Below are 288,358 nucleotides of genomic sequence, written 5' to 3' on the forward strand. Positions count from 1 at the left end.
TAATTGGTACATAAACTCTGAATAATCCTGAAAGATACAGCAAGGCCATGAGAGGCCCAAAGAAGCTTAAGCAAGCAAGATAAGAGGCTGGAATTCACTGAGTTAATGAGAATTGTGGACTGTTGGCAAGCCTTCAAGGTTGAGTTCTCACACCTCTGTTTAACCAATTATATGTTAGTCACTAAGGGTCTTCAAGACATGTATCCAATCATAATATGCCAAATCACTGTAAGTGCTTTGGCGGAGGCCTTGGCTCAGTTAAACAAGCTGGGTTGCTGGCTTGCTAAGCAGACATGCTACATCGAAGGCAATTTCTGATTTGTTGTTTGATGTTGACTCTGTGAGACATGCAACACTGCAGAACAGAGCCTCTATAGACTTTTTGTTGTTGGCACAGGGACATGGATGTAAAGAGTTTGATAGAATGTGTTGTATGAATCTTTCTGATCATTCTAATTCGATACTTGCACAGCTGAAAACCCTGGCTCAGCTTACCCAGCAATTGCAAGTGAGCAATGACCTAGGGATAACTAAATGGTTGTCCTCATGGGGCATAACAGGTTGGCTTAAAACACTGCTATTTGAAGGATTGCGCTTATGTATCATTGTTATTTTAATCATTGTAGTTGTTAGACTTGCTTATAGTTGTTTAATGAAACAAGTAAACAGAATGACCCACAATGTTTTGCTCACAAAAAAGAAAAAAGGGGGAATTGTTGCAGAATGGCTCCAAGAGCAAGATCCTTAGAGGCCTTGTGCGAGCAAAGCAAAGTGTAAGCCTCACAGGTAACCGGAAACCAGACGTGGGAGGAGAATGTAAAGGAAGCCGTGTACAACTAACCAACACTGTTGTGACTAGTAGGCGTGGCTAACACCACGCAGATATAAGCGATGTGCGCCACAAATAAAGTGGAAGCTTGCTTATCACCCATATTGGGTTGGCGTGTCTTGCTTCTCCTCGCCGCTAACAGGCACACATACAGAGTGTGTTTTATCCATGACCATTTTGTCTGATCTTGAAAGTTAAGCAGAGTCGGGTTTGGGTCTTGTCTAGGGTTAGATGACGCCATAGGAGGACCAAGAGATTTTCCCCAAGACTGGACAGTCATGAGTGGCAGGGTGTGTGGGATAGTATGGGCAAGTATCTACACCAGTGGGCCCCTCCATTGCTTGGGAACTTCACCTCTGAACAAGTGCAAAATCCAGGAAATTTAGTAAAACACCTAAATGAGGTGTGTTGTCATCGCGGTCATACCAGAGAGAGAAAAATGGCAATGTGCTGGGGCTTGGCCTATGTTTACAGAGCCCTGTTCAACACTTTCCAGCACCTTCAAAGGGAAAAAAATGTCTCTGGATGTGAAGGCAAAGCAACAGACAATGCAGCTACTCCAACTCCAAATGCAACAGCTACACCAACCCTAGTGACAAGTACAGCAGCTACTCAAACTCCGACCTCAACAGACAGCGCAGCTACTCCAGCTCCAAGCACAGCAGCTACAACAACCCCGGCGACAAGTACAGCAGCTACTCAAACTCTTACGAGAGCAGAAAATGCAGCTAATCCGATTCCATGCACAGCAGCTACACCAACCCCATTGACAAGTCCTTCAGCTTGTGGAGGTGGCTTTTGGCAGCTGTGAAAGAAAGGTTTCCAAACAAGGACAATGTCTTGAGTCATTCAGCCAAGTGGACTACTCTAGAGAAAGGCATCCAGTCTCTGAGGGAATCAGCAATTGTAGAGATGATCTATCGCAGGCCCGATGCCAGGAATGGACCCATAGATCCAGATGAAGTCAAATGTACACAACTCATATGGTAGAAATTTACACGGAATGCACCATCGTCATATGCCCACTCATTGGCAGCAATAACATGGAATGACGTAGTATGACCAGCAGTGGATGAAATGATTCATAAACTCCGAGAGTTCAAAGACAATTTCAAGGAAGAAAACAAAAGTCAAGGGAGATCATCCCATGAAACCTGTGGCTTTAGTCTCTGGTGAGCAGGTTCCCAAATGGAGTAGAAGAGCTAATTTTACTCCAGTTCCTGTGATAAAGAAGACTAATCCCCTTCTACAAGACGTAAGTGACCAGTGTTGTGATCACTATTAGAGGGAGCCTGCCTCCAGTCAGGTGGAGGTAGACAATCAGATTTACTGGACTGTGTGGATCAGATGGCCTGGCACATTAGTCCTAGAGGAGTATAAGGCTCTAGTAGATACCAGTGCACAGTGTACCCTTATGCCAGCAAGTTGTCAAGGGGTGGAACCCATTTATAATTCTGGAGTGACAGGAGGATCCCAAGAGTTGACTGTACTGGAGGCTGAAATCAGCCTGACTGAAAGGAAGTGGTAGAATGACCCCATTGTGACTGGTCGGGAGGTTCCATCCTCATCCATCTCAGGGGAGGGTACTTCAAAGACCAAAAAGGGTACCAATGGGCTTTTGGTATTGCTGCTTTGGAGACAGAGGAAATGAAGTAGCTGTCCACCTTGCCTAGTCTCTCAGAGGATCCTTCCGTTGTAGGGTTGCTGAAGGTCGAAGAACAAGTGCCAATTGAGACCACAAAAGCGCACCATCTGAGCCACTTCAATCTTATCAGCTTTATCCACTTCCTGGTTGCCCTGATGTTCCTCAATGACCTGACTCTTGGTACATGAGCTTTTACGTGGCTAACCTTCACCACCAGGTTCTGCACCCGGGCAGTGATATCTTGCCACAGTGCAGCAGCACAGATGGGTTTCCCTCTGCATTGCCAGTTCCTCTGCTTCCATTGCTGCAATCACCCCCACAGGGCAATTGCCACCATCCATGAGTCAGTATAAAGTACTGGCCACTTTTCTTGTTCAGCAATGTCCAGGGCCAACTGAATGGCTTTCACCTCAGCAAACTGACTCCATTCACCCTCTCCTTCAGCAGTTTCTGCAGCCTGTCGTTGGGGACTCCATACAGCTGCCTTCCATCTCTGATACTTTTCCACAATACTGCAGGGCCCATCAATAAAAAAGGCATATTACTTTTCACTTTCTTACAGTTTATTATATGGTGGGGCCTCTTCAGGATGCATCACCTCCTCCTCTGGTGACATTCCAAAATCTTTGCCCCCTGGCCAATCCATGATGACTTCTAGAATTCCTGGACAACCAGGAATTCCTCTTCGAGCTTGTTGTGTAATTAGTGCAGCCCAATTACGCCATGTAGCATCGTTTGCATGATGTGTAGAGGAGCCCCTGCCTTTGAACATCCAGCCCAGCACAGGCAACTGGGTGGTCAGGAGAAGCTGTGCTTCAGTGCCAGTCACTTCTGAAGGAGGTCAAACCCCTTCAGAGGCTGCCAGTACCTCTTTTTCAGCTGGACTGTAGCTGGCCTCAGATTATCTGTATCTCCAACTCCAAAAGCAGATGGGTCGACTTCAACTGTCCCCTGGAGCTTTTTGCCAGAGGCTCCAGGGAGGACCATTCTTCCCAGCTACGGTGTAGAGTACATTTTTTACATCTCGTCCGGTCCAGACTGGTTCAAGGGCTACTGCATCCACTATCTCTCGTTTAATTTCCTCAAAGGCTTCTTGTTGTTCAAGGCCCCGTTTAAAATCATTCTTCTTCCAGGTCACGTGACAGAGAGGGCTTACTAATCAGAGTGTTATTTGGGATGTGCATTCTCCAGAACCCCACAACACCCAAGAAAGCCTCTGTTTCCTTTTTGTTAGTTGGTGGAGACATTGCTGTTATCTTGTTGATCACATCTGTGGGGACCTGGCAATGTCCATCTTGCCATTCCATTCCCAAAATTTAAATCTCATGTGCAAGTCCCTTGACCTTATTCCGTTTTATGGCAAAACTGGCTTTCAGCAGGATTTGGATTATTTTCCTCCCTTTCTCAAAAACTTCTTCCGGTGCATCACCCCACGTGATAATGTCATCAATGTATGGCAGGTGTTCTGCAGCTTGCCCCTGTTCCTGTGCAGTCTGGACCAGTACATGGCAGATGGCAGGCCTGTGTTTCCACCTGGGGCAGTCGGTTCCAAGTGTGCTGGACGCTCCTCCATGTAAAAACAAACTGTGGCCTGCACTCTGCTGCCAAAGGAATAGAGAAAAATGCACTGGCAATATCAATTGTGGCATACCACTTGGCTGCCTTTGACTCCAGTTCATAATGAAGTTCTAGAATGTCCTGTATGGCAGCAGTCAATGGTGGTGTGACTTCATTCAGGCCATGATCGCCTACTGTTAGTTTCCTCTCTCCGTTAGACCTTTGCACTGTACATATGGGGCTATTAAAGAGTGAGTAGATCCTGCTGATCAATCCTTGGCTCTCCAGTCTACGGATCAGCTTATGGATGGGAATCAGGAGTCTCGTTTGGTGTGATATTGCCGCCAGTGCACTGCTGTGTTCATTATCGGCACTTGTGCTTCAAACTTCAGCAACCCTGATTTCAGCCTCCAGTACAGTCAACTCTTAGGATCTGCCTGTCACTCCAGGAATACAAATGGATTCCCCCCCTTGATAGGTCAGGGTACACTGTGCACCAGTATCTACTAGAGCTTTATACTCCTGTGGGACTGATGCGCCAGGTCATCTGATCCACACAGCCCAAGGAAATACCATTGTCACTCTGCTGCACCTGGCTGGAGGCAGGGGGCCTCTAATGGTGATCATAAGATTCTCCACTTATGTCTTGTAGAAAGGGATTAGAATTCCTTATCACAGAAGTGGAGTAAAATCTGCTCTTCCACTCCCTCTAGGAAGCTGCTCTCCGAAGACTGGAGCAGCAACTTTCTTGGAAGGATCATCCTTGACCGTTTTTCTCCTCTTCAATTTATGCACCCGTTCCTCCAGAACTGAGGTAGGTTTTCCATCCCACTTCCTAATGTCTCCTCCATGATCCTGCAGGTAAAACCATAGGGTGGCCCGTGGTGTATACCTCCTATATCTTCTCTCTCAGGCAGTAGGGCGCCTTCTGTTAATAGCTGAGAGGCAGGTTGGTACACATGGGGAGCTGGATTGATTGGATAGATTTTCTCAATTTTTTGAACTCCTGGGTCAGGAGGTTTTCCACAGCTGAAAGGATGGAAGGGGTGAGATTGTCTTCGAAGTCTCAGAGTTGACAAGTCACTTCATCCACTGTTGGTGGTACCGTCTCATTCCAGGTCTTTGATGCGAATGAATGGGCATATGATGATAGCTCACTTCATTTAAATTTCCTCCACATGGGTCATGTACATTAGACTTCATCTGGATCAATGGGTGCATTCTTGGCATCTGGTCTACAATCTCTAGAATGGCTGATTCCCTCACGGACTGGAGGCCTTTCTCCATCGTGTCCCACTTTGGGCACCAAAAAGAACTGTCATGGTTTAAGCCCAGGTAGTAACTCAGAACCATGCATCCACTCTCTCACTCCCCCCCTTCTTCCTCCTTTCGCTCCAATCCCACAGGGATGGGGAGGAGAATCAAAAGAATGTAACTCCCACAGGTTGAGATAAGAACAGTCCAGTAACTAAGGTATAATACAAAACTACTATTGCTACCACCAATAATCGTAATAAGGGAAATAACAAGGGGAGAGAATATAAAACTAAAAGGGGAAAAGGAAAATAAAACAATAAACCCATGTGATGCCCAATGCAATTGCTCACCAACAGCTGACCGATACCCAGCCCAACTGAGACTAAAAAGTCCTTGATCTGAGTAAGCATTACTTAGCAACAACTAAAAACATCCGTGTGTTATCATCAGTGTTCTCAGACTAACATTGAAAACACAGCACTGCACCAGCTACGAGGAAGGAGAAAATAACTGTTACAGCTGCATCCAGGACAGACCCTCAATCTGAGAGGCTATGGTCAGTGAGAGAAAGGTTTTAACAGTAGCCACAGGCCTGAGCTGAGATGGTTTGAGCAGCTGCAGCCGCAGGGACTGATATGTCCCAGGCAGGACATGCCTGCAGCCTGCACCAAGGCTTCTCACCTGGGGAGGAAAAATACCTTGAGAAGGTGATTGAAGAGCTCAGAGCTACTTTTCATGTTTAGGTCAGGATAAGCAGCCAGCTGTAAACAACAGAGACAAGAACCATTGCAGCAATGGGTCCCAGGGATGCTCCCTGCTCTGCAGCAGAGCTCCCAGCAGGCTCACAGGACTGTTTCTATCCTTTGGCATTACAGAGACAAACACAGAGAAGCCCCTTTATCTCCAACTCTTCCAGTTCTGGGCCCCTCAGTTCAAGAAGGACAGGGACCTGCTGGAGAGAGTCCAGCACAGGGCAACGAAGATGATTAAGGGAGTGGAGCATCTCCCTTATGAGGAAAGACTGAGGGAGCTGGGTCTCTATAGTTTAGAGGAGACTGAGGGGTGACCTTATTAGTGTATATAAATATATAAAGGGGGAGTGTCACGAGGATGGAGCCAGGCTCTACTCAGTGGCAAACAATGATAGGACAAGGGGTAATGGGTACAAACTGGAACACAAGAGGTTCCACTTAAACTTGAGAAGAAACTTCTTCTCAGTGAGGGTGACAGAACACTGGAACAGGCTGCCCAGGGAGGTTGTGGAGTCTCCTTCCCTGGAGACATTCAAAACTCTCCTGGACACATTCCTGTGTAACATTATCTAGGTGTTCTAGCTCCGGGAGGGGGATTGGACTAGATGATCTTTTGAGGTCCCTTCCAACCTCTAGCATACTGTGATACTGTGATACTGTGATACACGGGGGATAGCTCCTCCTAACGTGTGTCCCTCTATTGCTACACAAGCCGTCCTTATCTAGTCCCTGGGCATACATACATATTCATGAGACTACGTATGAATTACATCATTTTCCAGAAAGTTCCCCACATGCGTACAGAACTGTGGTGGTGGTCTCTGAGGGTCGTTTACTTCTTCCAACAATCTTCATCAGTTCTGGCAACCTTTGAAGCAAGTGCTTATACCAGCTTAATTGGTTTGTTAACACCACAGACACAACAATCATCCTGTCTTTCTACTTATCAGTTAGTGTAACTGTAGCCCATCCTGGACACCTGCGATTCCCAGATACTCCTTATCCTTATGTCCTGTTCTTCCAGCCTGTTTTTCATACACTCATTTTGTACTAAGGTCATAAAGGCCTAAAACTATGTCAACTATAATGGTTTATCTTATACAAGAATTCTCAGTATGTTCTGTAGCTGTACTTTTTATTTTCTGTGAATCTTGCACCTCAGTAATTTTCCATTGCTACTGTTACAAAGCCATCAAACTTGACATTACCTAAAACTGATTCTAAAGGTTTATATATTTCATTTTGTAATTTTGTGCCCCCCCTTGTCTCACCAGCTATCCCAATTTTGTGTACTGTTCCAGATCCCGAAGTCTGTCCGCTGCGTGTCTGATAAACTTAAGTTCACTGCCTCCTTCAATTCTCCTTCTGTTAATGGCACTCCAATGAGACATATTGAAAATGGATTCTGCTAGAAACCCAAGCCACTGAGTGGACCCGGGACAGATAATGGTGACCACATGAGAATCATCTGCGGCTAGGACCTCAACCGACATCGGGGCCGAACTCCCTGGCTTCTGATACCATACTTTCCCACCCGTGAACCAGTGAGCCAGGCCACTTAATTTTACCAAGCCTGTGACATAATAAATATAACACCAGGTTCCGGCAGGAAGGACCTGTTTCTGGTTAGATGTATTCCTCAGGCCTAACAGAATGGGCTTTTTAGCATCCATTTGTACAGGATTTTCTAGGTGGATGTCTAATTTCTTTAGATCAGGATGCAATGTTATTATCCACATAAGTATTCCTGCACTAGGTTGCACATGGATTACCACATCTGTTTGCTCCCATTGTGTTTGTTGTGCCTCTAAGGCTAAGGGTTGCTTTCGAATCAGTACTAAACTTCCTTTTTCAGAGTATACTACATAATCCTTCCCTCCCTAGACCGTGATTAAACCATGAGCTACCCAAACAATTTTCTGGGTTTCTCCTTTCATTAAATTCAAAGGATTCAAAGTAGAAGATAGCATACGTTTATTCAGAATGCATTGGCCCTCACTTAGATGATCAACCCATTTAAAATATGTACCTCCTCCCAAACGTTTCAACTGTGATTTTAGCAACCTGTTCATTAGTTCTACTAATCCTGCCCCTTGAGGATGGTGGGGTAAATGCCAGGTCCAGGGGATATTACGTTCATGGGCCCATTGGGCTACCTTTGTGTTTTAAAACGCATTCCACTGTCTGGCTGGATTTCAATGGGGGTTCCATAATATATTTCAGTGGCTCCTAAACAATGAACTGTTGCATGGCATTTGCATACCATGTGGGAATTGCCACGATAATACTGGAATGGCTACAGAGGCATAACGTTGCCATCTATACTCAGGTAAGGGTCTGATAAATTCAATCTGCCAAATTTCTCCTCCTTTTAATGCCATTTCAGTTTTCCCACGGGAGTAGAGAACACCTTGGCCTGTTTTAGTGATTCACAGACTGAACAGTTATAATAACTTGTTCTATCCTGAGACAGCAGCACCCCCTGGGGCCATTGCTCACCCTGGGTGCCATTCCTACCTGCATGCCCTGCTTTCTCATGGGCCCATCGGGCCAATCCCATCTGTTCCTCTTGGTCTATCTCTATGCTATGTACATGTGCTTGCTTGTCAACCTCTGCATTCCACCGCGCGATTTCTGTTGTTGAGGTAGTATGTGCGTCCACATGACTCACTTGGATCATCCTAGCTCATAAAGCATCTCATATTTTCTGCCAATACTCCTTCCCCCACACCTCCTTGGTCCCTATTTTGTATTTATACTTGTCGTGGTTTAAGCACAGGCCATAAATCAGAACCACGCAGTCTACTCCCCCCCCTTTCTTCCCCCCACTCCTGAAGGGATGGGAAGGAGAATTGAAAGAATGCAACTCCCACGGGTCAAGATAAGAACAGTTTAGTAACTAAGGTATAACACAAATCGCTTCTGCTACCACCAATAATAATAATGATAAAGGAAATAACAAGGGAAGAGAATACAATACCACCCGCCAACCGATACCGATACCTAGCCCGACCCAGCAGTGCACCAGCCCTTCCAGGTAACTCTCAGTTACCTCCCCAGGCATGACATGCTGTGGTACGGAATACCTCTTTGGCTAGTTTGGGTCAGGTGTCCTGTCTCTGCTTCCCCCGGCTTCCCCTCCTCCCTGGCAGAGCATGAGACTCACAAAGTCCTTGGTCAGACTAAACATTTGAGCAGTAACTAAAAACATCGGTGTTATCAGCGCTGTTCCCAGGCCCAAAGTCAAAACCACAGCACTGCACCAGCTACTAAGAAGGAGAAAAAATGACTGCTACTGCTGAACCCAGGACAATCCTGCTGCCATTTACCTAACCAATTCACCAGCCCTTGCGCCACTGCCCAGGAATCCATAAATAGGCAACATATTCTTCTCTCCGGGGTCATGTCAATGGCTTGCCAGGCTGCCACCAATTCCACTGACTACTGCCTTATGTTCCCTCCATTACCAAGCGGGTTTTGATAGTGGGATTAAATGACACCGTGTGCCACTTCTTAGTACCTTTACTACTTCCACTGGTGAACCAGGCAGCCTCACGCTGCTCATTCCTCATAAGGGGGACCCCATATTCCAGTCTGGTAATTTTCTACTTCATGGTTTAGTGGTCTGGGGGACCCAGTCACTCCGTCACTTACCAATTCATGTAAATACTGCACTCCTTTTGGTCCCGACTTTACCCGCTCTTGTATGTACCACCTCATTTTTTGCATAGTGGCTTCCTAGGCTTGTCCTATCTTATGAGTGGAAGGATTGCTTAGGACCCAAGTAATAATCAGACTCTCTGTCCTAAGCAACACTTCATGACCGGAAGTACGAACTTCGGTATCCGCTAATGCCCAGTACACAACTAACAACTGTTGGTTGAAGGTGGTATATCGTGTGGCAGCCCCACTTAATTGCCATGACCAGAAGACAAGGGGCCAACGCCGACCATCTTGGAGCTGCCATAAGCTCCATAGCACTACCCATTGAATAATTGAGACATGTGACTCCATGGGTCCCGGCAACAGCGGGTGCAAATTCCATTTGTTCAGTCACTAGGGCTTTCACTGCTTCAGAAGACTTTTCCTGCTCAGGTCCCCATTCCCATTCTGCCTTTGTCCTCACCAGTTTGTGTAAAGAAGGTTTAAGTAAGGTAGCCAACCCAGGTAACCGAGTCTGCCAAAATCCCACGGCCCCTAAGAATTGCTGGATTTGTCGTTTTGTTTCTGGGGTGGGCCATTGCTGCAACGTCTTCCAAGTTTGTTCTGGCATCTGCTGCACCCCATCTGCCCAAATGATACCAAGGTATTTTACTGAGGTGCTTGGTCCATGTACCTTTATTTGGTTTATAGCCCACCCGGCCTCCTGTAGGCCAGTTTTTACTTCCTCCAATGACTCTTCTACGTCTTCATAGATTTCCCCCTGTATAATATCATCAATATACTGAGTAATTTGTACCTTAGAACCTACTGCAATCTGTCGCAGTGTGCGACTAAGAACCTGATGGCAGTATGTGGTTCTATATTTATACCCCTGGGGTAGTTGGGTAAACATGTATGGTACACCTCTCCACGTAAAGGCAAACTGATCCCGCATATCAAGGGGGATAGGAATGGTAAAAAATGCATTAGCAACATCAACCACGGCATACCATTGCCCAGCATGTTGCTGTATTTGCTGAATTAATGAGGCTAGTTCGGGTACTGCAGCTGTGATGGGTGGTGTAACCCTGTTCACTCCTCGGTAATCTACCGTCATATGCCAACAACCATCAGACTTTTCTACGGGCCAAACTGTATTATTAAGGGGTGAGTGGGCATGACGTATTACTCCTGCTTCAATTAAGTTGTCTATGGTTCACTGGATCTCCATATCTCCTCCCGGTATCGTGTATTGTTTCAAATTTACCACTTCCTGCAACAGGTGCAGGATCTGGGATGCAGCCCACTACTACTGTTCATACCTGAAACCAGTGAGGAGCACCAAAGGACCATAATTCATTACCCAACACCAGACTGTTGCCCTTTAGCAAATATATCCCTATTATATATTCACCGGCTGCCGCTATCATGACATTATATTCATTAGGTTTCCAATCCCCAATTTGTAATCTGATTCTGTTTTGAATACTCTGAACTGGTGCATCTTCCCAAGCCCCAGACTGTAGTATTCACACCCTGGTGTCTTTTTGTGTTCCCGTGTAAAACTGTGACCTCTGCCCCAGTGCCCACTAATGCCTGCACCCGTTGTATATTGATGGTTGACTGCCGCAGAAAATATATGGACCCAGTCAGAGATCAATATGATCAGACAAAAGCTGATGCTGATGTTGAACATGCTGATGGCAGCGAGGGACTAGTCAAAGAAATTTCTTATCAGTGGAATTCTCCCACCCTCTTAATTTGTTCCATTACCTGCTTTATAACACTACCATTGTATTAGAATCTTTCTAGCTTTTGCCTTAGCATTTTCTAGCAGCTACTGCAAGTTTCCATACTCTAACATCTCTTTTACAAGTGACAAATCTATACAATACAAGGTGCAGTTTCTTATTAGCAACTGGCTACTGAATACAGGTGGTTTTATACACAAAATCACAGCCTCCAATAAGAGCTGCTTTACAAGCACACATATTCAGGCTGTTACTTTTCAGTTGTCCCCAAGTGATGTTTTGCAATCATTCGTTTTTCTCTTCCTCTATCTCATTCTGCTTGGGGTATTCACGGTCAGCTCCTGTAGCTGAGGCATCAGGTTTTTCCATTCGTCTGTCCAGCTCATGGCAAGGCTTGACAAACTTTGCAGGCAGTCGCCATGGACCTGTAGGCAGGAGGACACAAATATACCCCCTCCCCCAGGTTATCAGTTCTTGAGAAGTAGACAGGTTAAACTGCATATTTGCAGCATCATTGCTCTCTCTCCCCCCCTTTTTTCTTTTTTCTTTTTTTTTAAACCCTGCAAAAGCCGGCCTGCTCGGCAGCAGCTACAGCCGCCTGCCTGCTTCAGCAGCAACCATAATTATCTGCCGGCAGCCGCACTTTCACATTAACCCTTTAATGCCCGAAATCTTAGACAGCTACTCGTTAAAAACTTTTACATGAACCCATCAATACACAAAACACCGATTGTCCTCAATACATACACACACACATCTCTTTTACAAGTGACAAATCTATACAATACAAGGCATAGTTTCTTATTAGCAACTAGCTAGTAAATACAGGTGTTGTTATTATTATTTTTTTTTTTCCCCAAAGTCGCTCACCCTGCTTTGCACAGCTACAAACGCCTGCCTGCTCGGCAGCAGCTACAGCTGCCTGCCTACTTCAGCAGCAGCCATAAATGCCTGCTGGCAACAGCACTTTTGCATTAACTCTTTCTTGCCCAAAATGTTAAACTGCTACCTGTGAAAAACTTTTACATGAACCCAACAACAAAAAAATACACAGAACACCATCTGCCCTCAACACACACATACATATGGGATCCCACAAGCACACGCCACACAACTACAATATTTGAAGCACAAAATCCAGACAATCATTACTCCCACTGCACAGTCCCACATACAGAAGGTGGTACAAGGACCCTGTGGAGACTAACAGGAAACCATCTCCGAGAAGCATCATCACAGTGCGAGGTGGCAGGCGCAACCTTAGAGAGCGTCCCCGCAGAGGCTCTGCCTCCCCCACAGCGCATGAGGCTTGGGCTTTTATACTGACACATTCATTCCGACACAGGTGGCCAGCCTATGTTGGAAGAACTGGCCAGCAAAATCTATAAAGTTCTCCAAAGGTCAATAGAAACATGGACATATTTATATTTACCAACTTCTAGTACATGAGTATCACAGAGAGACTGTATCAAATGAGTTGTATAGGGGGTACCAAGTCCATGGTCTGTCACAGTCGGCCCAATACCCCTGATAAGAGCATACAAGTGACCTTTCCACCACCGGGAAAGTACACAATACGTCTGTATCCCGTGCTGCTCTCGCTTCCCTGGAGGTTCGGTGTGGGGGGGTGGTGGTGGTTTTTTTTTGTTTTATTTTGTTTACTTTAACGTAAAAAAGGTCGCTCCCTTCACTTTCAGAAGGACTGAAAAAAAATGGATGTCCTAAACTCAAATTTCAATTCATTCGATCAATGACAATGGGCGTGTCAGGCCATCGCTGAAATACTGCAATAACAGCACTTAGCTCTAGTGTTTGCAGTGAATAGGAAAAATGACCAAGTATCTTCTGCTCTTTCCAACCATTGTCTGTTTGCCAAACATATCTGGCTGTGTAATTGATTTTGCTTGCAACTGTAAAGACAGTTAATCCTACAACAGGTTTACTAGAATAAAAGGTAACATCTTCAAACTGATTATTCTTTAGCATTGTAAACATCTTATGAGGTGGAAAATGTATAATAAGAGGACCAACAGAACCTATCAGAGCAAACTGAAATGCAGAGCTAGATTGTTGTGCCCAGTCTAACCATACCCTGCTAAGTGGCAAACAAATTTGTGATGGATCACAGCCCACCATTTCCTGACATCGTGAACAACCTCGTACAATCAAATGAGCAAATACTTCTAACCAAGTAGTTACAGTTTTCCGTAATCGATAAGGCAGGAAAATCCATTCTAAAATGCATAAAGGATCAGTCTTTTGAAGATCCCACTGTGCTAGTAGACTAAATGGATGATACTCACTGTTGACAAGAAACAGAATAACCTTTAAATCTGGATTCCATTGAGAAGAATAAGAGGTAGTGATTTTTGTCATGATGTGATCTAAGGCCTCATACTGAGCTTTTGATGGAACTCTTTTTTGTTCTGCCTTTGACTCACCCTTTAAAAGGGGCATGAGATCATTCAGATCATCATTTGTGATTCCACACAAAGGGAGGACTCATTGGATATGACCCATCAATTTCTGCAGGTCAGACAAGGTTTTTATCTGTGTGGTAATTTTAACTTTTTGAGGCCTAATTTCAGTTCCAGAAATGATCCACCCCAGATATTTCCAAGGGGCTTCACATTGCACCTTATCTGGTGCAATCACCAGTACCGCTTTCGCTAATTCTGATTGTAGCAGGCAGAGCAGATGGTGCTTGTTTGAATCTTTGCCTGCAATTAGGAAATCATCCATATAGTGATAGATAACACATTTTTTCAGTTTTTGTCGGATCGGTTGCAATGCCCAGGCAACATACAGTTGACAAATAACAAGAGAATTTTTCATACCTTGAGGTAAAACAACCCATTCATATCTCATAGCAGGCTCGCCTTTGTTAATTGCTGGGACAGAGAAAGCAAATTTTTCACAATCGCTTGGGTGTAGAGGAATTGTGAAAAAACAGTCTTTTAAATAAATTATTATTAAATCCCAACCCTGAGGTATCATTGAAGGGCTAGGCAAGCCAGGTTGCAAAGCAATGACATTCAATTGTCTTGTGGCCAAATTTGTCACATTTAATACATTTATCTGCAAAACCAGTAACAACACCCTGGGGGGGGCAGGTTGCTGAACTAATTTTCTTTACAGCACACTGGGGTTTTTTGTTTGCTTGTTTTTTTTTTAAATGTCCCATCTATCCACAATTATAACATCTCATACCTTTAGTACCCCCACGATCACCCTGACCTTGTTGTAGAAGGGGTTTAACAGCAGCGGCAAAGGCAGTAGCCATGTATCCAGCCTTTTCCTTTGCTGTGCCCACTGCCTGCCCCAAAGAAGCTATAAATACCTGCTGGCAACTACACTTTTGCATTAACTGTTTCTTGCCCGGAATGTTAATCAGCTACCTGTTAAAAACTTTTACGCTACCCTGACAGTAAAAAATAGACAGAACACTGTCTCTTGGTGCAGCTACACACTTCACTGACCAAGCCCTGTCCTCAATGCACACACACAAGGGATCCCACAAGCACACTCCACACAACTACAATACTTGACACACAAAATCCAGACAATCATTACCCGCTACACGGCCCCACATACAGAATGCGGCGTAATTGGTACCTGTGTACCCCCAGTTCTTAGGAATATGTGGCATAACCTGGTAGAGGTGCACTCCACTACCTGGCCCCACGAATTCTTGTTATACCAAACTATTTCTCTCTTGCTCTCTCAGACCCAGAATCCCATCCTCATCACCATTTATGTTCCAGAGTACGATTCCAGGTGAGAGAAAACAAGAGACAAACAGAAAACTTTCAACTAGTTTATTAATATAGGAAAATATAGAGATCCTAACAGATACAGTAAAGGATATTTCCAAAGAGTATATACCTTGCCAACCCCAAGGACCCTATGAAGATGATCAGCAAACCAGCTCCAAGGATCCTCAACACAGTGCAGATACAAAGTGTTGACCAATGTACAGGGGGGTTGTACAAGGGGGTTGTACAAGGGGGTTGCACAAGAGGGTTGTACAAGGGGGGGTTAAAGAAATTTTGCTTTCTTAACAGAAAGTATTGTTTGCAAATACCTATCATGCTTGCCATGCAGTACCAGGACAATAAGCTACTGATAAAAGGGGGAGAAAGACTGATAAGGGGGAGAAACAGTTACTTAGTTCCAGTGAAAACCAGCTTTGCGGTTTGGACATTGACCAGACTCCTAAAGAGTGTGCGTGAGGGCTAGAGGTGAAAAGTTCAGGCTCCAGGAAGACTCATTTACTTCATCACGAAGACCCTTATTCGCAAGAGGAAGACTCATTTACTTCATCTTGAGACCCTCGCCCATGACCATGGCATGGCACTGCGCAGGCACAAAGGACCTTCTAGCTCATTATAATACCAAGTGGGGATAGGACATGAATATGTACAGGTGCACTGTGTAAACTTATGAATCTGTATAACTTTAAAGAATAAATGTAAGAGGGAAATGACACTGGGGTGTGCATTCTTTGGAGGAGCTATCCCCATGCGCCTCAGCTCTGAATAAAAGCACACCTACTTTACAACTTCAACGAGTTGTGGAGTCTCTCTGTGTATCAGTGCGAGGAGGCAGGCTCTACAGTGGCAGGCACCCCCGCAGAGGCAACACTGACCTTCAACTAGATCTGGCTGCCCAGAACCACATCCAGCCTGGCCTGGAATGTCTCCAGGGATGTGGCAGCCACCACCTCTCTGGGCAACCTGGGCCTTGGAGTGTGCTCTGCCCAAGGAGCAGTGATGCAGGAAGAGCTCCAAGAACATCCAATGGAGGGGGGTAACAGTAGGCACTTCCCATCTCTACAGTCGGGACCGAGCACAACATAAGATTGGGAGACCTCAGGGCAGAGGTGACAGCCTGGATGGCCCCACAAGGTGAATAGCCCAGGCTGACAGGAGACAGGCCCCCAGCCCCAGCCGGCTTTGTCTCTGCCGCTGCCCAATGAAACCTTCGTGTTCCCCAGGCCCAGGCAGGCCTGGCCCGGAGCTGGCTGCTTTCGGGAGAGCCTCAGCAGCACTGGGCCCGCGTGTCCAGAGAGTTCCTACGGCTCTGCTCCTCACTGCGCTGCAGACCCACCACGAGACAGGGGGAGGATGGAGCCCTGACAGAGTCATGGTACCACCCAAACCCTTCCCGGCTCTCCAGACCCGGAGACCCCAGGCCTGCAGCCCACTGCTGCCCCGGGGTGACCCCCTTCCCCAAACCCCCATCGGGGAGCCGGTGCCGTTTGTGCCCATGGAGCTGCCCGCCAGAGGGACCAGCCAGAGCACCAAGGGCTGCCCCCCACCCCCCCCGAATACTGCAGGCCGGACCTACTCGGTCACTACATGGTGAGGCAATCCCCTCACCGCCCTTCCATCCACAGGCCAGCCTCCACCACCCACTCCTGGCCACAGGGCGTCCCCTGCCCCGTTCCCCTCCCGTTCCTGGCCTTTCCTGCACTCACTTCTCGATCTCGAGAGCCGCCACATTCCTCTTCTCTTACAATTTATCGTTCAACACCCGCACTACTCCAAGCGACAGCATTACCAAGTCTCGCTACACGTTCATAGCCGAACCCAGCGCTCGCACCCATCACAACCAATTCTGTGACCCAATCCCACGTTGGCGGACGCCCCCTGGAGGCATGGAAGACCAGGTCCTGCTGCTCTATAGAATCCCAGACTTGTTTGGGTTTCAAGGCACGTTAAAGTTTATCCAGCTCCCATCCCCTGCCACGGACAGGGACACCTTCCACTGGACAAGATTTCTCCAAGCCCCATTCAACCTGGCCTTGAACACCACCAGGGATGGGGCAGCCACAGCTTCTCAGGGAAACCCATTCCAGTGCCTCCCCACCCTCACAGGGAAGAACCATCTAACCTCAATCTCCCCTGTTTAAGCTTGAACCCATGATCCCTTGTCCTATCACTACAGTCCCTGATGAAGAGTCCCTCTCCAGCATCTTTGTAGGCCCCCTTCAGATACATACAGAGTGTGTTTTATCCATGACCATTCTGTCTGATCTTGAGAGTTAAGCAGAGTTGGCTTTGGGTCTTGTCTAGGGTTAGACGACATAGGAGGACCAGGAGATTTTCCCCAAGGCTGGACAGTCATGAGTGGCAGGGTGTGTGGGATAGTATGGGCAAGTATCTACACCAGTGGGCCCCTCCATTGCTTTGGAGCCTCACCACTCAGCAAGTGCAAAATCCAGAAAATTTAGTAAGGCACCTATATGAGGTGTCTTGTCATCTCGGTCATACCAGAGAGAGACAAATCATGGCAACATGCTGGGGCTTGGCCTATGCTTACAGAGCTCTGTTCGACACTATCCAGCACCTTCAAAGGGAAAAAAGTGTCTCTGGACGTGATGGCAAAGCAGCAGATATCGCAGCTACTCCAACTCCAAATACAGCAGCTGCACCAACCCTAATGACAAGTACAGCAGCTACTCAAACTAACTACAGCAGACAGCGCAGCTACTCTAGCACCAAATATAGCAGCTACACCATCCCCAGAGACAAGTACAGTAGCTACCAAAACCCCGACAACAGGTAGATACTGCAGCCAGTAAAGCCACAGTGATAATCACTGCAGCTAAACCACAGGACCAATACGTGTCAATATGGGTTGCCCTTGCATGCAAGGGGAAAAGCAAAAAAAAGGCAAGAAAGATGAAGAAATATGAAGAAACAATGCACTTACTACAAGGGATAGCAACTGATCAGGAGTTATTATTACATGAATCAGAGGAAGAAGAAGAAGAGGTGACTTCTCGACCCCGGACCTCAACCAAGCTACGGAATATGAGGAAAGTTTTTACCTGTCAACCAGGGGAGAACATCATCACCTGGTTGCTCTGATACTGGGACAATGGGGCCGATGGTCATGTGTTAGAAGGTAGGGAAGCTAAGCATCTGGGATCACTTGCTACGGAAGGGAAATTGACAAAGCAATTGCAAAAGAGAGGTCATGCTTTGGAGGTGGCTCTTGGCAGCTATGAAAGAAAGGTTTCCATACACGGACAATGTTATCAGTCTTTTGGCCAAGTGGACTACTCCAGAGAAAGACATCCAGTCTCTGAGGGAATCAGCCATCGCAGAGATGATCCATCGCAGGCCAGATGCCAGGAATGGACCCACAGACCCAGATGAAGTAGAATGTACATGACCCATATGGTAGAAATTTACATGGAATGAACCATCATCATATGCCCATTCATTGGCAGCAATAACCTGGAATGCCATAGCATCACCCACAGTGGATGAAATGATTCATCAACTCCGAGAGTTCAAAGACAATCTTATACCTTCCTTTTCAGCTGTGGAAAAACTGTCTCAGGACTTCAAACAACTGAGACGTGATCTATCCTACTCATCCAACTCCCCAAGTGTACCAAGCCACATCTCAGCTATTGACAACAGGCGTCCTACTGCTCAAGAGAGAAGATAGAGGAGGTATACGCCATGGGCCACCCTATGGTTTTACCTGCAGGATCATGGAGAAGACATTAGGAAGTGGGTTGGAAAACCTTCCTCAGCTCTGGAGCTCAAGGCTGATCATCCCATGAAAGCTGTGGCTTTAGTCTCTGGTGAGGAAGTTCCCAGAGTGAGTGGAAGAGCTGATTTTACTCCATCTCCTGTGATAAAGAAGACTAATCCCTTTCTACATGACAGAAGTGACCAGTGCTGACACTATTAGAGAGGCCCTTCCTCCAGCCAGGTGGAGGTAGGGGACAATTGGTTTTACTGGACTGTTGTGGATCAGGTGGCCTGGAACATCAGTCCCACAAAACTATAAGGCGCTAGTAGATATTGGTGCACAGTGTACCCTAATGTCATCAAGCTGTCATGGGTTGGAACCCATTTATATTTCTGGAGTAACAGGAGGATCCCAAGAGTTGACTGTACTGGAGGCTGAAATCAGCCTGACTGGGAGGAAGTGTCAAAAGCACCCCACTGTGACTGGTCCAGAGGTTCCGTGCATCCTTGGCATAGACTATCTTAGGAGAGTGCAATTCAAAGGCCCAAAAGGTTATTGATGGGCTTTTGGTATTGCTGCTTTGGAGACAGAAGATATTGAGCAGCTGTCCTCCTTGCCTGGTCTCTCAGAGGATCCTTCTGTTCTGGGCTTGCTGAAGGTCGAAGAACAAGTGCCAATCGTGATCATAACAGTCCACTGGGGGCAATATCGCACCGAGACTCCCTGACTGCCATCCATAAGCTGATCCGTAGACTGGAGAGCCAAGGAGTGATCAGAAGGACCCGGTCAATCTTTAATGACTCTGTACGGCCAGTGCGAAATTGTAATGGAGAGTGGAGACTAACAGTTGTGGTCTGAATGAAGTCACACCACCACTGAGTCCTGCCATACCAGACATGCTAGAACTTCATTATGAACTGCAGTGAAAGGCAGCCAAGAGGTTTGCCACGATTGATAATGCCGATGCATTTTTCTCAGTTCCTTTGGCAGCAGAGTGCAGGCCCACTGCCCCAGGGGTGGAAACACAGCCCCACCATCTGCCATGGATGGATCCAGACTGCACAGGAACAGGTGAAATCTCCAGAATACCTACAATACTTGGATGACATTATCGTGTGGGGTGATACAGCGAAAGAAGTTCTTGAGAAAGGGAGGAAAATTATCCAAATGCTGCTGAAAGCCGGTTTTACCATAAACCAAAGGTCAAGGAACCTGCACAGGAGATTCAATGCACTGAGAATAAAATGGCAAGATGGATGTCGCCTGGTCCCCACAGATGTGATCAACAAGATAACAGCAATGTCTCCACCAACTAACAAGAAGGAAACACAAGCTTTCTTGGGTGGTGTGGGGTTCTGGAAAAGGCGCATCCCAAATTACTGTTTGATTGTAAGCCATCTCTGTCTCGTGACCTGGATGAAGAATGAATTCAAATGGGGCCCTGAGCAACAACAAGCCTTTGAGCAAATGAAACGAGAGATAGGTGATGCAGTAGCCCTTGGACCAGTCTGGACTGAAAGAGATGTAAAAAATGTACTCTACACCACAGGTGGGGAGAATGGTCCTTCCTGGAGCCTCTGGCAGAAAGCTCCAGGGGAGACTTGAGGTTAACCCCTCGGCTTTTGGAGTCAGGGATAAAAGGGATCTGAGGCCAGCTATAATCCAGCTGAAAAAGAGATACTGGCAGCATATGAGGGGGTTCGAGCTGCTTCAGAAATGACTGGCACTGAAGCACAGCTTCTCCTAGCACCCCAGTTGCCGGTGCTGGCTGTATGTTCAAAGGCAGGGTCTCCTCTACACATCACTCAACCGATGGCCCATGAAGTATGTGGGCTGCACTAATTACACAACGAGTGCGAAGAGGAAATTCCTGTTATCCAGGAATTCAAGTCATCATCATGGATTGGCTATAGGGCAAAGATTTTGGAATGTCACCAGTGGAGGAGGTGATGCTTGCTGAAGAGGCCCCATCCTATTATAAACTGTCAGAAAGTGAAAAGCTGTATGCCTTGTTTACTGGTGGGTCCTGTGGTGTTATGGGAAACCATCGGATATGGAAGGCAGCTGCATGGAGAGAATCGAGTCAGTTTGCAAAGGTGAAAGCCATCCAGCTGGCCCTGGACATTGCTGAATGAGAAAAGTGGCCAGTACTTTATCTCTACACTGACTCATGGATGGTGGCAAATGCCCTGTGGGGGTGGTTGCACCAATGGAAGCAGAGCAACTGGCAATGCAGAGGGAAACACATCTGTGCTGCTGCACTGTGGCAAGATATCACTGCCCGGGTGCAGAACCTGGTGGTGAAGGTATTCTATGTAGATGTCCATGTACCCAAGAGTTGCGCCACTGAGGAACACCAGTACAACCAACAAGTGGATAAAGCTGCTAAGATTGAAGTGACTCAGATGGACTTATATTGGCAAGATAAGGCTGAATTATTTTTGGCGTGAGAGGCCCATGACGCTTCAGGCCATCAGGACAGAGATACAACAGACAGACGGGTTCGTGACCGAGGGGTGGACTTAAAAATGGACACTATTGCCCAGGTTATTCATGACTGTGAAACATGCTGCAATTAAGCAAGCCAAGTGGTTAAAGACTCTTTCGTATGGAGGACGGTGGCTGAAGTACAAATATGGGGAGGCCTGGCAGATTGATTATATTACACTCCCAGGAACCTACCAAGGCAAGCGCCATGGTGGAAGCAACAACCGGATGGCTGGAAACATAAGCCGTGCCCCACGCCACTGCCCGGAACACTGTCCTGGGCCTTGAGAAACAGATTTTGTGCAATGCGTCCCCCCAGAGAGAACTGACTCAGGTAACTGGACTCAGTTCCAGAAAAACGTCATAGACACTAGGGCCGAAGAGTACGATATTGAGTGGGGATATCACATCCCCTAACATGACACCTTGCTTAACTTTCAAGATAAGATGAGATTGGGCGTTCTCAGTGTGGTATGGCCGTAGGCAAAACACATGAAACAACATGCTGGTTCCCAGCAGGCGGCTTTCAAGGGTCTTCAAAGGAAATTCAAAATCTTTAAAATTCTCAAATGCTGTTGTAAATAGCCTGTTGGGGGAGCAGAAGGTATGAGGGGAGGCCTCCTTCACAGATTGGCCCTCCAAAGGGGAAAAACCTTAGCCCACCCCCCAAAGCTGATAAACACTAAACCAGCAGAGTTTGGGAGTTGGGAGTTGCACTTTTTCGATCCTCCTCCCCGTTCCTCCGGGAGTGGGGAAGGGGAGAACCCCGGTGGGGGGGGGGGGGGGCACGGACCTTGATTGTTGTCAGCTCGGCACCACTCATTGGGAGTGAGTGAGCAAGTTTCCTGACTGGGTTAAAACTACGACAGTAGTAAATGGTTCTTTGACCATAAATCAGAGTCCGTGCCTTCAATCCCCTCAAATGGTGGCCACGACGTGATTGCGGAACAAAAGACTCAACTCACGCAAGAGGGCTGCGTACTCTGGAGGAGACTATCTTGGCTGAACGATCATCTTGCCAGCCGGACCAAAGAGACCGGAAATCCCCAGGGGTAGATTCACCTGCTTCAGAGAAAAATTTAGCTGAGAAGCCAAGAGACAGAAGGGAAAGAGAGAGAATGGGTTTGAATATCTTGAGCGAAGAAAGGACGATATTAAGGATGATGCAACACATGTTAAAGACACAAGGAGTAAAATTGAAAGAAACAATTTGAAACTATTGCTATCATGGTTAAAAAGAAATGACTTGCCTGCGGAAGCCCCGCGCATATTTGACTGTGAAATTTGGAAAAAAGCTGGTCATCTGATTTTTGACCATTCTACAAGGGATGAGTCAAATGCTGTATGTATACAATCGACGTGGCTCTTGGTATATGAGACGTTAAGAGATGCGTCGTGAAAAAACTGTGACAGAGGAAGTCAGTGGAGTATTAGCGACTGGAAACTTAAATGAGGAATCCACTCACAGTGGAGAGTCAGCAAAACAGGAAATAGCAGTCCAGATGGATGAAAGTGAAGCAGAGCAAGAGGAAAGTGAGTCAGGAAGCTTGGATGAGGAGGGGACTGTGGTCTCATGAAAGATAACATCATTGCCACATATACCACCTGCAGTTTCACGTAAAAAGTGTTCAGGCAGAGTGATGATGGCTGCAAGCTCCTGGGAGCAAAAAGAGGAAGCTGAAGGGAGTAAAATAAGAGAAGGGTGGAGAAAGGTGCATTTTGTTGGAATCAAGGAAGGGGAAATGTTGCAATTAAAGCCTCACTTGGCATTTCCGGTGGTGGTCCAGCCCAATCAGTCCAGGACCCATCAGGCCTTCAATTGGGAACTGGTAAAGGAAGTCCAAAAAGCTGTGGTGCAAAATGGGTTACAATCGCCATTTACCCAAACATTATTGGAAAATGTCTTGGGTGGACAGCTTGTGATCCCATTTGATTGTCATCAATTAGCCTCATTGATTTTAACACCAACCCAAAAGTTGTTGTTGAAGGACAAATGGGCAGAGCTTTGTGAGGTGCAAGCTCTAGAGAATTTAAATCAGCAACAGGGCGATCCATGACTGGGAGTAGGGGTATGTCATATAATGGGAGCAGGTGCATTTGCTGCTCCTGAGGTTCATGCTCTAATGGCGCCAGACATTTTAAGAGACTCAGCACGCTTAGTGTTAAGAGCATTTGCAACTATTACAGAAATGGGAGAAAAGCCTGTCTCTTTTATCATGATAAGACACGGGAAGTATGAGCCCTATATGCAAGCTAGAGAAAGATTACGAGAAGCCCTAGATCGGCAGTTCGATCTTCTAGAAGCAAAAGAGTCTTTGTTACTAAAATTGGCAAATGTGGACTGTAGAAAGGTTTTGCTGCCCCTGCCGAAATCTGCATAATTAATAGAGATTGTAGAGGCTGTGGAACGCATAGGCTTTTTAGAACAGCAACAGAAAATGTTAGTGGGCGCATTTGCTGTGGCCATGCAAACCCTAGGAACAGCAAATAAAAATGTTATGCTTGTGGCAAACTAGGACACCTTAGCTTCCAAAGCCCAAAGGCAATGCAGCCAAATCCAAGGGCCAACCAGACCATCTGAATGCAAACTCTCCGGAGCTTGCTCTAGCTGCCAAGCAGCACAGTGAGTAGAGCAGGACCGTTTGGGCTCTGCACCCACAGCCAAAGAGCCACGATGGAAAGCTCGTGCTGGGAATCTTCAGCACACAGTCAGCTTTGAAACGTTGTAAGCATCAGTGCTGTCGCTCCTCGGTTTCATGCCTAAAAGTCCATTTGATTCGTACCTCTCCGGAGCTTGCTCTAGAGTGCCCAGGACCATAGTGTTTAGAACATTAACATTTGGCCTCTGCTCCCACAGCCGAAGAGCCAGGAGGGAAAGCTGGTGCAAGTGAAATTCAGCACACAGTGAGCTTTGCAACGGTGTCTCCATTATTGCTGTAACTGCTCACTTTCATACCTGAAAGTGTTTTTGACTGCAACCTCTCTGAATCTTCCTCTCAGCTGCCCAGCAGCACAGTGATTAGAGCATGATCGTTCGGCCTCTCCTCCCACAGCTGAACAGCCAGGAGGAAAAGCTGGTGCTGGGCCTCTTCAGGACACAGTCAGCTTTGAAATAGTGCCAACATCATTTCAACAGATCATCGGTTTCATACCTAAAAGTGCATTTGAATCGTAAATATCCGGAGCTTGCTCTAGAGTGCCCAGTAGCACAGAGAGTAGAGCACCAACGTTTGGACTCTGCTTCCACTGCCGAAGAGCCAGGAGGGAAAGCTGGTGCTAGTGAAATTCAATTTTTATACCTAAAAGTCCATTTGAATCGTACCTCTCCAGAACTTGCTCTCGGCTGCCCAGCAGCACAGTGATTAGAGCAGTAAAGTTTGGCCTCTCCTCCCACAGCCTTTCCTTGCATTACCTTGCCTTTCCTTTTCTTGCCCTGCCTTAGCCTGTTCTGGCCATTCTGACCTTGTCCCTCCTATCCTTGCCTTGCCTTGCCTGGACTTGCCTTGCCCTGTCTTGTCCTTCCCTGCCTGTCCTGGCCTTGTCTGTCCTGGCATTGTCCATCCGTGCTTTACCTTCACTTTCCTTGCCTTGACTTGCACTTTCTTGCCATGCCAAGCCTTTCCCTGCAGCCTTGTCTGTTATGGCCATGCCTTGCATTGCCTTGCATTGCCTTGCCTGGAGTTTCTGTGGCTTGCGGTGCCTTGCCTTGCCTGGCCTGACCTTAATTTGCATTGACTTTCTTGGCCTGGCTTGCCTGGCCACGACTGGCATTGCATTGCGTGGTGTGGCATTGCTTGGCCTTGGCTGTCATGGCCTTGCATGTCTTGGCTTTTCTGTGCCTGGCCTGCCTTTGGTTTGCCTTTCTTTGCCCTGCCTGCCTGGGCTGGCCTGGTATGGACTGGCCTGGCCTGGCCTGGCCTTGCCTTGCTTTTACCTGTCCTGACCTGGCCTGGCCTGGCCTTGCCTTGCTTTTACCTGTCCTGACCTGACCTGACTTCCTTATCTATCCTGGCTTTGCCTTGCTTTGCCTTGCTGTCCCTTGCCGTGCCTTGCCTTGGCTTGCCTTGTCCTGACATGATATGCCCTGACCTGAAATGACCTGTCCTGCCTTATACGTCCTGGTCTTGATTTCCCTTGCATTGCCTTGTCCTGACTTGATATGCCCTAACCTGAAATGACCTGACCTGCCTTATATGGCCTGGTCTTGATTTCCCTTGCCTTGCCTTGCCATGCCATCTCTTGCCTTGCCTTGAATGCCTGCTTTGAATTGCCTTGCCTTGCATTGCCTTTCCCTGACCTAAAGTAACCTGTCTTATCTGTCCTTGCCTTGCCTTTCCCTGCCCTGCCCTGCCATGCCCTGCTTGCCCTGCCCTGCCTTGCCTTGCCTTGACCTGACCCGACCTGACTTTCCTTATCCATCCTGGCCTTTCCTTGCTTTGCCTTTCCGTATATTACTGTGCCTTGCCTTGCCTTGCCTCCTTTGCCTTGTCTTGGCTTGCCTTGTCCTGACATGACGTGTCCTGACCTGAAATGAGCTGAGCTGCCTTATGCGTCCTGGTCTTGACTTCCCTTTCCTTGCCTTGTCATGCTTTCTCTTGCCTTCCCCTGCCTTTCCTGCTTTGAATTGCTTATGTTGCCATGCTTTGCCCTGACTTGCATTGCATTGCCTTGCCTCTGCTTGCCTCGCCTTGCCTCTTCCTGCCTTGCCTTGCCTTGCCTTGTTTTGCCGTGCCTTGCCTTGCCTTGCTTGTCCTAGCTTGGTGTTGTCTGGCGCTGCCTGGCAAGGCCTGGTCTGGCCTTGCCTTGCCTTGCTTTTCCTGGCCTGGCCTTTCCTGGCCTGGCCTGGCCTTCCTTGCCTGGCCTTGCCTGTGACTTCTTGCCTGGCCTGGCCTTTCTTGGCCTTGCCTGGCCTTCCCTTGAATTTTCTTGCCTTGCTTTGCCTGGCCTGGCTTTGCCTGGCCTTGCATGACTTGCCTAGACTGAGATGGCCTGGCCTGGCATGGCTTTCCCTTGACCTGCCCTGACCTGACCTGCATTGTTCATTCTGGCCTTTTCATGCGTTGTCTTGTCTTGCCTTCCCTTGCTTCGCTTAGCCTTGCCTTGAGTGCGTTCCCTTGCCTTGCCTTGCCTGCCTTCCCTTGCCTTCCCTTCCCTTGCCTTGCCTTGCCTGTACTGACCTGGCCTGTTTTTGCCCTGACGCGCCTTCCCTTGATTTTCCTTGCTTTGCTTTGCCTCTCCTTCCCTTTTATTGCCATGCCTTGTCATGCCTGGCCTTGCCTTCCCTTGCCTGGCCTAGCTAGGCCTTGGCTGGCCTGGCCTGGCCTGGTTTAGCCTTGCCTTGTCTGGCCTTGCCTTGCGTTGTCTGGCCTGGCCTGTCCTTGCCTTGCATTTCCTAGCCTTGACTTACCATTCCTTGCTTCTCCTTGCCTTGCCTTGCCTTGCCCCGCTCTGCCTGTCCTGGCGTTCTGTCCTGGCTTTGCCTTGCTTTGCCTTGCCTTGCCTTTCCTTGCCTTCCCTTGTCTTCCCTGCCCTGCCCATCCCTGCCTTGTCCGTCCTGGCCTTGCTTTGCCTTGCCTCTCCTACCTTGCCTTGCCTTGCATTGCCTTGCTTTGCCTTGCCTTGACTTAACATGCCTGCCCTGTCTTGCCCTGCCCTCCCCATCCTGGCCTTGTTTGTCCTGGCCTTGCCTTGCCTTTACTTGCCTTGTCTTGCCTTTCTCTGCTGGTCCTGGCCTTGTCTGTCCGGGCCTTGCCTTGCCTTGCCTTGCCTGCCTTGCCCTGTCTTGGCCTGTTCTGCCCTTCCTGACTGTAAGCGCTGAGGAGAAGCAGACAGGCCAACTCAATATGGGGGATAAGCAAACTTCTACTTTATTTGTGACAGTTCACTTATATAGGAGTGGTATTCAGCCACTCCTCCTAGGCACAACAGTAATGGTTAGACCCACACAGCTTCCTCCACATTCTCCTCCCACCTCTGGTATCCGGTTACCTGTGGGGCCTGTCCCTTGCCTTGCTCGCACAGGCCTCTACGGCTCCATGGCCTTGCTCTTAGAGCTATTCTGCAACACCTGACCTTGCCTGTCCTGGCCTTGCCTTTCCTGGCCTTGACTTGCCTTGTCTTGCCTGGCCTTGACTTGCCTTGTCTTGCCTTCCCTGCCTTGCCCATCCTGGCCTTGCCTTCTCGTACCTTGCCTTGCCTTGCCTTGCCTTGCTTGGCCTTGCCTAGCCTTGCCTGCCCTGTCTTGCCCTGCTCTTGCCGCCCTGGCCTTCTCCGTCCTGACCTTCCCTTGTTATCGTTGCTTAGCCTTGCCTTGCATTGCCTACCCCTGCCTTGCCCTGCCATGCCCATCATGGCATTGTCAGTCCAGGCCTTTCCTTCCCTTGCCTTGCACTGTCTGGTCAGTCCTGGCCCGGCCTTGCCTTTCCTGGCCTTTCCTGGCCTTGCCTGGAATTCCCTTTTCTGGCCTTGCCTTGAATTTTTTGGCTATATCTAATCCATTTTGCCTCTTTGTACCCATTTTAAGCATCTTTTCTATTTCTAAACAATTGATGTCCAGTTCTATTGTATTTTTGCTCATTTCTTACCAGTTTTAAGCCATTTCTGTCATTTTCTGAACTATTTATGGCCATTTCTAGCCAGTTTTTCCCCATTTCTCACCAGTTTTAAGTTTTTTTTGGCTATTTTTAACCCCTTCTTGCCTGTGTCTACCCAATTTGAAGCATTTTATATTATTTCTAAACAGTAGAGGACAATTTCTCTCTTATTTTTGCCCATTTCTTACCAGTTTTTAGCAATTTCTGAACTATTTATGGCCATTTCTAGCCAGTTTTAAGCTTTTCTTAGCTATTTCTAAACTGGCTTGTGCTATTTCTAACGTTTTTTGCCCAGGTCCAACTCTTTTTAAGCCATTTTGGAAATTCCAAACCGGTTTTGTTCTGTTCTTACCAATTTCTTCCTATTTCTTATGCGTTTTTGCTTTTTCCTAACTTGGTTTAAACCATTTTTGCCACTTTCTAACCCATTTTAAGTCTTTTTTGGCTATTTCTAAACAATTGCTGGTCATTCTTATTTTTGCCCATTTCTTGCTAGGTTTATGGCTTTTTTGGCTAAATCTAAACAATTTATGGCCATTTCTAGCCTGGTTTAAGCTCTTCTTAGCTATTTCTAAACTGGCTTGTGCTCTTTCTGAGACTTTTTTGCCCAATTCTAACTCTTTATAAGCCGTTGTGTCTATTTCCAAACTGGTTTTGCCCTGTTCTTACCAATTTCTTTCTATTTCTAACCCGTTTTTCCCTTTTCCTAACTCGCTTAAAACTCTTTTAAGTCCTTTTTGGCTATTTCTAAACAATTGCTGGTCTTTCTTACCTTATTTTTGCCCTTTTCTCTCTAGTTTTATGTCATTTGGGGCTAATGCTGAACTATTTATGGCCATTTCTAGCCTGTTTTAAGCTTATCTTAGGTATTTCTTAACAGGTTTAGGCTATTTCTAACCAGTTTTTGCCCAGATCTAACTCTTCGTAAGCCATTTCCAAACCGTTTTTGTCCGGTTCTTACGAATCTCATTCGATTTCTTGCCGGTTTTGCCCTTTCCTAACTTGGTTTATACCATTTTTTGGCCGTTCCTAACCCCGTGTTGCCAATTTCTAACCCATTTTAAGTCTTTTTTAGGCTATATTTCTAAAGAATCGATGGTTATGCTAATCTTATTTTTGCCCATCTCTAACTAGTTTTATGCTATTTTGAGCTAAATCTGAACAATTTATGGCCATTTCTAGCCTGTTTTAAGCTCTTCTTAGCTATTTCTAAACTGGCTTGTTGTATTTCTAAGCCTTTTTTTGCCCAAATCTAACTGTTTTTTAAGCAATTTTGTCCGTATCGAAACCGGTTTTGTCCATTTCTTACTACTTTCCTCCCACTTCTAACCCATTTTGGCCTTTCCTGACTTGGTTTGAGCCATTTTTGGCCATTAATAACCCAGTTTTGCCAATTTCCATCCCATTTTAACTCTTTTTTGGCTAGTTCTAAAAAATTAATGGCCATTTATATCCTATTTTTGCCCATTTCTTACCAGTTTGAAGCCTTTTTTTGGCTATTTCTGAACAATATATGGCCATTTGTAGCCTGGATTAAGCTTTTCTTAGCAATTTCTAATACTGCTTGTGCTATTTCCAACCCATTCTTGCCCAATTCTAACTCTTTTTAAGCCATTTTAAAACTGTTTTGATCCTTCTTTCCAATGCTTTCTAGTGCTAACCAGTTTTTGCCCATTCCTAACACGGTTTAAACCACTTTTAACAATATCTAAACCATTTTAAGTCTTTGTTGGCTATTTCTAAACAAGCGCTGCTTATTCTGATCTTATTTTTGCCAATTTCGAACCAGTTTGATGCCATTTTGGGCTAATGCTGAACTATTTATGCTCTTTTCAAGCCTGGTGTAAGCTTTTCTGAGCTACTTCTAAGCTGGTTTGGGCTATTTCGCACCCTTTTTTTACCCAGTTCTAGCTCTTTTCAAGCCATTTGGGCCATTTCCAAACCATTTTTTTTCCATTTCTTTCTAATTTGCTGCCATTTCTAACCCATTTTTGCCTTTTCCTGACTTGGTTTGAACCATTTTTGGCCCTTTCTAACCCAGTTTTGCCCTTTCTAACCCATTTTAAGTCTTTTTTGGCCCTTCCTAAACAAATGCTGGTCGTTCTTATCTTACTTTTGCGCATTTCTGACCAGTTTTAAGCTTTTTTTGGCTATATCTAATCCATTTTGCCTCTTTGTACCCATTTTAGCCATCTTTTCAATTTCTAAACAATTGATGTCCAGTTCTATCGTATTTTTGCTCATTTCTTACCCGTTTTAAGCCATTTCTGGCATTTTCTGAACTATTTATGGACATTTCTAGCCAGTTTTTCCCCATTTCTCACCAGTTTTAAGGTTTTTTTGGCTATTTCTAACCCCTTCTTGCCTGTGTCTACCCAATTTGAAGCATTTTATATTATTTCTAAACAGTAGAGGACCATTTCTCTCTTATTTTTGCATATTTCTTCCCAGTTTTTAGCAATTTCTGAACTCTTTGTGGCCATTTCTAGCCAGTTTTAAGCTTTTCTTAGCTATTTCTAAACTGGCTTGTGCTATTTCTAACGTTTTTTGCCCAGGTCTAACTCTTTTTAAGCCATTTTGGAAATTCCAAACCGGTTTTGTCCTGTTCTTACCAATTTCTTCCTATTTCTTATGCGTTTTTGCTTTTTCCTAACTTGGTTTAAACCATTTTTGCCACTTTCTAACCCATTTTAAGTCTTTTTTGGCTATTTCTAAACAATTGCTGGTCATTCTTATTTTTGCCCATTTCTTGCTAGGTTTATGGCTTTTTTGGCTAAATCTGAACAATTTATGGCCATTTCTAGCCTGGTTTAAGCTCTTCTTAGCTATTTCTAAACTGGCTTGTGCTCTTTCTAAGCCTTTTTTGCCCAATTCTAACTCTTTATAAGCCGTTGTGTCTATTTCCAAACTGGTTTTGCCCTGTTCTTACCAATTTCTTTCTATTTCTAACCCGTTTTTCCCTTTTCCTAACTCGGTTAAAACTCTTTTAAGTCCTTTTTGGCTATTTCTAAACAATTGCTGGTCTTTCTTACCTTATTTTTGCCCTTTTCTCTCTAGTTTTATGTCATTTGGGGCTAATGCTGAACTATTCATGGCCATTTCTAGCCTGTTTTAAGCTTATCTTAGGTATTTCTTAACAGGTTTAGGCTATTTCTAACCAGTTTTTGCCCAGATCTAACTCTTCGTAAGCCATTTCCAAACCGTTTTTGTCCGGTTCTTACGAATCTCATTCGATTTCTTGCCGGTTTTGCCCTTTCCTAACTTGGTTTATACCATTTTTTGGCCGTTCCTAACCCCGTGTTGCCAATTTCTAACCCTTTTTAAGTCTTTTTTAGGCTATATTTCTAAAGAATCAATGGTTATGCTAATCTTATTTTTGCCCATCTCTTAACTAGTTTTATGCTATTTTGAGCTAAATCTGAACAATTTTTGGCCATTTCTAGCCTGTTTTAAGCTCTTCTTAGCTATTTCTAAACTGGCTTGTTGTATTTCTAAGCCTTTTTTTGCCCAAATCTAACTGTTTTTTAAGCAATTTTGTCCGTATCGAAACCGGTTTTGTCCATTTCTTACTACTTTCCTCCCACTTCTAACCCATTTTGGCCTTTCCTGACTTGGTTTGAACCATTTTTGGCCATTAATAACCCAGTTTTGCCAATTTCCATCCCATTTTAACTCTTTTTTGGCTAGTTCTAAAAAATTAATGGCCATTTATATCCTATTTTTGCCCATTTCTTACCAGTTTGAAGCCTTTTTTTGGCTATTTCTGAACAATATATGGCCATTTGTAGCCTGGATTAAGCTTTTCTTAGCAATTTCTAATACTGCTTGTGCTATTTCCAACCCATTCTTGCCCAATTCTAACTCTTTTTAAGCCATTTTAAAACTGTTTTGATCCTTCTTTCCAATGCTTTCTAGTGCTAACCAGTTTTTGCCCATTCCTAACACGGTTTAAACCACTTTTAACAATATCTAAACCATTTTAAGTCTTTGTTGGCTATTTCTAAACAAGCGCTGCTTATTCTGATCTTATTTTTGCCAATTTCGAGCCAGTTTGATGCCATTTTGGGCTAATGCTGAACTATTTATGCTCTTTTCAAGCCTGGTGTAAGCTTTTCTGAGCTACTTCTAAGCTGGTTTGGGCTATTTCGCACCCTTTTTTTACCCAGTTCTAGCCCTTTTCAAGCCATTTGGACCATTTCCAAACCATTTTTTTTCCATTTCTTTCTAATTTCCTGCCATTTCTAACCCATTTTTGCCCTTTCCGGACTTGGTTTGAACCATTTTTGGCCCTTTCTAACCCAGTTTTGCCCTTTCTAACCCTTTTTAAGTCTTTTTTGGCCCTTCCTAAACAAATGCTGGTCGTTCTTATCTTACTTTTGCGCATTTCTGACCAGTTTTAAGCTTTTTTTTGGCTATATCTAATCAATTCTTGCCTCTTTGTACCCATTTTAAGCATTTTTTCTATTTCTAAACAATTGATGTCCAGTTCTATCGTATTTTTGCTCATTTCTTACCCGTTTTAAGCCATTTCTGGCATTTTCTGAACTATTTATGGCCATTTCTAGCCAGTTTTTCCCCATTTCTCACCAGTTTTAAGTTTTTTTTGGGTATTTCTAACCCCTTCTTGCCTGTGTCTACCCAATTTGAAGCATTTTATATTATTTCTAAACAGTAGATGACCATTTCTCTCTTATTTTTGCCCATTTCTTACCAGTTTATAGCAATTTCTGAAGTATTTATGGCCATATCTAGCCAGTTTTAAGCTTTTCTTAGCTATTTCTAAACTGGCTTGTGCTATTTCTAACGTTTTTTTGCCTAGGTCTAACTCTTTTTAAGCCATTTTGGAAATTCCAGACCGGTTTTGTCCTGTTCTTACCAATTTCTTCCTATTTCTTATACGTTTTTGCTTTTTCCTAACTTGGTTTAAACCATTTTTTCCACTTTCTAACCCATTTTAAGTCTTTTTTGGCTATTTCTAAACAATTGCTGGTCATTCTTATTTTTGCCCATTTCTTGCTAGGTTTATGGCTTTTTTGGCTAAATCTGAACAATTTATGGCCATTTCTAGCCTGGTTTAAGCTCTTCTTAGCTATTTCTAAACTGGCTTGTGCTCTTTCTGAGCCTTTTTTGCCCAATTCTAACTCTTTATAAGCCGTTGTGTCTATTTCCAAACTGGTTTTGCCCTGTTCTTACCAATTTCTTTCTATTTCTAACCCGTTTTTCCCTTTTCCTAACTCGGTTAAAACTCTTTTAAGTCCTTTTTGGCTATTTCTAAACAATTGCTGGTCTTTCTTACCTTATTTTTGCCCTTTTCTCTCTAGTTTTATGTCATTTGGGGCTAATGCTGAACTATTCATGGCCATTTCTAACCTGTTTTAAGCTTATCTTAGGTATTTCTTAACAGGTTTAGGCTATTTCTAACCAGTTTTTGCCCAGATCTAACTCTTCGTAAGCCGTTTCCAAACCGTTTTTGTCCGGTTCTTACGAATCTCATTCGATTTCTTGCCGGTTTTGCCCTTTCCTAACTTGGTTTATACCATTTTTTGGCCGTTCCTAACCCCGTGTTGCCAATTTCTAACCCATTTTAAGTCTTTTTTAGGCTATATTTCTAAAGAATCAATGGTTATGCTAATCTTATTTTTGCCCATCTCTTAACTAGTTTTATGCTATTTTGAGCTAAATCTGAACAATTTATGGCCATTTCTAGCCTGTTTTAAGCTCTTCTTAGCTATTTCTAAACTGGCTTGTTGTATTTCTAAGCCTTTTTTTGCCCAAATCTAACGGTTTTTTAAGCAATTTTGTCCGTATCGAAACCGGTTTTGTCCATTTCTTACTACTTTCCTCCCACTTCTAACCCATTTTGGCCTTTCCTGACTTGGTTTGAACCATTTTTGGCCATTAATAACCCAGTTTTGCCAATTTCCATCCCATTTTAACTCTTTTTTGGCTAGTTCTAAAAAATTAATGGCCATTTATATCCTATTTTTGCCCATTTCTTACCAGTTTGAAGCCTTTGTTGGCTATTTCTGAACAATATATGGCCATTTGTAGCCTGGATTAAGCTTTTCTTAGCAATTTCTAATACTGCTTGTGCTATTTCCAACCCATTCTTGCCCATTTCTAACTCTTTTTAAGCCATTTTAAAACTGTTTTGATCCTTCTTTCCAATTGCTTTCTAGTGCTAACCAGTTTTTGCCCATTCCTAACACGGTTTAAACCACTTTCAACAATATCTAATCCTTTTTAAGTCTTTGTTGGCTATTTCTAAACAAGCGCTGCTTTTTCTGATCTTATTTTTGCCAATTTCGAACCAGTTTGATGCCATTTTGGGCTAATGCTGAACTATTTATGCTCTTTTCAAGCCTGGTGTAAGCTTTTCTGAGCTACTTCTAAGCTGGTTTGGGCTATTTCGCACCCTTTTTTTACCCAGTTCTAGCTCTTTTCAAGCCATTTTGGCCATTTCCAAACCATTTTTTTTTCCATTTCTTTCTAATTTCCTGCCATTTCTAACCCATTTTTGCCCTTTCCTGACTTGGTTTGAACCATTTTTGGCCCTTTCTAACCCAGTTTTGCCCTTTCTAACCCATTTTAAGTCTTTTTTGGCCCTTCCTAAACAAATGCTGGTCGTTCTTATCTTACTTTTGCGCATTTCTGACCAGTTTTAAGCTTTTTTTTGGCTATATCTAATCAATTCTTGCCTCTTTGTACCCATTTTAAGCATTGTTTCTATTTCTAAACAATTGATGTCCAGTTCTATCGTATTTTTGCTCATTTCTTACCCGTTTTAAGCCATTTCTGGCATTTTCTGAACTATTTATGGCCATTTCTAGCCAGTTTTTCCCCATTTCTCACCAGTTTTAAGTTTTTTTTGGCTATTTCTAACCCCTTCTTGCCTGTGTCTACCCAATTTGAAGCATTTTATATTATTTCTAAACAGTAGATGACCATTTCTCTCTTATTTTTGCCCATTTCTTACCAGTTTATAGCAATTTCTGAAGTATTTATGGCCATTTCTAGCCAGTTTTAAGCTTTTCTTAGCTATTTCTAAACTGGCTTGTGCTATTTCTAACGTTTTTTTGCCTAGGTCTAACTCTTTTTAAGCCCTTTTGGAAATTCCAAACCGGTTTTGTCCTGTTCTTACCAATTTCTTCCTATTTCTTATACATTTTTGCTTTTTCCTAACTTGGTTTAAACCATTTTTGCCACTTTCTAACCCATTTTAAGTCTTTTTTGGCTATTTCTAAACAATTGCTGGTCATTCTTATTTTTGCCCATTTCTTGCTAGGTTTATGGCTTTTTTGGCTAAATCTGAACAATTTATGGCCATTTCTAGCCTGGTTTAAGCTCTTCTTAGCTATTTCTAAACTGGCTTGTGCTCTTTCTGAGCCTTTTTTGCCCAATTCTAACTCTTTATAAGCCGTTGTGTCTATTTCCAAACTGGTTTTGCCCTGTTCTTACCAATTTCTTTCTATTTCTAACCCGTTTTTCCCTTTTCCTAACTCGGTTAAAACTCTTTTAAGTCCTTTTTGGCTATTTCTAAACAATTGCTGGTCTTTCTTACCTTATTTTTGCCCTTTTCTCTCTAGTTTTATGTCATTTGGGGCTAATGCTGAACTATTCATGGCCATTTCTAGCCTGTTTTAAGCTTATCTTAGGTATTTCTTAACAGGTTTAGGCTATTTCTAACCAGTTTTTGCCCAGATCTAACTCTTCGTAAGCCATTTCCAAACCGTTTTTGTCCGGTTCTTACGAATCTCATTCGATTTCTTGCCGGTTTTGCCCTTTCCTAACTTGGTTTATACCATTTTTTGGCCGTTCCTAACCCCGTGTTGCCAATTTCTAACCCTTTTTAAGTCTTTTTTAGGCTATATTTCTAAAGAATCGATGGTTATGCTAATCTTATTTTTGCACATCTCTAACTAGTTTTATGCTATTTTGGGCTAAATCTGAACAATTTATGGCCATTTCTAACCTGTTTTAAGCTCTTCTTAGCTATTTCTAAACTGGCTTGTTGTATTTCTAACCCTTTTTTTGCCCAAATCTAACTGTTTTTTAAGCAATTTTGTCCGTATCGAAACCGGTTTTGTCCATTTCTTACTACTTTCCTCCCACTTCTAACCCATTTTGGCCTTTCCTGACTTGGTTTGAACCATTTTTGGCCATTAATAACCCAGTTTTGCCAATTTCCATCCCATTTTAACTCTTTTTTGGCTAGTTCTAAAAAATTAATGGCCATTTATATCCTATTTTTGCCCATTTCTTACCAGTTTGAAGCCTTTTTTTGGCTATTTCTGAACAATATATGGCCATTTGTAGCCTGGATTAAGCTTTTCTTAGCAATTTCTAATATTGCTTGTGCTATTTCCAACCCATTCTTGCCCAATTCTAACTCTTTTTAAGCCATTTTAAAACTGTTTTGATCCTTCTTTCCAATTGCTTTCTAGTGCTAACCAGTTTTTGCCCATTCCTAACACGGTTTAAACCACCTTTACCAATTTCTAATCCATTTTAAGTCTTTGTTGGCTATTTCTAAACAAGCGCTGCTTTTTCTGATCTTATTTTTGCCAATTTCGAGCCAGTTTGATGCCATTTTGGGCTAATGCTGAACTATTTATGCTCTTTTCAAGCCTGGTTTAAGCTTTTCTGAGCTACTTCTAAGCTGGTTTGGGCTATTTCGCACCCTTTTTTTACCCAGTTCTAGCTCTTTTCAAGCCATTTGGGCCATTTCCAAACCATTTTTTTTTCCATTTCTTTCTAATTTGCTGCCATTTCTAACCCATTTTTGCCCTTTCCTGACTTGGTTTGAACCATTTTTGGCCCTTTCTAACCCAGTTTTGCCCTTTCTAACCCATTTTAAGTCTTTTTTGGCCCTTCCTAAACAAATGCTGGTCGTTCTTATCTTACTTTTGCGCATTTCTGACCAGTTTTAAGCTTTTTTTGGCTATAACTGATCCATTTTGCCTCTTTGTACCCATTTTAGCCATCTTTTCAATTTCTAAACAATTGATGTCCAGTTCTATCGTATTTTTGCTCATTTCTTACCCGTTTTAAGCCATTTCTGGCATTTTCTGAACTATTTATGGCCATTTCTAGCCAGTTTTTCCCCATTTCTCACCAGTTTTAAGTCTTTTTTGGCTATTTCTAACCCCTTCTTGCCTGTGTCTACCCAATTTGAAGCATTTTATATTATTTCTAAACAGTAGATGACCATTTCTCTCTTATTTTTGCCCATTTCTTACCAGTTTATAGCAATTTCTGAAGTATTTATGGCCATTTCTAGCCAGTTTTAAGCTTTTCTTAGCTATTTCTAAACTGGCTTGTGCTATTTCTAACGTTTTTTTGCCTAGGTCTAACTCTTTTTAAGCCCTTTTGGAAATTCCAAACCGGTTTTGTCCTGTTCTTACCAATTTCTTCCTATTTCTTATACGTTTTTGCTTTTTCCTAACTTGGTTTAAACCATTTTTGCCACTTTCTAACCCATTTTAAGTCTTTTTTGGCTATTTCTAAACAATTGCTGGTCATTCTTATTTTTGCCCATTTCTTGCTAGGTTTATGGCTTTTTTGGCTAAATCTGAACAATTTATGGCCATTTCTAGCCTGGTTTAAGCTCTTCTTAGCTATTTCTAAACTGGCTTGTGCTCTTTCTGAGCCTTTTTTTGCCCAATTCTAACTCTTTATAAGCCGTTGTGTCTATTTCCAAACTGGTTTTGCCCTGTTCTTACCAATTTCTTTCTATTTCTAACCCGTTTTTCCCTTTTCCTAACTCGGTTAAAACTCTTTTAAGTCCTTTTTGGCTGTTTCTAAACAATTGCTGGTCTTTCTTACCTTATTTTTGCCCTTTTCTCTCTAGTTTTATGTCATTTGGGGCTAATGCTGAACTATTCATGGCCATTTCTAGCCTGTTTTAAGCTTATCTTAGGTATTTCTTAACAGGTTTAGGCTATTTCTAACCAGTTTTTGCCCAGATCTAAGTCTTTGTAAGCCATTTCCAAACCGTTTTTGTCCGGTTCTTACGAATCTCATTCGATTTCTTGCCGGTTTTGCCCTTTCCTAACTTGGTTTATACCATTTTTTTGGCCGTTCCTAACCCCGTGTTGCCAATTTCTAACCCATTTTAAGTCTATATTTCTAAAGAATCGATGGTTATGCTAATCTTATTTTTGCCCATCTCTTAACTAGTTTTATGCTATTTTGAGCTAAATCTGAACAATTTTTGGCCATTTCTAGCCTGTTTTAAGCTCTTCTTAGCTATTTCTAAACTGGCTTGTTGTATTTCTAAGCCTTTTTTTGCCCAAATCTAACTGTTTTTTAAGCAATTTTGTCCGTATCGAAACCGGTTTTGTCCATTTCTTACTACTTTCCTCCCACTTCTAACCCATTTTGGCCTTTCCTGACTTGGTTTGAACCATTTTTGGCCATTAATAACCCAGTTTTGCCAATTTCCATCCCATTTTAACTCTTTTTTGGCTAGTTCTAAAAAATTAATGGCCATTTATATCCTATTTTTGCCCATTTCTTACCAGTTTGAAGCCTTTTTTTGGCTATTTCTGAACAATATATGGCCATTTGTAGCCTGGATTAAGCTTTTCTTAGCAATTTCTAATACTGCTTGTGCTATTTCCAACCCATTCTTGCCCAATTCTAACTCTTTTTAAGCCATTTTAAAACTGTTTTGATCCTTCTTTCCAATGCTTTCTAGTGCTAACCAGTTTTTGCCCATTCCTAACACGGTTTAAACCACTTTTAACAATATCTAAACCATTTTAAGTCTTTGTTGGCTATTTCTAAACAAGCGCTGCTTATTCTGATCTTATTTTTGCCAATTTCGAGCCAGTTTGGTGCCATTTTGGGCTAATGCTGAACTATTTATGCTCTTTTCAAGCCTGGTGTAAGCTTTTCTGAGCTACTTCTAAGCTGGTTTGGGCTATTTCGCACCCTTTTTTTACCCAGTTCTAGCCCTTTTCAAGCCATTTGGACCATTTCCAAACCATTTTTTTTCCATTTCTTTCTAATTTCCTGCTATTTCTAACCCATTTTTGCCCTTTCCGGACTTGGTTTGAACCATTTTTGGCCCTTTCTAACCCAGTTTTGCCCTTTCTAACCCTTTTTAAGTCTTTTTTGGCCCTTCCTAAACAAATGCTGGTCGTTCTTATCTTACTTTTGCGCATTTCTGACCAGTTTTAAGCTTTTTTTTGGCTATATCTAATCAATTCTTGCCTCTTTGTACCCATTTTAAGCATTTTTTCTATTTCTAAACAATTGATGTCCAGTTCTATCGTATTTTTGCTCATTTCTTACCCGTTTTAAGCCATTTCTGGCATTTTCTGAACTATTTATGGCCATTTCTAGCCAGTTTTTCCCCATTTCTCACCAGTTTTAAGTTTTTTTTGGGTATTTCTAACCCCTTCTTGCCTGTGTCTACCCAATTTGAAGCATTTTATATTATTTCTAAACAGTAGATGACCATTTCTCTCTTATTTTTGCCCATTTCTTACCAGTTTATAGCAATTTCTGAAGTATTTATGGCCATATCTAGCCAGTTTTAAGCTTTTCTTAGCTATTTCTAAACTGGCTTGTGCTATTTCTAACGTTTTTTTGCCTAGGTCTAACTCTTTTTAAGCCATTTTGGAAATTCCAGACCGGTTTTGTCCTGTTCTTACCAATTTCTTCCTATTTCTTATACGTTTTTGCTTTTTCCTAACTTGGTTTAAACCATTTTTTCCACTTTCTAACCCATTTTAAGTCTTTTTTGGCTATTTCTAAACAATTGCTGGTCATTCTTATTTTTGCCCATTTCTTGCTAGGTTTATGGCTTTTTTGGCTAAATCTGAACAATTTATGGCCATTTCTAGCCTGGTTTAAGCTCTTCTTAGCTATTTCTAAACTGGCTTGTGCTCTTTCTGAGCCTTTTTTGCCCAATTCTAACTCTTTATAAGCCGTTGTGTCTATTTCCAAACTGGTTTTGCCCTGTTCTTACCAATTTCTTTCTATTTCTAACCCGTTTTTCCCTTTTCCTAACTCGGTTAAAACTCTTTTAAGTCCTTTTTGGCTATTTCTAAACAATTGCTGGTCTTTCTTACCTTATTTTTGCCCTTTTCTCTCTAGTTTTATGTCATTTGGGGCTAATGCTGAACTATTCATGGCCATTTCTAGCCTGTTTTAAGCTTATCTTAGGTATTTCTTAACAGGTTTAGGCTATTTCTAACCAGTTTTTGCCCAGATCTAACTCTTCGTAAGCCGTTTCCAAACCGTTTTTGTCCGGTTCTTACGAATCTCATTCGATTTCTTGCCGGTTTTGCCCTTTCCTAACTTGGTTTATACCATTTTTTGGCCGTTCCTAACCCCGTGTTGCCAATTTCTAACCCATTTTAAGTCTTTTTTAGGCTATATTTCTAAAGAATCAATGGTTATGCTAATCTTATTTTTGCCCATCTCTTAACTAGTTTTATGCTATTTTGAGCTAAATCTGAACAATTTATGGCCATTTCTAGCCTGTTTTAAGCTCTTCTTAGCTATTTCTAAACTGGCTTGTTGTATTTCTAAGCCTTTTTTTGCCCAAATCTAACTGTTTTTTAAGCAATTTTGTCCGTATCGAAACCGGTTTTGTCCATTTCTTACTACTTTCCTCCCACTTCTAACCCATTTTGGCCTTTCCTGACTTGGTTTGAACCATTTTTGGCCATTAATAACCCAGTTTTGCCAATTTCCATCCCATTTTAACTCTTTTTTGGCTAGTTCTAAAAAATTAATGGCCATTTATATCCTATTTTTGCCCATTTCTTACCAGTTTGAAGCCTTTGTTGGCTATTTCTGAACAATATATGGCCATTTGTAGCCTGGATTAAGCTTTTCTTAGCAATTTCTAATACTGCTTGTGCTATTTCCAACCCATTCTTGCCCATTTCTAACTCTTTTTAAGCCATTTTAAAACTGTTTTGATCCTTCTTTCCAATTGCTTTCTAGTGCTAACCAGTTTTTGCCCATTCCTAACACGGTTTAAACCACTTTCAACAATATCTAATCCTTTTTAAGTCTTTGTTGGCTATTTCTAAACAAGCGCTGCTTTTTCTGATCTTATTTTTGCCAATTTCGAACCAGTTTGATGCCATTTTGGGCTAATGCTGAACTATTTATGCTCTTTTCAAGCCTGGTGTAAGCTTTTCTGAGCTACTTCTAAGCTGGTTTGGGCTATTTCGCACCCTTTTTTTACCCAGTTCTAGCTCTTTTCAAGCCATTTGGGCCATTTCCAAACCATTTTTTTTTCCATTTCTTTCTAATTTCCTGCCATTTCTAACCCATTTTTGCCCTTTCCTGACTTGGTTTGAACCATTTTTGGCCCTTTCTAACCCAGTTTTGCCCTTTCTAACCCATTTTAAGTCTTTTTTGGCCCTTCCTAAACAAATGCTGGTCGTTCTTATCTTACTTTTGCGCATTTCTGACCAGTTTTAAGCTTTTTTTTGGCTATATCTAATCAATTCTTGCCTCTTTGTACCCATTTTAAGCATTGTTTCTATTTCTAAACAATTGATGTCCAGTTCTATCGTATTTTTGCTCATTTCTTACCCGTTTTAAGCCATTTCTGGCATTTTCTGAACTATTTATGGCCATTTCTAGCCAGTTTTTCCCCATTTCTCACCAGTTTTAAGTTTTTTTTGGCTATTTCTAACCCCTTCTTGCCTGTGTCTACCCAATTTGAAGCATTTTATATTATTTCTAAACAGTAGATGACCATTTCTCTCTTATTTTTCCCCATTTCTTACCAGTTTTTAGCAATTTCTGAAGTATTTATGGCCATTTCTAGCCAGTTTTAAGCTTTTCTTAGCTATTTCTAAACTGGCTTGTGCTATTTCTAACGTTTTTTTGCCTAGGTCTAACTCTTTTTAAGCCCTTTTGGAAATTCCAAACCGGTTTTGTCCTGTTCTTACCAATTTCTTCCTATTTCTTATACATTTTTGCTTTTTCCTAACTTGGTTTAAACCATTTTTGCCACTTTCTAACCCATTTTAAGTCTTTTTTGGCTATTTCTAAACAATTGCTGGTCATTCTTATTTTTGCCCATTTCTTGCTAGGTTTATGGCTTTTTTGGCTAAATCTGAACAATTTATGGCCATTTCTAGCCTGGTTTAAGCTCTTCTTAGCTATTTCTAAACTGGCTTGTGCTCTTTCTGAGCCTTTTTTGCCCAATTCTAACTCTTTATAAGCCGTTGTGTCTATTTCCAAACTGGTTTTGCCCTGTTCTTACCAATTTCTTTCTATTTCTAACCCGTTTTTCCCTTTTCCTAACTCGGTTAAAACTCTTTTAAGTCCTTTTTGGCTATTTCTAAACAATTGCTGGTCTTTCTTACCTTATTTTTGCCCTTTTCTCTCTAGTTTTATGTCATTTGGGGCTAATGCTGAACTATTCATGGCCATTTCTAGCCTGTTTTAAGCTTATCTTAGGTATTTCTTAACAGGTTTAGGCTATTTCTAACCAGTTTTTGCCCAGATCTAACTCTTCGTAAGCCATTTCCAAACCGTTTTTGTCCGGTTCTTACGAATCTCATTCGATTTCTTGCCGGTTTTGCCCTTTCCTAACTTGGTTTATACCATTTTTTGGCCGTTCCTAACCCCGTGTTGCCAATTTCTAACCCTTTTTAAGTCTTTTTTAGGCTATATTTCTAAAGAATCGATGGTTATGCTAATCTTATTTTTGCACATCTCTAACTAGTTTTATGCTATTTTGGGCTAAATCTGAACAATTTATGGCCATTTCTAACCTGTTTTAAGCTCTTCTTAGCTATTTCTAAACTGGCTTGTTGTATTTCTAACCCTTTTTTTGCCCAAATCTAACTGTTTTTTAAGCAATTTTGTCCGTATCGAAACCGGTTTTGTCCATTTCTTACTACTTTCCTCCCACTTCTAACCCATTTTGGCCTTTCCTGACTTGGTTTGAACCATTTTTGGCCATTAATAACCCAGTTTTGCCAATTTCCATCCCATTTTAACTCTTTTTTGGCTAGTTCTAAAAAATTAATGGCCATTTATATCCTATTTTTGCCCATTTCTTACCAGTTTGAAGCCTTTTTTTGGCTATTTCTGAACAATATATGGCCATTTGTAGCCTGGATTAAGCTTTTCTTAGCAATTTCTAATATTGCTTGTGCTATTTCCAACCCATTCTTGCCCAATTCTAACTCTTTTTAAGCCATTTTAAAACTGTTTTGATCCTTCTTTCCAATTGCTTTCTAGTGCTAACCAGTTTTTGCCCATTCCTAACACGGTTTAAACCACCTTTACCAATTTCTAATCCATTTTAAGTCTTTGTTGGCTATTTCTAAACAAGCGCTGCTTTTTCTGATCTTATTTTTGCCAATTTCGAGCCAGTTTGATGCCATTTTGGGCTAATGCTGAACTATTTATGCTCTTTTCAAGCCTGGTTTAAGCTTTTCTGAGCTACTTCTAAGCTGGTTTGGGCTATTTCGCACCCTTTTTTTACCCAGTTCTAGCTCTTTTCAAGCCATTTGGGCCATTTCCAAACCATTTTTTTTTCCATTTCTTTCTAATTTGCTGCCATTTCTAACCCATTTTTGCCCTTTCCTGACTTGGTTTGAACCATTTTTGGCCCTTTCTAACCCAGTTTTGCCCTTTCTAACCCATTTTAAGTCTTTTTTGGCCCTTCCTAAACAAATGCTGGTCGTTCTTATCTTACTTTTGCGCATTTCTGACCAGTTTTAAGCTTTTTTTGGCTATAACTGATCCATTTTGCCTCTTTGTACCCATTTTAGCCATCTTTTCAATTTCTAAACAATTGATGTCCAGTTCTATCGTATTTTTGCTCATTTCTTACCCGTTTTAAGCCATTTCTGGCATTTTCTGAACTATTTATGGCCATTTCTAGCCAGTTTTTCCCCATTTCTCACCAGTTTTAAGTCTTTTTTGGCTATTTCTAACCCCTTCTTGCCTGTGTCTACCCAATTTGAAGCATTTTATATTATTTCTAAACAGTAGATGACCATTTCTCTCTTATTTTTGCCCATTTCTTACCAGTTTTTAGCAATTCCTGAACTATTTATGGCCATTTCTAGCCAGTTTTAAGCTTTTCTTAGCTATTTCTAAACTGGCTTGTGCTATTTCTAACGTTTTTTTGCCTAGGTCTAACTCTTTTTAAGCCCTTTTGGAAATTCCAAACCGGTTTTGTCCTGTTCTTACCAATTTCTTCCTATTTCTTATACGTTTTTGCTTTTTCCTAACTTGGTTTAAACCATTTTTGCCACTTTCTAACCCATTTTAAGTCTTTTTTGGCTATTTCTAAACAATTGCTGGTCATTCTTATTTTTGCCCATTTCTTGCTAGGTTTATGGCTTTTTTGGCTAAATCTGAACAATTTATGGCCATTTCTAGCCTGGTTTAAGCTCTTCTTAGCTATTTCTAAACTGGCTTGTGCTCTTTCTGAGCCTTTTTTTGCCCAATTCTAACTCTTTATAAGCCGTTGTGTCTATTTCCAAACTGGTTTTGCCCTGTTCTTACCAATTTCTTTCTATTTCTAACCCGTTTTTCCCTTTTCCTAACTCGGTTAAAACTCTTTTAAGTCCTTTTTGGCTGTTTCTAAACAATTGCTGGTCTTTCTTACCTTATTTTTGCCCTTTTCTCTCTAGTTTTATGTCATTTGGGGCTAATGCTGAACTATTCATGGCCATTTCTAGCCTGTTTTAAGCTTATCTTAGGTATTTCTTAACAGGTTTAGGCTATTTCTAACCAGTTTTTGCCCAGATCTAAGTCTTTGTAAGCCATTTCCAAACCGTTTTTGTCCGGTTCTTACGAATCTCATTCGATTTCTTGCCGGTTTTGCCCTTTCCTAACTTGGTTTATACCATTTTTTTGGCCGTTCCTAACCCCGTGTTGCCAATTTCTAACCCATTTTAAGTCTATATTTCTAAAGAATCGATGGTTATGCTAATCTTATTTTTGCCCATCTCTTAACTAGTTTTATGCTATTTTGAGCTAAATCTGAACAATTTTTGGCCATTTCTAGCCTGTTTTAAGCTCTTCTTAGCTATTTCTAAACTGGCTTGTTGTATTTCTAAGCCTTTTTTTGCCCAAATCTAACTGTTTTTTAAGCAATTTTGTCCGTATCGAAACCGGTTTTGTCCATTTCTTACTACTTTCCTCCCACTTCTAACCCATTTTGGCCTTTCCTGACTTGGTTTGAACCATTTTTGGCCATTAATAACCCAGTTTTGCCAATTTCCATCCCATTTTAACTCTTTTTTGGCTAGTTCTAAAAAATTAATGGCCATTTATATCCTATTTTTGCCCATTTCTTACCAGTTTGAAGCCTTTTTTTTGGCTATTTCTGAACAATATATGGCCATTTGTAGCCTGGATTAAGCTTTTCTTAGCAATTTCTAATATTGCTTGTGCTATTTCCAACCCATTCTTGCCCAATTCTAACTCTTTTTAAGCCATTTTAAAACTGTTTTGATCCTTCTTTCCAATTGCTTTCTAGTGCTAACCAGTTTTTGCCCATTCCTAACACGGTTTAAACCACCTTTACCAATTTCTAATCCATTTTAAGTCTTTGTTGGCTATTTCTAAACAAGCGCTGCTTTTTCTGATCTTATTTTTGCCAATTTCGAGCCAGTTTGATGCCATTTTGGGCTAATGCTGAACTATTTATGCTCTTTTCAAGCCTGGTTTAAGCTTTTCTGAGCTACTTCTAAGCTGGTTTGGGCTATTTCGCACCCTTTTTTTACCCAGTTCTAGCTCTTTTCAAGCCATTTGGGCCATTTCCAAACCATTTTTTTTTCCATTTCTTTCTAATTTGCTGCCATTTCTAACCGATTTTTGCCCTTTCCTGACTTGGTTTGAACCATTTTTGGCCCTTTCTAACCCAGTTTTGCCCTTTCTAACCCATTTTAAGTCTTTTTTGGCCCTTCCTAAACAAATGCTGGTCGTTCTTATCTTACTTTTGCGCATTTCTGACCAGTTTTAAGCTTTTTTTTTGGCTATATCTAATCAATTCTTGCCTCTTTGTACCCATTTTAAGCATTTTTTCTATTTCTAAACAATTGATGTCCAGTTCTATCGTATTTTTGCTCATTTCTTACCCGTTTTAAGCCATTTCAGGCATTTTCTGAACTATTTATGGCCATTTCTAGCCAGTTTTTCCCCATTTCTCACCAGTTTTAAGTTTTTTTTGGCTATTTCTAACCCCTTCTTGCCTGTGTCTACCCAATTTGAAGCATTTTATATTATTTCTAAACAGTAGATGACCATTTCTCTCTTATTTTTGCCCATTTCTTACCAGTTTATAGCAATTTCTGAAGTATTTATGGCAATTTCTAGCCAGTTTTAAGCTTTTCTTAGCTATTTCTAAACTGGCTTGTGCTATTTCTAACGTTTTTTTGCCTAGGTCTAACTCTTTTTAAGCCCTTTTGGAAATTCCAAACCGGTTTTGTCCTGTTCTTACCAATTTCTTCCTATTTCTTATACGTTTTTGCTTTTTCCTAACTTGGTTTAAACCATTTTTGCCACTTTCTAACCCATTTTACGTCTTTTTTGGCTATTTCTAAACAATTGCTGGTCATTCTTATTTTTGCCCATTTCTTGCTAGGTTTATGGCTTTTTTGGCTAAATCTGAACAATTTATGGCCATTTCTAGCCTGGTTTAAGCTCTTCTTAGCTATTTCTAAACTGGCTTGTGCTCTTTCTGAGCCTTTTTTGCCCAATTCTAACTCTTTATAAGCCGTTGTGTCTATTTCCAAACTGGTTTTGCCCTGTTCTTACCAATTTCTTTCTATTTCTAACCCGTTTTTCCCTTTTCCTAACTCGGTTAAAACTCTTTTAAGTCCTTTTTGGCTATTTCTAAACAATTGCTGGTCTTTCTTACCTTATTTTTGCCCTTTTCTCTCTAGTTTTATGTCATTTGGGGCTAATGCTGAACTATTCATGGCCATTTCTAGCCTGTTTTAAGCTTATCTTAGGTATTTCTTAACAGGTTTAGGCTATTTCTAACCAGTTTTTGCCCAGATCTAACTCTTCGTAAGCCGTTTCCAAACCGTTTTTGTCCGGTTCTTACGAATCTCATTCGATTTCTTGCCGGTTTTGCCCTTTCCTAACTTGGTTTATACCATTTTTTTGGCCGTTCCTAACCCCGTGTTGCCAATTTCTAACCCATTTTAAGTCTATATTTCTAAAGAATCGATGGTTATGCTAATCTTATTTTTGCCCATCTCTTAACTAGTTTTATGCTATTTTGAGCTAAATCTGAACAATTTTTGGCCATTTCTAGCCTGTTTTAAGCTCTTCTTAGCTATTTCTAAACTGGCTTGTTGTATTTCTAAGCCTTTTTTTGCCCAAATCTAACTGTTTTTTAAGCAATTTTGTCCGTATCGAAACCGGTTTTGTCCATTTCTTACTACTTTCCTCCCACTTCTAACCCATTTTGGCCTTTCCTGACTTGGTTTGAACCATTTTTGGCCATTAATAACCCAGTTTTGCCAATTTCCATCCCATTTTAACTCTTTTTTGGCTAGTTCTAAAAAATTAATGGCCATTTATATCCTATTTTTGCCCATTTCTTACCAGTTTGAAGCCTTTTTTTGGCTATTTCTGAACAATATATGGCCATTTGTAGCCTGGATTAAGCTTTTCTTAGCAATTTCTAATACTGCTTGTGCTATTTCCAACCCATTCTTGCCCAATTCTAACTCTTTTTAAGCCATTTTAAAACTGTTTTGATCCTTCTTTCCAATTGCTTTCTAGTGCTAACCAGTTTTTGCCCATTCCTAACACGGTTTAAACCACCTTTACCAATTTCTAATCCATTTTAAGTCTTTGTTGGCTATTTCTAAACAAGCGCTGCTTTTTCTGATCTTATTTTTGCCAATTTCGAGCCAGTTTGATGCCATTTTGGGCTAATGCTGAACTATTTATGCTCTTTTCAAGCCTGGTGTAAGCTTTTCTGAGCTACTTCTAAGCTGGTTTGGGCTATTTCGCACCCTTTTTTTACCCAGTTCTAGCTCTTTTCAAGCCATTTGGGCCATTTCCAAACCATTTTTTTTCCATTTCTTTCTAATTTCCTGCTATTTCTAACCCATTTTTGCCTTTTCCTGACTTGGTTTGAACCATTTTTGGCCCTTTCTAACCCAGTTTTGCCCTTTCTAACCCATTTTAAGTCTTTTTTGGCCCTTCCTAAACAAATGCTGGTCGTTCTTATCTTACTTTTGCGCATTTCTGACCAGTTTTAAGCTTTTTTTGGCTATATCTAATCCATTTTGCCTCTTTGTACCCATTTTAAGCATCTTTTCTATTTCTAACCAATTGATGTCCAGTTCTATCGTATTTTTGCTCATTTCTTACCCGTTTTAAGCCATTTCTGGCATTTTCTGAACTATTTATGGACATTTCTAGCCAGTTTTTCCCCATTTCTCACCAGTTTTAAGTCTTTTTTGGCTATTTCTAACCCCTTCTTGCCTGTGTCTACCCAATTTGAAGCATTTTATATTATTTCTAAACAGTAGATGACCATTTCTCTCTTATTTTTGCCCATTTCTTACCAGTTTATAGCAATTTCTGAAGTATTTATGGCCATTTCTAGCCAGTTTTAAGCTTTTCTTAGCTATTTCTAAACTGGCTTGTGCTATTTCTAACGTTTTTTTGCCTAGGTCTAACTCTTTTTAAGCCCTTTTGGAAATTCCAAACCGGTTTTGTCCTGTTCTTACCAATTTCTTCCTATTTCTTATACGTTTTTGCTTTTTCCTAACTTGGTTTAAACCATTTTTGCCACTTTCTAACCCATTTTAAGTCTTTTTTGGCTATTTCTAAACAATTGCTGGTCATTCTTATTTTTGCCCATTTCTTGCTAGGTTTATGGCTTTTTTGGCTAAATCTGAACAATTTATGGCCATTTCTAGCCTGGTTTAAGCTCTTCTTAGCTATTTCTAAACTGGCTTGTGCTCTTTCTGAGCCTTTTTTGCCCAATTCTAACTCTTTATAAGCCGTTGTGTCTATTTCCAAACTGGTTTTGCCCTGTTCTTACCAATTTCTTTCTATTTCTAACCCGTTTTTCCCTTTTCCTAACTCGGTTAAAACTCTTTTAAGTCCTTTTTGGCTATTTCTAAACAATTGCTGGTCTTTCTTACCTTATTTTTGCCCTTTTCTCTCTAGTTTTATGTCATTTGGGGCTAATGCTGAACTATTCATGGCCATTTCTAGCCTGTTTTAAGCTTATCTTAGGTATTTCTTAACAGGTTTAGGCTATTTCTAACCAGTTTTTGCCCAGATCTAACTCTTCGTAAGCCATTTCCAAACCGTTTTTGTCCGGTTCTTACGAATCTCATTCGATTTCTTGCCGGTTTTGCCCTTTCCTAACTTGGTTTATACCATTTTTTTGGCCGTTCCTAACCCCGTGTTGCCAATTTCTAACCCATTTTAAGTCTATATTTCTAAAGAATCAATGGTTATGCTAATCTTATTTTTGCCCATCTCTAACTAGTTTTATGCTATTTTGAGCTAAATCTGAACAATTTATGGCCATTTCTAGCCTGTTTTAAGCTCTTCTTAGCTATTTCTAAACTGGCTTGTTGTATTTCTAACCCTTTTTTTGCCCAAATCTAACTGTTTTTTAAGCAATTTTGTCCGTATCGAAACCGGTTTTGTCCATTTCTTACTACTTTCCTCCCACTTCTAACCCATTTTGGCCTTTCCTGACTTGGTTTGAACCATTTTTGGCCATTAATAACCCAGTTTTGCCAATTTCCATCCCATTTTAACTCTTTTTTGGCTAGTTCTAAAAAATTAATGGCCATTTATATCCTATTTTTGCCCATTTCTTACCAGTTTGAAGCCTTTTTTTGGCTATTTCTGAACAATATATGGCCATTTGTAGCCTGGATTAAGCTTTTCTTAGCAATTTCTAATACTGCTTGTGCTATTTCCAACCCATTCTTGCCCAATTCTAACTCTTTTTAAGCCATTTTAAAACTGTTTTGATCCTTCTTTCCAATTGCTTTCTAGTGCTAACCAGTTTTTGCCCATTCCTAACACGGTTTAAACCACCTTTACCAATTTCTAATCCATTTTAAGCCTTGTTGGCTATTTCTAAACAAGCGCTGCTTTTTCTGATCTTATTTTTGCCAATTTCGAGCCAGTTTGATGCCATTTTGGGCTAATGCTGAACTATTTATGCTCTTTTCAAGCCTGGTGTAAGCTTTTCTGAGCTACTTCTAAGCTGGTTTGGGCTATTTCGCACCCTTTTTTTACCCAGTTCTAGCTCTTTTCAAGCCATTTGGGCCATTTCCAAACCATTTTTTTTTCCATTTCTTTCTAATTTGCTGCCATTTCTAACCCATTTTTGCCCTTTCCTGACTTGGTTTGAACCATTTTTGGCCCTTTCTAACCCAGTTTTGCCTTTTCTAACCCATTTTAAGTCTTTTTTGGCACTTCCTAAACAAATGCTGGTCGTTCTTATCTTACTTTTGTGCATTTCTGACCAGTTTTAAGCTTTTTTTTGGCTATATCCAATTCATCCTTGCCTCTTTGTACCCATTTTAAGCATCTTTTCTATTTCTAAACAATTGATGTCCAGTTCTATCGTATTTTTACTCATTTCTTACCAGTTTTAAGCCATTTCTGGCATTTTCTGAACTATTGATGGCCATTTCTAGCCAGTTTTTCCCTATTTCTCACCAGTTTTAAGGTTTTTTTGGCTATTTCTAACCCTTTCTTGCCTGTGTCTACCCAATTTGAAGCATTTTATATTATTTCTAAACAGTAGATGACCATTTCTCTCTTATTTTTGCCCATTTCTTCCCAGTTTTTAGCAATTCCTGAACTATTTATGGCCATTTCTAGCCAGTTTTATGCTTTTCTTAGCTATTTCTAAACTGGCTTGTGCTATTTCTAACGTTTTTTGCCCAGGTCTAACTCTTTTTAAGCCATTTTGGAAATTCCAAACCGGTTTTGTCCTGTTCTTACCAATTTCTTCCTATTTCTTATACGTTTTTGCTTTTTCCTAACTTGGTTTAAACCATTTTTGCCACTTTCTAACCCATTTTAAGTCTTTTTTGGCTATTTCTAAACAATTGCTGGTCATTCTTATTTTTGCCCATTTCTTGCTAGGTTTATGGCTTTTTTGGCTAAATCTGAACAATTTATGGCCATTTCTAGCCTGGTTTAAGCTCTTCTTAGCTATTTCTAAACTGGCTTGTGCTCTTTCTGAGCCTTTTTTGCCCAATTCTAACTCTTTATAAGCCGTTGTGTCTATTTCCAAACTGGTTTTGCCCTGTTCTTACCAATTTCTTTCTATTTCTAACCCGTTTTTCCCTTTTCCTAACTCGGTTAAAACTCTTTTAAGTCCTTTTTGGCTATTTCTAAACAATTGCTGGTCTTTCTTACCTTATTTTTGCCCTTTTCTCTCTAGTTTTATGTCATTTGGGGCTAATGCTGAACTATTCATGGCCATTTCTAGCCTGTTTTAAGCTTATCTTAGGTATTTCTTAACAGGTTTAGGCTATTTCTAACCAGTTTTTGCCCAGATCTAACTCTTCGTAAGCCATTTCCAAACCGTTTTTGTCCGGTTCTTACGAATCTCATTCGATTTCTTGCCGGTTTTGCCCTTTCCTAACTTGGTTTATACCATTTTTTTGGCCGTTCCTAACCCCGTGTTGCCAATTTCTAACCCATTTTAAGTCTATATTTCTAAAGAATCGATGGTTATGCTAATCTTATTTTTGCCCATCTCTAACTAGTTTTATGCTATTTTGAGCTAAATCTGAACAATTTTTGGCCATTTCTAGCCTGTTTTAAGCTCTTCTTAGCTATTTCTAAACTGGCTTGTTGTATTTCTAACCCTTTTTTTGCCCAAATCTAACTGTTTTTTAAGCAATTTTGTCCGTATCGAAACCGGTTTTGTCCATTTCTTACTACTTTCCTCCCACTTCTAACCCATTTTGGCCTTTCCTGACTTGGTTTGAACCATTTTTGGCCATTAATAACCCAGTTTTGCCAATTTCCATCCCATTTTAACTCTTTTTTGGCTAGTTCTAAAAAATTAATGGCCATTTATATCCTATTTTTGCCCATTTCTTACCAGTTTGAAGCCTTTTTTTGGCTATTTCTGAACAATATATGGCCATTTGTAGCCTGGATTAAGCTTTTCTTAGCAATTTCTAATACTGCTTGTGCTATTTCCAACCCATTCTTGCCCAATTCTAACTCTTTTTAAGCCATTTTAAAACTGTTTTGATCCTTCTTTCCAATTGCTTTCTAGTGCTAACCAGTTTTTGCCCATTCCTAACACGGTTTAAACCACCTTTACCAATTTCTAATCCATTATAAGCCTTGTTGGCTATTTCTAAACAAGCGCTGCTTTTTCTGATCTTATTTTTGCCAATTTCGAGCCAGTTTGATGCCATTTTGGGCTAATGCTGAACTATTTATGCTCTTTTCAAGCCTGGTGTAAGCTTTTCTGAGCTACTTCTAAGCTGGTTTGGGCTATTTCGCACCCTTTTTTTACCCAGTTCTAGCTCTTTTCAAGCCATTTGGGCCATTTCCAAACCATTTTTTTTTCCATTTCTTTCTAATTTGCTGCCATTTCTAACCCATTTTTGCCCTTTCCTGACTTGGTTTGAACCATTTTTGGCCCTTTCTAACCCAGTTTTGCCTTTTCTAACCCATTTTAAGTCTTTTTTGGCACTTCCTAAACAAATGCTGGTCGTTCTTATCTTACTTTTGTGCATTTCTGACCAGTTTTAAGCTTTTTTTTGGCTATATCCAATTCATCCTTGCCTCTTTGTACCCATTTTAAGCATCTTTTCTATTTCTAAACAATTGATGTCCAGTTCTATCGTATTTTTACTCATTTCTTACCAGTTTTAAGCCATTTCTGGCATTTTCTGAACTATTGATGGCCATTTCTAGCCAGTTTTTCCCTATTTCTCACCAGTTTTAAGGTTTTTTTGGCTATTTCTAACCCTTTCTTGCCTGTGTCTACCCAATTTGAAGCATTTTATATTATTTCTAAACAGTAGATGACCATTTCTCTCTTATTTTTGCCCATTTCTTCCCAGTTTTTAGCAATTCCTGAACTATTTATGGCCATTTCTAGCCAGTTTTATGCTTTTCTTAGCTATTTCTAAACTGGCTTGTGCTATTTCTAACGTTTTTTGCCCAGGTCTAACTCTTTTTAAGCCATTTTGGAAATTCCAAACCGGTTTTGTCCTGTTCTTACCAATTTCTTCCTATTTCTTATACGTTTTTGCTTTTTCCTAACTTGGTTTAAACCATTTTTGCCACTTTCTAACCCATTTTAAGTCTTTTTTGGCTATTTCTAAACAATTGCTGGTCATTCTTATTTTTGCCCATTTCTTGCTAGGTTTATGGCTTTTTTGGCTAAATCTGAACAATTTATGGCCATTTCTAGCCTGGTTTAAGCTCTTCTTAGCTATTTCTAAACTGGCTTGTGCTCTTTCTGAGCCTTTTTTGCCCAATTCTAACTCTTTATAAGCCGTTGTGTCTATTTCCAAACTGGTTTTGCCCTGTTCTTACCAATTTCTTTCTATTTCTAACCCGTTTTTCCCTTTTCCTAACTCGGTTAAAACTCTTTTAAGTCCTTTTTGGCTATTTCTAAACAATTGCTGGTCTTTCTTACCTTATTTTTGCCCTTTTCTCTCTAGTTTTATGTCATTTGGGGCTAATGCTGAACTATTCATGGCCATTTCTAGCCTGTTTTAAGCTTATCTTAGGTATTTCTTAACAGGTTTAGGCTATTTCTAACCAGTTTTTGCCCAGATCTAACTCTTCGTAAGCCATTTCCAAACCGTTTTTGTCCGGTTCTTACGAATCTCATTCGATTTCTTGCCGGTTTTGCCCTTTCCTAACTTGGTTTATACCATTTTTTTGGCCGTTCCTAACCCCGTGTTGCCAATTTCTAACCCATTTTAAGTCTATATTTCTAAAGAATCGATGGTTATGCTAATCTTATTTTTGCCCATCTCTAACTAGTTTTATGCTATTTTGAGCTAAATCTGAACAATTTTTGGCCATTTCTAGCCTGTTTTAAGCTCTTCTTAGCTATTTCTAAACTGGCTTGTTGTATTTCTAACCCTTTTTTTGCCCAAATCTAACTGTTTTTTAAGCAATTTTGTCCGTATCGAAACCGGTTTTGTCCATTTCTTACTACTTTCCTCCCACTTCTAACCCATTTTGGCCTTTCCTGACTTGGTTTGAACCATTTTTGGCCATTAATAACCCAGTTTTGCCAATTTCCATCCCATTTTAACTCTTTTTTGGCTAGTTCTAAAAAATTAATGGCCATTTATATCCTATTTTTGCCCATTTCTTACCAGTTTGAAGCCTTTTTTTGGCTATTTCTGAACAATATATGGCCATTTGTAGCCTGGATTAAGCTTTTCTTAGCAATTTCTAATACTGCTTGTGCTATTTCCAACCCATTCTTGCCCAATTCTAACTCTTTTTAAGCCATTTTAAAACTGTTTTGATCCTTCTTTCCAATTGCTTTCTAGTGCTAACCAGTTTTTGCCCATTCCTAACACGGTTTAAACCACCTTTACCAATTTCTAATCCATTTTAAGCCTTGTTGGCTATTTCTAAACAAGCGCTGCTTTTTCTGATCTTATTTTTGCCAATTTCGAGCCAGTTTGATGCCATTTTGGGCTAATGCTGAACTATTTATGCTCTTTTCAAGCCTGGTGTAAGCTTTTCTGAGCTACTTCTAAGCTGGTTTGGGCTATTTCGCACCCTTTTTTTACCCAGTTCTAGCTCTTTTCAAGCCATTTGGGCCATTTCCAAACCATTTTTTTTTCCATTTCTTTCTAATTTGCTGCCATTTCTAACCCATTTTTGCCCTTTCCTGACTTGGTTTGAACCATTTTTGGCCCTTTCTAACCCAGTTTTGCCTTTTCTAACCCATTTTAAGTCTTTTTTGGCACTTCCTAAACAAATGCTGGTCGTGCTTATCTTACTTTTGTGCATTTCTGACCAGTTTTAAGCTTTTTTTTGGCTATATCCAATTCATCCTTGCCTCTTTGTACCCATTTTAAGCATCTTTTCTATTTCTAAACAATTGATGTCCAGTTCTATCGTATTTTTACTCATTTCTTACCAGTTTTAAGCCATTTCTGGCATTTTCTGAACTATTGATGGCCATTTCTAGCCAGTTTTTCCCTATTTCTCACCAGTTTTAAGGTTTTTTTGGCTATTTCTAACCCTTTCTTGCCTGTGTCTACCCAATTTGAAGCATTTTATATTATTTCTAAACAGTAGATGACCATTTCTCTCTTATTTTTGCCCATTTCTTCCCAGTTTTTAGCAATTCCTGAACTATTTATGGCCATTTCTAGCCAGTTTTATGCTTTTCTTAGCTATTTCTAAACTGGCTTGTGCTATTTCTAACGTTTTTTGCCCAGGTCTAACTCTTTTTAAGCCATTTTGGAAATTCCAAACCGGTTTTGTCCTGTTCTTACCAATTTCTTCCTATTTCTTATACGTTTTTGCTTTTTCCTAACTTGGTTTAAACCATTTTTGCCACTTTCTAACCCATTTTAAGTCTTTTTTGGCTATTTCTAAACAATTGCTGGTCATTCTTATTTTTGCCCATTTCTTGCTAGGTTTATGGCTTTTTTGGCTAAATCTGAACAATTTATGGCCATTTCTAGCCTGGTTTAAGCTCTTCTTAGCTATTTCTAAACTGGCTTGTGCTCTTTCTGAGCCTTTTTTGCCCAATTCTAACTCTTTATAAGCCGTTGTGTCTATTTCCAAACTGGTTTTGCCCTGTTCTTACCAATTTCTTTCTATTTCTAACCCGTTTTTCCCTTTTCCTAACTCGGTTAAAACTCTTTTAAGTCCTTTTTGGCTATTTCTAAACAATTGCTGGTCTTTCTTACCTTATTTTTGCCCTTTTCTCTCTAGTTTTATGTCATTTGGGGCTAATGCTGAACTATTCATGGCCATTTCTAGCCTGTTTTAAGCTTATCTTAGGTATTTCTTAACAGGTTTAGGCTATTTCTAACCAGTTTTTGCCCAGATCTAACTCTTCGTAAGCCGTTTCCAAACCGTTTTTGTCCGGTTCTTACGAATCTCATTCGATTTCTTGCCGGTTTTGCCCTTTCCTAACTTGGTTTATACCATTTTTTGGCCGTTCCTAACCCCGTGTTGCCAATTTCTAACCCATTTTAAGTCTTTTTTAGGCTATATTTCTAAAGAATCGATGGTTATGCTAATCTTATTTTTGCCCATCTCTAACTAGTTTTATGCTATTTTGAGCTAAATCTGAACAATTTATGGCCATTTCTAGCCTGTTTTAAGCTCTTCTTAGCTATTTCTAAACTGGCTTGTTGTATTTCTAACCCTTTTTTTGCCCAAATCTAACTGTTTTTTAAGCAATTTTGTCCGTATCGAAACCGGTTTTGTCCATTTCTTACTACTTTCCTCCCACTTCTAACCCATTTTGGCCTTTCCTGACTTGGTTTGAACCATTTTTGGCCATTAATAACCCAGTTTTGCCAATTTCCATCCCATTTTAACTCTTTTTTGGCTAGTTCTAAAAAATTAATGGCCATTTATATCCTATTTTTGCCCATTTCTTACCAGTTTGAAGCCTTTTTTTGGCTATTTCTGAACAATATATGGCCATTTGTAGCCTGGATTAAGCTTTTCTTAGCAATTTCTAATACTGCTTGTGCTATTTCCAACCCATTCTTGCCCAATTCTAACTCTTTTTAAGCCATTTTAAAACTGTTTTGATCCTTCTTTCCAATTGCTTTCTAGTGCTAACCAGTTTTTGCCCATTCCTAACACGGTTTAAACCACCTTTACCAATTTCTAATCCATTTTAAGTCTTTGTTGGCTATTTCTAAACAAGCGCTGCTTTTTCTGATCTTATTTTTGCCAATTTCGAGCCAGTTTGATGCCATTTTGGGCTAATGCTGAACTATTTATGCTCTTTTCAAGCCTGGTGTAAGCTTTTCTGAGCTACTTCTAAGCTGGTTTGGGCTATTTCGCACCCTTTTTTTACCCAGTTCTAGCTCTTTTCAAGCCATTTGGGCCATTTCCAAACCATTTTTTTTTCCATTTCTTTCTAATTTGCTGCCATTTCTAACCCATTTTTGCCCTTTCCTGACTTGGTTTGAACCATTTTTGGCCCTTTCTAACCCAGTTTTGCCCTTTCTAACCCATTTTAAGTCTTTTTTGGCCCTTCCTAAACAAATGCTGGTCGTTCTTATCTTACTTTTGCGCATTTCTGACCAGTTTTAAGCTTTTTTTTGGCTATATCTAATCCATTCTTCCCTCTTTGTACCCATTTTAAGCATTTTTTCTATTTCTAAACAATTGATGTCCAGTTCTATCGTATTTTTGCTCATTTCTTACCAGTTTTAAGCCATTTCTGGCATTTTCTGAACTATTTATGGCCATTTCTAGCCAGTTTTTCCCCATTTCTCACCAGTTTTAAGTTTTTTTTTGGCTATTTCTAACCCTTTCTTGCCTGTGTCTACCCAATTTGAAGCATTTTATATTATTTCTAAACAGTAGATGACCATTTCTCTCTTATTTTTGCCCATTTCTTCCCAGTTTTTAGCAATTCCTGAACTATTTATGGCCATTTCTAGCCAGTTTTATGCTTTTCTTAGCTATTTCTAAACTGGCTTGTGCTATTTCTAACGTTTTTTGCCCAGGTCTAACTCTTTTTAAGCCATTTTGGAAATTCCAAACCGGTTTTGTCCTGTTCTTACCAATTTCTTCCTATTTCTTATACGTTTTTGCTTTTTCCTAACTTGGTTTAAACCATTTTTGCCACTTTCTAACCCATTTTAAGTCTTTTTTGGCTATTTCTAAACAATTGCTGGTCATTCTTATTTTTGCCCATTTCTTGCTAGGTTTATGGCTTTTTTGGCTAAATCTGAACAATTTATGGCCATTTCTAGCCTGGTTTAAGCTCTTCTTAGCTATTTCTAAACTGGCTTGTGCTCTTTCTGAGCCTTTTTTGCCCAATTCTAACTCTTTATAAGCCGTTGTGTCTATTTCCAAACTGGTTTTGCCCTGTTCTTACCAATTTCTTTCTATTTCTAACCCGTTTTTCCCTTTTCCTAACTCGGTTAAAACTCTTTTAAGTCCTTTTTGGCTATTTCTAAACAATTGCTGGTCTTTCTTACCTTATTTTTGCCCTTTTCTCTCTAGTTTTATGTCATTTGGGGCTAATGCTGAACTATTCATGGCCATTTCTAGCCTGTTTTAAGCTTATCTTAGGTATTTCTTAACAGGTTTAGGCTATTTCTAACCAGTTTTTGCCCAGATCTAACTCTTCGTAAGCCATTTCCAAACCGTTTTTGTCCGGTTCTTACGAATCTCATTCGATTTCTTGCCGGTTTTGCCCTTTCCTAACTTGGTTTATACCATTTTTTTGGCCGTTCCTAACCCCGTGTTGCCAATTTCTAACCCATTTTAAGTCTATATTTCTAAAGAATCGATGGTTATGCTAATCTTATTTTTGCCCATCTCTAACTAGTTTTATGCTATTTTGAGCTAAATCTGAACAATTTTTGGCCATTTCTAGCCTGTTTTAAGCTCTTCTTAGCTATTTCTAAACTGGCTTGTTGTATTTCTAACCCTTTTTTTGCCCAAATCTAACTGTTTTTTAAGCAATTTTGTCCGTATCGAAACCGGTTTTGTCCATTTCTTACTACTTTCCTCCCACTTCTAACCCATTTTGGCCTTTCCTGACTTGGTTTGAACCATTTTTGGCCATTAATAACCCAGTTTTGCCAATTTCCATCCCATTTTAACTCTTTTTTGGCTAGTTCTAAAAAATTAATGGCCATTTATATCCTATTTTTGCCCATTTCTTACCAGTTTGAAGCCTTTTTTTGGCTATTTCTGAACAATATATGGCCATTTGTAGCCTGGATTAAGCTTTTCTTAGCAATTTCTAATACTGCTTGTGCTATTTCCAACCCATTCTTGCCCAATTCTAACTCTTTTTAAGCCATTTTAAAACTGTTTTGATCCTTCTTTCCAATTGCTTTCTAGTGCTAACCAGTTTTTGCCCATTCCTAACACGGTTTAAACCACCTTTACCAATTTCTAATCCATTTTAAGCCTTGTTGGCTATTTCTAAACAAGCGCTGCTTTTTCTGATCTTATTTTTGCCAATTTCGAGCCAGTTTGATGCCATTTTGGGCTAATGCTGAACTATTTATGCTCTTTTCAAGCCTGGTGTAAGCTTTTCTGAGCTACTTCTAAGCTGGTTTGGGCTATTTCGCACCCTTTTTTTACCCAGTTCTAGCTCTTTTCAAGCCATTTGGGCCATTTCCAAACCATTTTTTTTTCCATTTCTTTCTAATTTGCTGCCATTTCTAACCCATTTTTGCCCTTTCCTGACTTGGTTTGAACCATTTTTGGCCCTTTCTAACCCAGTTTTGCCTTTTCTAACCCATTTTAAGTCTTTTTTGGCACTTCCTAAACAAATGCTGGTCGTGCTTATCTTACTTTTGTGCATTTCTGACCAGTTTTAAGCTTTTTTTTGGCTATATCCAATTCATCCTTGCCTCTTTGTACCCATTTTAAGCATCTTTTCTATTTCTAAACAATTGATGTCCAGTTCTATCGTATTTTTACTCATTTCTTACCAGTTTTAAGCCATTTCTGGCATTTTCTGAACTATTGATGGCCATTTCTAGCCAGTTTTTCCCTATTTCTCACCAGTTTTAAGGTTTTTTTGGCTATTTCTAACCCTTTCGTGCCTGTGTCTACCCAATTTGAAGCATTTTATATTATTTCTAAACAGTAGATGACCATTTCTCTCTTATTTTTGCCCATTTCTTCCCAGTTTTTAGCAATTCCTGAACTATTTATGGCCATTTCTAGCCAGTTTTATGCTTTTCTTAGCTATTTCTAAACTGGCTTGTGCTATTTCTAACGTTTTTTGCCCAGGTCTAACTCTTTTTAAGCCATTTTGGAAATTCCAAACCGGTTTTGTCCTGTTCTTACCAATTTCTTCCTATTTCTTATACGTTTTTGCTTTTTCCTAACTTGGTTTAAACCATTTTTGCCACTTTCTAACCCATTTTAAGTCTTTTTTGGCTATTTCTAAACAATTGCTGGTCATTCTTATTTTTGCCCATTTCTTGCTAGGTTTATGGCTTTTTTGGCTAAATCTGAACAATTTATGGCCATTTCTAGCCTGGTTTAAGCTCTTCTTAGCTATTTCTAAACTGGCTTGTGCTCTTTCTGAGCCTTTTTTGCCCAATTCTAACTCTTTATAAGCCGTTGTGTCTATTTCCAAACTGGTTTTGCCCTGTTCTTACCAATTTCTTTCTATTTCTAACCCGTTTTTCCCTTTTCCTAACTCGGTTAAAACTCTTTTAAGTCCTTTTTGGCTATTTCTAAACAATTGCTGGTCTTTCTTACCTTATTTTTGCCCTTTTCTCTCTAGTTTTATGTCATTTGGGGCTAATGCTGAACTATTCATGGCCATTTCTAGCCTGTTTTAAGCTTATCTTAGGTATTTCTTAACAGGTTTAGGCTATTTCTAACCAGTTTTTGCCCAGATCTAACTCTTCGTAAGCCATTTCCAAACCGTTTTTGTCCGGTTCTTACGAATCTCATTCGATTTCTTGCCGGTTTTGCCCTTTCCTAACTTGGTTTATACCATTTTTTTGGCCGTTCCTAACCCCGTGTTGCCAATTTCTAACCCATTTTAAGTCTATATTTCTAAAGAATCGATGGTTATGCTAATCTTATTTTTGCCCATCTCTAACTAGTTTTATGCTATTTTGAGCTAAATCTGAACAATTTTTGGCCATTTCTAGCCTGTTTTAAGCTCTTCTTAGCTATTTCTAAACTGGCTTGTTGTATTTCTAACCCTTTTTTTGCCCAAATCTAACTGTTTTTTAAGCAATTTTGTCCGTATCGAAACCGGTTTTGTCCATTTCTTACTACTTTCCTCCCACTTCTAACCCATTTTGGCCTTTCCTGACTTGGTTTGAACCATTTTTGGCCATTAATAACCCAGTTTTGCCAATTTCCATCCCATTTTAACTCTTTTTTGGCTAGTTCTAAAAAATTAATGGCCATTTATATCCTATTTTTGCCCATTTCTTACCAGTTTGAAGCCTTTTTTTGGCTATTTCTGAACAATATATGGCCATTTGTAGCCTGGATTAAGCTTTTCTTAGCAATTTCTAATACTGCTTGTGCTATTTCCAACCCATTCTTGGCCAATTCTAACTCTTTTTAAGCCATTTTAAAACTGTTTTGATCCTTCTTTCCAATTGCTTTCTAGTGCTAACCAGTTTTTGCCCATTCCTAACACGGTTTAAACCACCTTTACCAATTTCTAATCCATTTTAAGTCTTTGTTGGCTATTTCTAAACAAGCGCTGCTTTTTCTGATCTTATTTTTGCCAATTTCGAGCCAGTTTGATGCCATTTTGGGCTAATGCTGAACTATTTATGCTCTTTTCAAGCCTGGTGTAAGCTTTTCTGAGCTACTTCTAAGCTGGTTTGGGCTATTTCGCACCCTTTTTTTACCCAGTTCTAGCTCTTTTCAAGCCATTTGGGCCATTTCCAAACCATTTTTTTTTCCATTTCTTTCTAATTTGCTGCCATTTCTAACCCATTTTTGCCCTTTCCTGACTTGGTTTGAACCATTTTTGGCCCTTTCTAACCCAGTTTTGCCCTTTCTAACCCATTTTAAGTCTTTTTTGGCCCTTCCTAAACAAATGCTGGTCATTCTTATCTTACTTTTGCACATTTCTGACCAGTTTTAAGCTTTTTTTTGGCTATATCTAATCCATTCTTGCCTCTTTGTACCCATTTTAAGCATTTTTTCTATTTCTAAACAATGGATGTCCAGTTCTATCGTATTTTTGCTCATTTCTTACCCGTTTTAAGCCATTTCTGGCATTTTCTGAACTATTTATGGCCATTTCTAGCCAGTATTTCCCCATTTCTCACCAGTTTTAAGTTTTTTTTGGCTATTTCTAACCCCTTCTTGCCTGTGTCTACCCAATTTGAAGCATTTTATATTATTTCTAAACAGTAGATGACCATTTCTCTCTTATTTTTGCCCATTTCTTTCCAGTTTTTAGCAATTTCTGAAGTATTTATGGCCATTTCTAGCCAGTTTTAAGCTTTTCTTAGCTATTTCTAAACTGGCTTGTGCTATTTCTAACGTTTTTTTGCCTAGGTCTAACTCTTTTTAAGCCCTTTTGGAAATTCCAAACCGGTTTTGTCCTGTTCTTACCAATTTCTTCCTATTTCTTATACGTTTTTGCTTTTTCCTAACTTGGTTTAAACCATTTTTGCCACTTTCTAACCCATTTTAAGTCTTTTTTGGCTATTTCTAAACAATTGCTGGTCATTCTTATTTTTGCCCATTTCTTGCTAGGTTTATGGCTTTTTTGGCTAAATCTGAACAATTTATGGCCATTTCTAGCCTGGTTTAAGCTCTTCTTAGCTATTTCTAAACTGGCTTGTGCTCTTTCTGAGCCTTTTTTGCCCAATTCTAACTCTTTATAAGCCGTTGTGTCTATTTCCAAACTGGTTTTGCCCTGTTCTTACCAATTTCTTTCTATTTCTAACCCGTTTTTCCCTTTTCCTAACTCGGTTAAAACTCTTTTAAGTCCTTTTTGGCTATTTCTAAACAATTGCTGGTCTTTCTTACCTTATTTTTGCCCTTTTCTCTCTAGTTTTATGTCATTTGGGGCTAATGCTGAACTATTCATGGCCATTTCTAGCCTGTTTTAAGCTTATCTTAGGTATTTCTTAACAGGTTTAGGCTATTTCTAACCAGTTTTTGCCCAGATCTAACTCTTCGTAAGCCGTTTCCAAACCGTTTTTGTCCGGTTCTTACGAATCTCATTCGATTTCTTGCCGGTTTTGCCCTTTCCTAACTTGGTTTATACCATTTTTTGGCCGTTCCTAACCCCGTGTTGCCAATTTCTAACCCATTTTAAGTCTTTTTTAGGCTATATTTCTAAAGAATCGATGGTTATGCTAATCTTATTTTTGCCCATCTCTAACTAGTTTTATGCTATTTTGAGCTAAATCTGAACAATTTATGGCCATTTCTAGCCTGTTTTAAGCTCTTCTTAGCTATTTCTAAACTGGCTTGTTGTATTTCTAACCCTTTTTTTGCCCAAATCTAACTGTTTTTTAAGCAATTTTGTCCGTATCGAAACCGGTTTTGTCCATTTCTTACTACTTTCCTCCCACTTCTAACCCATTTTGGCCTTTCCTGACTTGGTTTGAACCATTTTTGGCCATTAATAACCCAGTTTTGCCAATTTCCATCCCATTTTAACTCTTTTTTGGCTAGTTCTAAAAAATTAATGGCCATTTATATCCTATTTTTGCCCATTTCTTACCAGTTTGAAGCCTTTTTTTGGCTATTTCTGAACAATATATGGCCATTTGTAGCCTGGATTAAGCTTTTCTTAGCAATTTCTAATACTGCTTGTGCTATTTCCAACCCATTCTTGCCCAATTCTAACTCTTTTTAAGCCATTTTAAAACTGTTTTGATCCTTCTTTCCAATTGCTTTCTAGTGCTAACCAGTTTTTGCCCATTCCTAACACGGTTTAAACCACCTTTACCAATTTCTAATCCATTTTAAGTCTTTGTTGGCTATTTCTAAACAAGCGCTGCTTTTTCTGATCTTATTTTTGCCAATTTCGAGCCAGTTTGATGCCATTTTGGGCTAATGCTGAACTATTTATGCTCTTTTCAAGCCTGGTGTAAGCTTTTCTGAGCTACTTCTAAGCTGGTTTGGGCTATTTCGCACCCTTTTTTTACCCAGTTCTAGCTCTTTTCAAGCCATTTGGGCCATTTCCAAACCATTTTTTTTTCCATTTCTTTCTAATTTGCTGCCATTTCTAACCCATTTTTGCCCTTTCCTGACTTGGTTTGAACCATTTTTGGCCCTTTCTAACCCAGTTTTGCCCTTTCTAACCCATTTTAAGTCTTTTTTGGCCCTTCCTAAACAAATGCTGGTCGTTCTCATCTTACTTTTGCGCATTTCTGACCAGTTTTAAGCTTTTTTTTGGCTATATCTAATCCATTCTTCCCTCTTTGTACCCATTTTAAGCATTTTTTCTATTTCTAAACAATTGATGTCCAGTTCTATCGTATTTTTGCTCATTTCTTACCAGTTTTAAGCCATTTCTGGCATTTTCTGAACTATTTATGGCCATTTCTAGCCAGTTTTTCCCCATTTCTCACCAGTTTTAAGTTTTTTTTTGGCTATTTCTAACCCCTTCTTGCCTGTGTCTACCCAATTTGAAGCATTTTATATTATTTCTAAACAGTAGATGACCATTTCTCTCTTATTTTTGCCCATTTCTTCCCAGTTTTTAGCAATTTCTGAACTATTTATGGCCATTTCTAGCCAGTTTTAAGCTTTTCTTAGCTATTTCTAAACTGGCTTGTGCTATTTCTAACGTTTTTTGCCCAGGTCTAACTCTTTTTAAGCCCTTTTGGAAATTCCAAACCGGTTTTGTCCTGTTCTTACCAATTTCTTCCTATTTCTTATACGTTTTTGCTTCTTCCTAACTTGGTTTAAACCATTTTTGCCACTTTCTAACCCATTTTAAGTCTTTTTTGGCTATTTCTAAACAATTGCTGGTCATTCTTATTTTTGCCCATTTCTTGCTAGGTTTATGGCTTTTTTGGCTAAATCTGAACAATTTATGGCCATTTCTAGCCTGGTTTAAGCTCTTCTTAGCTATTTCTAAACTGGCTTGTGCTCTTTCTAAGCCTTTTTTGCCCAATTCTAACTCTTTATAAGCCGTTGTGTCTATTTCCAAACTGGTTTTGCCCTGTTCTTACCAATTTCTTTCTATTTCTAACCCGTTTTTCCCTTTTCCTAACTCGGTTAAAACTCTTTTAAGTCCTTTTTGGCTATTTCTAAACAATTGCTGGTCTTTCTTACCTTATTTTTGCCCTTTTCTCTCTAGTTTTATGTCATTTGGGGCTAATGCTGAACTATTCATGGCCATTTCTAGCCTGTTTTAAGCTTATCTTAGGTATTTCTTAACAGGTTTAGGCTATTTCTAACCAGTTTTTGCCCAGATCTAACTCTTCGTAAGCCGTTTCCAAACCGTTTTTGTCCGGTTCTTACGAATCTCATTCGATTTCTTGCCGGTTTTGCCCTTTCCTAACTTGGTTTATACCATTTTTTGGCCGTTCCTAACCCCGTGTTGCCAATTTCTAACCCATTTTAAGTCTTTTTTAGGCTATATTTCTAAAGAATCGATGGTTATGCTAATCTTATTTTTGCCCATCTCTAACTAGTTTTATGCTATTTTGAGCTAAATCTGAACAATTTATGGCCATTTCTAGCCTGTTTTAAGCTCTTCTTAGCTATTTCTAAACTGGCTTGTTGTATTTCTAACCCTTTTTTTGCCCAAATCTAACTGTTTTTTAAGCAATTTTGTCCGTATCGAAACCGGTTTTGTCCATTTCTTACTACTTTCCTCCCACTTCTAACCCATTTTGGCCTTTCCTGACTTGGTTTGAGCCATTTTTGGCCATTAATAACCCAGTTTTGCCAATTTCCATCCCATTTTAACTCTTTTTTGGCTAGTTCTAAAAAATTAATGGCCATTTATATCCTATTTTTGCCCATTTCTTACCAGTTTGAAGCCTTTTTTTGGCTATTTCTGAACAATATATGGACATTTGTAGCCTGGATTAAGCTTTTCTTAGCAATTTCTAATACTGCTTGTGCTATTTCCAACCCATTCTTGCCCAATTCTAACTCTTTTTAAGCCATTTTAAAACTGTTTTGATCCTTCTTTCCAATAGCTTTCTAGTGGTAACCAGTTTTTGCCCATTCCTAACAAGGTTTAAACCACCTTTACCAATTTCCAATCCATTTTAAGTCTTTGTTGGCTATTTCTAAACAAGCGCTGCTTTTTCTGATCTTATTTTTGCCAATTTCGAGCCAGTTTGATGCCATTTTGGGCTAATGCTGAACTATTTATGCTCTTTTCAAGCCTGGTGTAAGCTTTTCTGAGCTACTTCTAAGCTGGTTTGGGCTATTTCGCACCCTTTTTTTACCCAGTTCTAGCTCTTTTCAAGCCATTTGGGCCATTTCCAAACCATTTTTTTTTCCATTTCTTTCTAATTTGCTGCCATTTCTAACCCATTTTTGCCCTTTCCTGACTTGGTTTGAACCATTTTTGGCCCTTTCTAACCCAGTTTTGCCCTTTCTAACCCATTTTAAGTCTTTTTTGGCCCTTCCTAAACAAATGCTGGTCGTTCTTATCTTACTTTTGCGCATTTCTGACCAGTTTTAAGCTTTTTTTTGGCTATATCTAATCCATTCTTGCCTCTTTGTACCCATTTTAAGCATTTTTTCTATTTCTAAACAATTGATGTCCAGTTCTATCGTATTTTTGCTCATTTCTTACCAGTTTTAAGCCATTTCTGGCATTTTCTGAACTATTTATGGCCATTTCTAGCCAGTTTTTCCCCATTTCTCACCAGTTTTAAGGTTTTTTTGGCTATTTCTAACCCCTTCTTGCCTGTGTCTACCCAATTTGAAGCATTTTATATTATTTCTAAACAGTAGATGACCATTTCTCTCTTATTTTTGCCCATTTCTTTCCAGTTTTTAGCAATTTCTGAAGTATTTATGGCCATTTCTAGCCAGTTTTAAGCTTTTCTTAGCTATTTCTAAACTGGCTTGTGCTATTTCTAACGTTTTTTGCCCAGGTCTAACTCTTTTTAAGCCATTTTGGAAATTCCAAACCGGTTTTGTCCTGTTCTTACCAATTTCTTCCTATTTCTTATACGTTTTTGCTTTTTCCTAACTTGGTTTAAACCATTTTTGCCACTTTCTAACCCATTTTAAGTCTTTTTTGGCTATTTCTAAACAATTGCTGGTCATTCTTATTTTTGCCCATTTCTTGCTAGGTTTATGGCTTTTTTGGCTAAATCTGAACAATTTATGGCCATTTCTAGCCTGGTTTAAGCTCTTCTTAGCTATTTCTAAACTGGCTTGTGCTCTTTCTAAGCCTTTTTTGCCCAATTCTAACTCTTTATAAGCCGTTGTGTCTATTTCCAAACTGGTTTTGCCCTGTTCTTACCAATTTCTTTCTATTTCTAACCCGTTTTTCCCTTTTCCTAACTCGGTTAAAACTCTTTTAAGTCCTTTTTGGCTATTTCTAAACAATTGCTGGTCTTTCTTACCTTATTTTTGCCCTTTTCTCTCTAGTTTTATGTCATTTGGGGCTAATGCTGAACTATTCATGGCCATTTCTAGCCTGTTTTAAGCTTATCTTAGGTATTTCTTAACAGGTTTAGGCTATTTCTAACCAGTTTTTGCCCAGATCTAACTCTTCGTAAGCCGTTTCCAAACCGTTTTTGTCCGGTTCTTACGAATCTCATTCGATTTCTTGCCGGTTTTGCCCTTTCCTAACTTGGTTTATACCATTTTTTGGCCGTTCCTAACCCCGTGTTGCCAATTTCTAACCCATTTTAAGTCTTTTTTAGGCTATATTTCTAAAGAATCGATGGTTATGCTAATCTTATTTTTGCCCATCTCTAACTAGTTTTATGCTATTTTGAGCTAAATCTGAACAATTTATGGCCATTTCTAGCCTGTTTTAAGCTCTTCTTAGCTATTTCTAAACTGGCTTGTTGTATTTCTAACCCTTTTTTTGCCCAAATCTAACTGTTTTTTAAGCAATTTTGTCCGTATCGAAACCGGTTTTGTCCATTTCTTACTACTTTCCTCCCACTTCTAACCCATTTTGGCCTTTCCTGACTTGGTTTGAACCATTTTTGGCCATTAATAACCCAGTTTTGCCAATTTCCATCCCATTTTAACTCTTTTGTGTCTAGTTCTAAAAAATTAATGGCCATTTATATCCTATTTTTGCCCATTTCTTACCAGTTTGAAGCCTTTTTTTGGCTATTTCTGAACAATATATGGCCATTTGTAGCCTGGATTAAGCTTTTCTTAGCAATTTCTAATACTGCTTGTGCTATTTCCAACCCATTCTTGCCCAATTCTAACTCTTTTTAAGCCATTTTAAAACTGTTTTGATCCTTCTTTCCAATTGCTTTCTAGTGCTAACCAGTTTTTGCCCATTCCTAACACGGTTTAAACCACCTTTACCAATTTCTAATCCATTTTAAGTCTTTGTTGGCTATTTCTAAACAAGCGCTGCTTTTTCTGATCTTATTTTTGCCAATTTCGAGCCAGTTTGATGCCATTTTGGGCTAATGCTGAACTATTTATGCTCTTTTCAAGCCTGGTGTAAGCTTTTCTGAGCTACTTCTAAGCTGGTTTGGGCTATTTCGCACCCTTTTTTTACCCAGTTCTAGCTCTTTTCAAGCCATTTGGGCCATTTCCAAACCATTTTTTTTTCCATTTCTTTCTAATTTGCTGCCATTTCTAACCCATTTTTGCCCTTTCCTGACTTGGTTTGAACCATTTTTGGCCCTTTCTAACCCAGTTTTGCCCTTTCTAACCCATTTTAAGTCTTTTTTGGCCCTTCCTAAACAAATGCTGGTCGTTCTTATCTTACTTTTGCGCATTTCTGACCAGTTTTAAGCTTTTTTTTGGCTATATCTAATCCATTCTTCCCTCTTTGTACCCATTTTAAGCATTTTTTCTATTTCTAAACAATTGATGTCCAGTTCTATCGTATTTTTGCTCATTTCTTACCAGTTTTAAGCCATTTCTGGCATTTTCTGAACTATTTATGGCCATTTCTAGCCAGTTTTTCCCCATTTCTCACCAGTTTTAAGGGTTTTTTGGCTATTTCTAACCCCTTCTTGCCTGTGTCTACCCAATTTGAAGCATTTTATATTATTTCTAAACAGTAGATGACCATTTCTCTCTTATTTTTGCCCATTTCTTTCCAGTTTTTAGCAATTTCTGAAGTATTTATGGCCATTTCTAGCCAGTTTTAAGCTTTTCTTAGCTATTTCTAAACTGGCTTGTGCTATTTCTAACGTTTTTTGCCCAGGTCTAACTCTTTTTAAGCCATTTTGGAAATTCCAAACCGGTTTTGTCCTGTTCTTACCAATTTCTTCCTATTTCTTATACGTTTTTGCTTTTTCCTAACTTGGTTTAAACCATTTTTGCCACTTTCTAACCCATTTTAAGTCTTTTTTGGCTATTTCTAAACAATTGCTGGTCATTCTTATTTTTGCCCATTTCTTGCTAGGTTTATGGCTTTTTTGGCTAAATCTGAACAATTTATGGCCATTTCTAGCCTGGTTTAAGCTCTTCTTAGCTATTTCTAAACTGGCTTGTGCTCTTTCTAAGCCTTTTTTGCCCAATTCTAACTCTTTATAAGCCGTTGTGTCTATTTCCAAACTGGTTTTGCCCTGTTCTTACCAATTTCTTTCTATTTCTAACCCGTTTTTCCCTTTTCCTAACTCGGTTAAAACTCTTTTAAGTCCTTTTTGGCTATTTCTAAACAATTGCTGGTCTTTCTTACCTTATTTTTGCCCTTTTCTCTCTAGTTTTATGTCATTTGGGGCTAATGCTGAACTATTCATGGCCATTTCTAGCCTGTTTTAAGCTTATCTTAGGTATTTCTTAACAGGTTTAGGCTATTTCTAACCAGTTTTTGCCCAGATCTAACTCTTCGTAAGCCGTTTCCAAACCGTTTTTGTCCGGTTCTTACGAATCTCATTCGATTTCTTGCCGGTTTTGCCCTTTCCTAACTTGGTTTATACCATTTTTTGGCCGTTCCTAACCCCGTGTTGCCAATTTCTAACCCATTTTAAGTCTTTTTTAGGCTATATTTCTAAAGAATCGATGGTTATGCTAATCTTATTTTTGCCCATCTCTTAACTAGTTTTATGCTATTTTGAGCTAAATCTGAACAATTTTTGGCCATTTCTAGCCTGTTTTAAGCTCTTCTTAGCTATTTCTAAACTGGCTTGTTGTATTTCTAACCCTTTTTTTGCCCAAATCTAACTGTTTTTTAAGCAATTTTGTCCGTATCGAAACCGGTTTTGTCCATTTCTTACTACTTTCCTCCCACTTCTAACCCATTTTGGCCTTTCCTGACTTGGTTTGAACCATTTTTGGCCATTAATAACCCAGTTTTGCCAATTTCCATCCCATTTTAACTCTTTTTTGGCTAGTTCTAAAAAATTAATGGCCATTTATATCCTATTTTTGCCCATTTCTTACCAGTTTGAAGCCTTTTTTTGGCTATTTCTGAACAATATATGGCCATTTGTAGCCTGGATTAAGCTTTTCTTAGCAATTTCTAATACTGCTTGTGCTATTTCCAACCCATTCTTGCCCAATTCTAACTCTTTTTAAGCCATTTTAAAACTGTTTTGATCCTTCTTTCCAATTGCTTTCTAGTGCTAACCAGTTTTTGCCCATTCCTAACACGGTTTAAACCACCTTTACCAATTTCTAATCCATTTTAAGTCTTTGTTGGCTATTTCTAAACAAGCGCTGCTTTTTCTGATCTTATTTTTGCCAATTTCGAGCCAGTTTGATGCCATTTTGGGCTAATGCTGAACTATTTATGCTCTTTTCAAGCCTGGTGTAAGCTTTTCTGAGCTACTTCTAAGCTGGTTTGGGCTATTTCGCACCCTTTTTTTACCCAGTTCTAGCTCTTTTCAAGCCATTTGGGCCATTTCCAAACCATTTTTTTTTCCATTTCTTTCTAATTTGCTGCCATTTCTAACCCATTTTTGCCCTTTCCTGACTTGGTTTGAACCATTTTTGGCCCTTTCTAACCCAGTTTTGCCCTTTCTAACCCATTTTAAGTCTTTTTTGGCCCTTCCTAAACAAATGCTGGTCGTTCTTATCTTACTTTTGCGCATTTCTGACCAGTTTTAAGCTTTTTTTTGGCTATATCTAATCCATTCTTGCCTCTTTGTACCCATTTTAAGCATTTTTTCTATTTCTAAACAATTGATGTCCAGTTCTATCGTATTTTTGCTCATTTCTTACCAGTTTTAAGCCATTTCTGGCATTTTCTGAACTATTTATGGCCATTTCTAGCCAGTTTTTCCCCATTTCTCACCAGTTTTAAGGTTTTTTTGGCTATTTCTAACCCCTTCTTGCCTGTGTCTACCCAATTTGAAGCATTTTATATTATTTCTAAACAGTAGATGACCATTTCTCTCTTATTTTTGCCCATTTCTTTCCAGTTTTTAGCAATTTCTGAAGTATTTATGGCCATTTCTAGCCAGTTTTAAGCTTTTCTTAGCTATTTCTAAACTGGCTTGTGCTATTTCTAACGTTTTTTGCCCAGGTCTAACTCTTTTTAAGCCATTTTGGAAATTCCAAACCGGTTTTGTCCTGTTCTTACCAATTTCTTCCTATTTCTTATACGTTTTTGCTTTTTCCTAACTTGGTTTAAACCATTTTTGCCACTTTCTAACCCATTTTAAGTCTTTTTTGGCTATTTCTAAACAATTGCTGGTCATTCTTATTTTTGCCCATTTCTTGCTAGGTTTATGGCTTTTTTGGCTAAATCTGAACAATTTATGGCCATTTCTAGCCTGGTTTAAGCTCTTCTTAGCTATTTCTAAACTGGCTTGTGCTCTTTCTAAGCCTTTTTTGCCCAATTCTAACTCTTTATAAGCCGTTGTGTCTATTTCCAAACTGGTTTTGCCCTGTTCTTACCAATTTCTTTCTATTTCTAACCCGTTTTTCCCTTTTCCTAACTCGGTTAAAACTCTTTTAAGTCCTTTTTGGCTATTTCTAAACAATTGCTGGTCTTTCTTACCTTATTTTTGCCCTTTTCTCTCTAGTTTTATGTCATTTGGGGCTAATGCTGAACTATTCATGGCCATTTCTAGCCTGTTTTAAGCTTATCTTAGGTATTTCTTAACAGGTTTAGGCTATTTCTAACCAGTTTTTGCCCAGATCTAACTCTTCGTAAGCCGTTTCCAAACCGTTTTTGTCCGGTTCTTACGAATCTCATTCGATTTCTTGCCGGTTTTGCCCTTTCCTAACTTGGTTTATACCATTTTTTGGCCGTTCCTAACCCCGTGTTGCCAATTTCTAACCCATTTTAAGTCTTTTTTAGGCTATATTTCTAAAGAATCGATGGTTATGCTAATCTTATTTTTGCCCATCTCTAACTAGTTTTATGCTATTTTGAGCTAAATCTGAACAATTTATGGCCATTTCTAGCCTGTTTTAAGCTCTTCTTAGCTATTTCTAAACTGGCTTGTTGTATTTCTAACCCTTTTTTTGCCCAAATCTAACTGTTTTTTAAGCAATTTTGTCCGTATCGAAACCGGTTTTGTCCATTTCTTACTACTTTCCTCCCACTTCTAACCCATTTTGGCCTTTCCTGACTTGGTTTGAACCATTTTTGGCCATTAATAACCCAGTTTTGCCAATTTCCATCCCATTTTAACTCTTTTGTGTCTAGTTCTAAAAAATTAATGGCCATTTATATCCTATTTTTGCCCATTTCTTACCAGTTTGAAGCCTTTTTTTGGCTATTTCTGAACAATATATGGCCATTTGTAGCCTGGATTAAGCTTTTCTTAGCAATTTCTAATACTGCTTGTGCTATTTCCAACCCATTCTTGCCCATTTCTAACTCTTTTTAAGCCATTTTAAAACTGTTTTGATCCTTCTTTCCAATTGCTTTCTAGTGCTAACCAGTTTTTGCCCATTCCTAACACGGTTTAAACCACCTTTACCAATTTCTAATCCATTTTAAGTCTTTGTTGGCTATTTCTAAACAAGCGCTGCTTATTCTGATCTTATTTTTGCCAATTTCGAACCAGTTTGATGCCATTTTGGGCTAATGCTGAACTATTTATGCTCTTTTCAAGCCTGGTTTAAGCTTTTCTGAGCTACTTCTAAGCTGGTTTGGGCTATTTCGCACCCTATTTTTACCCAGTTCTAGCTCTTTTCAAGCCATTTGGGCCATTTCCAAACCATTTTTTTTTCCATTTCTTTCTAATTTGCTGCCATTTCTAACCGATTTTTGCCCTTTCCTGACTTGGTTTGAACCATTTTTGGCCCTTTCTAACCCAGTTTTGCCCTTTCTAACCCATTTTAAGTCTTTTTTGGCCCTTCCTAAACAAATGCTGGTCGTTCTTATCTTACTTTTGTGCATTTCTGACCAGTTTTAAGCTTTTTTTTGGCTATATCCAATTCATCCTTGCCTCTTTGTACCCATTTTAAGCATCTTTTCTATTTCTAACCAATTGATGTCCAGTTCTATCGTATTTTTGCTCATTTCTTACCCGTTTTAAGCCATTTCTGGCATTTTCTGAACTATTTATGGACATTTCTAGCCAGTTTTTCCCCATTTCTCACCAGTTTTAAGTCTTTTTTGGCTATTTCTAACCCCTTCTTGCCTGTGTCTACCCAATTTGAAGCATTTTATATTATTTCTAAACAGTAGATGACCATTTCTCTCTTATTTTTGCCCATTTCTTACCAGTTTATAGCAATTTCTGAAGTATTTATGGCCATTTCTAGCCAGTTTTAAGCTTTTCTTAGCTATTTCTAAACTGGCTTGTGCTATTTCTAACGTTTTTTTGCCTAGGTCTAACTCTTTTTAAGCCCTTTTGGAAATTCCAAACCGGTTTTGTCCTGTTCTTACCAATTTCTTCCTATTTCTTATACGTTTTTGCTTTTTCCTAACTTGGTTTAAACCATTTTTGCCACTTTCTAACCCATTTTAAGTCTTTTTTGGCTATTTCTAAACAATTGCTGGTCATTCTTATTTTTGCCCATTTCTTGCTAGGTTTATGGCTTTTTTGGCTAAATCTGAACAATTTATGGCCATTTCTAGCCTGGTTTAAGCTCTTCTTAGCTATTTCTAAACTGGCTTGTGCTCTTTCTGAGCCTTTTTTGCCCAATTCTAACTCTTTATAAGCCGTTGTGTCTATTTCCAAACTGGTTTTGCCCTGTTCTTACCAATTTCTTTCTATTTCTAACCCGTTTTTCCCTTTTCCTAACTCGGTTAAAACTCTTTTAAGTCCTTTTTGGCTATTTCTAAACAATTGCTGGTCTTTCTTACCTTATTTTTGCCCTTTTCTCTCTAGTTTTATGTCATTTGGGGCTAATGCGGAACTATTCATGGCCATTTCTAGCCTGTTTTAAGCTTATCTTAGGTATTTCTTAACAGGTTTAGGCTATTTCTAACCAGTTTTTGCCCAGATCTAACTCTTCGTAAGCCATTTCCAAACCGTTTTTGTCCGGTTCTTACGAATCTCATTCGATTTCTTGCCGGTTTTGCCCTTTCCTACCTTGGTTTATACCATTTTTTGGCCGTTCCTAACCCCGTGTTGCCAATTTCTAACCCTTTTTAAGTCTTTTTTAGGCTATATTTCTAAAGAATCGATGGTTATGCTAATCTTATTTTTGCCCATCTCTAACTAGTTTTATGCTATTTTGGGCTAAATCTGAACAATTTATGGCCATTTCTAGCCTGTTTTAAGCTCTTCTTAGCTATTTCTAAACAGGCTTGTTGTATTTCTAACCCTTTTTTTGCCCAAATCTAACTGTTTTTTAAGCAATTTTGTCCGTATCGAAACCGGTTTTGTCCATTTCTTACTACTTTCCTCCCACTTCTAACCCATTTTGGCCTTTCCTGACTTGGTTTGAACCATTTTTGGCCATTAATAACCCAGTTTTGCCAATTTCCATCCCATTTTAACTCTTTTTTGGCTAGTTCTAAAAAATTAATGGCCATTTATATCCTATTTTTGCCCATTTCTTACCAGTTTGAAGCCTTTTTTTGGCTATTTCTGAACAATATATGGCCATTTGTAGCCTGGATTAAGCTTTTCTTAGCAATTTCTAATACTGCTTGTGCTATTTCCAACCCATTCTTGCCCATTTCTAACTCTTTTTAAGCCATTTTAAAACTGTTTTGATCCTTCTTTCCAATTGCTTTCTAGTGCTAACCAGTTTTTGCCCTTTCCTAACACGGTTTAAACCACTTTTAACAATTTCTAATCCATTTTAAGTCTTTGTTGGCTATTTCTAAGCAAGCGCTGCTTATTCTGATCTTATTTTTGCCAATTTCGAACCAGTTTGTTGCCATTTTGGGCTAATGCTGAACTATTTATGCTCTTTTCAAGCCTGGTGTAAGCTTTTCTGAGCTACTTCTAAGCTGGTTTGGGCTATTTCGCACCCTTTTTTTTACCCAGTTCTAGCTCTTTTCAAGCCATTTGGGCCATTTCCAAACCATTTTTTTTCCACTTCTTTCTAATTTCCTGCCATTTCTAACCCATTTTTGCCCTTTCCGGACTTGGTTTGAACCATTTTTGGCCCTTTCTAACCCAGTTTTGCCCTTTCTAACTCATTTTAATGTTTTTTTGGCCCTTCCTAAACAAATGCTGTTCGTTCTTATCTTACTTTTGCGCATTTCTGACCAGTTTTAAGCTTTTTTTGGCTATATCTAATCCATTTTGCCTCTTTGTACCCATTTTAAGCATCTTTTCTATTTCTAAACAATTGATGTCCAGTTCTATCGTATTTTTGCTCATTTCTTACCAGTTTTAAGCCATTTCTGGCATTTTCTGAACTATTTATGGCCATTTCTAGCCAGTTTTTCCCCATTTCTCACCAGTTTTAAGGGTTTTTTGGCTATTTCTAACCCCTTCTTGCCTGTGTCTACCCAATTTGAAGCATTTTATATTATTTCTAAACAGTAGATGACCATTTCTCTCTTATTTTTGCCCATTTCTTCCCAGTTTTTAGCAATTTCTGAACTATTTATGGCCATTTCTAGCCAGTTTTAAGCTTTTCTTAGCTATTTCTAAACTGGCTTGTGCTATTTCTAACGTTTTTTGCCCAGGTCTAACTCTTTTTAAGCCATTTTGGAAATTCCAAACCGGTTTTGTCCTGTTCTTACCAATTTCTTCCTATTTCTTATACGTTTTTGCTTTTTCCTAACTTGGTTTAAACCATTTTTGCCACTTTCTAACCCATTTTAAGTCTTTTTTGGCTATTTCTAAACAATTGCTGGTCATTCTTATTTTTGCCCATTTCTTGCTAGGTTTATGGCTTTTTTGGCTAAATCTGAACAATTTATGGCCATTTCTAGCCTGGTTTAAGCTCTTCTTAGCTATTTCTAAACTGGCTTGTGCTCTTTCTAAGCCTTTTTTGCCCAATTCTAACTCTTTATAAGCCGTTGTGTCTATTTCCAAACTGGTTTTGCCCTGTTCTTACCAATTTCTTTCTATTTCTAACCCGTTTTTCCCTTTTCCTAACTCGGTTAAAACTCTTTTAAGTCCTTTTTGGCTATTTCTAAACAATTGCTGGTCTTTCTTACCTTATTTTTGCCCTTTTCTCTCTAGTTTTATGTCATTTGGGGCTAATGCTGAACTATTCATGGCCATTTCTAGCCTGTTTTAAGCTTATCTTAGGTATTTCTTAACAGGTTTAGGCTATTTCTAACCAGTTTTTGCCCAGATCTAAGTCTTTGTAAGCCATTTCCAAACCGTTTTTGTCCGGTTCTTACGAATCTCATTCGATTTCTTGCCGGTTTTGCCCTTTCCTACCTTGGTTTATACCATTTTTTGGCCGTTCCTAACCCCGTGTTGCCAATTTCTAACCCATTTTAAGTCTTTTTTAGGCTATATTTCTAAAGAATCGATGGTTATGCTAATCTTATTTTTGCCCATCTCTAACTAGTTTTATGCTATTTTGGGCTAAATCTGAACAATTTATGGCCATTTCTAGCCTGTTTTAAGCTCTTCTTAGCTATTTCTAAACAGGCTTGTTGTATTTCTAACCCTTTTTTTGCCCAAATCTAACTGTTTTTTAAGCAATTTTGTCCGTATCGAAACCGGTTTTGTCCATTTCTTACTACTTTCCTCCCACTTCTAACTCATTTTGGCCTTTCCTGACTTGGTTTGAACCATTTTTGGCCATTAATAACCCAGTTTTGCCAATTTCCATCCCATTTTAACTCTTTTGTGTCTAGTTCTAAAAAATTAATGGCCATTTATATCCTATTTTTGCCCATTTCTTACCAGTTTGAAGCCTTTTTTTGGCTATTTCTGAACAATATATGGCCATTTGTAGCCTGGATTAAGCTTTTCTTAGCAATTTCTAATACTGCTTGTGCTATTTCCAACCCATTCTTGCCCATTTCTAACTCTTTTTAAGCCATTTTAAAACTGTTTTGATCCTTATTTCCAATTGCTTTCTAGTGCTAACCAGTTTTTGCCCTTTCCTAACACGGTTTAAACCACTTTTAACAATTTCTAATCCATTTTAAGTCTTTGTTGGCTATTTCTAAACAAGCGCTGCTTATTCTGATCTTATTTTTGCAAATTTCGAACTAGTTTGATGCCATTTTGGGCTAATGCTGAACTATTTATGCTCTTTTCAAGCCTGGTGTAAGCTTTTCTGAGCTACTTCTAAGCTGGTTTGGGCTATTTCGCACCCTTTTTTTACCCAGTTCTAGCTCTTTTCAAGCCATTTGGGCCATTTCCAAACCATTTTTTTTTCCATTTCTTTCTAATTTGCTGCCATTTCTAACCCATTTTTGCCCTTTCCTGACTTGGTTTGAACCATTTTTGGCCCTTTCTAACCCAGTTTTGCCTTTTCTAACCCATTTTAAGTCTTTTTTGGCACTTCCTAAACAAATGCTGGTCATTCTTATCTTACTTTTGTGCATTTCTGACCAGTTTTAAGCTTTTTTTTGGCTATATCCAATTCATCCTTGCCTCTTTGTACCCATTTTAAGCATCTTTTCTATTTCTAAACAATTGATGTCCAGTTCTATCGTATTTTTACTCATTTCTTACCAGTTTTAAGCCATTTCTGGCATTTTCTGAACTATTTATGGCCATTTCTAGCCAGTTTTTCCCCATTTCTCACCAGTTTTAAGGTTTTTTTGGCTATTTCTAACCCCTTCTTGCCTGTGTCTACCCAATTTGAAGCATTTTATATTATTTCTAAACAGTAGATGACCATTTCTCTCTTATTTTTGCCCATTTCTTACCAGTTTTTAGCAATTCCTGAACTATTTATGGCCATTTCTAGCCAGTTTTATGCTTTTCTTAGCTATTTCTAAACTGGCTTGTGCTATTTCTAACGTTTTTTGCCCAGGTCTAACTCTTTTTAAGCCATTTTGGAAATTCCAAACCGGTTTTGTCCTGTTCTTACCAATTTCTTCCTATTTCTTATACGTTTTTGCTTTTTCCTAACTTGGTTTAAACCATTTTTGCCACTTTCTAACCCATTTTAAGTCTTTTTTGGCTATTTCTAAACAATTGCTGGTCATTCTTATTTTTGCCCATTTCTTGCTAGGTTTATGGCTTTTTTGGCTAAATCTGAACAATTTATGGCCATTTCTAGCCTGGTTTAAGCTCTTCTTAGCTATTTCTAAACTGGCTTGTGCTCTTTCTAAGCCTTTTTTGCCCAATTCTAACTCTTTATAAGCCGTTGTGTCTATTTCCAAACTGGTTTTGCCCTGTTCTTACCAATTTCTTTCTATTTCTAACCCGTTTTTCCCTTTTCCTAACTCGGTTAAAACTCTTTTAAGTCCTTTTTGGCTATTTCTAAACAATTGCTGGTCTTTCTTACCTTATTTTTGCCCTTTTCTCTCTAGTTTTATGTCATTTGGGGCTAATGCTGAACTATTCATGGCCATTTCTAGCCTGTTTTAAGCTTATCTTAGGTATTTCTTAACAGGTTTAGGCTATTTCTAACCAGTTTTTGCCCAGATCTAACTCTTCGTAAGCCGTTTCCAAACCGTTTTTGTCCGGTTCTTAAGAATCTCATTCGATTTCTTGCCGGTTTTGCCCTTTCCTAACTTGGTTTATACCATTTTTTGGCCGTTCCTAACCCCGTGTTGCCAATTTCTAACCCATTTTAAGTCTTTTTTAGGCTATATTTCTAAAGAATCGATGGTTATGCTAATCTTATTTTTGCCCATCTCTAACTAGTTTTATGCTATTTTGAGCTAAATCTGAACAATTTATGGCCATTTCTAGCCTGTTTTAAGCTCTTCTTAGCTATTTCTAAACTGGCTTGTTGTATTTCTAACCCTTTTTTGGCCAAATCTAACTGTTTTTTAAGCAATTTTGTCCGTATCGAAACCGGTTTTGTCCATTTCTTACTACTTTCCTCCCACTTCTAACCCATTTTGGCCTTTCCTGACTTGGTTTGAACCATTTTTGGCCATTAATAACCCAGTTTTGCCAATTTCCATCCCATTTTAACTCTTTTGTGTCTAGTTCTAAAAAATTAATGGCCATTTATATCCTATTTTTGCCCATTTCTTACCAGTTTGAAGCCTTTTTTTGGCTATTTCTGAACAATATATGGCCATTTGTAGCCTGGATTAAGCTTTTCTTAGCAATTTCTAATACTGCTTGTGCTATTTCCAACCCATTCTTGCCCATTTCTAACTCTTTTTAAGCCATTTTAAAACTGTTTTGATCCTTCTTTCCAATTGCTTTCTAGTGCTAACCAGTTTTTGCCCATTCCTAACACGGTTTAAACCACCTTTACCAATTTCTAATCCATTTTAAGTCTTTGTTGGCTATTTCTAAACAAGCGCTGCTTATTCTGATCTTATTTTTGCCAATTTCGAACCAGTTTGATGCCATTTTGGGCTAATGCTGAACTATTTATGCTCTTTTCAAGCCTGGTTTAAGCTTTTCTGAGCTACTTCTAAGCTGGTTTGGGCTATTTCGCACCCTATTTTTACCCAGTTCTAGCTCTTTTCAAGCCATTTGGGCCATTTCCAAACCATTTTTTTTTCCATTTCTTTCTAATTTGCTGCCATTTCTAACCGATTTTTGCCCTTTCCTGACTTGGTTTGAACCATTTTTGGCCCTTTCTAACCCAGTTTTGCCCTTTCTAACCCATTTTAAGTCTTTTTTGGCCCTTCCTAAACAAATGCTGGTCGTTCTTATCTTACTTTTGTGCATTTCTGACCAGTTTTAAGCTTTTTTTTGGCTATATCCAATTCATCCTTGCCTCTTTGTACCCATTTTAAGCATCTTTTCTATTTCTAAACAATTGATGTCCAGTTCTATCGTATTTTTACTCATTTCTTACCCGTTTTAAGCCATTTCTGGCATTTTCTGAACTATTTATGGCCATTTCTAGCCAGTTTTTCCCCATTTCTCACCAGTTTTAAGGTTTTTTTGGCTATTTCTAACCCCTTCTTGCCTGTGTCTACCCAATTTGAAGCATTTTATATTATTTCTAAACAGTAGATGACCATTTCTCTCTTATTTTTGCCCATTTCTTACCAGTTTTTAGCAATTCCTGAACTATTTATGGCCATTTCTAGCCAGTTTTATGCTTTTCTTAGCTATTTCTAAACTGGCTTGTGCTATTTCTAACGTTTTTTGCCCAGGTCTAACTCTTTTTAAGCCATTTTGGAAATTCCAAACCGGTTTTGTCCTGTTCTTACCAATTTCTTCCTATTTCTTATACGTTTTTGCTTTTTCCTAACTTGGTTTAAACCATTTTTGCCACTTTCTAACCCATTTTAAGTCTTTTTTGGCTATTTCTAAACAATTGCTGGTCATTCTTATTTTTGCCCATTTCTTGCTAGGTTTATGGCTTTTTTGGCTAAATCTGAACAATTTATGGCCATTTCTAGCCTGGTTTAAGCTCTTCTTAGCTATTTCTAAACTGGCTTGTGCTCTTTCTGAGCCTTTTTTGCCCAATTCTAACTCTTTATAAGCCGTTGTGTCTATTTCCAAACTGGTTTTGCCCTGTTCTTACCAATTTCTTTCTATTTCTAACCCGTTTTTCCCTTTTCCTAACTCGGTTAAAACTCTTTTAAGTCCTTTTTGGCTATTTCTAAACAATTGCTGGTCTTTCTTACCTTATTTTTGCCCTTTTCTCTCTAGTTTTATGTCATTTGGGGCTAATGCTGAACTATTCATGGCCATTTCTAGCCTGTTTTAAGCTTATCTTAGGTATTTCTTAACAGGTTTAGGCTATTTCTAACCAGTTTTTGCCCAGATCTAACTCTTCGTAAGCCATTTCCAAACCGTTTTTGTCCGGTTCTTACGAATCTCATTAGATTTCTTGCCGGTTTTGCCCTTTCCTACCTTGGTTTATACCATTTTTTGGCCGTTCCTAACCCCGTGTTGCCAATTTCTAACCCTTTTTAAGTCTTTTTTAGGCTATATTTCTAAAGAATCGATGGTTATGCTAATCTTATTTTTGCACATCTCTAACTAGTTTTATGCTATTTTGGGCTAAATCTGAACAATTTATGGCCATTTCTAGCCTGTTTTAAGCTCTTCTAAGCTATTTCTAAACTGGCTTGTTGTATTTCTAACCCTTTTTTTGCCCAAATCTAACTGTTTTTTAAGCAATTTTGTCCGTATCGAAACCCGTTTTGTCCATTTCTTACTACTTTCCTCCCACTTCTAACCCATTTTGGCCTTTCCTGACTTGGTTTGAACCATTTTTGGCCATTAATAACCCAGTTTTGCCAATTTCCATCCCATTTTAACTCTTTTTTGGCTAGTTCTAAAAAATTAATGGCCATTTATATCCTATTTTTGCCCATTTCTTACCAGTTTGAAGCCTTTTTTTGGCTATTTCTGAACAATATATGGCCATTTGTAGCCTGGATTAAGCTTTTCTTAGCAATTTCTAATACTGCTTGTGCTATTTCCAACCCATTCTTGCCCATTTCTAACTCTTTTTAAGCCATTTTAAAACTGTTTTGATCCTTCTTTCCAATTGCTTTCTAGTGCTAACCAGTTTTTGCCCTTTCCTAACACGGTTTAAACCACTTTTAACAATTTCTAATCCATTTTAAGTCTTTGTTGGCTATTTCTAAACAAGCGCTGCTTATTCTGATCTTATTTTTGCCAATTTCGAACCAGTTTGATGCCATTTTGGGCTAATGCTGAACTATTTATGCTCTTTTCAAGCCTGGTGTAAGCTTTTCTGAGCTACTTCTAAGCTGGTTTGGGCTATTTCGCACCCTTTTTTTACCCAGTTCTAGCTCTTTTCAAGCCATTTGGGCCATTTCCAAACCATTTTTTTTCCACTTCTTTCTAATTTCCTGCCATTTCTAACCCATTTTTGCCCTTTCCGGACTTGGTTTGAACCATTTTTGGCCCTTTCTAACCCAGTTTTGCCCTTTCTAACTCATTTTAATGTTTTTTTGGCCCTTCCTAAACAAATGCTGGTCGTTCTTATCTTACTTTTGCGCATTTCTGACCAGTTTTAAGCTTTCTTTGGCTATATCTAATCCATTTTGCCTCTTTGTACCCATTTTAAGCATCTTTTCTATTTCTAAACAATTGATGTCCAGTTCTATCGTATTTTTGCTCATTTCTTACCAGTTTTAAGCCATTTCTGGCATTTTCTGAACTATTTATGGCCATTTCTAGCCAGTTTTTCCCCATTTCTCACCAGTTTTAAGTTTTTTTGGCTATTTCTAACCCCTTCTTGCCTGTGTCTACCCAATTTGAAGCATTTTATATTATTTCTAAACAGTAGATGACCATTTCTCTCTTATTTTTGCCCATTTCTTCCCAGTTTTTAGCAATTTCTGAAGTATTTATGGCCATTTCTAGCCAGTTTTAAGCTTTTCTTAGCTATTTCTAAACTGGCTTGTGCTATTTCTAACGTTTTTTGCCCAGGTCTAACTCTTTTTAAGCCATTTTGGAAATTCCAAACCGGTTTTGTCCTGTTCTTACCAATTTCTTCCTATTTCTTATACGTTTTTGCTTTTTCCTAACTTGGTTTAAACCATTTTTGCCACTTTCTAACCCATTTTAAGTCTTTTTTGGCTATTTCTAAACAATTGCTGGTCATTCTTATTTTTGCCCATTTCTTGCTAGGTTTATGGCTTTTTTGGCTAAATCTGAACAATTTATGGCCATTTCTAGCCTGGTTTATGCTCTTCTTAGCTATTTCTAAACTGGCTTGTGCTCTTTCTAAGCCTTTTTTGCCCAATTCTAACTCTTTATAAGCCGTTGTGTCTATTTCCAAACTGGTTTTGCCCTGTTCTTACCAATTTCTTTCTATTTCTAACCCGTTTTTCCCTTTTCCTAACTCGGTTAAAACTCTTTTAAGTCCTTTTTGGCTATTTCTAAACACTTGCTGGTCTTTCTTACCTTATTTTTGCCCTTTTCTCTCTAGTTTTATGTCATTTGGGGCTAATGCTGAACTATTCATGGCCATTTCTAGCCTGTTTTAAGCTTATCTTAGGTATTTCTTAACAGGTTTAGGCTATTTCTAACCAGTTTTTGCCCAGATCTAACTCTTCGTAAGCCATTTCCAAACCGTTTTTGTCCGGTTCTTACGAATCTCATTCGATTTCTTGCCTGTTTTGCCCTTTCCTAACTTGGTTTATACCATTTTTTGGCCGTTCCTAACCCCGTGTTGCCAATTTCTAACCCATTTTAAGTCTTTTTTAGGCTATATTTCTAAAGAATCGATGGTTATGCTAATCTTATTTTTGCCCATCTCTAACTAGTTTTATGCTATTTTGGGCTAAATCTGAACAATTTATGGCCATTTCTAGCCTGTTTTAAGCTCTTCTTAGCTATTTCTAAACAGGCTTGTTGTATTTCTAAGCCTTTTTTTGCCCAAATCTAACTGTTTTTTAAGCAATTTTGTCCGTATCGAAACCGGTTTTGTCCATTTCTTACTACTTTCCTCCCACTTCTAACCCATTTTGGCCTTTCCTGACTTGGTTTGAACCATTTTTGGCCATTAATAACCCAGTTTTGCCAATTTCCATCCCATTTTAACTCTTTTTTGTCTAGTTCTAAAAAATTAATGGCCATTTATATCCTATTTTTGCCCATTTCTTACCAGTTTGAAGCCTTTTTTTGGCTATTTCTGAACAATATATGGCCATTTGTAGCCTGGATTAAGCTTTTCTTAGCAATTTCTAATACTGCTTGTGCTATTTCCAACCCATTCTTGCCCATTTCTAACTCTTTTTAAGCCATTTTAAAACTGTTTTGATCCTTCTTTCCAATTGCTTTCTAGTGCTAACCAGTTTTTGCCCTTTCCTAACACGGTTTAAACCACTTTTAACAATTTCTAATCCATTTTAAGTCTTTGTTGGCTATTTCTAAACAAGCGCTGCTTATTCTGATCTTATTTTTGCCAATTTCGAACCAGTTTGATGCCATTTTGGGCTAATGCTGAACTATTTATGCTCTTTTCAAGCCTGGTGTAAGCTTTTCTGAGCTACTTCTAAGCTGGTTTGGGCTATTTCGCACCCTTTTTTTACCCAGTTCTAGCTCTTTTCAAGCCATTTGGGCCATTTCCAAACCATTTTTTTTTCCATTTCTTTCTAATTTGCTGCCATTTCTAACCCATTTTTGCCCTTTCCTGACTTGGTTTGAACCATTTTTGGCCCTTTCTAACCCAGTTTTGCCTTTTCTAACCCATTTTAAGTCTTTTTTGGCACTTCCTAAACAAATGCTGGTCATTCTTATCTTACTTTTGTGCATTTCTGACCAGTTTTAAGCTTTTTTTTGGCTATATCCAATTCATCCTTGCCTCTTTGTACCCATTTTAAGCATCTTTTCTATTTCTAAACAATTGATGTCCAGTTCTATCGTATTTTTGCTCATTTCTTACCAGTTTTAAGCCATTTCTGGCATTTTCTGAACTATTTATGGCAATTTCTAGCCAGTTTTTCCCCATTTCTCACCAGTTTTAAGTTTTTTTTGGCTATTTCTAACCCCTTCTTGCCTGTGTTAACCCAATTTGAAGCATTTTATATTATTTCTAAACAGTAGATGACCATTTCTCTCTTATTTTTCCCCATTTCTTCCCAGTTTTTAGCAATTCCTGAACTATTTATGGCCATTTCTAGCCAGTTTTAAGCTTTTCTTAGCTATTTCTAAACTGGCTTGTGCTATTTATAACGTTTTTTGTCCAGGTCTAACTCTTTTTAAGCCATTTTGGAAATTCCAAACCGATTTTGTCCTGTTCTTACCAATTTCTTCCTATTTCTTATACGTTTTTGCTTTTTCCTAACTTGGTTTAAACCATTTTTGCCACTTTCTATCCCATTTTAAGTCTTTTTTGGCTATTTCTAAACAATTGCTGGTCATTCTTATTTTTGCCCATTTCTTGCTAGGTTTATGGCTTTTTTGGCTAAATCTGAACAATTTATGGCCATTTCTAGCCTGGTTTAAGCTCTTCTTAGCTATTTCTAAACTGGCTTGTGCTCTTTCTAAGCCTTTTTTGCCCAGATCTAACACTTCATAAGCCATTTCCAAACCGATTTTGTCCGGTTCTTACGAATCTCATTCGATTTCTTGCTGGTTTTGCCCTTTCCTAACTTGGTTTATACCATTTTTTGGCAGTTCCTAACCCCGTGTTGCCAATTTCTAACCCATTTTAAGTCTTTTTTAGGCTATATTTCTAAAGAATCGATGGTTATGCTAATCTTATTTTTGCCCATTTCTAACAGTTTTATGCTATTTTGGGCTAAATCTGAACAATTTATGGCCATTTCTAGCCTGTTTTAAGCTCTTCTTAGCTATTTCAAAACTGGCTTGTTGTATTTCTAATTTTTTTTTTTGCCCAAATCTAACTGTTTTTTAAGCAATTTTGTCCGTATCGAAACCGGTTTTGTCCATTTCTTACTACTTTCCTCCCACTTCTTACCCATTTTGGCCTTTCCTGACTTGGTTTGAACCATTTTTGGCCATTAATAACCCAGTTTTGCCAATTTCCATCCCATTTTACCTCTTTTTTGGCTAGTTCTAAAAAATTAATGGCCATTTATATCCTATTTTGCCCATTTCTTACCAGTTTGAAGCCTTTTTTTGGCTATTTCTGAACAATATATGGCCATTTGTAGCCTGGATTAAGCTTTTCTTAGCAATTTCTAATATTGCTTGTGCTATTTCCAACCCATTCTTTCCCAATTCTAACTCTTTTTAAGCCATTTTAAAACTGTTTTGATCCTTCTTTCCAATTGCTTTCTAGTGCTAACCAGTTTTTGCCCTTTCCTAACACGGTTTAAACCACTTTTACCAATTTTTAATCCATTTTAAGTCTTTGTTGGCTATTTCTAAACAAGCGCTGCTTATTCTGATCTTATTTTTGCCAATTTCGAACCAGTTTGATGCCATTTTGGGCTAATGCTGAACTATTTATGCTCTTTTTCAAGCCTGGTGTAAGCTTTTCTGAGCTACTTCTAAGCTGGTTTGGGCTATTTCTCCTCCTTAGCATCTTTTGCAGTGCTGTTGTTTTGATTTTCAGCCTGGGAACAACGCTGCTAACACCAATGTTTTTAGTTATTGCTTTGTAATGTCTACTCTGACCACAAACTTTCTCAGTCTCATGTTCAATAAGGGTAGAGGGGAAATCAGGAGGAACCAGAGACAGGACACCTGACCCAAACTAGCCGAAGGGTCGTGCCCACTATATAAAATGGGGGCAGATACCGGAAGGGCTAGATTACCACTTTTTTCAGGCTGGGTATCGGTTGGTGGTTGGTGAGCTGTTGTATACTCTCTCCTTTTTATTTCCCTTACTGTCGTGGTTTAAGCCCAGGACATAAATCAGAACCAAGCAGTCAACACTCCCCCTTTTCTCTGCCCCGCTCCCGGGGGGATGGGAACTCGAATTGAATGAATGTAACTGCCACGGGTTGAGATAAGAATAATTTAATAACTAAGTTATAACACAAATCACTACTGCTACCACCAATAATAATGATAAAGGAAATAACAAGTGAAGAGAATACAACACCTCATCAACAGCCGACCGAAAATACCCAGCCCACAGCAGTGCACTAGCCCTTCTGGGTCTCTCTCAGTTGCATCCTGGGCATGACATGCTGTGAAATGGAATACCTCTTTGGCTAGTTTGGGTCAGGTGTCCTGTCTTTGCTTCCTCCCAGCTTCCCCTCCTCCCTGGTAGAGCATGAGACTCAGTCTTTGGTCAGACTAAACATTTGAGCAGCAACTGACAACATCAGCGTTATCAGCACTGTTCCCAGGCTGAAAGTGAAAACCACAGCACTGCACCAGCTACTAAGAAGGAGAAAAAGTGACTGCTATGGCTGACCCCAGGACACTTCTAATTATTATCACTGGTGGTAGCAGTAGTGGTTTGTGTTACACTTTAGTTACTGGACTTTTCTTATCTCAACCCATGGGAATTAGTAACATTCTCCTTCCCATCCCTCTGGGAGCTGGGAGAGGAAGTACTGGGGATGTGAGCGACTGGCTCTAGTTTGTGGGCTATAAAAGTCTTACATAGCAGGCAACAGCATACAATTGACTTCACTGGCTGTTTTCCCCTAAAATCAAATCCCCTTGAGGTGCACATCGGACTTCCCCATTTTCCCGCATTACCCACCAAGAATATCCAGGTCCCTGAGCAAAAGCAATCCCAGGTGTGGGTTTGCCTTTACCTGAAGCGGGAATAACCCAGACTGTCTTCCCCAGCAAATTCTTTATGTGCACCACAGGAACTTTATCCCCTTCTACAGTACGCAAAAGTTCTGACTGGGTGGGCCAGCCCTGTTAGCAGATCCTCTGGTGTTGACCAACAAGGTGGCTGATAAATGTGCGTCCCAGTGTTTCATAGTCCCAACACCCATTGCTCTCAGGGTAGTTTTTAACAGCCCATTGTCTGTAAGTTTGTTCCGAAAATGAGTCCCATTGTCTGACTCAATTCTCTCTGGGGTGCCGTGCCACCACAAAATTTGATGCTCAAGACACAGGATAGTGTTCTGGGCAGTGGCGTGGGGCACGGCTTATGTTTCCAGCCATCCGGTGGTTGCTTCCACCATGGTAAGCACATGGCGCTTGCCTTGGTGGGCTGGTGGGAATGTGATAAAATCAATCTGCCAGGCCTCCCCATATTTCTACCACAGCCATCGTCCTCTATACCAAAGAGACTTTAACCACTTGGCTTGCTTAATTGCAGCACGTTTCACAGTCATGAATAACCTGTGTAATAGTGTCCATTGCTAAGTCCACCCCTCCATCACAATCCCATCTATACGTTGCATCTCTGCCTTAATGGCCTGAAGTGTCACGGGCCACTCACGCCTAAAATAATTCACCTTTATCTTGCCAATCTCAGTCCATCTGATCCACTTCAATCTTAGCAGTTTTATCCACTTGTTGGTTTTTCTGGTGTTCCTCAGTGGCCCAGCTCTTGGGTACATGGGCATCTAAATGGTGTACCTTCACCACCAGGTTCTGTGCCCAGGCAGCAATATCTTGCCACAGTGCAGCAGCCCAGATGGGTTTCCCTCTGCCTTGCCAGTTGCTCTGCTTCCATTGGTGCAACCACCCCCACAGGGCATTTGCCACCATCCATGAGTCAGTGTAGAGATAAAGTACTGGCCACTTTTCTCAGTCAGCAATGTCCAAGGCCAGCTGGATGGCTTTCACCTCAGCCTTGCTCTTCGACCTTCAGCAACCCTACAACCGAAGGATCCTCTGAGAGACCAGGCAAGGTGGACAGCTGCTTCATTTCCTCTGTCTCCAAAGCAGCAATACCAAAAGCCCATTGGTACCCTTTTTGGTCTTTGAAGTACCCTCTCCTGAGATAGTCTGTGCCAAGGATACATGCAGCCTCTGGACCAGTCACAATGAGGTGCTTTGCCACTTCCTCCCAGTCAGGCTGATTTCAGCCTCCAGTACAGTCAACTCTTGGGATCCTCCTGTCACTCCAGAAATATAAATGGGTTCCACCCCTTGACAACTTGCTGGCATCATGGTATTCTGTGCACTGGTGTCTACTAGAGCCTTATACTCCTGTGGGACTAATGTGCCATGCCATCTTATCCACACAGTCCAGTATATCTGATTGCCCACTACCTGCACCTGACTGGAGGCAGGATCCCTCTAATAGTGATCACAACACTGGTCACTTACGTCTTGTAGAAGGGGACTAGTCTTCTTTATCAGAGGAGCTGGAGTAAAATTAGCTCTTCCATTCCATTTGGGAACCTGCTTACCAGAGACTAAAGCCACAGCTTTCATGGGATGATCACCCTTGACCTTTGTTCTCTTCCTTGAGATTGTCTTTGGACTCTCGGAGTTTATGAATCATTTCATCCACTGCTGGTCATACTACGTCATTCCATGTTATTGCTGCCAATGAGTGGGCATATGACGATGGTGCATTCCGTGTAAATTTCTACCATATGAGTTGTGTACATTTGACTTCATCTGGATCTATGGGTCCATTCCTGGCATCGGGCCTGCGATAGATCATCTCTACAATTGCTGATTCCCTCAGAGACTGGATACCTTTCTCTAGAGTAGTCCACTTGTCTGAATGCCTCATGACATTGTCCTTGTTTGGAAACCTTTCTTTCAAAGCTGCCAAGAGCCACCTCCACAGGCTGAGGGACTTGTCACTGGGGTTGGTGTAGCTGCTGTGTTTGGAATCGGATTAGCTGCATTTTCTACTGTCTTAAGAGTTTGAGTAGCTGCTCTACTTGTCGCCAGGGTTGTTGTAGCTGCTGTGCTTGGAGCTGGAGTAGCTGCGCTGTCTGCTGAGGTCGGAGTTTGAGTAGCTGCTGTACTTGTCACTAGGGTTGGTGTAGCTGTTGCATTTGGAGTTGGAGTAGCTGCATTGTCTGTTGCTTTGCCATCACATCCAGAGACATTTTTTTCCCTTTGAAGGTGCTGGAAAGTGTTGAACAGGGCTCTGTAAACATAGGCCAAGGCCCAGCACATTGCCATTTCTTCCTCTCTGGTATGACCGCGATGACAACACACCTCATTTAGGTGTTTTACTAAATTTCCTGGATTTTGCACTTGTTCAGCGGTGAAGTTCCAAAGCAATGGAGGGCCCCACTGGTGTAGATACTTGCCCATACTATCCCACACACCCTGCCACTCATGACTGTCCAGCCTTGGGGAAAATCTCTTGGTCCTCCTATGTCGTCATCTAACCCTAGGCAAGACCCAAACCCGACTCTGCTTATCTTTCAAGAACAGACGAAATGGTCTTGGATAAAACACACTCTGTATGTGTGCCAACATGCCTATCCCCATCACAATCAGCAGGCAGGTCTTGAGGGTATCCAAAGGCCATTCAAAAACTTCAGAACTCTCAAATGATGCTGTAAATAGTCTGTTGGGAAAGCTGGAAACGTAAGGGAATGTCTCCTTCATAGGTTGACCACCCTAGGAGGAAACAAAGTGTAATTGCTGAACACTTCTATTATATACTTCCCAAAGTATAGAGGTGGTAACCACACTGGGAACACAAGCCAGATCGTTTTCATGATCAGTGAGTCTATTGTATTACAAGCTATTACCATATAAAGTACAGCAAAACAAGAACCTTAGCCCAAGCCCCCCAGCTGATAAACACTAAAACAGAAAATACTGACTGTAAGTAAGGTACAACATGCTGAAACTGCGAGATCAAGAGCAACAACTTTGAGAGCCAGTAAATCAGCATTGTGACAAGTGACTATTAATCTGAAACAATAAATGCTTATCACAAATACGATTAGACACACTGTCCTGGGTTCAGCAGTAGCAGTCATGTTTCTCCTTCTTGGTAGCTGGTGCAGTGCAGTGTTTTGACTTTCGGCCTGGGAACAGAACTGATAGCTATGTTTTGGTTTGGCCAAGGACTTTGTGAGCCTCATGCTCTGCCAGGGAGGAGGGGAAGCCGGGAGGAAGCAGAGACAGGACACCTGACCCAAGCCGACCAAAGAGGTATTCCATACCACAGCACGTCATGCCCAGGAGGTAACTGGGAGTTAGCCGGAGGGGCTGGGAGGCTGCAGGGTTGGAGGAGGTATCGTTCAGAGCTTGGTCAGGGTAAACATCACTTAGCAACAACCGAAAACATCGGCTTCACCAACACTGTTTTCAAACTAGAAGTCAAAACACAGCACTGCACCAGTTAACACAAAGGAAAAAACATGACTGCTACTGCTGAACCCAGGACAACCAGCCACCTTGTTGGTCAACACCAGAGGATCTGCTAACAGGGCTGGCCCACCCAGTCAGAACTTTTGCGTACTGTAGAAGGGGATAAAGTTCCTGTGGTGCACATAAAGAATTTGCTGGGGAAGACAGTCTGGGTTATTCCCGCTTCAGGTAAAGGCAAAACCACTCCTGGGATTGCTTTTGCTCAGGGACCCGGATATTCTTGGTGGGTAATGCGGGAAAATGGGGAAGTCCGATGTGCACCTCAAGGGGATTTGATTTTAGGGGAAAACAGCCAGTGAAGTCAATTGTATGCTGTTGCCTGCTATGTAGGAGTTTTATAGCCCACAAACTAGAGCCAGTCCTCACACCCCCAATATTTCCTCTCCCAGCTCCCAGAGGGATGGGAAGGAGAATGTTACTAATTCCCATGGGTTGAGATAAGAAAAGTCCAGTAACTAAAGTGTAACACAAACCACTACTGCTACCACCAGTGATAATAATTAGAAGTGTCCTGGGGTCAGCCATAGCAGTCACTTTTTCTCCTTCTTAGTAGCTGGTGCAGTGCTGTGGTTTTCACTTTCAGCCTGGGAACAGTGCTGATAACGCTGATGTTGTCAGTTGCTGCTCAAATGTTTAGTCTGACCAAAGACTGAGTCTCATGCTCTACCAGGGAGGAGGGGAAGCTGGGAGGAAGCAAAGACAGGACACCTGACCCTAACTAGCCAAAGAGGTATTCCATTTCACAGCATGTCATGCCCAGGATGCAACTGAGAGAGACCCAGAAGGGCTAGTGCACTGCTGTGGGCTGGGTATTTTCGGTCGGCGGTTGATGAGGTGTTGTATTCTCTTCACTTGTTATTTCCTTTATCATTATTATTGGTGGTAGCAGTAGTGATTTGTGTTATAACTTAGTTATTAAATTGTTCTTATCTCAACCCGTGGCAGTTACATTCATTCAATTCGAGTTCCCATCCCCCCGGGAGCGGGGCAGAGAAAAGGGGGAGTGTTGACTGCTTGGTTCTGATTTATGTCCTGGGCTTAAACCACGACAGTAAGGGAAATAAAAAGGAGAGAGTATACAACAGCTCACCAACCACCAACCGATACCCAGCCTGAAAAAAGCGGTAATCTAGCCCTTCCGGTATCTGCCCCCATTTTATATAGTGGGCACGACCCTTCGGCTAGTTTGGGTCAGGTGTCCTGTCTCTGGTTCCTCCTGACTTCCCCTCTTCCCTTACTGAACATGAGACTGAGAAAGTCAGTGGCCAGAGTAGACATTAATTACCAACAACTAAAAACATTGGTGTTAGCAGCGTTGTTCCCAGGCTGAAAATCAAAACCACAGCACTGCAAAAGATGCTAAGGAGGAGAAATAGCCCAAACCAACTAAGAAGTAGCTCAGAAAAGCTTACACCAGGCTAGAAAAGAGCATAAATAGTTCAGCATTAGCCCAAAATGGAATAAAACTGCTACGAAATTGGCAAAAATAAGATCAGAATAAGCAGCGCTTGTTTAGAAATAGCCAACAAAGACTTAAAATGGATTAAAAATTGGTAAAAGTGGTTTAAACCGTGTTAGGAAAGGGCAAAAACTGGTTAGCACTAGAAAGCAATTGGAAAGAAGGATCAAAACAGTTTTAAAATGGCTTAAAAAGAGTTAGAATTGGGCAAGAATGGGTTGGAAATAGCACAAGCAATATTAGAAATTGCTAAGAAAAGCTTAATCCAGGCTACAAATGGCCATATATTGTTCAGAAATAGCCAACAAAGGCTTCAAACTGGTAAGAAATGGGAAAAATAGGATATAAATGGCCATTAATTTTTTAGAACTAGCCAAAAAAGAGTTAAAATGGGATGGAAATTGACAAAACTGGGTTATCAATGGCCAAAAATGGTTCAAACCAAGTCAGGAAAGGCCAAAATGGGTAAGAAGTGGGAGGAAAGTAGTAAGAAATGGACAAAACCGGTTTCGATATGGACAAAATTGCTTAAAAAACCGTTAGATTTGGGCAAAAAAGGCTTAGAAATACAACAAGCCAGTTTAGAAATAGCTTAGAAGAGCTTAAAACAGGCTAGAAATGGCCATAAATTGTTCAGATTTAGCCCAAAATAGCATAAAACTAGTTAGAAATGGGCAAAAATAAGATTAGAATAACCATCCATTCTTTAGAAATAGCTAAAAAAAGACTTAAAAAGGGTTAGAAATTGGCAACACGGGGTTAGGAACGGCCAAAAATATTATAAACCAAGTCAGGAAAGGCCAAAACCGGGCAAGAAATCGAATGAGATTTGTAAGAACCGGACAAAAACTGTTTGGAAATGGCTTACAAGAGTTAGATCTGGGCAAAAACTGGTTAGAAATAGCCTAAACCAGTTAAGAAATACCTAAGATAAGCTTAAAACAGGCTAGAAATGGCCATGAATAGTTCAGAATTAGCCCAAAATGACATAAAACTAGCGAGAAAAGGGCAAAAATAAGGTAAGAAAGACCAGCAATTGTTTAGAAATAGCCAAAAAGGACTTAAAATGGGATAGAAAGTGGCAAAAATGGTTTAAACCAAGTTAGGGAAAAGAAAAAACATATAAGAAATAGGAAGAAATTGGTAAGAACAGGACAAAACCGGTTTGGAATTTCCAAAAGGGCTTAAAAAGAGTTAGACCTGGGCAATAAACGTTAGAAATAGCACAAGCCAGTTTAGAAATAGCTAAGAAAAGCTTAAAACTGGCTAGAAATGGCCATAAATAGTTCAGAAATTGCTAAAAACTGGTAAGAAATGGGGAAAAATAAGAGAGAAATGGTCATCTACTGTTTAGAAATAATATAAAATGCTTCAAATTGGGTAGACACAGGCAAGAAGGGGTTAGAAATAGCCAAAAAAAACTTAAAACTGGTGAGAAATGGGGAAAAACTGGCTAGAAATGGCCATAAATAGTTCAGAAATAGCCAGAAATGGCTTAAAACTGGTAAGAAATGAGCAAACATACGATAGAACTGGACATCAATTGGTTAGAAAGAGAAAAAATGCTTAAAATGGGTACAAAGAGGCAAGAATGGATTAGATATAGCCAAAGAAAGCTTAAAACTGGTCAGAAATGCGCAAAAGTAAGATAAGAACGACCAGCATTTGTTTAGGAAGGGCCAAAAAAGACTTAAAATGGGTTAGAAAGGGCAAAACTGGGTTAGAAAGGGCCAAAAATGGTTCAAACCAAGTCAGGAAAGGGCAAAAAATGGGTTAGAAATGGCAGCAAATTAGAAAGAAATGGAAAAAAAATGGTTTGGAAATGGCCAAAATGGCTTGAAAAGAGCTAGGACTGGGTAAAAAAGGGTGCGAAATAGCCCAAACCAGCTTAGCAGTAGCTCAGAAAAGCTTACACCAGGCTAGAAAAGAGCATAAATAGTTCAGCATTAGCCCAAAATGGAATAAAACTGGTACGAAATTGGCAAAAATAAGATCAGAATAAGCAGCGTTTGTTTAGAAATAGCCAAAAAAGACTTAAAATGGATTAAAAATTGGTAAAAGTGGTTTAAACCGTGTTAGGAAAGGGCAAAAACTGGTTAGCACTAGAAAGCAATTGGAAAGAAGGATCAAAACAGTTTTAAAATGGCTTAAAAAGAGTTAGAATTGGGCAAGAATGGGTTGGAAATAGCACAAGCAATATTAGAAATTGCTAAGAAAAGCTTAATCCAGGCTACAAATGGCCATATATTGTTCAGAAATAGCCAACAAAGGCTTCAAACTGGTAAGAAATGGGAAAAATAGGATATAAATGGCCATTAATTTTTTAGAACTAGCCAAAAAAGAGTTAAAATGGGATGGAAATTGGCAAAACTGGGTTATCAATGGCCAAAAATGGTTCAAACCAAGTCAGGAAAGGCCAAAATGGGTAAGAAGTGGGAGGAAAGTAGTAAGAAATGGACAAAACCGGTTTCGATATGGACAAAATTGCTTAAAAAACCGTTAGATTTGGGCAAAAATGCTTAGAAATACAACAAGCCAGTTTAGAAATAGCTTAGAAGAGCTTAAAACAGGCTAGAAATGGCCATAAATTGTTCAGATTTAGCCCAAAATAGCATAAAACTAGTTAGAAATGGGCAAAAATAAGATAAGAATAACCATCGATTCTTTAGAAATAGCTAAAAAAAGACTTAAAAAGGGTTAGAAATTGGCAACACGGGGTTAGGAACGGCCAAAAATATTATAAACCAAGTCAGGAAAGGCCAAAACCGGGCAAGAAATCGAATGAGATTTGTAAGAACCGGACAAAAACTGTTTGGAAATGGCTTACGAAGAGTTAGATCTGGGCAAAAACTGGTTAGAAATAGCCTAAACCAGTTAAGAAATACCTAAGATAAGCTTAAAACAGGCTAGAAATGGCCATGAATAGTTCAGAATTAGGCCAAAATGACATAAAACTAGCGAGAACAGGGCAAAAATAAGGTAAGAAAGACCAGCAATTGTTTAGAAATAGCCAAAAAGGACTTAAAATGGGACAGAAAGTGGCAAAAATGGTTTAAACCAAGTTAGGGAAAAGCAAAAACGTATAAGAAATAGGAAGAAATTGGTAAGAACAGGACAAAACCGGTTTGGAATTTCCAAAAGGGCTTAAAAAGAGTTAGACCTGGGCAATAAACGTTAGAAATAGCACAAGCCAGTTTAGAAATAGCTAAGAAAAGCTTAAAACTGGCTAGAAATGGCCATAAATAGTTCAGAAATTGCTAAAAACTGGTAAGAAATGGGGAAAAATAAGAGAGAAATGGTCATCTACTGTTTAGAAATAATATAAAATGCTTCAAATTGGGTAGACACAGGCAAGAAGGGGTTAGAAATAGCCAAAAAAAACTTAAAACTGGTGAGAAATGGAAAAAAACTGGCGAGAAATGGCCATAAATAGTTCAGAAATATCCAGAAATGTCTTAAAACTGGTAAGAAATGAGCAAAAATACGATAGAACTGGACATCAATTGGTTAGAAATAGAAAAAATGCTTAAAATGGGTACAAAGAGGCAAGAATGGATTAGATATAGCCAAAGAAAGCTTAAAACTGCTCAGAAATGCGCAAAAGTAAGATAAGAACGACCAGCATTTGTTTAGGAAGGGCCAAAAAAGACTTAAAATGGGTTAGAAAGGGCAAAACTGGGTTAGAAAGGGCCAAAAATGGTTCAAACCAAGTCAGGAAAGGGCAAAAAATGGGTAAGAAATGGCAGCAAATTAGAAAGAAATGGAAAAAAAATGGTTTGGAAATGGCCAAAATGGCTTGAAAAGAGCTAGGACTGGGTAAAAAAGGGTGCGAAATAGCCCAAACCAGCTTAGAAGTAGCTCAGAAAAGCTTACACCAGGCTAGAAAAGAGCATAAATAGTTCAGCATTAGCCCAAAATGGAATAAAACTGGTACGAAATTGGCAAAAATAAGATCAGAATAAGCAGCGCTTGTTTAGAAATAGCCAAAAAAGACTTAAAATGGATTAAAAATTGGTAAAAGTGGTTTAAACCGTGTTAGGAAAGGGCAAAAACTGGTTAGGACTAGAAAGCAATTGGAAAGAAGGATCAAAACAGTTTTAAAATGGCTTAAAAAGAGTTAGAATTGGGCAAGAATGGGTTGGAAATAGCACAAGCAATATTAGAAATTGCTAAGAAAAGCTTAATCCAGGCTACAAATGGCCATATATTGTTCAGAAATAGCCAACAAAGGCTTCAAACTGGTAAGAAATGGGAAAAATAGGATATAAATGGCCATTAATTTTTTAGAACTAGCCAAAAAAGAGTTAAAATGGGATGGAAATTGACAAAACTGGGTTATCAATGGCCAAAAATGGTTCAAACCAAGTCAGGAAAGGCCAAAATGGGTAAGAAGTGGGAGGAAAGTAGTAAGAAATGGACAAAACCGGTTTCGATATGGACAAAATTGCTTAAAAAACCGTTAGATTTGGGCAAAAATGCTTAGAAATACAACAAGCCAGTTTAGAAATAGCTTAGAAGAGCTTAAAACAGGCTAGAAATGGCCATAAATTGTTCAGATTTAGCCCAAAATAGCATAAAACTAGTTAGAAATGGGCAAAAATAAGATTAGAATAACCATCGATTCTTTAGAAATAGCTAAAAAAAGACTTAAAAAGGGTTAGAAATTGGCAACACGGGGTTAGGAACGGCCAAAAATATTATAAACCAAGTCAGGAAAGGCCAAAACCGGGCAAGAAATCGAATGAGATTTGTAAGAACCGGACAAAAACTGTTTGGAAATGGCTTACAAGAGTTAGATCTGGGCAAAAACTGGTTAGAAATAGCCTAAACCAGTTAAGAAATACCTAAGATAAGCTTAAAACAGGCTAGAAATGGCCATGAATAGTTCAGAATTAGCCCAAAATGACATAAAACTAGCGAGAAAAGGGCAAAAATAAGGTAAGAAAGACCAGCAATTGTTTAGAAATAGCCAAAAAGGACTTAAAATGGGACAGAAGGTGGCAAAAATGGTTTAAACCAAGTTAGGAAAAAGCAAAAACGTATAAGAAATAGGAAGAAATTGGTAAGAACAGGACAAAACCGGTTTGGAATTTCCAAAAGGGCTTAAAAAGAGTTAGACCTGGGCAAAAAACGTTAGAAATAGCACAAGCCAGTTTAGAAATAGCTAAGAAAAGCTTAAAACTGGCTAGAAATGGCCATAAATAGTTCAGAAATTGCTAAAAACTGGTAAGAAATGGGGAAAAATAAGAGAGAAATGGTCATCTACTGTTTAGAAATAATATAAAATGCTTCAAATTGGGTAGACACAGGCAAGAAGGGGTTAGAAATAGCCAAAAAAAACTTAAAACTGGTGAGAAATGGGGAAAAACTGGCTAGAAATGGCCATAAATAGTTCAGAAATAGCCAGAAATGGCTTAAAACTGGTAAGAAATGAGCAAAAATACGATAGAACTGGACATCAATTGGTTAGAAAGAGAAAAAATGCTCAAAATGGGTACAAAGAGGCAAGAATGGATTAGATATAGCCAAAGAAAGCTTAAAACTGGTCAGAAATGCGCAAAAGTAAGATAAGAACGACCAGCATTTGTTTAGGAAGGGCCAAAAAAGACTTAAAATGGGTTAGAAAGGGCAAAACTGGGTTAGAAAGGGCCAAAAATGGTTCAAACCAAGTCAGGAAAGGGCAAAAAATGGGTTAGAAATGGCAGCAAATTAGAAAGAAATGGAAAAAAAATGGTTTGGAAATGGCCAAAATGGCTTGAAAAGAGCTAGGACTGGGTAAAAAAGGGTGCGAAATAGCCCAAACCAGCTTAGCAGTAGCTCAGAAAAGCTTACACCAGGCTAGAAAAGAGCATAAATAGTTCAGCATTAGCCCAAAATGGAATAAAACTGGTACGAAATTGGCAAAAATAAGATCAGAATAAGCAGCGTTTGTTTAGAAATAGCCAAAAAAGACTTAAAATGGATTAAAAATTGGTAAAAGTGGTTTAAACCGTGTTAGGAAAGGGCAAAAACTGGTTAGCACTAGAAAGCAATTGGAAAGAAGGATCAAAACAGTTTTAAAATGGCTTAAAAAGAGTTAGAATTGGGCAAGAATGGGTTGGAAATAGCACAAGCAATATTAGAAATTGCTAAGAAAAGCTTAATCCAGGCTACAAATGGCCATATATTGTTCAGAAATAGCCAACAAAGGCTTCAAACTGGTAAGAAATGGGAAAAATAGGATATAAATGGCCATTAATTTTTTAGAACTAGCCAAAAAAGAGTTAAAATGGGATGGAAATTGACAAAACTGGGTTATCAATGGCCAAAAATGGTTCAAACCAAGTCAGGAAAGGCCAAAATGGGTAAGAAGTGGGAGGAAAGTAGTAAGAAATGGACAAAACCGGTTTCGATATGGACAAAATTGCTTAAAAAACCGTTAGATTTGGGCAAAAATGCTTAGAAATACAACAAGCCAGTTTAGAAATAGCTTAGAAGAGCTTAAAACAGGCTAGAAATGGCCATAAATTGTTCAGATTTAGCCCAAAATAGCATAAAACTAGTTAGAAATGGGCAAAAATAAGATTAGAATAACCATCGATTCTTTAGAAATAGCTAAAAAAAGACTTAAAAAGGGTTAGAAATTGGCAACACGGGGTTAGGAACGGCCAAAAATATTATAAACCAAGTCAGGAAAGGCCAAAACCGGGCAAGAAATCGAATGAGATTTGTAAGAACCGGACAAAAACTGTTTGGAAATGGCTTACGAAGAGTTAGATCTGGGCAAAAACTGGTTAGAGATAGCCTAAACCAGTTAAGAAATACCTAAGATAAGCTTAAAACAGGCTAGAAATGGCCATGAATAGTTCAGAATTAGCCCAAAATGACATAAAACTAGCGAGAAAAGGGCAAAAATAAGGTAAGAAAGACCAGCAATTGTTTAGAAATAGCCAAAAAGGACTTAAAATGGGACAGAAAGTGGCAAAAATGGTTTAAACCAAGTTAGGGAAAAGCAAAAACGTATAAGAAATAGGAAGAAATTGGTAAGAACAGGACAAAACCGGTTTGGAATTTCCAAAAGGGCTTAAAAAGAGTTAGACCTGGGCAAAAAACGTTAGAAATAGCACAAGCCAGTTTAGAAATAGCTAAGAAAAGCTTAAAACTGGCTAGAAATGGCCATAAATAGTTCAGAAATTGCTAAAAACTGGGAAGAAATGGGCAAAAATAAGAGAGAAATGGTCATCTACTGTTTAGAAATAATATAAAATGCTTCAAATTGGGTAGACACAGGCAAGAAGGGGTTAGAAATAGCCAAAAAAAACTTAAAACTGGTGAGAAATGGGGAAAAACTGGCGAGAAATGGCCATAAATAGTTCAGAAATATCCAGAAATGTCTTAAAACTGGTAAGAAATGAGCAAAAATACGATAGAACTGGACATCAATTGGTTAGAAATAGAAAAAATGCTTAAAATGGGTACAAAGAGGCAAGAATGGATTAGATATAGCCAAAGAAAGCTTAAAACTGCTCAGAAATGCGCAAAAGTAAGATAAGAACGACCAGCATTTGTTTAGGAAGGGCCAAAAAAGACTTAAAATGGGTTAGAAAGGGCAAAACTGGGTTAGAAAGGGCCAAAAATGGTTCAAACCAAGTCAGGAAAGGGCAAAAAATGGGTAAGAAATGGCAGCAAATTAGAAAGAAATGGAAAAAAAATGGTTTGGAAATGGCCAAAATGGCTTGAAAAGAGCTAGGACTGGGTAAAAAAGGGTGCGAAATAGCCCAAACCAGCTTAGAAGTAGCTCAGAAAAGCTTACACCAGGCTAGAAAAGAGCATAAATAGTTCAGCATTAGCCCAAAATGGAATAAAACTGGTACGAAATTGGCAAAAATAAGATCAGAATAAGCAGCGTTTGTTTAGAAATAGCCAAAAAAGACTTAAAATGGATTAAAAATTGGTAAAAGTGGTTTAAACCGTGTTAGGAAAGGGCAAAAACTGGTTAGCACTAGAAAGCAATTGGAAAGAAGGATCAAAACAGTTTTAAAATGGCTTAAAAAGAGTTAGAATTGGGCAAGAATGGGTTGGAAATAGCACAAGCAATATTAGAAATTGCTAAGAAAAGCTTAATCCAGGCTACAAATGGCCATATATTGTTCAGAAATAGCCAACAAAGGCTTCAAACTGGTAAGAAATGGGAAAAATAGGATATAAATGGCCATTAATTTTTTAGAACTAGCCAAAAAAGAGTTAAAATGGGATGGAAATTGACAAAACTGGGTTATCAATGGCCAAAAATGGTTCAAACCAAGTCAGGAAAGGCCAAAATGGGTAAGAAGTGGGAGGAAAGTAGTAAGAAATGGACAAAACCGGTTTCGATGTGGACGAAGTTGCTTAAAAAACCGTTAGATTTGGGCAAAAAAGGCTTAGAAATACAAGCCAGTTTAGAAATAGCTTAGAAGAGCTTAAAACAGGCTAGAAATGGCCATAAATTGTTCAGATTTAGCCCAAAATAGCATAAAACTGTTAGAAATGGGCAAAAATAAGATTAGAATAACCATCGATTCTTTAGAAATAGCTAAAAAAAGACTTAAAAAGGGTTAGAAATTGGCAACACGGGGTTAGGAACGGCCAAAAATATTATAAACCAAGTCAGGAAAGGCCAAAACCGGGCAAGAAATCGAATGAGATTTGTAAGAACCGGACAAAAACTGTTTGGAAATGGCTTACGAAGAGTTAGATCTGGGCAAAAACTGGTTAGAAATAGCCTAAACCAGTTAAGAAATACCTAAGATAAGCTTAAAACAGGCTAGAAATGGCCATGAATAGTTCAGAATTAGCCCAAAATGACATAAAACTAGCGAGAAAAGGGCAAAAATAAGGTAAGAAAGACCAGCAATTGTTTAGAAATAGCCAAAAAGGACTTAAAATGGGACAGAAGGTGGCAAAAATGGTTTAAACCAAGTTAGGGAAAAGCAAAAACGTATAAGAAATAGGAAGAAATTGGTAAGAACAGGACAAAACCGGTTTGGAATTTCCAAAAGGGCTTAAAAAGAGTTAGACCTGGGCAAAAAACGTTAGAAATAGCACAAGCCAGTTTAGAAATAGCTAAGAAAAGCTTAAAACTGGCTAGAAATGGCCATAAATAGTTCAGAAATTGCTAAAAACTGGGAAGAAATGGGCAAAAATAAGAGAGAAATGGTCATCTACTGTTTAGAAATAATATAAAATGCTTCAAATTGGGTAGACACAGGCAAGAAGGGGTTAGAAATAGCCAAAAAAAACTTAAAACTGGTGAGAAATGGGGAAAAACTGGCGAGAAATGGCCATAAATAGTTCAGAAATATCCAGAAATGTCTTAAAACTGGTAAGAAATGAGCAAAAATACGATAGAACTGGACATCAATTGGTTAGAAATAGAAAAAATGCTTAAAATGGGTGCAAAGAGGCAAGAATGGATTAGATATAGCCAAAGAAAGCTTAAAACTGCTCAGAAATGCGCAAAAGTAAGATAAGAACGACCAGCATTTGTTTAGGAAGGGCCAAAAAAGACTTAAAATGGGTTAGAAAGGGCAAAACTGGGTTAGAAAGGGCCAAAAATGGTTCAAACCAAGTCAGGAAAGGGCAAAAAATGGGTAAGAAATGGCAGCAAATTAGAAAGAAATGGAAAAAAAATGGTTTGGAAATGGCCAAAATGGCTTGAAAAGAGCTAGGACTGGGTAAAAAAGGGTGCGAAATAGCCCAAACCAGCTTAGAAGTAGCTCAGAAAAGCTTACACCAGGCTAGAAAAGAGCATAAATAGTTCAGCATTAGCCCAAAATGGAATAAAACTGGTACGAAATTGGCAAAAAAAAGATCAGAATAAGCAGCGCTTGTTTAGAAATAGCCAAAAAAGACTTAAAATGGATTAAAAATTGGTAAAAGTGGTTTAAACCGTGTTAGGAAAGGGCAAAAACTGGTTAGCACTAGAAAGCAATTGGAAAGAAGGATCAAAACAGTTTTAAAATGGCTTAAAAAGAGTTAGAATTGGGCAAGAATGGGTTGGAAATAGCACAAGCAATATTAGAAATTGCTAAGAAAAGCTTAATCCAGGCTACAAATGGCCATATATTGTTCAGAAATAGCCAACAAAGGCTTCAAACTGGTAAGAAATGGGAAAAATAGGATATAAATGGCCATTAATTTTTTAGAACTAGCCAAAAAAGAGTTAAAATGGGATGGAAATTGACAAAACTGGGTTATCAATGGCCAAAAATGGTTCAAACCAAGTCAGGAAAGGCCAAAATGGGTTAGAAGTGGGAGGAAAGTAGTAAGAAATGGACAAAACCGGTTTCGATATGGACAAAATTGCTTAAAAAACCGTTAGATTTGGGCAAAAAAGGCTTAGAAATACAACAAGCCAGTTTAGAAATAGCTTAGAAGAGCTTAAAACAGGCTAGAAATGGCCATAAATTGTTCAGATTTAGCCCAAAATAGCATAAAACTAGTTAGAAATGGGCAAAAATAAGATAAGAATAACCATCGATTCTTTAGAAATAGCTAAAAAAAGACTTAAAAAGGGTTAGAAATTGGCAACACGGGGTTAGGAACGGCCAAAAATATTATAAACCAAGTCAGGAAAGGCCAAAACCGGGCAAGAAATCGAATGAGATTTGTAAGAACCGGACAAAAACTGTTTGGAAATGGCTTACGAAGAGTTAGATCTGGGCAAAAACTGGTTAGAAATAGCCTAAATCAGTTAAGAAATACCTAAGATAAGCTTAAAACAGGCTAGAAATGGCCATGAATAGTTCAGAATTAGCCCAAAATGACATAAAACTAGCGAGAAAAGGGCAAAAATAAGGTAAGAAAGACCAGCAATTGTTTAGAAATAGCCAAAAAGGACTTAAAATGGGACAGAAAGTGGCAAAAATGGTTTAAACCAAGTTAGGAAAAAGCAAAAACGTATAAGAAATAGGAAGAAATTGGTAAGAACAGGACAAAACCGGTTTGGAATTTCCAAAAGGGCTTAAAAAGAGTTAGACCTGGGCAAAAAACGTTAGAAATAGCACAAGCCAGTTTAGAAATAGCTAAGAAAAGCTTAAAACTGGCTAGAAATGGCCATAAATAGTTCAGAAATTGCTAAAAACTGGGAAGAAATGGGCAAAAATAAGAGAGAAATGGTCATCTACTGTTTAGAAATAATATAAAATGCTTCAAATTGGGTAGACACAGGCAAGAAGGGGTTAGAAATAGCCAAAAAAAACTTAAAACTGGTGAGAAATGGGGAAAAACTGGCTAGAAATGGCCATAAATAGTTCAGAAATAGCCAGAAATGGCTTAAAACTGGTAAGAAATGAGCAAAAATACGATAGAACTGGACATCAATTGGTTAGAAAGAGAAAAAATGCTCAAAATGGGTACAAAGAGGCAAGAATGGATTAGATATAGCCAAAGAAAGCTTAAAACTGGTCAGAAATGCGCAAAAGTAAGATAAGAACGACCAGCATTTGTTTAGGAAGGGCCAAAAAAGACTTAAAATGGGTTAGAAAGGGCAAAACTGGGTTAGAAAGGGCCAAAAATGGTTCAAACCAAGTCAGGAAAGGGCAAAAAATGGGTTAGAAATGGCAGCAAATTAGAAAGAAATGGAAAAAAAATGGTTTGGAAATGGCCAAAATGGCTTGAAAAGAGCTAGGACTGGGTAAAAAAGGGTGCGAAATAGCCCAAACCAGCTTAGCAGTAGCTCAGAATAGCTTACACCAGCCTAGAAAAGAGCATAAATAGTTCAGCATTAGCCCAAAATGGAATAAAACTGGTACGAAATTGGCAAAAATAAGATCAGAATAAGCAGCGTTTGTTTAGAAATAGCCAAAAAAGACTTAAAATGGATTAAAAATTGGTAAAAGTGGTTTAAACCGTGTTAGGAAAGGGCAAAAACTGGTTAGCACTAGAAAGCAATTGGAAAGAAGGATCAAAACAGTTTTAAAATGGCTTAAAAAGAGTTAGAATTGGGCAAGAATGGGTTGGAAATAGCACAAGCAATATTAGAAATTGCTAAGAAAAGCTTAATCCAGGCTACAAATGGCCATATATTGTTCAGAAATAGCCAACAAAGGCTTCAAACTGGTAAGAAATGGGAAAAATAGGATATAAATGGCCATTAATTTTTTAGAACTAGCCAAAAAAGAGTTAAAATGGGATGGAAATTGACAAAACTGGGTTATCAATGGCCAAAAATGGTTCAAACCAAGTCAGGAAAGGCCAAAATGGGTTAGAAGTGGGAGGAAAGTAGTAAGAAATGGACAAAACCGGTTTCGATATGGACAAAATTGCTTAAAAAACCGTTAGATTTGGGCAAAAAAGGCTTAGAAATACAACAAGCCAGTTTAGAAATAGCTTAGAAGAGCTTAAAACAGGCTAGAAATGGCCATAAATTGTTCAGATTTAGCCCAAAATAGCATAAAACTAGTTAGAAATGGGCAAAAATAAGATAAGAATAACCATCGATTCTTTAGAAATAGCTAAAAAAAGACTTAAAAAGGGTTAGAAATTGGCAACACGGGGTTAGGAACGGCCAAAAATATTATAAACCAAGTCAGGAAAGGCCAAAACCGGGCAAGAAATCGAATGAGATTTGTAAGAACCGGACAAAAACTGTTTGGAAATGGCTTACGAAGAGTTAGATCTGGGCAAAAACTGGTTAGAAATAGCCTAAATCAGTTAAGAAATACCTAAGATAAGCTTAAAACAGGCTAGAAATGGCCATGAATAGTTCAGAATTAGCCCAAAATGACATAAAACTAGCGAGAAAAGGGCAAAAATAAGGTAAGAAAGACCAGCAATTGTTTAGAAATAGCCAAAAAGGACTTAAAATGGGACAGAAAGTGGCAAAAATGGTTTAAACCAAGTTAGGAAAAAGCAAAAACGTATAAGAAATAGGAAGAAATTGGTAAGAACAGGACAAAACCGGTTTGGAATTTCCAAAAGGGCTTAAAAAGAGTTAGACCTGGGCAAAAAACGTTAGAAATAGCACAAGCCAGTTTAGAAATAGCTAAGAAAAGCTTAAAACTGGCTAGAAATGGCCATAAATAGTTCAGAAATTGCTAAAAACTGGGAAGAAATGGGCAAAAATAAGAGAGAAATGGTCATCTACTGTTTAGAAATAATATAAAATGCTTCAAATTGGGTAGACACAGGCAAGAAGGGGTTAGAAATAGCCAAAAAAAACTTAAAACTGGTGAGAAATGGGGAAAAACTGGCTAGAAATGGCCATAAATAGTTCAGAAATAGCCAGAAATGGCTTAAAACTGGTAAGAAATGAGCAAAAATACGATAGAACTGGACATCAATTGGTTAGAAAGAGAAAAAATGCTCAAAATGGGTACAAAGAGGCAAGAATGGATTAGATATAGCCAAAGAAAGCTTAAAACTGGTCAGAAATGCGCAAAAGTAAGATAAGAACGACCAGCATTTGTTTAGGAAGGGCCAAAAAAGACTTAAAATGGGTTAGAAAGGGCAAAACTGGGTTAGAAAGGGCCAAAAATGGTTCAAACCAAGTCAGGAAAGGGCAAAAAATGGGTTAGAAATGGCAGCAAATTAGAAAGAAATGGAAAAAAAATGGTTTGGAAATGGCCAAAATGGCTTGAAAAGAGCTAGGACTGGGTAAAAAAGGGTGCGAAATAGCCCAAACCAGCTTAGCAGTAGCTCAGAATAGCTTACACCAGCCTAGAAAAGAGCATAAATAGTTCAGCATTAGCCCAAAATGGAATAAAACTGGTACGAAATTGGCAAAAATAAGATCAGAATAAGCAGCGTTTGTTTAGAAATAGCCAAAAAAGACTTAAAATGGATTAAAAATTGGTAAAAGTGGTTTAAACCGTGTTAGGAAAGGGCAAAAACTGGTTAGCACTAGAAAGCAATTGGAAAGAAGGATCAAAACAGTTTTAAAATGGCTTAAAAAGAGTTAGAATTGGGCAAGAATGGGTTGGAAATAGCACAAGCAATATTAGAAATTGCTAAGAAAAGCTTAATCCAGGCTACAAATGGCCATATATTGTTCAGAAATAGCCAACAAAGGCTTCAAACTGGTAAGAAATGGGAAAAATAGGATATAAATGGCCATTAATTTTTTAGAACTAGCCAAAAAAGAGTTAAAATGGGATGGAAATTGACAAAACTGGGTTATCAATGGCCAAAAATGGTTCAAACCAAGTCAGGAAAGGCCAAAATGGGTAAGAAGTGGGAGGAAAGTAGTAAGAAATGGACAAAACCGGTTTCGATATGGACAAAATTGCTTAAAAAACCGTTAGATTTGGGCAAAAATGCTTAGAAATACAACAAGCCAGTTTAGAAATAGCTTAGAAGAGCTTAAAACAGGCTAGAAATGGCCATAAATTGTTCAGATTTAGCCCAAAATAGCATAAAACTAGTTAGAAATGGGCAAAAATAAGATTAGAATAACCATCGATTCTTTAGAAATAGCTAAAAAAAGACTTAAAAAGGGTTAGAAATTGGCAACACGGGGTTAGGAACGGCCAAAAATATTATAAACCAAGTCAGGAAAGGCCAAAACCGGGCAAGAAATCGAATGAGATTTGTAAGAACCGGACAAAAACTGTTTGGAAATGGCTTACGAAGAGTTAGATCTGGGCAAAAACTGGTTAGAAATAGCCTAAACCAGTTAAGAAATACCTAAGATAAGCTTAAAACAGGCTAGAAATGGCCATGAATAGTTCAGAATTAGCCCAAAATGACATAAAACTAGCGAGAAAAGGGCAAAAATAAGGTAAGAAAGACCAGCAATTGTTTAGAAATAGCCAAAAAGGACTTAAAATGGGACAGAAAGTGGCAAAAATGGTTTAAACCAAGTTAGGGAAAAGCAAAAACGTATAAGAAATAGGAAGAAATTGGTAAGAACAGGACAAAACCGGTTTGGAATTTCCAAAAGGGCTTAAAAAGAGTTAGACCTGGGCAAAAAACGTTAGAAATAGCACAAGCCAGTTTAGAAATAGCTAAGAAAAGCTTAAAACTGGCTAGAAATGGCCATAAATAGTTCAGAAATTGCTAAAAACTGGTAAGAAATGGGGAAAAATAAGAGAGAAATGGTCATCTACTGTTTAGAAATAATATAAAATGCTTCAAATTGGGTAGACACAGGCAAGAAGGGGTTAGAAATAGCCAAAAAAAACTTAAAACTGGTGAGAAATGGGGAAAAACTGGCTAGAAATGGCCATAAATAGTTCAGAAATAGCCAGAAATGGCTTAAAACTGGTAAGAAATGAGCAAAAATACGATAGAACTGGACATCAATTGGTTAGAAAGAGAAAAAATGCTTAAAATGGGTACAAAGAGGCAAGAATGGATTAGATATAGCCAAAGAAAGCTTAAAACTGGTCAGAAATGCGCAAAAGTAAGATAAGAACGACCAGCATTTGTTTAGGAAGGGCCAAAAAAGACTTAAAATGGGTTAGAAAGGGCAAAACTGGGTTAGAAAGGGCCAAAAATGGTTCAAACCAAGTCAGGAAAGGGCAAAAATGGGTTAGAAATGGCAGCAAATTAGAAAGAAATGGAAAAAAAAATGGTTTGGAAATGGCCAAAATGGCTTGAAAAGAGCTAGGACTGGGTAAAAAAGGGTGCGAAATAGCCCAAACCAGCTTAGAAGTAGCTCAGAAAAGCTTACACCAGCCTAGAAAAGAGCATAAATAGTTCAGCATTAGCCCAAAATGGAATAAAGCTGGTACGAAATTGGCAAAAATGAGATCAGAATAAGCAGCGTTTGTTTAGAAATAGCCAAAAAAGACTTAAAATGGATTAAAAATTGGTAAAAGTGGTTTAAACCGTGTTAGGAAAGGGCAAAAACTGGTTAGCACTAGAAAGCAATTGGAAAGAAGGATCAAAACAGTTTTAAAATGGCTTAAAAAGAGTTAGAATTGGGCAAGAATGGGTTGGAAATAGCACAAGCAATATTAGAAATTGCTAAGAAAAGCTTAATCCAGGCTACAAATGGCCATATATTGTTCAGAAATAGCCAACAAAGGCTTCAAACTGGTAAGAAATGGGAAAAATAGGATATAAATGGCCATTAATTTTTTAGAACTAGCCAAAAAAGAGTTAAAATGGGATGGAAATTGACAAAACTGGGTTATCAATGGCCAAAAATGGTTCAAACCAAGTCAGGAAAGGCCAAAATGGGTAAGAAGTGGGAGGAAAGTAGTAAGAAATGGACAAAACCGGTTTCGATATGGACAAAATTGCTTAAAAAACCGTTAGATTTGGGCAAAAAAGGCTTAGAAATACAACAAGCCAGTTTAGAAATAGCTTAGAAGAGCTTAAAACAGGCTAGAAATGGCCATAAATTGTTCAGATTTAGCCCAAAATAGCATAAAACTAGTTAGAAATGGGCAAAAATAAGATTAGAATAACCATCGATTCTTTAGAAATAGCTAAAAAAAGACTTAAAAAGGGTTAGAAATTGGCAACACGGGGTTAGGAACGGCCAAAAATATTATAAACCAAGTCAGGAAAGGCCAAAACCGGGCAAGAAATCGAATGAGATTTGTAAGAACCGGACAAAAACTGTTTGGAAATGGCTTACGAAGAGTTAGATCTGGGCAAAAACTGGTTAGAAATAGCCTAAACCAGTTAAGAAATACCTAAGATAAGCTTAAAACAGGCTAGAAATGGCCATGAATAGTTCAGAATTAGCCCAAAATGACATAAAACTAGCGAGAAAAGGGCAAAAATAAGGTAAGAAAGACCAGCAATTGTTTAGAAATAGCCAAAAAGGACTTAAAATGGGACAGAAAGTGGCAAAAATGGTTTAAACCAAGTTAGGAAAAAGCAAAAACATATAAGAAATAGGAAGAAATTGGTAAGAACAGGACAAAACCGGTTTGGAATTTCCAAAAGGGCTTAAAAAGAGTTAGACCTGGGCAAAAAACGTTAGAAATAGCACAAGCCAGTTTAGAAATAGCTAAGAAAAGCTTAAAACTGGCTAGAAATGGCCATAAATAGTTCAGAAATTGCTAAAAACTGGTAAGAAATGGGGAAAAATAAGAGAGAAATGGTCATCTACTGTTTAGAAATAATATAAAATGCTTCAAATTGGGTAGACACAGGCAAGAAGGGGTTAGAAATAGCCAAAAAAAACTTAAAACTGGTGAGAAATGGGGAAAAACTGGCTAGAAATGGCCATAAATAGTTCAGAAATAGCCAGAAATGGCTTAAAACTGGTAAGAAATGAGCAAAAATACGATAGAACTGGACATCAATTGGTTAGAAAGAGAAAAAATGCTTAAAATGGGTACAAAGAGGCAAGAATGGATTAGATATAGCCAAAGAAAGCTTAAAACTGGTCAGAAATGCGCAAAAGTAAGATAAGAACGACAAGCATTTGTTTAGGAAGGGCCAAAAAAGACTTAAAATGGGTTAGAAAGGGCAAAACTGGGCTAGAAAGGGCCAAAAATGGTTCAAACCAAGTCAGGAAAGGGCAAAAATGGGTTAGAAATGGCAGCAAATTAGAAAGAAATGGAAAAAAAAATGGTTTGGAAATGGCCAAAATGGCTTGAAAAGAGCTAGGACTGGGTAAAAAAGGGTGCGAAATAGCCCAAACCAGCTTAGAAGTAGCTCAGAAAAGCTTACACCAGGATAGAAAAGAGCATAAATAGTTCAGCATTAGCCCAAAATGGAATAAAGCTGGTACGAAATTGGCAAAAATGAGATCAGAATAAGCAGCGTTTGTTTAGAAATAGCCAAAAAAGACTTAAAATGGATTAAAAATTGGTAAAAGTGGTTTAAACCGTGTTAGGAAAGGGCAAAAACTGGTTAGCACTAGAAAGCAATTGGAAAGAAGGATCAAAACAGTTTTAAAATGGCTTAAAAAGAGTTAGAATTGGGAAAGAATGGGTTGGAAATAGCACAAGCAATATTAGAAATTGCTAAGAAAAGCTTAATCCAGGCTACAAATGGCCATATATTGTTCAGAAATAGCCAACAAAGGCTTCAAACTGGTAAGAAATGGGAAAAATAGGATATAAATGGCCATTAATTTTTTAGAACTAGCCAAAAAAGAGTTAAAATGGGATGGAAATTGACAAAACTGGGTTATCAATGGCCAAAAATGGTTCAAACCAAGTCAGGAAAGGCCAAAATGGGTAAGAAGTGGGAGGAAAGTAGTAAGAAATGGACAAAACCGGTTTCGATATGGACAAAATTGCTTAAAAAACCGTTAGATTTGGGCAAAAAAGGCTTAGAAATACAACAAGCCAGTTTAGAAATAGCTTAGAAGAGCTTAAAACAGGCTAGAAATGGCCATAAATTGTTCAGATTTAGCCCAAAATAGCATAAAACTAGTTAGAAATGGGCAAAAATAAGATTAGAATAACCATCGATTCTTTAGAAATAGCTAAAAAAAGACTTAAAAAGGGTTAGAAATTGGCAACACGGGGTTAGGAACGGCCAAAAATATTATAAACCAAGTCAGGAAAGGCCAAAACCGGGCAAGAAATCGAATGAGATTTGTAAGAACCGGACAAAAACTGTTTGGAAATGGCTTACGAAGAGTTAGATCTGGGCAAAAACTGGTTAGAAATAGCCTAAACCAGTTAAGAAATACCTAAGATAAGCTTAAAACAGGCTAGAAATGGCCATGAATAGTTCAGAATTAGCCCAAAATGACATAAAACTAGCGAGAAAAGGGCAAAAATAAGGTAAGAAAGACCAGCAATTGTTTAGAAATAGCCAAAAAGGACTTAAAATGGGATAGAAAGTGGCAAAAATGGTTTAAACCAAGTTAGGAAAAAGCAAAAACGTATAAGAAATAGGAAGAAATTGGTAAGAACAGGACAAAACCAGTTTGGAATTTCCAAAAGGGCTTAAAAAGAGTTAGACCTGGGCAAAAAACGTTAGAAATAGCACAAGCCAGTTTAGAAATAGCTAAGAAAAGCTTAAAACGGGCTAGAAATGGCCATAAATAGTTCAGAAATTGCTAAAAACTGGTAAGAAATGGGGAAAAATAAGAGAGAAATGGTCATCTACTGTTTAGAAATAATATAAAATGCTTCAAATTGGGTAGACACAGGCAAGAAGGGGTTAGAAATAGCCAAAAAAAACTTAAAACTGGTGAGAAATGGGGAAAAACTGGCTAGAAATGGCCATAAATAGTTCAGAAATAGCCAGAAATGGCTTAAAACTGGTAAGAAATGAGCAAAAATACGATAGAACTGGACATCAATTGGTTAGAAAGAGAAAAAATGCTTAAAATGGGTACAAAGAGGCAAGAATGGATTAGATATAGCCAAAGAAAGCTTAAAACTGGTCAGAAATGCGCAAAAGTAAGATAAGAACGACCAGCATTTGTTTAGGAAGGGCCAAAAAAGACTTAAAATGGGTTAGAAAGGGCAAAACTGGGCTAGAAAGGGCCAAAAATGGTTCAAACCAAGTCAGGAAAGGGCAAAAATGGGTTAGAAATGGCAGCAAATTAGAAAGAAATGGAAAAAAAAATGGTTTGGAAATGGCCAAAATGGCTTGAAAAGAGCTAGGACTGGGTAAAAAAGGGTGCGAAATAGCCCAAACCAGCTTAGAAGTAGCTCAGAAAAGCTTACACCAGGATAGAAAAGAGCATAAATAGTTCAGCATTAGCCCAAAATGGAATAAAGCTGGTACGAAATTGGCAAAAATGAGATCAGAATAAGCAGCGTTTGTTTAGAAATAGCCAAAAAAGACTTAAAATGGATTAAAAATTGGTTAAAGTGGTTTAAACCGTGTTAGGAAAGGGCAAAAACTGGTTAGCACTAGAAAGCAATTGGAAAGAAGGATCAAAACAGTTTTAAAATGGCTTAAAAAGAGTTAGAATTGGGCAAGAATGGGTTGGAAATAGCACAAGCAATATTAGAAATTGCTAAGAAAAGCTTAATCCAGGCTACAAATGGCCATATATTGTTCAGAAATAGCCAACAAAGGCTTCAAACTGGTAAGAAATGGGAAAAATAGGATATAAATGGCCATTAATTTTTTAGAACTAGCCAAAAAAGAGTTAAAATGGGATGGAAATTGACAAAACTGGGTTATCAATGGCCAAAAATGGTTCAAACCAAGTCAGGAAAGGCCAAAATGGGTAAGAAGTGGGAGGAAAGTAGTAAGAAATGGACAAAACCGGTTTCGATATGGACAAAATTGCTTAAAAAACCGTTAGATTTGGGCAAAAATGCTTAGAAATACAACAAGCCAGTTTAGAAATAGCTTAGAAGAGCTTAAAACAGGCTAGAAATGGCCATAAATTGTTCAGATTTAGCCCAAAATAGCATAAAACTAGTTAGAAATGGGCAAAAATAAGATTAGAATAACCATCGATTCTTTAGAAATAGCTAAAAAAAGACTTAAAAAGGGTTAGAAATTGGCAACACGGGGTTAGGAACGGCCAAAAATATTATAAACCAAGTCAGGAAAGGCCAAAACCGGGCAAGAAATCGAATGAGATTTGTAAGAACCGGACAAAAACTGTTTGGAAATGGCTTACGAAGAGTTAGATCTGGGCAAAAACTGGTTAGAAATAGCCTAAACCAGTTAAGAAATACCTAAGATAAGCTTAAAACAGGCTAGAAATGGCCATGAATAGTTCAGAATTAGCCCAAAATGACATAAAACTAGCGAGAAAAGGGCAAAAATAAGGTAAGAAAGACCAGCAATTGTTTAGAAATAGCCAAAAAGGACTTAAAATGGGATAGAAAGTGGCAAAAATGGTTTAAACCAAGTTAGGAAAAAGCAAAAACGTATAAGAAATAGGAAGAAATTGGTAAGAACAGGACAAAACCAGTTTGGAATTTCCAAAAGGGCTTAAAAAGAGTTAGACCTGGGCAAAAAACGTTAGAAATAGCACAAGCCAGTTTAGAAATAGCTAAGAAAAGCTTAAAACGGGCTAGAAATGGCCATAAATAGTTCAGAAATTGCTAAAAACTGGTAAGAAATGGGGAAAAATAAGAGAGAAATGGTCATCTACTGTTTAGAAATAATATAAAATGCTTCAAATTGGGTAGACACAGGCAAGAAGGGGTTAGAAATAGCCAAAAAAAACTTAAAACTGGTGAGAAATGGGGAAAAACTGGCGAGAAATGGCCATAAATAGTTCAGAAATATCCAGAAATGTCTTAAAACTGGTAAGAAATGAGCAAAAATACGATAGAACTGGACATCAATTGGTTAGAAATAGAAAAAATGCTTAAAATGGGTACAAAGAGGCAAGAATGGATTAGATATAGCCAAAGAAAGCTTAAAACCGGTCAGAAATGCGCAAAAGTAAGATAAGAACGACCAGCATTTGTTTAGGAAGGGCCAAAAAAGACTTAAAATGGGTTAGAAAGGGCAAAACTGGGTTAGAAAGGGCCAAAAATGGTTCAAACCAAGTCAGGAAAGGGCAAAAAATGGGTTAGAAATGGCAGCAAATTAGAAAGAAATGGAAAAAAAAATGGTTTGGAAATGGCCAAAATGGCTTGAAAAGAGCTAGGACTGGGTAAAAAAGGGTGCGAAATAGCCCAAACCAGCTTAGAAGTAGCTCAGAAAAGCTTACACCAGGCTAGAAAAGAGCATAAATAGTTCAGCATTAGCCCAAAATGGAATAAAACTGGTACGAAATTGGCAAAAATAAGATCAGAATAAGCAGCGTTTGTTTAGAAATAGCCAACAAAGACTTAAAATGGATTAAAAATTGGTAAAAGTGGTTTAAACCGTGTTAGGAAAGGGCAAAAACTGGTTAGCACTAGAAAGCAATTGGAAAGAAGGATCAAAACAGTTTTAAAATGGCTTAAAAAGAGTTAGAATTGGGCAAGAATGGGTTGGAAATAGCACAAGCAATATTAGAAATTGCTAAGAAAAGCTTAATCCAGGCTACAAATGGCCATATATTGTTCAGAAATAGCCAACAAAGGCTTCAAACTGGTAAGAAATGGGAAAAATAGGATATAAATGGCCATTAATTTTTTAGAACTAGCCAAAAAAGAGTTAAAATGGGATGGAAATTGACAAAACTGGGTTATCAATGGCCAAAAATGGTTCAAACCAAGTCAGGAAAGGCCAAAATGGGTAAGAAGTGGGAGGAAAGTAGTAAGAAATGGACAAAACCGGTTTCGATATGGACAAAATTGCTTAAAAAACCGTTAGATTTGGGCAAAAAAGGCTTAGAAATACAACAAGCCAGTTTAGAAATAGCTTAGAAGAGCTTAAAACAGGCTAGAAATGGCCATAAATTGTTCAGATTTAGCCCAAAATAGCATAAAACTAGTTAGAAATGGGCAAAAATAAGATTAGAATAACCATCGATTCTTTAGAAATAGCTAAAAAAAAGACTTAAAAAGGGTTAGAAATTGGCAACACGGGGTTAGGAACGGCCAAAAATATTATAAACCAAGTCAGGAAAGGCCAAAACCGGGCAAGAAATCGAATGAGATTTGTAAGAACCGGACAAAAACTGTTTGGAAATGGCTTACGAAGAGTTAGATCTGGGCAAAAACTGGTTAGAAATAGCCTAAACCAGTTAAGAAATACCTAAGATAAGCTTAAAACAGGCTAGAAATGGCCATGAATAGTTCAGAATTAGGCCAAAATGACATAAAACTAGCGAGAAAAGGGCAAAAATAAGGTAAGAAAGACCAGCAATTGTTTAGAAATAGCCAAAAAGGACTTAAAATGGGACAGAAAGTGGCAAAAATGGTTTAAACCAAGTTAGGAAAAAGCAAAAACATATAAGAAATAGGAAGAAATTGGTAAGAACAGGACAAAACCAGTTTGGAATTTCCAAAAGGGCTTAAAAAGAGTTAGACCTGGGCAAAAAACGTTAGAAATAGCACAAGCCAGTTTAGAAATAGCTAAGAAAAGCTTAAAACTGGCTAGAAATGGCCATAAATAGTTCAGAAATTGCTAAAAACTGGGAAGAAATGGGCAAAAATAAGAGAGAAATGGTCATCTACTGTTTAGAAATAATATAAAATGCTTCAAATTGGGTAGACGCAGGCAAGAAGGGGTTAGAAATAGCCAAAAAAAACTTAAAACTGGTGAGAAATGGGGAAAAACTGGCTAGAAATGGCCATAAATAGTTCAGAAATAGCCAGAAATGGCTTAAAACTGGTAAGAAATGAGCAAAAATACGATAGAACTGGACATCAATTGGTTAGAAAGAGAAAAAATGCTTAAAATGGGTACAAAGAGGCAAGAATGGATTAGATATAGCCAAAGAAAGCTTAAAACTGGTCAGAAATGCGCAAAAGTAAGATAAGAACGACCAGCATTTGTTTAGGAAGGGCCAAAAAAGACTTAAAATGGGTTAGAAAGGGCAAAACTGGGCTAGAAAGGGCCAAAAATGGTTCAAACCAAGTCAGGAAAGGGCAAAAATGGGTTAGAAATGGCAGCAAATTAGAAAGAAATGGAAAAAAAAATGGTTTGGAAATGGCCAAAATGGCTTGAAAAGAGCTAGGACTGGGTAAAAAAGGGTGCGAAATAGCCCAAACCAGCTTAGAAGTAGCTCAGAAAAGCTTACACCAGGATAGAAAAGAGCATAAATAGTTCAGCATTAGCCCAAAATGGAATAAAGCTGGTACGAAATTGGCAAAAATGAGATCAGAATAAGCAGCGTTTGTTTAGAAATAGCCAAAAAAGACTTAAAATGGATTAAAAATTGGTTAAAGTGGTTTAAACCGTGTTAGGAAAGGGCAAAAACTGGTTAGCACTAGAAAGCAATTGGAAAGAAGGATCAAAACAGTTTTAAAATGGCTTAAAAAGAGTTAGAATTGGGCAAGAATGGGTTGGAAATAGCACAAGCAATATTAGAAATTGCTAAGAAAAGCTTAATCCAGGCTACAAATGGCCATATATTGTTCAGAAATAGCCAACAAAGGCTTCAAACTGGTAAGAAATGGGAAAAATAGGATATAAATGGCCATTAATTTTTTAGAACTAGCCAAAAAAGAGTTAAAATGGGATGGAAATTGACAAAACTGGGTTATCAATGGCCAAAAATGGTTCAAACCAAGTCAGGAAAGGCCAAAATGGGTAAGAAGTGGGAGGAAAGTAGTAAGAAATGGACAAAACCGGTTTCGATATGGACAAAATTGCTTAAAAAACCGTTAGATTTGGGCAAAAATGCTTAGAAATACAACAAGCCAGTTTAGAAATAGCTTAGAAGAGCTTAAAACAGGCTAGAAATGGCCATAAATTGTTCAGATTTAGCCCAAAATAGCATAAAACTAGTTAGAAATGGGCAAAAATAAGATTAGAATAACCATCGATTCTTTAGAAATAGCTAAAAAAAGACTTAAAAAGGGTTAGAAATTGGCAACACGGGGTTAGGAACGGCCAAAAATATTATAAACCAAGTCAGGAAAGGCCAAAACCGGGCAAGAAATCGAATGAGACTTGTAAGAACCGGACAAAAACTGTTTGGAAATGGCTTACGAAGAGTTAGATCTGGGCAAAAACTGGTTAGAAATAGCCTAAACCAGTTAAGAAATACCTAAGATAAGCTTAAAACAGGCTAGAAATGGCCATGAATAGTTCAGAATTAGCCCAAAATGACATAAAACTAGCGAGAAAAGGGCAAAAATAAGGTAAGAAAGACCAGCAATTGTTTAGAAATAGCCAAAAAGGACTTAAAATGGGATAGAAAGTGGCAAAAATGGTTTAAACCAAGTTAGGAAAAAGCAAAAACGTATAAGAAATAGGAAGAAATTGGTAAGAACAGGACAAAACCGGTTTGGAATTTCCAAAAGGGCTTAAAAAGAGTTAGACCTGGGCAAAAAACGTTAGAAATAGCACAAGCCAGTTTAGAAATAGCTAAGAAAAGCTTAAAACTGGCTAGAAATGGCCATAAATAGTTCAGAAATTGCAAAAAACTGGTAAGAAATGGGGAAAAATAAGAGAGAAATGGTCATCTACTGTTTAGAAATAATATAAAATGCTTCAAATTGGGTAGACACAGGCAAGAAGGGGTTAGAAATAGCCAAAAAAACTTAAAACTGGTGAGAAATGGGGAAAAACTGGCGAGAAATGGCCATAAATAGTCCAGAAATATCCAGAAATGTCTTAAAACTGGTAAGAAATGAGCAAAAATACGATAGAACTGGACATCAATTGGTTAGAAATAGAAAAAATGCTTAAAATGGGTACAAAGAGGCAAGAATGGATTAGATATAGCCAAAGAAAGCTTAAAACCGGTCAGAAATGCGCAAAAGTAAGATAAGAACGACCAGCATTTGTTTAGGAAGGGCCAAAAAAGACTTAAAATGGGTTAGAAAGGGCAAAACTGGGTTAGAAAGGGCCAAAAATGGTTCAAACCAAGTCAGGAAAGGGCAAAAAATGGGTTAGAAATGGCAGCAAATTAGAAAGAAATGGAAAAAAAATGGTTTGGAAATGGCCAAAATGGCTTGAAAAGAGCTAGGACTGGGTAAAAAAGGGTGCGAAATAGCCCAAACCAGCTTAGAAGTAGCTCAGAAAAGCTTACACCAGGCTAGAAAAGAGCATAAATAGTTCAGCATTAGCCCAAAATGGAATAAAACTGGTACGAAATTGGCAAAAATAAGATCAGAATAAGCAGCGTTTGTTTAGAAATAGCCAAAAAAGACTTAAAATGGATTAAAAATTGGTTAAAGTGGTTTAAACCGTGTTAGGAAAGGGCAAAAACTGGTTAGCACTAGAAAGCAATTGGAAAGAAGGATCAAAACAGTTTTAAAATGGCTTAAAAAGAGTTAGAATTGGGCAAGAATGGGTTGGAAATAGCACAAGCAATATTAGAAATTGCTAAGAAAAGCTTAATCCAGGCTACAAATGGCCATATATTGTTCAGAAATAGCCAACAAAGGCTTCAAACTGGTAAGAAATGGGAAAAATAGGATATAAATGGCCATTAATTTTTTAGAACTAGCCAAAAAAGAGTTAAAATGGGATGGAAATTGACAAAACTGGGTTATCAATGGCCAAAAATGGTTCAAACCAAGTCAGGAAAGGCCAAAATGGGTAAGAAGTGGGAGGAAAGTAGTAAGAAATGGACAAAACCGGTTTCGATATGGACAAAATTGCTTAAAAAACCGTTAGATTTGGGCAAAAAAGGCTTAGAAATACAACAAGCCAGTTTAGAAATAGCTTAGAAGAGCTTAAAACAGGCTAGAAATGGCCATAAATTGTTCAGATTTAGCCCAAAATAGCATAAAACTAGTTAGAAATGGGCAAAAATAAGATTAGAATAACCATCGATTCTTTAGAAATAGCTAAAAAAAAGACTTAAAAAGGGTTAGAAATTGGCAACACGGGGTTAGGAACGGCCAAAAATATTATAAACCAAGTCAGGAAAGGCCAAAACCGGGCAAGAAATCGAATGAGATTTGTAAGAACCGGACAAAAACTGTTTGGAAATGGCTTACGAAGAGTTAGATCTGGGCAAAAACTGGTTAGAAATAGCCTAAACCAGTTAAGAAATACCTAAGATAAGCTTAAAACAGGCTAGAAATGGCCATGAATAGTTCAGAATTAGGCCAAAATGACATAAAACTAGCGAGAAAAGGGCAAAAATAAGGTAAGAAAGACCAGCAATTGTTTAGAAATAGCCAAAAAGGACTTAAAATGGGACAGAAAGTGGCAAAAATGGTTTAAACCAAGTTAGGAAAAAGCAAAAACATATAAGAAATAGGAAGAAATTGGTAAGAACAGGACAAAACCGGTTTGGAATTTCCAAAAGGGCTTAAAAAGAGTTAGACCTGGGCAAAAAACGTTAGAAATAGCACAAGCCAGTTTAGAAATAGCTAAGAAAAGCTTAAAACTGGCTAGAAATGGCCATAAATAGTTCAGAAATTGCTAAAAACTGGTAAGAAATGGGGAAAAATAAGAGAGAAATGGTCATCTACTGTTTAGAAATAATATAAAATGCTTCAAATTGGGTAGACACAGGCAAGAAGGGGTTAGAAATAGCCAAAAAAAACTTAAAACTGGTGAGAAATGGGGAAAAACTGGCTAGAAATGGCCATAAATAGTTCAGAAATAGCCAGAAATGGCTTAAAACTGGTAAGAAATGAGCAAAAATACGATAGAACTGGACATCAATTGGTTAGAAAGAGAAAAAATGCTTAAAATGGGTACAAAGAGGCAAGAATGGATTAGATATAGCCAAAGAAAGCTTAAAACCGGTCAGAAATGCGCAAAAGTAAGATAAGAACGACCAGCATTTGTTTAGGAAGGGCCAAAAAAGACTTAAAATGGGTTAGAAAGGGCAAAACTGGGCTAGAAAGGGCCAAAAATGGTTCAAACCAAGTCAGGAAAGGGCAAAAATGGGTTAGAAATGGCAGCAAATTAGAAAGAAATGGAAAAAAAAATGGTTTGGAAATGGCCAAAATGGCTTGAAAAGAGCTAGGACTGGGTAAAAAAGGGTGCGAAATAGCCCAAACCAGCTTAGAAGTAGCTCAGAAAAGCTTACACCAGGCTAGAAAAGAGCATAAATAGTTCAGCATTAGCCCAAAATGGAATAAAACTGGTACGAAATTGGCAAAAATAAGATCAGAATAAGCAGCGTTTGTTTAGAAATAGCCAAAAAAGACTTAAAATGGATTAAAAATTGGTAAAAGTGGTTTAAACCGTGTTAGGAAAGGGCAAAAACTGGTTAGGACTAGAAAGCAATTGGAAAGAAGGATCAAAACAGTTTTAAAATGGCTTAAAAAGAGTTAGAATTGGGCAAGAATGGGTTGGAAATAGCACAAGCAATATTAGAAATTGCTAAGAAAAGCTTAATCCAGGCTACAAATGGCCATATATTGTTCAGAAATAGCCAACAAAGGCTTCAAACTGGTAAGAAATGGGAAAAATAGGATATAAATGGCCATTAATTTTTTAGAACTAGCCAAAAAAGAGTTAAAATGGGATGGAAATTGACAAAACTGGGTTATCAATGGCCAAAAATGGTTCAAACCAAGTCAGGAAAGGCCAAAATGGGTAAGAAGTGGGAGGAAAGTAGTAAGAAATGGACAAAACCGGTTTCGATATGGACAAAATTGCTTAAAAAACCGTTAGATTTGGGCAAAAATGCTTAGAAATACAACAAGCCAGTTTAGAAATAGCTTAGAAGAGCTTAAAACAGGCTAGAAATGGCCATAAATTGTTCAGATTTAGCCCAAAATAGCATAAAACTAGTTAGAAATGGGCAAAAATAAGATTAGAATAACCATCGATTCTTTAGAAATAGCTAAAAAAAGACTTAAAAAGGGTTAGAAATTGGCAACACGGGGTTAGGAACGGCCAAAAATATTATAAACCAAGTCAGGAAAGGCCAAAACCGGGCAAGAAATCGAATGAGATTTGTAAGAACCGGACAAAAACTGTTTGGAAATGGCTTACGAAGAGTTAGATCTGGGCAAAAACTGGTTAGAAATAGCCTAAACCAGTTAAGAAATACCTAAGATAAGCTTAAAACAGGCTAGAAATGGCCATGAATAGTTCAGAATTAGCCCAAAATGACATAAAACTAGCGAGAAAAGGGCAAAAATAAGGTAAGAAAGACCAGCAATTGTTTAGAAATAGCCAAAAAGGACTTAAAATGGGACAGAAAGTGGCAAAAATGGTTTAAACCAAGTTAGGGAAAAGCAAAAACGTATAAGAAATAGGAAGAAATTGGTAAGAAATGGACAAAACCGGTTTGGAATTTCCAAAAGGGCTTAAAAAGAGTTAGACCTGGGCAATAAACGTTAGAAATAGCACAAGCCAGTTTAGAAATAGCTAAGAAAAGATTAAAACTGGCTAGAAATGGCCATAAATAGTTGAGAAATTGCAAAAAACTGGTAAGAAATGGGGAAAAATAAGAGAGAAATGGTCATCTACTGTTTAGAAATAATATAAAATGCTTCAAATTGGGTAGACACAGGCAAGAAGGGGTTAGAAATAGCCAAAAAAACCTTAAAACTTGTGAGAAATGGGGAAAAACTGGCTAGAAATGGCCATAAATAGTTCAGAAATAGCCAGAAATGGCTTAAAACTGGTAAGAAATGAGCAAAAATACGATAGAACTGGACATCAATTGGTTAGAAAGAGAAAAAATGCTCAAAATGGGTACAAAGAGGCAAGAATGGATTAGATATAGCCAAAGAAAGCTTAAAACTGGTCAGAAATGCGCAAAAGTAAGATAAGAACGACCAGCATTTGTTTAGGAAGGGCCAAAAAAGACTTAAAATGGGTTAGAAAGGGCAAAACTGGGCTAGAAAGGGCCAAAAATGGTTCAAACCAAGTCAGGAAAGGGCAAAAATGGGTTAGAAATGGCAGCAAATTAGAAAGAAATGGAAAAAAAAATGGTTTGGAAATGGCCAAAATGGCTTGAAAAGAGCTAGGACTGGGTAAAAAAGGGTGCGAAATAGCCCAAACCAGCTTAGAAGTAGCTCAGAAAAGCTTACACCAGGCTAGAAAAGAGCATAAATAGTTCAGCATTAGCCCAAAATGGAATAAAACTGGTACGAAATTGGCAAAAATAAGATCAGAATAAGCAGCGTTTGTTTAGAAATAGCCAAAAAAGACTTAAAATGGATTAAAAATTGGTAAAAGTGGTTTAAACCGTGTTAGGAAAGGGCAAAAACTGGTTAGGACTAGAAAGCAATTGGAAAGAAGGATCAAAACAGTTTTAAAATGGCTTAAAAAGAGTTAGAATTGGGCAAGAATGGGTTGGAAATAGCACAAGCAATATTAGAAATTGCTAAGAAAAGCTTAATCCAGGCTACAAATGGCCATATATTGTTCAGAAATAGCCAACAAAGGCTTCAAACTGGTAAGAAATGGGAAAAATAGGATATAAATGGCCATTAATTTTTTAGAACTAGCCAAAAAAGAGTTAAAATGGGATGGAAATTGACAAAACTGGGTTATCAATGGCCAAAAATGGTTCAAACCAAGTCAGGAAAGGCCAAAATGGGTAAGAAGTGGGAGGAAAGTAGTAAGAAATGGACAAAACCGGTTTCGATATGGACAAAATTGCTTAAAAAACCGTTAGATTTGGGCAAAAATGCTTAGAAATACAACAAGCCAGTTTAGAAATAGCTTAGAAGAGCTTAAAACAGGCTAGAAATGGCCATAAATTGTTCAGATTTAGCCCAAAATAGCATAAAACTAGTTAGAAATGGGCAAAAATAAGATTAGAATAACCATCGATTCTTTAGAAATAGCTAAAAAAAGACTTAAAAAGGGTTAGAAATTGGCAACACGGGGTTAGGAACGGCCAAAAATATTATAAACCAAGTCAGGAAAGGCCAAAACCGGGCAAGAAATCGAATGAGATTTGTAAGAACCGGACAAAAACTGTTTGGAAATGGCTTACGAAGAGTTAGATCTGGGCAAAAACTGGTTAGAAATAGCCTAAACCAGTTAAGAAATACCTAAGATAAGCTTAAAACAGGCTAGAAATGGCCATGAATAGTTCAGAATTAGCCCAAAATGACATAAAACTAGCGAGAAAAGGGCAAAAATAAGGTAAGAAAGACCAGCAATTGTTTAGAAATAGCCAAAAAGGACTTAAAATGGGACAGAAAGTGGCAAAAATGGTTTAAACCAAGTTAGGGAAAAGCAAAAACGTATAAGAAATAGGAAGAAATTGGTAAGAAATGGACAAAACCGGTTTGGAATTTCCAAAAGGGCTTAAAAAGAGTTAGACCTGGGCAATAAACGTTAGAAATAGCACAAGCCAGTTTAGAAATAGCTAAGAAAAGATTAAAACTGGCTAGAAATGGCCATAAATAGTTGAGAAATTGCAAAAAACTGGTAAGAAATGGGGAAAAATAAGAGAGAAATGGTCATCTACTGTTTAGAAATAATATAAAATGCTTCAAATTGGGTAGACACAGGCAAGAAGGGGTTAGAAATAGCCAAAAAAACCTTAAAACTTGTGAGAAATGGGGAAAAACTGGCTAGAAATGGCCATAAATAGTTCAGAAATAGCCAGAAATGGCTTAAAACTGGTAAGAAATGAGCAAAAATACGATAGAACTGGACATCAATTGGTTAGAAAGAGAAAAAATGCTCAAAATGGGTACAAAGAGGCAAGAATGGATTAGATATAGCCAAAGAAAGCTTAAAACTGGTCAGAAATGCGCAAAAGTAAGATAAGAACGACCAGCATTTGTTTAGGAAGGGCCAAAAAAGACTTAAAATGGGTTAGAAAGGGCAAAACTGGGTTAGAAAGGGCCAAAAATGGTTCAAACCAAGTCAGGAAAGGGCAAAAATGGGTTAGAAATGGCAGCAAATTAGAAAGAAATGGAAAAAAAAATGGTTTGGAAATGGCCAAAATGGCTTGAAAAGAGCTAGGACTGGGTAAAAAAGGGTGCGAAATAGCCCAAACCAGCTTAGAAGTAGCTCAGAAAAGCTTACACCAGGCTAGAAAAGAGCATAAATAGTTCAGCATTAGCCCAAAATGGAATAAAACTGGTACGAAATTGGCAAAAATAAGATCAGAATAAGCAGCGTTTGTTTAGAAATAGCCAAAAAAGACTTAAAATGGATTAAAAATTGGTTAAAGTGGTTTAAACCGTGTTAGGAAAGGGCAAAAACTGGTTAGCACTAGAAAGCAATTGGAAAGAAGGATCAAAACAGTTTTAAAATGGCTTAAAAAGAGTTAGAATTGGGCAAGAATGGGTTGGAAATAGCACAAGCAATATTAGAAATTGCTAAGAAAAGCTTAATCCAGGCTACAAATGGCCATATATTGTTCAGAAATAGCCAACAAAGGCTTCAAACTGGTAAGAAATGGGAAAAATTGGATATAAATGGCCATTAATTTTTTAGAACTAGCCAAAAAAGAGTTAAAATGGGATGGAAATTGACAAAACTGGGTTATCAATGGCCAAAAATGGTTCAAACCAAGTCAGGAAAGGCCAAAATGGGTAAGAAGTGGGAGGAAAGTAGTAAGAAATGGACAAAACCGGTTTCGATATGGACAAAATTGCTTAAAAAAACGTTAGATTTGGGCAAAAAAGGCTTAGAAATACAACAAGCCAGTTTAGAAATAGCTTAGAAGAGCTTAAAACAGGCTAGAAATGGCCATAAATTGTTCAGATTTAGCCCAAAATAGCATAAAACTAGTTAGAAATGGGCAAAAATAAGATTAGAATAACCATCGATTCTTTAGAAATAGCTAAAAAAAGACTTAAAAAGGGTTAGAAATTGGCAACACGGGGTTAGGAACGGCCAAAAATATTATAAACCAAGTCAGGAAAGGCCAAAACCGGGCAAGAAATCGAATGAGATTTGTAAGAACCGGACAAAAACTGTTTGGAAATGGCTTACGAAGAGTTAGATCTGGGCAAAAACTGGTTAGAAATAGCCTAAACCAGTTAAGAAATACCTAAGATAAGCTTAAAACAGGCTAGAAATGGCCATGAATAGTTCAGAATTAGCCCAAAATGACATAAAACTAGCGAGAAAAGGGCAAAAATAAGGTAAGAAAGACCAGCAATTGTTTAGAAATAGCCAAAAAGGACTTAAAATGGGACAGAAGGTGGCAAAAATGGTTTAAACCAAGTTCGGAAAAAGCAAAAACGTATAAGAAATAGGAAGAAATTGGTAAGAACAGGACAAAACCGGTTTGGAATTTCCAAAAGGGCTTAAAAAGAGTTAGACCTGGGCAAAAAACGTTAGAAATAGCACAAGCCAGTTTAGAAATAGCTAAGAAAAGCTTAAAACTGGCTAGAAATGGCCATAAATAGTTCAGAAATTGCAAAAAACTGGTAAGAAATGGGGAAAAATAAGAGAGAAATGGTCATCTACTGTTTAGAAATAATATAAAATGCTTCAAATTGGGTAGACACAGGCAAGAAGGGGTTAGAAATAGCCAAAAAAAACTTAAAACTGGTGAGAAATGGGGAAAAACTGGCTAGAAATGGCCATAAATAGTTCAGAAATAGCCAGAAATGGCTTAAAACTGGTAAGAAATGAGCAAAAATACGATAGAACTGGACATCAATTGGTTAGAAAGAGAAAAAATGCTCAAAATGGGTACAAAGAGGCAAGAATGGATTAGATATAGCCAAAGAAAGCTTAAAACTGGTCAGAAATGCGCAAAAGTAAGATAAGAACGACCAGCATTTGTTTAGGAAGGGCCAAAAAAGACTTAAAATGGGTTAGAAAGGGCAAAACTGGGTTAGAAAGGGCCAAAAATGGTTCAAACCAAGTCAGGAAAGGGCAAAAATGGGTTAGAAATGGCAGCAAATTAGAAAGAAATGGAAAAAGAAATGGTTTGGAAATGGCCAAAATGGCTTGAAAAGAGCTAGGACTGGGTAAAAAATGGTGCGAAATAGCCCAAACCAGCTTAGAAGTAGCTCAGAAAAGCTTACACCAGGCTAGAAAAGAGCATAAATAGTTCAGCATTAGCCCAAAATGGAATAAAACTGGTACGAAATTGGCAAAAATAAGATCAGAATAAGCAGCGTTTGTTTAGAAATAGCCAAAAAAGACTTAAAATGGATTAAAAATTGGTTAAAGTGGTTTAAACCGTGTTAGGAAAGGGCAAAAACTGGTTAGCACTAGAAAGCAATTGGAAAGAAGGATCAAAACAGTTTTAAAATGGCTTAAAAAGAGTTAGAATTGGGCAAGAATGGGTTGGAAATAGCACAAGCAATATTAGAAATTGCTAAGAAAAGCTTAATCCAGGCTACAAATGGCCATATATTGTTCAGAAATAGCCAACAAAGGCTTCAAACTGGTAAGAAATGGGAAAAATAGGATATAAATGGCCATTAATTTTTTAGAACTAGCCAAAAAAGAGTTAAAATGGGATGGAAATTGACAAAACTGGGTTATCAATGGCCAAAAATGGTTCAAACCAAGTCAGGAAAGGCCAAAATGGGTAAGAAGTGGGAGGAAAGTAGTAAGAAATGGACAAAACCGGTTTCGATGTGGACAAAATTGCTTAAAAAACCGTTAGATTTGGGCAAAAAAGGCTTAGAAATACAACAAGCCAGTTTAGAAATAGCTTAGAAGAGCTTAAAACAGGCTAGAAATGGCCATAAATTGTTCAGATTTAGCCCAAAATAGCATAAAACTGTTAGAAATGGGCAAAAATAAGATTAGAATAACCATCGATTCTTTAGAAATAGCTAAAAAAAGACTTAAAAAGGGTTAGAAATTGGCAACACGGGGTTAGGAACGGCCAAAAATATTATAAACCAAGTCAGGAAAGGCCAAAACCGGGCAAGAAATCGAATGAGATTTGTAAGAACCGGACAAAAACTGTTTGGAAATGGCTTACGAAGAGTTAGATCTGGGCAAAAACTGGTTAGAAATAGCCTAAACCAGTTAAGAAATACCTAAGATAAGCTTAAAACAGGCTAGAAATGGCCATGAATAGTTCAGAATTAGCCCAAAATGACATAAAACTAGCGAGAAAAGGGCAAAAATAAGGTAAGAAAGACCAGCAATTGTTTAGAAATAGCCAAAAAGGACTTAAAATGGGACAGAAGGTGGCAAAAATGGTTTAAACCAAGTTAGGGAAAAGAAAAAACGTATAAGAAATAGGAAGAAATTGGTAAGAACAGGACAAAACCGGTTTGGAATTTCCAAAAGGGCTTAAAAAGAGTTAGACCTGGGCAATAAACGTTAGAAATAGCACAAGCCAGTTTAGAAATAGCTAAGAAAAGATTAAAACTGGCTAGAAATGGCCATAAATAGTTCAGAAATTGCAAAAAACTGGTAAGAAATGGGGAAAAATAAGAGAGAAATGGTCATCTACTGTTTAGAAATAATATAAAATGCTTCAAATTGGGTAGACACAGGCAAGAAGGGGTTAGAAATAGCCAAAAAAACCTTAAAACTGGTGAGAAATGGGGAAAAACTGGCTAGAAATGGCCATAAATAGTTCAGAAATAGCCAGAAATGGCTTAAAACTGGTAAGAAATGAGCAAAAATACGATAGAACTGGACATCAATTGGTTAGAAAGAGAAAAAATGCTCAAAATGGGTACAAAGAGGCAAGAATGGATTAGATATAGCCAAAGAAAGCTTAAAACTGGTCAGAAATGCGCAAAAGTAAGATAAGAACGACCAGCATTTGTTTAGGAAGGGCCAAAAAAGACTTAAAATGGGTTAGAAAGGGCAAAACTGGGTTAGAAAGGGCCAAAAATGGTTCAAACCAAGTCAGGAAAGGGCAAAAATGGGTTAGAAATGGCAGCAAATTAGAAAGAAGTGGAAAAAAAAATGGTTTGGAAATGGCCAAAATGGCTTGAAAAGAGCTAGGACTGGGTAAAAAAGGGTGCGAAATAGCCCAAACCAGCTTAGAAGTAGCTCAGAAAAGCTTACACCAGGCTAGAAAAGAGCATAAATAGTTCAGCATTAGCCCAAAATGGAATAAAGCTGGTACGAAATTGGCAAAAATAAGATCAGAATAAGCAGCGTTTGTTTAGAAATAGCCAAAAAAGACTTAAAATGGATTAAAAATTGGTAAAAGTGGTTTAAACCGTGTTAGGAAAGGGCAAAAACTGGTTAGCACTAGAAAGCAATTGGAAAGAAGGATCAAAACAGTTTTAAAATGGCTTAAAAAGAGTTAGAATTGGGCAAGAATGGGTTGGAAATAGCACAAGCAATATTAGAAATTGCTAAGAAAAGCTTAATCCAGGCTACAAATGGCCATATATTGTTCAGAAATAGCCAACAAAGGCTTCAAACTGGTAAGAAATGGGAAAAATAGGATATAAATGGCCATTAATTTTTTAGAACTAGCCAAAAAAGAGTTAAAATGGGATGGAAATTGACAAAACTGGGTTATCAATGGCCAAAAATGGTTCAAACCAAATCAGGAAAGGCCAAAATGGGTAAGAAGTGGGAGGAAAGTAGTAAGAAATGGACAAAACCGGTTTCGATATGGACAAAATTGCTTAAAAAAACGTTAGATTTGGGCAAAAAAGGCTTAGAAATACAACAAGCCAGTTTAGAAATAGCTTAGAAGAGCTTAAAACAGGCTAGAAATGGCCATAAATTGTTCAGATTTAGCCCAAAATAGCATAAAACTGTTAGAAATGGGCAAAAATAAGATTAGAATAACCATCGATTCTTTAGAAATAGCTAAAAAAAGACTTAAAAAGGGTTAGAAATTGGCAACACGGGGTTAGGAACGGCCAAAAATATTATAAACCAAGTCAGGAAAGGCCAAAACCGGGCAAGAAATCGAATGAGATTTGTAAGAACCGGACAAAAACTGTTTGGAAATGGCTTACGAAGAGTTAGATCTGGGCAAAAACTGGTTAGAAATAGCCTAAACCAGTTAAGAAATACCTAAGATAAGCTTAAAACAGGCTAGAAATGGCCATGAATAGTTCAGAATTAGGCCAAAATGACATAAAACTAGCGAGAAAAGGGCAAAAATAAGGTAAGAAAGACCAGCAATTGTTTAGAAATAGCCAAAAAGGACTTAAAATGGGACAGAAGGTGGCAAAAATGGTTTAAACCAAGTTCGGAAAAAGCAAAAACGTATAAGAAATAGGAAGAAATTGGTAAGAACAGGACAAAACCGGTTTGGAATTTCCAAAAGGGCTTAAAAAGAGTTAGACCTGGGCAAAAAACGTTAGAAATAGCACAAGCCAGTTTAGAAATAGCTAAGAAAAGCTTAAAACTGGCTAGAAATGGCCATAAATAGTTCAGAAATTGCAAAAAACTGGTAAGAAATGGGGAAAAATAAGAGAGAAATGGTCATCTACTGTTTAGAAATAATATAAAATGCTTCAAATTGGGTAGACACAGGCAAGAAGGGGTTAGAAATAGCCAAAAAAAACTTAAAACTGGTGAGAAATGGGGAAAAACTGGCTAGAAATGGCCATAAATAGTTCAGAAATAGCCAGAAATGGCTTAAAACTGGTAAGAAATGAGCAAAAATACGATAGAACTGGACATCAATTGGTTAGAAAGAGAAAAAATGCTTAAAATGGGTACAAAGAGGCAAGAATGGATTAGATATAGCCAAAGAAAGCTTAAAACCGGTCAGAAATGCGCAAAAGTAAGATAAGAACGACCAGCATTTGTTTAGGAAGGGCCAAAAAAGACTTAAAATGGGTTAGAAAGGGCAAAACTGGGTTAGAAAGGGCCAAAAATGGTTCAAACCAAGTCAGGAAAGGGCAAAAATGGGTTAGAAATGGCAGCAAATTAGAAAGAAATGGAAAAAAAAATGGTTTGGAAATGGCCAAAATGGCTTGAAAAGAGCTAGGACTGGGTAAAAAAGGGTGCGAAATAGCCCAAACCAGCTTAGAAGTAGCTCAGAAAAGCTTACACCAGGCTAGAAAAGAGCATAACTAGTTCAGCATTAGCCCAAAATGGAATAAAACTGGTACGAAATTGGCAAAAATAAGATCAGAATAAGCAGCGTTTGTTTAGAAATAGCCAAAAAAGACTTAAAATGGATTAAAAATTGGTAAAAGTGGTTTAAACCGTGTTAGGAAAGGGCAAAAACTGGTTAGCACTAGAAAGCAATTGGAAAGAAGGATCAAAACAGTTTTAAAATGGCTTAAAAAGAGTTAGAATTGGGCAAGAATGGGTTGGAAATAGCACAAGCAATATTAGAAATTGCTAAGAAAAGCTTAATCCAGGCTACAAATGGCCATATATTGTTCAGAAATAGCCAACAAAGGCTTCAAACTGGTAAGAAATGGGAAAAATAGGATATAAATGGCCATTAATTTTTTAGAACTAGCCAAAAAAGAGTTAAAATGGGATGGAAATTGACAAAACTGGGTTATCAATGGCCAAAAATGGTTCAAACCAAGTCAGGAAAGGCCAAAATGGGTAAGAAGTGGGAGGAAAGTAGTAAGAAATGGACAAAACCGGTTTCGATGTGGACAAAATTGCTTAAAAAACCGTTAGATTTGGGCAAAAAAGGCTTAGAAATACAACAAGCCAGTTTAGAAATAGCTTAGAAGAGCTTAAAACAGGCTAGAAATGGCCATAAATTGTTCAGATTTAGCCCAAAATAGCATAAAACTGTTAGAAATGGGCAAAAATAAGATTAGAATAACCATCGATTCTTTAGAAATAGCTAAAAAAAGACTTAAAAAGGGTTAGAAATTGGCAACACGGGGTTAGGAACGGCCAAAAATATTATAAACCAAGTCAGGAAAGGCCAAAACCGGGCAAGAAATCGAATGAGATTTGTAAGAACCGGACAAAAACTGTTTGGAAATGGCTTACGAAGAGTTAGATCTGGGCAAAAACTGGTTAGAAATAGCCTAAACCAGTTAAGAAATACCTAAGATAAGCTTAAAACAGGCTAGAAATGGCCATGAATAGTTCAGAATTAGCCCAAAATGACATAAAACTAGCGAGAAAAGGGCAAAAATAAGGTAAGAAAGACCAGCAATTGTTTAGAAATAGCCAAAAAGGACTTAAAATGGGACAGAAGGTGGCAAAAATGGTTTAAACCAAGTTAGGAAAAAGCAAAAACATATAAGAAATAGGAAGAAATTGGTAAGAACAGGACAAAACCGGTTTGGAATTTCCAAAAGGGCTTAAAAAGAGTTAGACCTGGGCAAAAAACGTTAGAAATAGCACAAGCCAGTTTAGAAATAGCTAAGAAAAGCTTAAAACTGGCTAGAAATGGCCATAAATAGTTCAGAAATTGCTAAAAACTGGTAAGAAATGGGGAAAAATAAGAGAGAAATGGTCATCTACTGTTTAGAAATAATATAAAATGCTTCAAATTGGGTAGACACAGGCAAGAAGGGGTTAGAAATAGCCAAAAAAAACTTAAAACTGGTGAGAAATGGGGAAAAACTGGCTAGAAATGGCCATAAATAGTTCAGAAATAGCCAGAAATGGCTTAAAACTGGTAAGAAATGAGCAAAAATACGATAGAACTGGACATCAATTGGTTAGAAAGAGAAAAAATGCTTAAAATGGGTACAAAGAGGCAAGAATGGATTAGATATAGCCAAAGAAAGCTTAAAACCGGTCAGAAATGCGCAAAAGTAAGATAAGAACGACCAGCATTTGTTTAGGAAGGGCCAAAAAAGACTTAAAATGGGTTAGAAAGGGCAAAACTGGGTTAGAAAGGGCCAAAAATGGTTCAAACCAAGTCAGGAAAGGGCAAAAATGGGTTAGAAATGGCAGCAAATTAGAAAGAAATGGAAAAAAAAATGGTTTGGAAATGGCCAAAATGGCTTGAAAAGAGCTAGGACTGGGTAAAAAAGGGTGCGAAATAGCCCAAACCAGCTTAGAAGTAGCTCAGAAAAGCTTACACCAGGCTAGAAAAGAGCATAAATAGTTCAGCATTAGCCCAAAATGGCATAAAACTGGTACGAAATTGGCAAAAATAAGATCAGAATAAGCAGCGTTTGTTTAGAAATAGCCAAAAAAGACTTAAAATGGATTAAAAATTGGTTAAAGTGGTTTAAACCGTGTTAGGAAAGGGCAAAAACTGGTTAGCACTAGAAAGCAATTGGAAAGAAGGATCAAAACAGTTTTAAAATGGCTTAAAAAGAGTTAGAATTGGGCAAGAATGGGTTGGAAATAGCACAAGCAATATTAGAAATTGCTAAGAAAAGCTTAATCCAGGCTACAAATGGCCATATATTGTTCAGAAATAGCCAACAAAGGCTTCAAACTGGTAAGAAATGGGAAAAATAGGATATAAATGGCCATTAATTTTTTAGAACTAGCCAAAAAAGAGTTAAAATGGGATGGAAATTGACAAAACTGGGTTATCAATGGCCAAAAATGGTTCAAACCAAGTCAGGAAAGGCCAAAATGGGTAAGAAGTGGGAGGAAAGTAGTAAGAAATGGACAAAACCGGTTTCGATGTGGACAAAATTGCTTAAAAAACCGTTAGATTTGGGCAAAAAAGGCTTAGAAATACAACAAGCCAGTTTAGAAATAGCTTAGAAGAGCTTAAAACAGGCTAGAAATGGCCATAAATTGTTCAGATTTAGCCCAAAATAGCATAAAACTAGTTAGAAATGGGCAAAAATAAGATTAGAATAACCATCGATTCTTTAGAAATAGCTAAAAAAAGACTTAAAAAGGGTTAGAAATTGGCAACACGGGGTTAGGAACGGCCAAAAATATTATAAACCAAGTCAGGAAAGGCCAAAACCGGGCAAGAAATCGAATGAGATTTGTAAGAACCGGACAAAAACTGTTTGGAAATGGCTTACGAAGAGTTAGATCTGGGCAAAAAGTGGTTAGAAATAGCCTAAACCAGTTAAGAAATACCTAAGATAAGCTTAAAACAGGCTAGAAATGGCCATGAATAGTTCAGAATTAGCCCAAAATGACATAAAACTAGCGAGAAAAGGGCAAAAATAAGGTAAGAAAGACCAGCAATTGTTTAGAAATAGCCAAAAAGGACTTAAAATGGGACAGAAGGTGGCAAAAATGGTTTAAACCAAGTTAGGAAAAAGCAAAAACATATAAGAAATAGGAAGAAATTGGTAAGAACAGGACAAAACCGGTTTGGAATTTCCAAAAGGGCTTAAAAAGAGTTAGACCTGGGCAAAAAACGTTAGAAATAGCACAAGCCAGTTTAGAAATAGCTAAGAAAAGCTTAAAACTGGCTAGAAATGGCCATAAATAGTTCAGAAATTGCTAAAAACTGGTAAGAAATGGGGAAAAATAAGAGAGAAATGGTCATCTACTGTTTAGAAATAATATAAAATGCTTCAAATTGGGTAGACACAGGCAAGAAGGGGTTAGAAATAGCCAAAAAAAACTTAAAACTGGTGAGAAATGGGGAAAAACTGGCTAGAAATGGCCATAAATAGTTCAGAAATAGCCAGAAATGGCTTAAAACTGGTAAGAAATGAGCAAAAATACGATAGAACTGGACATCAATTGGTTAGAAAGAGAAAAAATGCTTAAAATGGGTACAAAGAGGCAAGAATGGATTAGATATAGCCAAAGAAAGCTTAAAACCGGTCAGAAATGCGCAAAAGTAAGATAAGAACGACCAGCATTTGCTTAGGAAGGGCCAAAAAAGACTTAAAATGGGTTAGAAAGGGCAAAACTGGGTTAGAAAGGGCCAAAAATGGTTCAAACCAAGTCAGGAAAGGGCAAAAATGGGTTAGAAATGGCAGCAAATTAGAAAGAAATGGAAAAAAAAATGGTTTGGAAATGGCCAAAATGGCTTGAAAAGAGCTAGGACTGGGTAAAAAAGGGTGCGAAATAGCCCAAACCAGCTTAGAAGTAGCTCAGAAAAGCTTACACCAGGCTAGAAAAGAGCATAAATAGTTCAGCATTAGCCCAAAATGGAATAAAACTGGTACGAAATTGGCAAAAATAAGATCAGAATAAGCAGCGTTTGTTTAGAAATAGCCAAAAAAGACTTAAAATGGATTAAAAATTGGTTAAAGTGGTTTAAACCGTGTTAGGAAAGGGCAAAAACTGGTTAGCACTAGAAAGCAATTGGAAAGAAGGATCAAAACAGTTTTAAAATGGCTTAAAAAGAGTTAGAATTGGGCAAGAATGGGTTGGAAATAGCACAAGCAATATTAGAAATTGCTAAGAAAAGCTTAATCCAGGCTACAAATGGCCATATATTGTTCAGAAATAGCCAACAAAGGCTTCAAACTGGTAAGAAATGGGAAAAATAGGATATAAATGGCCATTAATTTTTTAGAACTAGCCAAAAAAGAGTTAAAATGGGATGGAAATTGACAAAACTGGGTTATCAATGGCCAAAAATGGTTCAAACCAAGTCAGGAAAGGCCAAAATGGGTAAGAAGTGGGAGGAAAGTAGTAAGAAATGGACAAAACCGGTTTCGATGTGGACAAAATTGCTTAAAAAACCGTTAGATTTGGGCAAAAAAGGCTTAGAAATACAACAAGCCAGTTTAGAAATAGCTTAGAAGAGCTTAAAACAGGCTAGAAATGGCCATAAATTGTTCAGATTTAGCCCAAAATAGCATAAAACTGTTAGAAATGGGCAAAAATAAGATTAGAATAACCATCGATTCTTTAGAAATAGCTAAAAAAAGACTTAAAAAGGGTTAGAAATTGGCAACACGGGGTTAGGAACGGCCAAAAATATTATAAACCAAGTCAGGAAAGGCCAAAACCGGGCAAGAAATCGAATGAGATTTGTAAGAACCGGACAAAAACTGTTTGGAAATGGCTTACGAAGAGTTAGATCTGGGCAAAAAGTGGTTAGAAATAGCCTAAACCAGTTAAGAAATACCTAAGATAAGCTTAAAACAGGCTAGAAATGGCCATGAATAGTTCAGAATTAGCCCAAAATGACATAAAACTAGCGAGAAAAGGGCAAAAATAAGGTAAGAAAGACCAGCAATTGTTTAGAAATAGCCAAAAAGGACTTAAAATGGGACAGAAGGTGGCAAAAATGGTTTAAACCAAGTTAGGAAAAAGCAAAAACGTATAAGAAATAGGAAGAAATTGGTAAGAACAGGACAAAACCGGTTTGGAATTTCCAAAAGGGCTTAAAAAGAGTTAGACCTGGGCAAAAAACGTTAGAAATAGCACAAGCCAGTTTAGAAATAGCTAAGAAAAGATTAAAACTGGCTAGAAATGGCCATAAATAGTTCAGAAATTGCTAAAAACTGGTAAGAAATGGGGAAAAATAAGAGAGAAATGGTCATCTACTGTTTAGAAATAATATAAAATGCTTCAAATTGGGTAGACACAGGCAAGAAGGGGTTAGAAATAGCCAAAAAAAACTTAAAACTGGTGAGAAATGGGGAAAAACTGGCTAGAAATGGCCATAAATAGTTCAGAAATAGCCAGAAATGGCTTAAAACTGGTAAGAAATGAGCAAAAATACGATAGAACTGGACATCAATTGGTTAGAAAGAGAAAAAATGCTCAAAATGGGTACAAAGAGGCAAGAATGGATTAGATATAGCCAAAGAAAGCTTAAAACCGGTCAGAAATGCGCAAAAGTAAGATAAGAACGACCAGCATTTGTTTAGGAAGGGCCAAAAAAGACTTAAAATGGGTTAGAAAGGGCAAAACTGGGTTAGAAAGGGCCAAAAATGGTTCAAACCAAGTCAGGAAAGGGCAAAAATGGGTTAGAAATGGCAGCAAATTAGAAAGAAATGGAAAAAAAAATGGTTTGGAAATGGCCAAAATGGCTTGAAAAGAGCTAGGACTGGGTAAAAAAGGGTGCGAAATAGCCCAAACCAGCTTAGAAGTAGCTCAGAAAAGCTTACACCAGGCTAGAAAAGAGCATAAATAGTTCAGCATTAGCCCAAAATGGAATAAAACTGGTACGAAATTGGCAAAAATAAGATCAGAATAAGCAGCGTTTGTTTAGAAATAGCCAAAAAAGACTTAAAATGGATTAAAAATTGGTAAAAGTGGTTTAAACCGTGTTAGGAAAGGGCAAAAACTGGTTAGCACTAGAAAGCAATTGGAAAGAAGGATCAAAACAGTTTTAAAATGGCTTAAAAAGAGTTAGAATTGGGCAAGAATGGGTTGGAAATAGCACAAGCAATATTAGAAATTGCTAAGAAAAGCTTAATCCAGGCTACAAATGGCCATATATTGTTCAGAAATAGCCAACAAAGGCTTCAAACTGGTAAGAAATGGGAAAAATAGGATATAAATGGCCATTAATTTTTTAGAACTAGCCAAAAAAGAGTTAAAATGGGATGGAAATTGACAAAACTGGGTTATCAATGGCCAAAAATGGTTCAAACCAAGTCAGGAAAGGCCAAAATGGGTAAGAAGTGGGAGGAAAGTAGTAAGAAATGGACAAAACCGGTTTCGATGTGGACAAAATTGCTTAAAAAACCGTTAGATTTGGGCAAAAAAGGCTTAGAAATACAACAAGCCAGTTTAGAAATAGCTTAGAAGAGCTTAAAACAGGCTAGAAATGGCCATAAATTGTTCAGATTTAGCCCAAAATAGCATAAAACTGTTAGAAATGGGCAAAAATAAGATTAGAATAACCATCGATTCTTTAGAAATAGCTAAAAAAAGACTTAAAAAGGGTTAGAAATTGGCAACACGGGGTTAGGAACGGCCAAAAATATTATAAACCAAGTCAGGAAAGGCCAAAACCGGGCAAGAAATCGAATGAGATTTGTAAGAACCGGACAAAAACTGTTTGGAAATGGCTTACGAAGAGTTAGATCTGGGCAAAAAGTGGTTAGAAATAGCCTAAACCAGTTAAGAAATACCTAAGATAAGCTTAAAACAGGCTAGAAATGGCCATGAATAGTTCAGAATTAGCCCAAAATGACATAAAACTAGCGAGAAAAGGGCAAAAATAAGGTAAGAAAGACCAGCAATTGTTTAGAAATAGCCAAAAAGGACTTAAAATGGGACAGAAGGTGGCAAAAATGGTTTAAACCAAGTTAGGAAAAAGCAAAAACGTATAAGAAATAGGAAGAAATTGGTAAGAACAGGACAAAACCGGTTTGGAATTTCCAAAAGGGCTTAAAAAGAGTTAGACCTGGGCAAAAAACGTTAGAAATAGCACAAGCCAGTTTAGAAATAGCTAAGAAAAGCTTAAAACTGGCTAGAAATGGCCATAAATAGTTCAGAAATTGCTAAAAACTGGGAAGAAATGGGCAAAAATAAGAGAGAAATGGTCATCTACTGTTTAGAAATAATATAAAATGCTTCAAATTGGGTAGACACAGGCAAGAAGGGGTTAGAAATAGCCAAAAAAAACTTAAAACTGGTGAGAAATGGGGAAAAACTGGCTAGAAATGGCCATAAATAGTTCAGAAATAGCCAGAAATGGCTTAAAACTGGTAAGAAATGAGCAAAAATACGATAGAACTGGACATCAATTGGTTAGAAAGAGAAAAAATGCTCAAAATGGGTACAAAGAGGCAAGAATGGATTAGATATAGCCAAAGAAAGCTTAAAACTGGTCAGAAATGCGCAAAAGTAAGATAAGAACGACCAGCATTTGTTTAGGAAGGGCCAAAAAAGACTTAAAATGGGTTAGAAAGGGCAAAACTGGGTTAGAAAGGGCCAAAAATGGTTCAAACCAAGTCAGGAAAGGGCAAAAATGGGTTAGAAATGGCAGCAAATTAGAAAGAAATGGAAAAAAAAATGGTTTGGAAATGGCCAAAATGGCTTGAAAAGAGCTAGGACTGGGTAAAAAAGGGTGCGAAATAGCCCAAACCAGCTTAGCAGTAGCTCAGAAAAGCTTACACCAGGCTAGAAAAGAGCATAACTAGTTCAGCATTAGCCCAAAATGGAATAAAACTGGTACGAAATTGGCAAAAATAAGATCAGAATAAGCAGCGTTTGTTTAGAAATAGCCAAAAAAGACTTAAAATGGATTAAAAATTGGTTAAAGTGGTTTAAACCGTGTTAGGAAAGGGCAAAAACTGGTTAGCACTAGAAAGCAATTGGAAAGAAGGATCAAAACAGTTTTAAAATGGCTTAAAAAGAGTTAGAATTGGGCAAGAATGGGTTGGAAATAGCACAAGCAATATTAGAAATTGCTAAGAAAAGCTTAATCCAGGCTACAAATGGCCATATATTGTTCAGAAATAGCCAACAAAGGCTTCAAACTGGTAAGAAATGGGAAAAATAGGATATAAATGGCCATTAATTTTTTAGAACTAGCCAAAAAAGAGTTAAAATGGGATGGAAATTGACAAAACTGGGTTATCAATGGCCAAAAATGGTTCAAACCAAGTCAGGAAAGGCCAAAATGGGTAAGAAGTGGGAGGAAAGTAGTAAGAAATGGACAAAACCGGTTTCGATGTGGACAAAATTGCTTAAAAAACCGTTAGATTTGGGCAAAAAAGGCTTAGAAATACAACAAGCCAGTTTAGAAATAGCTTAGAAGAGCTTAAAACAGGCTAGAAATGGCCATAAATTGTTCAGATTTAGCCCAAAATAGCATAAAACTGTTAGAAATGGGCAAAAATAAGATTAGAATAACCATCGATTCTTTAGAAATAGCTAAAAAAAGACTTAAAAAGGGTTAGAAATTGGCAACACGGGGTTAGGAACGGCCAAAAATATTATAAACCAAGTCAGGAAAGGCCAAAACCGGGCAAGAAATCGAATGAGATTTGTAAGAACCGGACAAAAACTGTTTGGAAATGGCTTACGAAGAGTTAGATCTGGGCAAAAACTGGTTAGAAATAGCCTAAACCAGTTAAGAAATACCTAAGATAAGCTTAAAACAGGCTAGAAATGGCCATGAATAGTTCAGAATTAGCCCAAAATGACATAAAACTAGCGAGAAAAGGGCAAAAATAAGGTAAGAAAGACCAGCAATTGTTTAGAAATAGCCAAAAAGGACTTAAAATGGGACAGAAGGTGGCAAAAATGGTTTAAACCAAGTTCGGAAAAAGCAAAAATGTATAAGAAATAGGAAGAAATTGGTAAGAACAGGACAAAACCGGTTTGGAATTTCCAAAAGGGCTTAAAAAGAATTAGACCTGGGCAAAAAAACGTTAGAAATAGCACAAGCCAGTTTAGAAATAGCTAAGAAAAGCTTAAAACTGGCTAGAAATGGCCATAAATAGTTCAGAAATTGCTAAAAACTGGTAAGAAATGGGGAAAAATAAGAGAGAAATGGTCATCTACTGTTTAGAAATAATATAAAATGCTTCAAATTGGGTAGACACAGGCAAGAAGGGGTTAGAAATAGCCAAAAAAAACTTAAAACTGGTGAGAAATGGGGAAAAACTGGCTAGAAATGGCCATAAATAGTTCAGAAATAGCCAGAAATGGCTTAAAACTGGTAAGAAATGAGCAAAAATACGATAGAACTGGACATCAATTGGTTAGAAAGAGAAAAAATGCTCAAAATGGGTACAAAGAGGCAAGAATGGATTAGATATAGCCAAAGAAAGCTTAAAACTGGTCAGAAATGCGCAAAAGTAAGATAAGAACGACCAGCATTTGTTTAGGAAGGGCCAAAAAAGACTTAAAATGGGTTAGAAAGGGCAAAACTGGGTTAGAAAGGGCCAAAAATGGTTCAAACCAAGTCAGGAAAGGGCAAAAATGGGTTAGAAATGGCAGCAAATTAGAAAGAAATGGAAAAAAAAATGGTTTGGAAATGGCCAAAATGGCTTGAAAAGAGCTAGGACTGGGTAAAAAAGGGTGCGAAATAGCCCAAACCAGCTTAGAAGTAGCTCAGAAAAGCTTACACCAGGCTAGAAAAGAGCATAAATAGTTCAGCATTAGCCCAAAATGGAATAAAACTGGTACGAAATTGGCAAAAATAAGATCAGAATAAGCAGCGTTTGTTTAGAAATAGCCAAAAAAGACTTAAAATGGATTAAAAATTGGTAAAAGTGGCTTAAACCGTGTTAGGAAAGGGCAAAAACTGGTTAGCACTAGAAAGCAATTGGAAAGAAGGATCAAAACAGTTTTAAAATGGCTTAAAAAGAGTTAGAATTGGGCAAGAATGGGTTGGAAATAGCACAAGCAATATTAGAAATTGCTAAGAAAAGCTTAATCCAGGCTACAAATGGCCATATATTGTTCAGAAATAGCCAACAAAGGCTTCAAACTGGTAAGAAATGGGAAAAATAGGATATAAATGGCCATTAATTTTTTAGAACTAGCCAAAAAAGAGTTAAAATGGGATGGAAATTGACAAAACTGGGTTATCAATGGCCAAAAATGTTTCAAACCAAATCAGGAAAGGCCAAAATGGGTAAGAAGTGGGAGGAAAGTAGTAAGAAATGGACAAAACCGGTTTCGATATGGACAAAATTGCTTAAAAAAACGTTAGATTTGGGCAAAAAAGGCTTAGAAATACAACAAGCCAGTTTAGAAATAGCTTAGAAGAGCTTAAAACAGGCTAGAAATGGCCATAAATTGTTCAGATTTAGCCCAAAATAGCATAAAACTGTTAGAAATGGGCAAAAATAAGATTAGAATAACCATCGATTCTTTAGAAATAGCTAAAAAAAGACTTAAAAAGGGTTAGAAATTGGCAACACGGGGTTAGGAACGGCCAAAAATATTATAAACCAAGTCAGGAAAGGCCAAAACCGGGCAAGAAATCGAATGAGATTTGTAAGAACCGGACAAAACCTGTTTGGAAATGGCTTACGAAGAGTTAGATCTGGGCAAAAACTGGTTAGAAATAGCCTAAACCAGTTAAGAAATACCTAAGATAAGCTTAAAACAGGCTAGAAATGGCCATGAATAGTTCAGAATTAGCCCAAAATGACATAAAACTAGCGAGAAAAGGGCAAAAATAAGGTAAGAAAGACCAGCAATTGTTTAGAAATAGCCAAAAAGGACTTAAAATGGGACAGAAGGTGGCAAAAATGGTTTAAACCAAGTTCGGAAAAAGCAAAAACGTATAAGAAATAGGAAGAAATTGGTAAGAACAGGACAAAACCGGTTTGGAATTTCCAAAAGGGCTTAAAAAGAGTTAGACCTGGGCAAAAAACGTTAGAAATAGCACAAGCCAGTTTAGAAATAGCTAAGAAAAGCTTAAAACTGGCTAGAAATGGCCATAAATAGTTCAGAAATTGCTAAAAACTGGGAAGAAATGGGCAAAAATAAGAGAGAAATGGTCATCTACTGTTTAGAAATAATATAAAATGCTTCAAATTGGGTAGACACAGGCAAGAAGGGGTTAGAAATAGCCAAAAAAAACTTAAAACTGGTGAGAAATGGGGAAAAACTGGCTAGAAATGGCCATAAATAGTTCAGAAATAGCCAGAAATGGCTTAAAACTGGTAAGAAATGAGCAAAAATACGATAGAACTGGACATCAATTGGTTAGAAAGAGAAAAAATGCTCAAAATGGGTACAAAGAGGCAAGAATGGATTAGATATAGCCAAAGAAAGCTTAAAACTGCTCAGAAATGCGCAAAAGTAAGATAAGAACGACCAGCATTTGTTTAGGAAGGGCCAAAAAAGACTTAAAATGGGTTAGAAAGGGCAAAACTGGGTTAGAAAGGGCCAAAAATGGTTCAAACCAAGCCAGGAAAGGGCAAAAAATGGGTTAGAAATGGCAGCAAATTAGAAAGAAATGGAAAAAAAATGGTTTGGAAATGGCCAAAATGGCTTGAAAAGAGCTAGGACTGGGTAAAAAAGGGTGCGAAATAGCCCAAACCAGCTTAGAAGTAGCTCAGAAAAGCTTACACCAGGCTAGAAAAGAGCATAAATAGTTCAGCATTAGCCCAAAATGGAATAAAGCTGGTACGAAATTGGCAAAAATAAGATCAGAATAAGCAGCGTTTGTTTAGAAATAGCCAAAAAAGACTTAAAATGGATTAAAAATTGGTAAAAGTGGTTTAAACCGTGTTAGGAAAGGGCAAAAACTGGTTAGCACTAGAAAGCAATTGGAAAGAAGGATCAAAACAGTTTTAAAATGGCTTAAAAAGAGTTAGAATTGGGCAAGAATGGGTTGGAAATAGCACAAGCAATATTAGAAATTGCTAAGAAAAGCTTAATCCAGGCTACAAATGGCCATATATTGTTCAGAAATAGCCAACAAAGGCTTCAAACTGGTAAGAAATGGGAAAAATAGGATATAAATGGCCATTAATTTTTTAGAACTAGCCAAAAAAGAGTTAAAATGGGATGGAAATTGACAAAACTGGGTTATCAATGGCCAAAAATGGTTCAAACCAAATCAGGAAAGGCCAAAATGGGTAAGAAGTGGGAGGAAAGTAGTAAGAAATGGACAAAACCGGTTTCGATATGGACAAAATTGCTTAAAAAACCGTTAGATTTGGGCAAAAAAGGCTTAGAAATACAACAAGCCAGTTTAGAAATAGCTTAGAAGAGCTTAAAACAGGCTAGAAATGGCCATAAATTGTTCAGATTTAGCCCAAAATAGCATAAAACTAGTTAGAAATGGGCAAAAATAAGATTAGAATAACCATCGATTCTTTAGAAATAGCTAAAAAAAGACTTAAAAAGGGTTAGAAATTGGCAACACGGGGTTAGGAACGGCCAAAAATATTATAAACCAAGTCAGGAAAGGCCAAAACCGGGCAAGAAATCGAATGAGATTTGTAAGAACCGGACAAAAACTGTTTGGAAATGGCTTACGAAGAGTTAGATCTGGGCAAAAACTGGTTAGAAATAGCCTAAACCAGTTAAGAAATACCTAAGATAAGCTTAAAACAGGCTAGAAATGGCCATGAATAGTTCAGAATTAGCCCAAAATGACATAAAACTAGCGAGAAAAGGGCAAAAATAAGGTAAGAAAGACCAGCAATTGTTTAGAAATAGCCAAAAAGGACTTAAAATGGGATAGAAAGTGGCAAAAATGGTTTAAACCAAGTTAGGAAAAAGCAAAAACGTATAAGAAATAGGAAGAAATTGGTAAGAACAGGACAAAACCAGTTTGGAATTTCCAAAAGGGCTTAAAAAGAGTTAGACCTGGGCAAAAAACGTTAGAAATAGCACAAGCCAGTTTAGAAATAGCTAAGAAAAGCTTAAAACGGGCTAGAAATGGCCATAAATAGTTCAGAAATTGCTAAAAACTGGTAAGAAATGGGGAAAAATAAGAGAGAAATGGTCATCTACTGTTTAGAAATAATATAAAATGCTTCAAATTGGGTAGACACAGGCAAGAAGGGGTTAGAAATAGCCAAAAAAAAACTTAAAACTGGTGAGAAATGGGGAAAAACTGGCGAGAAATGGCCATAAATAGTTCAGAAATATCCAGAAATGGCTTAAAACTGGTAAGAAATGAGCAAAAATACGATAGAACTGGACATCAATTGGTTAGAAATAGAAAAAATGCTTAAAATGGGTACAAAGAGGCAAGAATGGATTAGATATAGCCAAAGAAAGCTTAAAACCGGTCAGAAATGCGCAAAAGTAAGATAAGAACGACCAGCATTTGTTTAGGAAGGGCCAAAAAAGACTTAAAATGGGTTAGAAAGGGCAAAACTGGGTTAGAAAGGGCCAAAAATGGTTCAAACCAAGTCAGGAAAGGGCAAAAAATGGGTTAGAAATGGCAGCAAATTAGAAAGAAATGGAAAAAAAAAGGTTTGGAAATGGCCAAAATGGCTTGAAAAGAGCTAGGACTGGGTAAAAAAGGGTGCGAAATAGCCCAAACCAGCTTAGAAGTAGCTCAGAAAAGCTTACACCAGGCTAGAAAAGAGCATAAATAGTTCAGCATTAGCCCAAAATGGAATAAAACTGGTACGAAATTGGCAAAAATAAGATCAGAATAAGCAGCGTTTGTTTAGAAATAGCCAACAAAGACTTAAAATGGATTAAAAATTGGTAAAAGTGGTTTAAACCGTGTTAGGAAAGGGCAAAAACTGGTTAGCACTAGAAAGCAATTGGAAAGAAGGATCAAAACAGTTTTAAAATGGCTTAAAAAGAGTTAGAATTGGGCAAGAATGGGTTGGAAATAGCACAAGCAATATTAGAAATTGCTAAGAAAAGCTTAATCCAGGCTACAAATGGCCATATATTGTTCAGAAATAGCCAACAAAGGCTTCAAACTGGTAAGAAATGGGAAAAATAGGATATAAATGGCCATTAATTTTTTAGAACTAGCCAAAAAAGAGTTAAAATGGGATGGAAATTGACAAAACTGGGTTATCAATGGCCAAAAATGGTTCAAACCAAGTCAGGAAAGGCCAAAATGGGTAAGAAGTGGGAGGAAAGTAGTAAGAAATGGACAAAACCGGTTTCGATGTGGACAAAATTGCTTAAAAAACCGTTAGATTTGGGCAAAAAAGGCTTAGAAATACAACAAGCCAGTTTAGAAATAGCTTAGAAGAGCTTAAAACAGGCTAGAAATGGCCATAAATTGTTCAGATTTAGCCCAAAATAGCATAAAACTGTTAGAAATGGGCAAAAATAAGATTAGAATAACCATCGATTCTTTAGAAATAGCTAAAAAAAGACTTAAAAAGGGTTAGAAATTGGCAACACGGGGTTAGGAACGGCCAAAAATATTATAAACCAAGTCAGGAAAGGCCAAAACCGGGCAAGAAATCGAATGAGATTTGTAAGAACCGGACAAAAACTGTTTGGAAATGGCTTACGAAGAGTTAGATCTGGGCAAAAACTGGTTAGAAATAGCCTAAACCAGTTAAGAAATACCTAAGATAAGCTTAAAACAGGCTAGAAATGGCCATGAATAGTTCAGAATTAGCCCAAAATGACATAAAACTAGCGAGAAAAGGGCAAAAATAAGGTAAGAAAGACCAGCAATTGTTTAGAAATAGCCAAAAAGGACTTAAAATGGGACAGAAGGTGGCAAAAATGGTTTAAACCAAGTTCGGAAAAAGCAAAAATGTATAAGAAATAGGAAGAAATTGGTAAGAACAGGACAAAACCGGTTTGGAATTTCCAAAAGGGCTTAAAAAGAATTAGACCTGGGCAAAAAAACGTTAGAAATAGCACAAGCCAGTTTAGAAATAGCTAAGAAAAGCTTAAAACTGGCTAGAAATGGCCATAAATAGTTCAGAAATTGCTAAAAACTGGTAAGAAATGGGGAAAAATAAGAGAGAAATGGTCATCTACTGTTTAGAAATAATATAAAATGCTTCAAATTGGGTAGACACAGGCAAGAAGGGGTTAGAAATAGCCAAAAAAAACTTAAAACTGGTGAGAAATGGGGAAAAACTGGCTAGAAATGGCCATAAATAGTTCAGAAATAGCCAGAAATGGCTTAAAACTGGTAAGAAATGAGCAAAAATACGATAGAACTGGACATCAATTGGTTAGAAAGAGAAAAAATGCTCAAAATGGGTACAAAGAGGCAAGAATGGATTAGATATAGCCAAAGAAAGCTTAAAACTGGTCAGAAATGCGCAAAAGTAAGATAAGAACGACCAGCATTTGTTTAGGAAGGGCCAAAAAAGACTTAAAATGGGTTAGAAAGGGCAAAACTGGGTTAGAAAGGGCCAAAAATGGTTCAAACCAAGTCAGGAAAGGGCAAAAATGGGTTAGAAATGGCAGCAAATTAGAAAGAAATGGAAAAAAAAATGGTTTGGAAATGGCCAAAATGGCTTGAAAAGAGCTAGGACTGGGTAAAAAAGGGTGCGAAATAGCCCAAACCAGCTTAGAAGTAGCTCAGAAAAGCTTACACCAGGCTAGAAAAGAGCATAACTAGTTCAGCATTAGCCCAAAATGGAATAAAACTGGTACGAAATTGGCAAAAATAAGATCAGAATAAGCAGCGTTTGTTTAGAAATAGCCAAAAAAGACTTAAAATGGATTAAAAATTGGTTAAAGTGGTTTAAACCGTGTTAGGAAAGGGCAAAAACTGGTTAGCACTAGAAAGCAATTGGAAAGAAGGATCAAAACAGTTTTAAAATGGCTTAAAAAGAGTTAGAATTGGGCAAGAATGGGTTGGAAATAGCACAAGCAATATTAGAAATTGCTAAGAAAAGCTTAATCCAGGCTACAAATGGCCATATATTGTTCAGAAATAGCCAACAAAGGCTTCAAACTGGTAAGAAATGGGAAAAATAGGATATAAATGGCCATTAATTTTTTAGAACTAGCCAAAAAAGAGTTAAAATGGGAAGGAAATTGACAAAACTGGGTTATCAATGGCCAAAAATGGTTCAAACCAAGTCAGGAAAGGCCAAAATGGGTAAGAAGTGGGAGGAAAGTAGTAAGAAATGGACAAAACCGGTTTCGATGTGGACAAAATTGCTTAAAAAACCGTTAGATTTGGGCAAAAAAGGCTTAGAAATACAACAAGCCAGTTTAGAAATAGCTTAGAAGAGCTTAAAACAGGCTAGAAATGGCCATAAATTGTTCAGATTTAGCCCAAAATAGCATAAAACTGTTAGAAATGGGCAAAAATAAGATTAGAATAACCATCGATTCTTTAGAAATAGCTAAAAAAAGACTTAAAAAGGGTTAGAAATTGGCAACACGGGGTTAGGAACGGCCAAAAATATTATAAACCAAGTCAGGAAAGGCCAAAACCGGGCAAGAAATCGAATGAGATTTGTAAGAACCGGACAAAAACTGTTTGGAAATGGCTTACGAAGAGTTAGATCTGGGCAAAAACTGGTTAGAAATAGCCTAAACCAGTTAAGAAATACCTAAGATAAGCTTAAAACAGGCTAGAAATGGCCATGAATAGTTCAGAATTAGCCCAAAATGACATAAAACTAGCGAGAAAAGGGCAAAAATAAGGTAAGAAAGACCAGCAATTGTTTAGAAATAGCCAAAAAGGACTTAAAATGGGACAGAAGGTGGCAAAAATGGTTTAAACCAAGTTCGGAAAAAGCAAAAATGTATAAGAAATAGGAAGAAATTGGTAAGAACAGGACAAAACCGGTTTGGAATTTCCAAAAGGGCTTAAAAAGAATTAGACCTGGGCAAAAAAACGTTAGAAATAGCACAAGCCAGTTTAGAAATAGCTAAGAAAAGCTTAAAACTGGCTAGAAATGGCCATAAATAGTTCAGAAATTGCTAAAAACTGGTAAGAAATGGGGAAAAATAAGAGAGAAATGGTCATCTACTGTTTAGAAATAATATAAAATGCTTCAAATTGGGTAGACACAGGCAAGAAGGGGTTAGAAATAGCCAAAAAAAACTTAAAACTGGTGAGAAATGGGGAAAAACTGGCTAGAAATGGCCATAAATAGTTCAGAAATAGCCAGAAATGGCTTAAAACTGGTAAGAAATGAGCAAAAATACGATAGAACTGGACATCAATTGGTTAGAAAGAGAAAAAATGCTCAAAATGGGTACAAAGAGGCAAGAATGGATTAGATATAGCCAAAGAAAGCTTAAAACTGGTCAGAAATGCGCAAAAGTAAGATAAGAACGACCAGCATTTGTTTAGGAAGGGCCAAAAAAGACTTAAAATGGGTTAGAAAGGGCAAAACTGGGCTAGAAAGGGCCAAAAATGGTTCAAACCAAGTCAGGAAAGGGCAAAAATGGGTTAGAAATGGCAGCAAATTAGAAAGAAATGGAAAAAAAAATGGTTTGGAAATGGCCAAAATGGCTTGAAAAGAGCTAGGACTGGGTAAAAAAGGGTGCGAAATAGCCCAAACCAGCTTAGAAGTAGCTCAGAAAAGCTTACACCAGGCTAGAAAAGAGCATAAATAGTTCAGCATTAGCCCAAAATGGAATAAAACTGGTACGAAATTGGCAAAAATAAGATCAGAATAAGCAGCGTTTGTTTAGAAATAGCCAACAAAGACTTAAAATGGATTAAAAATTGGTAAAAGTGGTTTAAACCGTGTTAGGAAAGGGCAAAAACTGGTTAGCACTAGAAAGCAATTGGAAAGAAGGATCAAAACAGTTTTAAAATGGCTTAAAAAGAGTTAGAATTGGGCAAGAATGGGTTGGAAATAGCACAAGCAATATTAGAAATTGCTAAGAAAAGCTTAATCCAGGCTACAAATGGCCATATATTGTTCAGAAATAGCCAACAAAGGCTTCAAACTGGTAAGAAATGGGAAAAATAGGATATAAATGGCCATTAATTTTTTAGAACTAGCCAAAAAAGAGTTAAAATGGGATGGAAATTGACAAAACTGGGTTATCAATGGCCAAAAATGGTTCAAACCAAGTCAGGAAAGGCCAAAATGGGTAAGAAGTGGGAGGAAAGTAGTAAGAAATGGACAAAACCGGTTTCGATGTGGACAAAATTGCTTAAAAAACCGTTAGATTTGGGCAAAAAAGGCTTAGAAATACAACAAGCCAGTTTAGAAATAGCTTAGAAGAGCTTAAAACAGGCTAGAAATGGCCATAAATTGTTCAGATTTAGCCCAAAATAGCATAAAACTGTTAGAAATGGGCAAAAATAAGATTAGAATAACCATCGATTCTTTAGAAATAGCTAAAAAAAGACTTAAAAAGGGTTAGAAATTGGCAACACGGGGTTAGGAACGGCCAAAAATATTATAAACCAAGTCAGGAAAGGCCAAAACCGGGCAAGAAATCGAATGAGATTTGTAAGAACCGGACAAAAACTGTTTGGAAATGGCTTACGAAGAGTTAGATCTGGGCAAAAACTGGTTAGAAATAGCCTAAACCAGTTAAGAAATACCTAAGATAAGCTTAAAACAGGCTAGAAATGGCCATGAATAGTTCAGAATTAGCCCAAAATGACATAAAACTAGCGAGAAAAGGGCAAAAATAAGGTAAGAAAGACCAGCAATTGTTTAGAAATAGCCAAAAAGGACTTAAAATGGGACAGAAGGTGGCAAAAATGGTTTAAACCAAGTTCGGAAAAAGCAAAAATGTATAAGAAATAGGAAGAAATTGGTAAGAACAGGACAAAACCGGTTTGGAATTTCCAAAAGGGCTTAAAAAGAATTAGACCTGGGCAAAAAAACGTTAGAAATAGCACAAGCCAGTTTAGAAATAGCTAAGAAAAGCTTAAAACTGGCTAGAAATGGCCATAAATAGTTCAGAAATTGCTAAAAACTGGTAAGAAATGGGGAAAAATAAGAGAGAAATGGTCATCTACTGTTTAGAAATAATATAAAATGCTTCAAATTGGGTAGACACAGGCAAGAAGGGGTTAGAAATAGCCAAAAAAAACTTAAAACTGGTGAGAAATGGGGAAAAACTGGCTAGAAATGGCCATAAATAGTTCAGAAATAGCCAGAAATGGCTTAAAACTGGTAAGAAATGAGCAAAAATACGATAGAACTGGACATCAATTGGTTAGAAAGAGAAAAAATGCTCAAAATGGGTACAAAGAGGCAAGAATGGATTAGATATAGCCAAAGAAAGCTTAAAACTGGTCAGAAATGCGCAAAAGTAAGATAAGAACGACCAGCATTTGTTTAGGAAGGGCCAAAAAAGACTTAAAATGGGTTAGAAAGGGCAAAACTGGGTTAGAAAGGGCCAAAAATGGTTCAAACCAAGTCAGGAAAGGGCAAAAATGGGTTAGAAATGGCAGCAAATTAGAAAGAAATGGAAAAAAAAATGGTTTGGAAATGGCCAAAATGGCTTGAAAAGAGCTAGGACTGGGTAAAAAAGGGTGCGAAATAGCCCAAACCAGCTTAGAAGTAGCTCAGAAAAGCTTACACCAGGCTAGAAAAGAGCATAACTAGTTCAGCATTAGCCCAAAATGGAATAAAACTGGTACGAAATTGGCAAAAATAAGATCAGAATAAGCAGCGTTTGTTTAGAAATAGCCAACAAAGACTTAAAATGGATTAAAAATTGGTTAAAGTGGTTTAAACCGTGTTAGGAAAGGGCAAAAACTGGTTAGCACTAGAAAGCAATTGGAAAGAAGGATCAAAACAGTTTTAAAATGGCTTAAAAAGAGTTAGAATTGGGCAAGAATGGGTTGGAAATAGCACAAGCAATATTAGAAATTGCTAAGAAAAGCTTAATCCAGGCTACAAATGGCCATATATTGTTCAGAAATAGCCAACAAAGGCTTCAAACTGGTAAGAAATGGGAAAAATAGGATATAAATGGCCATTAATTTTTTAGAACTAGCCAAAAAAGAGTTAAAATGGGATGGAAATTGACAAAACTGGGTTATCAATGGCCAAAAATGGTTCAAACCAAGTCAGGAAAGGCCAAAATGGGTAAGAAGTGGGAGGAAAGTAGTAAGAAATGGACAAAACCGGTTTCGATGTGGACAAAATTGCTTAAAAAACCGTTAGATTTGGGCAAAAAAGGCTTAGAAATACAACAAGCCAGTTTAGAAATAGCTTAGAAGAGCTTAAAACAGGCTAGAAATGGCCATAAATTGTTCAGATTTAGCCCAAAATAGCATAAAACTGTTAGAAATGGGCAAAAATAAGATTAGAATAACCATCGATTCTTTAGAAATAGCTAAAAAAAGACTTAAAAAGGGTTAGAAATTGGCAACACGGGGTTAGGAACGGCCAAAAATATTATAAACCAAGTCAGGAAAGGCCAAAACCGGGCAAGAAATCGAATGAGATTTGTAAGAACCGGACAAAAACTGTTTGGAAATGGCTTACGAAGAGTTAGATCTGGGCAAAAACTGGTTAGAAATAGCCTAAACCAGTTAAGAAATACCTAAGATAAGCTTAAAACAGGCTAGAAATGGCCATGAATAGTTCAGAATTAGCCCAAAATGACATAAAACTAGCGAGAAAAGGGCAAAAATAAGGTAAGAAAGACCAGCAATTGTTTAGAAATAGCCAAAAAGGACTTAAAATGGGACAGAAGGTGGCAAAAATGGTTTAAACCAAGTTCGGAAAAAGCAAAAATGTATAAGAAATAGGAAGAAATTGGTAAGAACAGGACAAAACCGGTTTGGAATTTCCAAAAGGGCTTAAAAAGAATTAGACCTGGGCAAAAAAACGTTAGAAATAGCACAAGCCAGTTTAGAAATAGCTAAGAAAAGCTTAAAACTGGCTAGAAATGGCCATAAATAGTTCAGAAATTGCTAAAAACTGGTAAGAAATGGGGAAAAATAAGAGAGAAATGGTCATCTACTGTTTAGAAATAATATAAAATGCTTCAAATTGGGTAGACACAGGCAAGAAGGGGTTAGAAATAGCCAAAAAAAACTTAAAACTGGTGAGAAATGGGGAAAAACTGGCTAGAAATGGCCATAAATAGTTCAGAAATAGCCAGAAATGGCTTAAAACTGGTAAGAAATGAGCAAAAATACGATAGAACTGGACATCAATTGGTTAGAAAGAGAAAAAATGCTCAAAATGGGTACAAAGAGGCAAGAATGGATTAGATATAGCCAAAGAAAGCTTAAAACTGGTCAGAAATGCGCAAAAGTAAGATAAGAACGACCAGCATTTGTTTAGGAAGGGCCAAAAAAGACTTAAAATGGGTTAGAAAGGGCAAAACTGGGCTAGAAAGGGCCAAAAATGGTTCAAACCAAGTCAGGAAAGGGCAAAAATGGGTTAGAAATGGCAGCAAATTAGAAAGAAATGGAAAAAAAAATGGTTTGGAAATGGCCAAAATGGCTTGAAAAGAGCTAGGACTGGGTAAAAAAGGGTGCGAAATAGCCCAAACCAGCTTAGAAGTAGCTCAGAAAAGCTTACACCAGGCTAGAAAAGAGCATAAATAGTTCAGCATTAGCCCAAAATGGAATAAAACTGGTACGAAATTGGCAAAAATAAGATCAGAATAAGCAGCGTTTGTTTAGAAATAGCCAACAAAGACTTAAAATGGATTAAAAATTGGTAAAAGTGGTTTAAACCGTGTTAGGAAAGGGCAAAAACTGGTTAGCACTAGAAAGCAATTGGAAAGAAGGATCAAAACAGTTTTAAAATGGCTTAAAAAGAGTTAGAATTGGGCAAGAATGGGTTGGAAATAGCACAAGCAATAACCGAAATTGCTAAGAAAAGCTTAATCCAGGCTACAAATGGCCATATATTGTTCAGAAATAGCCAACAAAGGCTTCAAACTGGTAAGAAATGGGAAAAATAGGATATAAATGGCCATTAATTTTTTAGAACTAGCCAAAAAAGAGTTAAAATGGGATGGAAATTGACAAAACTGGGTTATCAATGGCCAAAAATGGTTCAAACCAAATCAGGAAAGGCCAAAATGGGTAAGAAGTGGGAGGAAAGTAGTAAGAAATGGACAAAACCGGTTTCGATATGGACAAAATTGCTTAAAAAAACGTTAGATTTGGGCAAAAAAGGCTTAGAAATACAACAAGCCAGTTTAGAAATAGCTTAGAAGAGCTTAAAACAGGCTAGAAATGGCCATAAATTGTTCAGATTTAGCCCAAAATAGCATAAAACTAGTTAGAAATGGGCAAAAATAAGATTAGAATAACCATCGATTCTTTAGAAATAGCTAAAAAAAGACTTAAAAAGGGTTAGAAATTGGCAACACGGGGTTAGGAACGGCCAAAAATATTATAAACCAAGTCAGGAAAGGCCAAAACCGGGCAAGAAATCGAATGAGATTTGTAAGAACCGGACAAAAACTGTTTGGAAATGGCTTACGAAGAGTTAGATCTGGGCAAAAACTGGTTAGAAATAGCCTAAACCAGTTAAGAAATACCTAAGATAAGCTTAAAACAGGCTAGAAATGGCCATGAATAGTTCAGAATTAGCCCAAAATGACATAAAACTAGCGAGAAAAGGGCAAAAATAAGGTAAGAAAGACCAGCAATTGTTTAGAAATAGCCAAAAAGGACTTAAAATGGGATAGAAAGTGGCAAAAATGGTTTAAACCAAGTTAGGAAAAAGCAAAAACGTATAAGAAATAGGAAGAAATTGGTAAGAACAGGACAAAACCAGTTTGGAATTTCCAAAAGGGCTTAAAAAGAGTTAGACCTGGGCAAAAAACGTTAGAAATAGCACAAGCCAGTTTAGAAATAGCTAAGAAAAGCTTAAAACGGGCTAGAAATGGCCATAAATAGTTCAGAAATTGCTAAAAACTGGTAAGAAATGGGGAAAAATAAGAGAGAAATGGTCATCTACTGTTTAGAAATAATATAAAATGCTTCAAATTGGGTAGACACAGGCAAGAAGGGGTTAGAAATAGCCAAAAAAAAACTTAAAACTGGAGAGAAATGGGGAAAAACTGGCGAGAAATGGCCATAAATAGTTCAGAATTATCCAGAAATGTCTTAAAACTGGTAAGAAATGAGCAAAAATACGATAGAACTGGACATCAATTGGTTAGAAATAGAAAAAATGCTTAAAATGGGTACAAAGAGGCAAGAATGGATTAGATATAGCCAAAGAAAGCTTAAAACCGGTCAGAAATGCGCAAAAGTAAGATAAGAACGACCAGCATTTGTTTAGGAAGGGCCAAAAAAGACTTAAAATGGGTTAGAAAGGGCAAAACTGGGTTAGAAAGGGCCAAAAATGGTTCAAACCAAGTCAGGAAAGGGCAAAAAATGGGTTAGAAATGGCAGCAAATTAGAAAGAAATGGAAAAAAAATGGTTTGGAAATGGCCAAAATGGCTTGAAAAGAGCTAGGACTGGGTAAAAAAGGGTGCGAAATAGCCCAAACCAGCTTAGAAGTAGCTCAGAAAAGCTTACACCAGGCTAGAAAAGAGCATAAATAGTTCAGCATTAGCCCAAAATGGAATAAAACTGGTACGAAATTGGCAAAAATAAGATCAGAATAAGCAGCGTTTGTTTAGAAATAGCCAACAAAGACTTAAAATGGATTAAAAATTGGTAAAAGTGGTTTAAACCGTGTTAGGAAAGGGCAAAAACTGGTTAGCACTAGAAAGCAATTGGAAAGAAGGATCAAAACAGTTTTAAAATGGCTTAAAAAGAGTTAGAATTGGGCAAGAATGGGTTGGAAATAGCACAAGCAATAATCGAAATTGCTAAGAAAAGCTTAATCCAGGCTACAAATGGCCATATATTGTTCAGAAATAGCCCACAAAGGCTTCAAACTGGTAAGAAATGGGAAAAATAGGATATAAATGGCCATTAATTTTTTAGAACTAGCCAAAAAAGAGTTAAAATGGGATGGAAATTGACAAAACTGGGTTATCAATGGCCAAAAATGGTTCAAACCAAGTCAGGAAAGGCCAAAATGGGTAAGAAGTGGGAGGAAAGTAGTAAGGAATGGACAAAACCGGTTTCGATATGGACAAAATTGCTTAAAAAAACGATAGATTTGGGCAAAAATGCTTAGAAATACAACAAGCCAGTTTAGAAATAGCTTAGAAGAGCTTAAAACAGGCTAGAAATGGCCATAAATTGTTCAGATTTAGCCCAAAATAGCATAAAACTAGTTAGAAATGGGCAAAAATAAGATTAGAATAACCATCGATTCTTTAGAAATAGCTAAAAAAAGACTTAAAAAGGGTTAGAAATTGGCAACACGGGGTTAGGAACGGCCAAAAATATTATAAACCAAGTCAGGAAAGGCCAAAACCGGGCAAGAAATCGAATGAGATTTGTAAGAACCGGACAAAAACTGTTTGGAAATGGCTTACGAAGAGTTAGATCTGGGTAAAAAGTGGTTAGAAATAGCCTAAACCAGTTAAGAAATACCTAAGATAAGCTTAAAACAGGCTAGAAATGGCCATGAATAGTTCAGAATTAGCCCAAAATGACATAAAACTAGCGAGAAAAGGGCAAAAATAAGGTAAGAAAGACCAGCAATTGTTTAGAAATAGCCAAAAAGGACTTAAAATGGGACAGAAAGTGGCAAAAATGGTTTAAACCAAGTTAGGGAAAAGCAAAAACCAGTTAAGAAATAGGAAGAAATTGGTAAGAAATGGACAAAACCGGTTTGGAATTTCCAAAAGGGCTTAAAAAGAGTTAGACCTGGGCAATAAACGTTAGAAATAGCACAAGCCAGTTTAGAAATAGCTAAGAAAAGATTAAAACTGGCTAGAAATGGCCATAAATAGTTCAGAAATTGCAAAAAACTGGTAAGAAATGGGGAAAAATAAGAGAGAAATGGTCATCTACTGTTTAGAAATAATATAAAATGCTTCAAATTGGGTAGACACAGGCAAGAAGGGGTTAGAAATAGCCAAAAAAACCTTAAAACTGGTGAGAAATGGGGAAAAACTGGCTAGAAATGGCCATAAATAGTTCAGAAATAGCCAGAAATGGCTTAAAACTGGTAAGAAATGAGCAAAAATACGATAGAACTGGACATCAATTGGTTAGAAAGAGAAAAAATGCTCAAAATGGGTACAAAGAGGCAAGAATGGATTAGATATAGCCAAAGAAAGCTTAAAACTGGTCAGAAATGCGCAAAAGTAAGATAAGAACGACCAGCATTTGTTTAGGAAGGGCCAAAAAAGACTTAAAATGGGTTAGAAAGGGCAAAACTGGGTTAGAAAGGGCCAAAAATGGTTCAAACCAAGTCAGGAAAGGGCAAAAATGGGTTAGAAATGGCAGCAAATTAGAAAGAAATGGAAAAAAAAATGGTTTGGAAATGGCCAAAATGGCTTGAAAAGAGCTAGGACTGGGTAAAAAAGGGTGCGAAATAGCCCAAACCAGCTTAGAAGTAGCTCAGAAAAGCTTACACCAGGCTAGAAAAGAGCATAAATAGTTCAGCATTAGCCCAAAATGGAATAAAACTGGTACGAAATTGGCAAAAATAAGATCAGAATAAGCAGCGTTTGTTTAGAAATAGCCAAAAAAGACTTAAAATGGATTAAAAATTGGTTAAAGTGGTTTAAACCGTGTTAGGAAAGGGCAAAAACTGGTTAGCACTAGAAAGCAATTGGAAAGAAGGATCAAAACAGTTTTAAAATGGCTTAAAAAGAGTTAGAATTGGGCAAGAATGGGTTGGAAATAGCACAAGCAATATTAGAAATTGCTAAGAAAAGCTTAATCCAGGCTACAAATGGCCATATATTGCTCAGAAATAGCCAACAAAGGCTTCAAACTGGTAAGAAATGGGAAAAATAGGATATAAATGGCCATTAATTTTTTAGAACTAGCCAAAAAAGTGTTAAAATGGGATGGAAATTGACAAAACTGGGTTATCAATGGCCAAAAATGGTTCAAACCAAGTCAGGAAAGGCCAAAATGGGTAAGAAGTGGGAGGAAAGTAGTAAGAAATGGACAAAACCGGTTTCGATGTGGACAAAATTGCTTAAAAAACCGTTAGATTTGGGCAAAAAAGGCTTAGAAATACAACAAGCCAGTTTAGAAATAGCTTAGAAGAGCTTAAAACAGGCTAGAAATGGCCATAAATTGTTCAGATTTAGCCCAAAATAGCATAAAACTGTTAGAAATGGGCAAAAATAAGATTAGAATAACCATCGATTCTTTAGAAATAGCTAAAAAAAGACTTAAAAAGGGTTAGAAATTGGCAACACGGGGTTAGGAACGGCCAAAAATATTATAAACCAAGCCAAGAAAGGCCAAAACCGGGCAAGAAATCGAATGAGATTTGTAAGAACCGGACAAAAACTGTTTGGAAATGGCTTACGAAGAGTTAGATCTGGGCAAAAACTGGTTAGAAATAGCCTAAACCAGTTAAGAAATACCTAAGATAAGCTTAAAACAGGCTAGAAATGGCCATGAATAGTTCAGAATTAGCCCAAAATGACATAAAACTAGCGAGAAAAGGGCAAAAATAAGGTAAGAAAGACCAGCAATTGTTTAGAAATAGCCAAAAAGGACTTAAAATGGGACAGAAGGTGGCAAAAATGGTTTAAACCAAGTTCGGAAAAAGCAAAAACGTATAAGAAATAGGAAGAAATTGGTAAGAACAGGACAAAACCGGTTTGGAATTTCCAAAAGGGCTTAAAAAGAGTTAGACCTGGGCAAAAAACGTTAGAAATAGCACAAGCCAGTTTAGAAATAGCTAAGAAAAGCTTAAAACTGGCTAGAAATGGCCATAAATAGTTCAGAAATTGCTAAAAACTGGTAAGAAATGGGGAAAAATAAGAGAGAAATGGTCATCTACTGTTTAGAAATAATATAAAATGCTTCAAATTGGGTAGACACAGGCAAGAAGGGGTTAGAAATAGCCAAAAAAAACTTAAAACTGGTGAGAAATGGGGAAAAACTGGCTAGAAATGGCCATAAATAGTTCAGAAATAGCCAGAAATGGCTTAAAACTGGTAAGAAATGAGCAAAAATACGATAGAACTGGACATCAATTGGTTAGAAAGAGAAAAAATGCTCAAAATGGGTACAAAGAGGCAAGAATGGATTAGATATAGCCAAAGAAAGCTTAAAACCGGTCAGAAATGCGCAAAAGTAAGATAAGAACGACCAGCATTTGTTTAGGAAGGGCCAAAAAAGACTTAAAATGGGTTAGAAAGGGCAAAACTGGGTTAGAAAGGGCCAAAAATGGTTCAAACCAAGTCAGGAAAGGGCAAAAATGGGTTAGAAATGGCAGCAAATTAGAAAGAAATGGAAAAAAAAATGGTTTGGAAATGGCCAAAATGGCTTGAAAAGAGCTAGGACTGGGAAAAAAAGGGTGCGAAATAGCCCAAACCAGCTTAGAAGTAGCTCAGAAAAGCTTACACCAGGCTAGAAAAGAGCATAAATAGTTCAGCATTAGCCCAAAATGGAATAAAACTGGTACGAAATTGGCAAAAATAAGATCAGAATAAGCAGCGTTTGTTTAGAAATAGCCAAAAAAGACTTAAAATGGATTAAAAATTGGTAAAAGTGGTTTAAACCGTGTTAGGAAAGGGCAAAAACTGGTTAGGACTAGAAAGCAATTGGAAAGAAGGATCAAAACAGTTTTAAAATGGCTTAAAAAGAGTTAGAATTGGGCAAGAATGGGTTGGAAATAGCACAAGCAATATTAGAAATTGCTAAGAAAAGCTTAATCCAGGCTACAAATGGCCATATATTGTTCAGAAATAGCCAACAAAGGCTTCAAACTGGTAAGAAATGGGAAAAATAGGATATAAATGGCCATTAATTTTTTAGAACTAGCCAAAAAAGAGTTAAAATGGGATGGAAATTGACAAAACTGGGTTATCAATGGCCAAAAATGGTTCAAACCAAGTCAGGAAAGGCCAAAATGGGTAAGAAGTGGGAGGAAAGTAGTAAGAAATGGACAAAACCGGTTTCGATATGGACAAAATTGCTTAAAAAACCGTTAGATTTGGGCAAAAATGCTTAGAAATACAACAAGCCAGTTTAGAAATAGCTTAGAAGAGCTTAAAACAGGCTAGAAATGGCCATAAATTGTTCAGATTTAGCCCAAAATAGCATAAAACTAGTTAGAAATGGGCAAAAATAAGATTAGAATAACCATCGATTCTTTAGAAATAGCTAAAAAAAGACTTAAAAAGGGTTAGAAATTGGCAACACGGGGTTAGGAACGGCCAAAAATATTATAAACCAAGTCAGGAAAGGCCAAAACCGGGCAAGAAATCGAATGAGATTTGTAAGAACCGGACAAAAACTGTTTGGAAATGGCTTACGAAGAGTTAGATCTGGGCAAAAAGTGGTTAGAAATAGCCTAAACCAGTTAAGAAATACCTAAGATAAGCTTAAAACAGGCTAGAAATGGCCATGAATAGTTCAGAATTAGCCCAAAATGACATAAAACTAGCGAGAAAAGGGCAAAAATAAGGTAAGAAAGACCAGCAATTGTTTAGAAATAGCCAAAAAGGACTTAAAATGGGACAGAAAGTGGCAAAAATGGTTTAAACCAAGTTAGGGAAAAGCAAAAACCAGTTAAGAAATAGGAAGAAATTGGTAAGAAATGGACAAAACCGGTTTGGAATTTCCAAAAGGGCTTAAAAAGAGTTAGACCTGGGCAATAAACGTTAGAAATAGCACAAGCCAGTTTAGAAATAGCTAAGAAAAGATTAAAACTGGCTAGAAATGGCCATAAATAGTTGAGAAATTGCAAAAAACTGGTAAGAAATGGGGAAAAATAAGAGAGAAATGGTCATCTACTGTTTAGAAATAATATAAAATGCTTCAAATTGGGTAGACACAGGCAAGAAGGGGTTAGAAATAGCCAAAAAAACCTTAAAACTGGTGAGAAATGGGGAAAAACTGGCTAGAAATGGCCATAAATAGTTCAGAAATAGCCAGAAATGGCTTAAAACTGGTAAGAAATGAGCAAAAATACGATAGAACTGGACATCAATTGGTTAGAAAGAGAAAAAATGCTCAAAATGGGTACAAAGAGGCAAGAATGGATTAGATATAGCCAAAGAAAGCTTAAAACTGGTCAGAAATGCGCAAAAGTAAGATAAGAACGACCAGCATTTGTTTAGGAAGGGCCAAAAAAGACTTAAAATGGGTTAGAAAGGGCAAAACTGGGTTAGAAAGGGCCAAAAATGGTTCAAACCAAGTCAGGAAAGGGCAAAAATGGGTTAGAAATGGCAGCAAATTAGAAAGAAATGGAAAAAAAAATGGTTTGGAAATGGCCAAAATGGCTTGAAAAGAGCTAGGACTGGGTAAAAAAGGGTGCGAAATAGCCCAAACCAGCTTAGAAGTAGCTCAGAAAAGCTTACACCAGGCTAGAAAAGAGCATAAATAGTTCAGCATTAGCCCAAAATGGAATAAAACTGGTACGAAATTGGCAAAAATAAGATCAGAATAAGCAGCGTTTGTTTAGAAATAGCCAAAAAAGACTTAAAATGGATTAAAAATTGGTTAAAGTGGTTTAAACCGTGTTAGGAAAGGGCAAAAACTGGTTAGCACTAGAAAGCAATTGGAAAGAAGGATCAAAACAGTTTTAAAATGGCTTAAAAAGAGTTAGAATTGGGCAAGAATGGGTTGGAAATAGCACAAGCAATATTAGAAATTGCTAAGAAAAGCTTAATCCAGGCTACAAATGGCCATATATTGTTCAGAAATAGCCAACAAAGGCTTCAAACTGGTAAGAAATGGGAAAAATTGGATATAAATGGCCATTAATTTTTTAGAACTAGCCAAAAAAGAGTTAAAATGGGATGGAAATTGACAAAACTGGGTTATCAATGGCCAAAAATGGTTCAAACCAAGTCAGGAAAGGCCAAAATGGGTAAGAAGTGGGAGGAAAGTAGTAAGAAATGGACAAAACCGGTTTCGATATGGACAAAATTGCTTAAAAAACCGTTAGATTTGGGCAAAAAAGGCTTAGAAATACAACAAGCCAGTTTAGAAATAGCTTAGAAGAGCTTAAAACAGGCTAGAAATGGCCATAAATTGTTCAGATTTAGCCCAAAATAGCATAAAACTAGTTAGAAATGGGCAAAAATAAGATTAGAATAACCATCGATTCTTTAGAAATAGCTAAAAAAAGACTTAAAAAGGGTTAGAAATTGGCAACACGGGGTTAGGAACGGCCAAAAATATTATAAACCAAGTCAGGAAAGGCCAAAACCGGGCAAGAAATCGAATGAGATTTGTAAGAACCGGACAAAAACTGTTTGGAAATGGCTTACGAAGAGTTAGATCTGGGCAAAAAGTGGTTAGAAATAGCCTAAACCAGTTAAGAAATACCTAAGATAAGCTTAAAACAGGCTAGAAATGGCCATGAATAGTTCAGAATTAGCCCAAAATGACATAAAACTAGCGAGAAAAGGGCAAAAATAAGGTAAGAAAGACCAGCAATTGTTTAGAAATAGCCAAAAAGGACTTAAAATGGGATAGAAAGTGGCAAAAATGGTTTAAACCAAGTTAGGAAAAAGCAAAAAAGTATAAGAAATAGGAAGAAATTGGTAAGAACAGGACAAAACCGGTTTGGATTTTCCAAAAGGGCTTAAAAAGAGTTAGACCTGGGCAAAAAACGTTAGAAATAGCACAAGCCAGTTTAGAAATAGCTAAGAAAAGCTTAAAACTGGCTAGAAATGGCCATAAATAGTTCAGAAATTGCTAAAAACTGGTAAGAAATGGGGAAAAATAAGAGAGAAATGGTCATCTACTGTTTAGAAATAATATAAAATGCTTCAAATTGGGTAGACACAGGCAAGAAGGGGTTAGAAATAGCCAAAAAAAACTTAAAACTGGTGAGAAATGGGGAAAAACTGGCTAGAAATGGCCATAAATAGTTCAGAAATAGCCAGAAATGTCTTAAAACTGGTAAGAAATGAGCAAAAATACGATAGAACTGGACATCAATTGGTTAGAAAGAGAAAAAATGCTTAAAATGGGTACAAAGAGGCAAGAATGGATTAGATATAGCCAAAGAAAGCTTAAAACCGGTCAGAAATGCGCAAAAGTAAGATAAGAACGACCAGCATTTGTTTAGGAAGGGCCAAAAAAGACTTAAAATGGGTTAGAAAGGGCAAAACTGGGTTAGAAAGGGCCAAAAATGGTTCAAACCAAGTCAGGAAAGGGCAAAAATGGGTTAGAAATGGCAGCAAATTAGAAAGAAATGGAAAAAAAAATGGTTTGGAAATGGCCAAAATGGCTTGAAAAGAGCTAGGACTGGGTAAAAAAGGGTGCGAAATAGCCCAAACCAGCTTAGAAGTAGCTCAGAAAAGCTTACACCAGGCTAGAAAAGAGCATAACTAGTTCAGCATTAGCCCAAAATGGAATAAAACTGGTACGAAATTGGCAAAAATAAGATCAGAATAAGCAGCGTTTGTTTAGAAATAGCCAAAAAAGACTTAAAATGGATTAAAAATTGGTAAAAGTGGTTTAAACCGTGTTAGGAAAGGGCAAAAACTGGTTAGCACTAGAAAGCAATTGGAAAGAAGGATCAAAACAGTTTTAAAATGGCTTAAAAAGAGTTAGAATTGGGCAAGAATGGGTTGGAAATAGCACAAGCAATATTAGAAATTGCTAAGAAAAGCTTAATCCAGGCTACAAATGGCCATATATTGTTCAGAAATAGCCAACAAAGGCTTCAAACTGGTAAGAAATGGGAAAAATAGGATATAAATGGCCATTAATTTTTTAGAACTAGCCAAAAAAGAGTTAAAATGGGATGGAAATTGACAAAACTGGGTTATCAATGGCCAAAAATGGTTCAAACCAAGTCAGGAAAGGCCAAAATGGGTAAGAAGTGGGAGGAAAGTAGTAAGAAATGGACAAAACCGGTTTCGATATGGACAAAATTGCTTAAAAAACCGTTAGATTTGGGCAAAAATGCTTAGAAATACAACAAGCCAGTTTAGAAATAGCTTAGAAGAGCTTAAAACAGGCTAGAAATGGCCATAAATTGTTCAGATTTAGCCCAAAATAGCATAAAACTAGTTAGAAATGGGCAAAAATAAGATTAGAATAACCATCGATTCTTTAGAAATAGCTAAAAAAAGACTTAAAAAGGGTTAGAAATTGGCAACACGGGGTTAGGAACGGCCAAAAATATTATAAACCAAGTCAGGAAAGGCCAAAACCGGGCAAGAAATCGAATGAGATTTGTAAGAACCGGACAAAAACTGTTTGGAAATGGCTTACGAAGAGTTAGATCTGGGCAAAAAGTGGTTAGAAATAGCCTAAACCAGTTAAGAAATACCTAAGATAAGATTAAAACAGGCTAGAAATGGCCATGAATAGTTCAGAATTAGCCCAAAATGACATAAAACTAGCGAGAAAAGGGCAAAAATAAGGTAAGAAAGACCAGCAATTGTTTAGAAATAGCCAAAAAGGACTTAAAATGGGACAGAAGGTGGCAAAAATGGTTTAAACCAAGTTAGGAAAAAGCAAAAACATATAAGAAATAGGAAGAAATTGGTAAGAACAGGACAAAACCGGTTTGGAATTTCCAAAAGGGCTTAAAAAGAGTTAGACCTGGGCAAAAAACGTTAGAAATAGCACAAGCCAGTTTAGAAATAGCTAAGAAAAGCTTAAAACTGGCTAGAAATGGCCATAAATAGTTCAGAAATTGCTAAAAACTGGTAAGAAATGGGGAAAAATAAGAGAGAAATGGTCATCTACTGTTTAGAAATAATATAAAATGCTTCAAATTGGGTAGACACAGGCAAGAAGGGGTTAGAAATAGCCAAAAAAAACTTAAAACTGGTGAGAAATGGGGAAAAACTGGCTAGAAATGGCCATAAATAGTTCAGAAATAGCCAGAAATGGCTTAAAACTGGTAAGAAATGAGCAAAAATACGATAGAACTGGACATCAATTGGTTAGAAAGAGAAAAAATGCTTAAAATGGGTACAAAGAGGCAAGAATGGATTAGATATAGCCAAAGAAAGCTTAAAACCGGTCAGAAATGCGCAAAAGTAAGATAAGAACGACCAGCATTTGCTTAGGAAGGGCCAAAAAAGACTTAAAATGGGTTAGAAAGGGCAAAACTGGGTTAGAAAGGGCCAAAAATGGTTCAAACCAAGTCAGGAAAGGGCAAAAATGGGTTAGAAATGGCAGCAAATTAGAAAGAAATGGAAAAAAAAATGGTTTGGAAATGGCCAAAATGGCTTGAAAAGAGCTAGGACTGGGTAAAAAAGGGTGCGAAATAGCCCAAACCAGCTTAGAAGTAGCTCAGAAAAGCTTACACCAGGCTAGAAAAGAGCATAAATAGTTCAGCATTAGCCCAAAATGGAATAAAACTGGTACGAAATTGGCAAAAATAAGATCAGAATAAGCAGCGTTTGTTTAGAAATAGCCAAAAAAGACTTAAAATGGATTAAAAATTGGTAAAAGTGGTTTAAACCGTGTTAGGAAAGGGCAAAAACTGGTTAGCACTAGAAAGCAATTGGAAAGAAGGATCAAAACAGTTTTAAAATGGCTTAAAAAGAGTTAGAATTGGGCAAGAATGGGTTGGAAATAGCACAAGCAATATTAGAAATTGCTAAGAAAAGCTTAATCCAGGCTACAAATGGCCATATATTGTTCAGAAATAGCCAACAAAGGCTTCAAACTGGTAAGAAATGGGAAAAATAGGATATAAATGGCCATTAATTTTTTAGAACTAGCCAAAAAAGAGTTAAAATGGGATGGAAATTGACAAAACTGGGTTATCAATGGCCAAAAATGGTTCAAACCAAGTCAGGAAAGGCCAAAATGGGTAAGAAGTGGGAGGAAAGTAGTAAGAAATGGACAAAACCGGTTTCGATGTGGACAAAATTGCTTAAAAAACCGTTAGATTTGGGCAAAAAAGGCTTAGAAATACAACAAGCCAGTTTAGAAATAGCTTAGAAGAGCTTAAAACAGGCTAGAAATGGCCATAAATTGTTCAGATTTAGCCCAAAATAGCATAAAACTGTTAGAAATGGGCAAAAATAAGATTAGAATAACCATCGATTCTTTAGAAATAGCTAAAAAAAGACTTAAAAAGGGTTAGAAATTGGCAACACGGGGTTAGGAACGGCCAAAAATATTATAAACCAAGTCAGGAAAGGCCAAAACCGGGCAAGAAATCGAATGAGATTTGTAAGAACCGGACAAAAACTGTTTGGAAATGGCTTACGAAGAGTTAGATCTGGGCAAAAAGTGGTTAGAAATAGCCTAAACCAGTTAAGAAATACCTAAGATAAGCTTAAAACAGGCTAGAAATGGCCATGAATAGTTCAGAATTAGCCCAAAATGACATAAAACTAGCGAGAAAAGGGCAAAAATAAGGTAAGAAAGACCAGCAATTGTTTAGAAATAGCCAAAAAGGACTTAAAATGGGACAGAAGGTGGCAAAAATGGTTTAAACCAAGTTAGGAAAAAGCAAAAACGTATAAGAAATAGGAAGAAATTGGTAAGAACAGGACAAAACCGGTTTGGAATTTCCAAAAGGGCTTAAAAAGAGTTAGACCTGGGCAAAAAACGTTAGAAATAGCACAAGCCAGTTTAGAAATAGCTAAGAAAAGCTTAAAACTGGCTAGAAATGGCCATAAATAGTTCAGAAATTGCTAAAAACTGGTAAGAAATGGGGAAAAATAAGAGAGAAATGGTCATCTACTGTTTAGAAATAATATAAAATGCTTCAAATTGGGTAGACACAGGCAAGAAGGGGTTAGAAATAGCCAAAAAAAACTTAAAACTGGTGAGAAATGGGGAAAAACTGGCTAGAAATGGCCATAAATAGTTCAGAAATAGCCAGAAATGGCTTAAAACTGGTAAGAAATGAGCAAAAATACGATAGAACTGGACATCAATTGGTTAGAAAGAGAAAAAATGCTCAAAATGGGTACAAAGAGGCAAGAATGGATTAGATATAGCCAAAGAAAGCTTAAAACCGGTCAGAAATGCGCAAAAGTAAGATAAGAACGACCAGCATTTGTTTAGGAAGGGCCAAAAAAGACTTAAAATGGGTTAGAAAGGGCAAAACTGGGTTAGAAAGGGCCAAAAATGGTTCAAACCAAGTCAGGAAAGGGCAAAAATGGGTTAGAAATGGCAGCAAATTAGAAAGAAATGGAAAAAAAAATGGTTTGGAAATGGCCAAAATGGCTTGAAAAGAGCTAGGACTGGGTAAAAAAGGGTGCGAAATAGCCCAAACCAGCTTAGAAGTAGCTCAGAAAAGCTTACACCAGGCTAGAAAAGAGCATAAATAGTTCAGCATTAGCCCAAAATGGCATAAAACTGGTACGAAATTGGCAAAAATAAGATCAGAATAAGCAGCGTTTGTTTAGAAATAGCCAAAAAAGACTTAAAATGGATTAAAAATTGGTTAAAGTGGTTTAAACCGTGTTAGGAAAGGGCAAAAACTGGTTAGCACTAGAAAGCAATTGGAAAGAAGGATCAAAACAGTTTTAAAATGGCTTAAAAAGAGTTAGAATTGGGCAAGAATGGGTTGGAAATAGCACAAGCAATATTAGAAATTGCTAAGAAAAGCTTAATCCAGGCTACAAATGGCCATATATTGTTCAGAAATAGCCAACAAAGGCTTCAAACTGGTAAGAAATGGGAAAAATAGGATATAAATGGCCATTAATTTTTTAGAACTAGCCAAAAAAGAGTTAAAATGGGATGGAAATTGACAAAACTGGGTTATCAATGGCCAAAAATGGTTCAAACCAAGTCAGGAAAGGCCAAAATGGGTAAGAAGTGGGAGGAAAGTAGTAAGAAATGGACAAAACCGGTTTCGATGTGGACAAAATTGCTTAAAAAACCGTTAGATTTGGGCAAAAAAGGCTTAGAAATACAACAAGCCAGTTTAGAAATAGCTTAGAAGAGCTTAAAACAGGCTAGAAATGGCCATAAATTGTTCAGATTTAGCCCAAAATAGCATAAAACTAGTTAGAAATGGGCAAAAATAAGATTAGAATAACCATCGATTCTTTAGAAATAGCTAAAAAAAGACTTAAAAAGGGTTAGAAATTGGCAACACGGGGTTAGGAACGGCCAAAAATATTATAAACCAAGTCAGGAAAGGCCAAAACCGGGCAAGAAATCGAATGAGATTTGTAAGAACCGGACAAAAACTGTTTGGAAATGGCTTACGAAGAGTTAGATCTGGGCAAAAAGTGGTTAGAAATAGCCTAAACCAGTTAAGAAATACCTAAGATAAGCTTAAAACAGGCTAGAAATGGCCATGAATAGTTCAGAATTAGCCCAAAATGACATAAAACTAGCGAGAAAAGGGCAAAAATAAGGTAAGAAAGACCAGCAATTGTTTAGAAATAGCCAAAAAGGACTTAAAATGGGACAGAAGGTGGCAAAAATGGTTTAAACCAAGTTAGGAAAAAGCAAAAACATATAAGAAATAGGAAGAAATTGGTAAGAACAGGACAAAACCGGTTTGGAATTTCCAAAAGGGCTTAAAAAGAGTTAGACCTGGGCAAAAAACGTTAGAAATAGCACAAGCCAGTTTAGAAATAGCTAAGAAAAGCTTAAAACTGGCTAGAAATGGCCATAAATAGTTCAGAAATTGCTAAAAACTGGTAAGAAATGGGCAAAAATAAGAGAGAAATGGTCATCTACTGTTTAGAAATAATATAAAATGCTTCAAATTGGGTAGACACAGGCAAGAAGGGGTTAGAAATAGCCAAAAAAAACTTAAAACTGGTGAGAAATGGGGAAAAACTGGCTAGAAATGGCCATAAATAGTTCAGAAATAGCCAGAAATGGCTTAAAACTGGTAAGAAATGAGCAAAAATACGATAGAACTGGACATCAATTGGTTAGAAAGAGAAAAAATGCTTAAAATGGGTACAAAGAGGCAAGAATGGATTAGATATAGCCAAAGAAAGCTTAAAACCGGTCAGAAATGCGCAAAAGTAAGATAAGAACGACCAGCATTTGCTTAGGAAGGGCCAAAAAAGACTTAAAATGGGTTAGAAAGGGCAAAACTGGGTTAGAAAGGGCCAAAAATGGTTCAAACCAAGTCAGGAAAGGGCAAAAATGGGTTAGAAATGGCAGCAAATTAGAAAGAAATGGAAAAAAAAATGGTTTGGAAATGGCCAAAATGGCTTGAAAAGAGCTAGGACTGGGTAAAAAAGGGTGCGAAATAGCCCAAACCAGCTTAGAAGTAGCTCAGAAAAGCTTACACCAGGCTAGAAAAGAGCATAAATAGTTCAGCATTAGCCCAAAATGGAATAAAACTGGTACGAAATTGGCAAAAATAAGATCAGAATAAGCAGCGTTTGTTTAGAAATAGCCAAAAAAGACTTAAAATGGATTAAAAATTGGTTAAAGTGGTTTAAACCGTGTTAGGAAAGGGCAAAAACTGGTTAGCACTAGAAAGCAATTGGAAAGAAGGATCAAAACAGTTTTAAAATGGCTTAAAAAGAGTTAGAATTGGGCAAGAATGGGTTGGAAATAGCACAAGCAATATTAGAAATTGCTAAGAAAAGCTTAATCCAGGCTACAAATGGCCATATATTGTTCAGAAATAGCCAACAAAGGCTTCAAACTGGTAAGAAATGGGAAAAATAGGATATAAATGGCCATTAATTTTTTAGAACTAGCCAAAAAAGAGTTAAAATGGGATGGAAATTGACAAAACTGGGTTATCAATGGCCAAAAATGGTTCAAACCAAGTCAGGAAAGGCCAAAATGGGTAAGAAGTGGGAGGAAAGTAGTAAGAAATGGACAAAACCGGTTTCGATGTGGACAAAATTGCTTAAAAAACCGTTAGATTTGGGCAAAAAAGGCTTAGAAATACAACAAGCCAGTTTAGAAATAGCTTAGAAGAGCTTAAAACAGGCTAGAAATGGCCATAAATTGTTCAGATTTAGCCCAAAATAGCATAAAACTGTTAGAAATGGGCAAAAATAAGATTAGAATAACCATCGATTCTTTAGAAATAGCTAAAAAAAGACTTAAAAAGGGTTAGAAATTGGCAACACGGGGTTAGGAACGGCCAAAAATATTATAAACCAAGTCAGGAAAGGCCAAAACCGGGCAAGAAATCGAATGAGATTTGTAAGAACCGGACAAAAACTGTTTGGAAATGGCTTACGAAGAGTTAGATCTGGGCAAAAAGTGGTTAGAAATAGCCTAAACCAGTTAAGAAATACCTAAGATAAGCTTAAAACAGGCTAGAAATGGCCATGAATAGTTCAGAATTAGCCCAAAATGACATAAAACTAGCGAGAAAAGGGCAAAAATAAGGTAAGAAAGACCAGCAATTGTTTAGAAATAGCCAAAAAGGACTTAAAATGGGACAGAAGGTGGCAAAAATGGTTTAAACCAAGTTAGGAAAAAGCAAAAACGTATAAGAAATAGGAAGAAATTGGTAAGAACAGGACAAAACCGGTTTGGAATTTCCAAAAGGGCTTAAAAAGAGTTAGACCTGGGCAAAAAACGTTAGAAATAGCACAAGCCAGTTTAGAAATAGCTAAGAAAAGATTAAAACTGGCTAGAAATGGCCATAAATAGTTCAGAAATTGCTAAAAACTGGTAAGAAATGGGGAAAAATAAGAGAGAAATGGTCATCTACTGTTTAGAAATAATATAAAATGCTTCAAATTGGGTAGACACAGGCAAGAAGGGGTTAGAAATAGCCAAAAAAAACTTAAAACTGGTGAGAAATGGGGAAAAACTGGCTAGAAATGGCCATAAATAGTTCAGAAATAGCCAGAAATGGCTTAAAACTGGTAAGAAATGAGCAAAAATACGATAGAACTGGACATCAATTGGTTAGAAAGAGAAAAAATGCTCAAAATGGGTACAAAGAGGCAAGAATGGATTAGATATAGCCAAAGAAAGCTTAAAACCGGTCAGAAATGCGCAAAAGTAAGATAAGAACGACCAGCATTTGTTTAGGAAGGGCCAAAAAAGACTTAAAATGGGTTAGAAAGGGCAAAACTGGGTTAGAAAGGGCCAAAAATGGTTCAAACCAAGTCAGGAAAGGGCAAAAATGGGTTAGAAATGGCAGCAAATTAGAAAGAAATGGAAAAAAAAATGGTTTGGAAATGGCCAAAATGGCTTGAAAAGAGCTAGGACTGGGTAAAAAAGGGTGCGAAATAGCCCAAACCAGCTTAGAAGTAGCTCAGAAAAGCTTACACCAGGCTAGAAAAGAGCATAAATAGTTCAGCATTAGCCCAAAATGGAATAAAACTGGTACGAAATTGGCAAAAATAAGATCAGAATAAGCAGCGTTTGTTTAGAAATAGCCAAAAAAGACTTAAAATGGATTAAAAATTGGTAAAAGTGGTTTAAACCGTGTTAGGAAAGGGCAAAAACTGGTTAGCACTAGAAAGCAATTGGAAAGAAGGATCAAAACAGTTTTAAAATGGCTTAAAAAGAGTTAGAATTGGGCAAGAATGGGTTGGAAATAGCACAAGCAATATTAGAAATTGCTAAGAAAAGCTTAATCCAGGCTACAAATGGCCATATATTGTTCAGAAATAGCCAACAAAGGCTTCAAACTGGTAAGAAATGGGAAAAATAGGATATAAATGGCCATTAATTTTTTAGAACTAGCCAAAAAAGAGTTAAAATGGGATGGAAATTGACAAAACTGGGTTATCAATGGCCAAAAATGGTTCAAACCAAATCAGGAAAGGCCAAAATGGGTAAGAAGTGGGAGGAAAGTAGTAAGAAATGGACAAAACCGGTTTCGATATGGACAAAATTGCTTAAAAAAACGTTAGATTTGGGCAAAAAAGGCTTAGAAATACAACAAGCCAGTTTAGAAATAGCTTAGAAGAGCTTAAAACAGGCTAGAAATGGCCATAAATTGTTCAGATTTAGCCCAAAATAGCATAAAACTAGTTAGAAATGGGCAAAAATAAGATTAGAATAACCATCGATTCTTTAGAAATAGCTAAAAAAAGACTTAAAAAGGGTTAGAAATTGGCAACACGGGGTTAGGAACGGCCAAAAATATTATAAACCAAGTCAGGAAAGGCCAAAACCGGGCAAGAAATCGAATGAGATTTGTAAGAACCGGACAAAAACTGTTTGGAAATGGCTTACGAAGAGTTAGATCTGGGCAAAAAGTGGTTAGAAATAGCCTAAACCAGTTAAGAAATACCTAAGATAAGCTTAAAACAGGCTAGAAATGGCCATGAATAGTTCAGAATTAGCCCAAAATGACATAAAACTAGCGAGAAAAGGGCAAAAATAAGGTAAGAAAGACCAGCAATTGTTTAGAAATAGCCAAAAAGGACTTAAAATGGGACAGAAGGTGGCAAAAATGGTTTAAACCAAGTTAGGAAAAAGCAAAAACGTATAAGAAATAGGAAGAAATTGGTAAGAACAGGACAAAACCGGTTTGGAATTTCCAAAAGGGCTTAAAAAGAGTTAGACCTGGGCAAAAAACGTTAGAAATAGCACAAGCCAGTTTAGAAATAGCTAAGAAAAGCTTAAAACTGGCTAGAAATGGCCATAAATAGTTCAGAAATTGCTAAAAACTGGGAAGAAATGGGCAAAAATAAGAGAGAAATGGTCATCTACTGTTTAGAAATAATATAAAATGCTTCAAATTGGGTAGACACAGGCAAGAAGGGGTTAGAAATAGCCAAAAAAAACTTAAAACTGGTGAGAAATGGGGAAAAACTGGCTAGAAATGGCCATAAATAGTTCAGAAATAGCCAGAAATGGCTTAAAACTGGTAAGAAATGAGCAAAAATACGATAGAACTGGACATCAATTGGTTAGAAAGAGAAAAAATGCTCAAAATGGGTACAAAGAGGCAAGAATGGATTAGATATAGCCAAAGAAAGCTTAAAACTGCTCAGAAATGCGCAAAAGTAAGATAAGAACGACCAGCATTTGTTTAGGAAGGGCCAAAAAAGACTTAAAATGGGTTAGAAAGGGCAAAACTGGGTTAGAAAGGGCCAAAAATGGTTCAAACCAAGCCAGGAAAGGGCAAAAAATGGGTTAGAAATGGCAGCAAATTAGAAAGAAATGGAAAAAAAATGGTTTGGAAATGGCCAAAATGGCTTGAAAAGAGCTAGGACTGGGTAAAAAAGGGTGCGAAATAGCCCAAACCAGCTTAGAAGTAGCTCAGAAAAGCTTACACCAGGCTAGAAAAGAGCATAAATAGTTCAGCATTAGCCCAAAATGGAATAAAGCTGGTACGAAATTGGCAAAAATAAGATCAGAATAAGCAGCGTTTGTTTAGAAATAGCCAAAAAAGACTTAAAATGGATTAAAAATTGGTAAAAGTGGTTTAAACCGTGTTAGGAAAGGGCAAAAACTGGTTAGCACTAGAAAGCAATTGGAAAGAAGGATCAAAACAGTTTTAAAATGGCTTAAAAAGAGTTAGAATTGGGCAAGAATGGGTTGGAAATAGCACAAGCAATATTAGAAATTGCTAAGAAAAGCTTAATCCAGGCTACAAATGGCCATATATTGTTCAGAAATAGCCAACAAAGGCTTCAAACTGGTAAGAAATGGGAAAAATAGGATATAAATGGCCATTAATTTTTTAGAACTAGCCAAAAAAGAGTTAAAATGGGATGGAAATTGACAAAACTGGGTTATCAATGGCCAAAAATGGTTCAAACCAAATCAGGAAAGGCCAAAATGGGTAAGAAGTGGGAGGAAAGTAGTAAGAAATGGACAAAACCGGTTTCGATATGGACAAAATTGCTTAAAAAACCGTTAGATTTGGGCAAAAAAGGCTTAGAAATACAACAAGCCAGTTTAGAAATAGCTTAGAAGAGCTTAAAACAGGCTAGAAATGGCCATAAATTGTTCAGATTTAGCCCAAAATAGCATAAAACTAGTTAGAAATGGGCAAAAATAAGATTAGAATAACCATCGATTCTTTAGAAATAGCTAAAAAAAGACTTAAAAAGGGTTAGAAATTGGCAACACGGGGTTAGGAACGGCCAAAAATATTATAAACCAAGTCAGGAAAGGCCAAAACCGGGCAAGAAATCGAATGAGATTTGTAAGAACCGGACAAAAACTGTTTGGAAATGGCTTACGAAGAGTTAGATCTGGGCAAAAACTGGTTAGAAATAGCCTAAACCAGTTAAGAAATACCTAAGATAAGCTTAAAACAGGCTAGAAATGGCCATGAATAGTTCAGAATTAGCCCAAAATGACATAAAACTAGCGAGAAAAGGGCAAAAATAAGGTAAGAAAGACCAGCAATTGTTTAGAAATAGCCAAAAAGGACTTAAAATGGGACAGAAGGTGGCAAAAATGGTTTAAACCAAGTTAGGAAAAAGCAAAAACGTATAAGAAATAGGAAGAAATTGGTAAGAACAGGACAAAACCAGTTTGGAATTTCCAAAAGGGCTTAAAAAGAGTTAGACCTGGGCAAAAAAACGTTAGAAATAGCACAAGCCAGTTTAGAAATAGCTAAGAAAAGCTTAAAACTGGCTAGAAATGGCCATAAATAGTTCAGAAATTGCTAAAAACTGGTAAGAAATGGGGAAAAATAAGAGAGAAATGGTCATCTACTGTTTAGAAATAATATAAAATGCTTCAAATTGGGTAGACACAGGCAAGAAGGGGTTAGAAATAGCCAAAAAAAACTTAAAACTGGTGAGAAATGGGGAAAAACTGGCTAGAAATGGCCATAAATAGTTCAGAAATAGCCAGAAATGGCTTAAAACTGGTAAGAAATGAGCAAAAATACGATAGAACTGGACATCAATTGGTTAGAAAGAGAAAAAATGCTCAAAATGGGTACAAAGAGGCAAGAATGGATTAGATATAGCCAAAGAAAGCTTAAAACTGCTCAGAAATGCGCAAAAGTAAGATAAGAACGACCAGCATTTGTTTAGGAAGGGCCAAAAAAGACTTAAAATGGGTTAGAAAGGGCAAAACTGGGTTAGAAAGGGCCAAAAATGGTTCAAACCAAGCCAGGAAAGGGCAAAAAATGGGTTAGAAATGGCAGCAAATTAGAAAGAAATGGAAAAAAAATGGTTTGGAAATGGCCAAAATGGCTTGAAAAGAGCTAGGACTGGGTAAAAAAGGGTGCGAAATAGCCCAAACCAGCTTAGAAGTAGCTCAGAAAAGCTTACACCAGGCTAGAAAAGAGCATAAATAGTTCAGCATTAGCCCAAAATGGAATAAAGCTGGTACGAAATTGGCAAAAATAAGATCAGAATAAGCAGCGTTTGTTTAGAAATAGCCAAAAAAGACTTAAAATGGATTAAAAATTGGTAAAAGTGGTTTAAACCGTGTTAGGAAAGGGCAAAAACTGGTTAGCACTAGAAAGCAATTGGAAAGAAGGATCAAAACAGTTTTAAAATGGCTTAAAAAGAGTTAGAATTGGGCAAGAATGGGTTGGAAATAGCACAAGCAATATTAGAAATTGCTAAGAAAAGCTTAATCCAGGCTACAAATGGCCATATATTGTTCAGAAATAGCCAACAAAGGCTTCAAACTGGTAAGAAATGGGAAAAATAGGATATAAATGGCCATTAATTTTTTAGAACTAGCCAAAAAAGAGTTAAAATGGGATGGAAATTGACAAAACTGGGTTATCAATGGCCAAAAATGGTTCAAACCAAATCAGGAAAGGCCAAAATGGGTAAGAAGTGGGAGGAAAGTAGTAAGAAATGGACAAAACCGGTTTCGATATGGACAAAATTGCTTAAAAAACCGTTAGATTTGGGCAAAAAAGGCTTAGAAATACAACAAGCCAGTTTAGAAATAGCTTAGAAGAGCTTAAAACAGGCTAGAAATGGCCATAAATTGTTCAGATTTAGCCCAAAATAGCATAAAACTAGTTAGAAATGGGCAAAAATAAGATTAGAATAACCATCGATTCTTTAGAAATAGCTAAAAAAAGACTTAAAAAGGGTTAGAAATTGGCAACACGGGGTTAGGAACGGCCAAAAATATTATAAACCAAGTCAGGAAAGGCCAAAACCGGGCAAGAAATCGAATGAGATTTGTAAGAACCGGACAAAAACTGTTTGGAAATGGCTTACGAAGAGTTAGATCTGGGCAAAAACTGGTTAGAAATAGCCTAAACCAGTTAAGAAATACCTAAGATAAGCTTAAAACAGGCTAGAAATGGCCATGAATAGTTCAGAATTAGCCCAAAATGACATAAAACTAGCGAGAAAAGGGCAAAAATAAGGTAAGAAAGACCAGCAATTGTTTAGAAATAGCCAAAAAGGACTTAAAATGGGACAGAAGGTGGCAAAAATGGTTTAAACCAAGTTCGGAAAAAGCAAAAATGTATAAGAAATAGGAAGAAATTGGTAAGAACAGGACAAAACCGGTTTGGAATTTCCAAAAGGGCTTAAAAAGAATTAGACCTGGGCAAAAAAACGTTAGAAATAGCACAAGCCAGTTTAGAAATAGCTAAGAAAAGCTTAAAACTGGCTAGAAATGGCCATAAATAGTTCAGAAATTGCTAAAAACTGGTAAGAAATGGGGAAAAATAAGAGAGAAATGGTCATCTACTGTTTAGAAATAATATAAAATGCTTCAAATTGGGTAGACACAGGCAAGAAGGGGTTAGAAATAGCCAAAAAAAACTTAAAACTGGTGAGAAATGGGGAAAAACTGGCTAGAAATGGCCATAAATAGTTCAGAAATAGCCAGAAATGGCTTAAAACTGGTAAGAAATGAGCAAAAATACGATAGAACTGGACATCAATTGGTTAGAAAGAGAAAAAATGCTCAAAATGGGTACAAAGAGGCAAGAATGGATTAGATATAGCCAAAGAAAGCTTAAAACTGGTCAGAAATGCGCAAAAGTAAGATAAGAACGACCAGCATTTGTTTAGGAAGGGCCAAAAAAGACTTAAAATGGGTTAGAAAGGGCAAAACTGGGTTAGAAAGGGCCAAAAATGGTTCAAACCAAGTCAGGAAAGGGCAAAAATGGGTTAGAAATGGCAGCAAATTAGAAAGAAATGGAAAAAAAAATGGTTTGGAAATGGCCAAAATGGCTTGAAAAGAGCTAGGACTGGGTAAAAAAGGGTGCGAAATAGCCCAAACCAGCTTAGAAGTAGCTCAGAAAAGCTTACACCAGGCTAGAAAAGAGCATAAATAGTTCAGCATTAGCCCAAAATGGAATAAAACTGGTACGAAATTGGCAAAAATAAGATCAGAATAAGCAGCGTTTGTTTAGAAATAGCCAAAAAAGACTTAAAATGGATTAAAAATTGGTAAAAGTGGCTTAAACCGTGTTAGGAAAGGGCAAAAACTGGTTAGCACTAGAAAGCAATTGGAAAGAAGGATCAAAACAGTTTTAAAATGGCTTAAAAAGAGTTAGAATTGGGCAAGAATGGGTTGGAAATAGCACAAGCAATATTAGAAATTGCTAAGAAAAGCTTAATCCAGGCTACAAATGGCCATATATTGTTCAGAAATAGCCAACAAAGGCTTCAAACTGGTAAGAAATGGGAAAAATAGGATATAAATGGCCATTAATTTTTTAGAACTAGCCAAAAAAGAGTTAAAATGGGATGGAAATTGACAAAACTGGGTTATCAATGGCCAAAAATGTTTCAAACCAAATCAGGAAAGGCCAAAATGGGTAAGAAGTGGGAGGAAAGTAGTAAGAAATGGACAAAACCGGTTTCGATATGGACAAAATTGCTTAAAAAAACGTTAGATTTGGGCAAAAAAGGCTTAGAAATACAACAAGCCAGTTTAGAAATAGCTTAGAAGAGCTTAAAACAGGCTAGAAATGGCCATAAATTGTTCAGATTTAGCCCAAAATAGCATAAAACTGTTAGAAATGGGCAAAAATAAGATTAGAATAACCATCGATTCTTTAGAAATAGCTAAAAAAAGACTTAAAAAGGGTTAGAAATTGGCAACACGGGGTTAGGAACGGCCAAAAATATTATAAACCAAGTCAGGAAAGGCCAAAACCGGGCAAGAAATCGAATGAGATTTGTAAGAACCGGACAAAAACTGTTTGGAAATGGCTTACGAAGAGTTAGATCTGGGCAAAAACTGGTTAGAAATAGCCTAAACCAGTTAAGAAATACCTAAGATAAGCTTAAAACAGGCTAGAAATGGCCATGAATAGTTCAGAATTAGCCCAAAATGACATAAAACTAGCGAGAAAAGGGCAAAAATAAGGTAAGAAAGACCAGCAATTGTTTAGAAATAGCCAAAAAGGACTTAAAATGGGACAGAAGGTGGCAAAAATGGTTTAAACCAAGTTAGGAAAAAGCAAAAACGTATAAGAAATAGGAAGAAATTGGTAAGAACAGGACAAAACCGGTTTGGAATTTCCAAAAGGGCTTAAAAAGAGTTAGACCTGGGCAAAAAACGTTAGAAATAGCACAAGCCAGTTTAGAAATAGCTAAGAAAAGCTTAAAACTGGCTAGAAATGGCCATAAATAGTTCAGAAATTGCTAAAAACTGGTAAGAAATGGGGAAAAATAAGAGAGAAATGGTCATCTACTGTTTAGAAATAATATAAAATGCTTCAAATTGGGTAGACACAGGCAAGAAGGGGTTAGAAATAGCCAAAAAAAACTTAAAACTGGTGAGAAATGGGGAAAAACTGGCTAGAAATGGCCATAAATAGTTCAGAAATAGCCAGAAATGGCTTAAAACTGGTAAGAAATGAGCAAAAATACGATAGAACTGGACATCAATTGGTTAGAAAGAGAAAAAATGCCCAAAATGGGTACAAAGAGGCAAGAATGGATTAGATATAGCCAAAGAAAGCTTAAAACTGCTCAGAAATGCGCAAAAGTAAGATAAGAACGACCAGCATTTGTTTAGGAAGGGCCAAAAAAGACTTAAAATGGGTTAGAAAGGGCAAAACTGGGTTAGAAAGGGCCAAAAATGGTTCAAACCAAGCCAGGAAAGGGCAAAAAATGGGTTAGAAATGGCAGCAAATTAGAAAGAAATGGAAAAAAAATGGTTTGGAAATGGCCAAAATGGCTTGAAAAGAGCTAGGACTGGGTAAAAAAGGGTGCGAAATAGCCCAAACCAGCTTAGAAGTAGCTCAGAAAAGCTTACACCAGGCTAGAAAAGAGCATAACTAGTTCAGCATTAGCCCAAAATGGAATAAAGCTGGTACGAAATTGGCAAAAATAAGATCAGAATAAGCAGCGTTTGTTTAGAAATAGCCAAAAAAGACTTAAAATGGATTAAAAATTGGTAAAAGTGGTTTAAACCGTGTTAGGAAAGGGCAAAAACTGGTTAGCACTAGAAAGCAATTGGAAAGAAGGATCAAAACAGTTTTAAAATGGCTTAAAAAGAGTTAGAATTGGGCAAGAATGGGTTGGAAATAGCACAAGCAATATTAGAAATTGCTAAGAAAAGCTTAATCCAGGCTACAAATGGCCATATATTGTTCAGAAATAGCCAACAAAGGCTTCAAACTGGTAAGAAATGGGAAAAATAGGATATAAATGGCCATTAATTTTTTAGAACTAGCCAAAAAAGAGTTAAAATGGGATGGAAATTGACAAAACTGGGTTATCAATGGCCAAAAATGTTTCAAACCAAATCAGGAAAGGCCAAAATGGGTAAGAAGTGGGAGGAAAGTAGTAAGAAATGGACAAAACCGGTTTCGATATGGACAAAATTGCTTAAAAAACCGTTAGATTTGGGCAAAAAAGGCTTAGAAATACAACAAGCCAGTTTAGAAATAGCTTAGAAGAGCTTAAAACAGGCTAGAAATGGCCATAAATTGTTCAGATTTAGCCCAAAATAGCATAAAACTAGTTAGAAATGGGCAAAAATAAGATTAGAATAACCATCGATTCTTTAGAAATAGCTAAAAAAAGACTTAAAAAGGGTTAGAAATTGGCAACACGGGGTTAGGAACGGCCAAAAATATTATAAACCAAGTCAGGAAAGGCCAAAACCGGGCAAGAAATCGAATGAGATTTGTAAGAACCGGACAAAAACTGTTTGGAAATGGCTTACGAAGAGTTAGATCTGGGCAAAAACTGGTTAGAAATAGCCTAAACCACTTAAGAAATACCTAAGATAAGCTTAAAACAGGCTAGAAATGGCCATGAATAGTTCAGAATTAGGCCAAAATGACATAAAACTAGCGAGAAAAGGGCAAAAATAAGGTAAGAAAGACCAGCAATTGTTTAGAAATAGCCAAAAAGGACTTAAAATGGGACAGAAAGTGGCAAAAATGGTTTAAACCAAGTTAGGAAAAAGCAAAAACGTATAAGAAATAGGAAGAAATATGTAAGAACAGGACAAAACCGGTTTGGAATTTCCAAAAGGGCTTAAAAAGAGTTAGACCTGGGCAAAAAACGTTAGAAATAGCACAAGCCAGTTTAGAAATAGCTAAGAAAAGCTTAAAACTGGCTAGAAATGGCCATAAATAGTTCAGAAATTGCTAAAAACTGGTAAGAAATGGGGAAAAATAAGAGAGAAATGGTCATCTACTGTTTAGAAATAATATAAAATGCTTCAAATTGGGTAGACACAGGCAAGAAGGGGTTAGAAATAGCCAAAAAAAACTTAAAACTGGTGAGAAATGGGGAAAAACTGGCTAGAAATGGCCATAAATAGTTCAGAAATAGCCAGAAATGGCTTAAAACTGGTAAGAAATGAGCAAAAATACGATAGAACTGGACATCAATTGGTTAGAAAGAGAAAAAATGCTTAAAATGGGTACAAAGAGGCAAGAATGGATTAGATATAGCCAAAGAAAGCTTAAAACTGGTCAGAAATGCGCAAAAGTAAGATAAGAACGACCAGCATTTGTTTAGGAAGGGCCAAAAAAGACTTAAAATGGGTTAGAAAGGGCAAAACTGGGCTAGAAAGGGCCAAAAATGGTTCAAACCAAGTCAGGAAAGGGCAAAAATGGGTTAGAAATGGCAGCAAATTAGAAAGAAATGGAAAAAAAAATGGTTTGGAAATGGCCAAAATGGCTTGAAAAGAGCTAGGACTGGGTAAAAAAGGGTGCGAAATAGCCCAAACCAGCTTAGAAGTAGCTCAGAAAAGCTTACACCAGGCTAGAAAAGAGCATAAATAGTTCAGCATTAGCCCAAAATGGAATAAAACTGGTACGAAATTGGCAAAAATAAGATCAGAATAAGCAGCGTTTGTTTAGAAATAGCCAACAAAGACTTAAAATGGATTAAAAATTGGTAAAAGTGGTTTAAACCGTGTTAGGAAAGGGCAAAAACTGGTTAGCACTAGAAAGCAATTGGAAAGAAGGATCAAAACAGTTTTAAAATGGCTTAAAAAGAGTTAGAATTGGGCAAGAATGGGTTGGAAATAGCACAAGCAATATTAGAAATTGCTAAGAAAAGCTTAATCCAGGCTACAAATGGCCATATATTGTTCAGAAATAGCCAACAAAGGCTTCAAACTGGTAAGAAATGGGAAAAATAGGATATAAATGGCCATTAATTTTTTAGAACTAGCCAAAAAAGAGTTAAAATGGGATGGAAATTGACAAAACTGGGTTATCAATGGCCAAAAATGGTTCAAACCAAGTCAGGAAAGGCCAAAATGGGTAAGAAGTGGGAGGAAAGTAGTAAGAAATGGACAAAACCGGTTTCGATACGGACAAAATTGCTTAAAAAAACGTTAGATTTGGGCAAAAATGCTTAGAAATACAACAAGCCAGTTTAGAAATAGCTTAGAAGAGCTTAAAACAGGCTAGAAATGGCCATAAATTGTTCAGATTTAGCCCAAAATAGCATAAAACTAGTTAGAAATGGGCAAAAATAAGATTAGAATAACCATCGATTCTTTAGAAATAGCTAAAAAAAGACTTAAAAAGGGTTAGAAATTGGCAACACGGGGTTAGGAACGGCCAAAAATATTATAAACCAAGTCAGGAAAGGCCAAAACCGGGCAAGAAATCGAATGAGATTTGTAAGAACCGGACAAAAACTGTTTGGAAATGGCTTACGAAGAGTTAGATCTGGGCAAAAACTGGTTAGAAATAGCCTAAACCACTTAAGAAATACCTAAGATAAGCTTAAAACAGGCTAGAAATGGCCATGAATAGTTCAGAATTAGGCCAAAATGACATAAAACTAGCGAGAAAAGGGCAAAAATAAGGTAAGAAAGACCAGCAATTGTTTAGAAATAGCCAAAAAGGACTTAAAATGGGACAGAAAGTGGCAAAAATGGTTTAAACCAAGTTAGGAAAAAGCAAAAACATATAAGAAATAGGAAGAAATTGGTAAGAACAGGACAAAACCGGTTTGGAATTTCCAAAAGGGCTTAAAAAGAGTTAGACCTGGGCAAAAAACGTTAGAAATAGCACAAGCCAGTTTAGAAATAGCTAAAAAAAGCTTAAAACTGGCTAGAAATGGCCATAAACAGTTCAGAAATTGCTAAAAACTGGGAAGAAATGGGCAAAAATAAGAGAGAAATGGTCATCTACTGTTTAGAAATAATATAAAATGCTTCAAATTGGGTAGACACAGGCAAGAAGGGGTTAGAAATAGCCAAAAAAAACTTAAAACTGGTGAGAAATGGGGAAAAACTGGCTAGAAATGGCCATAAATAGTTCAGAAATAGCCAGAAATGGCTTAAAACTGGTAAGAAATGAGCAAAAATACGATAGAACTGGACATCAATTGGTTAGAAAGAGAAAAAATGCTTAAAATGGGTACAAAGAGGCAAGAATGGATTAGATATAGCCAAAGAAAGCTTAAAACCGGTCAGAAATGCGCAAAAGTAAGATAAGAACGACCAGCATTTGTTTAGGAAGGGCCAAAAAAGACTTAAAATGGGTTAGAAAGGGCAAAACTGGGCTAGAAAGGGCCAAAAATGGTTCAAACCAAGTCAGGAAAGGGCAAAAATGGGTTAGAAATGGCAGCAAATTAGAAAGAAATGGAAAAAAAAATGGTTTGGAAATGGCCAAAATGGCTTGAAAAGAGCTAGGACTGGGTAAAAAAGGGTGCGAAATAGCCCAAACCAGCTTAGAAGTAGCTCAGAAAAGCTTACACCAGGCTAGAAAAGAGCATAAATAGTTCAGCATTAGCCCAAAATGGAATAAAACTGGTACGAAATTGGCAAAAATAAGATCAGAATAAGCAGCGTTTGTTTAGAAATAGCCAACAAAGACTTAAAATGGATTAAAAATTGGTAAAAGTGGTTTAAACCGTGTTAGGAAAGGGCAAAAACTGGTTAGCACTAGAAAGCAATTGGAAAGAAGGATCAAAACAGTTTTAAAATGGCTTAAAAAGAGTTAGAATTGGGCAAGAATGGGTTGGAAATAGCACAAGCAATATTAGAAATTGCTAAGAAAAGCTTAATCCAGGCTACAAATGGCCATATATTGTTCAGAAATAGCCAACAAAGGCTTCAAACTGGTAAGAAATGGGAAAAATAGGATATAAATGGCCATTAATTTTTTAGAACTAGCCAAAAAAGAGTTAAAATGGGATGGAAATTGACAAAACTGGGTTATCAATGGCCAAAAATGGTTCAAACCAAATCAGGAAAGGCCAAAATGGGTAAGAAGTGGGAGGAAAGTAGTAAGAAATGGACAAAACCGGTTTCGATATGGACAAAATTGCTTAAAAAAACGTTAGATTTGGGCAAAAAAGGCTTAGAAATACAACAAGCCAGTTTAGAAATAGCTTAGAAGAGCTTAAAACAGGCTAGAAATGGCCATAAATTGTTCAGATTTAGCCCAAAATAGCATAAAACTAGTTAGAAATGGGCAAAAATAAGATTAGAATAACCATCGATTCTTTAGAAATAGCTAAAAAAAGACTTAAAAAGGGTTAGAAATTGGCAACACGGGGTTAGGAACGGCCAAAAATATTATAAACCAAGTCAGGAAAGGCCAAAACCGGGCAAGAAATCGAATGAGATTTGTAAGAACCGGACAAAAACTGTTTGGAAATGGCTTACGAAGAGTTAGATCTGGGCAAAAACTGGTTAGAAATAGCCTAAACCAGTTAAGAAATACCTAAGATAAGCTTAAAACAGGCTAGAAATGGCCATGAATAGTTCAGAATTAGCCCAAAATGACATAAAACTAGCGAGAAAAGGGCAAAAATAAGGTAAGAAAGACCAGCAATTGTTCAGAAATAGCCAAAAAGGACTTAAAATGGGATAGAAAGTGGCAAAAATGGTTTAAACCAAGTTAGGAAAAAGCAAAAACGTATAAGAAATAGGAAGAAATTGGTAAGAACAGGACAAAACCAGTTTGGAATTTCCAAAAGGGCTTAAAAAGAGTTAGACCTGGGCAAAAAACATTAGAAATAGCACAAGCCAGTTTAGAAATAGCTAAGAAAAGCTTAAAACGGGCTAGAAATGGCCATAAATAGTTCAGAAATTGCTAAAAACTGGTAAGAAATGGGGAAAAATAAGAGAGAAATGGTCATCTACTGTTTAGAAATAATATAAAATGCTTCAAATTGGGTAGACACAGGCAAGAAGGGGTTAGAAATAGCCAAAAAAAAACTTAAAACTGGTGAGAAATGGGGAAAAACTGGCGAGAAATGGCCATAAATAGTTCAGAAATATCCAGAAATGTCTTAAAACTGGTAAGAAATGAGCAAAAATACGATAGAACTGGACATCAATTGGTTAGAAATAGAAAAAATGCTTAAAATGGGTACAAAGAGGCAAGAATGGATTAGATATAGCCAAAGAAAGCTTAAAACCGGTCAGAAATGCGCAAAAGTAAGATAAGAACGACCAGCATTTGTTTAGGAAGGGCCAAAAAAGACTTAAAATGGGTTAGAAAGGGCAAAACTGGGTTAGAAAGGGCCAAAAATGGTTCAAACCAAGTCAGGAAAGGGCAAAAAATGGGTTAGAAATGGCAGCAAATTAGAAAGAAATGGAAAAAAAATGGTTTGGAAATGGCCAAAATGGCTTGAAAAGAGCTAGGACTGGGTAAAAAAGGGTGCGAAATAGCCCAAACCAGCTTAGAAGTAGCTCAGAAAAGCTTACACCAGGCTAGAAAAGAGCATAAATAGTTCAGCATTAGCCCAAAATGGAATAAAACTGGTACGAAATTGGCAAAAATAAGATCAGAATAAGCAGCGTTTGTTTAGAAATAGCCAACAAAGACTTAAAATGGATTAAAAATTGGTAAAAGTGGTTTAAACCGTGTTAGGAAAGGGCAAAAACTGGTTAGCACTAGAAAGCAATTGGAAAGAAGGATCAAAACAGTTTTAAAATGGCTTAAAAAGAGTTAGAATTGGGCAAGAATGGGTTGGAAATAGCACAAGCAATAATCGAAATTGCTAAGAAAAGCTTAATCCAGGCTACAAATGGCCATATATTGTTCAGAAATAGCCAACAAAGGCTTCAAACTGGTAAGAAATGGGAAAAATAGGATATAAATGGCCATTAATTTTTTAGAACTAGCCAAAAAAGAGTTAAAATGGGATGGAAATTGACAAAACTGGGTTATCAATGGCCAAAAATGGTTCAAACCAAGTCAGGAAAGGCCAAAATGGGTAAGAAGTGGGAGGAAAGTAGTAAGAAATGGACAAAACCGGTTTCGATATGGACAAAATTGCTTAAAAAAAGTTAGATTTGGGCAAAAAAGGCTTAGAAATACAACAAGCCAGTTTAGAAATAGCTTAGAAGAGCTTAAAACAGGCTAGAAATGGCCATAAATTGTTCAGATTTAGCCCAAAATAGCATAAAACTAGTTAGAAATGGGCAAAAATAAGATTAGAATAACCATCGATTCTTTAGAAATAGCTAAAAAAAGACTTAAAAAGGGTTAGAAATTGGCAACACGGGGTTAGGAACGGCCAAAAATATTATAAACCAAGTCAGGAAAGGCCAAAACCGGGCAAGAAATCGAATGAGATTTGTAAGAACCGGACAAAAACTGTTTGGAAATGGCTTACGAAGAGTTAGATCTGGGCAAAAACTGGTTAGAAATAGCCTAAACCAGTTAAGAAATACCTAAGATAAGCTTAAAACAGGCTAGAAATGGCCATGAATAGTTCAGAATTAGCCCAAAATGACATAAAACTAGCGAGAAAAGGGCAAAAATAAGGTAAGAAAGACCAGCAATTGTTTAGAAATAGCCAAAAAGGACTTAAAATGGGACAGAAAGTGGCAAAAATGGTTTAAACCAAGTTAGGGAAAAGCAAAAACGTATAAGAAATAGGAAGAAATTGGTAAGAAATGGACAAAACCGGTTTGGAATTTCCAAAAGGGCTTAAAAAGAGTTAGACCTGGGCAATAAACGTTAGAAATAGCACAAGCCAGTTTAGAAATAGCTAAGAAAAGATTAAAACTGGCTAGAAATGGCCATAAATAGTTCAGAAATTGCAAAAAACTGGTAAGAAATGGGGAAAAATAAGAGAGAAATGGTCATCTACTGTTTAGAAATAATATAAAATGCTTCAAATTGGGTAGACACAGGCAAGAAGGGGTTAGAAATAGCCAAAAAAACCTTAAAACTGGTGAGAAATGGGGAAAAACTGGCTAGAAATGGCCATAAATAGTTCAGAAATAGCCAGAAATGGCTTAAAACTGGTAAGAAATGAGCAAAAATACGATAGAACTGGACATCAATTGGTTAGAAAGAGAAAAAATGCTCAAAATGGGTACAAAGAGGCAAGAATGGATTAGATATAGCCAAAGAAAGCTTAAAACCGGTCAGAAATGCGCAAAAGTAAGATAAGAACGACCAGCATTTGTTTAGGAAGGGCCAAAAAAGACTTAAAATGGGTTAGAAAGGGCAAAACTGGGTTAGAAAGGGCCAAAAATGGTTCAAACCAAGTCAGGAAAGGGCAAAAAATGGGTAAGAAATGGCAGCAAATTAGAAAGAAATGGAAAAAAAATGGTTTGGAAATGGCCAAAATGGCTTGAAAAGAGCTAGGACTGGGTAAAAAAGGGTGCGAAATAGCCCAAACCAGCTTAGAAGTAGCTCAGAAAAGCTTACACCAGGCTAGAAAAGAGCATAAATAGTTCAGCATTAGCCCAAAATGGAATAAAACTGGTACGAAATTGGCAAAAATAAGATCAGAATAAGCAGCGTTTGTTTAGAAATAGCCAAAAAAGACTTAAAATGGATTAAAAATTGGTAAAAGTGGTTTAAACCGTGTTAGGAAAGGGCAAAAACTGGTTAGCACTAGAAAGCAATTGGAAAGAAGGATCAAAACAGTTTTAAAATGGCTTAAAAAGAGTTAGAATTGGGCAAGAATGGGTTGGAAATAGCACAAGCAATATTAGAAATTGCTAAGAAAAGCTTAATCCAGGCTACAAATGGCCATATATTGTTCAGAAATAGCCAACAAAGGCTTCAAACTGGTAAGAAATGGGAAAAATAGGATATAAATGGCCATTAATTTTTTAGAACTAGCCAAAAAAGTGTTAAAATGGGATGGAAATTGACAAAACTGGGTTATCAATGGCCAAAAATGGTTCAAACCAAGTCAGGAAAGGCCAAAATGGGTAAGAAGTGGGAGGAAAGTAGTAAGAAATGGACAAAACCGGTTTCGATGTGGACAAAATTGCTTAAAAAACCGTTAGATTTGGGCAAAAAAGGCTTAGAAATACAACAAGCCAGTTTAGAAATAGCTTAGAAGAGCTTAAAACAGGCTAGAAATGGCCATAAATTGTTCAGATTTAGCCCAAAATAGCATAAAACTGTTAGAAATGGGCAAAAATAAGATTAGAATAACCATCGATTCTTTAGAAATAGCTAAAAAAAGACTTAAAAAGGGTTAGAAATTGGCAACACGGGGTTAGGAACGGCCAAAAATATTATAAACCAAGTCAGGAAAGGCCAAAACCGGGCAAGAAATCGAATGAGATTTGTAAGAACCGGACAAAAACTGTTTGGAAATGGCTTACGAAGAGTTAGATCTGGGCAAAAACTGGTTAGAAATAGCCTAAACCAGTTAAGAAATACCTAAGATAAGCTTAAAACAGGCTAGAAATGGCCATGAATAGTTCAGAATTAGCCCAAAATGACATAAAACTAGCGAGAAAAGGGCAAAAATAAGGTAAGAAAGACCAGCAATTGTTTAGAAATAGCCAAAAAGGACTTAAAATGGGACAGAAGGTGGCAAAAATGGTTTAAACCAAGTTAGGAAAAAGCAAAAACGTATAAGAAATAGGAAGAAATTGGTAAGAACAGGACAAAACCGGTTTGGAATTTCCAAAAGGGCTTAAAAAGAGTTAGACCTGGGCAAAAAACGTTAGAAATAGCACAAGCCAGTTTAGAAATAGCTAAGAAAAGCTTAAAACTGGCTAGAAATGGCCATAAATAGTTCAGAAATTGCTAAAAACTGGTAAGAAATGGGGAAAAATAAGAGAGAAATGGTCATCTACTGTTTAGAAATAATATAAAATGCTTCAAATTGGGTAGACACAGGCAAGAAGGGGTTAGAAATAGCCAAAAAAAACTTAAAACTGGTGAGAAATGGGGAAAAACTGGCTAGAAATGGCCATAAATAGTTCAGAAATAGCCAGAAATGGCTTAAAACTGGTAAGAAATGAGCAAAAATACGATAGAACTGGACATCAATTGGTTAGAAAGAGAAAAAATGCTTAAAATGGGTACAAAGAGGCAAGAATGGATTAGATATAGCCAAAGAAAGCTTAAAACCGGTCAGAAATGCGCAAAAGTAAGATAAGAACGACCAGCATTTGTTTAGGAAGGGCCAAAAAAGACTTAAAATGGGTTAGAAAGGGCAAAACTGGGTTAGAAAGGGCCAAAAATGGTTCAAACCAAGTCAGGAAAGGGCAAAAATGGGTTAGAAATGGCAGCAAATTAGAAAGAAATGGAAAAAAAAATGGTTTGGAAATGGCCAAAATGGCTTGAAAAGAGCTAGGACTGGGTAAAAAAGGGTGCGAAATAGCCCAAACCAGCTTAGAAGTAGCTCAGAAAAGCTTACACCAGGCTAGAAAAGAGCATAAATAGTTCAGCATTAGCCCAAAATGGAATAAAACTGGTACGAAATTGGCAAAAATAAGATCAGAATAAGCAGCGTTTGTTTAGAAATAGCCAAAAAAGACTTAAAATGGATTAAAAATTGGTAAAAGTGGTTTAAACCGTGTTAGGAAAGGGCAAAAACTGGTTAGCACTAGAAAGCAATTGGAAAGAAGGATCAAAACAGTTTTAAAATGGCTTAAAAAGAGTTAGAATTGGGCAAGAATGGGTTGGAAATAGCACAAGCAATATTAGAAATTGCTAAGAAAAGCTTAATCCAGGCTACAAATGGCCATATATTGTTCAGAAATAGCCAACAAAGGCTTCAAACTGGTAAGAAATGGGAAAAATAGGATATAAATGGCCATTAATTTTTTAGAACTAGCCAAAAAAGAGTTAAAATGGGATGGAAATTGACAAAACTGGGTTATCAATGGCCAAAAATGGTTCAAACCAAGTCAGGAAAGGCCAAAATGGGTAAGAAGTGGGAGGAAAGTAGTAAGAAATGGACAAAACCGGTTTCGATATGGACAAAATTGCTTAAAAAACCGTTAGATTTGGGCAAAAATGCTTAGAAATACAACAAGCCAGTTTAGAAATAGCTTAGAAGAGCTTAAAACAGGCTAGAAATGGCCATAAATTGTTCAGATTTAGCCCAAAATAGCATAAAACTAGTTAGAAATGGGCAAAAATAAGATTAGAATAACCATCGATTCTTTAGAAATAGCTAAAAAAAGACTTAAAAAGGGTTAGAAATTGGCAACACGGGGTTAGGAACGGCCAAAAATATTATAAACCAAGTCAGGAAAGGCCAAAACCGGGCAAGAAATCGAATGAGATTTGTAAGAACCGGACAAAAACTGTTTGGAAATGGCTTACGAAGAGTTAGATCTGGGCAAAAACTGGTTAGAAATAGCCTAAACCAGTTAAGAAATACCTAAGATAAGCTTAAAACAGGCTAGAAATGGCCATGAATAGTTCAGAATTAGCCCAAAATGACATAAAACTAGCGAGAAAAGGGCAAAAATAAGGTAAGAAAGACCAGCAATTGTTTAGAAATAGCCAAAAAGGACTTAAAATGGGACAGAAAGTGGCAAAAATGGTTTAAACCAAGTTAGGGAAAAGCAAAAACGTATAAGAAATAGGAAGAAATTGGTAAGAAATGGACAAAACCGGTTTGGAATTTCCAAAAGAGCTTAAAAAGAGTTAGACCTGGGCAATAAACGTTAGAAATAGCACAAGCCAGTTTAGAAATAGCTAAGAAAAGATTAAAACTGGCTAGAAATGGCCATAAATAGTTCAGAAATTGCAAAAAACTGGTAAGAAATGGGGAAAAATAAGAGAGAAATGGTCATCTACTGTTTAGAAATAATATAAAATGCTTCAAATTGGGTAGACACAGGCAAGAAGGGGTTAGAAATAGCCAAAAAAACCTTAAAACTGGTGAGAAATGGGGAAAAACTGGCTAGAAATGGCCATAAATAGTTCAGAAATAGCCAGAAATGGCTTAAAACTGGTAAGAAATGAGCAAAAATACGATAGAACTGGACATCAATTGGTTAGAAAGAGAAAAAATGCTCAAAATGGGTACAAAGAGGCAAGAATGGATTAGATATAGCCAAAGAAAGCTTAAAACCGGTCAGAAATGCGCAAAAGTAAGATAAGAACGACCAGCATTTGTTTAGGAAGGGCCAAAAAAGACTTAAAATGGGTTAGAAAGGGCAAAACTGGGTTAGAAAGGGCCAAAAATGGTTCAAACCAAGTCAGGAAAGGGCAAAAATGGGTTAGAAATGGCAGCAAATTAGAAAGAAATGGAAAAAAAAATGGTTTGGAAATGGCCAAAATGGCTTGAAAAGAGCTAGGACTGGGTAAAAAAGGGTGCGAAATAGCCCAAACCAGCTTAGAAGTAGCTCAGAAAAGCTTACACCAGGCTAGAAAAGAGCATAAATAGTTCAGCATTAGCCCAAAATGGCATAAAACTGGTACGAAATTGGCAAAAATAAGATCAGAATAAGCAGCGTTTGTTTAGAAATAGCCAAAAAAGACTTAAAATGGATTAAAAATTGGTTAAAGTGGTTTAAACCGTGTTAGGAAAGGGCAAAAACTGGTTAGCACTAGAAAGCAATTGGAAAGAAGGATCAAAACAGTTTTAAAATGGCTTAAAAAGAGTTAGAATTGGGCAAGAATGGGTTGGAAATAGCACAAGCAATATTAGAAATTGCTAAGAAAAGCTTAATCCAGGCTACAAATGGCCATATATTGTTCAGAAATAGCCAACAAAGGCTTCAAACTGGTAAGAAATGGGAAAAATTGGATATAAATGGCCATTAATTTTTTAGAACTAGCCAAAAAAGAGTTAAAATGGGATGGAAATTGACAAAACTGGGTTATCAATGGCCAAAAATGGTTCAAACCAAGTCAGGAAAGGCCAAAATGGGTAAGAAGTGGGAGGAAAGTAGTAAGAAATGGACAAAACCGGTTTCGATATGGACAAAATTGCTTAAAAAAACGTTAGATTTGGGCAAAAAAGGCTTAGAAATACAACAAGCCAGTTTAGAAATAGCTTAGAAGAGCTTAAAACAGGCTAGAAATGGCCATAAATTGTTCAGATTTAGCCCAAAATAGCATAAAACTAGTTAGAAATGGGCAAAAATAAGATTAGAATAACCATCGATTCTTTAGAAATAGCTAAAAAAAGACTTAAAAAGGGTTAGAAATTGGCAACACGGGGTTAGGAACGGCCAAAAATATTATAAACCAAGTCAGGAAAGGCCAAAACCGGGCAAGAAATCGAATGAGATTTGTAAGAACCGGACAAAAACTGTTTGGAAATGGCTTACGAAGAGTTAGATCTGGGCAAAAACTGGTTAGAAATAGCCTAAACCAGTTAAGAAATACCTAAGATAAGCTTAAAACAGGCTAGAAATGGCCATGAATAGTTCAGAATTAGCCCAAAATGACATAAAACTAGCGAGAAAAGGGCAAAAATAAGGTAAGAAAGACCAGCAATTGTTTAGAAATAGCCAAAAAGGACTTAAAATGGGACAGAAGGTGGCAAAAATGGTTTAAACCAAGTTCGGAAAAAGCAAAAACGTATAAGAAATAGGAAGAAATTGGTAAGAACAGGACAAAACCGGTTTGGAATTTCCAAAAGGGCTTAAAAAGAGTTAGACCTGGGCAAAAAACGTTAGAAATAGCACAAGCCAGTTTAGAAATAGCTAAGAAAAGCTTAAAACTGGCTAGAAATGGCCATAAATAGTTCAGAAATTGCTAAAAACTGGTAAGAAATGGGGAAAAATAAGAGAGAAATGGTCATCTACTGTTTAGAAATAATATAAAATGCTTCAAATTGGGTAGACACAGGCAAGAAGGGGTTAGAAATAGCCAAAAAAAACTTAAAACTGGTGAGAAATGGGGAAAAACTGGCTAGAAATGGCCATAAATAGTTCAGAAATAGCCAGAAATGGCTTAAAACTGGTAAGAAATGAGCAAAAATACGATAGAACTGGACATCAATTGGTTAGAAAGAGAAAAAATGCTCAAAATGGGTACAAAGAGGCAAGAATGGATTAGATATAGCCAAAGAAAGCTTAAAACCGGTCAGAAATGCGCAAAAGTAAGATAAGAACGACCAGCATTTGTTTAGGAAGGGCCAAAAAAGACTTAAAATGGGTTAGAAAGGGCAAAACTGGGTTAGAAAGGGCCAAAAATGGTTCAAACCAAGTCAGGAAAGGGCAAAAATGGGTTAGAAATGGCAGCAAATTAGAAAGAAATGGAAAAAGAAATGGTTTGGAAATGGCCAAAATGGCTTGAAAAGAGCTAGGACTGGGTAAAAAAGGGTGCGAAATAGCCCAAACCAGCTTAGAAGTAGCTCAGAAAAGCTTACACCAGGCTAGAAAAGAGCATAAATAGTTCAGCATTAGCCCAAAATGGAATAAAACTGGTAGGAAATTGGCAAAAATAAGATCAGAATAAGCAGCGTTTGTTTAGAAATAGCCAAAAAAGACTTAAAATGGATTAAAAATTGGTTAAAGTGGTTTAAACCGTGTTAGGAAAGGGCAAAAACTGGTTAGCACTAGAAAGCAATTGGAAAGAAGGATCAAAACAGTTTTAAAATGGCTTAAAAAGAGTTAGAATTGGGCAAGAATGGGTTGGAAATAGCACAAGCAATATTAGAAATTGCTAAGAAAAGCTTAATCCAGGCTACAAATGGCCATATATTGTTCAGAAATAGCCAACAAAGGCTTCAAACTGGTAAGAAATGGGAAAAATAGGATATAAATGGCCATTAATTTCTTAGAACTAGCCAAAAAAGAGTTAAAATGGGATGGAAATTGACAAAACTGGGTTATCAATGGCCAAAAATGGTTCAAACCAAGTCAGGAAAGGCCAAAATGGGTAAGAAGTGGGAGGAAAGTAGTAAGAAATGGACAAAACCGGTTTCGATGTGGACAAAATTGCTTAAAAAACCGTTAGATTTGGGCAAAAAAGGCTTAGAAATACAACAAGCCAGTTTAGAAATAGCTTAGAAGAGCTTAAAACAGGCTAGAAATGGCCATAAATTGTTCAGATTTAGCCCAAAATAGCATAAAACTGTTAGAAATGGGCAAAAATAAGATTAGAATAACCATCGATTCTTTAGAAATAGCTAAAAAAAGACTTAAAAAGGGTTAGAAATTGGCAACACGGGGTTAGGAACGGCCAAAAATATTAATAAACCAAGTCAGGAAAGGCCAAAACCGGGCAAGAAATCGAATGAGATTTGTAAGAACCGGACAAAAACTGTTTGGAAATGGCTTACGAAGAGTTAGATCTGGGCAAAAAGTGGTTAGAAATAGCCTAAACCATTTAAGAAATACCTAAGATAAGCTTAAAACAGGCTAGAAATGGCCATGAATAGTTCAGAATTAGGCCAAAATGACATAAAACTAGCGAGAAAAGGGCAAAAATAAGGTAAGAAAGACCAGCAATTGTTTAGAAATAGCCAAAAAGGACTTAAAATGGGACAGAAGGTGGCAAAAATGGTTTAAACCAAGTTCGGAAAAAGCAAAAACGTATAAGAAATAGGAAGAAATTGGTAAGAACAGGACAAAACCGGTTTGGAATTTCCAAAAGGGCTTAAAAAGAGTTAGACCTGGGCAAAAAACGTTAGAAATAGCACAAGCCAGTTTAGAAATAGCTAAGAAAAGCTTAAAACTGGCTAGAAATGGCCATAAATAGTTCAGAAATTGCAAAAAACTGGTAAGAAATGGGGAAAAATAAGAGAGAAATGGTCATCTACTGTTTAGAAATAATATAAAATGCTTCAAATTGGGTAGACACAGGCAAGAAGGGGTTAGAAATAGCCAAAAAAAACTTAAAACTGGTGAGAAATGGGGAAAAACTGGCTAGAAATGGCCATAAATAGTTCAGAAATAGCCAGAAATGTCTTAAAACTGGTAAGAAATGAGCAAAAATACGATAGAACTGGACATCAATTGGTTAGAAAGAGAAAAAATGCTTAAAATGGGTACAAAGAGGCAAGAATGGATTAGATATAGCCAAAGAAAGCTTAAAACCGGTCAGAAATGCGCAAAAGTAAGATAAGAACGACCAGCATTTGTTTAGGAAGGGCCAAAAAAGACTTAAAATGGGTTAGAAAGGGCAAAACTGGGTTAGAAAGGGCCAAAAATGGTTCAAACCAAGTCAGGAAAGGGCAAAAATGGGTTAGAAATGGCAGCAAATTAGAAAGAAATGGAAAAAAAAATGGTTTGGAAATGGCCAAAATGGCTTGAAAAGAGCTAGGACTGGGTAAAAAAGGGTGCGAAATAGCCCAAACCAGCTTAGAAGTAGCTCAGAAAAGCTTACACCAGGCTAGAAAAGAGCATAACTAGTTCAGCATTAGCCCAAAATGGAATAAAACTGGTACGAAATTGGCAAAAATAAGATCAGAATAAGCAGCGTTTGTTTAGAAATAGCCAAAAAAGACTTAAAATGGATTAAAAATTGGTAAAAGTGGTTTAAACCGTGTTAGGAAAGGGCAAAAACTGGTTAGCACTAGAAAGCAATTGGAAAGAAGGATCAAAACAGTTTTAAAATGGCTTAAAAAGAGTTAGAATTGGGCAAGAATGGGTTGGAAATAGCACAAGCAATATTAGAAATTGCTAAGAAAAGCTTAATCCAGGCTACAAATGGCCATATATTGTTCAGAAATAGCCAACAAAGGCTTCAAACTGGTAAGAAATGGGAAAAATAGGATATAAATAGCCATTAATTTTTTAGAACTAGCCAAAAAAGAGTTAAAATGGGATGGAAATTGACAAAACTGGGTTATCAATGGCCAAAAATGGTTCAAACCAAGTCAGGAAAGGCCAAAATGGGTAAGAAGTGGGAGGAAAGTAGTAAGAAATGGACAAAACCGGTTTCGATGTGGACAAAATTGCTTAAAAAACCGTTAGATTTGGGCAAAAAAGGCTTAGAAATACAACAAGCCAGTTTAGAAATAGCTTAGAAGAGCTTAAAACAGGCTAGAAATGGCCATAAATTGTTCAGATTTAGCCCAAAATAGCATAAAACTGTTAGAAATGGGCAAAAATAAGATTAGAATAACCATCGATTCTTTAGAAATAGCTAAAAAAAGACTTAAAAAGGGTTAGAAATTGGCAACACGGGGTTAGGAACGGCCAAAAATATTATAAACCAAGTCAGGAAAGGCCAAAACCGGGCAAGAAATCGAATGAGATTTGTAAGAACCGGACAAAAACTGTTTGGAAATGGCTTACGAAGAGTTAGATCTGGGCAAAAACTGGTTAGAAATAGCCTAAACCAGTTAAGAAATACCTAAGATAAGCTTAAAACAGGCTAGAAATGGCCATGAATAGTTCAGAATTAGCCCAAAATGACATAAAACTAGCGAGAAAAGGGCAAAAATAAGGTAAGAAAGACCAGCAATTGTTTAGAAATAGCCAAAAAGGACTTAAAATGGGACAGAAGGTGGCAAAAATGGTTTAAACCAAGTTAGGAAAAAGCAAAAACATATAAGAAATAGGAAGAAATTGGTAAGAACAGGACAAAACCGGTTTGGAATTTCCAAAAGGGCTTAAAAAGAGTTAGACCTGGGCAAAAAACGTTAGAAATAGCACAAGCCAGTTTAGAAATAGCTAAGAAAAGCTTAAAACTGGCTAGAAATGGCCATAAATAGTTCAGAAATTGCTAAAAACTGGTAAGAAATGGGGAAAAATAAGAGAGAAATGGTCATCTACTGTTTAGAAATAATATAAAATGCTTCAAATTGGGTAGACACAGGCAAGAAGGGGTTAGAAATGGCCAAAAAATCTTAAAACTGGTGAGAAATGGGGAAAAACTGGCTAGAAATGGCCATAAATAGTTCAGAAATAGCCAGAAATGGCTTAAAACTGGTAAGAAATGAGCAAAAATACGATAGAACTGGACATCAATTGGTTAGAAAGAGAAAAAATGCTCAAAATGGGTACAAAGAGGCAAGAATGGATTAGATATAGCCAAAGAAAGCTTAAAACTGGTCAGAAATGCGCAAAAGTAAGATAAGAACGACCAGCATTTGTTTAGGAAGGGCCAAAAAAGACTTAAAATGGGTTAGAAAGGGCAAAACTGGGTTAGAAAGGGCCAAAAATGGTTCAAACCAAGTCAGGAAAGGGCAAAAATGGGTTAGAAATGGCAGCAAATTAGAAAGAAATGGAAAAAAAAATGGTTTGGAAATGGCCAAAATGGCTTGAAAAGAGCTAGGACTGGGTAAAAAAGGGTGCGAAATAGCCCAAACCAGCTTAGAAGTAGCTCAGAAAAGCTTACACCAGGCTAGAAAAGAGCATAACTAGTTCAGCATTAGCCCAAAATGGAATAAAACTGGTACGAAATTGGCAAAAATAAGATCAGAATAAGCAGCGTTTGTTTAGAAATAGCCAAAAAAGACTTAAAATGGATTAAAAATTGGTAAAAGTGGTTTAAACCGTGTTAGGAAAGGGCAAAAACTGGTTAGCACTAGAAAGCAATTGGAAAGAAGGATCAAAACAGTTTTAAAATGGCTTAAAAAGAGTTAGAATTGGGCAAGAATGGGTTGGAAATAGCACAAGCAATATTAGAAATTGCTAAGAAAAGCTTAATCCAGGCTACAAATGGCCATATATTGTTCAGAAATAGCCAACAAAGGCTTCAAACTGGTAAGAAATGGGAAAAATAGGATATAAATGGCCATTAATTTTTTAGAACTAGCCAAAAAAGAGTTAAAATGGGATGGAAATTGACAAAACTGGGTTATCAATGGCCAAAAATGGTTCAAACCAAGTCAGGAAAGGCCAAAATGGGTAAGAAGTGGGAGGAAAGTAGTAAGAAATGGACAAAACCGGTTTCGATGTGGACAAAATTGCTTAAAAAACCGTTAGATTTGGGCAAAAAAGGCTTAGAAATACAACAAGCCAGTTTAGAAATAGCTTAGAAGAGCTTAAAACAGGCTAGAAATGGCCATAAATTGTTCAGATTTAGCCCAAAATAGCATAAAACTAGTTAGAAATGGGCAAAAATAAGATTAGAATAACCATCGATTCTTTAGAAATAGCTAAAAAAAGACTTAAAAAGGGTTAGAAATTGGCAACACGGGGTTAGGAACGGCCAAAAATATTATAAACCAAGTCAGGAAAGGCCAAAACCGGGCAAGAAATCGAATGAGATTTGTAAGAACCGGACAAAAACTGTTTGGAAATGGCTTACGAAGAGTTAGATCTGGGCAAAAACTGGTTAGAAATAGCCTAAACCAGTTAAGAAATACCTAAGATAAGCTTAAAACAGGCTAGAAATGGCCATGAATAGTTCAGAATTAGCCCAAAATGACATAAAACTAGCGAGAAAAGGGCAAAAATAAGGTAAGAAAGACCAGCAATTGTTTAGAAATAGCCAAAAAGGACTTAAAATGGGACAGAAGGTGGCAAAAATGGTTTAAACCAAGTTAGGAAAAAGCAAAAACATATAAGAAATAGGAAGAAATTGGTAAGAACAGGACAAAACCGGTTTGGAATTTCCAAAAGGGCTTAAAAAGAGTTAGACCTGGGCAAAAAACGTTAGAAATAGCACAAGCCAGTTTAGAAATAGCTAAGAAAAGCTTAAAACTGGCTAGAAATGGCCATAAATAGTTCAGAAATTGCTAAAAACTGGTAAGAAATGGGGAAAAATAAGAGAGAAATGGTCATCTACTGTTTAGAAATAATATAAAATGCTTCAAATTGGGTAGACACAGGCAAGAAGGGGTTAGAAATAGCCAAAAAAAACTTAAAACTGGTGAGAAATGGGGAAAAACTGGCTAGAAATGGCCATAAATAGTTCAGAAATAGCCAGAAATGGCTTAAAACTGGTAAGAAATGAGCAAAAATACGATAGAACTGGACATCAATTGGTTAGAAAGAGAAAAAATGCTTAAAATGGGTACAAAGAGGCAAGAATGGATTAGATATAGCCAAAGAAAGCTTAAAACCGGTCAGAAATGCGCAAAAGTAAGATAAGAACGACCAGCATTTGTTTAGGAAGGGCCAAAAAAGACTTAAAATGGGTTAGAAAGGGCAAAACTGGGTTAGAAAGGGCCAAAAATGGTTCAAACCAAGTCAGGAAAGGGCAAAAATGGGTTAGAAATGGCAGCAAATTAGAAAGAAATGGAAAAAAAAATGGTTTGGAAATGGCCAAAATGGCTTGAAAAGAGCTAGGACTGGGTAAAAAAGGGTGCGAAATAGCCCAAACCAGCTTAGAAGTAGCTCAGAAAAGCTTACACCAGGCTAGAAAAGAGCATAAATAGTTCAGCATTAGCCCAAAATGGAATAAAACTGGTACGAAATTGGCAAAAATAAGATCAGAATAAGCAGCGTTTGTTTAGAAATAGCCAAAAAAGACTTAAAATGGATTAAAAATTGGTAAAAGTGGTTTAAACCGTGTTAGGAAAGGGCAAAAACTGGTTAGCACTAGAAAGCAATTGGAAAGAAGGATCAAAACAGTTTTAAAATGGCTTAAAAAGAGTTAGAATTGGGCAAGAATGGGTTGGAAATAGCACAAGCAATATTAGAAATTGCTAAGAAAAGCTTAATCCAGGCTACAAATGGCCATATATTGTTCAGAAATAGCCAACAAAGGCTTCAAACTGGTAAGAAATGGGAAAAATAGGATATAAATGGCCATTAATTTTTTAGAACTAGCCAAAAAAGAGTTAAAATGGGATGGAAATTGACAAAACTGGGTTATCAATGGCCAAAAATGGTTCAAACCAAGTCAGGAAAGGCCAAAATGGGTAAGAAGTGGGAGGAAAGTAGTAAGAAATGGACAAAACCGGTTTCGATATGGACAAAATTGCTTAAAAAAACGTTAGATTTGGGCAAAAAAGGCTTAGAAATACAACAAGCCAGTTTAGAAATAGCTTAGAAGAGCTTAAAACAGGCTAGAAATGGCCATAAATTGTTCAGATTTAGCCCAAAATAGCATAAAACTAGTTAGAAATGGGCAAAAATAAGATTAGAATAACCATCGATTCTTTAGAAATAGCTAAAAAAAGACTTAAAAAGGGTTAGAAATTGGCAACACGGGGTTAGGAACGGCCAAAAATATTATAAACCAAGTCAGGAAAGGCCAAAACCGGGCAAGAAATCGAATGAGATTTGTAAGAACCGGACAAAAACTGTTTGGAAATGGCTTACGAAGAGTTAGATCTGGGCAAAAACTGGTTAGAAATAGCCTAAACCAGTTAAGAAATACCTAAGATAAGCTTAAAACAGGCTAGAAATGGCCATGAATAGTTCAGAATTAGCCCAAAATGACATAAAACTAGCGAGAAAAGGGCAAAAATAAGGTAAGAAAGACCAGCAATTGTTTAGAAATAGCCAAAAAGGACTTAAAATGGGACAGAAGGTGGCAAAAATGGTTTAAACCAAGTTCGGAAAAAGCAAAAACGTATAAGAAATAGGAAGAAATTGGTAAGAACAGGACAAAACCGGTTTGGAATTTCCAAAAGGGCTTAAAAAGAGTTAGACCTGGGCAAAAAACGTTAGAAATAGCACAAGCCAGTTTAGAAATAGCTAAGAAAAGCTTAAAACTGGCTAGAAATGGCCATAAATAGTTCAGAAATTGCTAAAAACTGGTAAGAAATGGGGAAAAATAAGAGAGAAATGGTCATCTACTGTTTAGAAATAATATAAAATGCTTCAAATTGGGTAGACACAGGCAAGAAGGGGTTAGAAATAGCCAAAAAAAACTTAAAACTGGTGAGAAATGGGGAAAAACTGGCTAGAAATGGCCATAAATAGTTCAGAAATAGCCAGAAATGGCTTAAAACTGGTAAGAAATGAGCAAAAATACGATAGAACTGGACATCAATTGGTTAGAAAGAGAAAAAATGCTTAAAATGGGTACAAAGAGGCAAGAATGGATTAGATATAGCCAAAGAAAGCTTAAAACCGGTCAGAAATGCGCAAAAGTAAGATAAGAACGACCAGCATTTGCTTAGGAAGGGCCAAAAAAGACTTAAAATGGGTTAGAAAGGGCAAAACTGGGTTAGAAAGGGCCAAAAATGGTTCAAACCAAGTCAGGAAAGGGCAAAAATGGGTTAGAAATGGCAGCAAATTAGAAAGAAATGGAAAAAAAAATGGTTTGGAAATGGCCAAAATGGCTTGAAAAGAGCTAGGACTGGGTAAAAAAGGGTGCGAAATAGCCCAAACCAGCTTAGAAGTAGCTCAGAAAAGCTTACACCAGGCTAGAAAAGAGCATAAATAGTTCAGCATTAGCCCAAAATGGAATAAAACTGGTACGAAATTGGCAAAAATAAGATCAGAATAAGCAGCGTTTGTTTAGAAATAGCCAAAAAAGACTTAAAATGGATTAAAAATTGGTAAAAGTGGTTTAAACCGTGTTAGGAAAGGGCAAAAACTGGTTAGCACTAGAAAGCAATTGGAAAGAAGGATCAAAACAGTTTTAAAATGGCTTAAAAAGAGTTAGAATTGGGCAAGAATGGGTTGGAAATAGCACAAGCAATAATCGAAATTGCTAAGAAAAGCTTAATCCAGGCTACAAATGGCCATATATTGTTCAGAAATAGCCAACAAAGGCTTCAAACTGGTAAGAAATGGGAAAAATAGGATATAAATGGCCATTAATTTTTTAGAACTAGCCAAAAAAGAGTTAAAATGGGATGGAAATTGACAAAACTGGGTTATCAATGGCCAAAAATGGTTCAAACCAAGTCAGGAAAGGCCAAAATGGGTAAGAAGTGGGAGGAAAGTAGTAAGAAATGGACAAAACCGGTTTCGATATGGACAAAATTGCTTAAAAAACCGTTAGATTTGGGCAAAAAAGGCTTAGAAATACAACAAGCCAGTTTAGAAATAGCTTAGAAGAGCTTAAAACAGGCTAGAAATGGCCATAAATTGTTCAGATTTAGCCCAAAATAGCATAAAACTAGTTAGAAATGGGCAAAAATAAGATTAGAATAACCATCGATTCTTTAGAAATAGCTAAAAAAAGACTTAAAAAGGGTTAGAAATTGGCAACACGGGGTTAGGAACGGCCAAAAATATTATAAACCAAGTCAGGAAAGGCCAAAACCGGGCAAGAAATCGAATGAGATTTGTAAGAACCGGACAAAAACTGTTTGGAAATGGCTTACGAAGAGTTAGATCTGGGCAAAAACTGGTTAGAAATAGCCTAAACCAGTTAAGAAATACCTAAGATAAGCTTAAAACAGGCTAGAAATGGCCATGAATAGTTCAGAATTAGCCCAAAATGACATAAAACTAGCGAGAAAAGGGCAAAAATAAGGTAAGAAAGACCAGCAATTGTTTAGAAATAGCCAAAAAGGACTTAAAATGGGACAGAAAGTGGCAAAAATGGTTTAAACCAAGTTAGGGAAAAGCAAAAACGTATAAGAAATAGGAAGAAATTGGTAAGAACAGGACAAAACCGGTTTGGAATTTCCAAAAGGGCTTAAAAAGAGTTAGACCTGGGCAAAAAACGTTAGAAATAGCACAAGCCAGTTTAGAAATAGCTAAGAAAAGCTTAAAACTGGCTAGAAATGGCCATAAATAGTTCAGAAATTGCAAAAAACTGGTAAGAAATGGGGAAAAATAAGAGAGAAATGGTCATCTACTGTTTAGAAATAATATAAAATGCTTCAAATTGGGTAGACACAGGCAAGAAGGGGTTAGAAATAGCCAAAAAAACCTTAAAACTGGTGAGAAATGGGGAAAAACTGGCTAGAAATGGCCATAAATAGTTCAGAAATAGCCAGAAATGGCTTAAAACTGGTAAGAAATGAGCAAAAATACGATAGAACTGGACATCAATTGGTTAGAAAGAGAAAAAATGCTCAAAATGGGTACAAAGAGGCAAGAATGGATTAGATATAGCCAAAGAAAGCTTAAAACCGGTCAGAAATGCGCAAAAGTAAGATAAGAACGACCAGCATTTGTTTAGGAAGGGCCAAAAAAGACTTAAAATGGGTTAGAAAGGGCAAAACTGGGTTAGAAAGGGCCAAAAATGGTTCAAACCAAGTCAGGAAAGGGCAAAAAATGGGTTAGAAATGGCAGCAAATTAGAAAGAAATGGAAAAAAAATGGTTTGGAAATGGCCAAAATGGCTTGAAAAGAGCTAGGACTGGGTAAAAAAGGGTGCGAAATAGCCCAAACCAGCTTAGAAGTAGCTCAGAAAAGCTTACACCAGGCTAGAAAAGAGCATAAATAGTTCAGCATTAGCCCAAAATGGAATAAAACTGGTACGAAATTGGCAAAAATAAGATCAGAATAAGCAGCGTTTGTTTAGAAATAGCCAACAAAGACTTAAAATGGATTAAAAATTGGTAAAAGTGGTTTAAACCGTGTTAGGAAAGGGCAAAAACTGGTTAGCACTAGAAAGCAATTGGAAAGAAGGATCAAAACAGTTTTAAAATGGCTTAAAAAGAGTTAGAATTGGGCAAGAATGGGTTGGAAATAGCACAAGCAATAATCGAAATTGCTAAGAAAAGCTTAATCCAGGCTACAAATGGCCATATATTGTTCAGAAATAGCCAACAAAGGCTTCAAACTGGTAAGAAATGGGAAAAATAGGATATAAATGGCCATTAATTTTTTAGAACTAGCCAAAAAAGAGTTAAAATGGGATGGAAATTGACAAAACTGGGTTATCAATGGCCAAAAATGGTTCAAACCAAGTCAGGAAAGGCCAAAATGGGTAAGAAGTGGGAGGAAAGTAGTAAGAAATGGACAAAACCGGTTTCGATATGGACAAAATTGCTTAAAAAAACGTTAGATTTGGGCAAAAATGCTTAGAAATACAACAAGCCAGTTTAGAAATAGCTTAGAAGAGCTTAAAACAGGCTAGAAATGGCCATAAATTGTTCAGATTTAGCCCAAAATAGCATAAAACTAGTTAGAAATGGGCAAAAATAAGATTAGAATAACCATCGATTCTTTAGAAATAGCTAAAAAAAGACTTAAAAAGGGTTAGAAATTGGCAACACGGGGTTAGGAACGGCCAAAAATATTATAAACCAAGTCAGGAAAGGCCAAAACCGGGCAAGAAATCGAATGAGATTTGTAAGAACCGGACAAAAACTGTTTGGAAATGGCTTACGAAGAGTTAGATCTGGGCAAAAACTGGTTAGAAATAGCCTAAACCAGTTAAGAAATACCTAAGATAAGCTTAAAACAGGCTAGAAATGGCCATGAATAGTTCAGAATTAGCCCAAAATGACATAAAACTAGCGAGAAAAGGGCAAAAATAAGGTAAGAAAGACCAGCAATTGTTTAGAAATAGCCAAAAAGGACTTAAAATGGGACAGAAAGTGGCAAAAATGGTTTAAACCAAGTTAGGGAAAAGCAAAAACGTATAAGAAATAGGAAGAAATTGGTAAGAAATGGACAAAACCGGTTTGGAATTTCCAAAAGGGCTTAAAAAGAGTTAGACCTGGGCAATAAACGTTAGAAATAGCACAAGCCAGTTTAGAAATAGCTAAGAAAAGATTAAAACTGGCTAGAAATGGCCATAAATAGTTCAGAAATTGCAAAAAACTGGTAAGAAATGGGGAAAAATAAGAGAGAAATGGTCATCTACTGTTTAGAAATAATATAAAATGCTTCAAATTGGGTAGACACAGGCAAGAAGGGGTTAGAAATAGCCAAAAAAACCTTAAAACTGGTGAGAAATGGGGAAAAACTGGCTAGAAATGGCCATAAATAGTTCAGAAATAGCCAGAAATGGCTTAAAACTGGTAAGAAATGAGCAAAAATACGATAGAACTGGACATCAATTGGTTAGAAAGAGAAAAAATGCTCAAAATGGGTACAAAGAGGCAAGAATGGATTAGATATAGCCAAAGAAAGCTTAAAACCGGTCAGAAATGCGCAAAAGTAAGATAAGAACGACCAGCATTTGTTTAGGAAGGGCCAAAAAAGACTTAAAATGGGTTAGAAAGGGCAAAACTGGGTTAGAAAGGGCCAAAAATGGTTCAAACCAAGTCAGGAAAGGGCAAAAAATGGGTAAGAAATGGCAGCAAATTAGAAAGAAATGGAAAAAAAATGGTTTGGAAATGGCCAAAATGGCTTGAAAAGAGCTAGGACTGGGTAAAAAAGGGTGCGAAATAGCCCAAACCAGCTTAGAAGTAGCTCAGAAAAGCTTACACCAGGCTAGAAAAGAGCATAAATAGTTCAGCATTAGCCCAAAATGGAATAAAACTGGTACGAAATTGGCAAAAATAAGATCAGAATAAGCAGCGTTTGTTTAGAAATAGCCAAAAAAGACTTAAAATGGATTAAAAATTGGTAAAAGTGGTTTAAACCGTGTTAGGAAAGGGCAAAAACTGGTTAGCACTAGAAAGCAATTGGAAAGAAGGATCAAAACAGTTTTAAAATGGCTTAAAAAGAGTTAGAATTGGGCAAGAATGGGTTGGAAATAGCACAAGCAATATTAGAAATTGCTAAGAAAAGCTTAATCCAGGCTACAAATGGCCATATATTGTTCAGAAATAGCCAACAAAGGCTTCAAACTGGTAAGAAATGGGAAAAATAGGATATAAATGGCCATTAATTTTTTAGAACTAGCCAAAAAAGTGTTAAAATGGGATGGAAATTGACAAAACTGGGTTATCAATGGCCAAAAATGGTTCAAACCAAGTCAGGAAAGGCCAAAATGGGTAAGAAGTGGGAGGAAAGTAGTAAGAAATGGACAAAACCGGTTTCGATGTGGACAAAATTGCTTAAAAAACCGTTAGATTTGGGCAAAAAAGGCTTAGAAATACAACAAGCCAGTTTAGAAATAGCTTAGAAGAGCTTAAAACAGGCTAGAAATGGCCATAAATTGTTCAGATTTAGCCCAAAATAGCATAAAACTGTTAGAAATGGGCAAAAATAAGATTAGAATAACCATCGATTCTTTAGAAATAGCTAAAAAAAGACTTAAAAAGGGTTAGAAATTGGCAACACGGGGTTAGGAACGGCCAAAAATATTATAAACCAAGTCAGGAAAGGCCAAAACCGGGCAAGAAATCGAATGAGATTTGTAAGAACCGGACAAAAACTGTTTGGAAATGGCTTACGAAGAGTTAGATCTGGGCAAAAACTGGTTAGAAATAGCCTAAACCAGTTAAGAAATACCTAAGATAAGCTTAAAACAGGCTAGAAATGGCCATGAATAGTTCAGAATTAGCCCAAAATGACATAAAACTAGCGAGAAAAGGGCAAAAATAAGGTAAGAAAGACCAGCAATTGTTTAGAAATAGCCAAAAAGGACTTAAAATGGGACAGAAGGTGGCAAAAATGGTTTAAACCAAGTTAGGAAAAAGCAAAAACGTATAAGAAATAGGAAGAAATTGGTAAGAACAGGACAAAACCGGTTTGGAATTTCCAAAAGGGCTTAAAAAGAGTTAGACCTGGGCAAAAAACGTTAGAAATAGCACAAGCCAGTTTAGAAATAGCTAAGAAAAGCTTAAAACTGGCTAGAAATGGCCATAAATAGTTCAGAAATTGCTAAAAACTGGTAAGAAATGGGGAAAAATAAGAGAGAAATGGTCATCTACTGTTTAGAAATAATATAAAATGCTTCAAATTGGGTAGACACAGGCAAGAAGGGGTTAGAAATAGCCAAAAAAAACTTAAAACTGGTGAGAAATGGGGAAAAACTGGCTAGAAATGGCCATAAATAGTTCAGAAATAGCCAGAAATGGCTTAAAACTGGTAAGAAATGAGCAAAAATACGATAGAACTGGACATCAATTGGTTAGAAAGAGAAAAAATGCTTAAAATGGGTACAAAGAGGCAAGAATGGATTAGATATAGCCAAAGAAAGCTTAAAACCGGTCAGAAATGCGCAAAAGTAAGATAAGAACGACCAGCATTTGTTTAGGAAGGGCCAAAAAAGACTTAAAATGGGTTAGAAAGGGCAAAACTGGGTTAGAAAGGGCCAAAAATGGTTCAAACCAAGTCAGGAAAGGGCAAAAATGGGTTAGAAATGGCAGCAAATTAGAAAGAAATGGAAAAAAAAATGGTTTGGAAATGGCCAAAATGGCTTGAAAAGAGCTAGGACTGGGTAAAAAAGGGTGCGAAATAGCCCAAACCAGCTTAGAAGTAGCTCAGAAAAGCTTACACCAGGCTAGAAAAGAGCATAAATAGTTCAGCATTAGCCCAAAATGGAATAAAACTGGTACGAAATTGGCAAAAATAAGATCAGAATAAGCAGCGTTTGTTTAGAAATAGCCAAAAAAGACTTAAAATGGATTAAAAATTGGTAAAAGTGGTTTAAACCGTGTTAGGAAAGGGCAAAAACTGGTTAGCACTAGAAAGCAATTGGAAAGAAGGATCAAAACAGTTTTAAAATGGCTTAAAAAGAGTTAGAATTGGGCAAGAATGGGTTGGAAATAGCACAAGCAATATTAGAAATTGCTAAGAAAAGCTTAATCCAGGCTACAAATGGCCATATATTGTTCAGAAATAGCCAACAAAGGCTTCAAACTGGTAAGAAATGGGAAAAATAGGATATAAATGGCCATTAATTTTTTAGAACTAGCCAAAAAAGAGTTAAAATGGGATGGAAATTGACAAAACTGGGTTATCAATGGCCAAAAATGGTTCAAACCAAGTCAGGAAAGGCCAAAATGGGTAAGAAGTGGGAGGAAAGTAGTAAGAAATGGACAAAACCGGTTTCGATATGGACAAAATTGCTTAAAAAACCGTTAGATTTGGGCAAAAATGCTTAGAAATACAACAAGCCAGTTTAGAAATAGCTTAGAAGAGCTTAAAACAGGCTAGAAATGGCCATAAATTGTTCAGATTTAGCCCAAAATAGCATAAAACTAGTTAGAAATGGGCAAAAATAAGATTAGAATAACCATCGATTCTTTAGAAATAGCTAAAAAAAGACTTAAAAAGGGTTAGAAATTGGCAACACGGGGTTAGGAACGGCCAAAAATATTATAAACCAAGTCAGGAAAGGCCAAAACCGGGCAAGAAATCGAATGAGATTTGTAAGAACCGGACAAAAACTGTTTGGAAATGGCTTACGAAGAGTTAGATCTGGGCAAAAACTGGTTAGAAATAGCCTAAACCAGTTAAGAAATACCTAAGATAAGCTTAAAACAGGCTAGAAATGGCCATGAATAGTTCAGAATTAGCCCAAAATGACATAAAACTAGCGAGAAAAGGGCAAAAATAAGGTAAGAAAGACCAGCAATTGTTTAGAAATAGCCAAAAAGGACTTAAAATGGGACAGAAAGTGGCAAAAATGGTTTAAACCAAGTTAGGGAAAAGCAAAAACGTATAAGAAATAGGAAGAAATTGGTAAGAAATGGACAAAACCGGTTTGGAATTTCCAAAAGAGCTTAAAAAGAGTTAGACCTGGGCAATAAACGTTAGAAATAGCACAAGCCAGTTTAGAAATAGCTAAGAAAAGATTAAAACTGGCTAGAAATGGCCATAAATAGTTCAGAAATTGCAAAAAACTGGTAAGAAATGGGGAAAAATAAGAGAGAAATGGTCATCTACTGTTTAGAAATAATATAAAATGCTTCAAATTGGGTAGACACAGGCAAGAAGGGGTTAGAAATAGCCAAAAAAACCTTAAAACTGGTGAGAAATGGGGAAAAACTGGCTAGAAATGGCCATAAATAGTTCAGAAATAGCCAGAAATGGCTTAAAACTGGTAAGAAATGAGCAAAAATACGATAGAACTGGACATCAATTGGTTAGAAAGAGAAAAAATGCTCAAAATGGGTACAAAGAGGCAAGAATGGATTAGATATAGCCAAAGAAAGCTTAAAACCGGTCAGAAATGCGCAAAAGTAAGATAAGAACGACCAGCATTTGTTTAGGAAGGGCCAAAAAAGACTTAAAATGGGTTAGAAAGGGCAAAACTGGGTTAGAAAGGGCCAAAAATGGTTCAAACCAAGTCAGGAAAGGGCAAAAATGGGTTAGAAATGGCAGCAAATTAGAAAGAAATGGAAAAAAAAATGGTTTGGAAATGGCCAAAATGGCTTGAAAAGAGCTAGGACTGGGTAAAAAAGGGTGCGAAATAGCCCAAACCAGCTTAGAAGTAGCTCAGAAAAGCTTACACCAGGCTAGAAAAGAGCATAAATAGTTCAGCATTAGCCCAAAATGGAATAAAACTGGTACGAAATTGGCAAAAATAAGATCAGAATAAGCAGCGTTTGTTTAGAAATAGCCAAAAAAGACTTAAAATGGATTAAAAATTGGTTAAAGTGGTTTAAACCGTGTTAGGAAAGGGCAAAAACTGGTTAGCACTAGAAAGCAATTGGAAAGAAGGATCAAAACAGTTTTAAAATGGCTTAAAAAGAGTTAGAATTGGGCAAGAATGGGTTGGAAATAGCACAAGCAATATTAGAAATTGCTAAGAAAAGCTTAATCCAGGCTACAAATGGCCATATATTGTTCAGAAATAGCCAACAAAGGCTTCAAACTGGTAAGAAATGGGAAAAATTGGATATAAATGGCCATTAATTTTTTAGAACTAGCCAAAAAAGAGTTAAAATGGGATGGAAATTGACAAAACTGGGTTATCAATGGCCAAAAATGGTTCAAACCAAGTCAGGAAAGGCCAAAATGGGTAAGAAGTGGGAGGAAAGTAGTAAGAAATGGACAAAACCGGTTTCGATATGGACAAAATTGCTTAAAAAAACGTTAGATTTGGGCAAAAAAGGCTTAGAAATACAACAAGCCAGTTTAGAAATAGCTTAGAAGAGCTTAAAACAGGCTAGAAATGGCCATAAATTGTTCAGATTTAGCCCAAAATAGCATAAAACTAGTTAGAAATGGGCAAAAATAAGATTAGAATAACCATCGATTCTTTAGAAATAGCTAAAAAAAGACTTAAAAAGGGTTAGAAATTGGCAACACGGGGTTAGGAACGGCCAAAAATATTATAAACCAAGTCAGGAAAGGCCAAAACCGGGCAAGAAATCGAATGAGATTTGTAAGAACCGGACAAAAACTGTTTGGAAATGGCTTACGAAGAGTTAGATCTGGGCAAAAACTGGTTAGAAATAGCCTAAACCAGTTAAGAAATACCTAAGATAAGCTTAAAACAGGCTAGAAATGGCCATGAATAGTTCAGAATTAGCCCAAAATGACATAAAACTAGCGAGAAAAGGGCAAAAATAAGGTAAGAAAGACCAGCAATTGTTTAGAAATAGCCAAAAAGGACTTAAAATGGGACAGAAGGTGGCAAAAATGGTTTAAACCAAGTTCGGAAAAAGCAAAAACGTATAAGAAATAGGAAGAAATTGGTAAGAACAGGACAAAACCGGTTTGGAATTTCCAAAAGGGCTTAAAAAGAGTTAGACCTGGGCAAAAAACGTTAGAAATAGCACAAGCCAGTTTAGAAATAGCTAAGAAAAGCTTAAAACTGGCTAGAAATGGCCATAAATAGTTCAGAAATTGCTAAAAACTGGTAAGAAATGGGGAAAAATAAGAGAGAAATGGTCATCTACTGTTTAGAAATAATATAAAATGCTTCAAATTGGGTAGACACAGGCAAGAAGGGGTTAGAAATAGCCAAAAAAAACTTAAAACTGGTGAGAAATGGGGAAAAACTGGCTAGAAATGGCCATAAATAGTTCAGAAATAGCCAGAAATGGCTTAAAACTGGTAAGAAATGAGCAAAAATACGATAGAACTGGACATCAATTGGTTAGAAAGAGAAAAAATGCTCAAAATGGGTACAAAGAGGCAAGAATGGATTAGATATAGCCAAAGAAAGCTTAAAACCGGTCAGAAATGCGCAAAAGTAAGATAAGAACGACCAGCATTTGTTTAGGAAGGGCCAAAAAAGACTTAAAATGGGTTAGAAAGGGCAAAACTGGGTTAGAAAGGGCCAAAAATGGTTCAAACCAAGTCAGGAAAGGGCAAAAATGGGTTAGAAATGGCAGCAAATTAGAAAGAAATGGAAAAAGAAATGGTTTGGAAATGGCCAAAATGGCTTGAAAAGAGCTAGGACTGGGTAAAAAAGGGTGCGAAATAGCCCAAACCAGCTTAGAAGTAGCTCAGAAAAGCTTACACCAGGCTAGAAAAGAGCATAAATAGTTCAGCATTAGCCCAAAATGGAATAAAACTGGTAGGAAATTGGCAAAAATAAGATCAGAATAAGCAGCGTTTGTTTAGAAATAGCCAAAAAAGACTTAAAATGGATTAAAAATTGGTTAAAGTGGTTTAAACCGTGTTAGGAAAGGGCAAAAACTGGTTAGCACTAGAAAGCAATTGGAAAGAAGGATCAAAACAGTTTTAAAATGGCTTAAAAAGAGTTAGAATTGGGCAAGAATGGGTTGGAAATAGCACAAGCAATATTAGAAATTGCTAAGAAAAGCTTAATCCAGGCTACAAATGGCCATATATTGTTCAGAAATAGCCAACAAAGGCTTCAAACTGGTAAGAAATGGGAAAAATAGGATATAAATGGCCATTAATTTCTTAGAACTAGCCAAAAAAGAGTTAAAATGGGATGGAAATTGACAAAACTGGGTTATCAATGGCCAAAAATGGTTCAAACCAAGTCAGGAAAGGCCAAAATGGGTAAGAAGTGGGAGGAAAGTAGTAAGAAATGGACAAAACCGGTTTCGATGTGGACAAAATTGCTTAAAAAACCGTTAGATTTGGGCAAAAAAGGCTTAGAAATACAACAAGCCAGTTTAGAAATAGCTTAGAAGAGCTTAAAACAGGCTAGAAATGGCCATAAATTGTTCAGATTTAGCCCAAAATAGCATAAAACTGTTAGAAATGGGCAAAAATAAGATTAGAATAACCATCGATTCTTTAGAAATAGCTAAAAAAAGACTTAAAAAGGGTTAGAAATTGGCAACACGGGGTTAGGAACGGCCAAAAATATTAATAAACCAAGTCAGGAAAGGCCAAAACCGGGCAAGAAATCGAATGAGATTTGTAAGAACCGGACAAAAACTGTTTGGAAATGGCTTACGAAGAGTTAGATCTGGGCAAAAAGTGGTTAGAAATAGCCTAAACCATTTAAGAAATACCTAAGATAAGCTTAAAACAGGCTAGAAATGGCCATGAATAGTTCAGAATTAGGCCAAAATGACATAAAACTAGCGAGAAAAGGGCAAAAATAAGGTAAGAAAGACCAGCAATTGTTTAGAAATAGCCAAAAAGGACTTAAAATGGGACAGAAGGTGGCAAAAATGGTTTAAACCAAGTTCGGAAAAAGCAAAAACGTATAAGAAATAGGAAGAAATTGGTAAGAACAGGACAAAACCGGTTTGGAATTTCCAAAAGGGCTTAAAAAGAGTTAGACCTGGGCAAAAAACGTTAGAAATAGCACAAGCCAGTTTAGAAATAGCTAAGAAAAGCTTAAAACTGGCTAGAAATGGCCATAAATAGTTCAGAAATTGCAAAAAACTGGTAAGAAATGGGGAAAAATAAGAGAGAAATGGTCATCTACTGTTTAGAAATAATATAAAATGCTTCAAATTGGGTAGACACAGGCAAGAAGGGGTTAGAAATAGCCAAAAAAAACTTAAAACTGGTGAGAAATGGGGAAAAACTGGCTAGAAATGGCCATAAATAGTTCAGAAATAGCCAGAAATGTCTTAAAACTGGTAAGAAATGAGCAAAAATACGATAGAACTGGACATCAATTGGTTAGAAAGAGAAAAAATGCTCAAAATGGGTACAAAGAGGCAAGAATGGATTAGATATAGCCAAAGAAAGCTTAAAACCGGTCAGAAATGCGCAAAAGTAAGATAAGAACGACCAGCATTTGTTTAGGAAGGGCCAAAAAAGACTTAAAATGGGTTAGAAAGGGCAAAACTGGGTTAGAAAGGGCCAAAAATGGTTCAAACCAAGTCAGGAAAGGGCAAAAATGGGTTAGAAATGGCAGCAAATTAGAAAGAAATGGAAAAAAAAATGGTTTGGAAATGGCCAAAATGGCTTGAAAAGAGCTAGGACTGGGTAAAAAAGGGTGCGAAATAGCCCAAACCAGCTTAGAAGTAGCTCAGAAAAGCTTACACCAGGCTAGAAAAGAGCATAACTAGTTCAGCATTAGCCCAAAATGGAATAAAACTGGTACGAAATTGGCAAAAATAAGATCAGAATAAGCAGCGTTTGTTTAGAAATAGCCAAAAAAGACTTAAAATGGATTAAAAATTGGTAAAAGTGGTTTAAACCGTGTTAGGAAAGGGCAAAAACTGGTTAGCACTAGAAAGCAATTGGAAAGAAGGATCAAAACAGTTTTAAAATGGCTTAAAAAGAGTTAGAATTGGGCAAGAATGGGTTGGAAATAGCACAAGCAATATTAGAAATTGCTAAGAAAAGCTTAATCCAGGCTACAAATGGCCATATATTGTTCAGAAATAGCCAACAAAGGCTTCAAACTGGTAAGAAATGGGAAAAATAGGATATAAATAGCCATTAATTTTTTAGAACTAGCCAAAAAAGAGTTAAAATGGGATGGAAATTGACAAAACTGGGTTATCAATGGCCAAAAATGGTTCAAACCAAGTCAGGAAAGGCCAAAATGGGTAAGAAGTGGGAGGAAAGTAGTAAGAAATGGACAAAACCGGTTTCGATGTGGACAAAATTGCTTAAAAAACCGTTAGATTTGGGCAAAAAAGGCTTAGAAATACAACAAGCCAGTTTAGAAATAGCTTAGAAGAGCTTAAAACAGGCTAGAAATGGCCATAAATTGTTCAGATTTAGCCCAAAATAGCATAAAACTGTTAGAAATGGGCAAAAATAAGATTAGAATAACCATCGATTCTTTAGAAATAGCTAAAAAAAGACTTAAAAAGGGTTAGAAATTGGCAACACGGGGTTAGGAACGGCCAAAAATATTATAAACCAAGTCAGGAAAGGCCAAAACCGGGCAAGAAATCGAATGAGATTTGTAAGAACCGGACAAAAACTGTTTGGAAATGGCTTACGAAGAGTTAGATCTGGGCAAAAAGTGGTTAGAAATAGCCTAAACCATTTAAGAAATACCTAAGATAAGCTTAAAACAGGCTAGAAATGGCCATGAATAGTTCAGAATTAGGCCAAAATGACATAAAACTAGCGAGAAAAGGGCAAAAATAAGGTAAGAAAGACCAGCAATTGTTTAGAAATAGCCAAAAAGGACTTAAAATGGGACAGAAGGTGGCAAAAATGGTTTAAACCAAGTTCGGAAAAAGCAAAAACGTATAAGAAATAGGAAGAAATTGGTAAGAACAGGACAAAACCGGTTTGGAATTTCCAAAAGGGCTTAAAAAGAGTTAGACCTGGGCAAAAAACGTTAGAAATAGCACAAGCCAGTTTAGAAATAGCTAAGAAAAGCTTAAAACTGGCTAGAAATGGCCATAAATAGTTCAGAAATTGCAAAAAACTGGTAAGAAATGGGGAAAAATAAGAGAGAAATGGTCATCTACTGTTTAGAAATAATATAAAATGCTTCAAATTGGGTAGACACAGGCAAGAAGGGGTTAGAAATAGCCAAAAAAAACTTAAAACTGGTGAGAAATGGGGAAAAACTGGCTAGAAATGGCCATAAATAGTTCAGAAATAGCCAGAAATGTCTTAAAACTGGTAAGAAATGAGCAAAAATACGATAGAACTGGACATCAATTGGTTAGAAAGAGAAAAAATGCTCAAAATGGGTACAAAGAGGCAAGAATGGATTAGATATAGCCAAAGAAAGCTTAAAACCGGTCAGAAATGCGCAAAAGTAAGATAAGAACGACCAGCATTTGTTTAGGAAGGGCCAAAAAAGACTTAAAATGGGTTAGAAAGGGCAAAACTGGGTTAGAAAGGGCCAAAAATGGTTCAAACCAAGTCAGGAAAGGGCAAAAATGGGTTAGAAATGGCAGCAAATTAGAAAGAAATGGAAAAAAAAATGGTTTGGAAATGGCCAAAATGGCTTGAAAAGAGCTAGGACTGGGTAAAAAAGGGTGCGAAATAGCCCAAACCAGCTTAGAAGTAGCTCAGAAAAGCTTACACCAGGCTAGAAAAGAGCATAACTAGTTCAGCATTAGCCCAAAATGGAATAAAACTGGTACGAAATTGGCAAAAATAAGATCAGAATAAGCAGCGTTTGTTTAGAAATAGCCAAAAAAGACTTAAAATGGATTAAAAATTGGTAAAAGTGGTTTAAACCGTGTTAGGAAAGGGCAAAAACTGGTTAGCACTAGAAAGCAATTGGAAAGAAGGATCAAAACAGTTTTAAAATGGCTTAAAAAGAGTTAGAATTGGGCAAGAATGGGTTGGAAATAGCACAAGCAATATTAGAAATTGCTAAGAAAAGCTTAATCCAGGCTACAAATGGCCATATATTGTTCAGAAATAGCCAACAAAGGCTTCAAACTGGTAAGAAATGGGAAAAATAGGATATAAATAGCCATTAATTTTTTAGAACTAGCCAAAAAAGAGTTAAAATGGGATGGAAATTGACAAAACTGGGTTATCAATGGCCAAAAATGGTTCAAACCAAGTCAGGAAAGGCCAAAATGGGTAAGAAGTGGGAGGAAAGTAGTAAGAAATGGACAAAACCGGTTTCGATGTGGACAAAATTGCTTAAAAAACCGTTAGATTTGGGCAAAAAAGGCTTAGAAATACAACAAGCCAGTTTAGAAATAGCTTAGAAGAGCTTAAAACAGGCTAGAAATGGCCATAAATTGTTCAGATTTAGCCCAAAATAGCATAAAACTGTTAGAAATGGGCAAAAATAAGATTAGAATAACCATCGATTCTTTAGAAATAGCTAAAAAAAGACTTAAAAAGGGTTAGAAATTGGCAACACGGGGTTAGGAACGGCCAAAAATATTATAAACCAAGTCAGGAAAGGCCAAAACCGGGCAAGAAATCGAATGAGATTTGTAAGAACCGGACAAAAACTGTTTGGAAATGGCTTACGAAGAGTTAGATCTGGGCAAAAACTGGTTAGAAATAGCCTAAACCAGTTAAGAAATACCTAAGATAAGCTTAAAACAGGCTAGAAATGGCCATGAATAGTTCAGAATTAGCCCAAAATGACATAAAACTAGCGAGAAAAGGGCAAAAATAAGGTAAGAAAGACCAGCAATTGTTTAGAAATAGCCAAAAAGGACTTAAAATGGGACAGAAGGTGGCAAAAATGGTTTAAACCAAGTTCGGAAAAAGCAAAAACGTATAAGAAATAGGAAGAAATTGGTAAGAACAGGACAAAACCGGTTTGGAATTTCCAAAAGGGCTTAAAAAGAGTTAGACCTGGGCAAAAAACGTTAGAAATAGCACAAGCCAGTTTAGAAATAGCTAAGAAAAGCTTAAAACTGGCTAGAAATGGCCATAAATAGTTCAGAAATTGCTAAAAACTGGTAAGAAATGGGGAAAAATAAGAGAGAAATGGTCATCTACTGTTTAGAAATAATATAAAATGCTTCAAATTGGGTAGACACAGGCAAGAAGGGGTTAGAAATAGCCAAAAAAAACTTAAAACTGGTGAGAAATGGGGAAAAACTGGCTAGAAATGGCCATAAATAGTTCAGAAATAGCCAGAAATGGCTTAAAACTGGTAAGAAATGAGCAAAAATACGATAGAACTGGACATCAATTGGTTAGAAAGAGAAAAAATGCTTAAAATGGGTACAAAGAGGCAAGAATGGATTAGATATAGCCAAAGAAAGCTTAAAACCGGTCAGAAATGCGCAAAAGTAAGATAAGAACGACCAGCATTTGTTTAGGAAGGGCCAAAAAAGACTTAAAATGGGTTAGAAAGGGCAAAACTGGGTTAGAAAGGGCCAAAAATGGTTCAAACCAAGTCAGGAAAGGGCAAAAATGGGTTAGAAATGGCAGCAAATTAGAAAGAAATGGAAAAAAAAATGGTTTGGAAATGGCCAAAATGGCTTGAAAAGAGCTAGGACTGGGTAAAAAAGGGTGCGAAATAGCCCAAACCAGCTTAGAAGTAGCTCAGAAAAGCTTACACCAGGCTAGAAAAGAGCATAACTAGTTCAGCATTAGCCCAAAATGGAATAAAACTGGTACGAAATTGGCAAAAATAAGATCAGAATAAGCAGCGTTTGTTTAGAAATAGCCAAAAAAGACTTAAAATGGATTAAAAATTGGTAAAAGTGGTTTAAACCGTGTTAGGAAAGGGCAAAAACTGGTTAGCACTAGAAAGCAATTGGAAAGAAGGATCAAAACAGTTTTAAAATGGCTTAAAAAGAGTTAGAATTGGGCAAGAATGGGTTGGAAATAGCACAAGCAATATTAGAAATTGCTAAGAAAAGCTTAATCCAGGCTACAAATGGCCATATATTGTTCAGAAATAGCCAACAAAGGCTTCAAACTGGTAAGAAATGGGAAAAATAGGATATAAATGGCCATTAATTTTTTAGAACTAGCCAAAAAAGAGTTAAAATGGGATGGAAATTGACAAAACTGGGTTATCAATGGCCAAAAATGGTTCAAACCAAGTCAGGAAAGGCCAAAATGGGTAAGAAGTGGGAGGAAAGTAGTAAGAAATGGACAAAACCGGTTTCGATATGGACAAAATTGCTTAAAAAACCGTTAGATTTGGGCAAAAATGCTTAGAAATACAACAAGCCAGTTTAGAAATAGCTTAGAAGAGCTTAAAACAGGCTAGAAATGGCCATAAATTGTTCAGATTTAGCCCAAAATAGCATAAAACTAGTTAGAAATGGGCAAAAATAAGATTAGAATAACCATCGATTCTTTAGAAATAGCTAAAAAAAGACTTAAAAAGGGTTAGAAATTGGCAACACGGGGTTAGGAACGGCCAAAAATATTATAAACCAAGTCAGGAAAGGCCAAAACCGGGCAAGAAATCGAATGAGATTTGTAAGAACCGGACAAAAACTGTTTGGAAATGGCTTACGAAGAGTTAGATCTGGGCAAAAACTGGTTAGAAATAGCCTAAACCAGTTAAGAAATACCTAAGATAAGCTTAAAACAGGCTAGAAATGGCCATGAATAGTTCAGAATTAGCCCAAAATGACATAAAACTAGCGAGAAAAGGGCAAAAATAAGGTAAGAAAGACCAGCAATTGTTTAGAAATAGCCAAAAAGGACTTAAAATGGGACAGAAGGTGGCAAAAATGGTTTAAACCAAGTTAGGAAAAAGCAAAAACATATAAGAAATAGGAAGAAATTGGTAAGAACAGGACAAAACCGGTTTGGAATTTCCAAAAGGGCTTAAAAAGAGTTAGACCTGGGCAAAAAACGTTAGAAATAGCACAAGCCAGTTTAGAAATAGCTAAGAAAAGCTTAAAACTGGCTAGAAATGGCCATAAATAGTTCAGAAATTGCTAAAAACTGGTAAGAAATGGGGAAAAATAAGAGAGAAATGGTCATCTACTGTTTAGAAATAATATAAAATGCTTCAAATTGGGTAGACACAGGCAAGAAGGGGTTAGAAATAGCCAAAAAAAACTTAAAACTGGTGAGAAATGGGGAAAAACTGGCTAGAAATGGCCATAAATAGTTCAGAAATAGCCAGAAATGGCTTAAAACTGGTAAGAAATGAGCAAAAATACGATAGAACTGGACATCAATTGGTTAGAAAGAGAAAAAATGCTTAAAATGGGTACAAAGAGGCAAGAATGGATTAGATATAGCCAAAGAAAGCTTAAAACCGGTCAGAAATGCGCAAAAGTAAGATAAGAACGACCAGCATTTGCTTAGGAAGGGCCAAAAAAGACTTAAAATGGGTTAGAAAGGGCAAAACTGGGTTAGAAAGGGCCAAAAATGGTTCAAACCAAGTCAGGAAAGGGCAAAAATGGGTTAGAAATGGCAGCAAATTAGAAAGAAATGGAAAAAAAAATGGTTTGGAAATGGCCAAAATGGCTTGAAAAGAGCTAGGACTGGGTAAAAAAGGGTGCGAAATAGCCCAAACCAGCTTAGAAGTAGCTCAGAAAAGCTTACACCAGGCTAGAAAAGAGCATAAATAGTTCAGCATTAGCCCAAAATGGAATAAAACTGGTACGAAATTGGCAAAAATAAGATCAGAATAAGCAGCGTTTGTTTAGAAATAGCCAAAAAAGACTTAAAATGGATTAAAAATTGGTTAAAGTGGTTTAAACCGTGTTAGGAAAGGGCAAAAACTGGTTAGCACTAGAAAGCAATTGGAAAGAAGGATCAAAACAGTTTTAAAATGGCTTAAAAAGAGTTAGAATTGGGCAAGAATGGGTTGGAAATAGCACAAGCAATATTAGAAATTGCTAAGAAAAGCTTAATCCAGGCTACAAATGGCCATATATTGTTCAGAAATAGCCAACAAAGGCTTCAAACTGGTAAGAAATGGGAAAAATAGGATATAAATGGCCATTAATTTTTTAGAACTAGCCAAAAAAGAGTTAAAATGGGATGGAAATTGACAAAACTGGGTTATCAATGGCCAAAAATGGTTCAAACCAAGTCAGGAAAGGCCAAAATGGGTAAGAAGTGGGAGGAAAGTAGTAAGAAATGGACAAAACCGGTTTCGATATGGACAAAATTGCTTAAAAAAACGTTAGATTTGGGCAAAAAAGGCTTAGAAATACAACAAGCCAGTTTAGAAATAGCTTAGAAGAGCTTAAAACAGGCTAGAAATGGCCATAAATTGTTCAGATTTAGCCCAAAATAGCATAAAACTAGTTAGAAATGGGCAAAAATAAGATTAGAATAACCATCGATTCTTTAGAAATAGCTAAAAAAAGACTTAAAAAGGGTTAGAAATTGGCAACACGGGGTTAGGAACGGCCAAAAATATTATAAACCAAGTCAGGAAAGGCCAAAACCGGGCAAGAAATCGAATGAGATTTGTAAGAACCGGACAAAAACTGTTTGGAAATGGCTTACGAAGAGTTAGATCTGGGCAAAAACTGGTTAGAAATAGCCTAAACCAGTTAAGAAATACCTAAGATAAGCTTAAAACAGGCTAGAAATGGCCATGAATAGTTCAGAATTAGCCCAAAATGACATAAAACTAGCGAGAAAAGGGCAAAAATAAGGTAAGAAAGACCAGCAATTGTTTAGAAATAGCCAAAAAGGACTTAAAATGGGACAGAAGGTGGCAAAAATGGTTTAAACCAAGTTCGGAAAAAGCAAAAACGTATAAGAAATAGGAAGAAATTGGTAAGAACAGGACAAAACCGGTTTGGAATTTCCAAAAGGGCTTAAAAAGAGTTAGACCTGGGCAAAAAACGTTAGAAATAGCACAAGCCAGTTTAGAAATAGCTAAGAAAAGCTTAAAACTGGCTAGAAATGGCCATAAATAGTTCAGAAATTGCTAAAAACTGGTAAGAAATGGGGAAAAATAAGAGAGAAATGGTCATCTACTGTTTAGAAATAATATAAAATGCTTCAAATTGGGTAGACACAGGCAAGAAGGGGTTAGAAATAGCCAAAAAAAACTTAAAACTGGTGAGAAATGGGGAAAAACTGGCTAGAAATGGCCATAAATAGTTCAGAAATAGCCAGAAATGGCTTAAAACTGGTAAGAAATGAGCAAAAATACGATAGAACTGGACATCAATTGGTTAGAAAGAGAAAAAATGCTTAAAATGGGTACAAAGAGGCAAGAATGGATTAGATATAGCCAAAGAAAGCTTAAAACCGGTCAGAAATGCGCAAAAGTAAGATAAGAACGACCAGCATTTGCTTAGGAAGGGCCAAAAAAGACTTAAAATGGGTTAGAAAGGGCAAAACTGGGTTAGAAAGGGCCAAAAATGGTTCAAACCAAGTCAGGAAAGGGCAAAAATGGGTTAGAAATGGCAGCAAATTAGAAAGAAATGGAAAAAAAAATGGTTTGGAAATGGCCAAAATGGCTTGAAAAGAGCTAGGACTGGGTAAAAAAGGGTGCGAAATAGCCCAAACCAGCTTAGAAGTAGCTCAGAAAAGCTTACACCAGGCTAGAAAAGAGCATAAATAGTTCAGCATTAGCCCAAAATGGAATAAAACTGGTACGAAATTGGCAAAAATAAGATCAGAATAAGCAGCGTTTGTTTAGAAATAGCCAAAAAAGACTTAAAATGGATTAAAAATTGGTAAAAGTGGTTTAAACCGTGTTAGGAAAGGGCAAAAACTGGTTAGCACTAGAAAGCAATTGGAAAGAAGGATCAAAACAGTTTTAAAATGGCTTAAAAAGAGTTAGAATTGGGCAAGAATGGGTTGGAAATAGCACAAGCAATATTAGAAATTGCTAAGAAAAGCTTAATCCAGGCTACAAATGGCCATATATTGTTCAGAAATAGCCAACAAAGGCTTCAAACTGGTAAGAAATGGGAAAAATAGGATATAAATGGCCATTAATTTTTTAGAACTAGCCAAAAAAGAGTTAAAATGGGATGGAAATTGACAAAACTGGGTTATCAATGGCCAAAAATGGTTCAAACCAAGTCAGGAAAGGCCAAAATGGGTAAGAAGTGGGAGGAAAGTAGTAAGAAATGGACAAAACCGGTTTCGATGTGGACAAAATTGCTTAAAAAACCGTTAGATTTGGGCAAAAAAGGCTTAGAAATACAACAAGCCAGTTTAGAAATAGCTTAGAAGAGCTTAAAACAGGCTAGAAATGGCCATAAATTGTTCAGATTTAGCCCAAAATAGCATAAAACTGTTAGAAATGGGCAAAAATAAGATTAGAATAACCATCGATTCTTTAGAAATAGCTAAAAAAAGACTTAAAAAGGGTTAGAAATTGGCAACACGGGGTTAGGAACGGCCAAAAATATTATAAACCAAGTCAGGAAAGGCCAAAACCGGGCAAGAAATCGAATGAGATTTGTAAGAACCGGACAAAAACTGTTTGGAAATGGCTTACGAAGAGTTAGATCTGGGCAAAAACTGGTTAGAAATAGCCTAAACCAGTTAAGAAATACCTAAGATAAGCTTAAAACAGGCTAGAAATGGCCATGAATAGTTCAGAATTAGCCCAAAATGACATAAAACTAGCGAGAAAAGGGCAAAAATAAGGTAAGAAAGACCAGCAATTGTTTAGAAATAGCCAAAAACGACTTAAAATGGGACAGAAGGTGGCAAAAATGGTTTAAACCAAGTTAGGAAAAAGCAAAAACATATAAGAAATAGGAAGAAATTGGTAAGAACAGGACAAAACCGGTTTGGAATTTCCAAAAGGGCTTAAAAAGAGTTAGACCTGGGCAAAAAACGTTAGAAATAGCACAAGCCAGTTTAGAAATAGCTAAGAAAAGCTTAAAACTGGCTAGAAATGGCCATAAATAGTTCAGAAATTGCTAAAAACTGGTAAGAAATGGGGAAAAATAAGAGAGAAATGGTCATCTACTGTTTAGAAATAATATAAAATGCTTCAAATTGGGTAGACACAGGCAAGAAGGGGTTAGAAATAGCCAAAAAAAACTTAAAACTGGTGAGAAATGGGGAAAAACTGGCTAGAAATGGCCATAAATAGTTCAGAAATAGCCAGAAATGTCTTAAAACTGGTAAGAAATGAGCAAAAATACGATAGAACTGGACATCAATTGGTTAGAAAGAGAAAAAATGCTTAAAATGGGTACAAAGAGGCAAGAATGGATTAGATATAGCCAAAGAAAGCTTAAAACCGGTCAGAAATGCGCAAAAGTAAGATAAGAACGACCAGCATTTGTTTAGGAAGGGCCAAAAAAGACTTAAAATGGGTTAGAAAGGGCAAAACTGGGTTAGAAAGGGCCAAAAATGGTTCAAACCAAGTCAGGAAAGGGCAAAAATGGGTTAGAAATGGCAGCAAATTAGAAAGAAATGGAAAAAAAAATGGTTTGGAAATGGCCAAAATGGCTTGAAAAGAGCTAGGACTGGGTAAAAAAGGGTGCGAAATAGCCCAAACCAGCTTAGAAGTAGCTCAGAAAAGCTTACACCAGGCTAGAAAAGAGCATAAATAGTTCAGCATTAGCCCAAAATGGCATAAAACTGGTACGAAATTGGCAAAAATAAGATCAGAATAAGCAGCGTTTGTTTAGAAATAGCCAAAAAAGACTTAAAATGGATTAAAAATTGGTTAAAGTGGTTTAAACCGTGTTAGGAAAGGGCAAAAACTGGTTAGCACTAGAAAGCAATTGGAAAGAAGGATCAAAACAGTTTTAAAATGGCTTAAAAAGAGTTAGAATTGGGCAAGAATGGGTTGGAAATAGCACAAGCAATATTAGAAATTGCTAAGAAAAGCTTAATCCAGGCTACAAATGGCCATATATTGTTCAGAAATAGCCAACAAAGGCTTCAAACTGGTAAGAAATGGGAAAAATAGGATATAAATGGCCATTAATTTTTTAGAACTAGCCAAAAAAGAGTTAAAATGGGATGGAAATTGACAAAACTGGGTTATCAATGGCCAAAAATGGTTCAAACCAAGTCAGGAAAGGCCAAAATGGGTAAGAAGTGGGAGGAAAGTAGTAAGAAATGGACAAAACCGGTTTCGATATGGACAAAATTGCTTAAAAAAACGTTAGATTTGGGCAAAAAAGGCTTAGAAATACAACAAGCCAGTTTAGAAATAGCTTAGAAGAGCTTAAAACAGGCTAGAAATGGCCATAAATTGTTCAGATTTAGCCCAAAATAGCATAAAACTAGTTAGAAATGGGCAAAAATAAGATTAGAATAACCATCGATTCTTTAGAAATAGCTAAAAAAAGACTTAAAAAGGGTTAGAAATTGGCAACACGGGGTTAGGAACGGCCAAAAATATTATAAACCAAGTCAGGAAAGGCCAAAACCGGGCAAGAAATCGAATGAGATTTGTAAGAACCGGACAAAAACTGTTTGGAAATGGCTTACGAAGAGTTAGATCTGGGCAAAAACTGGTTAGAAATAGCCTAAACCAGTTAAGAAATACCTAAGATAAGCTTAAAACAGGCTAGAAATGGCCATGAATAGTTCAGAATTAGCCCAAAATGACATAAAACTAGCGAGAAAAGGGCAAAAATAAGGTAAGAAAGACCAGCAATTGTTTAGAAATAGCCAAAAAGGACTTAAAATGGGACAGAAGGTGGCAAAAATGGTTTAAACCAAGTTCGGAAAAAGCAAAAACGTATAAGAAATAGGAAGAAATTGGTAAGAACAGGACAAAACCGGTTTGGAATTTCCAAAAGGGCTTAAAAAGAGTTAGACCTGGGCAAAAAACGTTAGAAATAGCACAAGCCAGTTTAGAAATAGCTAAGAAAAGCTTAAAACTGGCTAGAAATGGCCATAAATAGTTCAGAAATTGCTAAAAACTGGTAAGAAATGGGGAAAAATAAGAGAGAAATGGTCATCTACTGTTTAGAAATAATATAAAATGCTTCAAATTGGGTAGACACAGGCAAGAAGGGGTTAGAAATAGCCAAAAAAAACTTAAAACTGGTGAGAAATGGGGAAAAACTGGCTAGAAATGGCCATAAATAGTTCAGAAATAGCCAGAAATGTCTTAAAACTGGTAAGAAATGAGCAAAAATACGATAGAACTGGACATCAATTGGTTAGAAAGAGAAAAAATGCTTAAAATGGGTACAAAGAGGCAAGAATGGATTAGATATAGCCAAAGAAAGCTTAAAACCGGTCAGAAATGCGCAAAAGTAAGATAAGAACGACCAGCATTTGCTTAGGAAGGGCCAAAAAAGACTTAAAATGGGTTAGAAAGGGCAAAACTGGGTTAGAAAGGGCCAAAAATGGTTCAAACCAAGTCAGGAAAGGGCAAAAATGGGTTAGAAATGGCAGCAAATTAGAAAGAAATGGAAAAAAAAATGGTTTGGAAATGGCCAAAATGGCTTGAAAAGAGCTAGGACTGGGTAAAAAAGGGTGCGAAATAGCCCAAACCAGCTTAGAAGTAGCTCAGAAAAGCTTACACCAGGCTAGAAAAGAGCATAAATAGTTCAGCATTAGCCCAAAATGGAATAAAACTGGTACGAAATTGGCAAAAATAAGATCAGAATAAGCAGCGTTTGTTTAGAAATAGCCAAAAAAGACTTAAAATGGATTAAAAATTGGTAAAAGTGGTTTAAACCGTGTTAGGAAAGGGCAAAAACTGGTTAGCACTAGAAAGCAATTGGAAAGAAGGATCAAAACAGTTTTAAAATGGCTTAAAAAGAGTTAGAATTGGGCAAGAATGGGTTGGAAATAGCACAAGCAATATTAGAAATTGCTAAGAAAAGCTTAATCCAGGCTACAAATGGCCATATATTGTTCAGAAATAGCCAACAAAGGCTTCAAACTGGTAAGAAATGGGAAAAATAGGATATAAATGGCCATTAATTTTTTAGAACTAGCCAAAAAAGAGTTAAAATGGGATGGAAATTGACAAAACTGGGTTATCAATGGCCAAAAATGGTTCAAACCAAGTCAGGAAAGGCCAAAATGGGTAAGAAGTGGGAGGAAAGTAGTAAGAAATGGACAAAACCGGTTTCGATGTGGACAAAATTGCTTAAAAAACCGTTAGATTTGGGCAAAAAAGGCTTAGAAATACAACAAGCCAGTTTAGAAATAGCTTAGAAGAGCTTAAAACAGGCTAGAAATGGCCATAAATTGTTCAGATTTAGCCCAAAATAGCATAAAACTGTTAGAAATGGGCAAAAATAAGATTAGAATAACCATCGATTCTTTAGAAATAGCTAAAAAAAGACTTAAAAAGGGTTAGAAATTGGCAACACGGGGTTAGGAACGGCCAAAAATATTATAAACCAAGTCAGGAAAGGCCAAAACCGGGCAAGAAATCGAATGAGATTTGTAAGAACCGGACAAAAACTGTTTGGAAATGGCTTACGAAGAGTTAGATCTGGGCAAAAACTGGTTAGAAATAGCCTAAACCAGTTAAGAAATACCTAAGATAAGCTTAAAACAGGCTAGAAATGGCCATGAATAGTTCAGAATTAGCCCAAAATGACATAAAACTAGCGAGAAAAGGGCAAAAATAAGGTAAGAAAGACCAGCAATTGTTTAGAAATAGACAAAAACGACTTAAAATGGGACAGAAGGTGGCAAAAATGGTTTAAACCAAGTTAGGAAAAAGCAAAAACATATAAGAAATAGGAAGAAATTGGTAAGAACAGGACAAAACCGGTTTGGAATTTCCAAAAGGGCTTAAAAAGAGTTAGACCTGGGCAAAAAACGTTAGAAATAGCACAAGCCAGTTTAGAAATAGCTAAGAAAAGCTTAAAACTGGCTAGAAATGGCCATAAATAGTTCAGAAATTGCTAAAAACTGGTAAGAAATGGGGAAAAATAAGAGAGAAATGGTCATCTACTGTTTAGAAATAATATAAAATGCTTCAAATTGGGTAGACACAGGCAAGAAGGGGTTAGAAATAGCCAAAAAAAACTTAAAACTGGTGAGAAATGGGGAAAAACTGGCTAGAAATGGCCATAAATAGTTCAGAAATAGCCAGAAATGTCTTAAAACTGGTAAGAAATGAGCAAAAATACGATAGAACTGGACATCAATTGGTTAGAAAGAGAAAAAATGCTTAAAATGGGTACAAAGAGGCAAGAATGGATTAGATATAGCCAAAGAAAGCTTAAAACCGGTCAGAAATGCGCAAAAGTAAGATAAGAACGACCAGCATTTGTTTAGGAAGGGCCAAAAAAGACTTAAAATGGGTTAGAAAGGGCAAAACTGGGTTAGAAAGGGCCAAAAATGGTTCAAACCAAGTCAGGAAAGGGCAAAAATGGGTTAGAAATGGCAGCAAATTAGAAAGAAATGGAAAAAAAAATGGTTTGGAAATGGCCAAAATGGCTTGAAAAGAGCTAGGACTGGGTAAAAAAGGGTGCGAAATAGCCCAAACCAGCTTAGAAGTAGCTCAGAAAAGCTTACACCAGGCTAGAAAAGAGCATAAATAGTTCAGCATTAGCCCAAAATGGCATAAAACTGGTACGAAATTGGCAAAAATAAGATCAGAATAAGCAGCGTTTGTTTAGAAATAGCCAAAAAAGACTTAAAATGGATTAAAAATTGGTTAAAGTGGTTTAAACCGTGTTAGGAAAGGGCAAAAACTGGTTAGCACTAGAAAGCAATTGGAAAGAAGGATCAAAACAGTTTTAAAATGGCTTAAAAAGAGTTAGAATTGGGCAAGAATGGGTTGGAAATAGCACAAGCAATATTAGAAATTGCTAAGAAAAGCTTAATCCAGGCTACAAATGGCCATATATTGTTCAGAAATAGCCAACAAAGGCTTCAAACTGGTAAGAAATGGGAAAAATAGGATATAAATGGCCATTAATTTTTTAGAACTAGCCAAAAAAGAGTTAAAATGGGATGGAAATTGACAAAACTGGGTTATCAATGGCCAAAAATGGTTCAAACCAAGTCAGGAAAGGCCAAAATGGGTAAGAAGTGGGAGGAAAGTAGTAAGAAATGGACAAAACCGGTTTCGATGTGGACAAAATTGCTTAAAAAACCGTTAGATTTGGGCAAAAAAGGCTTAGAAATACAACAAGCCAGTTTAGAAATAGCTTAGAAGAGCTTAAAACAGGCTAGAAATGGCCATAAATTGTTCAGATTTAGCCCAAAATAGCATAAAACTGTTAGAAATGGGCAAAAATAAGATTAGAATAACCATCGATTCTTTAGAAATAGCTAAAAAAAGACTTAAAAAGGGTTAGAAATTGGCAACACGGGGTTAGGAACGGCCAAAAATATTATAAACCAAGTCAGGAAAGGCCAAAACCGGGCAAGAAATCGAATGAGATTTGTAAGAACCGGACAAAAACTGTTTGGAAATGGCTTACAAAGAGTTAGATCTGGGCAAAAACTGGTTAGAAATAGCCTAAACCAGTTAAGAAATACCTAAGATAAGCTTAAAACAGGCTAGAAATGGCCATGAATAGTTCAGAATTAGGCCAAAATGACATAAAACTAGCGAGAAAAGGGCAAAAATAAGGTAAGAAAGACCAGCAATTGTTTAGAAATAGCCAAAAAGGACTTAAAATGGGATAGAAAGTGGCAAAAATGGTTTAAACCAAGTTAGGAAAAAGCAAAAAAGTATAAGAAATAGGAAGAAATTGGTAAGAACAGGACAAAACCGGTTTGGATTTTCCAAAAGGGCTTAAAAAGAGTTAGACCTGGGCAAAAAACGTTAGAAATAGCACAAGCCAGTTTAGAAATAGCTAAGAAAAGCTTAAAACTGGCTAGAAATGGCCATAAATAGTTCAGAAATTGCTAAAAACTGGTAAGAAATGGGGAAAAATAAGAGAGAAATGGTCATCTACTGTTTAGAAATAATATAAAATGCTTCAAATTGGGTAGACACAGGCAAGAAGGGGTTAGAAATAGCCAAAAAAAACTTAAAACTGGTGAGAAATGGGGAAAAACTGGCTAGAAATGGCCATAAATAGTTCAGAAATAGCCAGAAATGGCTTAAAACTGGTAAGAAATGAGCAAAAATACGATAGAACTGGACATCAATTGGTTAGAAAGAGAAAAAATGCTCAAAATGGGTACAAAGAGGCAAGAATGGATTAGATATAGCCAAAGAAAGCTTAAAACTGGTCAGAAATGCGCAAAAGTAAGATAAGAACGACCAGCATTTGTTTAGGAAGGGCCAAAAAAGACTTAAAATGGGTTAGAAAGGGCAAAACTGGGTTAGAAAGGGCCAAAAATGGTTCAAACCAAGTCAGGAAAGGGCAAAAATGGGTTAGAAATGGCAGCAAATTAGAAAGAAATGGAAAAAAAAATGGTTTGGAAATGGCCAAAATGGCTTGAAAAGAGCTAGGACTGGGTAAAAAAGGGTGCGAAATAGCCCAAACCAGCTTAGAAGTAGCTCAGAAAAGCTTACACCAGGCTAGAAAAGAGCATAACTAGTTCAGCATTAGCCCAAAATGGCATAAAACTGGTACGAAATTGGCAAAAATAAGATCAGAATAAGCAGCGCTTGTTTAGAAATAGCCAAAAAAGACTTAAAATGGATTAAAAATTGGTAAAAGTGGTTTAAACCGTGTTAGGAAAGGGCAAAAACTGGTTAGCACTAGAAAGCAATTGGAAAGAAGGATCAAAACAGTTTTAAAATGGCTTAAAAAGAGTTAGAATTGGGCAAGAATGGGTTGGAAATAGCACAAGCAATATTAGAAATTGCTAAGAAAAGCTTAATCCAGGCTACAAATGGCCATATATTGTTCAGAAATAGCCAACAAAGGCTTCAAACTGGTAAGAAATGGGAAAAATAGGATATAAATGGCCATTAATTTTTTAGAACTAGCCAAAAAAGAGTTAAAATGGGATGGAAATTGACAAAACTGGGTTATCAATGGCCAAAAATGGTTCAAACCAAGTCAGGAAAGGCCAAAATGGGTAAGAAGTGGGAGGAAAGTAGTAAGAAATGGACAAAACCGGTTTCGATGTGGACAAAATTGCTTAAAAAACCGTTAGATTTGGGCAAAAAAGGCTTAGAAATACAACAAGCCAGTTTAGAAATAGCTTAGAAGAGCTTAAAACAGGCTAGAAATGGCCATAAATTGTTCAGATTTAGCCCAAAATAGCATAAAACTGTTAGAAATGGGCAAAAATAAGATTAGAATAACCATCGATTCTTTAGAAATAGCTAAAAAAAGACTTAAAAAGGGTTAGAAATTGGCAACACGGGGTTAGGAACGGCCAAAAATATTATAAACCAAGTCAGGAAAGGCCAAAACCGGGCAAGAAATCGAATGAGATTTGTAAGAACCGGACAAAAACTGTTTGGAAATGGCTTACGAAGAGTTAGATCTGGGCAAAAACTGGTTAGAAATAGCCTAAACCAGTTAAGAAATACCTAAGATAAGCTTAAAACAGGCTAGAAATGGCCATGAATAGTTCAGAATTAGCCCAAAATGACATAAAACTAGCGAGAAAAGGGCAAAAATAAGGTAAGAAAGACCAGCAATTGTTTAGAAATAGCCAAAAAGGACTTAAAATGGGACAGAAGGTGGCAAAAATGGTTTAAACCAAGTTAGGAAAAAGCAAAAACATATAAGAAATAGGAAGAAATTGGTAAGAACAGGACAAAACCGGTTTGGAATTTCCAAAAGGGCTTAAAAAGAGTTAGACCTGGGCAAAAAACGTTAGAAATAGCACAAGCCAGTTTAGAAATAGCTAAGAAAAGCTTAAAACTGGCTAGAAATGGCCATAAATAGTTCAGAAATTGCTAAAAACTGGTAAGAAATGGGGAAAAATAAGAGAGAAATGGTCATCTACTGTTTAGAAATAATATAAAATGCTTCAAATTGGGTAGACACAGGCAAGAAGGGGTTAGAAATAGCCAAAAAAAACTTAAAACTGGTGAGAAATGGGGAAAAACTGGCTAGAAATGGCCATAAATAGTTCAGAAATAGCCAGAAATGTCTTAAAACTGGTAAGAAATGAGCAAAAATACGATAGAACTGGACATCAATTGGTTAGAAAGAGAAAAAATGCTTAAAATGGGTACAAAGAGGCAAGAATGGATTAGATATAGCCAAAGAAAGCTTAAAACCGGTCAGAAATGCGCAAAAGTAAGATAAGAACGACCAGCATTTGTTTAGGAAGGGCCAAAAAAGACTTAAAATGGGTTAGAAAGGGCAAAACTGGGTTAGAAAGGGCCAAAAATGGTTCAAACCAAGTCAGGAAAGGGCAAAAATGGGTTAGAAATGGCAGCAAATTAGAAAGAAATGGAAAAAAAAATGGTTTGGAAATGGCCAAAATGGCTTGAAAAGAGCTAGGACTGGGTAAAAAAGGGTGCGAAATAGCCCAAACCAGCTTAGAAGTAGCTCAGAAAAGCTTACACCAGGCTAGAAAAGAGCATAAATAGTTCAGCATTAGCCCAAAATGGCATAAAACTGGTACGAAATTGGCAAAAATAAGATCAGAATAAGCAGCGTTTGTTTAGAAATAGCCAAAAAAGACTTAAAATGGATTAAAAATTGGTTAAAGTGGTTTAAACCGTGTTAGGAAAGGGCAAAAACTGGTTAGCACTAGAAAGCAATTGGAAAGAAGGATCAAAACAGTTTTAAAATGGCTTAAAAAGAGTTAGAATTGGGCAAGAATGGGTTGGAAATAGCACAAGCAATATTAGAAATTGCTAAGAAAAGCTTAATCCAGGCTACAAATGGCCATATATTGTTCAGAAATAGCCAACAAAGGCTTCAAACTGGTAAGAAATGGGAAAAATAGGATATAAATGGCCATTAATTTTTTAGAACTAGCCAAAAAAGAGTTAAAATGGGATGGAAATTGACAAAACTGGGTTATCAATGGCCAAAAATGGTTCAAACCAAGTCAGGAAAGGCCAAAATGGGTAAGAAGTGGGAGGAAAGTAGTAAGAAATGGACAAAACCGGTTTCGATGTGGACAAAATTGCTTAAAAAACCGTTAGATTTGGGCAAAAAAGGCTTAGAAATACAACAAGCCAGTTTAGAAATAGCTTAGAAGAGCTTAAAACAGGCTAGAAATGGCCATAAATTGTTCAGATTTAGCCCAAAATAGCATAAAACTGTTAGAAATGGGCAAAAATAAGATTAGAATAACCATCGATTCTTTAGAAATAGCTAAAAAAAGACTTAAAAAGGGTTAGAAATTGGCAACACGGGGTTAGGAACGGCCAAAAATATTATAAACCAAGTCAGGAAAGGCCAAAACCGGGCAAGAAATCGAATGAGATTTGTAAGAACCGGACAAAAACTGTTTGGAAATGGCTTACAAAGAGTTAGATCTGGGCAAAAACTGGTTAGAAATAGCCTAAACCAGTTAAGAAATACCTAAGATAAGCTTAAAACAGGCTAGAAATGGCCATGAATAGTTCAGAATTAGGCCAAAATGACATAAAACTAGCGAGAAAAGGGCAAAAATAAGGTAAGAAAGACCAGCAATTGTTTAGAAATAGCCAAAAAGGACTTAAAATGGGATAGAAAGTGGCAAAAATGGTTTAAACCAAGTTAGGAAAAAGCAAAAAAGTATAAGAAATAGGAAGAAATTGGTAAGAACAGGACAAAACCGGTTTGGATTTTCCAAAAGGGCTTAAAAAGAGTTAGACCTGGGCAAAAAACGTTAGAAATAGCACAAGCCAGTTTAGAAATAGCTAAGAAAAGCTTAAAACTGGCTAGAAATGGCCATAAATAGTTCAGAAATTGCTAAAAACTGGTAAGAAATGGGGAAAAATAAGAGAGAAATGGTCATCTACTGTTTAGAAATAATATAAAATGCTTCAAATTGGGTAGACACAGGCAAGAAGGGGTTAGAAATAGCCAAAAAAAACTTAAAACTGGTGAGAAATGGGGAAAAACTGGCTAGAAATGGCCATAAATAGTTCAGAAATAGCCAGAAATGGCTTAAAACTGGTAAGAAATGAGCAAAAATACGATAGAACTGGACATCAATTGGTTAGAAAGAGAAAAAATGCTCAAAATGGGTACAAAGAGGCAAGAATGGATTAGATATAGCCAAAGAAAGCTTAAAACTGGTCAGAAATGCGCAAAAGTAAGATAAGAACGACCAGCATTTGTTTAGGAAGGGCCAAAAAAGACTTAAAATGGGTTAGAAAGGGCAAAACTGGGTTAGAAAGGGCCAAAAATGGTTCAAACCAAGTCAGGAAAGGGCAAAAATGGGTTAGAAATGGCAGCAAATTAGAAAGAAATGGAAAAAAAAATGGTTTGGAAATGGCCAAAATGGCTTGAAAAGAGCTAGGACTGGGTAAAAAAGGGTGCGAAATAGCCCAAACCAGCTTAGAAGTAGCTCAGAAAAGCTTACACCAGGCTAGAAAAGAGCATAACTAGTTCAGCATTAGCCCAAAATGGCATAAAACTGGTACGAAATTGGCAAAAATAAGATCAGAATAAGCAGCGCTTGTTTAGAAATAGCCAAAAAAGACTTAAAATGGATTAAAAATTGGTAAAAGTGGTTTAAACCGTGTTAGGAAAGGGCAAAAACTGGTTAGCACTAGAAAGCAATTGGAAAGAAGGATCAAAACAGTTTTAAAATGGCTTAAAAAGAGTTAGAATTGGGCAAGAATGGGTTGGAAATAGCACAAGCAATATTAGAAATTGCTAAGAAAAGCTTAATCCAGGCTACAAATGGCCATATATTGTTCAGAAATAGCCAACAAAGGCTTCAAACTGGTAAGAAATGGGAAAAATAGGATATAAATGGCCATTAATTTTTTAGAACTAGCCAAAAAAGAGTTAAAATGGGATGGAAATTGACAAAACTGGGTTATCAATGGCCAAAAATGGTTCAAACCAAGTCAGGAAAGGCCAAAATGGGTAAGAAGTGGGAGGAAAGTAGTAAGAAATGGACAAAACCGGTTTCGATGTGGACAAAATTGCTTAAAAAACCGTTAGATTTGGGCAAAAAAGGCTTAGAAATACAACAAGCCAGTTTAGAAATAGCTTAGAAGAGCTTAAAACAGGCTAGAAATGGCCATAAATTGTTCAGATTTAGCCCAAAATAGCATAAAACTGTTAGAAATGGGCAAAAATAAGATTAGAATAACCATCGATTCTTTAGAAATAGCTAAAAAAAGACTTAAAAAGGGTTAGAAATTGGCAACACGGGGTTAGGAACGGCCAAAAATATTAATAAACCAAGTCAGGAAAGGCCAAAACCGGGCAAGAAATCGAATGAGATTTGTAAGAACCGGACAAAAACTGTTTGGAAATGGCTTACGAAGAGTTAGATCTGGGCAAAAACTGGTTAGAAATAGCCTAAACCAGTTAAGAAATACCTAAGATAAGCTTAAAACAGGCTAGAAATGGCCATGAATAGTTCAGAATTAGCCCAAAATGACATAAAACTAGCGAGAAAAGGGCAAAAATAAGGTAAGAAAGACCAGCAATTGTTTAGAAATAGCCAAAAAGGACTTAAAATGGGACAGAAGGTGGCAAAAATGGTTTAAACCAAGTTCGGAAAAAGCAAAAACGTATAAGAAATAGGAAGAAATTGGTAAGAACAGGACAAAACCGGTTTGGAATTTCCAAAAGGGCTTAAAAAGAGTTAGACCTGGGCAAAAAACGTTAGAAATAGCACAAGCCAGTTTAGAAATAGCTAAGAAAAGCTTAAAACTGGCTAGAAATGGCCATAAATAGTTCAGAAATTGCTAAAAACTGGTAAGAAATGGGGAAAAATAAGAGAGAAATGGTCATCTACTGTTTAGAAATAATATAAAATGCTTCAAATTGGGTAGACACAGGCAAGAAGGGGTTAGAAATAGCCAAAAAAAACTTAAAACTGGTGAGAAATGGGGAAAAACTGGCTAGAAATGGCCATAAATAGTTCAGAAATAGCCAGAAATGTCTTAAAACTGGTAAGAAATGAGCAAAAATACGATAGAACTGGACATCAATTGGTTAGAAAGAGAAAAAATGCTTAAAATGGGTACAAAGAGGCAAGAATGGATTAGATATAGCCAAAGAAAGCTTAAAACCGGTCAGAAATGCGCAAAAGTAAGATAAGAACGACCAGCATTTGCTTAGGAAGGGCCAAAAAAGACTTAAAATGGGTTAGAAAGGGCAAAACTGGGTTAGAAAGGGCCAAAAATGGTTCAAACCAAGTCAGGAAAGGGCAAAAATGGGTTAGAAATGGCAGCAAATTAGAAAGAAATGGAAAAAAAAATGGTTTGGAAATGGCCAAAATGGCTTGAAAAGAGCTAGGACTGGGTAAAAAAGGGTGCGAAATAGCCCAAACCAGCTTAGAAGTAGCTCAGAAAAGCTTACACCAGGCTAGAAAAGAGCATAAATAGTTCAGCATTAGCCCAAAATGGAATAAAACTGGTACGAAATTGGCAAAAATAAGATCAGAATAAGCAGCGTTTGTTTAGAAATAGCCAAAAAAGACTTAAAATGGATTAAAAATTGGTAAAAGTGGTTTAAACCGTGTTAGGAAAGGGCAAAAACTGGTTAGCACTAGAAAGCAATTGGAAAGAAGGATCAAAACAGTTTTAAAATGGCTTAAAAAGAGTTAGAATTGGGCAAGAATGGGTTGGAAATAGCACAAGCAATATTAGAAATTGCTAAGAAAAGCTTAATCCAGGCTACAAATGGCCATATATTGTTCAGAAATAGCCAACAAAGGCTTCAAACTGGTAAGAAATGGGAAAAATAGGATATAAATGGCCATTAATTTTTTAGAACTAGCCAAAAAAGAGTTAAAATGGGATGGAAATTGACAAAACTGGGTTATCAATGGCCAAAAATGGTTCAAACCAAGTCAGGAAAGGCCAAAATGGGTAAGAAGTGGGAGGAAAGTAGTAAGAAATGGACAAAACCGGTTTCGATGTGGACAAAATTGCTTAAAAAACCGTTAGATTTGGGCAAAAAAGGCTTAGAAATACAACAAGCCAGTTTAGAAATAGCTTAGAAGAGCTTAAAACAGGCTAGAAATGGCCATAAATTGTTCAGATTTAGCCCAAAATAGCATAAAACTGTTAGAAATGGGCAAAAATAAGATTAGAATAACCATCGATTCTTTAGAAATAGCTAAAAAAAGACTTAAAAAGGGTTAGAAATTGGCAACACGGGGTTAGGAACGGCCAAAAATATTATAAACCAAGTCAGGAAAGGCCAAAACCGGGCAAGAAATCGAATGAGATTTGTAAGAACCGGACAAAAACTGTTTGGAAATGGCTTACGAAGAGTTAGATCTGGGCAAAAACTGGTTAGAAATAGCCTAAACCAGTTAAGAAATACCTAAGATAAGCTTAAAACAGGCTAGAAATGGCCATGAATAGTTCAGAATTAGCCCAAAATGACATAAAACTAGCGAGAAAAGGGCAAAAATAAGGTAAGAAAGACCAGCAATTGTTTAGAAATAGCCAAAAACGACTTAAAATGGGACAGAAGGTGGCAAAAATGGTTTAAACCAAGTTAGGAAAAAGCAAAAACATATAAGAAATAGGAAGAAATTGGTAAGAACAGGACAAAACCGGTTTGGAATTTCCAAAAGGGCTTAAAAAGAGTTAGACCTGGGCAAAAAACGTTAGAAATAGCACAAGACAGTTTAGAAATAGCTAAGAAAAGCTTAAAACTGGCTAGAAATGGCCATAAATAGTTCAGAAATTGCTAAAAACTGGTAAGAAATGGGGAAAAATAAGAGAGAAATGGTCATCTACTGTTTAGAAATAATATAAAATGCTTCAAATTGGGTAGACACAGGCAAGAAGGGGTTAGAAATAGCCAAAAAAAACTTAAAACTGGTGAGAAATGGGGAAAAACTGGCTAGAAATGGCCATAAATAGTTCAGAAATAGCCAGAAATGGCTTAAAACTGGTAAGAAATGAGCAAAAATACGATAGAACTGGACATCAATTGGTTAGAAAGAGAAAAAATGCTTAAAATGGGTACAAAGAGGCAAGAATGGATTAGATATAGCCAAAGAAAGCTTAAAACCGGTCAGAAATGCGCAAAAGTAAGATAAGAACGACCAGCATTTGTTTAGGAAGGGCCAAAAAAGACTTAAAATGGGTTAGAAAGGGCAAAACTGGGTTAGAAAGGGCCAAAAATGGTTCAAACCAAGTCAGGAAAGGGCAAAAATGGGTTAGAAATGGCAGCAAATTAGAAAGAAATGGAAAAAAAAATGGTTTGGAAATGGCCAAAATGGCTTGAAAAGAGCTAGGACTGGGTAAAAAAGGGTGCGAAATAGCCCAAACCAGCTTAGAAGTAGCTCAGAAAAGCTTACACCAGGCTAGAAAAGAGCATAAATAGTTCAGCATTAGCCCAAAATGGCATAAAACTGGTACGAAATTGGCAAAAATAAGATCAGAATAAGCAGCGTTTGTTTAGAAATAGCCAAAAAAGACTTAAAATGGATTAAAAATTGGTAAAAGTGGTTTAAACCGTGTTAGGAAAGGGCAAAAACTGGTTAGCACTAGAAAGCAATTGGAAAGAAGGATCAAAACAGTTTTAAAATGGCTTAAAAAGAGTTAGAATTGGGCAAGAATGGGTTGGAAATAGCACAAGCAATATTAGAAATTGCTAAGAAAAGCTTAATCCAGGCTACAAATGGCCATATATTGTTCAGAAATAGCCAACAAAGGCTTCAAACTGGTAAGAAATGGGAAAAATAGGATATAAATGGCCATTAATTTTTTAGAACTAGCCAAAAAAGAGTTAAAATGGGATGGAAATTGACAAAACTGGGTTATCAATGGCCAAAAATGGTTCAAACCAAGTCAGGAAAGGCCAAAATGGGTAAGAAGTGGGAGGAAAGTAGTAAGAAATGGACAAAACCGGTTTCGATGTGGACAAAATTGCTTAAAAAACCGTTAGATTTGGGCAAAAAAGGCTTAGAAATACAACAAGCCAGTTTAGAAATAGCTTAGAAGAGCTTAAAACAGGCTAGAAATGGCCATAAATTGTTCAGATTTAGCCCAAAATAGCATAAAACTGTTAGAAATGGGCAAAAATAAGATTAGAATAACCATCGATTCTTTAGAAATAGCTAAAAAAAGACTTAAAAAGGGTTAGAAATTGGCAACACGGGGTTAGGAACGGCCAAAAATATTATAAACCAAGTCAGGAAAGGCCAAAACCGGGCAAGAAATCGAATGAGATTTGTAAGAACCGGACAAAAACTGTTTGGAAATGGCTTACAAAGAGTTAGATCTGGGCAAAAACTGGTTAGAAATAGCCTAAACCAGTTAAGAAATACCTAAGATAAGCTTAAAACAGGCTAGAAATGGCCATGAATAGTTCAGAATTAGGCCAAAATGACATAAAACTAGCGAGAAAAGGGCAAAAATAAGGTAAGAAAGACCAGCAATTGTTTAGAAATAGCCAAAAAGGACTTAAAATGGGATAGAAAGTGGCAAAAATGGTTTAAACCAAGTTAGGAAAAAGCAAAAAAGTATAAGAAATAGGAAGAAATTGGTAAGAACAGGACAAAACCGGTTTGGATTTTCCAAAAGGGCTTAAAAAGAGTTAGACCTGGGCAAAAAACGTTAGAAATAGCACAAGCCAGTTTAGAAATAGCTAAGAAAAGCTTAAAACTGGCTAGAAATGGCCATAAATAGTTCAGAAATTGCTAAAAACTGGTAAGAAATGGGGAAAAATAAGAGAGAAATGGTCATCTACTGTTTAGAAATAATATAAAATGCTTCAAATTGGGTAGACACAGGCAAGAAGGGGTTAGAAATAGCCAAAAAAAACTTAAAACTGGTGAGAAATGGGGAAAAACTGGCTAGAAATGGCCATAAATAGTTCAGAAATAGCCAGAAATGGCTTAAAACTGGTAAGAAATGAGCAAAAATACGATAGAACTGGACATCAATTGGTTAGAAAGAGAAAAAATGCTCAAAATGGGTACAAAGAGGCAAGAATGGATTAGATATAGCCAAAGAAAGCTTAAAACTGGTCAGAAATGCGCAAAAGTAAGATAAGAACGACCAGCATTTGTTTAGGAAGGGCCAAAAAAGACTTAAAATGGGTTAGAAAGGGCAAAACTGGGTTAGAAAGGGCCAAAAATGGTTCAAACCAAGTCAGGAAAGGGCAAAAATGGGTTAGAAATGGCAGCAAATTAGAAAGAAATGGAAAAAAAAATGGTTTGGAAATGGCCAAAATGGCTTGAAAAGAGCTAGGACTGGGTAAAAAAGGGTGCGAAATAGCCCAAACCAGCTTAGAAGTAGCTCAGAAAAGCTTACACCAGGCTAGAAAAGAGCATAACTAGTTCAGCATTAGCCCAAAATGGCATAAAACTGGTACGAAATTGGCAAAAATAAGATCAGAATAAGCAGCGCTTGTTTAGAAATAGCCAAAAAAGACTTAAAATGGATTAAAAATTGGTAAAAGTGGTTTAAACCGTGTTAGGAAAGGGCAAAAACTGGTTAGCACTAGAAAGCAATTGGAAAGAAGGATCAAAACAGTTTTAAAATGGCTTAAAAAGAGTTAGAATTGGGCAAGAATGGGTTGGAAATAGCACAAGCAATATTAGAAATTGCTAAGAAAAGCTTAATCCAGGCTACAAATGGCCATATATTGTTCAGAAATAGCCAACAAAGGCTTCAAACTGGTAAGAAATGGGAAAAATAGGATATAAATGGCCATTAATTTTTTAGAACTAGCCAAAAAAGAGTTAAAATGGGATGGAAATTGACAAAACTGGGTTATCAATGGCCAAAAATGGTTCAAACCAAGTCAGGAAAGGCCAAAATGGGTAAGAAGTGGGAGGAAAGTAGTAAGAAATGGACAAAACCGGTTTCGATATGGACAAAATTGCTTAAAAAACCGTTAGATTTGGGCAAAAATGCTTAGAAATACAACAAGCCAGTTTAGAAATAGCTTAGAAGAGCTTAAAACAGGCTAGAAATGGCCATAAATTGTTCAGATTTAGCCCAAAATAGCATAAAACTAGTTAGAAATGGGCAAAAATAAGATTAGAATAACCATCGATTCTTTAGAAATAGCTAAAAAAAGACTTAAAAAGGGTTAGAAATTGGCAACACGGGGTTAGGAACGGCCAAAAATATTATAAACCAAGTCAGGAAAGGCCAAAACCGGGCAAGAAATCGAATGAGATTTGTAAGAACCGGACAAAAACTGTTTGGAAATGGCTTACGAAGAGTTAGATCTGGGCAAAAACTGGTTAGAAATAGCCTAAACCAGTTAAGAAATACCTAAGATAAGCTTAAAACAGGCTAGAAATGGCCATGAATAGTTCAGAATTAGCCCAAAATGACATAAAACTAGCGAGAAAAGGGCAAAAATAAGGTAAGAAAGACCAGCAATTGTTTAGAAATAGCCAAAAAGGACTTAAAATGGGACAGAAGGTGGCAAAAATGGTTTAAACCAAGTTCGGAAAAAGCAAAAACGTATAAGAAATAGGAAGAAATTGGTAAGAACAGGACAAAACCGGTTTGGAATTTCCAAAAGGGCTTAAAAAGAGTTAGACCTGGGCAAAAAACGTTAGAAATAGCACAAGCCAGTTTAGAAATAGCTAAGAAAAGCTTAAAACTGGCTAGAAATGGCCATAAATAGTTCAGAAATTGCTAAAAACTGGTAAGAAATGGGGAAAAATAAGAGAGAAATGGTCATCTACTGTTTAGAAATAATATAAAATGCTTCAAATTGGGTAGACACAGGCAAGAAGGGGTTAGAAATAGCCAAAAAAAACTTAAAACTGGTGAGAAATGGGGAAAAACTGGCTAGAAATGGCCATAAATAGTTCAGAAATAGCCAGAAATGGCTTAAAACTGGTAAGAAATGAGCAAAAATACGATAGAACTGGACATCAATTGGTTAGAAAGAGAAAAAATGCTTAAAATGGGTACAAAGAGGCAAGAATGGATTAGATATAGCCAAAGAAAGCTTAAAACCGGTCAGAAATGCGCAAAAGTAAGATAAGAACGACCAGCATTTGTTTAGGAAGGGCCAAAAAAGACTTAAAATGGGTTAGAAAGGGCAAAACTGGGTTAGAAAGGGCCAAAAATGGTTCAAACCAAGTCAGGAAAGGGCAAAAATGGGTTAGAAATGGCAGCAAATTAGAAAGAAATGGAAAAAAAAATGGTTTGGAAATGGCCAAAATGGCTTGAAAAGAGCTAGGACTGGGTAAAAAAGGGTGCGAAATAGCCCAAACCAGCTTAGAAGTAGCTCAGAAAAGCTTACACCAGGCTAGAAAAGAGCATAACTAGTTCAGCATTAGCCCAAAATGGCATAAAACTGGTACGAAATTGGCAAAAATAAGATCAGAATAAGCAGCGTTTGTTTAGAAATAGCCAAAAAAGACTTAAAATGGATTAAAAATTGGTAAAAGTGGTTTAAACCGTGTTAGGAAAGGGCAAAAACTGGTTAGCACTAGAAAGCAATTGGAAAGAAGGATCAAAACAGTTTTAAAATGGCTTAAAAAGAGTTAGAATTGGGCAAGAATGGGTTGGAAATAGCACAAGCAATATTAGAAATTGCTAAGAAAAGCTTAATCCAGGCTACAAATGGCCATATATTGTTCAGAAATAGCCAACAAAGGCTTCAAACTGGTAAGAAATGGGAAAAATAGGATATAAATGGCCATTAATTTTTTAGAACTAGCCAAAAAAGAGTTAAAATGGGATGGAAATTGACAAAACTGGGTTATCAATGGCCAAAAATGGTTCAAACCAAGTCAGGAAAGGCCAAAATGGGTAAGAAGTGGGAGGAAAGTAGTAAGAAATGGACAAAACCGGTTTCGATATGGACAAAATTGCTTAAAAAACCGTTAGATTTGGGCAAAAATGCTTAGAAATACAACAAGCCAGTTTAGAAATAGCTTAGAAGAGCTTAAAACAGGCTAGAAATGGCCATAAATTGTTCAGATTTAGCCCAAAATAGCATAAAACTAGTTAGAAATGGGCAAAAATAAGATTAGAATAACCATCGATTCTTTAGAAATAGCTAAAAAAAGACTTAAAAAGGGTTAGAAATTGGCAACACGGGGTTAGGAACGGCCAAAAATATTATAAACCAAGTCAGGAAAGGCCAAAACCGGGCAAGAAATCGAATGAGATTTGTAAGAACCGGACAAAAACTGTTTGGAAATGGCTTACGAAGAGTTAGATCTGGGCAAAAACTGGTTAGAAATAGCCTAAACCAGTTAAGAAATACCTAAGATAAGCTTAAAACAGGCTAGAAATGGCCATGAATAGTTCAGAATTAGCCCAAAATGACATAAAACTAGCGAGAAAAGGGCAAAAATAAGGTAAGAAAGACCAGCAATTGTTTAGAAATAGCCAAAAAGGACTTAAAATGGGACAGAAGGTGGCAAAAATGGTTTAAACCAAGTTAGGAAAAAGCAAAAACATATAAGAAATAGGAAGAAATTGGTAAGAACAGGACAAAACCGGTTTGGAATTTCCAAAAGGGCTTAAAAAGAGTTAGACCTGGGCAAAAAACGTTAGAAATAGCACAAGCCAGTTTAGAAATAGCTAAGAAAAGCTTAAAACTGGCTAGAAATGGCCATAAATAGTTCAGAAATTGCTAAAAACTGGTAAGAAATGGGGAAAAATAAGAGAGAAATGGTCATCTACTGTTTAGAAATAATATAAAATGCTTCAAATTGGGTAGACACAGGCAAGAAGGGGTTAGAAATAGCCAAAAAAATCTTAAAACTGGTGAGAAATGGGGAAAAACTGGCTAGAAATGGCCATAAATAGTTCAGAAATAGCCAGAAATGGCTTAAAACTGGTAAGAAATGAGCAAAAATACGATAGAACTGGACATCAATTGGTTAGAAAGAGAAAAAATGCTTAAAATGGGTACAAAGAGGCAAGAATGGATTAGATATAGCCAAAGAAAGCTTAAAACCGGTCAGAAATGCGCAAAAGTAAGATAAGAACGACCAGCATTTGTTTAGGAAGGGCCAAAAAAGACTTAAAATGGGTTAGAAAGGGCAAAACTGGGTTAGAAAGGGCCAAAAATGGTTCAAACCAAGTCAGGAAAGGGCAAAAATGGGTTAGAAATGGCAGCAAATTAGAAAGAAATGGAAAAAAAAATGGTTTGGAAATGGCCAAAATGGCTTGAAAAGAGCTAGGACTGGGTAAAAAAGGGTGCGAAATAGCCCAAACCAGCTTAGAAGTAGCTCAGAAAAGCTTACACCAGGCTAGAAAAGAGCATAAATAGTTCAGCATTAGCCCAAAATGGAATAAAACTGGTACGAAATTGGCAAAAATAAGATCAGAATAAGCAGCGTTTGTTTAGAAATAGCCAAAAAAGACTTAAAATGGATTAAAAATTGGTAAAAGTGGTTTAAACCGTGTTAGGAAAGGGCAAAAACTGGTTAGCACTAGAAAGCAATTGGAAAGAAGGATCAAAACAGTTTTAAAATGGCTTAAAAAGAGTTAGAATTGGGCAAGAATGGGTTGGAAATAGCACAAGCAATATTAGAAATTGCTAAGAAAAGCTTAATCCAGGCTACAAATGGCCATATATTGTTCAGAAATAGCCAACAAAGGCTTCAAACTGGTAAGAAATGGGAAAAATAGGATATAAATGGCCATTAATTTTTTAGAACTAGCCAAAAAAGAGTTAAAATGGGATGGAAATTGACAAAACTGGGTTATCAATGGCCAAAAATGGTTCAAACCAAGTCAGGAAAGGCCAAAATGGGTAAGAAGTGGGAGGAAAGTAGTAAGAAATGGACAAAACCGGTTTCGATATGGACAAAATTGCTTAAAAAACCGTTAGATTTGGGCAAAAATGCTTAGAAATACAACAAGCCAGTTTAGAAATAGCTTAGAAGAGCTTAAAACAGGCTAGAAATGGCCATAAATTGTTCAGATTTAGCCCAAAATAGCATAAAACTAGTTAGAAATGGGCAAAAATAAGATTAGAATAACCATCGATTCTTTAGAAATAGCTAAAAAAAGACTTAAAAAGGGTTAGAAATTGGCAACACGGGGTTAGGAACGGCCAAAAATATTATAAACCAAGTCAGGAAAGGCCAAAACCGGGCAAGAAATCGAATGAGATTTGTAAGAACCGGACAAAAACTGTTTGGAAATGGCTTACGAAGAGTTAGATCTGGGCAAAAACTGGTTAGAAATAGCCTAAACCAGTTAAGAAATACCTAAGATAAGCTTAAAACAGGCTAGAAATGGCCATGAATAGTTCAGAATTAGCCCAAAATGACATAAAACTAGCGAGAAAAGGGCAAAAATAAGGTAAGAAAGACCAGCAATTGTTTAGAAATAGCCAAAAACGACTTAAAATGGGACAGAAGGTGGCAAAAATGGTTTAAACCAAGTTAGGAAAAAGCAAAAACATATAAGAAATAGGAAGAAATTGGTAAGAACAGGACAAAACCGGTTTGGAATTTCCAAAAGGGCTTAAAAAGAGTTAGACCTGGGCAAAAAACGTTAGAAATAGCACAAGCCAGTTTAGAAATAGCTAAGAAAAGCTTAAAACTGGCTAGAAATGGCCATAAATAGTTCAGAAATTGCTAAAAACTGGTAAGAAATGGGGAAAAATAAGAGAGAAATGGTCATCTACTGTTTAGAAATAATATAAAATGCTTCAAATTGGGTAGACACAGGCAAGAAGGGGTTAGAAATAGCCAAAAAAATCTTAAAACTGGTGAGAAATGGGGAAAAACTGGCTAGAAATGGCCATAAATAGTTCAGAAATAGCCAGAAATGGCTTAAAACTGGTAAGAAATGAGCAAAAATACGATAGAACTGGACATCAATTGGTTAGAAAGAGAAAAAATGCTTAAAATGGGTACAAAGAGGCAAGAATGGATTAGATATAGCCAAAGAAAGCTTAAAACCGGTCAGAAATGCGCAAAAGTAAGATAAGAACGACCAGCATTTGTTTAGGAAGGGCCAAAAAAGACTTAAAATGGGTTAGAAAGGGCAAAACTGGGTTAGAAAGGGCCAAAAATGGTTCAAACCAAGTCAGGAAAGGGCAAAAATGGGTTAGAAATGGCAGCAAATTAGAAAGAAATGGAAAAAAAAATGGTTTGGAAATGGCCAAAATGGCTTGAAAAGAGCTAGGACTGGGTAAAAAAGGGTGCGAAATAGCCCAAACCAGCTTAGAAGTAGCTCAGAAAAGCTTACACCAGGCTAGAAAAGAGCATAACTAGTTCAGCATTAGCCCAAAATGGCATAAAACTGGTACGAAATTGGCAAAAATAAGATCAGAATAAGCAGCGTTTGTTTAGAAATAGCCAAAAAAGACTTAAAATGGATTAAAAATTGGTAAAAGTGGTTTAAACCGTGTTAGGAAAGGGCAAAAACTGGTTAGCACTAGAAAGCAATTGGAAAGAAGGATCAAAACAGTTTTAAAATGGCTTAAAAAGAGTTAGAATTGGGCAAGAATGGGTTGGAAATAGCACAAGCAATATTAGAAATTGCTAAGAAAAGCTTAATCCAGGCTACAAATGGCCATATATTGTTCAGAAATAGCCAACAAAGGCTTCAAACTGGTAAGAAATGGGAAAAATAGGATATAAATGGCCATTAATTTTTTAGAACTAGCCAAAAAAGAGTTAAAATGGGATGGAAATTGACAAAACTGGGTTATCAATGGCCAAAAATGGTTCAAACCAAGTCAGGAAAGGCCAAAATGGGTAAGAAGTGGGAGGAAAGTAGTAAGAAATGGACAAAACCGGTTTCGATATGGACAAAATTGCTTAAAAAACCGTTAGATTTGGGCAAAAATGCTTAGAAATACAACAAGCCAGTTTAGAAATAGCTTAGAAGAGCTTAAAACAGGCTAGAAATGGCCATAAATTGTTCAGATTTAGCCCAAAATAGCATAAAACTAGTTAGAAATGGGCAAAAATAAGATTAGAATAACCATCGATTCTTTAGAAATAGCTAAAAAAAGACTTAAAAAGGGTTAGAAATTGGCAACACGGGGTTAGGAACGGCCAAAAATATTATAAACCAAGTCAGGAAAGGCCAAAACCGGGCAAGAAATCGAATGAGATTTGTAAGAACCGGACAAAAACTGTTTGGAAATGGCTTACGAAGAGTTAGATCTGGGCAAAAACTGGTTAGAAATAGCCTAAACCAGTTAAGAAATACCTAAGATAAGCTTAAAACAGGCTAGAAATGGCCATGAATAGTTCAGAATTAGCCCAAAATGACATAAAACTAGCGAGAAAAGGGCAAAAATAAGGTAAGAAAGACCAGCAATTGTTTAGAAATAGCCAAAAAGGACTTAAAATGGGACAGAAGGTGGCAAAAATGGTTTAAACCAAGTTAGGAAAAAGCAAAAACATATAAGAAATAGGAAGAAATTGGTAAGAACAGGACAAAACCGGTTTGGAATTTCCAAAAGGGCTTAAAAAGAGTTAGACCTGGGCAAAAAACGTTAGAAATAGCACAAGCCAGTTTAGAAATAGCTAAGAAAAGCTTAAAACTGGCTAGAAATGGCCATAAATAGTTCAGAAATTGCTAAAAACTGGTAAGAAATGGGGAAAAATAAGAGAGAAATGGTCATCTACTGTTTAGAAATAATATAAAATGCTTCAAATTGGGTAGACACAGGCAAGAAGGGGTTAGAAATAGCCAAAAAAATCTTAAAACTGGTGAGAAATGGGGAAAAACTGGCTAGAAATGGCCATAAATAGTTCAGAAATAGCCAGAAATGGCTTAAAACTGGTAAGAAATGAGCAAAAATACGATAGAACTGGACATCAATTGGTTAGAAAGAGAAAAAATGCTTAAAATGGGTACAAAGAGGCAAGAATGGATTAGATATAGCCAAAGAAAGCTTAAAACCGGTCAGAAATGCGCAAAAGTAAGATAAGAACGACCAGCATTTGTTTAGGAAGGGACAAAAAAGACTTAAAATGGGTTAGAAAGGGCAAAACTGGGTTAGAAAGGGCCAAAAATGGTTCAAACCAAGTCAGGAAAGGGCAAAAATGGGTTAGAAATGGCAGCAAATTAGAAAGAAATGGAAAAAAAAATGGTTTGGAAATGGCCAAAATGGCTTGAAAAGAGCTAGGACTGGGTAAAAAAGGGTGCGAAATAGCCCAAACCAGCTTAGAAGTAGCTCAGAAAAGCTTACACCAGGCTAGAAAAGAGCATAAATAGTTCAGCATTAGCCCAAAATGGAATAAAACTGGTACGAAATTGGCAAAAATAAGATCAGAATAAGCAGCGTTTGTTTAGAAATAGCCAAAAAAGACTTAAAATGGATTAAAAATTGGTAAAAGTGGTTTAAACCGTGTTAGGAAAGGGCAAAAACTGGTTAGCACTAGAAAGCAATTGGAAAGAAGGATCAAAACAGTTTTAAAATGGCTTAAAAAGAGTTAGAATTGGGCAAGAATGGGTTGGAAATAGCACAAGCAATATTAGAAATTGCTAAGAAAAGCTTAATCCAGGCTACAAATGGCCATATATTGTTCAGAAATAGCCAACAAAGGCTTCAAACTGGTAAGAAATGGGAAAAATAGGATATAAATGGCCATTAATTTTTTAGAACTAGCCAAAAAAGAGTTAAAATGGGATGGAAATTGACAAAACTGGGTTATCAATGGCCAAAAATGGTTCAAACCAAGTCAGGAAAGGCCAAAATGGGTAAGAAGTGGGAGGAAAGTAGTAAGAAATGGACAAAACTGGTTTCGATGTGGACAAAATTGCTTAAAAAACCGTTAGATTTGGGCAAAAAAGGCTTAGAAATACAACAAGCCAGTTTAGAAATAGCTTAGAAGAGCTTAAAACAGGCTAGAAATGGCCATAAATTGTTCAGATTTAGCCCAAAATAGCATAAAACTGTTAGAAATGGGCAAAAATAAGATTAGAATAACCATCGATTCTTTAGAAATAGCTAAAAAAAGACTTAAAAAGGGTTAGAAATTGGCAACACGGGGTTAGGAACGGCCAAAAATATTAATAAACCAAGTCAGGAAAGGCCAAAACCGGGCAAGAAATCGAATGAGATTTGTAAGAACCGGACAAAAACTGTTTGGAAATGGCTTACGAAGAGTTAGATCTGGGCAAAAAGTGGTTAGAAATAGCCTAAACCATTTAAGAAATACCTAAGATAAGCTTAAAACAGGCTAGAAATGGCCATGAATAGTTCAGAATTAGCCCAAAATGACATAAAACTAGCGAGAAAAGGGCAAAAATAAGGTAAGAAAGACCAGCAATTGTTTAGAAATAGCCAAAAAGGACTTAAAATGGGACAGAAGGTGGCAAAAATGGTTTAAACCAAGTTCGGAAAAAGCAAAAACGTATAAGAAATAGGAAGAAATTGGTAAGAACAGGACAAAACCGGTTTGGAATTTCCAAAAGGGCTTAAAAAGAGTTAGACCTGGGCAAAAAACTTTAGAAATAGCACAAGCCAGTTTAGAAATAGCTAAGAAAAGCTTAAAACTGGCTAGAAATGGCCATAAATAGTTCAGAAATTGCTAAAAACTGGTAAGAAATGGGGAAAAATAAGAGAGAAATGGTCATCTACTGTTTAGAAATAATATAAAATGCTTCAAATTGGGTAGACACAGGCAAGAAGGGGTTAGAAATAGCCAAAAAAAACTTAAAACTGGTGAGAAATGGGGAAAAACTGGCTAGAAATGGCCATAAATAGTTCAGAAATAGCCAGAAATGGCTTAAAACTGGTAAGAAATGAGCAAAAATACGATAGAACTGGACATCAATTGGTTAGAAAGAGAAAAAATGCTCAAAATGGCTACAAAGAGGCAAGAATGGATTAGATATAGCCAAAGAAAGCTTAAAACTGGTCAGAAATGCGCAAAAGTAAGATAAGAACGACCAGCATTTGTTTAGGAAGGGCCAAAAAAGACTTAAAATGGGTTAGAAAGGGCAAAACTGGGTTAGAAAGGGCCAAAAATGGTTCAAACCAAGTCAGGAAAGGGCAAAAATGGGTTAGAAATGGCAGCAAATTAGAAAGAAATGGAAAAAAAAATGGTTTGGAAATGGCCAAAATGGCTTGAAAAGAGCTAGGACTGGGTAAAAAAGGGTGCGAAATAGCCCAAACCAGCTTAGAAGTAGCTCAGAAAAGCTTACACCAGGCTAGAAAAGAGCATAACTAGTTCAGCATTAGCCCAAAATGGAATAAAACTGGTACGAAATTGGCAAAAATAAGATCAGAATAAGCAGCGTTTGTTTAGAAATAGCCAAAAAAGACTTAAAATGGATTAAAAATTGGTTAAAGTGGTTTAAACCGTGTTAGGAAAGGGCAAAAACTGGTTAGCACTAGAAAGCAATTGGAAAGAAGGATCAAAACAGTTTTAAAATGGCTTAAAAAGAGTTAGAATTGGGCAAGAATGGGTTGGAAATAGCACAAGCAATATTAGAAATTGCTAAGAAAATCTTAATCCAGGCTACAAATGGCCATATATTGTTCAGAAATAGCCAACAAAGGCTTCAAACTGGTAAGAAATGGGAAAAATTGGATATAAATGGCCATTAATTTTTTAGAACTAGCCAAAAAAGAGTTAAAATGGGATGGAAATTGACAAAACTGGGTTATCAATGGCCAAAAATGGTTCAAACCAAGTCAGGAAAGGCCAAAATGGGTAAGAAGTGGGAGGAAAGTAGTAAGAAATGGACAAAACCGGTTTCGATATGGACAAAATTGCTTAAAAAACCGTTAGATTTGGGCAAAAATGGCTTAGAAATACAACAAGCCAGTTTAGAAATAGCTTAGAAGAGCTTAAAACAGGCTAGAAATGGCCATAAATTGTTCAGATTTAGCCCAAAATAGCATAAAACTAGTTAGAAATGGGCAAAAATAAGATTAGAATAACCATCGATTCTTTAGAAATAGCTAAAAAAAGACTTAAAAAGGGTTAGAAATTGGCAACACGGGGTTAGGAACGGCCAAAAATATTATAAACCAAGTCAGGAAAGGCCAAAACCGGGCAAGAAATCGAATGAGATTTGTAAGAACCGGACAAAAACTGTTTGGAAATGGCTTACGAAGAGTTAGATCTGGGCAAAAAGTGGTTAGAAATAGCCTAAACCAGTTAAGAAATACCTAAGATAAGCTTAAAACAGGCTAGAAATGGCCATGAATAGTTCAGAATTAGCCCAAAATGACATAAAACTAGCGAGAAAAGGGCAAAAATAAGGTAAGAAAGACCAGCAATTGTTTAGAAATAGCCAAAAAGGACTTAAAATGGGATAGAAAGTGGCAAAAATGGTTTAAACCAAGTTAGGAAAAAGCAAAAACGTATAAGAAATAGGAAGAAATTGGTAAGAACAGGACAAAACCGGTTTGGAATTTCCAAAAGGGCTTAAAAAGAGTTAGACCTGGGCAAAAAACGTTAGAAATAGCACAAGCCAGTTTAGAAATAGCTAAGAAAAGCTTAAAACTGGCTAGAAATGGCCATAAATAGTTCAGAAATTGCTAAAAACTGGTAAGAAATGGGGAAAAATAAGAGAGAAATGGTCATCTACTGTTTAGAAATAATATAAAATGCTTCAAATTGGGTAGACACAGGCAAGAAGGGGTTAGAAATGGCCAAAAAATCTTAAAACTGGTGAGAAATGGGGAAAAACTGGCTAGAAATGGCCATAAATAGTTCAGAAATAGCCAGAAATGGCTTAAAACTGGTAAGAAATGAGCAAAAATACGATAGAACTGGACATCAATTGGTTAGAAAGAGAAAAAATGCTCAAAATGGGTACAAAGAGGCAAGAATGGATTAGATATAGCCAAAGAAAGCTTAAAACCGGTCAGAAATGCGCAAAAGTAAGATAAGAACGACCAGCATTTGTTTAGGAAGGGCCAAAAAAGACTTAAAATGGGTTAGAAAGGGCAAAACTGGGTTAGAAAGGGCCAAAAATGGTTCAAACCAAGTCAGGAAAGGGCAAAAATGGGTTAGAAATGGCAGCAAATTAGAAAGAAATGGAAAAAAAAATGGTTTGGAAATGGCCAAAATGGCTTGAAAAGAGCTAGGACTGGGTAAAAAAGGGTGCGAAATAGCCCAAACCAGCTTAGAAGTAGCTCAGAAAAGCTTACACCAGGCTAGAAAAGAGCATAAATAGTTCAGCATTAGCCCAAAATGGAATAAAACTGGTACGAAATTGGCAAAAATAAGATCAGAATAAGCAGCGTTTGTTTAGAAATAGCCAAAAAAGACTTAAAATGGATTAAAAATTGGTAAAAGTGGCTTAAACCGTGTTAGGAAAGGGCAAAAACTGGTTAGCACTAGAAAGCAATTGGAAAGAAGGATCAAAACAGTTTTAAAATGGCTTAAAAAGAGTTAGAATTGGGCAAGAATGGGTTGGAAATAGCACAAGCAATATTAGAAATTGCTAAGAAAAGCTTAATCCAGGCTACAAATGGCCATATATTGTTCAGAAATAGCCAACAAAGGCTTCAAACTGGTAAGAAATGGGAAAAATAGGATATAAATGGCCATTAATTTTTTAGAACTAGCCAAAAAAGAGTTAAAATGGGATGGAAATTGACAAAACTGGGTTATCAATGGCCAAAAATGTTTCAAACCAAATCAGGAAAGGCCAAAATGGGTAAGAAGTGGGAGGAAAGTAGTAAGAAATGGACAAAACCGGTTTCGATATGGACAAAATTGCTTAAAAAACCGTTAGATTTGGGCAAAAAAGGCTTAGAAATACAACAAGCCAGTTTAGAAATAGCTTAGAAGAGCTTAAAACAGGCTAGAAATGGCCATAAATTGTTCAGATTTAGCCCAAAATAGCATAAAACTGTTAGAAATGGGCAAAAATAAGATTAGAATAACCATCGATTCTTTAGAAATAGCTAAAAAAAGACTTAAAAAGGGTTAGAAATTGGCAACACGGGGTTAGGAACGGCCAAAAATATTATAAACCAAGTCAGGAAAGGCCAAAACCGGGCAAGAAATCGAATGAGATTTGTAAGAACCGGACAAAAACTGTTTGGAAATGGCTTACGAAGAGTTAGATCTGGGCAAAAACTGGTTAGAAATAGCCTAAACCAGTTAAGAAATACCTAAGATAAGCTTAAAACAGGCTAGAAATGGCCATGAATAGTTCAGAATTAGCCCAAAATGACATAAAACTAGCGAGAAAAGGGCAAAAATAAGGTAAGAAAGACCAGCAATTGTTTAGAAATAGCCAAAAAGGACTTAAAATGGGACAGAAGGTGGCAAAAATGGTTTAAACCAAGTTCGGAAAAAGCAAAAATGTATAAGAAATAGGAAGAAATTGGTAAGAACAGGACAAAACCGGTTTGGAATTTCCAAAAGGGCTTAAAAAGAATTAGACCTGGGCAAAAAAACGTTAGAAATAGCACAAGCCAGTTTAGAAATAGCTAAGAAAAGCTTAAAACTGGCTAGAAATGGCCATAAATAGTTCAGAAATTGCTAAAAACTGGTAAGAAATGGGGAAAAATAAGAGAGAAATGGTCATCTACTGTTTAGAAATAATATAAAATGCTTCAAATTGGGTAGACACAGGCAAGAAGGGGTTAGAAATAGCCAAAAAAAACTTAAAACTGGTGAGAAATGGGGAAAAACTGGCTAGAAATGGCCATAAATAGTTCAGAAATAGCCAGAAATGGCTTAAAACTGGTAAGAAATGAGCAAAAATACGATAGAACTGGACATCAATTGGTTAGAAAGAGAAAAAATGCTTAAAATGGGTACAAAGAGGCAAGAATGGATTAGATATAGCCAAAGAAAGCTTAAAACCGGTCAGAAATGCGCAAAAGTAAGATAAGAACGACCTGCATTTGTTTAGGAAGGGCCAAAAAAGACTTAAAATGGGTTAGAAAGGGCAAAACTGGGTTAGAAAGGGCCAAAAATGGTTCAAACCAAGTCAGGAAAGGGCAAAAATGGGTTAGAAATGGCAGCAAATTAGAAAGAAATGGAAAAAAAAATGGTTTGGAAATGGCCAAAATGGCTTGAAAAGAGCTAGGACTGGGTAAAAAAGGGTGCGAAATAGCCCAAACCAGCTTAGAAGTAGCTCAGAAAAGCTTACACCAGGCTAGAAAAGAGCATAACTAGTTCAGCATTAGCCCAAAATGGAATAAAACTGGTACGAAATTGGCAAAAATAAGATCAGAATAAGCAGCGTTTGTTTAGAAATAGCCAAAAAAGACTTAAAATGGATTAAAAATTGGTAAAAGTGGTTTAAACCGTGTTAGGAAAGGGCAAAAACTGGTTAGCACTAGAAAGCAATTGGAAAGAAGGATCAAAACAGTTTTAAAATGGCTTAAAAAGAGTTAGAATTGGGCAAGAATGGGTTGGAAATAGCACAAGCAATATTAGAAATTGCTAAGAAAAGCTTAATCCAGGCTACAAATGGCCATATATTGTTCAGAAATAGCCAACAAAGGCTTCAAACTGGTAAGAAATGGGAAAAATAGGATATAAATGGCCATTAATTTTTTAGAACTAGCCAAAAAAGAGTTAAAATGGGATGGAAATTGACAAAACTGGGTTATCAATGGCCAAAAATGGTTCAAACCAAGTCAGGAAAGGCCAAAATGGGTAAGAAGTGGGAGGAAAGTAGTAAGAAATGGACAAAACCGGTTTCGATATGGACAAAATTGCTTAAAAAATCGTTAGATTTGGGCAAAAAAGGCTTAGAAATACAACAAGCCAGTTTAGAAATAGCTTAGAAGAGCTTAAAACAGGCTAGAAATGGCCATAAATTGTTCAGATTTAGCCCAAAATAGCATAAAACTGTTAGAAATGGGCAAAAATAAGATTAGAATAACCATCGATTCTTTAGAAATAGCTAAAAAAAGACTTAAAAAGGGTTAGAAATTGGCAACACGGGGTTAGGAACGGCCAAAAATATTATAAACCAAGTCAGGAAAGGCCAAAACCGGGCAAGAAATCGAATGAGATTTGTAAGAACCGGACAAAAACTGTTTGGAAATGGCTTACGAAGAGTTAGATCTGGGCAAAAACTGGTTAGAAATAGCCTAAACCAATTAAGAAATACCTAAGATAAGCTTAAAACAGGCTAGAAATGGCCATGAATAGTTCAGAATTAGCCCAAAATGACATAAAACTAGCGAGAAAAGGGCAAAAATAAGGTAAGAAAGACCAGCAATTGTTTAGAAATAGCCAAAAAGGACTTAAAATGGGATAGAAAGTGGCAAAAATGGTTTAAACCAAGTTAGGAAAAAGCAAAAACGTATAAGAAATAGGAAGAAATTGGTAAGAACAGGACAAAACCGGTTTGGAATTTCCAAAAGGGCTTAAAAAGAGTTAGACCTGGGCAAAAAACGTTAGAAATAGCACAAGCCAGTTTAGAAATAGCTAAGAAAAGCTTAAAACTGGCTAGAAATGGCCATAAATAGTTCAGAAATTGCTAAAAACTGGTAAGAAATGGGGAAAAATAAGAGAGAAATGGTCATCTACTGTTTAGAAATAATATAAAATGCTTCAAATTGGGTAGACACAGGCAAGAAGGGGTTAGAAATAGCCAAAAAAAACTTAAAACTGGTGAGAAATGGGGAAAAACTGGCTAGAAATGGCCATAAATAGTTCAGAAATAGCCAGAAATGTCTTAAAACTGGTAAGAAATGAGCAAAAATACGATAGAACTGGACATCAATTGGTTAGAAAGAGAAAAAATGCTTAAAATGGGTACAAAGAGGCAAGAATGGATTAGATATAGCCAAAGAAAGCTTAAAACCGGTCAGAAATGCGCAAAAGTAAGATAAGAACGACCAGCATTTGTTTAGGAAGGGCCAAAAAAGACTTAAAATGGGTTAGAAAGGGCAAAACTGGGTTAGAAAGGGCCAAAAATGGTTCAAACCAAGTCAGGAAAGGGCAAAAATGGGTTAGAAATGGCAGCAAATTAGAAAGAAATGGAAAAAAAAATGGTTTGGAAATGGCCAAAATGGCTTGAAAAGAGCTAGGACTGGGTAAAAAAGGGTGCGAAATAGCCCAAACCAGCTTAGAAGTAGCTCAGAAAAGCTTACACCAGGCTAGAAAAGAGCATAACTAGTTCAGCATTAGCCCAAAATGGCATAAAACTGGTACGAAATTGGCAAAAATAAGATCAGAATAAGCAGCGTTTGTTTAGAAATAGCCAAAAAAGACTTAAAATGGATTAAAAATTGGTAAAAGTGGTTTAAACCGTGTTAGGAAAGGGCAAAAACTGGTTAGCACTAGAAAGCAATTGGAAAGAAGGATCAAAACAGTTTTAAAATGGCTTAAAAAGAGTTAGAATTGGGCAAGAATGGGTTGGAAATAGCACAAGCAATATTAGAAATTGCTAAGAAAAGCTTAATCCAGGCTACAAATGGCCATATATTGTTCAGAAATAGCCAACAAAGGCTTCAAACTGGTAAGAAATGGGAAAAATAGGATATAAATGGCCATTAATTTTTTAGAACTAGCCAAAAAAGAGTTAAAATGGGAAGGAAATTGACAAAACTGGGTTATCAATGGCCAAAAATGGTTCAAACCAAGTCAGGAAAGGCCAAAATGGGTAAGAAGTGGGAGGAAAGTAGTAAGAAATGGACAAAACCGGTTTCGATATGGACAAAATTGCTTAAAAAAACGTTAGATTTGGGCAAAAAAGGCTTAGAAATACAACAAGCCAGTTTAGAAATAGCTTAGAAGAGCTTAAAACAGGCTAGAAATGGCCATAAATTGTTCAGATTTAGCCCAAAATAGCATAAAACTAGTTAGAAATGGGCAAAAATAAGATTAGAATAACCATCGATTCTTTAGAAATAGCTAAAAAAAGACTTAAAAAGGGTTAGAAATTGGCAAAACGGGGTTAGGAACGGCCAAAAATATTATAAACCAAGTCAGGAAAGGCCAAAACCGGGCAAGAAATCGAATGAGATTTGTAAGAACCGGACAAAAACTGTTTGGAAATGGCTTACGAAGAGTTAGATCTGGGCAAAAACTGGTTAGAAATAGCCTAAACCAGTTAAGAAATACCTAAGATAAGCTTAAAACAGGCTAGAAATGGCCATGAATAGTTCAGAATTAGCCCAAAATGACATAAAACTAGCGAGAAAAGGGCAAAAATAAGGTAAGAAAGACCAGCAATTGTTTAGAAATAGCCAAAAAGGACTTAAAATGGGATAGAAAGTGGCAAAAATGGTTTAAACCAAGTTAGGAAAAAGCAAAAACGTATAAGAAATAGGAAGAAATTGGTAAGAACAGGACAAAACCGGTTTGGAATTTCCAAAAGGGCTTAAAAAGAGTTAGACCTGGGCAAAAAACGTTAGAAATAGCACAAGCCAGTTTAGAAATAGCTAAGAAAAGCTTAAAACTGGCTAGAAATGGCCATAAATAGTTCAGAAATTGCTAAAAACTGGTAAGAAATGGGGAAAAATAAGAGAGAAATGGTCATCTACTGTTTAGAAATAATATAAAATGCTTCAAATTGGGTAGACACAGGCAAGAAGGGGTTAGAAATAGCCAAAAAAAACTTAAAACTGGTGAGAAATGGGGAAAAACTGGCTAGAAATGGCCATAAATAGTTCAGAAATAGCCAGAAATGGCTTAAAACTGGTAAGAAATGAGCAAAAATACGATAGAACTGGACATCAATTGGTTAGAAAGAGAAAAAATGCTTAAAATGGGTACAAAGAGGCAAGAATGGATTAGATATAGCCAAAGAAAGCTTAAAACCGGTCAGAAATGCGCAAAAGTAAGATAAGAACGACCAGCATTTGTTTAGGAAGGGCCAAAAAAGACTTAAAATGGGTTAGAAAGGGCAAAACTGGGTTAGAAAGGGCCAAAAATGGTTCAAACCAAGTCAGGAAAGGGCAAAAATGGGTTAGAAATGGCAGCAAATTAGAAAGAAATGGAAAAAAAAATGGTTTGGAAATGGCCAAAATGGCTTGAAAAGAGCTAGGACTGGGTAAAAAAGGGTGCGAAATAGCCCAAACCAGCTTAGAAGTAGCTCAGAAAAGCTTACACCAGGCTAGAAAAGAGCATAACTAGTTCAGCATTAGCCCAAAATGGAATAAAACTGGTACGAAATTGGCAAAAATAAGATCAGAATAAGCAGCGTTTGTTTAGAAATAGCCAAAAAAGACTTAAAATGGATTAAAAATTGGTAAAAGTGGTTTAAACCGCGTTAGGAAAGGGCAAAAACTGGTTAGCACTAGAAAGCAATTGGAAAGAAGGATCAAAACAGTTTTAAAATGGCTTAAAAAGAGTTAGAATTGGGCAAGAATGGGTTGGAAATAGCACAAGCAATATTAGAAATTGCTAAGAAAAGCTTAATCCAGGCTACAAATGGCCATATATTGTTCAGAAATAGCCAACAAAGGCTTCAAACTGGTAAGAAATGGGAAAAATAGGATATAAATGGCCATTAATTTTTTAGAACTAGCCAAAAAAGAGTTAAAATGGGATGGAAATTGACAAAACTGGGTTATCAATGGCCAAAAATGGTTCAAACCAAGTCAGGAAAGGCCAAAATGGGTAAGAAGTGGGAGGAAAGTAGTAAGAAATGGACAAAACCGGTTTCGATATGGACAAAATTGCTTAAAAAACCGTTAGATTTGGGCAAAAAAGGCTTAGAAATACAACAAGCCAGTTTAGAAATAGCTTAGAAGAGCTTAAAACAGGCTAGAAATGGCCATAAATTGTTCAGATTTAGCCCAAAATAGCATAAAACTAGTTAGAAATGGGCAAAAATAAGATTAGAATAACCATCGATTCTTTAGAAATAGCTAAAAAAAGACTTAAAAAGGGTTAGAAATTGGCAACACGGGGTTAGGAACGGCCAAAAATATTATAAACCAAGTTAGGAAAGGCCAAAACCGGGCAAGAAATCGAATGAGATTTGTAAGAACCGGACAAAAACTGTTAGGAAATGGCTTACGAAGAGTTAGATCTGGGCAAAAACTGGTTAGAAATAGCCTAAACCAGTTAAGAAATACCTAAGATAAGCTTAAAACAGGCTAGAAATGGCCATGAATAGTTCAGAATTAGCCCAAAATGACATAAAACTAGCGAGAAAAGGGCAAAAATAAGGTAAGAAAGACCAGCAATTGTTTAGAAATAGCCAAAAAGGACTTAAAATGGGATAGAAAGTGGCAAAAATGGTTTAAACCAAGTTAGGAAAAAGCAAGCACGTATAAGAAATAGGAAGAAATTGGTAAGAACAGGACAAAACCGGTTTGGAATTTCCAAAAGGGCTTAAAAAGAGTTAGACCTGGGCAAAAAACGTTAGAAATAGCACAAGCCAGTTTAGAAATAGCTAAGAAAAGCTTAAAACTGGCTAGAAATGGCCATAAATAGTTCAGAAATTGCTAAAAACTGGTAAGAAATGGGGAAAAATAAGAGAGAAATGGTCATCTACTGTTTAGAAATAATATAAAATGCTTCAAATTGGGTAGACACAGGCAAGAAGGGGTTAGAAATAGCCAAAAAAATCTTAAAACTGGTGAGAAATGGGGAAAAACTGGCTAGAAATGGCCATAAATAGTTCAGAAATAGCCAGAAATGGCTTAAAACTGGTAAGAAATGAGCAAAAATACGATAGAACTGGACATCAATTGGTTAGAAAGAGAAAAAATGCTTAAAATGGGTACAAAGAGGCAAGAATGGATTAGATATAGCCAAAGAAAGCTTAAAACCGGTCAGAAATGCGCAAAAGTAAGATAAGAACGACCAGCATTTGTTTAGGAAGGGCCAAAAAAGACTTAAAATGGGTTAGAAAGGGCAAAACTGGGTTAGAAAGGGCCAAAAATGGTTCAAACCAAGTCAGGAAAGGGCAAAAATGGGTTAGAAATGGCAGCAAATTAGAAAGAAATGGAAAAAAAAATGGTTTGGAAATGGCCAAAATGGCTTGAAAAGAGCTAGGACTGGGTAAAAAAGGGTGCGAAATAGCCCAAACCAGCTTAGAAGTAGCTCAGAAAAGCTTACACCAGGCTAGAAAAGAGCATAACTAGTTCAGCATTAGCCCAAAATGGCATAAAACTGGTACGAAATTGGCAAAAATAAGATCAGAATAAGCAGCGTTTGTTTAGAAATAGCCAAAAAAGACTTAAAATGGATTAAAAATTGGTAAAAGTGGTTTAAACCGTGTTAGGAAAGGGCAAAAACTGGTTAGCACTAGAAAGCAATTGGAAAGAAGGATCAAAACAGTTTTAAAATGGCTTAAAAAGAGTTAGAATTGGGCAAGAATGGGTTGGAAATAGCACAAGCAATATTAGAAATTGCTAAGAAAAGATTAATCCAGGCTACAAATGGCCATATATTGTTCAGAAATAGCCAACAAAGGCTTCAAACTGGTAAGAAATGGGAAAAATAGGATATAAATGGCCATTAATTTTTTAGAACTAGCCAAAAAAGAGTTAAAATGGGATGGAAATTGACAAAACTGGGTTATCAATGGCCAAAAATGGTTCAAACCAAGTCAGGAAAGGCCAAAATGGGTAAGAAGTGGGAGGAAAGTAGTAAGAAATGGACAAAACCGGTTTCGATATGGACAAAATTGCTTAAAAAAAACGTTAGATTTGGGCAAAAAAGGCTTAGAAATACAACAAGCCAGTTTAGAAATAGCTTAGAAGAGCTTAAAACAGGCTAGAAATGGCCATAAATTGTTCAGATTTAGCCCAAAATAGCATAAAACTAGTTAGAAATGGGCAAAAATAAGATTAGAATAACCATCGATTCTTTAGAAATAGCTAAAAAAAGACTTAAAAAGGGTTAGAAATTGGCAAAACGGGGTTAGGAACGGCCAAAAATATTATAAACCAAGTCAGGAAAGGCCAAAACCGGGCAAGAAATCGAATGAGATTTGTAAGAACCGGACAAAAACTGTTTGGAAATGGCTTACGAAGAGTTAGATCTGGGCAAAAACTGGTTAGAAATAGCCTAAACCAATTAAGAAATACCTAAGATAAGCTTAAAACAGGCTAGAAATGGCCATGAATAGTTCAGAATTAGCCCAAAATGACATAAAACTAGCGAGAAAAGGGCAAAAATAAGGTAAGAAAGACCAGCAATTGTTTAGAAATAGCCAAAAAGGACTTAAAATGGGATAGAAAGTGGCAAAAATGGTTTAAACCAAGTTAGGAAAAAGCAAAAACGTATAAGAAATAGGAAGAAATTGGTAAGAACAGGACAAAACCGGTTTGTAATTTCCAAAAGGGCTTAAAAAGAGTTAGACCTGGGCAAAAAACGTTAGAAATAGCACAAGCCAGTTTAGAAATAGCTAAGAAAAGCTTAAAACTGGCTAGAAATGGCCATAAATAGTTCAGAAATTGCTAAAAACTGGTAAGAAATGGGGAAAAATAAGAGAGAAATGGTCATCTACTGTTTAGAAATAATATAAAATGCTTCAAATTGGGTAGACACAGGCAAGAAGGGGTTAGAAATAGCCAAAAAAATCTTAAAACTGGTGAGAAATGGGGAAAAACTGGCTAGAAATGGCCATAAATAGTTCAGAAATAGCCAGAAATGGCTTAAAACTGGTAAGAAATGAGCAAAAATACGATAGAACTGGACATCAATTGGTTAGAAAGAGAAAAAATGCTTAAAATGGGTACAAAGAGGCAAGAATGGACTAGATATAGCCAAAGAAAGCTTAAAACCGGTCAGAAATGCGCAAAAGTAAGATAAGAACGACCAGCATTTGTTTAGGAAGGGCCAAAAAAGACTTAAAATGGGTTAGAAAGGGCAAAACTGGGTTAGAAAGGGCCAAAAATGGTTCAAACCAAGTCAGGAAAGGGCAAAAATGGGTTAGAAATGGCAGCAAATTAGAAAGAAATGGAAAAAAAAATGGTTTGGAAATGGCCAAAATGGCTTGAAAAGAGCTAGGACTGGGTAAAAAAGGGTGCGAAATAGCCCAAACCAGCTTAGAAGTAGCTCAGAAAAGCTTACACCAGGCTAGAAAAGAGCATAACTAGTTCAGCATTAGCCCAAAATGGAATAAAACTGGTACGAAATTGGCAAAAATAAGATCAGAATAAGCAGCGTTTGTTTAGAAATAGCCAAAAAAGACTTAAAATGGATTAAAAATTGGTAAAAGTGGTTTAAACCGTGTTAGGAAAGGGCAAAAACTGGTTAGCACTAGAAAGCAATTGGAAAGAAGGATCAAAACAGTTTTAAAATGGCTTAAAAAGAGTTAGAATTGGGCAAGAATGGGTTGGAAATAGCACAAGCAATATTAGAAATTGCTAAGAAAAGATTAATCCAGGCTACAAATGGCCATATATTGTTCAGAAATAGCCAACAAAGGCTTCAAACTGGTAAGAAATGGGAAAAATAGGATATAAATGGCCATTAATTTTTTAGAACTAGCCAAAAAAGAGTTAAAATGGGATGGAAATTGACAAAACTGGGTTATCAATGGCCAAAAATGGTTCAAACCAAGTCAGGAAAGGCCAAAATGGGTAAGAAGTGGGAGGAAAGTAGTAAGAAATGGACAAAACCGGTTTCGATATGGACAAAATTGCTTAAAAAAAACGTTAGATTTGGGCAAAAAAGGCTTAGAAATACAACAAGCCAGTTTAGAAATAGCTTAGAAGAGCTTAAAACAGGCTAGAAATGGCCATAAATTGTTCAGATTTAGCCCAAAATAGCATAAAACTAGTTAGAAATGGGCAAAAATAAGATTAGAATAACCATCGATTCTTTAGAAATAGCTAAAAAAAGACTTAAAAAGGGTTAGAAATTGGCAAAACGGGGTTAGGAACGGCCAAAAATATTATAAACCAAGTCAGGAAAGGCCAAAACCGGGCAAGAAATCGAATGAGATTTGTAAGAACCGGACAAAAACTGTTTGGAAATGGCTTACGAAGAGTTAGATCTGGGCAAAAACTGGTTAGAAATAGCCTAAACCAATTAAGAAATACCTAAGATAAGCTTAAAACAGGCTAGAAATGGCCATGAATAGTTCAGAATTAGCCCAAAATGACATAAAACTAGCGAGAAAAGGGCAAAAATAAGGTAAGAAAGACCAGCAATTGTTTAGAAATAGCCAAAAAGGACTTAAAATGGGATAGAAAGTGGCAAAAATGGTTTAAACCAAGTTAGGAAAAAGCAAAAACGTATAAGAAATAGGAAGAAATTGGTAAGAACAGGACAAAACCGGTTTGTAATTTCCAAAAGGGCTTAAAAAGAGTTAGACCTGGGCAAAAAACGTTAGAAATAGCACAAGCCAGTTTAGAAATAGCTAAGAAAAGCTTAAAACTGGCTAGAAATGGCCATAAATAGTTCAGAAATTGCTAAAAACTGGTAAGAAATGGGGAAAAATAAGAGAGAAATGGTCATCTACTGTTTAGAAATAATATAAAATGCTTCAAATTGGGTAGACACAGGCAAGAAGGGGTTAGAAATAGCCAAAAAAAACTTAAAACTGGTGAGAAATGGGGAAAAACTGGCTAGAAATGGCCATAAATAGTTCAGAAATAGCCAGAAATGGCTTAAAACTGGTAAGAAATGAGCAAAAATACGATAGAACTGGACATCAATTGGTTAGAAAGAGAAAAAATGCTTAAAATGGGTACAAAGAGGCAAGAATGGACTAGATATAGCCAAAGAAAGCTTAAAACCGGTCAGAAATGCGCAAAAGTAAGATAAGAACGACCAGCATTTGTTTAGGAAGGGCCAAAAAAGACTTAAAATGGGTTAGAAAGGGCAAAACTGGGTTAGAAAGGGCCAAAAATGGTTCAAACCAAGTCAGGAAAGGGCAAAAATGGGTTAGAAATGGCAGCAAATTAGAAAGAAATGGAAAAAAAAATGGTTTGGAAATGGCCAAAATGGCTTGAAAAGAGCTAGGACTGGGTAAAAAAGGGTGCGAAATAGCCCAAACCAGCTTAGAAGTAGCTCAGAAAAGCTTACACCAGGCTAGAAAAGAGCATAACTAGTTCAGCATTAGCCCAAAATGGAATAAAACTGGTACGAAATTGGCAAAAATAAGATCAGAATAAGCAGCGTTTGTTTAGAAATAGCCAAAAAAGACTTAAAATGGATTAAAAATTGGTAAAAGTGGTTTAAACCGTGTTAGGAAAGGGCAAAAACTGGTTAGCACTAGAAAGCAATTGGAAAGAAGGATCAAAACAGTTTTAAAATGGCTTAAAAAGAGTTAGAATTGGGCAAGAATGGGTTGGAAATAGCACAAGCAATATTAGAAATTGCTAAGAAAAGCTTAATCCAGGCTACAAATGGCCATATATTGTTCAGAAATAGCCAACAAAGGCTTCAAACTGGTAAGAAATGGGAAAAATAGGATATAAATGGCCATTAATTTTTTAGAACTAGCCAAAAAAGAGTTAAAATGGGAAGGAAATTGACAAAACTGGGTTATCAATGGCCAAAAATGGTTCAAACCAAGTCAGGAAAGGCCAAAATGGGTAAGAAGTGGGAGGAAAGTAGTAAGAAATGGACAAAACCGGTTTCGATATGGACAAAATTGCTTAAAAAAACGTTAGATTTGGGCAAAAAAGGCTTAGAAATACAACAAGCCAGTTTAGAAATAGCTTAGAAGAGCTTAAAACAGGCTAGAAATGGCCATAAATTGTTCAGATTTAGCCCAAAATAGCATAAAACTAGTTAGAAATGGGCAAAAATAAGATTAGAATAACCATCGATTCTTTAGAAATAGCTAAAAAAAGACTTAAAAAGGGTTAGAAATTGGCAAAACGGGGTTAGGAACGGCCAAAAATATTATAAACCAAGTCAGGAAAGGCCAAAACCGGGCAAGAAATCGAATGAGATTTGTAAGAACCGGACAAAAACTGTTTGGAAATGGCTTACGAAGAGTTAGATCTGGGCAAAAACTGGTTAGAAATAGCCTAAACCAGTTAAGAAATACCTAAGATAAGCTTAAAACAGGCTAGAAATGGCCATGAATAGTTCAGAATTAGCCCAAAATGACATAAAACTAGCGAGAAAAGGGCAAAAATAAGGTAAGAAAGACCAGCAATTGTTTAGAAATAGCCAAAAAGGACTTAAAATGGGATAGAAAGTGGCAAAAATGGTTTAAACCAAGTTAGGAAAAAGCAAAAACGTATAAGAAATAGGAAGAAATTGGTAAGAACAGGACAAAACCGGTTTGGAATTTCCAAAAGGGCTTAAAAAGAGTTAGACCTGGGCAAAAAACGTTAGAAATAGCACAAGCCAGTTTAGAAATAGCTAAGAAAAGCTTAAAACTGGCTAGAAATGGCCATAAATAGTTCAGAAATTGCTAAAAACTGGTAAGAAATGGGGAAAAATAAGAGAGAAATGGTCATCTACTGTTTAGAAATAATATAAAATGCTTCAAATTGGGTAGACACAGGCAAGAAGGGGTTAGAAATAGCCAAAAAAATCTTAAAACTGGTGAGAAATGGGGAAAAACTGGCTAGAAATGGCCATAAATAGTTCAGAAATAGCCAGAAATGGCTTAAAACTGGTAAGAAATGAGCAAAAATACGATAGAACTGGACATCAATTGGTTAGAAAGAGAAAAAATGCTTAAAATGGGTACAAAGAGGCAAGAATGGACTAGATATAGCCAAAGAAAGCTTAAAACCGGTCAGAAATGCGCAAAAGTAAGATAAGAACGACCAGCATTTGTTTAGGAAGGGCCAAAAAAGACTTAAAATGGGTTAGAAAGGGCAAAACTGGGTTAGAAAGGGCCAAAAATGGTTCAAACCAAGTCAGGAAAGGGCAAAAATGGGTTAGAAATGGCAGCAAATTAGAAAGAAATGGAAAAAAAAATGGTTTGGAAATGGCCAAAATGGCTTGAAAAGAGCTAGGACTGGGTAAAAAAGGGTGCGAAATAGCCCAAACCAGCTTAGAAGTAGCTCAGAAAAGCTTACACCAGGCTAGAAAAGAGCATAACTAGTTCAGCATTAGCCCAAAATGGCATAAAACTGGTACGAAATTGGCAAAAATAAGATCAGAATAAGCAGCGTTTGTTTAGAAATAGCCAAAAAAGACTTAAAATGGATTAAAAATTGGTAAAAGTGGTTTAAACCGTGTTAGGAAAGGGCAAAAACTGGTTAGCACTAGAAAGCAATTGGAAAGAAGGATCAAAACAGTTTTAAAATGGCTTAAAAAGAGTTAGAATTGGGCAAGAATGGGTTGGAAATAGCACAAGCAATATTAGAAATTGCTAAGAAAAGATTAATCCAGGCTACAAATGGCCATATATTGTTCAGAAATAGCCAACAAAGGCTTCAAACTGGTAAGAAATGGGAAAAATAGGATATAAATGGCCATTAATTTTTTAGAACTAGCCAAAAAAGAGTTAAAATGGGATGGAAATTGACAAAACTGGGTTATCAATGGCCAAAAATGGTTCAAACCAAGTCAGGAAAGGCCAAAATGGGTAAGAAGTGGGAGGAAAGTAGTAAGAAATGGACAAAACCGGTTTCGATATGGACAAAATTGCTTAAAAAAACGTTAGATTTGGGCAAAAAAGGCTTAGAAATACAACAAGCCAGTTTAGAAATAGCTTAGAAGAGCTTAAAACAGGCTAGAAATGGCCATAAATTGTTCAGATTTAGCCCAAAATAGCATAAAACTAGTTAGAAATGGGCAAAAATAAGATTAGAATAACCATCGATTCTTTAGAAATAGCTAAAAAAAGACTTAAAAAGGGTTAGAAATTGGCAAAACGGGGTTAGGAACGGCCAAAAATATTATAAACCAAGTCAGGAAAGGCCAAAACCGGGCAAGAAATCGAATGAGATTTGTAAGAACCGGACAAAAACTGTTTGGAAATGGCTTACGAAGAGTTAGATCTGGGCAAAAACTGGTTAGAAATAGCCTAAACCAGTTAAGAAATACCTAAGATAAGCTTAAAACAGGCTAGAAATGGCCATGAATAGTTCAGAATTAGCCCAAAATGACATAAAACTAGCGAGAAAAGGGCAAAAATAAGGTAAGAAAGACCAGCAATTGTTTAGAAATAGCCAAAAAGGACTTAAAATGGGATAGAAAGTGGCAAAAATGGTTTAAACCAAGTTAGGAAAAAGCAAAAACGTATAAGAAATAGGAAGAAATTGGTAAGAACAGGACAAAACCGGTTTGTAATTTCCAAAAGGGCTTAAAAAGAGTTAGACCTGGGCAAAAAACGTTAGAAATAGCACAAGCCAGTTTAGAAATAGCTAAGAAAAGCTTAAAACTGGCTAGAAATGGCCATAAATAGTTCAGAAATTGCTAAAAACTGGTAAGAAATGGGGAAAAATAAGAGAGAAATGGTCATCTACTGTTTAGAAATAATATAAAATGCTTCAAATTGGGTAGACACAGGCAAGAAGGGGTTAGAAATAGCCAAAAAAATCTTAAAACTGGTGAGAAATGGGGAAAAACTGGCTAGAAATGGCCATAAATAGTTCAGAAATAGCCAGAAATGGCTTAAAACTGGTAAGAAATGAGCAAAAATACGATAGAACTGGACATCAATTGGTTAGAAAGAGAAAAAATGCTTAAAATGGGTACAAAGAGGCAAGAATGGATTAGATGTAGCCAAAGAAAGCTTAAAACCGGTCAGAAATGCGCAAAAGTAAGATAAGAACGACCAGCATTTGTTTAGGAAGGGCCAAAAAAGACTTAAAATGGGTTAGAAAGGGCAAAACTGGGTTAGAAAGGGCCAAAAATGGTTCAAACCAAGTCAGGAAAGGGCAAAAATGGGTTAGAAATGGCAGCAAATTAGAAAGAAATGGAAAAAAAAATGGTTTGGAAATGGCCAAAATGGCTTGAAAAGAGCTAGGACTGGGTAAAAAAGGGTGCGAAATAGCCCAAACCAGCTTAGAAGTAGCTCAGAAAAGCTTACACCAGGCTAGAAAAGAGCATAACTAGTTCAGCATTAGCCCAAAATGGCATAAAACTGGTACGAAATTGGCAAAAATAAGATCAGAATAAGCAGCGTTTGTTTAGAAATAGCCAAAAAAGACTTAAAATGGATTAAAAATTGGTAAAAGTGGTTTAAACCGTGTTAGGAAAGGGCAAAAACTGGTTAGCACTAGAAAGCAATTGGAAAGAAGGATCAAAACAGTTTTAAAATGGCTTAAAAAGAGTTAGAATTGGGCAAGAATGGGTTGGAAATAGCACAAGCAATATTAGAAATTGCTAAGAAAAGCTTAATCCAGGCTACAAATGGCCATATATTGTTCAGAAATAGCCAACAAAGGCTTCAAACTGGTAAGAAATGGGAAAAATAGGATATAAATGGCCATTAATTTTTTAGAACTAGCCAAAAAAGAGTTAAAATGGGAAGGAAATTGACAAAACTGGGTTATCAATGGCCAAAAATGGTTCAAACCAAGTCAGGAAAGGCCAAAATGGGTAAGAAGTGGGAGGAAAGTAGTAAGAAATGGACAAAACCGGTTTCGATATGGACAAAATTGCTTAAAAAAACGTTAGATTTGGGCAAAAAAGGCTTAGAAATACAACAAGCCAGTTTAGAAATAGCTTAGAAGAGCTTAAAACAGGCTAGAAATGGCCATAAATTGTTCAGATTTAGCCCAAAATAGCATAAAACTAGTTAGAAATGGGCAAAAATAAGATTAGAATAACCATCGATTCTTTAGAAATAGCTAAAAAAAGACTTAAAAAGGGTTAGAAATTGGCAAAACGGGGTTAGGAACGGCCAAAAATATTATAAACCAAGTCAGGAAAGGCCAAAACCGGGCAAGAAATCGAATGAGATTTGTAAGAACCGGACAAAAACTGTTTGGAAATGGCTTACGAAGAGTTAGGTCTGGGCAAAAACTGGTTAGAAATAGCCTAAACCAGTTAAGAAATACCTAAGATAAGCTTAAAACAGGCTAGAAATGGCCATGAATAGTTCAGAATTAGCCCAAAATGACATAAAACTAGCGAGAAAAGGGCAAAAATAAGGTAAGAAAGACCAGCAATTGTTTAGAAATAGCCAAAAAGGACTTAAAATGGGATAGAAAGTGGCAAAAATGGTTTAAACCAAGTTAGGGAAAAGCAAAAACGTATAAGAAATAGGAAGAAATTGGTAAGAACAGGACAAAACCGGTTTGGAATTTCCAAAAGGGCTTAAAAAGAGTTAGACCTGGGCAAAAAACGTTAGAAATAGCACAAGCCAGTTTAGAAATAGCTAAGAAAAGCTTAAAACTGGCTAGAAATGGCCATAAATAGTTCAGAAATTGCTAAAAACTGGTAAGAAATGGGGAAAAATAAGAGAGAAATGGTCATCTACTGTTTAGAAATAATATAAAATGCTTCAAATTGGGTAGACACAGGCAAGAAGGGGTTAGAAATAGCCAAAAAAATCTTAAAACTGGTGAGAAATGGGGAAAAACTGGCTAGAAATGGCCATAAATAGTTCAGAAATAGCCAGAAATGGCTTAAAACTGGTAAGAAATGAGCAAAAATACGATAGAACTGGACATCAATTGGTTAGAAAGAGAAAAAATGCTTAAAATGGGTACAAAGAGGCAAGAATGGACTAGATATAGCCAAAGAAAGCTTAAAACCGGTCAGAAATGCGCAAAAGTAAGATAAGAACGACCAGCATTTGTTTAGGAAGGGCCAAAAAAGACTTAAAATGGGTTAGAAAGGGCAAAACTGGGTTAGAAAGGGCCAAAAATGGTTCAAACCAAGTCAGGAAAGGGCAAAAATGGGTTAGAAATGGCAGCAAATTAGAAAGAAATGGAAAAAAAAATGGTTTGGAAATGGCCAAAATGGCTTGAAAAGAGCTAGGACTGGGTAAAAAAGGGTGCGAAATAGCCCAAACCAGCTTAGAAGTAGCTCAGAAAAGCTTACACCAGGCTAGAAAAGAGCATAACTAGTTCAGCATTAGCCCAAAATGGCATAAAACTGGTACGAAATTGGCAAAAATAAGATCAGAATAAGCAGCGTTTGTTTAGAAATAGCCAAAAAAGACTTAAAATGGATTAAAAATTGGTAAAAGTGGTTTAAACCGTGTTAGGAAAGGGCAAAAACTGGTTAGCACTAGAAAGCAATTGGAAAGAAGGATCAAAACAGTTTTAAAATGGCTTAAAAAGAGTTAGAATTGGGCAAGAATGGGTTGGAAATAGCACAAGCAATATTAGAAATTGCTAAGAAAAGCTTAATCCAGGCTACAAATGGCCATATATTGTTCAGAAATAGCCAACAAAGGCTTCAAACTGGTAAGAAATGGGAAAAATAGGATATAAATGGCCATTAATTTTTTAGAACTAGCCAAAAAAGAGTTAAAATGGGAAGGAAATTGACAAAACTGGGTTATCAATGGCCAAAAATGGTTCAAACCAAGTCAGGAAAGGCCAAAATGGGTAAGAAGTGGGAGGAAAGTAGTAAGAAATGGACAAAACCGGTTTCGATATGGACAAAATTGCTTAAAAAAACGTTAGATTTGGGCAAAAAAGGCTTAGAAATACAACAAGCCAGTTTAGAAATAGCTTAGAAGAGCTTAAAACAGGCTAGAAATGGCCATAAATTGTTCAGATTTAGCCCAAAATAGCATAAAACTAGTTAGAAATGGGCAAAAATAAGATTAGAATAACCATCGATTCTTTAGAAATAGCTAAAAAAAGACTTAAAAAGGGTTAGAAATTGGCAACACGGGGTTAGGAACGGCCAAAAATATTATAAACCAAGTCAGGAAAGGCCAAAACCGGGCAAGAAATCGAATGAGATTTGTAAGAACCGGACAAAAACTGTTTGGAAATGGCTTACGAAGAGTTAGATCTGGGCAAAAACTGGTTAGAAATAGCCTAAACCAGTTAAGAAATACCTAAGATAAGCTTAAAACAGGCTAGAAATGGCCATGAATAGTTCAGAATTAGCCCAAAATGACATAAAACTAGCGAGAAAAGGGCAAAAATAAGGTAAGAAAGACCAGCAATTGTTTAGAAATAGCCAAAAAGGACTTAAAATGGGATAGAAAGTGGCAAAAATGGTTTAAACCAAGTTAGGGAAAAGCAAAAACGTATAAGAAATAGGAAGAAATTGGTAAGAACAGGACAAAACCGGTTTGGAATTTCCAAAAGGGCTTAAAAAGAGTTAGACCTGGGCAAAAAACGTTAGAAATAGCACAAGCCAGTTTAGAAATAGCTAAGAAAAGCTTAAAACTGGCTAGAAATGGCCATAAATAGTTCAGAAATTGCTAAAAACTGGTAAGAAATGGGGAAAAATAAGAGAGAAATGGTCATCTACTGTTTAGAAATAATATAAAATGCTTCAAATTGGGTAGACACAGGCAAGAAGGGGTTAGAAATAGCCAAAAAAATCTTAAAACTGGTGAGAAATGGGGAAAAACTGGCTAGAAATGGCCATAAATAGTTCAGAAATAGCCAGAAATGGCTTAAAACTGGTAAGAAATGAGCAAAAATACGATAGAACTGGACATCAATTGGTTAGAAAGAGAAAAAATGCTTAAAATGGGTACAAAGAGGCAAGAATGGACTAGATATAGCCAAAGAAAGCTTAAAACCGGTCAGAAATGCGCAAAAGTAAGATAAGAACGACCAGCATTTGTTTAGGAAGGGCCAAAAAAGACTTAAAATGGGTTAGAAAGGGCAAAACTGGGTTAGAAAGGGCCAAAAATGGTTCAAACCAAGTCAGGAAAGGGCAAAAATGGGTTAGAAATGGCAGCAAATTAGAAAGAAATGGAAAAAAAAATGGTTTGGAAATGGCCAAAATGGCTTGAAAAGAGCTAGGACTGGGTAAAAAAGGGTGCGAAATAGCCCAAACCAGCTTAGAAGTAGCTCAGAAAAGCTTACACCAGGCTAGAAAAGAGCATAACTAGTTCAGCATTAGCCCAAAATGGCATAAAACTGGTACGAAATTGGCAAAAATAAGATCAGAATAAGCAGCGTTTGTTTAGAAATAGCCAAAAAAGACTTAAAATGGATTAAAAATTGGTAAAAGTGGTTTAAACCGTGTTAGGAAAGGGCAAAAACTGGTTAGCACTAGAAAGCAATTGGAAAGAAGGATCAAAACAGTTTTAAAATGGCTTAAAAAGAGTTAGAATTGGGCAAGAATGGGTTGGAAATAGCACAAGCAATATTAGAAATTGCTAAGAAAAGCTTAATCCAGGCTACAAATGGCCATATATTGTTCAGAAATAGCCAACAAAGGCTTCAAACTGGTAAGAAATGGGAAAAATAGGATATAAATGGCCATTAATTTTTTAGAACTAGCCAAAAAAGAGTTAAAATGGGAAGGAAATTGACAAAACTGGGTTATCAATGGCCAAAAATGGTTCAAACCAAGTCAGGAAAGGCCAAAATGGGTAAGAAGTGGGAGGAAAGTAGTAAGAAATGGACAAAACCGGTTTCGATATGGACAAAATTGCTTAAAAAAACGTTAGATTTGGGCAAAAAAGGCTTAGAAATACAACAAGCCAGTTTAGAAATAGCTTAGAAGAGCTTAAAACAGGCTAGAAATGGCCATAAATTGTTCAGATTTAGCCCAAAATAGCATAAAACTAGTTAGAAATGGGCAAAAATAAGATTAGAATAACCATCGATTCTTTAGAAATAGCTAAAAAAAGACTTAAAAAGGGTTAGAAATTGGCAACACGGGGTTAGGAACGGCCAAAAATATTATAAACCAAGTCAGGAAAGGCCAAAACCGGGCAAGAAATCGAATGAGATTTGTAAGAACCGGACAAAAACTGTTTGGAAATGGCTTACGAAGAGTTAGATCTGGGCAAAAACTGGTTAGAAATAGCCTAAACCAGTTAAGAAATACCTAAGATAAGCTTAAAACAGGCTAGAAATGGCCATGAATAGTTCAGAATTAGCCCAAAATGACATAAAACTAGCGAGAAAAGGGCAAAAATAAGGTAAGAAAGACCAGCAATTGTTTAGAAATAGCCAAAAAGGACTTAAAATGGGACAGAAAGTGGCAAAAATGGTTTAAACCAAGTTAGGAAAAAGCAAAAACGTATAAGAAATAGGAAGAAATCGGTAAGAACAGGACAAAACCGGTTTGGAATTTCCAAAAGGGCTTAAAAAGAGTTAGACCTGGGCAAAAAACGTTAGAAATAGCACAAGCCAGTTTAGAAATAGCTAAGAAAAGCTTAAAACTGGCTAGAAATGGCCATAAATAGTTCAGAAATTGCTAAAAACTGGTAAGAAATGGGGAAAAATAAGAGAGAAATGGTCATCTACTGTTTAGAAATAATATAAAATGCTTCAAATTGGGTAGACACAGGCAAGAAGGGGTTAGAAATAGCCAAAAAAAACTTAAAACTGGTGAGAAATGGGGAAAAACTGGCTAGAAATGGCCATAAATAGTTCAGAAATAGCCAGAAATGTCTTAAAACTGGTAAGAAATGAGCAAAAATACGATAGAACTGGACATCAATTGGTTAGAAAGAGAAAAAATGCTTAAAATGGGTACAAAGAGGCAAGAATGGATTAGATATAGCCAAAGAAAGCTTAAAACCGGTCAGAAATGCGCAAAAGTAAGATAAGAACGACCAGCATTTGTTTAGGAAGGGCCAAAAAAGACTTAAAATGGGTTAGAAAGGGCAAAACTGGGTTAGAAAGGGCCAAAAATGGTTCAAACCAAGTCAGGAAAGGGCAAAAATGGGTTAGAAATGGCAGCAAATTAGAAAGAAATGGAAAAAAAAATGGTTTGGAAATGGCCAAAATGGCTTGAAAAGAGCTAGGACTGGGTAAAAAAGGGTGCGAAATAGCCCAAACCAGCTTAGAAGTAGCTCAGAAAAGCTTACACCAGGCTAGAAAAGAGCATAACTAGTTCAGCATTAGCCCAAAATGGCATAAAACTGGTACGAAATTGGCAAAAATAAGATCAGAATAAGCAGCGTTTGTTTAGAAATAGCCAAAAAAGACTTAAAATGGATTAAAAATTGGTAAAAGTGGTTTAAACCGTGTTAGGAAAGGGCAAAAACTGGTTAGCACTAGAAAGCAATTGGAAAGAAGGATCAAAACAGTTTTAAAATGGCTTAAAAAGAGTTAGAATTGGGCAAGAATGGGTTGGAAATAGCACAAGCAATATTAGAAATTGCTAAGAAAAGCTTAATCCAGGCTACAAATGGCCATATATTGTTCAGAAATAGCCAACAAAGGCTTCAAACTGGTAAGAAATGGGAAAAATAGGATATAAATGGCCATTAATTTTTTAGAACTAGCCAAAAAAGAGTTAAAATGGGAAGGAAATTGACAAAACTGGGTTATCAATGGCCAAAAATGGTTCAAACCAAGTCAGGAAAGGCCAAAATGGGTAAGAAGTGGGAGGAAAGTAGTAAGAAATGGACAAAACCGGTTTCGATATGGACAAAATTGCTTAAAAAAACGTTAGATTTGGGCAAAAAAGGCTTAGAAATACAACAAGCCAGTTTAGAAATAGCTTAGAAGAGCTTAAAACAGGCTAGAAATGGCCATAAATTGTTCAGATTTAGCCCAAAATAGCATAAAACTAGTTAGAAATGGGCAAAAATAAGATTAGAATAACCATCGATTCTTTAGAAATAGCTAAAAAAAGACTTAAAAAGGGTTAGAAATTGGCAAAACGGGGTTAGGAACGGCCAAAAATATTATAAACCAAGTCAGGAAAGGCCAAAACCGGGCAAGAAATCGAATGAGATTTGTAAGAACCGGACAAAAACTGTTTGGAAATGGCTTACGAAGAGTTAGGTCTGGGCAAAAACTGGTTAGAAATAGCCTAAACCAGTTAAGAAATACCTAAGATAAGCTTAAAACAGGCTAGAAATGGCCATGAATAGTTCAGAATTAGCCCAAAATGACATAAAACTAGCGAGAAAAGGGCAAAAATAAGGTAAGAAAGACCAGCAATTGTTTAGAAATAGCCAAAAAGGACTTAAAATGGGATAGAAAGTGGCAAAAATGGTTTAAACCAAGTTAGGGAAAAGCAAAAACGTATAAGAAATAGGAAGAAATTGGTAAGAACAGGACAAAACCGGTTTGGAATTTCCAAAAGGGCTTAAAAAGAGTTAGACCTGGGCAAAAAACGTTAGAAATAGCACAAGCCAGTTTAGAAATAGCTAAGAAAAGCTTAAAACTGGCTAGAAATGGCCATAAATAGTTCAGAAATTGCTAAAAACTGGTAAGAAATGGGGAAAAATAAGAGAGAAATGGTCATCTACTGTTTAGAAATAATATAAAATGCTTCAAATTGGGTAGACACAGGCAAGAAGGGGTTAGAAATAGCCAAAAAAATCTTAAAACTGGTGAGAAATGGGGAAAAACTGGCTAGAAATGGCCATAAATAGTTCAGAAATAGCCAGAAATGGCTTAAAACTGGTAAGAAATGAGCAAAAATACGATAGAACTGGACATCAATTGGTTAGAAAGAGAAAAAATGCTTAAAATGGGTACAAAGAGGCAAGAATGGACTAGATATAGCCAAAGAAAGCTTAAAACCGGTCAGAAATGCGCAAAAGTAAGATAAGAACGACCAGCATTTGTTTAGGAAGGGCCAAAAAAGACTTAAAATGGGTTAGAAAGGGCAAAACTGGGTTAGAAAGGGCCAAAAATGGTTCAAACCAAGTCAGGAAAGGGCAAAAATGGGTTAGAAATGGCAGCAAATTAGAAAGAAATGGAAAAAAAAATGGTTTGGAAATGGCCAAAATGGCTTGAAAAGAGCTAGGACTGGGTAAAAAAGGGTGCGAAATAGCCCAAACCAGCTTAGAAGTAGCTCAGAAAAGCTTACACCAGGCTAGAAAAGAGCATAACTAGTTCAGCATTAGCCCAAAATGGCATAAAACTGGTACGAAATTGGCAAAAATAAGATCAGAATAAGCAGCGTTTGTTTAGAAATAGCCAAAAAAGACTTAAAATGGATTAAAAATTGGTAAAAGTGGTTTAAACCGTGTTAGGAAAGGGCAAAAACTGGTTAGCACTAGAAAGCAATTGGAAAGAAGGATCAAAACAGTTTTAAAATGGCTTAAAAAGAGTTAGAATTGGGCAAGAATGGGTTGGAAATAGCACAAGCAATATTAGAAATTGCTAAGAAAAGCTTAATCCAGGCTACAAATGGCCATATATTGTTCAGAAATAGCCAACAAAGGCTTCAAACTGGTAAGAAATGGGAAAAATAGGATATAAATGGCCATTAATTTTTTAGAACTAGCCAAAAAAGAGTTAAAATGGGAAGGAAATTGACAAAACTGGGTTATCAATGGCCAAAAATGGTTCAAACCAAGTCAGGAAAGGCCAAAATGGGTAAGAAGTGGGAGGAAAGTAGTAAGAAATGGACAAAACCGGTTTCGATATGGACAAAATTGCTTAAAAAAACGTTAGATTTGGGCAAAAAAGGCTTAGAAATACAACAAGCCAGTTTAGAAATAGCTTAGAAGAGCTTAAAACAGGCTAGAAATGGCCATAAATTGTTCAGATTTAGCCCAAAATAGCATAAAACTAGTTAGAAATGGGCAAAAATAAGATTAGAATAACCATCGATTCTTTAGAAATAGCTAAAAAAAGACTTAAAAAGGGTTAGAAATTGGCAACACGGGGTTAGGAACGGCCAAAAATATTATAAACCAAGTCAGGAAAGGCCAAAACCGGGCAAGAAATCGAATGAGATTTGTAAGAACCGGACAAAAACTGTTTGGAAATGGCTTACGAAGAGTTAGATCTGGGCAAAAACTGGTTAGAAATAGCCTAAACCAGTTAAGAAATACCTAAGATAAGCTTAAAACAGGCTAGAAATGGCCATGAATAGTTCAGAATTAGCCCAAAATGACATAAAACTAGCGAGAAAAGGGCAAAAATAAGGTAAGAAAGACCAGCAATTGTTTAGAAATAGCCAAAAAGGACTTAAAATGGGATAGAAAGTGGCAAAAATGGTTTAAACCAAGTTAGGGAAAAGCAAAAACGTATAAGAAATAGGAAGAAATTGGTAAGAACAGGACAAAACCGGTTTGGAATTTCCAAAAGGGCTTAAAAAGAGTTAGACCTGGGCAAAAAACGTTAGAAATAGCACAAGCCAGTTTAGAAATAGCTAAGAAAAGCTTAAAACTGGCTAGAAATGGCCATAAATAGTTCAGAAATTGCTAAAAACTGGTAAGAAATGGGGAAAAATAAGAGAGAAATGGTCATCTACTGTTTAGAAATAATATAAAATGCTTCAAATTGGGTAGACACAGGCAAGAAGGGGTTAGAAATAGCCAAAAAAATCTTAAAACTGGTGAGAAATGGGGAAAAACTGGCTAGAAATGGCCATAAATAGTTCAGAAATAGCCAGAAATGGCTTAAAACTGGTAAGAAATGAGCAAAAATACGATAGAACTGGACATCAATTGGTTAGAAAGAGAAAAAATGCTTAAAATGGGTACAAAGAGGCAAGAATGGACTAGATATAGCCAAAGAAAGCTTAAAACCGGTCAGAAATGCGCAAAAGTAAGATAAGAACGACCAGCATTTGTTTAGGAAGGGCCAAAAAAGACTTAAAATGGGTTAGAAAGGGCAAAACTGGGTTAGAAAGGGCCAAAAATGGTTCAAACCAAGTCAGGAAAGGGCAAAAATGGGTTAGAAATGGCAGCAAATTAGAAAGAAATGGAAAAAAAAATGGTTTGGAAATGGCCAAAATGGCTTGAAAAGAGCTAGGACTGGGTAAAAAAGGGTGCGAAATAGCCCAAACCAGCTTAGAAGTAGCTCAGAAAAGCTTACACCAGGCTAGAAAAGAGCATAACTAGTTCAGCATTAGCCCAAAATGGCATAAAACTGGTACGAAATTGGCAAAAATAAGATCAGAATAAGCAGCGTTTGTTTAGAAATAGCCAAAAAAGACTTAAAATGGATTAAAAATTGGTAAAAGTGGTTTAAACCGTGTTAGGAAAGGGCAAAAACTGGTTAGCACTAGAAAGCAATTGGAAAGAAGGATCAAAACAGTTTTAAAATGGCTTAAAAAGAGTTAGAATTGGGCAAGAATGGGTTGGAAATAGCACAAGCAATATTAGAAATTGCTAAGAAAAGCTTAATCCAGGCTACAAATGGCCATATATTGTTCAGAAATAGCCAACAAAGGCTTCAAACTGGTAAGAAATGGGAAAAATAGGATATAAATGGCCATTAATTTTTTAGAACTAGCCAAAAAAGAGTTAAAATGGGAAGGAAATTGACAAAACTGGGTTATCAATGGCCAAAAATGGTTCAAACCAAGTCAGGAAAGGCCAAAATGGGTAAGAAGTGGGAGGAAAGTAGTAAGAAATGGACAAAACCGGTTTCGATATGGACAAAATTGCTTAAAAAAACGTTAGATTTGGGCAAAAAAGGCTTAGAAATACAACAAGCCAGTTTAGAAATAGCTTAGAAGAGCTTAAAACAGGCTAGAAATGGCCATAAATTGTTCAGATTTAGCCCAAAATAGCATAAAACTAGTTAGAAATGGGCAAAAATAAGATTAGAATAACCATCGATTCTTTAGAAATAGCTAAAAAAAGACTTAAAAAGGGTTAGAAATTGGCAACACGGGGTTAGGAACGGCCAAAAATATTATAAACCAAGTCAGGAAAGGCCAAAACCGGGCAAGAAATCGAATGAGATTTGTAAGAACCGGACAAAAACTGTTTGGAAATGGCTTACGAAGAGTTAGATCTGGGCAAAAACTGGTTAGAAATAGCCTAAACCAGTTAAGAAATACCTAAGATAAGCTTAAAACAGGCTAGAAATGGCCATGAATAGTTCAGAATTAGCCCAAAATGACATAAAACTAGCGAGAAAAGGGCAAAAATAAGGTAAGAAAGACCAGCAATTGTTTAGAAATAGCCAAAAAGGACTTAAAATGGGACAGAAAGTGGCAAAAATGGTTTAAACCAAGTTAGGAAAAAGCAAAAACGTATAAGAAATAGGAAGAAATCGGTAAGAACAGGACAAAACCGGTTTGGAATTTCCAAAAGGGCTTAAAAAGAGTTAGACCTGGGCAAAAAACGTTAGAAATAGCACAAGCCAGTTTAGAAATAGCTAAGAAAAGCTTAAAACTGGCTAGAAATGGCCATAAATAGTTCAGAAATTGCTAAAAACTGGTAAGAAATGGGGAAAAATAAGAGAGAAATGGTCATCTACTGTTTAGAAATAATATAAAATGCTTCAAATTGGGTAGACACAGGCAAGAAGGGGTTAGAAATAGCCAAAAAAACCTTAAAACTGGTGAGAAATGGGGAAAAACTGGCTAGAAATGGCCATAAATAGTTCAGAAATAGCCAGAAATGTCTTAAAACTGGTAAGAAATGAGCAAAAATACGATAGAACTGGACATCAATTGGTTAGAAAGAGAAAAAATGCTTAAAATGGGTACAAAGAGGCAAGAATGGATTAGATATAGCCAAAGAAAGCTTAAAACCGGTCAGAAATGCGCAAAAGTAAGATAAGAACGACCAGCATTTGTTTAGGAAGGGCCAAAAAAGACTTAAAATGGGTTAGAAAGGGCAAAACTGGGTTAGAAAGGGCCAAAAATGGTTCAAACCAAGTCAGGAAAGGGCAAAAATGGGTTAGAAATGGCAGCAAATTAGAAAGAAATGGAAAAAAAAATGGTTTGGAAATGGCCAAAATGGCTTGAAAAGAGCTAGGACTGGGTAAAAAAGGGTGCGAAATAGCCCAAACCAGCTTAGAAGTAGCTCAGAAAAGCTTACACCAGGCTAGAAAAGAGCATAACTAGTTCAGCATTAGCCCAAAATGGCATAAAACTGGTACGAAATTGGCAAAAATAAGATCAGAATAAGCAGCGTTTGTTTAGAAATAGCCAAAAAAGACTTAAAATGGATTAAAAATTGGTAAAAGTGGTTTAAACCGTGTTAGGAAAGGGCAAAAACTGGTTAGCACTAGAAAGCAATTGGAAAGAAGGATCAAAACAGTTTTAAAATGGCTTAAAAAGAGTTAGAATTGGGCAAGAATGGGTTGGAAATAGCACAAGCAATATTAGAAATTGCTAAGAAAAGCTTAATCCAGGCTACAAATGGCCATATATTGTTCAGAAATAGCCAACAAAGGCTTCAAACTGGTAAGAAATGGGAAAAATAGGATATAAATGGCCATTAATTTTTTAGAACTAGCCAAAAAAGAGTTAAAATGGGAAGGAAATTGACAAAACTGGGTTATCAATGGCCAAAAATGGTTCAAACCAAGTCAGGAAAGGCCAAAATGGGTAAGAAGTGGGAGGAAAGTAGTAAGAAATGGACAAAACCGGTTTCGATATGGACAAAATTGCTTAAAAAAACGTTAGATTTGGGCAAAAAAGGCTTAGAAATACAACAAGCCAGTTTAGAAATAGCTTAGAAGAGCTTAAAACAGGCTAGAAATGGCCATAAATTGTTCAGATTTAGCCCAAAATAGCATAAAACTAGTTAGAAATGGGCAAAAATAAGATTAGAATAACCATCGATTCTTTAGAAATAGCTAAAAAAAGACTTAAAAAGGGTTAGAAATTGGCAACACGGGGTTAGGAACGGCCAAAAATATTATAAACCAAGTCAGGAAAGGCCAAAACCGGGCAAGAAATCGAATGAGATTTGTAAGAACCGGACAAAAACTGTTTGGAAATGGCTTACGAAGAGTTAGATCTGGGCAAAAACTGGTTAGAAATAGCCTAAACCAGTTAAGAAATACCTAAGATAAGCTTAAAACAGGCTAGAAATGGCCATGAATAGTTCAGAATTAGCCCAAAATGACATAAAACTAGCGAGAAAAGGGCAAAAATAAGGTAAGAAAGACCAGCAATTGTTTAGAAATAGCCAAAAAGGACTTAAAATGGGACAGAAAGTGGCAAAAATGGTTTAAACCAAGTTAGGAAAAAGCAAAAACGTATAAGAAATAGGAAGAAATCGGTAAGAACAGGACAAAACCGGTTTGGAATTTCCAAAAGGGCTTAAAAAGAGTTAGACCTGGGCAAAAAACGTTAGAAATAGCACAAGCCAGTTTAGAAATAGCTAAGAAAAGCTTAAAACTGGCTAGAAATGGCCATAAATAGTTCAGAAATTGCTAAAAACTGGTAAGAAATGGGCAAAAATAAGAGAGAAATGGTCATCTACTGTTTAGAAATAATATAAAATGCTTCAAATTGGGTAGACACAGGCAAGAAGGGGTTAGAAATAGCCAAAAAAAACTTAAAACTGGTGAGAAATGGGGAAAAACTGGCTAGAAATGGCCATAAATAGTTCAGAAATAGCCAGAAATGTCTTAAAACTGGTAAGAAATGAGCAAAAATACGATAGAACTGGACATCAATTGGTTAGAAAGAGAAAAAATGCTTAAAATGGGTACAAAGAGGCAAGAATGGATTAGATATAGCCAAAGAAAGCTTAAAACCGGTCAGAAATGCGCAAAAGTAAGATAAGAACGACCAGCATTTGTTTAGGAAGGGCCAAAAAAGACTTAAAATGGGTTAGAAAGGGCAAAACTGGGTTAGAAAGGGCCAAAAATGGTTCAAACCAAGTCAGGAAAGGGCAAAAATGGGTTAGAAATGGCAGCAAATTAGAAAGAAATGGAAAAAAAAATGGTTTGGAAATGGCCAAAATGGCTTGAAAAGAGCTAGGACTGGGTAAAAAAGGGTGCGAAATAGCCCAAACCAGCTTAGAAGTAGCTCAGAAAAGCTTACACCAGGCTAGAAAAGAGCATAACTAGTTCAGCATTAGCCCAAAATGGCATAAAACTGGTACGAAATTGGCAAAAATAAGATCAGAATAAGCAGCGTTTGTTTAGAAATAGCCAAAAAAGACTTAAAATGGATTAAAAATTGGTAAAAGTGGTTTAAACCGCGTTAGGAAAGGGCAAAAACTGGTTAGCACTAGAAAGCAATTGGAAAGAAGGATCAAAACAGTTTTAAAATGGCTTAAAAAGAGTTAGAATTGGGCAAGAATGGGTTGGAAATAGCACAAGCAATATTAGAAATTGCTAAGAAAAGATTAATCCAGGCTACAAATGGCCATATATTGTTCAGAAATAGCCAACAAAGGCTTCAAACTGGTAAGAAATGGGAAAAATAGGATATAAATGGCCATTAATTTTTTAGAACTAGCCAAAAAAGAGTTAAAATGGGATGGAAATTGACAAAACTGGGTTATCAATGGCCAAAAATGGTTCAAACCAAGTCAGGAAAGGCCAAAATGGGTAAGAAGTGGGAGGAAAGTAGTAAGAAATGGACAAAACCGGTTTCGATATGGACAAAATTGCTTAAAAAAACGTTAGATTTGGGCAAAAAAGGCTTAGAAATACAACAAGCCAGTTTAGAAATAGCTTAGAAGAGCTTAAAACAGGCTAGAAATGGCCATAAATTGTTCAGATTTAGCCCAAAATAGCATAAAACTGTTAGAAATGGGCAAAAATAAGATTAGAATAACCATCGATTCTTTAGAAATAGCTAAAAAAAGACTTAAAAAGGGTTAGAAATTGGCAACACGGGGTTAGGAACGGCCAAAAATATTATAAACCAAGTCAGGAAAGGCCAAAACCGGGCAAGAAATCGAATGAGATTTGTAAGAACCGGACAAAAACTGTTTGGAAATGGCTTACGAAGAGTTAGATCTGGGCAAAAACTGGTTAGAAATAGCCTAAACCAGTTAAGAAATACCTAAGATAAGCTTAAAACAGGCTAGAAATGGCCATGAATAGTTCAGAATTAGCCCAAAATGACATAAAACTAGCGAGAAAAGGGCAAAAATAAGGTAAGAAAGACCAGCAATTGTTTAGAAATAGCCAAAAAGGACTTAAAATGGGATAGAAAGTGGCAAAAATGGTTTAAACCAAGTTAGGAAAAAGCAAAAACGTATAAGAAATAGGAAGAAATTGGTAAGAACAGGACAAAACCGGTTTGGAATTTCCAAAAGGGCTTAAAAAGAGTTAGACCTGGGCAAAAAACGTTAGAAATAGCACAAGCCAGTTTAGAAATAGCTAAGAAAAGCTTAAAACTGGCTAGAAATGGCCATAAATAGTTCAGAAATTGCTAAAAACTGGTAAGAAATGGGGAAAAATAAGAGAGAAATGGTCATCTACTGTTTAGAAATAATATAAAATGCTTCAAATTGGGCAGACACAGGCAAGAAGGGGTTAGAAATAGCCAAAAAAAACTTAAAACTGGTGAGAAATGGGGAAAAACTGGCTAGAAATGGCCATAAATAGTTCAGAAATAGCCAGAAATGGCTTAAAACTGGTAAGAAATGAGCAAAAATACGATAGAACTGGACATCAATTGGTTAGAAAGGGAAAAAATGCTTAAAATGGGTACAAAGAGGCAAGAATGGATTAGATATAGCCAAAGAAAGCTTAAAACCGGTCAGAAATGCGCAAAAGTAAGATAAGAACGACCAGCATTTGTTTAGGAAGGGCCAAAAAAGACTTAAAATGGGTTAGAAAGGGCAAAACTGGGTTAGAAAGGGCCAAAAATGGTTCAAACCAAGTCAGGAAAGGGCAAAAATGGGTTAGAAATGGCAGCAAATTAGAAAGAAATGGAAAAAAAAATGGTTTGGAAATGGCCAAAATGGCTTGAAAAGAGCTAGGACTGGGTAAAAAAGGGTGCGAAATAGCCCAAACCAGCTTAGAAGTAGCTCAGAAAAGCTTACACCAGGCTAGAAAAGAGCATAACTAGTTCAGCATTAGCCCAAAATGGAATAAAACTGGTACGAAATTGGCAAAAATAAGATCAGAATAAGCAGCGTTTGTTTAGAAATAGCCAAAAAAGACTTAAAATGGATTAAAAATTGGTAAAAGTGGTTTAAACCGCGTTAGGAAAGGGCAAAAACTGGTTAGCACTAGAAAGCAATTGGAAAGAAGGATCAAAACAGTTTTAAAATGGCTTAAAAAGAGTTAGAATTGGGCAAGAATGGGTTGGAAATAGCACAAGCAATATTAGAAATTGCTAAGAAAAGCTTAATCCAGGCTACAAATGGCCATATATTGTTCAGAAATAGCCAACAAAGGCTTCAAACTGGTAAGAAATGGGAAAAATAGGATATAAATGGCCATTAATTTTTTAGAACTAGCCAAAAAAGAGTTAAAATGGGAAGGAAATTGACAAAACTGGGTTATCAATGGCCAAAAATGGTTCAAACCAAGTCAGGAAAGGCCAAAATGGGTAAGAAGTGGGAGGAAAGTAGTAAGAAATGGACAAAACCGGTTTCGATATGGACAAAATTGCTTAAAAAAACGTTAGATTTGGGCAAAAAAGGCTTAGAAATACAACAAGCCAGTTTAGAAATAGCTTAGAAGAGCTTAAAACAGGCTAGAAATGGCCATAAATTGTTCAGATTTAGCCCAAAATAGCATAAAACTAGTTAGAAATGGGCAAAAATAAGATTAGAATAACCATCGATTCTTTAGAAATAGCTAAAAAAAGACTTAAAAAGGGTTAGAAATTGGCAAAACGGGGTTAGGAACGGCCAAAAATATTATAAACCAAGTCAGGAAAGGCCAAAACCGGGCAAGAAATCGAATGAGATTTGTAAGAACCGGACAAAAACTGTTTGGAAATGGCTTACGAAGAGTTAGATCTGGGCAAAAACTGGTTAGAAATAGCCTAAACCAGTTAAGAAATACCTAAGATAAGCTTAAAACAGGCTAGAAATGGCCATGAATAGTTCAGAATTAGCCCAAAATGACATAAAACTAGCGAGAAAAGGGCAAAAATAAGGTAAGAAAGACCAGCAATTGTTTAGAAATAGCCAAAAAGGACTTAAAATGGGATAGAAAGTGGCAAAAATGGTTTAAACCAAGTTAGGAAAAAGCAAAAACGTATAAGAAATAGGAAGAAATTGGTAAGAACAGGACAAAACCGGTTTGGAATTTCCAAAAGGGCTTAAAAAGAGTTAGACCTGGGCAAAAAACGTTAGAAATAGCACAAGCCAGTTTAGAAATAGCTAAGAAAAGCTTAAAACTGGCTAGAAATGGCCATAAATAGTTCAGAAATTGCTAAAAACTGGTAAGAAATGGGGAAAAATAAGAGAGAAATGGTCATCTACTGTTTAGAAATAATATAAAATGCTTCAAATTGGGCAGACACAGGCAAGAAGGGGTTAGAAATAGCCAAAAAAAACTTAAAACTGGTGAGAAATGGGGAAAAACTGGCTAGAAATGGCCATAAATAGTTCAGAAATAGCCAGAAATGGCTTAAAACTGGTAAGAAATGAGCAAAAATACGATAGAACTGGACATCAATTGGTTAGAAAGGGAAAAAATGCTTAAAATGGGTACAAAGAGGCAAGAATGGATTAGATATAGCCAAAGAAAGCTTAAAACCGGTCAGAAATGCGCAAAAGTAAGATAAGAACGACCAGCATTTGTTTAGGAAGGGCCAAAAAAGACTTAAAATGGGTTAGAAAGGGCAAAACTGGGTTAGAAAGGGCCAAAAATGGTTCAAACCAAGTCAGGAAAGGGCAAAAATGGGTTAGAAATGGCAGCAAATTAGAAAGAAATGGAAAAAAAAATGGTTTGGAAATGGCCAAAATGGCTTGAAAAGAGCTAGGACTGGGTAAAAAAGGGTGCGAAATAGCCCAAACCAGCTTAGAAGTAGCTCAGAAAAGCTTACACCAGGCTAGAAAAGAGCATAACTAGTTCAGCATTAGCCCAAAATGGAATAAAACTGGTACGAAATTGGCAAAAATAAGATCAGAATAAGCAGCGTTTGTTTAGAAATAGCCAAAAAAGACTTAAAATGGATTAAAAATTGGTAAAAGTGGTTTAAACCGTGTTAGGAAAGGGCAAAAACTGGTTAGCACTAGAAAGCAATTGGAAAGAAGGATCAAAACAGTTTTAAAATGGCTTAAAAAGAGTTAGAATTGGGCAAGAATGGGTTGGAAATAGCACAAGCAATATTAGAAATTGCTAAGAAAAGCTTAATCCAGGCTACAAATGGCCATATATTGTTCAGAAATAGCCAACAAAGGCTTCAAACTGGTAAGAAATGGGAAAAATAGGATATAAATGGCCATTAATTTTTTAGAACTAGCCAAAAAAGAGTTAAAATGGGATGGAAATTGACAAAACTGGGTTATCAATGGCCAAAAATGGTTCAAACCAAGTCAGGAAAGGCCAAAATGGGTAAGAAGTGGGAGGAAAGTAGTAAGAAATGGACAAAACCGGTTTCGATATGGACAAAATTGCTTAAAAAACCGTTAGATTTGGGCAAAAAAGGCTTAGAAATACAACAAGCCAGTTTAGAAATAGCTTAGAAGAGCTTAAAACAGGCTAGAAATGGCCATAAATTGTTCAGATTTAGCCCAAAATAGCATAAAACTAGTTAGAAATGGGCAAAAATAAGATTAGAATAACCATCGATTCTTTAGAAATAGCTAAAAAAAGACTTAAAAAGGGTTAGAAATTGGCAACACGGGGTTAGGAACGGCCAAAAATATTATAAACCAAGTTAGGAAAGGCCAAAACCGGGCAAGAAATCGAATGAGATTTGTAAGAACCGGACAAAAACTGTTAGGAAATGGCTTACGAAGAGTTAGATCTGGGCAAAAACTGGTTAGAAATAGCCTAAACCAGTTAAGAAATACCTAAGATAAGCTTAAAACAGGCTAGAAATGGCCATGAATAGTTCAGAATTAGCCCAAAATGACATAAAACTAGCGAGAAAAGGGCAAAAATAAGGTAAGAAAGACCAGCAATTGTTTAGAAATAGCCAAAAAGGACTTAAAATGGGATAGAAAGTGGCAAAAATGGTTTAAACCAAGTTAGGAAAAAGCAAGCACGTATAAGAAATAGGAAGAAATTGGTAAGAACAGGACAAAACCGGTTTGGAATTTCCAAAAGGGCTTAAAAAGAGTTAGACCTGGGCAAAAAACGTTAGAAATAGCACAAGCCAGTTTAGAAATAGCTAAGAAAAGCTTAAAACTGGCTAGAAATGGCCATAAATAGTTCAGAAATTGCTAAAAACTGGTAAGAAATGGGGAAAAATAAGAGAGAAATGGTCATCTACTGTTTAGAAATAATATAAAATGCTTCAAATTGGGTAGACACAGGCAAGAAGGGGTTAGAAATAGCCAAAAAAATCTTAAAACTGGTGAGAAATGGGGAAAAACTAGCTAGAAATGGCCATAAATAGTTCAGAAATAGCCAGAAATGGCTTAAAACTGGTAAGAAATGAGCAAAAATACGATAGAACTGGACATCAATTGGTTAGAAAGAGAAAAAATGCTTAAAATGGGTACAAAGAGGCAAGAATGGATTAGATATAGCCAAAGAAAGCTTAAAACCGGTCAGAAATGCGCAAAAGTAAGATAAGAACGACCAGCATTTGTTTAGGAAGGGCCAAAAAAGACTTAAAATGGGTTAGAAAGGGCAAAACTGGGTTAGAAAGGGCCAAAAATGGTTCAAACCAAGTCAGGAAAGGGCAAAAATGGGTTAGAAATGGCAGCAAATTAGAAAGAAATGGAAAAAAAAATGGTTTGGAAATGGCCAAAATGGCTTGAAAAGAGCTAGGACTGGGTAAAAAAGGGTGCGAAATAGCCCAAACCAGCTTAGAAGTAGCTCAGAAAAGCTTACACCAGGCTAGAAAAGAGCATAACTAGTTCAGCATTAGCCCAAAATGGCATAAAACTGGTACGAAATTGGCAAAAATAAGATCAGAATAAGCAGCGTTTGTTTAGAAATAGCCAAAAAAGACTTAAAATGGATTAAAAATTGGTAAAAGTGGTTTAAACCGTGTTAGGAAAGGGCAAAAACTGGTTAGCACTAGAAAGCAATTGGAAAGAAGGATCAAAACAGTTTTAAAATGGCTTAAAAAGAGTTAGAATTGGGCAAGAATGGGTTGGAAATAGCACAAGCAATATTAGAAATTGCTAAGAAAAGATTAATCCAGGCTACAAATGGCCATATATTGTTCAGAAATAGCCAACAAAGGCTTCAAACTGGTAAGAAATGGGAAAAATAGGATATAAATGGCCATTAATTTTTTAGAACTAGCCAAAAAAGAGTTAAAATGGGATGGAAATTGACAAAACTGGGTTATCAATGGCCAAAAATGGTTCAAACCAAGTCAGGAAAGGCCAAAATGGGTAAGAAGTGGGAGGAAAGTAGTAAGAAATGGACAAAACCGGTTTCGATATGGACAAAATTGCTTAAAAAAACGTTAGATTTGGGCAAAAAAGGCTTAGAAATACAACAAGCCAGTTTAGAAATAGCTTAGAAGAGCTTAAAACAGGCTAGAAATGGCCATAAATTGTTCAGATTTAGCCCAAAATAGCATAAAACTAGTTAGAAATGGGCAAAAATAAGATTAGAATAACCATCGATTCTTTAGAAATAGCTAAAAAAAGACTTAAAAAGGGTTAGAAATTGGCAAAACGGGGTTAGGAACGGCCAAAAATATTATAAACCAAGTCAGGAAAGGCCAAAACCGGGCAAGAAATCGAATGAGATTTGTAAGAACCGGACAAAAACTGTTTGGAAATGGCTTACGAAGAGTTAGATCTGGGCAAAAACTGGTTAGAAATAGCCTAAACCAGTTAAGAAATACCTAAGATAAGCTTAAAACAGGCTAGAAATGGCCATGAATAGTTCAGAATTAGCCCAAAATGACATAAAACTAGCGAGAAAAGGGCAAAAATAAGGTAAGAAAGACCAGCAATTGTTTAGAAATAGCCAAAAAGGACTTAAAATGGGATAGAAAGTGGCAAAAATGGTTTAAACCAAGTTAGGAAAAAGCAAAAACGTATAAGAAATAGGAAGAAATTGGTAAGAACAGGACAAAACCGGTTTGTAATTTCCAAAAGGGCTTAAAAAGAGTTAGACCTGGGCAAAAAACGTTAGAAATAGCACAAGCCAGTTTAGAAATAGCTAAGAAAAGCTTAAAACTGGCTAGAAATGGCCATAAATAGTTCAGAAATTGCTAAAAACTGGTAAGAAATGGGGAAAAATAAGAGAGAAATGGTCATCTACTGTTTAGAAATAATATAAAATGCTTCAAATTGGGTAGACACAGGCAAGAAGGGGTTAGAAATAGCCAAAAAAATCTTAAAACTGGTGAGAAATGGGGAAAAACTGGCTAGAAATGGCCATAAATAGTTCAGAAATAGCCAGAAATGGCTTAAAACTGGTAAGAAATGAGCAAAAATACGATAGAACTGGACATCAATTGGTTAGAAAGAGAAAAAATGCTTAAAATGGGTACAAAGAGGCAAGAATGGACTAGATATAGCCAAAGAAAGCTTAAAACCGGTCAGAAATGCGCAAAAGTAAGATAAGAACGACCAGCATTTGTTTAGGAAGGGCCAAAAAAGACTTAAAATGGGTTAGAAAGGGCAAAACTGGGTTAGAAAGGGCCAAAAATGGTTCAAACCAAGTCAGGAAAGGGCAAAAATGGGTTAGAAATGGCAGCAAATTAGAAAGAAATGGAAAAAAAAATGGTTTGGAAATGGCCAAAATGGCTTGAAAAGAGCTAGGACTGGGTAAAAAAGGGTGCGAAATAGCCCAAACCAGCTTAGAAGTAGCTCAGAAAAGCTTACACCAGGCTAGAAAAGAGCATAACTAGTTCAGCATTAGCCCAAAATGGAATAAAACTGGTACGAAATTGGCAAAAATAAGATCAGAATAAGCAGCGTTTGTTTAGAAATAGCCAAAAAAGACTTAAAATGGATTAAAAATTGGTAAAAGTGGTTTAAACCGTGTTAGGAAAGGGCAAAAACTGGTTAGCACTAGAAAGCAATTGGAAAGAAGGATCAAAACAGTTTTAAAATGGCTTAAAAAGAGTTAGAATTGGGCAAGAATGGGTTGGAAATAGCACAAGCAATATTAGAAATTGCTAAGAAAAGCTTAATCCAGGCTACAAATGGCCATATATTGTTCAGAAATAGCCAACAAAGGCTTCAAACTGGTAAGAAATGGGAAAAATAGGATATAAATGGCCATTAATTTTTTAGAACTAGCCAAAAAAGAGTTAAAATGGGAAGGAAATTGACAAAACTGGGTTATCAATGGCCAAAAATGGTTCAAACCAAGTCAGGAAAGGCCAAAATGGGTAAGAAGTGGGAGGAAAGTAGTAAGAAATGGACAAAACCGGTTTCGATATGGACAAAATTGCTTAAAAAAACGTTAGATTTGGGCAAAAAAGGCTTAGAAATACAACAAGCCAGTTTAGAAATAGCTTAGAAGAGCTTAAAACAGGCTAGAAATGGCCATAAATTGTTCAGATTTAGCCCAAAATAGCATAAAACTAGTTAGAAATGGGCAAAAATAAGATTAGAATAACCATCGATTCTTTAGAAATAGCTAAAAAAAGACTTAAAAACGGTTAGAAATTGGCAAAACGGGGTTAGGAACGGCCAAAAATATTATAAACCAAGTCAGGAAAGGCCAAAACCGGGCAAGAAATCGAATGAGATTTGTAAGAACCGGACAAAAACTGTTTGGAAATGGCTTACGAAGAGTTAGATCTGGGCAAAAACTGGTTAGAAATAGCCTAAACCAGTTAAGAAATACCTAAGATAAGCTTAAAACAGGCTAGAAATGGCCATGAATAGTTCAGAATTAGCCCAAAATGACATAAAACTAGCGAGAAAAGGGCAAAAATAAGGTAAGAAAGACCAGCAATTGTTTAGAAATAGCCAAAAAGGACTTAAAATGGGATAGAAAGTGGCAAAAATGGTTTAAACCAAGTTAGGAAAAAGCAAAAACGTATAAGAAATAGGAAGAAATTGGTAAGAACAGGACAAAACCGGTTTGGAATTTCCAAAAGGGCTTAAAAAGAGTTAGACCTGGGCAAAAAACGTTAGAAATAGCACAAGCCAGTTTAGAAATAGCTAAGAAAAGCTTAAAACTGGCTAGAAATGGCCATAAATAGTTCAGAAATTGCTAAAAACTGGTAAGAAATGGGGAAAAATAAGAGAGAAATGGTCATCTACTGTTTAGAAATAATATAAAATGCTTCAAATTGGGTAGACACAGGCAAGAAGGGGTTAGAAATAGCCAAAAAAATCTTAAAACTGGTGAGAAATGGGGAAAAACTGGCTAGAAATGGCCATAAATAGTTCAGAAATAGCCAGAAATGTCTTAAAACTGGTAAGAAATGAGCAAAAATACGATAGAACTGGACATCAATTGGTTAGAAAGAGAAAAAATGCTTAAAATGGGTACAAAGAGGCAAGAATGGACTAGATATAGCCAAAGAATGCTTAAAACCGGTCAGAAATGCGCAAAAGTAAGATAAGAACGACCAGCATTTGTTTAGGAAGGGCCAAAAAAGACTTAAAATGGGTTAGAAAGGGCAAAACTGGGTTAGAAAGGGCCAAAAATGGTTCAAACCAAGTCAGGAAAGGGCAAAAATGGGTTAGAAATGGCAGCAAATTAGAAAGAAATGGAAAAAAAAATGGTTTGGAAATGGCCAAAATGGCTTGAAAAGAGCTAGGACTGGGTAAAAAAGGGTGCGAAATAGCCCAAACCAGCTTAGAAGTAGCTCAGAAAAGCTTACACCAGGCTAGAAAAGAGCATAACTAGTTCAGCATTAGCCCAAAATGGCATAAAACTGGTACGAAATTGGCAAAAATAAGATCAGAATAAGCAGCGTTTGTTTAGAAATAGCCAAAAAAGACTTAAAATGGATTAAAAATTGGTAAAAGTGGTTTAAACCGTGTTAGGAAAGGGCAAAAACTGGTTAGCACTAGAAAGCAATTGGAAAGAAGGATCAAAACAGTTTTAAAATGGCTTAAAAAGAGTTAGAATTGGGCAAGAATGGGTTGGAAATAGCACAAGCAATATTAGAAATTGCTAAGAAAAGATTAATCCAGGCTACAAATGGCCATATATTGTTCAGAAATAGCCAACAAAGGCTTCAAACTGGTAAGAAATGGGAAAAATAGGATATAAATGGCCATTAATTTTTTAGAACTAGCCAAAAAAGAGTTAAAATGGGATGGAAATTGACAAAACTGGGTTATCAATGGCCAAAAATGGTTCAAACCAAGTCAGGAAAGGCCAAAATGGGTAAGAAGTGGGAGGAAAGTAGTAAGAAATGGACAAAACCGGTTTCGATATGGACAAAATTGCTTAAAAAAACGTTAGATTTGGGCAAAAAAGGCTTAGAAATACAACAAGCCAGTTTAGAAATAGCTTAGAAGAGCTTAAAACAGGCTAGAAATGGCCATAAATTGTTCAGATTTAGCCCAAAATAGCATAAAACTAGTTAGAAATGGGCAAAAATAAGATTAGAATAACCATCGATTCTTTAGAAATAGCTAAAAAAAGACTTAAAAAGGGTTAGAAATTGGCAAAACGGGGTTAGGAACGGCCAAAAATATTATAAACCAAGTCAGGAAAGGCCAAAACCGGGCAAGAAATCGAATGAGATTTGTAAGAACCGGACAAAAACTGTTTGGAAATGGCTTACGAAGAGTTAGATCTGGGCAAAAACTGGTTAGAAATAGCCTAAACCAGTTAAGAAATACCTAAGATAAGCTTAAAACAGGCTAGAAATGGCCATGAATAGTTCAGAATTAGCCCAAAATGACATAAAACTAGCGAGAAAAGGGCAAAAATAAGGTAAGAAAGACCAGCAATTGTTTAGAAATAGCCAAAAAGGACTTAAAATGGGATAGAAAGTGGCAAAAATGGTTTAAACCAAGTTAGGAAAAAGCAAAAACGTATAAGAAATAGGAAGAAATTGGTAAGAACAGGACAAAACCGGTTTGTAATTTCCAAAAGGGCTTAAAAAGAGTTAGACCTGGGCAAAAAACGTTAGAAATAGCACAAGCCAGTTTAGAAATAGCTAAGAAAAGCTTAAAACTGGCTAGAAATGGCCATAAATAGTTCAGAAATTGCTAAAAACTGGTAAGAAATGGGGAAAAATAAGAGAGAAATGGTCATCTACTGTTTAGAAATAATATAAAATGCTTCAAATTGGGTAGACACAGGCAAGAAGGGGTTAGAAATAGCCAAAAAAATCTTAAAACTGGTGAGAAATGGGGAAAAACTGGCTAGAAATGGCCATAAATAGTTCAGAAATAGCCAGAAATGGCTTAAAACTGGTAAGAAATGAGCAAAAATACGATAGAACTGGACATCAATTGGTTAGAAAGAGAAAAAATGCTTAAAATGGGTACAAAGAGGCAAGAATGGACTAGATATAGCCAAAGAAAGCTTAAAACCGGTCAGAAATGCGCAAAAGTAAGATAAGAACGACCAGCATTTGTTTAGGAAGGGCCAAAAAAGACTTAAAATGGGTTAGAAAGGGCAAAACTGGGTTAGAAAGGGCCAAAAATGGTTCAAACCAAGTCAGGAAAGGGCAAAAATGGGTTAGAAATGGCAGCAAATTAGAAAGAAATGGAAAAAAAAATGGTTTGGAAATGGCCAAAATGGCTTGAAAAGAGCTAGGACTGGGTAAAAAAGGGTGCGAAATAGCCCAAACCAGCTTAGAAGTAGCTCAGAAAAGCTTACACCAGGCTAGAAAAGAGCATAACTAGTTCAGCATTAGCCCAAAATGGAATAAAACTGGTACGAAATTG

This window comes from Pezoporus flaviventris, unplaced genomic scaffold, assembly GCF_033815535.1.
Source record: "Pezoporus flaviventris isolate CSIRO_AGI_PZ_B2104156 unplaced genomic scaffold, CSIRO_AGI_Pfla_v1 ptg000133l, whole genome shotgun sequence".
Classification (NCBI taxonomy): Eukaryota; Metazoa; Chordata; class Aves; order Psittaciformes; family Psittacidae; genus Pezoporus; species Pezoporus flaviventris.